Source organism: Balaenoptera musculus, chromosome 9 (assembly GCF_009873245.2).
Source record: "Balaenoptera musculus isolate JJ_BM4_2016_0621 chromosome 9, mBalMus1.pri.v3, whole genome shotgun sequence".
NCBI lineage: Eukaryota > Metazoa > Chordata > Mammalia > Artiodactyla > Balaenopteridae > Balaenoptera > Balaenoptera musculus.
This window is the reverse complement of record NC_045793.1, coordinates 16,088,444-16,336,826: the sequence shown is the minus strand read 5'-3', so window position 1 is coordinate 16,336,826 and position 248,383 is coordinate 16,088,444. Positions and strand designations below refer to the sequence as shown.

At 40.8% G+C, this 248,383-nt stretch overlaps 2 protein-coding genes across 4 annotated transcripts; one reads left to right on the top strand and one right to left on the bottom strand.

Annotated features, from left to right (window-relative positions):
• Positions 1–15,667: 15,667 nt before the first annotated feature.
• On the bottom strand, positions 15,668–136,671 carry CREB3L2 (cAMP responsive element binding protein 3 like 2). The gene is made up of 12 exons (XM_036863271.1): positions 136,173–136,671; positions 61,068–61,284; positions 45,448–45,623; positions 43,704–43,791; positions 38,991–39,175; positions 36,463–36,609; positions 34,661–34,719; positions 33,273–33,341; positions 21,053–21,152; positions 20,643–20,769; positions 18,750–18,966; positions 15,668–17,029 (listed from the first exon to the last, which is right to left on the bottom strand). The coding sequence occupies exons 1-12, from the start codon at positions 136,272–136,274 to the stop codon at positions 16,954–16,956; spliced, it is 1,563 nt and encodes a 520-aa protein (XP_036719166.1). The 5' UTR covers positions 136,275–136,671; the 3' UTR covers positions 15,668–16,953.
• A 54,736-nt stretch (positions 136,672–191,407) lies between these two features.
• AKR1D1 (aldo-keto reductase family 1 member D1) lies at positions 191,408–224,850 on the top strand. Of its 3 annotated transcripts, XM_036862737.1 has the most exons (9): positions 191,408–191,575; positions 199,584–199,751; positions 203,591–203,707; positions 207,099–207,176; positions 210,914–211,036; positions 216,482–216,591; positions 217,276–217,441; positions 220,398–220,480; positions 223,479–224,850. In XM_036862737.1, exons 1-9 carry the CDS (start codon positions 191,483–191,485, stop codon positions 223,519–223,521), a joined length of 981 nt encoding a protein of 326 aa, XP_036718632.1. In that variant the 5' UTR covers positions 191,408–191,482; the 3' UTR covers positions 223,522–224,850. The 3 variants fall into 3 exon arrangements, with proteins under 3 accessions (XP_036718632.1, XP_036718634.1, XP_036718633.1); XM_036862739.1 differs by lacking the exon at positions 199,584–199,751; XM_036862738.1 differs by lacking the exon at positions 210,914–211,036.
• The last annotated feature ends 23,533 nt before the right edge of the window (positions 224,851–248,383 follow it).

The window sequence follows — 248,383 nt, the reverse complement described above, 5'->3', positions numbered from 1 at the left end:
GCACAACAATGTAAATATACTTAACGCTACTGAAACATATAAATGATTAAGATGGTAAATTTTATGTTATTCTTTTTTACCACAATAAAAAAAAATTTTAAAACTGCTTGTAGAAATCCTCTGAAACAAGGGGTTAAAAACCATGCTTGAGGAAAAAAAATAAATTAAAATAAAAAATTAAAATAAAATTATGCTGAGACCACAATTATTCAATCTGTCTTTGACTTTAAGTCTCAGACCTTGAGCAAGGAAAATAAATTCTCCTAAGAAGATGAGTTCAAATGAGTAGGAGTCAGGTAGGGGCAATTGCAAGGCAAGGGAAGAAATAATTTCTTGATGGAGCTTCTACACTAAGATGCAATCCCTGTACCAGATTTCAGGACGTTGGAGCTTTCTCTTTCCTCTTCATTAATCAAAGATAATGAAGAATTACAGGGTGGAATTACTTGCCAAAGAGTTTTCCATTTTCTGCCTCCCTCCCTCAGCTGATGCTGATTGGAATGAGGAAAGTTCCCTGAGGACAAATGCTCGTGCTCTTAGGACCACAGTTTGCTTGCAGCAAACTTGAGGATATGGGGAGGGGGAAGGGTAAGCTGGGACAAAGTGAGAGAGTGGCATGGACATATATACACTACCAAATGTAAAATAGATAGCTAGTGGGAAGCAGCCGCATAGCACAGGGAGATCAGCTCGTGCTTTGTGACCACCTAGAGGGGTGGGATAGGGAGGGTGGGAGGGAGGCGCAAGAGGGAGGAGATATGGGGATGTATGTATATGTATAGCTGATTCACTTTGTTATATAGCAGAAACTAACACACCACTGTAAAGCAATTATACTCCAATAAAGATGTTAAAAAAAAAAACAGAGTGCTCAGAGGTCTGGCTTTGTTATTACTCACCGTCCCTTTGGTGAGCCGAGTACAGTCAGCAATACCCGTCCAGGCCAACCCACCATTAGGGAGCTGCACGTGAGAACATGGGCATTTCCCCTTTTCTTTCAAGCGAGTCGGGTCTTTAATTGGATTGCGGTAATGTAACCTTCCTTGTCCAACATTGCTATCCAAGGGGTGTGAAAGCAGCTCCTGTTACATTTCTTTGAACTCCTATTTGACTCATAGTTTATACTACTGTTTCTCAGTCTTCCCTCATATACTGAACTCTCTTAAAGGAAAAAAAGATTCTTATAGACTCCCACAGATTCATTTAAATTCTTTCTATTATAATTTTAATGATGTTTCGCAAAACAAGGCAAAAGTCTTTTTATTAGTTATAAAGACCCCCCCCCCAAATTTCAAATACAGTACAAAAGCACACAACCCAAATATTCAAAATCACAATATTTATGTGTGATGAATAACACTGTTTTCCTCAAACTGAATCACCACTTTCAACAGGAATATGGTCGTGTTTGCTCCAGAGCAGGCTCTTGAGATGGGTGCTTTGTGACTACTCAGCTCTCTGGTCATATTTCTATACTGAAATTACTATTAAGCCTTTGCTCATACAGCCCATTCTGATGCCACTTGGCCTTACTTAGCACAAAGGCATCATATACATAATAATTCCACCTCTATTCTTTACTCATTAGCCCACAGTCACAAAACAGTGCTACTTGGTGATCGGTGTAAATGGGGCTCTCCTGAAATTACAGGTCATTTAGTAATGAGAGGTAATCCAAGTCATGCAGAATTGACATATACTAATTTTTTAGACAACCATATAAATTAAAACAAAAAAATTAACTTTGAAGATAAATGACAGAAGATTTAGTTTCTTGGAATCAGTTGAGGAACATTATAGTACACTTCCCTTAGCATCTACTTAATACTTAAATAAAGTATTTCATTGTTTCCTATGTATCTCCACCAAGTTAAAGTGACAGCAACTTAAAGGCAATAAGTTCAATGGTTCTATGGCTTCTCCTATAGAACCCAATAAAACTATGCCCATTGCCACGAATTATAATTGACCAGCTGTTTGCGTCAGAGGTTGCTGAACTGACTAAGGTTTCCTGAATGTTTACTCCTTTGGAGTCTGTATCAGTCAATTTATTTTTTCCAGTTTTATTGATACAATTGACATATAACATTGTCTAAGTTTAAGGTTTACAATAGGTACCAATTTATTGAGTTAAAGAAGGTATTATTATTGGGACCAGGAAATGCATTCAGTCCACGTGTAGGCCATTTTGAGACATGAAAAGAAGTTCTTCTGGCTCACCATGGATAGTGTTCCATTGACCACCTGCATTCAGACCATACCACCTGAGCACTCAAACTTTTTGACTGCCTTTCAGTTGGAAAATGGGAACTGGACAAGAATGACAATTATGAAAACCTATACCAAACCTTCTATTGTCAAAGCCCTTTGCAGAAGGACTTTGTAGTGGAAAGGATGCCGGGTGAGAAAGCCAGAGCCCCGCTTGCTCTATCTTTACCACAAGTAGTTGTGTGACCTCAGGCAAGTCACCTAACTCCTCTAATATTTAGTTATCTTATTTACAAAATGAAAGAGTTGAAATAGAAATTCTCTAAGATTCTTTCTCACTCCAACAATATAAGAACTATGAATGAGGAGGAAATGGGAGAGTTGAGGTAGGCTGCCACCTTATCATATATTTTGCTGTAGCAAAGCAGCCTGAATGATGCCCTTACTACTGAATTGTTTCATTTTTCTCTCCCATCTCTCTCTTTCTCTATCTTTCCCTTCCTTCTCCTCTTCCTTCCTTCCCCTCTAGATGGTGATCAGCCTCAGGGAAGAAAGAGGAATGGCATCAAGAACACTTTCAAAGGGTATAACCGCAGGCCATCTTAAACATACACATGTGTTCCCCTTCTCTCAGGAATAGATATGGCTCTTTTGATGTTTTTCTGTCTCCGAAAGTAATTTCATGCGCGTTTGCCAATCTGAATGTTGAACGTTTTCCAGAACATCACTTCATCAAAGCTAATGGGTAACTGTGTCTGGTAGTCAAGAGCTCATTGATGTGTTTCCTGTTGCATTACTCAATAAGCATTAAATAACAACAACAGAAACAGTACTATTAAAACCACTCTGGAAGAATTCTTTGAGATGGGAGGAAGTAGGAAGAGGAGAAAACACATTACGCAGAAAGTTGTAACTCATACAAAAGGAGATGTATTTGTTCCCTACAGCCCAAAAGGACTTTGTGATTTGCTTTGAGTGTTACTCTGGCAGGTGATGAGGTGGAAACTTCTGCCCTCCCGTAGGGATATGTAATCACATTGAACACACTAGCTCCACTGTGCCGGTTAAATTGACGTTACTCTAAGAGAAGATATGGTGAGATTTAAGAGAGTTCAGAAGAAAGTAATGAAGACTACTAAAAAAATGGGGGAAATGAAATGAATTGGACATGTTTTGTGAGTTTGAAAAGGATGAAGCTAATGGCTAACTCAACTACTATCTTGTGGGAATGTTGGTATGGTTGTCAGGGGACAAAGCTAAAGAAAACAAACTTTCTGTATCTCTCTAATAAATTTTTAAATTCAGAATTTCTTTTGATTCCACAAACTCTAATTTGTTAAGCAAATAACCTTAATAGCCCTCATTATATTTTTTATTAACATTGTCTTCAGTTCTTCCATAGAAAGAACCTAATCTGATGATTCAACCTGAAGTCCCCTTTTCAAACATCTCTATCTCCTTCAATGGCTAGTGATAAATGGCTGGTGATGTTTCTTTGCCTACTTGTGCCAGCCAGCCTGTGGTGTCCTTAACACCAGTGTAGTCAGGCTGTTGGGCCTCTTAGGTAGAAGTAGTCAAGAAGTGAAAGGTAAGGAGGGTATCATTTCTCCCTCCAGGAGGCCTGCAGCAATTAAAATAAAATAAAATTTTATACCCAGCAAAACTCTCTTTTAAGTTTTATGAAAAATAAAAGACAATTACAGACAAATTAAATCTTAGAACAAGACCTTCATCTAACCCTTTTCCTGTATAACCCTTAGCAGGTATTTTTAAAATTCTTTCATAGCTGCCTGATCTGCAGTACCTGCCTCTCCTGTAACTTAAAAAATTGTCCACATCATAGCTTTTTGAAATGTGTGAGCCAGGCACACTATAGCTTTTTGAAATGTGTGAGCCAGCTTGCACTAGCTGAGAGGGGTTTAACATTATCCTAACCCTGGGTAATGCGACCATAAATTTCTCTGGCTTCCAGCTTCATAACAATGATGTCTACTGTGCTTTTTTTTTTTTATCAGTCCTCATCTCATGAATCCAGAAACTTAGCTGCTCTCCCACCTTTTCCATAGCTGCATCACTCATAGATGTTACTTTAGCACTTTTCCGAGTAGACTCATGTCCAGGTCAGGATTTCCTCTTCCTTTTTCTGAATGTACTGCGTTGTTGATTTATTAGCATTGACCTTATAGCCAACAGCACTGTAACTCATGCCTGAATGAACCTTCTCTAACATATACTTTCTCCATAAGGCAAATCACAGCTTTTTTTGCACTTAGTAACACAGAATTTCAGCACTATGCTTGGGGGCCATTTTAAACAGCAAAATCACTCCAAAAAGCACAAAAATGCAGAAAACGTGACACTAAATAGATCACAAAAAGGACACTTGTATACAATATGAGTGCTGAAATAAGAAGGCAGAGTGTCACCTTGTTCAACCTTCACTGGGTTCACATGCATCAGGCAACTCACATTTTTCGCTGTCCTGCACAAGTTCATGAATTATCATGAAAGTGCTGTGAGGAGTGATTTCGGGGATACAGGTAAATTTTAATGAGTAGACAAATTCACAAATAAGCTCTCTGTAAAACACGAGGACCAACTGTTCAACTAAAATATTGCACAAAAATTTCATGAAAATTGGAGAACTGCTCAGAATTAAGGCATGCTGAGGTTCTTAGGTTGCTCAGGAGGAGAGTAAACATACTGATTAATTTTAAATGTTTAAGTTAAATGTTCATGAAAAGAATAAAAACATTATGTTTCAAAAGAATAAAAAGTGTGTTTTAGTTCAGTCATAACCACAAGATGTCATTTTATACCCATCAGAGTAGCAAAAATTAAAATCAGATCACATCAAGCATTGGTGAGAGTATTGGCAAACAGGAACATATATATTGCTGGTGGAAGTGTAAATTGATACAACCATTTTGATAAAGTTTGTCAATACCTAAGAAGGCTTATGATATGTATTTTGAAATGCGGTACCCAGAACGGAACGGACTACTCCACACATGAATCAATTAACTCAGGGCAGAGTGAACTCTTGCTTCCTATGACTTGAGGCAGATTCTAACTTTGCACTCACTTCACGACAGTCACATTCCAAAGTGTCAACAGAAACTTTTAGATATATTGCCAAGCCAGAGCTTCCTCAATCTATGATTGGAAAGGCAAGGTTTTAGACCTAAAAATAGGCATTCCATTACACCAAGTGGTCTGCCTCTATCTGCTACCACCTACTTCATCCTCTTAATTTTGCCTCCACGGCTCCTGTGATCAGGTATCCAGGAAAGGCAAAGGGAGCAAAACTTACGTGTGTGAAATGCCATGCAGTCCTGATGGGAGGTCTCCTCTTTGCCATATCATCCTCTCCCACTTTCACCCAGGACGTGAAAGTGGGACTTCTAATATATTTTAAACCCCAGATTAGAAATTGTTTTAAAATTCGGGTCCAAAGTTCTGGCTCTTGTTAACAACACCTACCCTTTCAGACATGCAGAGCTACATGACCTTGGTTTGTGCAAAAACTCAGGCACCTCTAGAGCAATGAAAACAGCATCAGAGACCACTGCAGGCTTGGCAATGTCAGAGGGGGATGGAGTTTGGGCAGAGAAGAGAAAAACTCACTCACGGCCAGTCCCTGGTGTCAGCCTTTACAACATCAGTTAGGCAATGGTGGGTGAGAGCAAGTGCTAAATCATCTAGAAGATTCTTGGAGGTTCTTTGATGGAGATAATCCAAATAGAACACAGCTTAAGCCACCAGAGACAGAAGAAAACAGAGGGGAGGCATGGGACAAAAACAGGAGGATGAAGTAAACCACATACTGAACGATTAGACTTTCCCCGGTGCCGTTCCCCACCATGATCCCAGAATACCTGTACAGTCACGTTCCCCTGTCAGGACATAGAAATATTTTCCTCTTAAGAAACTTGAATGGTCCCAGGTATTCAAATACTACCCTTTGGGAACCCTAACAAGAAAACACTAACTTACCATCCGACCTCCTTAAAGAGAGAGAATTCAGTCAGTTTTTTAAATTGAAGTACAGTTGACTTACAATAGTCAGGTGTTGTTCAGGTGTACAACATAGTGATTCGATATTTTTATAGATTATACTCCATATAAAGTTATTATAAAATATTTGTTATACTCTATGTGCTATACATGAATGCTCTTTTTTTGAGAATTTAAAACATTTTTATTAGGACCCTCAGAAAGACATAACTTTTAAGTTGTGACGCAGAACAATGCTTACATACACACAAACAGAACTGAAATTAACGTTACATGAAACAGTGTTAATCTCTACTAAATGCATTCTGATATTTTCTATTTTATTCTGTGAAATTCCATTCTATCCCATTCCATCCCAACCCCATTCTATTCCATTCCATTGTTTCTCTTTTGTAAATTGTTGGTTAAAAATACCTGAAATTGATTTCCCAGCCCTTTGGCCCTCAGTTTGAAGAACACTAGGTTAAACGAAAATGAACATTCACTCACCCTGACTCTCAAATTTATAACTAATCATTATACATCGTCAATGTTGTTTTATGCATGAGAATGGACAATAGCCATTCAGATCTTTGAGGAAGGCTGGTAATATGAAAGAGAGGCCAAATGGGGAGAGAAATGTGTGTGTGTGTGATGGTGGTAAAATTCTTATATACCATGAAAAGAACTAACAGTAAGAGTCTAAAATTGATACATAAAATATTAGAACATAAACACATTATTTACAAATATAGAAATAAATGCAAGAAGAAATCTAATTTGGTTACTTCCAAGAAGTAGGACTGGTGGATGGAAAAGATATAGAAAAATGGACTGCTATTTTTCAATAAAAGCTTTTTAGTACTCTAATTTTTTTAGCTATGGACAATATCACTGACAATATCATTTAATTCTGAATCTTACATATTTCAACATTTAGTTGTATTGCAGGAAAATTTTGTCATGGGTTTCAATAGCACTATTTCCACCTCTCTCTTTTCCCTGTTGCACCATACATGCAGACCCTGACGCTCATTGACTTTTTCTAAAGCACCCCTCCTGGTTCAACCTATATCCCCTGTCAAGTACTGCCCCTGGGGTAGGATTGCGTGGAATTATGTATGCAATATTGCACATACCATTTCAACTGTATTTTCTTTTCTGCATTCATTTACAATTTAAACTATCTCAAACCAGGATAAAAAGTTGTATCATCCATTGAAAGCATTTAAATGATAATGAAGCCAAGAAAGAAAACATTGGGGGGATTAGAGGTGCCTTTTCTTTCCTGGTGGTCTCCAAATATGTAGGTGATTGTAAATTTACATTTCTTCTTTGGGGGGAAGTTGTTTTCTTTGAACCAGCCCAAGCACATGGACCTCTCATGTACCCATCAGGAAACTCAACTTGCCATCTGTCTTGCAGTAATATTGGGGAGGACATTAGTTACGAACACGCTGGCAGCCCCGATTCCCGAATGCTTTTCACTTAATAAACATTTTGAAACAGACTTCTTGGAGAAGAGCACAGCAGCCTCTCCAGCAGCTTTCACGGTATCCCTCAATGGTTATTTTTGCTCCTCCATCGAAAAATGACAGCATAGAGGGAGGAGGGGGAACACGGACTCCTCCTGGGGTGAGAACCCTTCTTTAACATTGCCAGAAGCTCTCGCAACAGCTGTGCCCATTGGAAGACAACATCAACTTGTGCGACCTGCCCAGGCTCATCAAATGATGAGGGGAGGGATCAAGTTGTAAGCAGCCTCGCAAATGGTGGCTTGGATTATTTTGCAGGAAAGAACTGAAATGAGCCATCTGCCTTCTTTTCCCCTCCCTGTAGAGACAGGAGCCTTTGGGAATGTCCCAAATCCTGGGTTAAAAATCAATCCTGAGAATTCTGGGCAAAAGAATATGGCAGTGCCACCTTGCCAAGTGATTCCATTAGAGAGGTAACGGATGATAGCTAGAGCGTCACCTGCCCCAGATCAGGCATGGTTAAAGGAACTAGTACTAGGCTGGAAATCAGGACAGCTGGTTTGTGATTCTCCTCTGCACTCATTCACTGCATAACCTAACGTGGAGCCATTCGCGTCTCTAACAGCCTCCACTTCCTCAGCTGAGCGACAGGGACACTAACAATTGCTCCACCTTCCTCGTGGACGATCAGCAAGTTACATTAGAAGGCATGAGGAAGCACTTCATGGAAAGCACAGGGTCTTATGCAAGGGGGATCATTAAAAAGATTTTTAATATAAAATTTGAGATGAATGAAGATTTATCTCTGGGACTAAGGAGAACAGAGCCCAGACTGCAAATTTCTTTTTCCGGTAGTGCCTATAAAGGCAATCACTGGGTAGACTCCTCCCCCACTCACAGCCCAACTGCCTCCCTACTCAGGCCTCTCACTTCCTGTCCCTCAGGGTGAAACTAACCACCTTCCTCACCTCCTAGTCCCACCACCAATACAGTATCTTTTCCTTTATTCCCCCTCTCGTGACTCCCAGAAAGTCAGCCACCATCTATTCCAGAGGCTGTCAGTTCAGATGATGGAAAGACCAGGTAAGTGACATAAATGAGTGAACCAGCCTGGGCGTGGGAAATGTGGCCAGGCAGAGATGACCTACACCATCTAAGGGCCACCATTATTCAGCTCCTGAAATTGCCGGGTCTTCAAGTCTTTCAAGAGAATATGGAAATCTGGAGTTGTGTGAGAAATCTTTGAAGGTTGAAAGTTAACCAGCAATATTTAAATGTTTGAATCATCATAGGGCCAAACCAGAAGCATCTGTGCATGAGCTGAAGGTTTGCAACCTTTGATCTAGGCTAACTCCTGTATTTTTACAAGTACAAATTCTCAAGCCCTAAAAAACAGCATAGTGTAGTTCAAATACTATGTACTTGGAGTCAGCAAAGACCAGGGCTTAAATCTCTCATCAGCACCTAATTTGCCATATGATAATTTGAGTAAGAGTCTTAATTTTTTGAACCCCAATTGCCTCAACTGTGAAAGGGGATAATTATATATCCTCTATAAATGTTCTAGAGAAAATAAACAAGATCACAGATGATACATGAAAATCACCTGGTACATAACAGGCACCCAGTTAAGTGTCTCCTTTTCCCTCAAGGTCAACAAGTTAATGGTACTATGAGGCAAGAACCCGTAACCTTTATCTCCTGAATCCAACCTGTTTTTCCCCCCACTGTATCCCATGGTTCCCTTGCCTGGAAAGCTCTCTTTTTCAGAGATATGAGGTATGATTCACCCTGGAAACTGAGCATAGGATTAGCGCTCTAGACACCTGCTTTCTGATTTACTTCTTTTCCCATGAACAAGCCCCATCAACCTGTGTAGGTCTCATTTATTTTCTCTGGAACAAAAGTGACAACCACTGTAAAATGAGACAATAAATCTGTGTTACATTGCTCTAAATTGTAGTAGGCCCATCCGTGAAACCCAAATGCCTGTGAGCCTGGGATCAGCCTCTGATTTGACATTCCGATGCCTAAGGAATGTGTTTTAAAATGTAGGTTTTATTATTATTTAGATGTGGTGAGGCCAACAGATCGGGAGACAATTGCCATTGAAAAGATAGTTTGTTTGTAAAGAAATAAAATAAAAGCTTAAAAAATGTTCATCTTTATCCAAAAAGTGATCTATACGAAGATTTAGACTACATATTAATTAGCAGAGAGGTGAATCAAGTTGAAAGAATATGGAACATTATCAACATATTTACTAATAAACATGGAGTATTTTTTAAGTTAATTTTTTTTAAGTTAATATCTTATAATTTCCTAGCTTCTCCAAAGTAGACAAGCCGTATGCTATTGTTGCAATTTGTCCTATATCAGTTAACAGATTTCAATACACAGTGGGTACTTACTAAATATGTGATAATGATTATTAATTTTAATTACAGCTATTGAATTTTTTTAAAAAAGAAAATGCAGTTTGTTACTCACAGTCCCCAAGGTGAGGGAGCTTGCCACACCACGCAGGGCCACACAGGGAAGCACCAGGGTTGACTGGGAGGCAGAGGGAGTGAGAAAAATTAGGCAAGAGGCTTTACTGTAGTTTCTGCAGAAAGGAACAAGCAAGGCAAGGAAAGGGGGTTTAAGCGTGGCTAGTTTGAAAAATTTCAGTGGGCTCTGAGGTATAGAGATTGTTTCTAGTTGTCTGGTACCTCACCATGGTGATTAGGTGATTAGGGCAGGGGGGATAGTGAGGTCCTGAGAGCCCATAAAGGAAGTGGTTGGGGAATGGGCTCTGGATTGGTTGGTTTGCATATGAAAGATGTGCTTATAGACAAGTCCTTTACTTTGTCTAGTGATTGGCTACCCCTGTGAGAAGCAGTCTCTCCTGGGTCAGCAAGGTCCCAGATGTCAAAGCATTAGAAATACAGAAAATACAAAGGCACGATTAATACAGAGTATTTTCAAACCAGTGGGTATTTGCCCCCTCCACACACCCCTGGAAAGATATCAGAATGTGAAGGAGGAAGTTTCCATTATAGGCTCACAGAATAAGAAAGAGGGAGGGTGTATGACTAAAATCCTCCACTGGGAAAGGACACGTGCATAGGAACAGAAGAAGAGAAGGTCAAGGTGCTCAGAGAAGAAAGGCAGCAGGAGATCAAAGCACCCATGAGCTCAAGGAAGGGTTCGGCATTCTGCTGAGATAAAAAAAACTTGGCAAGGGGGGTGGAGGTCCAGGTAAACACGGTCCATGGCCTTAGTCTCTAACATCTTGGATACTCTTTCTAAGGCTAAATGAAGCCCCACTCTTTCTGAGTAGAGAAAATTAAATTTGAATACAGAGATTGCAATGGAATAAAGATGATTCTGCTCGAGTGCGTTGACCTTTATCAACCATTTCATCAGAATTTCTGGAGCATGAATATGTGTTAGGTGTCCTCTGCAACTGTTCACATGAGGAAGGATCCTTCTCTTCTGGCTCAGGTCCAAGCCATCATCCTCAAGCATCCCGAGATGGGGAAAGCAAAATCAAATCCATGGAGTTCTGAAATCTAGTTAGAGAATAGTTGTAGGAGACAACGAAAATAGCAGTCAAGCAGCATAAATCTCCAGAGAATACTGTTTTTCTTCCTGTGACTGACTGAAAAAACAATTACATTTCTCAGTATTCCTCCAATTGAGACTTGGATTCAGGGCTAGATAACATATAAATTGCTGGTTTGAGGCTCTTCTTTCAGTTGGACTAGATAATCAGGAAAGAATGGTTAGGCACACATATGCAGGTCCACGCTTATATGAAAAGCTTTTACAAACAGAGTATCAGGATGCTCAACTTTCACTATTTAAGAAAAAATATTTTATTTGCAAGAAATAGAAATACAAAAGCATAACAATTTCAGTTCATTTTTTTTCCAAACTAAATACAAGTATCCTACAAAGCATTTACTTTTTTTGGTATTTACTTAGCTATGATAAAGAATAAAAAGCCATAAAAAACAGCATGATATGACAGATAATAGACTCACAATGTATTCAGACTTAAACACTGCTGGTCTGTATAACGTTGTCACCAGAGAGAGGAAAGCCCAGCCTTTCAGCAGAGACATTAAAGCTCATGGTTGCTTATAGTGCAGAGTCTGCTCAGCATTGTTTAAAAAGGGTCGCTCACAATTTGTCAGAGAGTGCTGGTGTTTTTCATAGACTCAGAAAGTGTTTCATCTGAAAGGGAGATTTGCTGAACAGCATAGGCCATGGGTCCATGGTGCAAAAAGTTCATTGTTCTCAGCCAGCTGGTGAGTAAGGAAGAGGAGCAGAGAAACAGCTAAAACCGCTGGTGTTGCTTTTCCAGGACGCAAAGGCTGCTAGGTGGAACTCACAGAGGATTGGATGAACCAGACAGGAGACGAACATCTCCAGCATGAGGCAAAAACCTGAACTTTGCACAGCAGGGCCAGCCTAGGGAGTAGGCACTGCATGCCCTGCCCAGAGGACCTTAAAAGTTTATAGCGTGTTCACGCAGAAAGAGATCCACAAATTGCTGCACTTTCCATATCACTTAGCTGTTTATCCATCTATAGTAATTAGTTGCCCTTGTTTTCTCTTTCTATAAAATTAAGACTTATTTAGCACAGTACCCAGCATCTAGTAGGTGCTCAAGCATTATTATTTCCCTTCCTTCTAGAAACCAAGACAAAATAAAGCATTCCCAGATTTTATGTTGCCCAAAAGGACAAAATGAAACAATACCTAGTCTTGTCCTGTGGTAGGTGCTGACCCTTTGTCCACGGAGACATGGAGCCTTAATCCTCAAATGCGTCAGGTTCCTCTGAGCTGAGAAAATGTTCTGCTCTGAGGATTTACAATAACTTTAATCCCGGCTGGCCATTTTCTGATGTGATTGCACCTCTGCAAGATGGGATTTTCCAAATGGACATAACTCTGTTCCTTTTCTCCTGATGTGCAAATCTGATCATGGCTCACTTTTAGGAAACCATTTTTGAGCCTTTGGAAAAAAGTTCCTTTTCCCATGTCCACCTCAGTCTAGTACCACAAAGCTGTATATAAAATCTCTCAGCCCCTAGGTAGTTCTCAGGCATCCTGGATTCAAATATAAGGCACATGTAAGGCACAAACGAGTGTCCAAGATGAGGGAGGAACGTGTGTGCGAGTGTGCGAGTGTGCATGCGTGCGCGTGCCTGCGCAAAAGGAAGAGAGAGAGGGAGAGGGAGAGGGAGAAAAAGGAGAGAGAGAGAGAGCTGGCACATGGGTCTTTTGAAGAGCTATTGATTAATGAAGCTTGCTCAGTCCCCTTCTTCCCCAATAGTCACTAGGGCCTTCTGCAACACTCTTCCTTGGGAGTGAATGACTGACTCAGTGAATGAATGAATGAATGAAAAATCTGAACTCTGTCTCTGGCTGCTTCACAGCCCCCTACTCTCTCCTGCAGCTGCCCTCCCAGAGGGGCTTATGCGATCACGTCTCCTAACTGTCTCAGCTGAAAAGCATTCAAAGAAGATGACTCGGACCAGGGCACCACCTGCTACTGGTCTGTCTCACAGGTCCTGCCTGCACCGCAAGCAGGAGAGCTGGTGTCTGTAATAAAGGTTTCTCAAAGACTGGATTCAACAGAACCGAACTGGTGACAAGAGCTCTTGGCAGAGAAGGGGGAGACTAATGCCTTCTCCTCCGTCTCCCATCTCCGCACGTTAGCAAGGCCGGCACGGATGCTCCGACTCGACGGGGAGAGGGAGGTCTCTGCGTGTGCAACGTGCTCACGTGACACGTGTGTTCGGAGGCGCTGGCCCCGGAGGGCCTCTGATCCTTGTCTTTTGCTTGGTGTGAGGACATAGGAGGAAGGAGGCACAAAGTGCTAAAAAAATTTTAATAAAACACCTCTGTCAAAAATTCTGGACACTGACTCACTGCCAGAATAAAGGTGAACCAATTCAAGACTCCTGCTCCAAGGGCACCCGAGATTCACAGCCCTCTCTCGGCATTCAGGCTAAACCGAGAGATTTAGGAAGAAAAAAACATGGTTTTTATAGTTGGTTTGTAAATAAGTTGAGCTGAAAGCTGCTTTCACTATCTACAAATTAGGTCTTTAAATCAAAATCATTTATATTCATAAAAAGGTTATCTAATTTTGCCTGTACTGGTGTCAAACCTCATCCCCACCTCCTGCCCAAAAGGAGCAACCTAGTTCAGCTGTCAGATTCTTATATAACACTCCCTTTATGTGAGCTAGGCTCCAGAGTCCTAACACTTCACAGAAATCCTTTCTTAAACCTGGCACTGAGGCCTTTTATTTACAGTATCCATTTCTAAGTGCAAAGTCAAGAGCTGTGAATAGAACCTCACTGGGGGGTCTGGGTTACTCAGGTCTCATCCAGTAAAAAAGTACGTGTTCTCTGAACTTTTGCAAGACATCTCCTCCACTAAGCTAATCAAAGAAAGGAAAGAGGAAAAGCTGTTGACATAATGAAAAATATATTAATATGTTTATCATTAACATTGATTCTTTATGATTGATGGGTTGTGCTAACAGTCTCTTATTTTCCAAAACTGAGGTTCAGAAGCCAAAAGGCTGCCACTATTTGACATCTTCAGGGCTAACCAGGTATTACTGACTCATCTACGGGATGGCTCTGGGGGAGGGAAACAAATCCATTGACATTGTGGGATTAACCCTGGAAAAGAAAAGGTGCACACACTCATAACTATTTGGAACCAATCTGGTATTATCCAACTCTTCTGCATCCTCTTGACTCCATTACATCCTCCTAAAGGGATAACTGTTTAGTTCCCCTTACTCGCCCAAGCAAGGAGTGGAGGGCAGAGGTCTTTCTCATAATAGCAGCAATTGGTCCTTGGATCCCCTTACGATGGCCATTTGAGCTCTCAGGCTGATGTCCCTGGTCTCTAGACACAGATTCAGTTGTGGGAAGAACGGTTTCCCAGAGATCAAGCCCTGCTGTATGGAGGGCTGGAGACGGTGATGTCAAGCAAGGGTAGGTCAGGGAGGAAATAAAATCCTCAAGGCACTAAAGACAGGCGCTAGGAGTTTGCTGCCCTTTTCCTTCTCCCTCCTTATTCAGAAGAGCTGGTTTTCTACTCAGGCTGATCCAGGAGACTTAAAAATCCGATCTGGTTCCAGTGCGTCAGGTGGGGAAGATGACCCATTCTCACTGACATACAAAAGCTTGCCTTTCTTATCGTCCAAATACTCCTTGAGTTAATTCTATATTCTTACCTTCTTAGCCGCCCTCTCCCTCCCCCCACACACAGGCTGCCCGTGTCTGATAATTACATGACATTTTAAAGAGAGGGATGGGTCAGTCGTGGCCCATGGTTAGCAGACACCAGCCAGGCCCAAGAGGGTCTAGAGCAGAAGAGAAGGAGAGGAGAAGGTAGAGGGAAACAGAAGCGGGGCGCATGCTAGCATCCTTCCTCCTGCACAGCCCAGCCGGTCTCAGCCCTCCCTGGCCAACGGAAAGGACAGCGAGAGGCATGCAGAGGACCGAGAGGGCTGCCAGGACCACTGCAGTCCTGATCCAGCTTTACATCAGTGCTAAGAAGATGAATTTGGCCGCCTCCCAGCCAGAACTCTCTCCATCACAGTAGGGAGAGAGGAATCACTGACGGTGAGCCCCGAAGGTACCAGATCTGCTTATGAGGTCTGACGGCAAATGCTAATGACACCAAATCCTGTGTCTGCTATGGAACAGAAGGCCCAGGTGTGGCTTAATCTCTCCTAAGTACAGGTTCCAATGACAATGTAGAGGAGAGACAGAAACGGAGACAGAGAGAGAGTTAAAGCTGAGGGTGCTTCAGCTACTACTAAAAATAAAATACAAAACGTGAGCAAATTTCTTACACGAAATCTTTTACAAGCTAGGGGAAAACATTTAAGGGGAGTCTTCTACATTATACAGTAAAAAGTCAATTTCCATTTCTTATTTGTAGGAAAGAGGAAAGTTTTTTTTAAACTACAAAAGTTACTTTTAATCATTAAAAAAAATAAGAGTAGGTTGGGGGATTAGGTCGTGTCTCTTTGGGTGAGCTGCAAAGTAGCCAAACCTGACTATAAAAGGTAAGACTGGATACACAAATGTCACCTACTCTGACCCCAGGAACAGGCCTCAAGGCTCACCTCCTGTGTTGAAGCAGAAGAGGAGGGGGAAAGCAGAAGTGTCAGGGGAGGTGGAGAGAGACAAGCTAGCAGGGTTGTCTGAAATGCCTGCTGTCAGGGACAGGGCTTCCCTTCCCTGTTATGGGTATGGGACAGAAAAAGCATCTATCCACAGAGCCCCAGACATGAGCAAGGCACTGCTCCAACTTTCCCTCTGAGTTCATTCTACAGGAGGACACATGCTTAGGGAGATTTCCCAACTATAATTATAGGGCTCCAGCAAAAAAGAAGAACAGAAAGCAAAACATGGCCTGGAAGGATTGGGGATCCCAGAGCCTAGGGTGCCCTCCTCGCTCCAAAGGCCAACAGAAGACTTTGCTAGCTTGGAGGGAGGCGTCCGGATGTCTTCAGTGTGGTTGCCCAGGGAAGCCTCAGCAAGCTAATAAATACTATTTACAAATGGGGAGGAGAAGCCAAGGAGGCAGAACTAGGGGCATGTGGGGACACAGATTGTGGAGAAATCCTACAAGCAACATGATGGGGCAGGTTTGCCTGGAGTAGAAAAGCCTGATTCCTTCAGGCATTGCACTTGCGGCCTGAGAGTACGAAGGGGACGCCTCGCTCCAGCTCCAGTGCCGGAGGACAAGTCAGTGGGGGCTCAGCGCAGAGCGGCAGGAGAGACCCAGGCTGAGCAAGGCAGGACGTCAGTCAGTGCTTTGCCAGATTCCAACAGGCATCCTGGTATTTCTGTGGCTCGAGCTGGGGGTCTCGAATGAACAAGAGTCAGCTCTTCTTCAAAGAGGTGGTCACACCCACCCCGGTGAGAAGCAGGCAGTATCTTTTTGGCACTGTCGGTAGAAACAAGCCTGCTCGTCCCACCCCTGACCCTAAGATAATTTCCTATGGCAGTAAGCAACAGGGAGGGAGAGAGGCGGGCTCGCTTCTGCAGGGAGGGACGTGGGACCGGGGGAGGCGCTCTCTCACCGTGGGTGGAGATCCCAGGCTGTCCTCGCATCCAAAGCCATGACTGCACGTCCAGGTCTTCGGTCAAGATCGGGTGGCAAAAAGGAAAAGCTTATGACAAAGGCGGTTTGGAGACATAAAGGTAGAGTGAGGAGATAGAGGGAGGTGGCGACGGTCTCTTTAAAAGGTGGCGTTCACTCTTCTGTCGAGTTCTACAACTTTTAGTGTTTCATTCCCCTCCAGTTTGGTGCTGACCCTGCAAAGGCATCAGAAGGAAAAAGAGGTCTTACTACCAACTGCCTCATGCTCGGTAGGATGACACAATCATTCCATGACTGCGACTCTGCGGGCTGGCCCAAGCACGCTTCTTGTCCTCTCCCCTGTTCCCAAAGTCTCCCGCTACCAGCCTATCCGTCATCCACATTCCTGCCTCTAGCCTCATGCCAGAGGAGACATTCCAGCCCAGAGGATAAACATGGCAGTTTGATACTGATTTGTTGTACATTGCTTTAAATGATTGTATTTCTTGAGGATGGTTAGTTACCCATATGCTAAACTCTGGGAAGGAGAAAATAAAAGGATAAAGACTGATCCTTGGTCTAGAATAAAGATTTTTTTAAAAAATCTAGATAAAGATGAAATCTTTATAAAGATTAAAAGATTCTAGATAAAGACTAAAAAAAAAAAAAAAACACCCAAACTAACTTGAAATAACAGTAAATATATAACAGAAAATAAATACATTATTAAATTATGTAACAGCCTAGAAAGTCTCTAGGCATTCAGAGGAGGGCTATGAGGGCTCTGATATCAGGAAGACATCCCAGAACAAGAGGGATTTCAATGGGGCCTTGAAGAGCTGAGACAAGAGGAGAGAAGATTTGTGTCATGAGTCAAGTAGTCGAGCAGCTGAGTCTTCTCTACTCCCAGTGGCAGCTCCACAATTCGCTAAAATAGGAATAATAATAATAATAAAAATGTCTAACCTCTTCAAGTATTTCAAAGGATTTACTGTATATGTCATATTTACATAGTGCTTGAAATAATAAGCGCCATAAATAATAATAATAAAGCACTATATACATGTATAATATAATATAAACATATAATAGTATGTATAATTACAAACTTTCCCCTGCAACATTAGGGGAAGAAAACTGAAGAATGTGCAACAAAATCTTTCCCACTTGCATTGGAATAGCATCATTTCTGGGAGGCACAGGGGCAGAGTTCAGCTAGACCACGAACCACACCATGTATAACCAGGATTGGATGCAGACGCTCCTTCCCGTGCCATTTGGTGTACCCAGGTATCTCCCCAGCATGACAACAATGCCCAGCAGTTGTACAAGCCTTTGTGTTTACACAAGGACTGTTCCTCATAACTATCTAAAGGAAACACCTCATGGAGAATTGGAGACAAATGTATGTTATTTTCAATATGGAAACACATACATGCACAGTGCCTCTCGAAGTGTCCTTCAATATTAATATGTAATTATAACTATATAATTATAATTAATGCATGTTTATTTACGTATAAATCATAAAACTACATACTGACATGTAGCATGACATATATGTATCTCTAGTTGGAAGGAAGCTGGGGAGTGTCTTGAGGCTGCATTTGCATAGCAAGTACACTGCTGTTACTGGATTGTATGTTTACTTGTGAGGCTTTGAGGGAGGAAGGGAGTCAAGCCCTTTCCCCCGATTCTTGGAGCCACCACTGCCAGCTCCCCAGTGGCGCAGCAGACACGGGGCCAGCTCACACCAGGTCTCTTCCCCAATCTCTGCTAGGGGCAGCTGTTCACAAGCAATAGACTCTCCAGAGTCCGGGTGCTGGAAATAGGTCTTGAAAAAGCCGAGGGTTGGACCAGGCCAGTGGGAAAGTCTGCACCCCACACTGCACGTTGCTGATGCATAGCCCATCGTCGGTGCCTTAGAGGAGGTGAATCTGTATCTATTTGACTCACAAGTGCTGCTGCAGCTCCAACAGCACTGACTTCTCCAGGCTGGTCTCATTTGATATAATGAAATGGGGAAGATCCACGTCAGGCCTGGGCTCCAGCCCTGATGCCCTGAGCAGGGAGGAACCTCCGTCCCAGCGCCCGAGCTCCCCAGCCGAGGCCGAACTGGACGGCTCCTCCAGGGGAGAATGTTCCTCATAGATCAGCAGGTTCCTGGATCTCACTGCGAACAAAGCAAAGTAGCAGGTGTTACGAGAGACCACAAGGGTACATCACATCCCCTCCCTCGATGCCCAGGGCTGGGAGCAGATGACAATTCATGGGTTCTTGTTGCCCAGGACAGAGGGTGCCAACTGGAGTTGGCTTTCTATAAAGGCTTCAGGATTTCAGAGTTTTGTGCATTGAAAAATGATACCAATTATAAAAAGTCTGGAAGAACAATAGAAAAGCAAATAAACAGGAAGCATACTGCCACCCCACTGCTTTGAAAATAAAACTCCCCTCCATGCCCCACCCCCAACCATCTGGGGGAAACAATTCATGGAGAATAGGAGTCAAATACTTGGAGAGGTCCAGATGCAGCTAAAATAAGCATTCCCAGTGAGTAGGTCTTGCATAGGGAGAAGGTAAAAGGGCAGAAAACTGTGTTTTCATTTAAAACTGGAGAGAAGGCACATAGCCAAAGTCATAAATCAAACAACGGAGACATTCTCTTTTGTTTTATAGGATAGTTGCATAGCTAGATGGCTCGTAGCAAGTTTCTACAACAGAGAAACTATGCTCCCATTGGCTTCCAATTAAATTTAGAGATACATTCCCTTAGGGAAAAAAGAATTTCCCGGGAGACCAATGAAATTATTTGGTTGAAATGTTAGCCTTTCTGTCATATACGTGGCAGGGATACACCTACCTCACAAAGACCACAGATCTTTCAGAACCACAAAATTATGCCTACTCCCCAAATCCAGTACCCCCTAATTCCACCCTTGTTCTTACTAGTGTATCTATTTTATGATCCCTACATATCACCTCTTTATTTCCTACATACTTAAAAGAGATCATTGATCTGGGTGAGAATATCACTTCTGACACCTGATTCTCCAAATTTTCTAAATCTTAGGCATCATATTTTGTAAGACAGGCTGATTCTTTAATTTCATTTTACAGATGCTTACTATGGTCGCATACAATTCCACTGAGTTGAATTCCTTGAAGATGTCATGGAAAACTTAATGCTCTCCCCACTCCTTCCCCCCAAATGCGCATCCCTCCCCCTTATCAGAACTCAAAAAGAAGACATCAGAATTTGCCAGGGAACACAGTCTAGAGTAGTAGTTTGCAAACTGTGCTCTGCTGAGCTCTAGAGAATTCCGAGGGGTGTCTCAGCCCAGTGGGTGAGTGCCACAAGGGGAGACCCAGCAGCCTGGGCACCAGATACCTCCATGGCTCTCTTCCTCCCTTCAATGGAGAAGTTACACTTTTACCAGTTCTTAAAAATTAGACTTTCATATGTAAACAGAAGCCAAGAACACTTCCTGCAATGTCTTGGCGGTCACAGCGATGACAGTTAACTGCAGAGTAACTAATTCGGGGGCAGATGCTTGTGTGGGTCTATTCAATGAATGTTTTTTATGGGGGAGAGGGAACAGTGATATCGAATTGCCTTCTCCCAAGGAATGGATATAGATGCATTTTTATGGATAAATGATTTTGAGACCACTGCTCTGTACCCAGGGAGGTTTATCCTATAGCTACTCTAAACCAAGTGGTTTAGTAAAGTCCTCCCATCTAAAAGAAAAAATTAGACTCTCACGTAAGACTTCTTTCAGAAAGTTAAGCTTTGAGAAATGAAAGAGAAAAGAAACAAGACACCCCCCAAGTTGCTGAGTGCTGTCTTACCAACGGAGGCTGTGTAGGGCTCCTGCATGGAATGCTGGTTGGGCAGGGCCATCTTGGTGGCAGAAGGATAGGGCCCATAGCCCTGAAAGAAGGTGCCGAATGCAACGGCAAAGCATAGCACAACAACCTGCAGGACGAGGAGAGAAAGTGGAACGCCGTCAATTCCGAGATCCACAGAGCAAACCTTTACACCTGCAACACCTGGGAGGTTCAGGAAGACAACTCCCCTCCATCAGGCCAGCAGACCGTACGCAGTCAATCACCATCACATCATAGCGGAGAAACAGCCTTGGAGTGAGCTGCGTGGTCCCTCGAACCCCCCCAGCACTTGGACGTGGCAAGCTGGGGAGAGACTGGAGATTGGGGAGTGGGCCGGGGCAGTGATGGCGCTGTCCCTTCAGGAAACTCACCATGAGGCAGGTGCCAGTCTGCGTGCCAGCCAGCTTGCAGGTGCGAGAAACCTTGCCCATCACCAAAGTCTGAAGCTTCTGCAGCTGCTGCAGGAGAGTTCTGCAAACACAACAAATCAAAGCCATGAAGGGCGTCTGAGAGACAAGAGAATGCTTGTGGGTGATCTCTGCCCCAGGCTCCAGGGAAGTTGCTGTGGCTTTGCGTCTGAATTTGAACACAGTACCAAGAAAAATTTCCTCTGGTGAAGACATGTACGCCACTGTCTTCCAGCACCAGAGTCGCAGAGCTTACGGGGCTCAGAATCCGCCCACATGAGCAGCTTCTCCATTCTGTACTATTCTGAGTAAGTCATCTCTATGCCCCAAATCATCCCTGATAATCCCGGGATTTGTTTGTCAGCCATTGAGAAAAAATATAAGCAAAAATTGGCTGGTGATGGTGAACCAAGGAGAATCCGTTCACCCAAGAGAAGAGAAACGTTGAAGAAGATGCAAGAAAGGAGAAAAGCATGAAGAAGACGATGCCAGGCAGAGAACAAGTGGAGGGGTGGCCAGAGGAGATGGCTGTGACAGGAAGGGGTAGCAACATCTCTGAGCGGCAGGTGCTCAGATGGCAGATCTGAAGAGAGGGAGAGAGACGGAGAGGAAAACAAGAATGGCGGGGAGGCAAACAGCCATGAGCACCTCAGGCCTGTGGTACTTGAAGGCTCACAGCACCTCCATAGGCAGAAATGAAGCCCAAATATGAATCGGGAGCAAAGAAGCCTGCTCAGCTGGACACACCTTCAGAGCCAGGATCTTGGAAGCCATCCTCTGATGCAGACTCTGATATTCCTCCAGGAAAAGACACAGAGCAGGAGCAGAAAAGGAGTTGTTCTCTCCCTGAAATTGAACAGCTGTGCACACCCTTGCAAGGGTGGGGTTTGAGGGTGAGAACGGTATGTTCTGCTCTGTGTGACGTCAGGTCACAGGAGGAGCAGATGGTGAATTTCTTTGCAAATTCTGAACAGTGTGGCCATAGAAAAGGATCCCACAGCACACACTCCTGAATTAGAGCCTTGGGGATGAACTCTGCGTGAGCAGCGCAGAGACTGCTCCTAGCCCCCATCCCTCTTCTCCAAGCCCAGTGCACTCGGCAAGGTGGAGAGGTTTTCCAAGCAGATGCTTTCTTCTTGGGTCTCAAAGATTTTCAGAAAATTCATGCTGTGATGGAACATCAGAAAGCCAGACAAGTTCACTGAAAAGCATCAGCAAATCACTCATTTGCAGAAGAATTCTGGGCTTTGGCAGATAACTTGCCTCCACCATAGCCCATCTCCTGAACAGCTTCCAAGTGCTGGAAGGACATGCAGGTTTCCCAAGTTGCAGTTTCCCCCATGACCAGTACCAGCGAAACAGGTTCTCTCAGGTTTAAGCCAACTAAGGACAGGTTGGCAGTAAGACCACTGCTTTGAGCAGTTCAATGGATAAGAGCGGAGGCAGAATTGGAGACCACAGCATGTACAGCGAAGGCTTTCTGAACTCAGTGACCCTGTGTGATCCCATCTACACCGTATTTTTACCTTGTACAGTGGTTTTGTTTTTGTTTTTGTTTTTTTAAATTTATTTTTTTTTTTTTTTTTTTTGGCTGTGTTGGGTCTTCGTTTCTCTGCGAGGGCTTTCTCAAGTTGCGGCAAGCGGGGGCCACTCTTCATCGCAGTGCGCGGGCCGCTCACTATCGCGGCCTCTCTTGTTGCGGAGCACAGGCTCCAGACGCGCAGGCTCAGTAGTTGTGGCTCACGGGCCTAGTTGCTCCGCGGCATGTGGGATCTTCCCAGACCAGGGCTCGAACCTGTGTCCCCTGCATTGGCAGGCAGATTCTCAACCACTGCGCCACCAGGGAAGCCCTGTACAGTGGTTTTAATTTAAGCAAAACAAAATCATTCATCCCATTATTTCATATCGTTAAATTCTATTAATATGGAGGTCTTTTTAGTACTTAGTTGTACGTTTTCTTGCTTTATGGTTATCTAGAAGCATAATCACAAGCAGTACAGAGTGGTTTATGTTTCTGTACATTCAAGCAACACGTTCTTTAAAAGAGTTTTGTGAGTTACTCAAGGCTGAGAAATACTGATAGCGTGATTATTGTAAATTCTACTTTAGGAAATTGTGTCATTTGTGACAACATGGATCAACCTGAAGGGCATCATGCGACGTGAAATAAGCCAGACAAAGAAAGATAAATACCACGTGGTATCACTGACACACGGAATCTTTAAAAAAAAAAAAAAAGTTGAACTCATAGAAATAGTAGACAAGCGGTTGCTAGGAGCTGGGGGTGGGGAAATAGGGAGAGGTTGGTAAAAGGGTACAAACTTTCAGCTATAAGATGAATAAGGTCTGAGGATCTAGTGTAAAATATGGTGACTCTAGGTGATAAAACTGTACCATATAATTGAAATTTGCTAAGAGAGTAGAAATTAAATGTGTTTACCAAAAAATAAAGATAAGGTAAATAGGTCATTAACTTGATGTGAGGAATCCTTTCACAATGTATGCATGTATCAAAGCATCACATTGCACACTTCAAATATCTCACAATTTTACTTGTCGATTACACCTCAGTAAAGATGGAAAAAAATTAGAAGTTTGCAGTTAAATGATCGTATGATGCAGCAAGTTTTTTTCCTCATCACACTTTCTTCTCCCAGGACCTCCCAAGAGTGCCCCATTCTTACTGGCTTGCACGGCTGCCTTTTCAAAGCTAAGAGCTGAGTGACACACCCACTTCCTGGGTGAGCGTTCCTTCTGGCAGAGCTGAGATCTAGTGGGCAGTGGCACACATTTTATTGACAACATCCTGTAATGCCAGCCCCAAAGCCCTCTTTGGGTTCTCCCTGCTGTATTTCTGGAACTCGTGGGGAAGATACACAGGTGAGCCATAGATAAGACCTATGCTTGACCGTGCGGCACAAACCTTTTCTCTCATATTCTGGCCTCCTCCTGTGGGTACTTTGTTACCAGCTAAACTACAGAAAGGGGCCTCACTGTTTCCTTGGTGGGCTGCTGAAGAGCCACGTCTGTAATGCTGGCTGCCGCTTCTGATGGGCACCTCAACTCCCATGGGGCACCCTGCTGCCTGCACTGGCAGCTCCAAGGTGTTGAAGCTCAGTTGTGCTCTGTGCGTGGAGGAGTTGGTGGAGGACATTCCTCTATCCAGGCTTCCATTAGACAGCGGATTTCCAGATGTTACCACAGCCATTTACTTTTGGTCCAAATTCTTAAGGTGTTTTTAAAGCAAAATTGCCATTTCCATTTTTACCAACAGTCCCCATTTACTGCTCAATCCCTGCCCTTTGTCCCGCCTTCAGAGCATGAACCACTGAGAAAACCAATTGCACACAATACTCGGACTCACTCCTCCCTTCCAATTTCTGATTGTGATCACGAGGCCTGGGACCCCTTCCCTAGGATGAAGAGTCTCCCAGGAGGCTCCACAGTCTGTTCTGAAGACAGACCTCTGACAGGCCACACACACCTAAACCCCAATGGCATAATGCCTTAGGCTCAAGTTGGGAACCCCAGCTATAGGTGTAAAGTGCTATCAGTTTGGAAGAAGGACCATCTAAGTCTGGCTGGGCGAGCAGGAAGGGCTGTGTCCTTACTAGTGGTGTGGTGCTTTACTTGGCATTCATCAGCACATCCTTTGCAAACTCAAAGACAATTATATTCTGAATCCACTGCAAGTGAAAATGGTGGTTTAATGGTCCCTGATTTCCAACAGTTTATAATCCAGCTCTTGAAGATGAGCAAACACGTAGTTCAAAATAGATTTTTCACTTTGAAATTTTGGTGGAAAGCCACAGGGATTCATAATGCGCTGTTTGCTGCTGCTTCTCCTACTCGGATTAGCGAAGGTGAACTCGCGGGAATGATGACACTCTGAAGGCCCCATCCATCAGCAACAGAGGGATTCCACCCAAGGAAAGCAGGGTAGCTCATCCATGCCCCAAAATCTAAATAGATTTCCATGATGTGATAAAGTCTGGGAAATTCATAGACATTCATACAACAGAAACACTCATTTTTGTCATAAGGAAAGAAAATTATTAGTGACTGAGTGTCCACTGGCTGAGTTCTAGAACTTCATATACTGAGATACTATGTAAAGGTTTCAAAGACATGTAACCAGTAACTAGAAGACCTAAGATGTAAACCCAAACCTATCTGACTCCATAGCTCACGTACTTACCAATTCAGCACACCATGGTACCCGAACCTATAACCTAATAAAATTAATGATCAAAAGATTTCTTACTTAAGTAGATTTTTCTTAAATCCAGTGACATTAACATCATATTGAGGGAATTCCCTGGTGGTCCAGTGGTTAGGACTCGGTGCTTTCACTGCCGAGGCCCGGGTTTGATCCCTGGTCGGGGAACTAAGATCCTGCAAGCCGCGCAGTGCAGCACCCCCCCCCCAAAAAAAGCATCACATTGACAACAGCACAACCAAGAGATGTGTCCACCATTAAATACGAAAAGATTACAGTGACCAAACTGCAGACAGAAGGGCCACAGTGAATCTGATGGCAGTGAGATACATACTAACAAAGTTTCAGTGATCTGATACAAATAAAAGCAATAGGGTAAAATAAACATTTCCTGGCAGATCTCTGGATATATCAAAATAAAATGCAAATGATGGATAAAAGAATAATAGGTATTCCTTAGCCCACGTCAAGTGTCAGGAAGTCAAACCTGAGCTTTGTTTAGGAAAATGGAAGCTATAAGACCTGTCCCTCCACTGGACACCAAAAGAGCCGATGAGATGGCTTTAGGATTACTAAGTCAGTAATATTCACCAGAACACGGCGATAAGCTCCCAGGAAGAGAAACCTGAATTTAGATCTCAGTACCATGGTTTTTAATCACATTACTTAAGTCCTGAGTTCAGGCACTTAGTCAAAGTTAATTCTCTTGACCTCACCAGCTAACAGAATAATGAGAGAATCCCCTTCTGGGGTACTCTGGGTTTGCTGAAACAAATACACCTTTGCAGAGTGCTTGCTATTTCTTTCCACTGATGACAGATGAGTCTCTTTACAGGAAAGCCTGGAATCTCACAACTGATATGTTGGTCTGAGATGATGTGGTACTTTCCCTGATGCCATTGGGATAGATGCCATGGCCTGAAGCATTGGGAGCTTGGATGACAGCTGTTACCCTGCTTGCATAAAGGGTTGGCTGGAGAAAAGACAGCCAACAGATGAAATGGAAGAATTATTTTAAAACTAAAGCTATAAAAAAGTCAATCATAGGACAGACTCTCTTTCCAACAGTGCATTCAGAGCTCAGTTTAAACTTCTCCTTTATTACTGTATGTTAAATCATCAGTGATCATGGCTAATTATGGCTTAATGAATTCTTGGGCTTCCGGGAGCAAGGTCTTAATTTAGAGAGACGTTTATCTGGGCCAAGACATTTTTCACAATTTGTTAAATTGGAGGGTCCAACACTTGATTGAAAATGTGGATTTTGTCCTGTGGTGAGATGTAAAAATAAACCTTATGGCTGTCCTCACACAGCTCCTAGTAAAAGAGCAGTTAAAGGCAGCTGCCAGCCTTGCCCAAAATAAAGCATCACCCTGTATCTTGGGAGGCATATCAAAGGAAATTGGGCAAAACATTCAAAAGTAGCCAAGAGTGTGAGACACAATCTTATAAAAACTGGGAAATGCATCAACAGCCTCATGTGTTTTCTTGTATTTGGTTTAATTTTGTTTTCTTATGTTTCTGTTATTTAAGGGAAACAGCAGGGGTTGGTGTGGGGAGGGAGCGAGAGAGAACGAGCTAGTGATACAGTCACTGCATCTTATACTTTGAACATTCTAGTACCTAATTTCCCACTGGAGTCAGAAACTAGGACCCAGGAAAAATAATAAACTGATGGTTCCCAATTACTTGCTGTGTCAGGAGCTTCAAACCAGGTACTCTCTATAAACACAATTTCCATCAAATCCTATAACACACCTTACTCAGAAATGGAACTAGCTGGGCTACAATGCATGTGTGCACATTTGTGTGCGTAAGTAAACCACCCTCTGGGTGAATCAGCCTCCCACAGGAATGAAGGAACTTTTTTTACTTATGGAACTACTTAGAGCAGTAAGTTCTAAATTCCAAATCATGAACCATTCGTGGGTTGTGAAAACAGCTGGGGTGTGACTGGTGTATTTAATGAAACAGAATCAAATACAACACACAATATCTGAGGGCATCACACATAGTAAATAAGTATTCATTTGTGAAACATTCATATTAGTTATGAATGTGATGTATATGTACGTGTGGTGTGTCTGGGTCACTACACAACATGTAAAACAATATGATCAAAAAAGTCTAAGTGCTACTTATTTAGTGCACACATGCAAAAAAATTATATGAGTGAACATTAGGTGGCTTCATGATGGAAGAGGCAGGCACCCATGTCCTTTCGAAGCAAAACCCCACCTGAATCCCTCCCCACCCACCCCAGTCTTCTAGAATTAGTGTCCAAGATCGGAGGGTTGGGGGGAGGTGTCAAAAAGCAAAAACAGGGACTTCCCTGGTGGTGCAGTTGTTAAGAGTCTGCCTGCCAATGCAGGGGACATGGGTTTGAGCCCTGGTCCGGGAAGATCCCACATGCCACGGAGCAACTAAGCCCGTGCGCCACAACTACTGAGCCTGTGCTCTAGAGCCCGTGAGCCACAACTACTGAAGCCCGTGCGCCTAGAGCCCGAGCTCCGCAACAAGAGAAGACACTGCAGTGAGAAGCCCACGCACCACAATGAAGAGTCGCCCCTGCTCACCGCAACTAGAGACAGCCCGCGTGCAGCAACAAAGACTCAACACAGCCAAATAAACAAATAAATAAATAAAATTATTTTAAAAAAAGCTAAAACACCTACCTCAAAATCCTTAGGCGGAGGGTGGGGAGGTGGTAGGATATAATGTTAATAATAATTCAAAACATTGCATAACAATATTTAAGGAGCCTCTCAAACTACCTCAAAGACTTTTAAATACTAAAGTGTAAACTCTTATACAAAAGATAATCACATTCTGCTAAAATCCTAAACTTTGAATAAATACTCATTTATTTATGATCTTTCACTTAAGTTTTGAAAGTTGTTCATGGGGCTCTGGCCTAAATTTTTAAAAATACAAATGCTCTCCTTTCTCTTACTGTGTAATTGCCACATTATAAGGAGGTTTATTTTTCAGGGACCAGAGGGCACTTCTGAAATATTCTATCACCTAGTCACCCAGGAACACAAAAAAGAGAGAGTTCTAGAATGTTTTCCAGGGCTGAGGAATGTCTAACTTTACCATGGAATCCTACTAAAATGCCTTTGTAAACTCTCTGGGAAACTCAGTCTAGTATCCAACAATCCTTTGAAGTTTGTAACATTTTCAACTGAAAAGAAAGCTTATACTCTTCACACAACCAGAAGTTAGAGATAATGGAGAAATGAAAAGTGATTTAAACCAAGATAAAGGTCTGCAGAGGGTCATTCCTGGACGTGGGTCATTCATGAGCACTCTAACGGCCTCTCTGTGCACAGCAGGAGAGTGGGACCAGCTGATGACAGTCAGCCGAAGGGAAGAGAAGACTTCACATGTGGAAGACACAACAGTGAGGAGGAAGCCGACAGACAAAACTGGTGCAAATGGACGCAGCTGTGCGGCTAAACCAACAAATGAGGAGAGCGCAGTCAGAGCCCAGTGGGCTTGGCTGGAAAGACCTCCATCAGGAATCATATGCAGATTTTAAAGAACAAGAAAAGTAGAGACAGAGAGGAGGACTGTAGCTTAGAGGAAGGTCAAAGAGGAAAACTAATGAATTCTTGTTTCTGGTAACAACACAGACAGGACAAGCATATCCCTCACCTTCTGTGAGGTTCGGAGAAAGAATACCAATGAGGCCCACATCCCACACATGTCATACATCCTAAGGGTTCTCCTCACCCCACCTACCCCAAGCCAGGCAAACACTGCCCACGGGTACCCCTGACACCTGCTCCGTCGAGCTCCCTCCAGGGCCAGGTCAGAGCTCCAGACAGATATACGGCCTTGCTCCTGCTGACTCCTCATCCCACGGGGAGGGGCGTGGCTAGGGGAAAGCCAGAGCAGGGCCCCCTAAAACACAGATCCCAAGCTGGGCCCTCTTGTTTGGAACTACGGTTGACCCCGTGCTGGGAAAGGCAGCAGTCCTTGGAGAGAGAGCACGACAGCGGCAAAAGAGACCGAGGTAAAGGCCAGGTGAGAAAGTAAGTGGCTGCGGTCTAGTCCCTGTCCTGCCTCTAAATGGATGATCTTAACCTCATCAGCCCTCAGTTTCCGCTTCTTTAAAAGGAAGTGATTAACAGTTAAATGAGATGATGTCTAAAGTACATTTCAAGCCTAAGCTCCTATGAGTCTACAAATCAGGGCTGAGGAGAGGGATAGTGGCTCACAGCCCTACAGCCTATATATAGCACGAGGGCAAAATTAAAAATGAATGGAGCAAACTGGGCCACAGACACCTAAAATGGATGGGCTGGGCAGTACATGTGCATCACTTGTGCAGAAGAAAAGGCTAGAAAGTGGGGGAAAGACAGGGTCTCTCAAGAATGAGACATGCAGCTCGGAGAGACGAAAGATAAGCAAGGAAGGCCAGGAAGACCCTCCGGCGCCACGCATGGCCTCGCCTGGACTTTGCAAGTGCAAATGTATATCCTGATCGAGCAGCGGAAGGAGGGCCCCCTGGGAAGCCATCTCACTCTCAGCGCACACATTTCCTGGTGGCATGCGATTAGCAGATCGCCTTCCCACTGCTTCGGCTGCTCTCAGGCTCCTGGGGTAAGGCTGCAGAAGTCTCCTCTCCTGTCTCCATCCTCTTCCAGCTTCCTGAGCTCAGATAAAAGGGGCTGTTCTGCCTAGAAGCCAAGAGCATGCTAAATGGCTGCTGCTGAGGTGAGTACTAACCGAACAGTCGGGCTTGATTTGGAATCTGAGCGCTCGTTCTCATCTGGATAGATGGAAAGTCCCTCGTGGCAGGGAGCACAGAAGTGGTAAAATGTAAAGAGGTATCATTTGCCTTTATTTTGGTCCACGTACCCACTTGCCTTTCCTGCCACATCGTGCCAAATGAAACAATGGCACACAAGGTCTCCCACCCCACTTCTGGTGACCCAGGGTCCTGTCCACTTCTCACAGCCATTTCTTTCTGCCTCTGCCCAGCTACCTCCAAAGGACGTTAATACCAGAAGCACGAACAGGACACAAACACAGGTGTGTGTTCGCTGGGCCCTACCCTGTGCTTAGTTCAAACACTGGGTCACTCACATGGTGTGACGAATAAAGGGTCCAAAAATCTCCCCTTACCACAGGCCCAACACACCAACTCCTCCTGACTGGTTTAGGGCAGGAGATTGCCACGGTTCATGTTACAGTCACTCCGGCTACTGCAGTGTCCTCTGGCGAGGGGAGGCGCTTGGCAGGAACAGAAGAAGAAGGGAGAAGAGGAAGTCAGGGGCAAGGAAGGCCCTTCCTCGTATGAACAAGAGCGGCTCAGCTTTTATTCCCTGACTTCTCAAGCCAAAGCACATTAAAAGCTGCTGGACTGAGAGATTAAGACTATAGCAACTCCCTCATCAGACTACCTGTGGGAAGATTGCAGGTTAATCAAGTATCAGCCATTTCCACCATAAAAGGTTGTCTACCAGGAGAGGTAAGTTTGGAAGAGGGAAGAGACGGCACTTGGGCCTCTGGGGGATCCACAGGGGAGGCTCCTGCCAGTCAAGGGACAAGCAGAACACCACCAGCATAAGATAGACGGTTTTCTCAGTCGAGGTTCCAGCAGGCTGAATGGCCGGGAAAAACTTCCACAGTCAGTGAAGGAAACAGAAAGAAAACCACCACTGGCTCTCAGGGAAGAACGCCAGATATGCTGACGCCAAGCTCAAATATGCATATGCTCCCATAACTCATATTGCATAATAACTAATATCGTATTAAAAAGGCTGTGGCCATTATTGTAAAACAGAAAAAACAATTGCAAAACACGGACTGTTGTTACATAGAATCACATGTGCTTTATGTCAGTGCTCCTCAGATGACAGCTCTTTATCAAAATCTGAAAGAAATAGGAATCTGTAGAAATATATTTACTGATATAAAAATATATACCCAGTGTTTTTTGTTAAATGGAAAAGGCTCTTAACAGAGGAGGATGTACAATATAAATACATATATGTAAAATATTCCAAAATGTAAACATCTGTCTAGGTGAAAAGATTGTAATTTTTTTCCCCTTTTTTAACTGTATTTTCTAATATTTTCTACAATGGGCATATATTACATGTGTGGGTTTTTTTCTTTTTAAGTTTAGGAAAATATGATAGAGCAGGGTCAGCCTGGAGAGGGGAGGAGAGACCCTTTTTCCCAGGAAAGGTGGCAGCGACCCCGTCTCATCACACGCACCCACTGCTCTTTGTGCCTCTGCTGCCCCCGTGTGGCTGTGAATAGACCTGACACCCAGAACCCCTAGACTAGACCCAACGTGGACCAAACTCCACGGTTATCTTGGATGGATTCCTCTTCCCCTTCTCACCAGTTCATGACCTGGATTTGTCCCATTCATGAACACAGGACTTCTGCAACAGCAAGTGCTAGGACAGGGGGGTGGGAACACTCTCAGCTCAGGATGTTAACAAGATGGATACAGACGTTGGTGGGGTTCAGGACCCTGAGAACCACTCTGGCAGGAGTAAAGGTGGAGATAAGAAGAGAGGAAGCCTCAGGAGACTAATGGCCAAAGGCAACCATGGAACCGGAAACCTGAAGTCATACTGGAAACCAGCTGGTTTGCCTCAGGGGATCAAGGTGATACCACATGGAGCTGGTGACATTTACTTACTTCTGTTGTTTGTCTACAGAGCGCTAGAGGTGATTGCCCTTGACTTGCTATATGAGCACACATTCCCAGAAGTGCAGAGGGAAACCCAGCGGGGTCACAATGTCCACTTTTCCTACTGATGGTATTTTTACCTTATGACTAGATTAGCCTGCTGTTTGAGCAACAGACCATGAAGATTTAGGAAATGGGAGCCAAATTTCAAGTTATTATGAAATGACATGCAAATAGATTTACCCTGATCCCTTAACATTTGCAAAATTGTTACTAGGCATTAGTGCTAAGCCTTAAAATGATGAATTAAAATTTTGCTTACCTAAAAGTCAATTTTTCTCTGCTTGGATTGTCAGATCTATAACAACTAAGGGCAACAGGATCCCTTGACTAATGAACACTTTAACTTTCAAAGCATAGGCAGGCTCCGTGAGCGCGCGCGCGCGCGCACACACACACACACACACACACACACAATGAAACTCCCCAACCGCCATTTCTCAGCCCTATACCTTAACCCCTTTCTCTTGCATATGACCCCGGGTAACGCTCAGTATGCTTCTCCTACATCGAGGCTCCAGGACCAGATTGCCTGCCTTCAAATGCAGCCTTCTAGCATTTACTGCGTGACCTTGGGCAAATCACCTAACCTTTCTGAGTCTCAGGACGTCCTTTATATAATGGGGATAGTAACAGGACCAGCTCATAGGGCCATTAGAAGGTTAAATGAATTCATATCTATAAAGTGCTGAAAACAGTACCTGGCACAGGAGGTGCTAGAGGAACTATCCTATAGTTATTTTTCAAAATGGGCTTAAAATGTAATTAATTAATTAACTTTTAAAAACAGTAATTAAAAAAACAAACTTGGTTTTCTCTCCATTTTTTTTTTACTAAAAAACACCATTTATTACTCAAATTGGGTGACAAAAAAGTGGTCAGGCCCTCTTTGTCCACCTGTAAAGTCTGATGTCATTTTCAGGAGAATCAGACTCATTGACCTTATTCTTTTCCAAGCCTCTTCCTTAACCCCCTCATCATAGCCCTTATCAGAATCAGCCTCTTCATCAATCCCACGTACTTTAGGAAAAGTAAAGGACATGCCTCTGTGTGTGTGTGTGCGTGCACACACGCGCACACACGGGAGGAACAGGTGAGAGAAGTGCGACCGTCCTGAGCATCCTGACACAACTATCCTTTCAATGTCATCTCCTCCCCTCTCCTCCCAGCTCTGGCCCTGGATCTCCCCTTTTTTCCCCACCTTCCATCAGGCAGCTGTATTGGCTCCTCACTCCAGGGACCCTCACCTGTTGGTGTTCTCCAGAACCTCCACCTTCTTCCGAAGCTCCAAGTTCTCTGTTGAACAAGACTCCACCCTACAGAGGAGAGAGAGAGAGAAAAAAAAAACTTAGTTTTTTATCAGGGGAGCAAACACTAAGCCAGGAGCTCGGATGGAGGCAGGTGGGGTTCAGAGAAAAAAGACAGGGAAGCAGCTACTCTAGGGAGGTGAGGGAGAGAACTTGGCCAACCTGAGTTGGGGAAAAGGGTGAGGAGACCAAAGAAAAAGGGGAGAGAGAGAGATGGGTAACCAGTGCCTCAGTAATGGAAAATGAATAGGGATGGTACAAAACATAAACTTCTTTTAGGGTGTTCCAACCTTGATTTCTCTCGACTTCCCTATGGCTCTCAACGTCCATCACAATTCTCCCTCTACGCTACAGGGTCTGGATGCTGCTGGCTGTACTCTTGACCTGAAGGACTGACAGGAAGCCAAGGGGCTTGGGGCAGGGGGAGAGTGAAGGACAAGAACCCGGGACCTCAAGACAAGGGATCCAGGTGCCGGAGCAGGCATGCCCCGAAGAGGCAATAAAGAGATTTTCATCGAAACACCTTGACCCTGGATACCTATAGACAATAACAAACAGAATGGGACTGCTGAATGCTCTATTACCAACACCTAAATCAGGAGGAAGAAACACTGACTTTCAGTAGGAACTTCAAGAATCAGCCAGGATCCACCAACCGCTCCTCTCACCAGACACACATAAAGATTCATTTCTAGGTCCCGGGACTCATTCCCATCTTAAAATGGTATTAGTTTGTCAGATGGGAACTATTTTCTAGGGCTAATACAAAATTGTATTTAATTTACGTTTTTCTAACAGCCCTCCTGATATTCCAGGCTATTCAGAAGAGCAAAAGGTGCCTTCAAGTGTTTTTGTGAAAAGTCACTCACCTATAACACAAATTATAGTGGACAGAAAAAAAAGAACGCCAACCTGCCTTACTTACTTCATCCCCTGTTGCTTTCTCTAGCGTGCGAGGGAGTGTGGCCAACAGGAATTGATTAATTAGCACCTCTCCTCTGAGGAGTCCAGGAATACGCATGAAGGTTAGTATTTGTACTTATCTGAAAGGAAGCCTTCAGGGACTTAAGGACCCCTGGTCGGAAACTGTGCGGTACAAATGCCTACTAAGATTGAATGTACTTTTTATCACCTGCCAGATCTATAAGCTTTCCCCTCTAAAAACCACTAGGTGGCAGGCAAAACATAGCTGATAAACCAACAGCCTTTTTGCTGGGGTCCAGACCGAGAAATTGAACCCCCTTCTCATAGAAAGCAGGGCTCCCCCGCACTTACATTTCTCTACATGAATTGCTCAATACACACAACCAGTTTGGCAGGAGGCTTACTTTTTCTCCAAGCTGTCCATGTATTCCTTCTTCTTCCTCCTACTTTCCTGGGCAGAAATCTGCAATGGAAGGGGAGAAAAAAGGATTATGTTCCAGCTATCTCAGTAAACCAGTATGACAAGAGGCCATGAGCAAAGCAATCACAAAAGCCCTGCTCACTTTTGTGGCCACTTCCCATTTGTTTAACCTACTGGCTCATCTACTAATCACCTCTTCTGTCCTCCCTGGTTTCAACCAGCTGATGTTCTCATCTACTTTACAACACACTAGGCCCCCAGTGAGAAGGACAGTGGTCCAGCAGTCAGACTGGAACATGTGGGTCACGAACCATCTGTATGGTCTTAGATAAATGATTTCAATTCTGTGGACCTAGTTGGCTCAACTATAATACATAATATAAGCCAGTTGGGGTTAGTCGTATAAAAATTCCCTGGCGGTTCTGCACATGGACGAAGAATTTTAACTCTAAGCTCTTTCCTTCCTCTCTCTTTGTCTCCTCCCTCCTGCTCTGCCCACGCCCTAGCCATGCCTCAGGGCCTCTGCACCCCTGATCCCCAATGTAGGGGCCTAGGACTAGGAGACTGCTGGACCCAGGTATAGAACAGTGGTCTGCAGAATTTTTTTTTTTTTCATGGTTTAAATATTTATTTTCTTTCTTATGCATTACTTTTTTATAATTTAAATATAGAAGTTTGGCTGCTCTTCCACCCCCATACACATCTTCTAAATTTGGTATATGTGACTGGGTAAACAAGAAACAACATAAATTACAAATGAAGACATCCAGATAGACAGTGTTTTTCACTGTGCAGCTGATTTACAATGTATGATATTGATAACAGAAAAGTAATTACTATAAGCATTCATATGTGAACCAAGTCAATTAAGTTAACAGAAAAATTGTTTCTTAGCATGTATGATTAGTTAATCATTATTGGGCAACCAAGGAAAAAGTGGTCAGTTGCCACAATAAGATGGTCAGAAGAGACACCCTGTATAAATATCAAGCCAATATTAAATCAGGGATTTAAATAAAATAAGCGCTTTTGGAAATGTTGCAATGCAACAATTCCTCATACAAATTGTTTCATTTTAATATTAAAAGCAGTGTCATTAATTTACCAAGCATTAACTTGATTAAGAAATTATTCTAGGTTTGATAACTAGATACTCTATTAAATTTTAATATGCAAACAAAGTAAAAAAAATGAACAAACAGAATGCAAGATGAAGTTTTCATCCCTAAAATATTTGAAACTGATGGGAGAGATAAACAAGTAAACAAATCACGGCAATGAACTATGAAGAGGTATGTATAAAGTGGCATGGGAATAAACACAAGGAGAGGCATGTGAGGGAGATTTCAAAGAGTAGTTTTTTGTTTTTTTGTTTTTTTTTTTTTTTGCAGAATTTTTTATCAAAAACCTCTATCAAGAAAAAAAATTAAGCAAGCACCCATAATACATTTATATTTATTCATTTATAAATTATATACATGCCTACTAGAGGGAAATATTGTGCGTCTAATAAAACAAATTTTAAAGGCTGAGATTTTTTTCAAAATGGCAATGGGAGTTCTAATATTTTCTTCCCACCCCTGTATAGGTCATCTGAGGCACCGCAGAGTGTGCACGCCCGATCTGGAGGCCCACTGACCAGAAGATGTATGGGGAGGTCTGGGGGAAGACAGGGGCAAGCCTTGGTCCCCACCATGGGACGGGCCGGTGTTGGCCACCAGGAAGGGAGGGTGGGCATGCTGGCCGGGTTCTGCTCACAGAAGTACCTGGATTTGAAGGGCTCACCTTATTCTTGATTTTCCTCCGGATTTTCTTCAGGGCCTTCTCCTCTGATTTTGTCAGGGGCAACTTGGTGGGGATGGGATAGCCCTCGGCGATCAGGGTCCTCTTCTCCTCCTCCGTCAGGACCAGGGGGCCTGATCCCTGCAGCTTCTGTGCAGACCAAGGAGCAGAAAAGGGTCAAAGAGGAAAAGCCAGGCACACCGGAGAAACACCTCCTGAGGGGTGAGGAGGGTCTGTTATGACGTCTTGCCAATGGCTAAGGGAAAAGGAGGCCCATCTCTTTTGGTGAGAAACGGGCACTTTGAAGTGGAAGCAAAAATGCAAAAGACACTCGTGTGAGTGTTACAACCCAAGGATTATAATATAAGGGAACGGGTAAAGAAACCTCCACCCACCCATTATTTCCCAGAAAGTACCCTCCTGGCTAAAACATCAAAATGAAAGGATAGAATTCATTTCCCACGTCCCTAGAGATTTCCTGTCCTCGGAGTGATGAAGGATTCACTTGGAACTCTGTTTGTGGAAAGTTTTGTTGTTCTCCTAAAGATGCCATTTTGCAAGACGCTCTCTATATACTAGGAGTTGCTTCTTGACCTCTACTTCCAGCTAAGGGGCCAGGGCTCCTAGGGACGCACCTGCAGGCATGTTCCACGGAATTCACTGGTCAGCACAGTCCCAGACTGTCCATCATCAGTGGAGATGAGAACTGTAGCTCATCTCATTTCACCCGTATTAGGACAATGTGTTTATAATTAGTCAAATAAATGGAGTACCTATTGCATATTAGCTCCACGTTAGATGCACAGAAGAATCAAAACGAACTCCGTCTCTTAAGTAGCTAATGATCGAGACCAAGACTGAATTGAAACTCGTGAAAAGAATGAGAGCAATTAAATGCTAGACTGTAATATTCACTCAAGGTACATTAAAAATATGAAGAAGGAGAACGCTTATGTGAGTCTGTGTGATAAGGGAAGGCTTAGGGTAGCAGATAAGGCTTGAATTGGGCTTCCTGAAAGAAAGGAGGTGATTTACACAGAGGAGGGCATTACAACAAAGGCAGTATTGTAAAAAGTAACTGAAGAAGCCACTCTGCGTAGACGGGGTGAGGAGTTCTGGAAGCAGCAGCAGGTTGGGCACGTAGGAGGGTGTTTGTACCCAGCAGAGGTATGAGGGCTTGATGCCAACAGATAATAGGGAAACAACACAGATGCTGAGCCAGGGTATGATATGGGAAGGATTTCCTCCATGACCACGTGGAATGGATTAATTGTGGTAGGACCCACAAATCCACAGGATGGACACTACTTCAGTAATCAAAGGAGTGAAGGGTTAGAGGAGAGAAGGCAAAGGTGGAGTGGAAAGAGTTAATTCCCTGGCCCTTGGTAATAGTGAAATATAAGAACGTGGCCACAGATCTAGAACTTTGAGTTTCTGACACAGACTGAACTCAAATTTTCAAAATTATGTTAATTAATACATGATTCTTCTAAGAATTTTTAAATAACTCATTTCATTCAAATTTGCTCTATGTGATATTATAAATTCAATAAGGCTGGCTAATTTTTAAATCCTCATAGAAATCAATCGACTATTCAGAACAATGAGAAGTTAATTATCTAACCTTAATTTTTTTTTTAATTAATTAATTTATTTATTTATTTTATTTTATTTTTGGCTGTGTTGGGTCTTCGTTGCTGCATGCGGGCTTTCTCTAGTTGCGGTGAGCCGGGGCTACTCTTCATTGCGGTGTGCGGGCTTCTCATTGTGGTGGCTTCTCTTGTTGCAGAGCACAGGCTCTAGGCATGTGGGCTTCAGTAGTTGTGGCACACAGGCTCAGTAGTTGTGGCTCGTGGGCTCTAGAGCGCAGGCTCAGTAGTTGTGGCGCATGGGCTTAGTTGCTCCGCGGCATGAGGGATCTTCCTGGACCAGGGCTCGAACCCGTGTCCCCTGCATTGGCAGGCGGATTCTTAACCACTGCGCCACCAAGGAAGCCCTACCCCTAATTTTTATTTGGAAAAAGTATATATGTGAGGGATGAATGTTGACTCATGATTTCTATCCTGAGTCACTGGGTTAAGAGTTGCACCAGAGACAAAAAGGGTTAAATTATATTTTTGAGCTTTAGACATCAACGCATTTACTCTCAGAGTGATTTTTCAGTTCATCAAAGATTGCTTATTTAAAAAATAAATTATTTCCTATCATAGGTCATAAAGACCGCCTAATTGATGATAAATATTTGTGATACAATTTTGAGAAGAATAACAACACATTTTTATTCCTCATGTTTGTAGCTATAAAAAAGAAACATGTGAATAAAAACTGGAAGTGTGCACAGGAAAGGAAGAGAATGTGTTAGCATGATGAGGTCACAGGCAGTTCTTAGAAAATGTTCTTTAAGACTGTCATCCCCCTGCTTCAGCAGTTAGACCTAAAACTTCCTACAGGCTCCGAACGGTACCCACGCTGGGTGAAGGTCCGAGTGACAGAATGGGGGATGGGGGTGCAGGGATGCAGGGGACACTCACGTGCGGTGCGGTGAGGAGTGGGGAGCTGGCAAGTGCCGAGGGGGCCCGCGCTGGGGCCCTGGCGGGGCTGTGGGTCTGCGGCAGGCCAAAGGGGTGCAGGCGCGGGCTGGGGCTCAGGCTGCCCTCTGAGTCGCTGCTGTGGCTGCTGGGAGGGGTGGGCGGTAAGTGCAGGTGGTCCACGGAGGCTGAGGGGAAAAGAACGGATTGCATCCATCAGGGAGCAACAGAGCAGGACTTGGGGCAGTTCAACATTCAACATCCCTACAGCAGAACGCAGGACAGCCGAACAAAAGAATGAGGAATCTCTGCGTGTGGATATGGAAAGGCCTCCAAGATGTATTACTATTAAGGTTAAATTTTAAGAGTGTTTCTTTCAAAAAATTTGAAAGGTTGAATTATTGGGTTCCAAGTCCGCAGTCCTTGATATGGCCTCGTGGCAGGTGCTCTTGGCTGGATTTTCAGGCTTTATTTTGGATACATTTTTGGATTGGGTTTTTCAGTTTTACTTTGGTCAATGGGGGTTTCAGTAGATGTGACATTATTGTCTGCTGGTCTCAGCCTATAGAGGAGGGGAATAAATCAAGGTGCAAAGCAGTATATAAAGTAGCCCTCCTTTTGTATGAAAAAGGAGAGAAAGAGAATACAGACCCCCATTTGCTTGTATCTGCGTAAAGAAACTCTGGAAGGTATATAAGAAACTAATAAAATTATGACGTAATGGGGGCAGGAGAAATTACAGTAGGTAGGGACGGTGCTGGCATAGCCTTCCCTCTATTCATTTCATATAGTTTCCATAGTTTGACTTGTAAACCATGTTAATGTATTAGGATCTTTTTTTTTAATAGCAAAAGCAGGGAGCCCATGAGTGTTTGAGAAAAGCTCATTTGTTTCTGGAGGAATGTGCATGGTAGGGCCCATAGGCCAGATGCCAGGCATTCTTGATTCAGATAATACCCAATCCATCTGTGGATAGACAGGTGGGCATTGGAAGACCAATTGGGGGAGGGGTGCCTCCCACAAAGTCCTCCAGCATCTAAGCGTCCTTCGCCTCTCCTCAGGGAGACGCCCACACACTCTGCCGGGGCCTTTGAGCCTTAGCCGGGGCCAATCTTGCATCTCCAGGGCACGAGGGATGGGTTCCCGAGGGAGGAATCCACTCTTGAGTTCAACCTGACAAACGAGCTTTGGGGTCTCACTCTTTTTCTGACCTGCAAATCTTCACGTTGTGCTGAAATACCTTGACAGCCAGCTGCTGTTCCTGAGCCAAGGAACATGACCTTGGGTAAACCTTTCACTCCACACCCCTCCTGGGGCCCCCAGGACAACAGAGCCCTGAGTACAGCGGCCCCTGAGTACAGCGGCTCTGAACTGGGCAAGGAGCCTGGAGGCCTCATACACACCTGGCTTTCCTCGGCCAGAGAACAGCTTGGGGCCATGGTGAGGCCTCGGTCTCCTGCCTGATGTACTGTGAATGGGAAGAGACTTTCTGACACACGGCTTCTCACCTAAGAGAAAGGGTCCCCCCATAGCTGCCTTTGGAGGTGACAAGTTGCAACCAGACGGCTCGCTCGCCCACTGAGACCCCTGAATATCCTAGGTAACCACAGGTGATATGTCTCTCTCTGCCAACCCCCGCGCCCACTCCCATTCACAGCACACTTTCTTTCTCTCTCTTTCTCTAACCCATCTCTTTTCTCTTTCTAACATACTGCTTTTCACTAGATGATTCTCCGCCCAAGAGCTCCCTGGTTTTTTAGAGTCCATGGGCACTCTTAAAGCTAAAGAATATTCTAAAACAATCCTATGCATCTCCACTGCCAACTCTTCTGCCACCACTTCCAGGCAGCTAAGGAGGGTAGGTATGCACCTTAAACTTATGTGCTCACTTAGGAAGGAGTCCCAAGCGTGTTAACCAAGTTTTTCCCAATGCCATGACGACCTATGGCACTCTGTGGTGTCAGATGAATTAAGCAAGGAAGCCATCAGACTGGGGTGGCTCCAGTGCTCTGGTGGCCCTACGTAGGCAAACCCAAAATCTAAGCCTCTAAATGCTTTGAGGTTACCAGACTGAAACCTAGGACAACCGGTCACAAACAGCCAACTTGGCTTTAAGTTATATCCAATCAATAATTTCCTTACTGTGGTCTTCCCTGGTGGTGCAGTGGCTATGAATCTGCCTGCCAATGCAGGGGACACAGGTTTGAGCCCTGGTCCAGGAAGATCCCACATGCCGTGGAGCAACTAAGCCTGTGAGCCACAACTACTGAGCCCGCGTGCCACAACTACTGAAGCCTGCGCGCCTAAACCCATGTCCTGCAACAAGAGAAGCCACTGCAGTGAGAAGCCTGCGCAGCAACGAAGAGTAGCCCCCACTTGCCGCAACTAGAGAAAAGCTTGTGCGCAGCAACAAAGACCCAACGCAGTCAAAAATAAAATAAATAAAATAAAAAATTTAATTAAAAAAAAAAAATAATTTCCTTACTTTGCTTCCACCTTTTCTTTATAAAAGTCTCCCCCCAGCTCCTGTCGGTGGAAACTTGTAACTGGTTTTTTTTTTTTTTTTTTACTGGTTTGATGCTGCAGAATGTAACTAATTTTTGCTCAAATAAGCTCTTAAAATTTTAAATTTTTTAGAGTTTATCTTTTAACAATGTTTATCTTTTAACCATGGTAAACAAACAAACAAGCAAACCAAAACCAAACCAAAACAAAACAAAACCCAGGAGTGGCCAGACCTAACAGGGGCTCCCGCTGTCTGCCGTGCTGAGCGGTTAGTCTGGAGAACTAACCAAGAATACCAGAGCTCACTTGTCCCTTTCACTAGGCACAGCCCTAATTATTCTAATACCTTTCTCCTTTCCAAGCAGAAGGTGTGCCACAAAAAATGAAAATGGCGTGGCAGGAAAAGTGAAGCAAACTCCAATCTCCTCTTACCTACTTATTAAGAGCTACTGCCCTGGCCACAGGTGCCTCGGTATCAGATTTCTAAATATCACTTGAAATGTAGCTCTTGGATTACTTACTGACAGGGCTGGGGACAACCGGCTACTTTGCCTAGAAGCCCCGTTGCATTCAAGGATATTGAATTTCCTCCTCTCTGTATATCTAGGATGAGGAAGGACGGCCATTTACTTTACCCTTGAAACGTTTCTCCTCCAGTGATCCCAGATTCTGAAGCCACTAGGGGATTCACTGGTACAGTTGTGACATTTTCTGAAGCATATTGCAACATAGATTAAAAAAGCAAGATTTATGTGATAGTTGTAACCGGTGTCACAAAAATGAAAGGAATTAATTTGGAGCAGTATATAAAGCTGAAAGGCACTAAAACGTATGTCACTCAGTGAAAAGAAATACTGTCTCAATATGGATTTTAGTCCATATTTCTAATTTTAAAAACAGAATCCTTTCTTTACTGATGATAAAGGGTAAATGCCAACCTTGATTAAGTTGTCACGGATCAAATCCTGAGTATGTTTCTGGTGGAATGAAGGTAGACTTTGTTTCCGTGAGCACTGCTCCTATGTAACATCTGCACATTACATCTACACCGTAGCACGGATACCCTTCCCATGACAAGTGCATATACTAATTTCCTATTTGTCAACCACACCGATGAGCTATCCTTCTAACCTTGTGCCAAAAGTATAAATAAAAAGGGAGGGGATGGCGTGTCTGAAGGCACAGAATTAAGAGCAGGATCTGTGCAAAGTAACTCAATTAAAAAGGCTGAGAGGGACTTCTTGGTGGCACAGTGGTTAAGAATCCACCTGCCAATGCAGGGGACACAGGTTCAAGCCCTGGTCCGGGAAGATCCCACATGCCACGGAGCAACTAAGCCTGTGCGCCACAACTACTGAGGCCAAGTGCCACAACTACTGAAGTCCGCGCACCTAGAGCCCGTGCTCTGCAACAAGAGAAGCCACCGCAATGAGAAGCCCACGCACCACAAAAAAGAGTAGCCCCCGCTCACCGCAACTCCTGAAGCCCGCGTGCAGCAACGAAGACCCAACGCAGCCAAAAAAAAAAAGAAAGAAAAGAATAAAAAAATGCCGAGAGAGCTTCCTAGACTCTGTGAGACTTAGGGGTCTGCGTTCAGGATTCCTGACTATGGGCTTCATACCGGACAAGAAAAAGACTGACACAGAGAAAGAAGAAAGTGAAAGTGTGATAACCCCAAGTGTGACACTACTTAATTCTAAATGGATGGCAAGGAGCCCAGTGGGATGCAGGAACAAAGGAGGCTCCTTGCAACAACTGTCATCTGAAATCAACATTTAAAAACATTGAATTGGTCAGACAGATAAACCGTGAATTCACTTCACAGAGGCTTTAAACTAGAATTGTTGTAAGTGGGCCAGGTGCCTTTGCGGATATGTGCCTATTTGCCCCTACTGATCATCACTCCAGGACAGGGAGCTGGGTTTTATCCACAGGATGGCTTGAGGGCAGCGGTCCCCTTGTCCCCTTGTCAGCACCCAAGTCACAGCAGTCATTGAACATGCTGAAAAGTCACCCTGCCTAGGAGTAAAAGTTAAAGATTTAGCTGGAAAAACTTAGCTTTCAAAGTTTGTATTTACAATCAAGAACAGAGCTATTTCATCAAGCAAGTTCTGCCTTTGGTACCATCAACCCCAGCACTGTCTCGCACATTCCGCATCTCTTTAGACGGTGCACCCACATCTGTTAACCCAAAGGAGAGAGTGGACACACCTTCCTTAGGAGAGAAGTTGAGGAACTGATCCACTTCATGAGGTTCCAGCTTAATCTTAGGAATAACTGTCTGGCATGAGGAATCAACCTAAAGGAAGAATTTCAAACACAGTTTTTAAAAACCAATAACAAACCTGAAGAAACACCCCGGGGAAGTTATTTGTCGTCTGTGTCTTCCTCCCAGGGCAGCCCTACTTCTCTGGGGCTGGTGAGGCCCGGCTGAGTGCAGGCTGCTTCTTGGACAGGGAGGTCCAAGGACTAAAACGTCCTTAACCTTTCCCTCATTGCCAAACCTGGCAGCACAGGTGACGGAACCCTCAGAATTCTAACATTAAGAACCCAGGGCTTGGGAGTTCCCTGGTGGTCCAGTGGTTAGGACTCAGCACTTTCACTGCTGTGGCCTGGGTTCAACCCCTGGTTGGGGAACTGAGATCCCGCAAGCCTCATGGCACAGCCAAAAAAAAAAAAAAAAATCCAGGGCTCACTTATCAGTGCTTTCTTTCTATTGTTTTTATGGTACTATAAAGGCCTTTTATCACAAAATAGTCTGGTATGTTTTTAAGGCTCATGGCCTCCAGCAGTGTGTCCTGCGGTAGGAATTGTGTGAACCCAGCTGCATCCATTCTCTCCAGGTTCCTGATAACTGACAGCACCTAACCGTGAAACACTGAGTACGGGAAGGAGGAAAGGTCTCTGGCCCATGCATGGGGGGCAAGGCCATGACCCTGCCCTTTCTTAGTGACATGCTTGAAAATGAACTGAACTGAAATCTAATGGAGCAAGGAGACTAATACAGACTCCAGAAGCCTAGTCCGATAAACAGACTCAGGCAGCTATTGAGAAGGGAATTCTAGAGGGCAGTGCAGAGGTGCTCTGTCCACAGTCCCTCATCTTCCACACGGATGGAAGGTAAAGAGCACAGGGGTGAGTACGCAGCAGAGCCTTCGTGGCCCCACCACTGCTGTGTTACCTCTTCCTGAACAGGTGGACCACTCTACCTCGCTCAGAGGAGATCTGACTTAAAGACTGTCAGTGGAGTCATTGTTTATAACCTGTGACTTTGAACTTAAGGAAAGCTAGGACTGGATTCCAGTATCTGGAAGAAGATGTACAAGTATGACTCTGGTCCATCACCAGACACTGAAATACCCAAAGAGAAGGTGGGGTAAAACTGAATCCTACTTGCTGTAGGTGTGGAACTGAGCAAGGAAGAAATTCCCGATTTGGTATGTTTTCCACGGGGCATACGTTAGGAATTGGTAGGTGGGAGATCCCTGAATTAAGTCAGGGCAACTGAACACTACACTAGGAAAGTAAAGTATTACACAGGCACTAGCATTCCCTATTGCCACGGCACAGAAAGCCATGGATCACATCATCATCATAACCACTCCCTTTCCACTGGCTTAAAAATCAGTTCCAGGGAGAATTTTTTTTCCCCATGGATATCTATGTATTTTTAAAATTTTGTAATAGCAATCATTGAAAAAAATGAAATGAGACTTGCTACCAATTTTTCTGGAAATGCCTTTAAAGGAAGTGATATAAGCAATGCTGACACCAAATTAACATATCCTAGATATATACATAAATACATTTTTACATACATACATACATACATATGTAGTTATGTATCTTTAAACATATACAACCACTAGCTCCAAAAGGATTAAATGCCTTATTGGAGAATAAGGATCCGTATCTTTTGATCCAATCTGTTTGTATGGAGGAAAAATGAGTATACCCCAGCGTTCATTTCCAGAGGGGGTTCCTCCTTCTCAAAAGGGGTGGAGATGGCAGTGATGGTCAGAGTGACAGACGGAACTAGTCCTGAGGGCGGCTCGTCCGTGATTGGCTCTGTCTTGATGGTTGTTGATGGAAAGTCTGTAGACAGGTACCATTTCTCACTCTCCACTTCATCTGCGGGAAAAAGATAAGCACACATGTGAATCTGTTCAGGGCATCAGGTATAAGTAAAACAAATGGCACTGACCTTTCTCCTCAAAAAAAAGCTCCAACAAAGAATTATTGTGAGTAGAATAAAAGGAAATAAAATGAGGATGTGAGAGAGGAGATAAATGGATGAAGACATGAATGGCAAAGTGAGAATCTATACTTGCATTCGCTTGAGTGTAAGGATGCCTAAAGCAACTCTGGAAGGATACATATAAAAGAAAGAAACTAGGCTCTCTGGGCAGAGCAGGAAGGAGACTAGGTGGGTGGGGAATAGGATAGGAGAGAGAATTTCAGTGTGTCGTGTTTTATACTTTTTGGTTTTCAAACCAATTAATATATTATCTAGAAAGAAAGAAAGAAAAGAAAAAGAAAGAAAGAAATGCATTTAAAAATAAGAAAGAAAGATATACATTTAAAAATAAGAAGGAAAGAAGTGAATGGTTGTCAACCAGGGTCTCAGGAGACAGGACTGGAGACAGGTCTCTGTCCTTCTCCCCAGTGGATGGTTATTTGTTTTCTTTTTTTTTTTCTTCTCACTCCCCATCATTGGTCCTAGTCTGCTTCTCTACAATGTCGCTTATGCCTTACACCTGACCTAGGCTTCCAGAATTTTACTTAGCCCTCTAGGAAACTTCAGAGTTTGTAACAGGCATCTGCCTCTTGCTGAAATGGATGAAATGCTCATCCAGAGGAAAGGGCGGCATCTTGCCAAGTCTGGTCTCGGCTTGCCTCTGGCTTTCGTGACGATCACAGGCCTGGGGATCACAACAAAGCAACAGCACCGAACAGACAGAAGCACCTCCATCACTCAATGACATTCTCCTGGGAGCCTGCATGGTACCCTGCATTTCTTACCAAGTTACATCAGAGCAGGTACCTCAGCATAGCCCTGGGAAAGGAGGGAGGAGGGCAGGAAAGGGAACAACAGCAAAAAGGCTGCAAACAGGTGCAGAACAAGAGAAAACAAGTCAGAGATTCCCAGAGTCAGCATTCCTCACCTGTTACCAGTTTTACTAAAACGAGACTAAAATAAAGCAAAGATATGCTCCCTTGCTTTATGAAAACGTTTAAACACACACACACACACACACACACAAACACACACCAGATGCTTCGTGAGCTATTACTGTCCAGGGGAGCAAAGTCATTCACATTATGAATTATTTTACACTCAAGAATTGGGCTCAGCTTTTCTTATGAAAAGGTACATGAACATCATTCAGAACTGTCAAGAGGGCAGTGGAAGAGTGGGCACGGAAGCTAAAAACTAAAGTTCGCAGTTATTAAGGTTGTATTTCATAAGCAACTTCCTTCAAACACAGGGAAAGGTTAGATTCACATGGACCATGGAAAATAATTTTCCCCCAAATCCAATTTATAATTGACTCAATTAATTATTCCAGCCCCAATTTATTTCCTGAGGTAAAATAAAGACGGGCAAGACTTAGGTTGGTTGAAGGTGTTTGCTTTTAGAGCTGGTGCTATGCAGCTGCGGAGTGCTATGGGGTGATGGAGGATTTCCATCATTCCCGGGGTGTGCGCCACATCCTGGCCGAGCGGGAGGGGCAGGTAACAAAGGTCCTTTTGAAAGCAGCCAGAGGATGGAGACCACACTGCAGGTGATGCAGAACCCTGCTGGGCAGATGGGCCCCCCAGCTCAGCTTGGGGAAGCAACTGGATGAGGAGCCAAACGAAGTATCTAATGCCACTCCCAGAATGAGCTTAGGAATGAGAAGTCTCTGTCACCTGTAAGGAAGACACGCTTAGGACAGATGTGGGGAGGGGCTGGAGAGACAGAGAGAGCACAGATCACATTTGCTCCACTCAGCAATGATGTGTTCATACCTCTGCCTTGTCAACACTTACAGCCTGTCCACGTTGAGCAATATTTACCCCTAGCAGAGACTGGAAGAGAGATAGCAAGATGAAATATAGTCTCAGTAGATATTAAAATTAACAGTTAAGGAGGCATCCCTGAGAAAAAGGTCACATGCAATTACCAGGAAATGGTGAGATAAGGCCAGATCCCATGGCTGTGTGGTTACAATTACTGTGATGAAACATAATTCACAAGGCACAAAAGGTAAAAATAAATACAAAAAGCAAATACAAAATTACAAGCAAAATAGACAGGTAATGAAATTAGTTCTTCCAATCCGGCTAAGCCATTCTCAAAGCACACACATTCATAAAATAGGTCAAGATAGTTTATATTCTTAATGCTCAGTGTCCTACACCCCTATTTTAAAATTTTTTATATAATCTTTGCTGTATCAGAGATGGAGACCGAAGGACAAATAATGATACGTGAACTATGAAACAAAACTTCCCCTGAACTCTTCCAAGAGAAAAGCCCAAGGAAGCTGCCTCTCCTCCCCTGAGCCTTTTGGGGACAAACAACTGGTGTTGCCTTCATGCTTCCATTTCAGTACAGCAATTTATTGCTCTACCTCGAAAGATATTTTTTGAATTAGAAAGAAGTTTAAGGCCATCAGCCTCAGATATGTCTTTTTATAGATGAGGAAACTAACATGCTGGTCTAAATCACACAGCAAATATGTGGCAGGACCCAGATCTCCCGATCCATTAAAGAAACAACTAAACATGTAGATAAAGATGTGTGCACAGGGACTTCCCTGGTGGTCCAGTGGTAAAGAATCTGCCTTACAATGCAGGGGAGGTGGGTTCGACCCCTGGTCAGGGAACTAAGATCCCACGTGCCGCGAGGCAACTAAGCCAGCGTGCCACAACTACTTAGCTCCCATGCCTCGACTAGAGAGCCTGTATGCCACAAACTACAGAGCCCACACACTCGGGAACCCGCGCACCACAACTACGGAGCCCACGCGCCCTGGAGCCTGCGTGCCAGAGCTAGAGAGAAGCCCTGCGCCACAGCGAAGAGCCTGTGTGCTGCAACTAAGACCCAATGCGGCCAAAAATAAAATAAAATAAATAAATAATTTTTTTAAAAAAGATGTGTGCACAAATATGCTCACTGCAGCATTATTTGTAATCACAAAACACTGAAAGTAACCAAAAGAGTAAAAAGGAAGGGCAAAGTGAATGAATTACGGTACATCCATACAATGGAAATATTATGCAGCCAGTAATGTTACATGTTTAAACCCTTTTTAATAACAAGGCAAAGAGTTATGATAGAATATTAAGGAAAAAACCTGAATATAAATTTATGTACTATTAATGAAGAAAGTGATAGGAAAAAAAGACTGAAAGGAAATATGTCAAAATAGTAAAAATACCTCTGGAGAATAATTCAGAACATGAGTGACTTTTTTTTTCTCTAGTTTCATACTATTTCTAAATTTCCTATACTGGGAATATATTGTCCCTGGATGATCACACATGGACATGGCCTTCTTCTGCCTGCTCTGCTCTGTATTTTATGATGCTAATTATTAGATAGAAGCCTTAGTGAGTCAAGTGGCCCATTTAGAGTCCCTTGACTTAATAAGAGTCAATGAGTACCTTAATATATGTTATAAATTGCATAACTGGCTCCAGTTCTTCATTTGTCCCTCTATCCCTGTCCTTTGCCATGTAATTTTGCAGTTCCCTCCCACTGAGGACTAATCCCTACCCTGGGATTGGCCACATGACTGGCTTTGGCCAAAAGGATGTTAGCTTTGTAACACAAGTAAAGTCTTGAAATGCACTTGTACAGCTGAACTTACACACTTGTACCTTTGCCATCACACTTGTGAGAAGGATGTGCCAGGACAATCTACTGATCCCAGAAGGAGGACAGACACATAAATCAGAGTTGCTCCCAGATGAGCCTGGCCAAGATCAGCTAACTCTCAGCCTTAGACACGTGAGTGAATCTAGCTGAAATCAGCAAGATCACCCAGCTGCCCCTGACCCTCCACGCCTAAAACAGCCAACCTCCAGCCAAGGCACAGACATGTGAACTCTAATAACAAATGACTGTTGTCAAAGCTAATGAGTTTAGTGGTGATTTGTTATGCAGGAATACAGCTGGCTGATACAATACAGCTGCATGTATATACAAGAAATTAAATCCATTACATCAGAACCTATGGCAACAAATAGTTATACCTTGTTCCCATCATAATTCCTCTAAACCACCAACTGTGAACCATATCAATAAATATTTTAGATTGCCTGATTCGATCTACCAATTGTATAATAAAGTAAATGATTTCAGTTGAAGAAAGTTAGCCAGTAAGAAGTTTGGTGAGAACATTCCAGTGGCGGTTGAAATTAGAGAAAAAAGCCTTCATTCTGAACTACCAGGTATTGGCTTGTACTCTGTCCCTCAGTGGAAATAAAGATCAAATTAGAGAAAACAAAATGACAAATGTAACCTATGAGGTAGGGGGTTAACAAAGGATAAAGGGAAAGGGAATCAGCAGAATATGTAATACAATTTTTCTACGTGACCTTATTTTTGTAGTTTTATTTCATTGGCAAAAGATCAGCAGAGCACCATGGCTTAGAACTTAGATAGTTGAGTTATTGACAAAACTATAAAAACAAGACTCAGTATACACTCTATCTACTGTCCAATTTCTAATACTTGAAGCTCAGATAGTGACTGTAAAATTTTTTTCGTAAATTGTGTCTTTATGCTTTTTAAGTTTCATTTCAGAAGGAAAACATCACCCAATAAGGTCAGTAGTGCACTGTGGGGAGTAAGAAGCACAACCAACGTATCATCTGATTTTATTTAAACAGCTTCCTGGGCTTCCCTGGTGGCGCAGTGGTTAAGAGTCCGCCTGCCAATGCAGGGAACATGGGTTGGAGCCCTGGTCCGGGAGGATCCCACATGCCGCGGAGCAACTAGGCCCATGCGCCACAGCTACTGAGCCTGCGCTCTAGAGCCCGCGAGCCACAACTGCTGAGCCCACGTGCCACAACTACTGAAGCCCGCACACATAGAGCCCGTGCTCCGCAGCAGAAGAGGCCACCGCAACCAGAAGCCCGTGCACCGCAACAAAGAGTAGCCCCGGCTCGCCGCAACTAGAGAAAGCCCGCGCGCAGCAACGAATACCCAATGCAGCCAAAAGTAAATAAATAAAATAACTTTATAAAAAAATAAAACATGAAATAAAATAAACAGCTTCCCATCAAAGGTCAAACTCGACTGGCAAATTTCCTCAGCATTACCACTTAGCTGTCAGCAAGAAAATAAAAACAAGCCACTGTCTCATGGTGATGAGTCCTTCATATCCAAGGATGAAATGGAGCAGCTATGAGCAATGGGGCTAGATGCTGAGATTACCAAGATAGCAGCTAAAAACCCCACAAACCAAAGCCAACATAGAGGCAACACCAAAATGCAGGTCCTCAATCATTTCCATATGTGCTGCATAAATAATGACACTGAATAGATACTGATTCCTGGGAAGGGGAAAAAAGAGATTAAACTCTAAATTGGGAGTAGGTAGTATCTTTATAAACATGTCTTATATATGCATGTGTGTTTTGTATACATATACACATACACACATATACATATGTATATATGGTGTGTCTGTGTACTTTTAAAAAGAGAAATCACATAGGACAAATACCACTTATATGATATACACATATATGTACCCATTAGCTATTTATATAATATGTCTAAAGTAAAAAGGAAATTTTTGTATATTAAAGAAGTATGCCTCATCTAAATCCTTCAGCATTTGATAACTGTGTTTGCCCTTTGAAAAATTTCAAAGGAGTTGGCAAATCTTGGCCGATTTTTGATGTAAACATCTCTTCAAGGAAAATGCTAAGGCTGGGTTCTGGAGGCTGGGAGAGGGGCAGGAGTGCAGTTGAATATGTCAGAATCATATTAAGCTGTAGCCGACTGCATGTTCAGACAGAAGGTAGGCGCCTGCCCGCCCAGGGTCCCCTCCCTCAGTGCCTGGACCCTGAAATCACCTCCAGTGTTGAGCGGCATGAAGAAGTGTTGAAAACAGTAAAAATAGCAAACACTGAACTGTGAGTGTTTACTATGTGCTAAGCATTATTCCAAGTGCTTTAGATATATATTAATTAATTTAATCCTAAGAGTGACCCTGGAAGGCATGTACTATGATTACCCTCATTTTATAGACAAGGACACTAAGAGATTAACTCCCTCACCCTACGTTACCCAGCTGGTATACGGCCAACCTGGGATCCACACGCAGGCAAACCAGACCCACAGCTCTGCTCCTGGCCCCTCTAGCATACTGCTTTGCAACAGATCAATGATGAAACAGATCTCTAGCCAAAAGTGAGTATTCTTCAATTAATGTTATTTCGGCATAATTAGCCACTACAAAAGGTACAATATTGGTTCTTTCTATATTTCTCACCTTTGTTTATATGGACTCCTAATCCAATGTACCTGAGGTTAAGAATTCCAGTTTAACACCGGCAAATAATAGCTAAAATGTTCTGAGAGCTCACTGTGTGCCAGGCACCGTTCTAAATGTCTTCACGTATTTACACAGGTCTCTGTGATTGATGCGATTTCTCTCGGACACCTCCCTCACTCCATGCTTTCTGTGCTTGTGCTTACAGAACCTCTTTCCCTTACTCTGGTGTTCATATTGTGGCCAGTTGATAAACTATATATTTAATTATGTGGTAATTTACATAGGGCAATAATAACAAGAGCTAATATGTATTTAGTGTTTACTAATTGCCAGGCACTGTTATAAATGCTGAATACATACTAACTCATTTACTCCCCCCAACAACAGCACAAGGTTAAGTATTATTACTATTATTCCCATTTTAAAGATCAGGAAAGAAACACAAGAGTTGAGCCACTTGCCCAAGATCACACCATTAGTAAGTGGCAGAGCCCAGATTCCAATTCAGGCAAATTGATTCCAGAGATGAATCGCTATACTCCATCCGTGTTCTGCATTGGGCATCTCAGGTCTTCCCATAGGATACTGTGTTTAAAGTATTCATTGAATAAATATCTGTGGAGCAAATGACTGATTTCAAAAGATTTACTTAGTATATACACGCAAAAAACCCTTGTGTGTACATTTCTTTTCCTTCATGAAAATTCATGACTCTTACTCATGAATAGAGTAAGTTTAACGCTAGATAGCTGGACATATTGCTTTCTTATACCATTCTAGCACTGCAATGGCCAGGCAAACGAAGAAGTCATTATTTCACTTCTAAAAGGGGGGAAAGCATCAGTATTTTCTTAACCTGTTAGAAGAAGAAAATAAAAATAAAAATAAAAGAAGAAAATAAAATTTTCTTAACCTGTTAGAAGAAGAAAAGAAGAAAATAAAAGTAATCTCAAAAGGATGATGAATAGCAAAAAAGCATGCACCACTAGCCCAGGCTCCGGACTCGGAAAAGAAGGTTGTTCCCCTGCTTGTCCACCCCAAGCACATCAGGTTCTTTCTGTAGTGCATCCATGTCAGGGGTCCCAGCTACTCTCTGTAGGTAGATGACAGACACATCTGCCTTTTTTTTACCCTAGAATCTACCCCTCTAAGACAGCTCAGACCCATGCTCTTGTCAGCTCAGACCCACAGCTCTAATCAAATGTGATGAAGATACAGCTATTTATCATCTCTCTGTGACTTTCTTTCCCAGGTCCCACGGCCTTGGAACATTTCAACATCAAGAGGTCTTCCCACTGCAAACAGGAAACCTAAGTCACCCATGACTCATCTCTACCCTTTATTCAGCACACCCGATGGTATGCTAATCCTGCTCTGGGTTTCAGCTAATCCTTTCAAAATCCATTTTTTCTTTGCCACGGATGGTACACGCCTTTCCATTTCTCCCTGCATTGCTATATCCATGCACACCTCCCCTGCTCTGGTATCATCAGCCACGAGACATCATTTTCTTCTCCTAGTCTCCAAAAAAAACACCATCCCACTTTCCTAAGGCCTTGTTTCCCATCAAATGCTGAGTCTCCGCCTTCCATCAGGCTACCTCATACCAGCAGCATCTGTTCATGTTTAGCTCACAGACTATTGTTTTCATTCCCACCTATGAAAACAGCTCCTTAAACTTAGGATATCCACACTAAGCCAGTGTACCCAGCCATCACTTGCCCTACTCACTCTAGAAGTCTAACCAGGCTAACCTGAAGGAAGATGATTATTATTTATGTGCTGGTCCCACCCTCTCTAGACCTGGAAGAGCCACAATTACAGTCCTTTATTCCACCCAAAATAAAGTTACCTTGACTTCTGCATGGTGCCAGTAGATCACTTCTGTATTAGTATATTCTACGCTGAGTCTGTTGATATTCTATTATTTCTAACTTGGTTCTTACATCATCTTGGAGGATAGGGGCCATGTCTAGTTCTCTCTGAACAGCCTTCATCCAGCACTACTAAGTTTCTTCTTTAGGATGAAGACTGAAATTAACTAACAAAGCAAATGAATACCTAGCATCCCAATTTAATTACAAAGGAACATGACCAAACTAGAGTAACTCATGAAGATACCCTCCAGGTGGTGAGGTGCAAGACTTGGTCATTCACATATAAGCTTTTTATTCTTCAATCTACTTGGAAGCTTCTGCTTATCTCTTTATAATCTCTTTACTTTTTTTTTTTTTTAAAGAACAGAAAACCCTGCTTAGCAGCCTTAATCATGGGCAGTAATGAATGAGCTGAATGTAGGATGTCTTTCTGGTAGTTGTGAAGGTCGAGCCCACATTCCTAGGACTGGCTCCTGTGGTTGCCAAACGATGTGAAGTTCTTTAACTCAAGTGTTTCAGAGAAGTCTACAGTCAAATTCAGCCCTGAAGACAGATGACTCCTGTGTAATCTTAGACTAGTGTTTCTCAACCTTCTTTTGGTCACAGACTCTTTTGAGGATCTAAAAAAAGTTATAAATGTTCTCAGCAGAAAAACTGACAAATGTTGACAGCCCAAAATTTTGCATATAATTGTAGGGGTCTACAGTCCATCTGAAGAACTTGATACACTAACGGGATAAGAACACCTACATTTGCCCAATATAGTTAGCCTGGGGTTCAAGGAGGGAGGAAGAGGGAAAAGAAAGAGTAAGCAAAGAAAGAACAAGGAAGGAAGGAAGAAGGGAAAGAAAGAAGGATGATGGTGGGAAAGAGAGAGGGGAAAAGGGAGTAAGAGGGAGGAAAAAAAAGAGAGAAATCCAATAAACTGAGAGAGCGTCTATACTTGAACTGTTCAGCTTATCACTTTGTTTCAGGCTTGGAAGCAATTACAGAAGAATTGTTTAATCTCAGTAAAACTGGACAAGAAGATTGGAATCACTGGCTTTCCGAGATATAATGAAATACTATCCATCACTAGAAACAAGAAGTCTTAGTATTGCTTAAGCTGTTTAGACAATGCAAAAGATGAAGAATATTAAATTTAATGCAAACAGCAATTTTTAAATGCTGCCTATTTATGCGTTGCCTAAAGAACTATCATCCTCCTCGATCAGGAAGGCAATCTGCTTAAGAGAGCACTGACTCCAGAGGGATCTTTGTGAATTAATCCTCCCTTAAGGTGGATGCAAATTGGGGTTCAAATGAATCAAATAATTCTGTTCCCAAACATTTGTATATCCACAGGAAAAACAATTGAAGCCAGGAACTCGACAAAGCTTTCCTGGGCAAGTTCTTCATCCATTCATGCACACTGCCTACCTTTGATTTCACACATCCCAAACGGTTCCTATCCATGTTCATTACCCCCTACTTATAAAAGTGCTTTTGCTGGGACTTTGCTGGTGGTCCAGTGGTTAAGAGTCCGTGCTTCCACTGCAGTGGGCACGGGTTCGATCCCTGGTTGGGGAACTAAGATCCTGCATGCTGTGTGGCTAGAAAAAAAAGCTGGCATAGAAAGCCTTTACTCAGAGAGAAACTGGTACTTAACAAAGATGAACTGTGGATCAGAAACTCTTTTCAAAATATATCTGACCCACTGTACCTATTCTCAGCAAATTACCAGCATGGCCTATTGCAGTGTTGACTTAAAAAGTTGCACAACCTAAAAGTTGAGAATCATGTTTTATTCGGCAGACTTTCTGAGGACTTAAGCCTGGAAAAGAGCCTCTCCGAGAGCTCTGAGGGACTGCCCCGAAGAGGTGAGGGAGGAGCCGGGATGCACAGGACTTTTTGCAACAAAAACCAGGTAGTCGGAACATCAAAAGATTACTGTTTATTAAAGAAAACCGGACACCTCAAGGAAATGAATTTAGCATTTTTCTCTGTATGGGAAGATGCAAGAGTCTGGGCTCATTGAAATCATTCCTTTGATATGCACCAGAACCATCTAGCAGGGCCAGGATCCTGCTTTTTTCCATACTGAATCCCCTCGGGGTGCACAGTCTGGCTGATGGCTTGATGACCACAACATCTTTTGTTTATTGATACAATACAGCAAGCGACACATTCTTTGTGCACAGCAGTATAGCACCTCTAAACAGAAGGAGGGGCCAGATGGGGGGAACTGAACGGTGTGTGCTTTGGTCTAATGATAAGAAAGCTTCCTGGAAAAGATTGACTGATCATTTCTCCCCACACTAAGCTATCAGTATAGGTGGCACCCAAGAGTTCCTTTATGCTGCATTTATACTGATTAGCATTAAAAAGCAAAGAAATAGTGTTATCGGGAAGAGAAAGGGACCATCAACTTTTGGAAACCTGCTTATTTGCAATCATTTTAGTCAGGGTCTTGGTTTAGAAGAATCAGTGTCCTAGCCCTCTGCCCACTATGTGCTTCCCTCCAACCATCACCACTGTTTCAACTCTTCTCAACGCTTTAGGGCCCAAACGAAATTCTGCCTTGTTCATGCAATTCTTCCTGTGATCTTCACTGGGCGTACGCTCTGTCTTCTGAACTTCTACAGTTTCTTTTCCTCTTGGGACACTGCTCATATTGCGGTCTGATCAAGTATTGGGGTACAAGGCATTTTCCCTAGAGTCTGGGTGTAAGTTTTACCATCGTTGTCTCACAAGTATCTACGACAGTGCTTGACACACAGTAGGTGTTCAACAAACACAGAATTGAAGGGGAAAGTTGCCCAGATTGTTTAGGCCAGCTCTAATCTGCATAGTCTAGAAACAAGGCTGCTGAACGGCTGACTAGCTCCATAGATGATAACTAAATACAATATAGGTATTGCTATATTGTTATCACACTCCTGACACAGGGCCTCTGCACTTGCCGTTTCCTCTGCCTACAAGCCTCTTAGACATACACCTAGTTCTTTCCCTCATCTGCTGATCTTTGCTCAAATACTACCTTCAAAGAAAGGCCTTCCCTGTCTATCCTATTTAAAATCTCAACTCCCCCACTGCTATGGTTTGAATGTTTGTGTCCTCCCAAATTCATATGCTGAAATCCTAATGCCCAAAGTGATGGTAATAGGAGGTGGGGCCTTGGGGAGGTGATTAGGTCATGAGGGTGAAGCCCTCTGTAATGAAATTAGTACCCTTATAAAAGAGACCCCACAGAGCTCCCCAGCCCCTTCCACCATGTAAGAACACAATGAGAAGTCTGCAACCAGAGAAGGCTCTCCCCCAACCATGCTGGCACCCTGATCTCAGACTTCCGGCCTCCAGAACTGTGAGAAATATATTTCTGTTGTTTATAAGTCACCCAGTCTGTGGTATTTTGTTATGGCAACTTGAATGGATTAAGAAACTCCCCCCTCCTCCAACATCTCCCTATTCTTTTTCCGATTTATTTTTCTGTATATCACTGATCACCATCGAATACATATATATAGTTTACTTCTTTACTTTTTCTTATTTCCTATTCCCCCCTCACATCTTAGAATATAAACTCCATGAAGCAGAGATCTTTATAAATTGTGTTCAGTCTTTATCCCCCAATGCTTAGGATAGTCGGTGGCAGATTAAGCACAAAGTAGGTGCTCAGTGAATAGCTAAGGAATAAATTTTTAAAATGAATCACAAAGCACCTGTAAAATACTTACCTCTACTTGGCACCATGCTTGATCTTGTACAAAACAACTGCTAGAAGCCAGGAAAATGTAACCTGATCAAATACCTGCAGCCCAGTGTGTCTGCACAGTGATGGGGCACGCAGAGCAGGTGTCTCCCCTGATGTATCACCAAAGCCTGGGAACATGCTTCATTCAGTCTCCTATACCTTCTCCCTTAACAACTCAAGAACCACTAGGAGAATGAATGGCTACACTGTAAGGCACTGATAACATGTGATAAAGGAGTTCAGACATGGAAGAAGCCAGTTTACAGACATCACTATGAGAAGAAGTGTGGTGGTCAGCTTCTAAGACATCCCCCCAGTGATCCTGTTTTTCTGGCATTCCCATCCTTGTATGGTCCCCAGACACAAGGAATCAGGACTCCCCTGTGTGACTGACAGAATAACTTCCACAGCTGGGTCAGAAAAAGTATTTTAGCTCCTGCCTTGGTGTCTTGGCTCTCTCACTCTTTGGAAGGCACCTATGCTCACCACTACACCACCAACGTATCCCTCACTCTTTGGGAAGCCAGCTCCCATGCTGTGGTGATACTCAAGCAGCGCCATGGAGAGGAACTGATTCACCAGCATCAACTTGCCAGCTATGTAACGGAACCACCTTAGAAGTAGATCTTCTAATCCTGGAAAAGTCTTCAGATAACTGCAGCCTCAGCCAACACCCGATTTCAACCTCATGAGAGATCCTGAACCATGTGGACAAAGAATGCCACCTGCCATATCAGCAAACAAAGGATGTTGTAGCCATCAAGCCCTCAGCCACTGCATCTGTCCCCAGCTGTGCACCCTGAGGGGATTCAGGATGGGAAAGAACAAGATATTGGTCTTAGATAGTTAAGGTGCATATCAGAGAAATGATTTCAATGAGCCCAGACACTTGCATCTTCCTATACAGAGAAAAATGCTAAATTCACTGACTTGAGATGTCTGGTTTTTTTTAATTAACAGTAATCTTTTGATGTTCTGACTACCTGGTTTTTGTTGCAAAAACTCCTATATATACCGGCTCCTCCCTCACCTCTTCCGAGAAGTCCCTCAGAGCTATCTGAGAAGCTGTTTCCCAGGCTTAAGTCCTCAGAAATTCCGCCGAATAAAAAAACATAATTCTCAACTTTTAGGTTGTGCATTTTTTTTTCATTCAACCAACAGAACCACCTTAATGAGCCAGTCCTGAATTCCTGATCCACAGAAATCATGAGAGGTAATCAATGATTACTATTGCTTTAAGCCACGAATTTTGGGAGATCTGTTACACAGCAGTAGATACCTAATACAAGAGGTATTAGAAATGACTTCCACAAAGGAAGTAGGGCTTGAAATAGAGACATCAAAGGAATTGTAGGAATAACAGAGGCAAAGCAGTAAAGAGAATACAGGGAAAACCATGAGCAAAGGCAGATACAAATGTTAAACAGAAACCATGCCCACACAGAACCTCAGGATTGGAAACAAATCTTAAAGGTCAATTTAGTCCAACCTTTCATCTAGTGCTAGAGTCCACTCTAAAAATAAAACAACTAAGGCAGGGACTGCATGAATTTATCTAAGCTAAAACCCAGAAGAAGGCGGACTCCTTACAGTGGTCCTCTGTGTAATGATAAAATGAGGAGTACGTAGTCATAACAGAGACCATATTCCTGCATTTGAACTGAGGTCATTCCTGGAAGTGATTTAATAAGAAATTGAGGGGGAAGGAAGATGGAGAACAGAAGAGGGGAGAAGAAAGACAAAAAGGAGGAGAAGCAGAAGAAACAGAAGCAGGAGAAGGAGGAAAAGAAGGGGATCAGGAAGAAGAACAATAACAACTCTACCACAACAGAAGATGAAAGAGGAAACACTGATTTACTGAAATGCTGTGTGGTGGGCACTGTCCTAAGTTCTTTAAACACATCATCTCATTTTACCCTCACAACAGCTCCACATCCTCAAATTATTTTAGCTCTACTTCTTCCCTTCCTTCCCAGGAGTCTTCCCCTCACCCTGTTCTCCTGATTTGAGGTAGAGAAAGTGGACAAACCACAGAGAGGAAGGATTAAATCATCATGCATCTGACCTCTTGTCAGGAAAAATCTGAGAATACAGTTAAGGCTCCAGAGGGTCCAATCAAGAAAGAATCCACCCACAGATTCGGGGCCTTCCCTTCACTGAGGATATAAGGCCAGATTTCCTGGGCTGCTGGTCAGCAAACCTCTAATCAAAGGAAGAACAGATCTGAGATGGGAAAGAAAAAACCTAGAGCATTCTCTGTCCCAAGATATGATGTTTTACTGATCCCAGAGTTGGTTCTTTTAGAGGCCAGTAGTAGACCTAAGAACAGATTTGGGGCCTTCCCTTCACTGAGTATATAAAGCCAGATTTCCTGGGCTGCTGGTCTGCAAACCTCTAATCAAAGGAAGAACAGATCTGAGATGGGAAAGAAAAAACCTAGAGCATTCTCTGTCCCAAGATATGATGTTTTACTGATCCCAGAGTTGGTTCTCTCAGAGGCCAGTAGTAGACCTAAGAACCCCAACTGGAGGAGGGATTCCTCCACAAAGCTAATAGCCTATTTGTGAAGTTGATAGGAAGCATTTGCCTTTGACCCAAAGAAGCAGGAGGGAGCTTGTTCTGTAGGTAGCCACTTCACAAGATGTTGCCATGTGTACAGTGGTATAGGAAGGGAGGGGAACATCCAGGTCAAGCCAGAGGACATCAAGTTAGTGACCATCCCCCACTCTGGTCATCCTCCTGGGAGAAGAGAGCATATGTCAAACTAGTATTAGAGAATATAGTTTTCAAAACTTAACTCAAGGTACTAAAATAGCTGATTATACTTCTAGGAAAACAAACATAGAAAATTAAAATTTAAAAGTATACATACAGCCTATACCAATTAAAGGCCTATGGATTAATAGTCAAAACATCTGAACATCTCTAAGGCGAGGAAAACTAAACCTTTAACACATACCATACTGATGGCATTGATAATGGACATGAAAGGGTAACCAACGCAAAAAGTCTTAGGAATGCTAGCCAAGATCTCCTATACATGGGGTCAATGAAACATGCTGAAAATAGTTTAAGAGGATGCCCAAGAAGTGTTTATGGAAAGAATGGTCATAAAAATGATTTCTCAGAAAAAAAAAAATGGCATGACCTCTGAAACAATGGATGTACCGGAATTATCAACCAGATAGGCCAACCTGATTTGCAAAAGGATGCTTTGCTGCCCAGTCCACAGGGTCAGAGAAAGCAATTAGTACCATTCAGCTCTAGCCAATTCCCAGAGCACACAGTCTCAGGTAGAGAGAGGTATTCTGTGCCTCTTTGCATTTCCCCATGGCCCAAGCACAAGGCCACACACAGCAGGTATGTGGCTGAAGGGGGCGCTAATGATAACACACACTCCACACCCTCAAGGAGGTCAGAGCCAAAGGTGTCAAGGTCCCAGCTGCTGCCCCTGCTCTGGGTTTACCATCATTGAAGCTGTCACTGGCGGTGACGTGGGCGAACGGTGACTGGGCCCGAGGCTCCTCACACAGGGAGTAGCTGTGCTCGGCCTGAATGAGAGGCGCCGGGGACGTTGGGGACGGCTCTACCTCCATCGACACACTCTTCTCTGAGAGGAAAGGGTCGTTCAGGAGCTGGCCCAAGACGTTCTGGGAAAACTCATCCAGCAGCTCCGAGAAGTGCTACAAGAAACAAAGGAGGAAGGACTCAGTTTCTCTTAACCATGATCTGATAGTTACACACATGTTCTAAAGCAAAAATATCATCCACTGCTTCAGATGAAGTCCCTTATACACAATGTCCAGTTATCTGTTGCTGTGTAGCAAACCACCCCAAAGAGTAGTGGCTTACAACAGCCAAGAGTTATTATCTCTCACTACTCTGTGGGTTGGCTGGGTGGATGTGCTGATTTCACCTGGGTTCACTGACAGAGGCACAATGAGCTGGAAGGCTGGTGGGGGCTGGGCTGGGACACTGGACACCTGGGCCTTTTTCTCAAAGAGGCTCTAGCAGGCTGGGAGTCCTCATAGGATGGTAGAGATGTTCCCAGAGGGAGAAAACCAAAGCTGCATGGCTTCAGAGGGCACACATCATCACTCCCTCCACATTCTTCAGGTCAAGGCAAGTGACAACGCCAGCCCAGAATCATGGGGTGGGAAAATAGACACCACCTCTTGACCAGAGGAACTGGAAAATCACATCGCAGGCAAGTGTAAACAGGATGGCATGACTCACTCGGGGCCATCACTGGAACTATCCACCACATTTTGTATTGGGAATATTTTAAAATAAGCTATCTTGTATTTCTGAAGCATGAAAGTGTTATTTATAGCCAAGTGCCAGGTTCAAAGGCATCAGAGGCAGCTTCCCTCTATTCTCCCAACTACCTGGACTTTGTCCCTTTCTAGTTTTTCCTTAATCTCTTCTCATCTTCCATCTCCAACAACACCACCTCCCTAGCCCCCCGCCATGCCATGACAATGATACAGAAATGGTGTATACATATATTCACAGGGAGTCCTATATCCCTCGTTCCATGGTCCCACACTAAAGGACTGTAGCCCCATCCACTCTCCCTCACTGATAGGGGGATGTTCATGATATGAGGGTCTGTAGAGCTGGGTTTCTCAACCTCAGCACTACTGACATTTTAGATGGGTGATTCTTTGTTATGGGGGGCAGGGTTGTTCTGTGCATTGTAGGATGTTTAGCAGCATTCCTGGCCTCTACTTACTACATGCCAGTAGCACTCCCCTAGTTGTGAAAACCAAAAATGTCTCCAGCCACTGTCAAATGTCCCTTGGCCAGGGCGGTGGGGGGTGGGGGAGTGGGGGTAAGGGGAAGATCACCCTTGGTTTAGAACTACTGCAGTAGAGTATATTAAAAATAATTATAATATAATTTAATTTAAAATTTCACTTGATACCAGCTGTTAGAACCACTTCTACCTTCTTAATGTTCCCTGAGTCACAGACCAACAGGTGTCACCCTTATTGATTAAACTTTAGGGACACCTCTGGTATAGAAAGGAAGTTAGGAAAGCAGGTACAGCAATAAGAGAACTGATTGCAAATGGTGATACTTGGGGTAGACAATGAAAACTCTTGGGATTTGCAGGGCAACTAAGTCCTACCATTGAACTGAAGTGTCAGTGAAGGTGTTATGAAAATGAATGTAGCTTGGGGAAGGGGGGGGCAGGTGGTGACCCTAAGGTTAGAGCTCTAATATTAGGATAGTTGTAGGGCAGAACTTCTGCTTTTGTAAAGGAGAGAAGCAGACAACAGAGAATAGGCCTTGTAGGCTAGGTCCTTAAAGCAGAGTTAGATCGCTGGGTTTCACCAACAGCACAAACATGAGAAATGGCTGCATCTCATCAGGACAGAATGCAGATAACAGGGCACATCCTAACAGGCATGGGTCATCTATGAGAACAAGAGAGGGTGGTTGGGAGAGGGTTCTCTGTATACAAACATATTTAGAACTGAAAGGTCCTTAGAAGCATCTAAGGCAAGAATTCCCAAATGCCAACTGTCTGTACCACAATCACCAGAAGAATTTTGTTTTAGTTGTTTTATAATGGAATATTTCAAGCATTCAGAAAAATTAGAGAGAATAGAACCATGAATAATTATGTATTGATTCCTTTTTTAAAAAATTCTTATTTTTCCACATTGCTACTGCAACTTTTTTCCTTTACTCTTTCTTTCCTTTTTAAAAAATAAAACATGAAGCTCCTATCCAATCCCTTTCTTTCCTCTCAGAGTTAACTACTACCCTGAACTTGGTGTTTATTTTTCCCATCTAGGACTTTACACTTTTACTACATAAGTATGTTTCTATTACAAACATACGGACTTTTTTAACTTTAAATAAACAGCACCATACTTCACACCTCCTCTGCAAGTTTCTTCCTGCAAAAAATTTTTTAGGCTTATTCATGTTTACATGTGTAGCTCTATTTCATTCAGTTAAATTTCTGAATTGTATTACATTGTACTTATCCACTTCCTCTTGAGGCACATTTAAAGATGTTTTTATATACGCTATTGTAATAAACATTATTGAACATAAAGGGAAATTTTAAAACATACAAATCCTATGACCCATCTTCAGAGCTTTTGACTTAGTAGGTCAAAGACAACCATATAAAAACCACCACTACCACCTGTGATTCTAATGTTCACGTCAGTTTTTCAACCATTGAAGGTTGACCCCATCTCCACTCACCACCTCTCTCCCTACACCACTTTACAATTAAGTCCCTGGAAGTTTACAAAGTCACTGGAAGTTTACAAAGTCCGTAGAAGTTTGGACATGCTCAAGGTCAGAGAAAGATTCATGGATTTTGCAGCCATCATGTGCTAAACTTTAGATAGGTCCTGTGGATATAAAATAATAAAGAAGAAGACAGAAAAAACCCTACCTTCCTTGAACTGATCATCTAGACCAGTGTTTTTCAAACTTTTATGTGCATATGAATCACCTGGGGATCTTAAGGCATAGACATTGATTCACAAATCTAGGTGGGCCTGAGATTCTGCATTACTAATCAGCTCCCAGGTAATGCTGCTGGCCCATGGACCGGACTTTGCATGGCAAGGAGTGGAACAGCTTCAAGGCTAAGACTAGGATGCAGGTTTCCTGACTCTCTGATAACCTGAAGCCAGGGTCTGATTCCCTAAGCGGCTCCCCAAAGACAAATTTACTGGTTACCTGAGGGTGAATATTCTGCAAGCATTTGAAGGAATTCCTTTCAAGACCAAAATTAAGGAAACAAGAAGAGAAATAAATGCCACAATGTAAAATGCAAAAGCAAGACTTGAACTCACAATCCCTGCATTCCCAAGCCACAATTCTGTCCCTGTGCTGCAGTGTCAGCCCTTGCCAGCTATGCTGGCCCATCTATGCCTCTGGAATCCTGAGGCAAGGCTCTCTTTGATTGCCGGTGCTTTCCCATGGAAGCTGGCCAGGCTGGGCTACTCTGCTGACACCGTTTTCTTTCTCTTGAGCAGCACTAATGAATGTTTTCATGAACATCCCCTGGATAACCAATAATAAACCTTCTCTAACTCTGCTAACCATCCCTGACCTCCCCTTACTTTGGATTTTGTAGTGATTATCATGTCACCAAACAATTTAGTCCTAAATGACAGGGAGTCCTGAAGAACTCATGGTTGTTACCAAATGCATTATGACAACCTTCCATCTGGAAAAAGAAGCTCCTCAGAAGAAGGGAGAAACTGTGCTTAACCACCACCCACACCGAGGAACTCAGCAAAGTGGTGAGCACTGAGAAGGTCCCAGAGAGACACTTGTGTGTCTTTGGGGTCCCAAAGATACGCCCAACTTGTCCCAACCAGACGCTGTGACTCAGCCCAGCACATTAGCTCCAGCTGGGTCTCCTTGGCAGCTATGGGCTCTGGGGCTCAGCAGACAGGTCAAGCTCCCACTGCCTGTGCAGGAACCAGGCCAGAATCAGACCATCTTTAATGCCAGTGAGAGAGGGGCATATGGTCTTGGAGGCCGAAGACCAGAGAAAGGAGCAAAGTGAGCCTCAAAGAGGGAGGCTTTCTGCCTACAAACACTTTAGCAAAGGACTACTCGTGTAGTAGTTCAAGGGCTATGAAATGTCAGTTGAATTCTTTCAAAGACATGGCATAATAGCATTTTACCATTCTGCCTAAGAGTTTCATCAAGCTTTATGGGTTTATAATACTTTCACAGCTTTCCCCTCAACCAGTGTTCACAACAGTCCTGGGAAGTTGGCTTTAAACCCACTGTCCAAGGTCTCAGTCACCTACTGTTTGAGCTTGGCCTTGAACACAGATCCTCTTATTGCAAATTGACCAAACTTTCCCCACATTATTTCTCCTAGGAAAGAAGCATCCGAGCTTTACAACCCAACGGCTTGGATAAAGTTCTAACCAGGATGAAAACGTGATGCTGATGCTGATCATTAATGAAGATGTTGATAGGATCAGGTGGTAGGCTCATCTGATGGACTTAGTGCTTGACACATTAGATTTTCAGAAAATGAGCTAAGTGCTTTGCTATAAGGTAGGCATATCTCCAGGTATAGATGAGAAAACTGGGGCTCAGGTTGGTTAGGTACGTTGCCTAAGGTTGGAGTTGCATTAACTGAATTAATATTCCATCCCAAGGCTAGCCAGTTCCAAAGCCCATGCACTTTCTACCGCGGAATGCTCCATCATTTAAGTCAGCCTCTAAAGCTGACATGTAGTAGAGACTGGATTTTAAAAAACAAAAGACAGACTCACTGACAGCCCATCCACTCATCCATTATGAACACACAGTCTTCACATTCGAAGTGTAGAAATGTGTCAGGGGTTTGTTAGATGGAGAGGCTCCTGGTATCACTTCCACGGGGCATCAGCAATGAGAACAGAAATATTTTCTTGCCCTTTGAGCGTGGTTCTGCCAAAGGGTTCAAAGCCACATCACAGGCTCTCCAGTTGGAAGAAACTTCCTGTCGAGGTTAAACCTCTATCTCATGACATGAATGTTCCTCATCTCCTCAGTGAAGATGCATGCAACTTCCTTTATGAAACCTTTTCAAGGTCTGTCTCCCCATTACTAAAGACCTGGCATTTAACATCCTTCAACCTGGCCCCAACCGTCCTGTGAAGTCTTGTCCCCCTTTATTCTTTTTTTTTTTTTAATTTTTTTTGATGTGGACCATTTTTTTTTATGATTTATTTTTGTTTTTATTGTTTAATATTCCTTAAGAATGTGAAGATCCTATTGTACTTTTCTTTATTTTTTTTCAATTTTCTCTATAGTTTATTAATAAGTCAAAAGAAATTTTTTTTTTCTTAAAAAAGAGAAGCATCATAAACCTTTTCCTTCTCCTAGTTCTTGGGTCCTTTTTTTTTCACACACACACACACTGTATTTTATTTTTACAAGAGATAAATAAACTGACACCAAGCATTGTAAATGGATGACCACAACAAAAAAGCAACAGTGATTGCAATTACCAAACACAAAACACACTCATACTGTGTCATAATATTGACATTCAGTCCAGTAATCCTCCACTGTAACAGCTCCTTTACTTTGCAGTGAAAATTGATTTGTATATTTTTTGCCTCTGAGTCCTTGTGGGATTTTTTTTTTTTTAACTCAAACAGAAAGTCACAAAAATTATAATCATCCTCATCAGTTCACTCAGTCCCATGTAATTTTTTTTTCATCTTGATCTTTTGTTAGCACTTTTATGAGTTCATCAGTTTTCCATTAGAGTTCTGAAAATGCTTATTCATTCAGTTCAGCAGTATAGTCAGTAACCAGAAACCTGTACTTGTCAGTCTTTTCCATGAATTCCTTGAAGATGAAACCCTTTTATAAGAACATACTTGCAAAAGCATCAGAGTACACCCAGAACTGTCTGTAAATGACAAAAGACTTAAAAATGACCACGGTTAAAGATTTGATGAAAGTTCATCATAATGCAATTGACAAGGAAATTTAGTTCTTTCTGACATATACATTTTAAAGTAATAACTAGAATTATGACTTATAACATTATACCAGAACATATAAGATTTTTAGAAATTTCATGTAATGCCTGTAACATTTATATTAACATATTTCCATACAAATAACCCAAAGAAAGTTTTGTATTAGTTGTTTTTTGTTTGTTTGTTTTTTTATACTGCAGGTTCTTATTAGTCATCAATTTTATACACATCAGTGTATACATGTCAATCCCAATCGCCCAATTCAGCACACCACCATCCCCACCCCACCGCAGTTTTCCCCCCTTGGTGTCCATATGTCTGTTCTCTACATCTGTGTCTCAACTTCTGTCCTGCAAACCAGTTCATCTGCACCATTTTTCTAGGTTCCACATACATGCGTTAATATACGATATTTGTTTTTCTCTTTCTGACTTACTTCACTCTGTACGACAGTCTTTAGATCCATCCACGTCTCAACAAATGACTCAATTTTGTTCCTTTTTATGGCTGAGTAATATTCCACTGTATATATGTACCACAACTTCTTTATCCATTCGTCTGTCGATGGGCATTTAGGTTGCTTCCATGACCTGGCTATTGTAAATAGTGCTGCAATGAACATTGGGTTGCATGTGTCTTTTTGAATTATGGTTTTCTCTGGGTATATGCCCAGTAGTGGGATTGCTGGATCATATGGTAATTCTATTTTTAGTTTTTTAAGGAACCTCCATACTGTTCTCCATAGTGGCTGTATCAATTTACATTCCCACCAACAGTGCAAGAGGGTTCCCTTTTCTCCACACCCTCTCCAGCATTTGTTGTTTGTAGATTTTCTGAGGATGCCCATTCTAACTGGTGTGAGGTGATACCTCATTGTAGTTTTGATTTGCATTTCTCTAATAATTAGTGAGGTTGAGCAGCTTTTCATGTGCTTCTTGGTCATCTGTATGTCTTCTTTGGAGAAATGTCTATTTAGGTCTTCTGCCCATTTTTGGATTGGGTTGTTTGTTTCTTTAATATTGAGCTGCATGAGCTGTTTATATATTTTGGAGATAAATCCTTTGTCCATTGATTCGTTTGCAAATATTTTCTCCCATTCTGAGGGTTGTCTTTTTGTCTTCTTTATGGTTTCCTGGGCTGTGCAAAAGCTTTGAAGTTTCATTAGGTGCCATTTGTTTATTTTTGTTTTTATTTCCATTACTCTAGGAGGTGGATCAAAAAAGATCTTGCTGTGATTTATGTCAAAGAGTGTTCTTCCTATGTTTTCCTCTAAGAGTTTTATAGTGTCCGGTCTTAGATTTAGGTCTTTAATCCATTTTGAGTTTATTTTTGTGTATGGTGTTAGGGAGTGTTCTAATTTCATTCTTTTACATGTAGCTGTCCAGTTTTCTCAGCACCATTTATTGAAAAGACTGTCTTTTCTCCATTGTATATCCTTGCCTCCTTTGTCATAGATTGGTTGACCATAGGTGCATGGGTTTATCTCTGGGCTTTCTATCTTGTTCCATCTATGTTTCTGTATTTGTGCCAGTACCATATTGTCTTGATTACTGTAGCTTTGTAGTATAGTCTGAAGTCAGGGAGTCTGATTCCTCCAGCTCCATTTTTTTCCCTCCAGACTGCTTTGGCTATTTGGGGTCTTTTGTGTCTCCATACAAATTTTAAGATTTTTTGTTCTAGTTCCATAAAAAATGCCATTGGTAATTTGATAGGGATTGCATTGAATCTGTAGATTGCTTTGGGTAGTATAGTCATTTTAACAATATTGATTCTTCCAATCCAAGAACATGCTCTATCTCTCCATCTGTTGGTATCATCTTTAATTTCTTTCATCAGTGTCTTATAGTTTTCTGCATACAGATCTTTTGTCTCCCTAGGTAGGTTTATTCCTAGGTATTTTATCCTTTTGTTGCAATGGTAAATGGGAGTCTTTCCATAATTTCTCTTTCAGATTTTTCATCATTAGTCTATAGGAATGCAAGAGATTTCTGTGCATTAATTTTGTATCCTGCAACTTTACCAAATTCATTGATTAGCTCTAGTAGTTTTCTGGTGGCATTTTTAGGATTCTCTATGTATAGTATCATGCAATCTGCAAACAGTGACAGTTTTACTTCTTCTTTTCCAATTTGTATTCCTTTTATTTCTTTTTCTTCTCGGATTGCCGTGGGTAGGACTTCCAGAACTATGTTGAATAACAGTGGTGAGAGTGGACATCCTTGTCTCATTCCTGATCTTAGAGGAAGTGTTTTCAGTTTTTCACCATTGAGAATGATGTTTGCTGTGGGTTTGTCATATATGGCCTTTATTATGTTGAGGTAGGTTCCCTCTATGCCCACTTTCTGGAGAGTTTTTATCATAAATGGGTGTTGAATTTTGTCAAAAGCTTTTTCTGCATCTATTGAGATGATCATATGGTTTTTATTCTTCAGTTTGTTAATATGGTGTATCACATTGATTGATTTGTGTATATTGAAGAATCCTTGCATCCCTGGGATAAATCCCACTTGATCGTGGTGTATGATCCTTTTAATGTGTGGTTGGATTCTGTTTGCTAGTATTTTGTTGAGGATTTTTGCATCGATATTCATCAGTGATATTGGTCTGTAATTTTCTTTTTTTGTAGTATTTTTGTCTGGTTTTGGTATCAGGGTGATGGTGGCCTCATAGAATGAGTTTGGGAGTGTTCCTTCCTCTGCAATTTTTTGGAAGAGTTTGAGAAGGATGGGTGTTAGCTCTTCTCTAAATGTTTGATAAAATTCACCTGTGAAGCCATCTGGTCCTGGACTTTTGTTTGTTGGAAGATTTTTAATCACAGTTTCAATTTCATTACTTGTGATTGGTCTGTTCATATTTTCTGTTTCTTCCTGGTTCAGTCTTGGAAGGTTATACCTTTCTAAGAATTTGTCCATTTCTTCCAGGTTGTCCATTTTATTGGCATAGAGTTGCTTGTAGTAGTCTCTTAGGATGCTTTGTATTTCTGTGTTGTGTGTTGTAACTTCTCCTTTTTCATTTCTAATTTTATTGATTTGAGTCCTCTCCCTCTTTTTCTGGATGAGTCTGGCTAATGGTTTATCAATTTTTTTTATCTTCTCAAAAAACCAGCTTTTAGTTTTATTGATCTGTGCTATTGTTTTCTTTGTTTCTATTTCATTTATTTCTGCTCTGATCTTTATGATTTCTTTCCTTCTGCTAACTTTGGGTTTTGTTTGTCCTTCTTTCTCTAGTTCCTTTAGGTGTAAGGTTAGATTGTTTACTTGAGATTTTTCTTGTTTCTTTAGGTAGGCTTGTATTGCTATAAACTTCCCTCTTAGAACTGCTTTTGCTGCATCCCATAGGTTTTAGATCATCGTGTTTTCATAGGTTTTGTCATTTGTCTCTAGGTATTTTTTGATTTCCTCTTTGATTTCTCCAGTCATCTCTTGATTATTTAGTAACGTATTGTTTAGCCTCCATGTGTTTGCATTTTTTACGTTTTTTTTTTCCCTGTAATTCATTTCTAATCTCACAGCGTTGTGGTCAGAAAAGATGCTTGATATAATTTCAATTTTCTTAAATTTACTGAGGCTTGATTTGTGACCCAAGTAATGATCTATCCTGGAGAATGTTCCATGCGCACCTGAGAAGAAAGTGTAATCTGCTGTTTTTGGATGGAATGTCCTATAAATATCAATTAAATCTATCTGGTCTATTGTGTCATTTAAAGCTTCTGTTTGCTTATTTATTTTCATTTTGGATGATCTGTCCATTGGTGTAAGTGAGGTGTTAAAGTCCCCCACTATTACTGTGTTACTGTCAATTTCCTCTTTTATAGCTGTTAGCAGTTGCCTTATGTATTGAGGTGCTCCTATGTTGGGTGCATATATATTTATAATTGTTATATCTTCTTCTTGGATTGATCCCTTGATCATTATGCAGTGTCCTTCCTTGTCTCTTGTAACATTCTTTATATTAAAGTCTATTTTATCTGATATGAGTATAGCTACTCCAGCTTTCTTCTGATTTCCATTTGCATGGAATATCTTTTTCCATCCCCTCACTTTCAGTCTGTATGTGTCCCTAGGTCTGAAGTGGGTCTCTTGTAGACAGCATATATATGGGTCTTGTTTTTGTACCATTCAGCAAGCCTGTGTCTTTTGGTTGGAGCATTTAATCCATTCACGTTTAAGGTAATTATCGATATGTATGCTCCTATGACCATTTTCTTAATTGTTTTGGGTTTGTTTTTGTAGGTCCTTTTCTTCTCTTGTGTTTCCCACTTAGAGAAGTTCCTTCAGCATTTGTTGTAGAGCTGGTTTGGTGGTGAATTCTCTTAGCTTTTGCTTGTCTGTAAAGCTTTTGATTTCTCCATTGAATCTGAATGAGATCCTTGCCGGGTAGAGTAATCTTGGTTGTAGGTTCTTCCCTTTCATCACTTTAAGTATATCATGCCACTCCCTTCTGGCTTGTAGAGTTTCTGCTGAGAAATCAGCTGTTAACCTTATGGGAGTTCCCTTGTATGTTATTTGTCATTTTTCCCTTGCTTTCAATAATTTTTCTTTGTTTTTAATTTTTGCCAATTTGATTACCATGTGTCTCAGCATGTTTCTCCTTGGGTTTATCATGTATGGGACTCGCTGCCCTTCCTGGACTTGGGTGGCTGTTTCCTTTCCCATGTTAGGGAAGTTTTCGAGTATAATCTCTTCAAATATTTTCTCTGGTCCTTTCTCTCTCTCTTCTCCTTCTGGGACCCCTATAATGTGAATGTTGTTGCGTTTAATGTTGTCCCAGAGGTCTCTTAGGCTGTCTTCATTTCTTTTCATTCTTTTTTCTTTAGTCTATTCCGCAGCAGTGAATTCCACCATTCTGTCTTCCAGGTCACCTATCCATTCTTCTGCCTCAGTTATTCTGCTATTGATTCCCTCTAGTGTAGTTTTCATTTCAGTTATTGTATTGTTCATCTCTGTTTGTTTGTTCTTTAATTCTTCTAGGTCTTTGTTAAACATTTCTTGCATCTTCTCGATATTTGCCTCCATTCTTTTTCCGAGGTCCTGGATCATCTTCACTATCATTATTCTGAATTCTTTTTCTGGAAGGTTGCCTATCTCCACTTCATTTAGTTGTTTTTCTTGGGTTTCATCTTGTTCCTTCATCTGGTATATAGCCCTCTGTCTTTTCATCTTGTCTATCTTTCTGTGAATGTGGTTTTTGTTCCACAGGCTGCAGGATTGTAGTTCTTCTTGCTTCTGCTCTCTGCCCTCTGGTGGATTAGGCTAAGAGGCTTGATGGGAGGGACTGGTGGTGGGTAGAGCTGACTGTTGCTCTGGTGGGCAGAGCTCAGTAAAACTTTAATCCACTTGACTGTTGATGGGTGGGGCTGGGTTCCCTCCCTGTTGGTTGTTTGGCCTGAGGCAACCCAACACTGGAGCCTACCTGGGCTCTTTGGTGGGGCTTATGACAGACTCTGGGAGGGCTCACGCCAAGGAGTACTTCCCAGAACTTCTGCTGCCAGTGCCCTTGTCCACATGGTGAAACAGAGCCACACCCCCGCCTCTGCAGGAGAACTTCCAACACTAGCAGGTAGGTCTGGTTCAGTCTCCCCCGGGGTCACTGCTCCTTCCCCTGGGTCCCAATGCACACACTACTTTGTGTGTGCCCTCCAAGAGTGGAGTCTCTGTTTCCCCCAGTCCTGTCGAAGTCCTGCAATCAATTCTCACTAGGCTTCAAAGTCTGATTCTCTAGGAATTCCTCCTCCTGTTGCCAGACCCCCAGGTTGGGAAGCCTGACGTGGGGCTCAGAACCTTCACTCCAGTGGGTGGACTTCTGTGGTATAAGTGTTCGCCAGTCTGTGAGTCACCCACCCAGCAGTTATGGGATTTGATTTTACTGTGATTGCGCCCCTCCTACCATCTCATTGTGGCTTCTCCTTTGTCTTTGGATGTGAGGTATCTTTTTTGGTGAGTTCCAGTGTCTTCCTGTCAATGATTGTCCAGCAGCTAGTTGTGATTCTGGTGTTCTCGCAAGAGGGAGTGAGAGCACGTCCATCTACTCCGCCCTCTTGGTTCCTCCCCCCTGATGTGGACCATTTTTAAAGTCTTTATGGAATTTGTTACAATACTGCTTCTGTTTTATGTTTTGTTTTTTTGGCCATGAGGCATGTGGGATCTTAGCTCCCCAACCAGGGAATGAACCCACACCGCCTGCATTGGAAGGTGAAGTTTTAACCACTGGACCACCAGGGAAGTCACTCCCTTTATTCTAATACATGACATTTTCATTCCAGCCCTAACAGTGTCCATATTGGACACTGGAGCAATACAGCTTTGGAGCCAGATGACTGGATTTGAATCCTGGCTCCTAGCTGTGCAAACCTGAAGAAGACCCTTCAGTTTTCAAAACTCCAGTTTGCTCCAACTGTAAAGTGAGGATAACAATACTACCAGCTTCCTGTTGTGATGATTAAATTAAATAATGCATGTAATGCACCTAACGCTTCACTGGCAGAGCAATCAATTTTTTAAAAAGCTTTTTAAAAAAACAAAACCCTATCAAAATTAAAACAAAATGTGGGCATTCTCTACTTGTACACTGGCTCCCCCCACTGTTCTTCCTAGAATATGCTTTCATTTTCCTCTTCTATCAGGAATCTACCTAAAACAAAATAAATCTATTTCTTTTACAAAGTCATCCTAGACAGACACAGCTTGAACTGATCTTTCACTTCCCTGACAAACTACAGCTCTTCAAATAAGTATTTCTTTTTTTTTTTTTTTTTTTTTTTTAATTTTATTTATTTATTTATTTATTTATGGCTGTGTTGGGTCTTCGTTTCTGTGCGAGGGCTTTCTCTAGTTGTGGCAGGTGGGGGCCACTCTTCATCGCGGTGCGCGGGCCTCTCGCTATCGCGGCCTCTCTTGTTGCGGAGCACAGACTCCAGACGCGCAGGCTCAGTAATTGTGGCTCACGGGCCTAGTTGCTCCGCAGCATGTGGGATCCTCCCAGACCAGGGCTCGAACCCGTGTCCCCTGCATTAGCAGGCAGATTCTCAACCACTGCGCCACCAGGCAAGCCCAAGTATTTCTTAATTGGACATTTTTTTTTTACTTTCCTTTGATGTTCCTTTCATTGACAACTTAAAGTTTTTGTCATTAGGCCTTATAAATTCTGTGACCCAGATGTAAACATTTTTACCTACCCCCCTCTGAGCCCAGCACAGATCACAGATCATATGTACTCACCAATTTTCTCTTCTTTCCACCTATTATTATTGTATAACATCCCAGTCAAGCAGTAAACAAATCTGAATTAGAGCCCAGGCCTCCCCAACAATTATAAATAAATGCTATCCAATGTCTAAAACACATATCCAAACTTACAAATCAGATAAATTAAGAGAAGTTGTTAACCTTACATAAATTACTAACTTTATAAGAAGTTACCCTGGCTCTGAAGCATTTACACTTGTGTTTGCAGGTCCTTAACTAGCTGTCAAGGGAGCTTGCAAGGAAAGAGTGGTTTAAAGTCTGGGCTGCCTCCTTTTGCTAACAATTGTCCCAAGAACCAGGGTCGTGGGGGTGAGGAAGGGGAGTAAAGTAGGAGGAAAATGAAGGATTCGTAATTCTTGAGCTCCAGTAACTGGTTGTATAAAGACATGAAGCTGTCTTCCTCGTGCTGCTCAGCACGGGGGTTCACTCACTCAACAGAGTGAGCAGCTACTGTGAGCAAAGCCTGGGCTGGGCAAGGGGTGGACAGAACATGATTAAAGGTCATCTTATAAAGAGAGGACTGTCCTGAGGTGCAACATGAGTTATCTGAAGTATGTCGTATGACTGCTGGGCTCATAGAGCAGGTTCTAAAGCAATTTTGTCCCCCTGATGTGGGCCCAACATCTTTTGTGCTGGATCAGAGTTGGGACAGGAGTTCTAGTCTCAGCCCTACACCTCACTGGTTGTCACCCCACCTCTTCTGGATTCTGTCTCCTCGTCTGTAAAACTGTGTGTGTGTGTGTGTGGGAAGGTGAGGGGAAGTGATGGAGTAGACTTTGGACTTGGTCAGTAGTTCCTCACCTTTTTTTTGATATGTAGACCCTTTTGAGAATCTAATGAAAGCTTCCTGCTGGAAAAATGCCCACGGGCACTACACACCAAGTGCAGGATTCTGTGGGGCTCCCCCCAGCTCCCCCCGGGCTCTGTCCATGGAGAGGAGGATTCCGTGGATTCCGGCTAGACGCTCCCAGCAGAGGTGATAGTAATAACACACGACGCATTATCAGTCATTGCTGACAAGCTATTCGGCTCTGCTGCACTATAATTTTCTAAAATGTGGCAGGCGATATTAAAATGGAAAAGCTTTGCAACTTAGGAAAAGGAGGGAAAACGCCCTCTTTCTGCTTCTTGGGTTTGTTTAGCTTTGCCCCTGTTACCCTGCCCAGGGGCAGTGAAATGGGTGGGGCGCAAGCTCCGAAAGCAGAACTTGACCGCTCCCTGCGGGAGGCCCGGGTCCAAGGCTCGGGCTCCGCCGCCCGCTCCCCACAAAGATCCTATTCTCCAGGCCCGCCGCCTGGAAACCGGCTGCTGGCTGGAGGCTCCGTCTCAGGCAGGGGAAGAAGCGTTTTTACTGAAAAATCGCAGCTAGGAGCCTTGCCCAGAGCACAGAATGCTCCACAGACAGCAGTCACGGATACAGTGGACACGGCCGGGGCAAGCTGACAACCCCCAAAGCCTCAAAGAAACGCAGGGAAGTAATTTGGAGGGCACGCCTCAAATTCACTTTAGAAACCAAGGTTTCCCTCCAGTAAAACACAGTTCGCCTGTATTGCGGAGGACGGAGGGAGGTGAGGGAGAGAGGGGAGGGGGAAGGGGGAGGGAGGGGGAGGGGGGGAATAGGTACCCTCGCCCCTCCACTCTCCCAGGGGCCCACCTTCAAGGAGCCGCACCTTAGACATGAGGGGATTCCTGCCCTGCATACGTGCCCTGCGCACATACCACACAGAAAAGGGCCAGATGACCACCTGGAGAAGAAAAGGCCACTTTGTCAAAGTTACAAGAAAAAAAAAAAAAAGGCTCACAAGTCAAATCCTATTACAGTGAAATTTCAAGGGGACCCAATTTTTTTCTGGTACCAAAATTTAGATACATTACATATTTCTCTAAAAAAAAAAAAAAAATTGGGAGCTGACGCTTGGAACTCTGTTACACAAGAGGTTTGGGAATTTGGGGGGTTTTGTTTCTTTGATGAAGTGATGTTGGCTTTACTGAAATTTTACAAGCAGTGGCAAAAATTGTTTTTTAAAGAGCCCAATTCCAAAACATGCACACTATGGTTTCTAATATCCAGATGTGGCTTTCTTTGTAAAACAAGTGTGTGAAATATGTCAAATTATAAAGGCACTGGGGATGCTTATTTAAAGGAAACCTGCTATAAGTCCATTGATAGGACATATTCTATTTTCTGTAAAAAGAGTCACCCCTAATTTATTATGTAAATATAAAGTTTTACATATGTTATGTGCTTCAAGGGAGATGCACCAATACTAATTCCTTTTTAAACTACATCATTCTTCATCATTAAAACAGGTAATGATGCACTTTCTCTGAATGCAGTCCAATCCTGAATGGTCTACAGCAGTTCTTAGCTTAACATTTGATGTGAAAAAAAATTCATTGCTTCATTTTATACAAACAAATCAGTTAATGAGATTATGAGAAAAACACCAGTGGTGGCTTCTGCTGGCAAAGGAAAGCTAAGAGATTCAGCATTAGCTGGCACAAAGAAACTCAATCTGCCTACTTCTTGGCTCACTTACATAGACAGCTGCAAATGCCCTAAAATGCACTTCTTAGTTCTTTCTGAACCCAAACTAGCCTTAGCCTGGTGGAAGGCCTCTCCTTCCATGGCTTAACAGTATCTAACCAATCCCCACAGGAATAAAAATGTCAAGAAAATATAATAATAATATCATCTCCCATGTTCAACACATAATGGTTTACATATGACAAAACACTTCCACATCACTGTTGTATCTGATCTTGACAAGATCAAGGATCGTCCAGAGTGTACAGCTGGAGGTTGTGGAGCAGAGTGCAGTAGGGCAGGATTCCTGCTTTCTGGTTCCCACGCCCATATACCTTCAGCACAGCCTCCTCCCTCCCGATCACTAACACAGAGACCTCAGCAACCAGATTCCTGACTGTCAAATGCTTCTTGAATTGCAATGTGGGCCTGAGATCTGGGCAATCTCCTCATATTATGGGAGGAAATCCTTAGGGTCCTTTCAGAGCAGGCAGAACCATTCCAGAAATAAATTATAGTCCATATAAGATGGAGGAGTCCTCTTTGATTGGTTTTGAGAAACTCAAACCATCCCCCAGAGTCCTTCTATTGCCTCTTCCTTCTGCCAAACAGACAGCTGAATTCTCCCAACAAACAAAAGCCCTTCAAAACCATGATCAAGCCAACCATTCAAGGCTGAGGGAGTAGAGGATCTGCCATTCTGTTCTCTACATCCACGGTGGGAGAGCCAGAGGTACCTGGGATGGTGAGAGGCAGCCATCAGGGTGACCGATTCTTCCTTCCCGCCTACTCCGCTTTGACCCCTAAATCCAGATTCTACCTCCACACTCTCAATGGGAGTGCTGGTGACCCTGTGGGGCTTTCTGCCTGATCTGTCCTACAGGCCAAAGCCAACAAAATGTTTGCTTTTAACCTTAAAATTCTCCCACACTTAAAATTCTCCAACATAACTCACAGTCCAAATTCCCCCCAGTTAGACTTAAAATTGATTGAAGTTTCTTATTCACTATTTCCTGGTTAATGTCCCTGAAGAGTTTCTTCCTAATTGATGTTTTATCCTTTGTTTGATACTCTTCCTGTCCTTTACCTTCAATTTGCAGGTTTCAACCCTTTTATGTTCTCATTATCTGAGGAAATTCAGAGGCTGTTTTGGTCAGGCTCTTCTAATTGGGTCTCTTGCCCCCTCTACAAACATAATCTGGTCCTCTCAGGTTCCTTCCACTCTCCTAAACAGAAAACAACTTCCCATTTTCCCTCCTCCATCACACACCTTCCATTACCAAGATTTCGGTCTTTACTCCACCAGGAAACACCCAGGGCATTCCCTTATATCCTTCAGTGAAGGCCCAGGCTAAGACATTCATTGTTTGTAAGCTCTTAGGTCCGACCCTAAAACAACCAAAATCTGGTATTTTGCCATTCCAGAAAAACTTCTGATTATGATAACAGGCTCCAAATCATAGACTGATGAAGCATGAAGAAACACTGGAAATCATCTGAGTCTACTTGGTCATTCTAATTTGAGAAATGACCTCTAATTTGAGATCTAGGGTGGTACATGAAATCAAAGAGTTGAAGGTTGACCTCTTTATACTATAGATTCTGTAATAAGAAAGGTGGTGACTAACCATTAAGGATCACCAAACAGATGACTGAAGAGGGTCCCATTAGCCGTCCTCCATGGGATTCTCTGAACAGGACATATGTTTTTCTTTTTTTTTTTCTTTTTTTTAGGACATATGTTTTGCAATAAGAGAATCTGTCTCCAAGTCAAGATCCAATGCCAAAGATGTCAGATATGAAAATTAAAGGATCCCATAAACTTTTTATGAAAAAAAAATGGCATACTCCCTCGAAAGCTATCCTTTATTTGTGAGCCAGATATGTCGTAAGAATTACTGAGATAATCTCATCCCTAGAATGCACGAAGGAGTAAAGGGAAAGTGCTTCAGACGTACAAGAAATTATCTGCCCTGTTTTGTAAATGCACAGGGATGACTCACTGCCAGAAAGTACTCCTTCACCCCCAGATAAAAGCAAGAAAAAATCCAGAGGTTACCAAACTGGGAGACCCAGGCAAGTTCTGGCTTAAAACCACTTAGATTCTCACTCTGTCAGATCTCACAGTCATGCCCCACCTCTCTGGAATGCTGGCCTGCTGAAACATACCAGAGAATCTTAACCATCTGAAGGAGTATTTTATGCACGGGAGTCATGAGTCAGAGGACACATATGCTAGATCAGCTCTGTAATTATCAGCAATAACCTTGGGCCCGTCACTCATGCTTTCTGTTCCACCTGAAATTAGGAAGAATACATTCTGCCATTCAAAATTGTTGTGAAGATAAAATGAAGTCATAGATAGTCTGATCTAGATATAATATAGTACCATAGTAGGTGAAAATTAGCTGAGAACCATTAGTGGGCTATGAACATGGAAGCTCCCTCACAGTCATCCATATAGTTATTTCTTACCTCCACCTTGACCAGCCAGTTAGCAATGGCCATTAGTGGGAGCATGGCACCCATTGGCTGTCTGCTCCTGCATGTTTCTTCCTCTTACAAAACTCAACCAGCTGAGGTAATGAATCCTCTTTTCTTTCCAAATGGTACTAGAATCCAGGAACTCAACAGCCTGGTCAGGATAGGACAGTTGGGAGTGAAAAAGCACCAGATGGCTCTCTGTTACCCACACTGCCTGCTCCAAGCTGAGCCATTAACTCAAGTCCCATCAATAGAAACAAGAGTGATTAGAAAGGCAAGCTCCATTATTTTAAAAGAAAGAAGATGCAGTTAAGAGATCCTAAGCCACCCGCCCCCTATCCCAAAAACAGATGCAAAATTTGATGTTTCTCTACTCATTTAGAACAGTTCCCTTCACTAATAAGAGCTCAGTAAATGATAGCTGTTTTATTACTGTTATTACTACATGCCTTGCTGAAATTGGGACAAATTATTAAGCATTTCTCTGACCTATCAGCCTATTAACACTATAAAAAATTATGAGGCTTGTTAAATATCATTTATTCTTAGTGATCTCATACTAGATTCTAGTTTACTCATTTGCTTACCACGGGGCTCAAGGTTCAGTTCGTCATTCATAATTGATCCCTCTTCCTTTTCCCCTTTTTGAAGACCAGGCCCATATCTCCAGTCTCAAACACCTCTCGCATTCCCTGCAATTCCTCTGTAGACTATCAACAACATTTTGATCACATCCATATGTTTCGTCAGTGCCCTTTCTTCATTTTAACTAGCAATTATAATTTTTTGTACACCTCTCACTCAACAATTTGTAAGAGAACTGGTCACAGCCAAACTGAATTATCAAGTTCCTTCTTTGGTGGTACTACTGACAAAAAAAAGGGCCAGAAAACCCAAGTAGGCCAGTAAGAAGAATGAGATCATCACCCAGTGGGCAACTGAGAGTCCATGATGGAGCACCAGGAGAAAAGGAGAAAAACAGAGCAACTTGGTTGTGAGAAAATGTCCTGGACGCGCTCAAAGATTCCTGATCCTGATCTAAGCAGCAGCCAGCCAAACCTTTCCCAACAGTTGGGTATGTTCAGGCTCTCAAGTCTTGCTCTGGAATTGGAGTCCAGGTGCTCCAAAAGGTATCCATCTAAGTGCCTTTGCCACCAAGAGAGTCCCTGTCACCTAGCTAAAACCCTGCCCCTCCTCTTCATTTGACCTTGGAAGAGTTAAAGAATGTCTAAGGAAGGTGAAGAAAGGAGGCCAGAATATTCTCTTTCTAAGAAAGACCATAAGTGGAATCTAGTGATCTCAGAGTTGTGTGAACTAAAATATCGCCTGCCATACCAGTAAACAAAGGATGTTGCAGCCATCACGCCAGCACATTACAGCCGCCCTCACAGTGAGCCCTCAGGGAACTCAGGGTGGAGACAAACAGGCTGCCCACTGCCAAGCCCATCCAGCAGTCAGCCGCTGCAGCCATCCCCAACAGTGCACCCTGAGGAAACTAAGAAGAAGAAAACGCCCCAGATAGCTGAGGTGCACATAAAAGGAATGACTTCAGTGAGCCCAGACTCTTGTACCTTCCCATACATAGAAAAGCGCTAAATTTAGTGGTCATCTGATGTTCTGACTACCTGGTCTTTTGTTGCAAAAACTCCTACATATCCTGGCTCTCCCTCTTGCCTCTTTGGAGCAGTCTTTCAGAGTTATCTGAGATGCTGTGTCCTGGGCTTAAGTCCTCAGTTTTGTCCACTGAATAAAACATAACTCTCAACTTTTAGGTTGTGCTTTCTTTTTTTTTTTTTAGTCGACAGTTGTTAACGAGACTAAGCAAACTGAAGATGTTCTGCAGTCCCTCTGGGAAACGCGTGCAAATTCCAAGTTAAAACTTGTTACCAAATAGCTTAACTGAATACTTTTCTCCCATAGAGAATATAGAACAATGCTTCTACATTTTTTTTTTTTCCATGTTTGGACAGTGGTGGATAACTGCTTACTGCATCATGAATAGGGAGTCTTTGCCTTCTGGTTGTAAAAGATTCTTTTCTGTTGCCCATGAAGCCAATGGTCTCAGAAATGACATAAGGTTTGAATGAAACAATGATGCAATGCCTTGGTGGGGGTGGGGGAATATTTTGGAAAGAAAGTCAGCAAAGCTTCATTAATAAACAATATAAGAAGTCAATAGCGTAGCTGCTGGTATAGTAGAAAGGACACTCTATTTGGATTCAAAAAGCTTGGGTTTAGATCCAGCTCTGTCACAACCTGGCTCTGTGACCTTGGGCAAGTCATTTAACCTCTCTGGGTCTCTTTTCTTAGAATGTAAAATAAAAGAATAGGACCAGCTGGTATCCCAGGCCCCCTGCATCTCCGACAGAAATCCTGAGATCAGTTATGGTGGAGGTGGCCTCTGCTTCCACGTGCCTAAAGGAATAAAATAGCCTGAAAATAAATTTTAAGCCTGAGTCAGTGTTCCCTGCAACTCCCTCTCTCTGGCCTTTTCCGAGACTCTTTTTGCAAGGAATTAGTTCCCCTGAGGATGGCTGAGTTAACAGCTGGACAGTATTGGCTGATTTCTGCTTTTGAACAGCTGGTCTATGAGAAAAACAACCAGACAGGCTTTTGTCAGAAAAAATGACTCCACTCTTACAGGCCAAGTATAGCTGGAGAAAAATAGACTTAAAAAGTTCTGTACTGCTTTCTCCTGACTGACACCTCCTTACATGGACCAATATCCTTCTAACCTTAGCTCTGCAGCCCCTCTATGAGAAATGGTGGAGAGAGAGCAAGGACTAGACAATTTCTAGGAAGCTCCAGAAAAAAATTCATGGCCATAATTTCCTGTTTTCTTTTCCATTCCTTTCAAGAAACCAAAAGTTCTGAAGGGCTTGAGGTTCTCAACCAGACCATGTTGGAATTTTAGGTAAAAAGATTCTTCATTGACTGGTATTGTCCTGAACATCACAGGTCCCCTGGGCACTAAATACTAGTAGCTTTCCCCTCGCCATCATGACGCCAATCAAAAATGCTACCATGTGTTTCTAAAAGCAAAAGAAGCTGACTTTCCATATATAGGCTCGGCTGGATTATGAGGAATCTCTATGTTGATTCAGGCTCTTTCCATGGGTCTATTTTCATTATAATAAAAATATTCTCTCGATAACCATCTGGGTCATTGAATTGTCTTCCCTCCACTGCCTAACGACCCACCAGGATCTGAGTGCCCCTTTCCCCATTCATCCTAATACTCTCAACATTTGCAAAGCTTAGGTTCCTAATAGGTTAAACCTCTAACTTTTAGTCTGGGCTTGTAATGAACTGATCCTTTCCTCACCTTTGTTTAAACAGATTTTTGCCACCAGCAGTCCATTTGGAAGGGAAAGGGAAAGAAAAACAGCAACTCACAAAGCTGTACACAGCCTGTGTGTAGGACGAAGGTGCAGCTGGACCACCTCGCTGTGATGTCTGCAACGTGCAGTAAAATTAGTAAATTGTGCCAGTGCTAATACTCCAGTCTCAACAAAGCGGTTTGTTTATTAGGGCTTCTAGCTCACAAAAGAGGTATTTAAAAACTCTACACGTAGCCTTGGGAACAGACCAGGGGAAAAGTAAACATAAAGCACAAGTTTCGCCTTTGCAAGCGGCAAGCACAGCATCAACGACATCAGAGCACCTAATAAATGAAGCTAAATGAAGGAAGTGTTGGATGAACACAACAGCATCACAACCACTGAGAAAAATTTACCGATAAAGATGGATAACCCTGACTTAATAGCTATCATCTATCCACCTAAAACTTAAAATAACCCATATAAGATTGTTTCAGTAAACTATATAAACTATATATAAACTATATCTAAGTGGTTATTAAAAACGTGATTGTACAGCTCGGTGCTTTGTGACCACCTAGAGGGGTGGGATAGGGAGGGTGGGAGGGAGGGAGACGTAAGAGGGAAGAGGTATGGGAACATATGTATATGTATAACTGATTCACTTTGTTATAAAGCAGAAACTAACACACCATTGTAAAGCAATTATACTCCAATAAAGATGTTAAAAAAAAAAAGTGATTGCAGAAAGCTATTTGTTAATAGCTTTCTATTATGAACATCTAAATGTTCATAATATATAACAAAGTGAAAATATATTACAAAAAATGAATCCTCTATTTTTCGATTATAGAGTAGAGAATTATCTGTAAATGCCATAATGTAGAAATGTATGGACGGATATCCAGCAAAATGGTGACCGTACTTCTGCATAGTGTAACAGATGTGGTTTTTTTGTTCTTCTTACATGTATTTTCTACAATGAAAACCTATGAGTTTATAATGGTGGCGGGAAGCATTTGTTTTTTTAAAAACAGACTCCATTTAATCAAATTAAGTGAGACCTGGTTTAAATAGTCCTCAGGGAACAAAGAACAGTGAGGACACCTGACTAGAGACAACATTTTCTACCCAGAAGGCGGATACTCTGTATTTCGTTCCTGATCAAAAATAACTCACTGGCAGGCGCAGGCTTAAAAGACAGACCCCTCTGCAGGACAGTAATATCCCATTTTTCCTGACGCTTTACATGTTAAATGGACAGAAACTTCCTCTCTAATTTTATCCTCCATGTTGAGAGCAACTAGGACCCACAACAACTGGGCCTTTGCCCAACAAGCACGGCTACGGCTAACCCCAAGTCACGTGCAAGGTTTGTCTTTAAAAACACCTTCCATCAGGAACTCCATTTGCAACAGAATCACAAACATGGGCAAAGAGCTCCTCTCATTCACCCTCTCCTCACCAGGGGGGGCCCTGAAACAGCTCCCAACAATTGCCCGATCAATAACACTTTTTCTTTTCTAAATCAAAATTTCCACCCTAAGCCACTACAATTAAGTTTTTATCCTTAGATTGTACTTAGTGGTAGTTTCTGTTCTCTCATGACTTGGGACCACCAGCCACAAACACCTAAAATAATATCTTTGGTCCTGCTGTCCAACCCCTTCCCAAATTACAGTCCGCTAAATGGAGAGAATGGACAAGCACTTGTCGCTTACTTTCTCACCCTCTGTGGGAGGCTGAATTCTAAGATGACCCCAAGATTCCTGCTCCCTGGTGGACACACCCTATAAGATCCCCTTCAGTGTGGCCTGTATGGCCTAGGGATATGATGGATGCCAGGTTACCCTGTGGGGAAGGTAATTTTGCAGACATAATTAAGGTCCCACATCAGTTTACTCTGAGTTACCCAAAAGGGAGATTTTCCTGAGTGGGTCTGCCCTAATCAGGCAAGTCTTTTCAAAGAAGGTCTAGAAGTCAGAGAGAGATTCTCCTGCAGGCCACCAAGAGTCACACAGATCCAAGAAACTGAATGCTACCAACAACCACAAGCTCAGAGGGACTGCAGCCCAGCTGACACCTGACTGCAGTTTGGTGAGTGAGTCCCTGAGTAGAGGATCCAGCTAAGCTGTACCCAGATTCCTGACCCACGGAAAGTGTGAGATAATACATGTTGCTGTTTTAAGCCACTAAATTTGTGATAATTTGTTACATGACAATAGAAAACGAACACACCCGCTGACTGGCCAAGTGTCTGTCCACGCCCTCGCCCACACTCTCGCTTCTTCTTGTTCACCTCCTCTGAGGATGTTTATGTGGAAGAAAAAGGAACCCTCTGTGCTCCTTGGAGTCGGCCTCCCACTGGGGAGTGAGGTTCCCCCCAGCAAGACTTGTCTGAGGCACTCCACCCCGGTTTCTTGAACCTGATGCTTTGCCTCCCTCCCTCTGTTCACTCCTTTTGGCAAGTCAGGTTTAGATGGTGGCTGTGGCTTAATACGTGTCCTCCCAGATCACAGATCGAGGTCTGAATAAATCTCTTTTTCCTGATAGACTGGGCAAAGTCAAGTTGACTTTTTTTTTTTAAAGAAACTTTTACAAGAAAACTAAGGGCAGGAAGAAGAAGGAATTTTTGAAATGAAAGTAGACACACGTAGGACACATTTCTTGCTCTAACTTAACTAAAGGCTGGCCACAGCCTGGCTTGGCTGGTGCAGCTCCTGGAACGTTCATGTCCACATCCGCTTCCCTCCCCAGCCCCGTCTTTGCAGGAGGTTTACAACTGTGCCAGGCTCCCTCGGGCCCAACTTGCGTTTGAGTTGGCACCTTACTGGCCCTGGAGCCTCCCTCCCAGGTCCTCCTACTCTGGTTTCTGGCTCCAAGGATGAAGAAGGAACTTCTCCATCTGACCGCAATGATTCCTCTCCCAGGCCTCACGCTGGGGACCTTACAAGACACTTGTGCTTTACTCACTGTCTTCAGACCTCTGTGTTCCTGTGTCTTGCTCTTACTTTCTGTCCCTTTGGCTTCAATTCACCTAAGATATATTAAGAATTCACTGTGTGTCAGGCAACTGTGCTGAATTGCAGAGCTACAGAGGTGCTATCATGTAGCCCAAGGCCTACCAGAACTGCCTGAAACACACTCGCTACTCCATCACGGAGACTGGTACTATATGATTCCAAAAATCGATTCACGGTCAACCTACTTTCCTTAGCTGATGCCTAAGTGGCATCTAAGCACCATGGCAAGGACCAAAACTTACCTGCAGCTTCTCTATCACCTACAAGTTTACTCTATAAAGTTGTAAGAAAACAAATGTAATAGAATTTCAATGTCTAAGTTCCATCTCCCTACTAGACTTTCACTATTAGACTGTTTACTTGCAGATACCCATTGCAAGTAACAGAAGAGACTCACTTTGGCCAACGTGAATCAGTAGACATAACTATTAACCTCTAAGAGGGTCCTCTCGGTTACTCAAATGTGTGCTGGGCTCAACACAAGAATTCCCTAGTGTGAATTTTCCTATTGAATTCATAGGCGTGAATATTAGTGTTTTACTGAAAAACAGCCTCATGAAAATAAGCTGACCATCCCCACCCATGTAGCTGTCCTAGACTGCAAGCTCCCAGAAAGCAGATCAGACACATTTTGTTCTCTTTGTTCTGTGACTGAATGGCATATTAAGCAAGTGGCCATTCTAAGGCGTTCTAGTGATGACAATGAAAGCCAGTATGATCCCTGCAATTGCCCATGTCAGTTTTATCATGCTGCCCCAAGCTTAAGGATGGCTGTGTATGAGTCATTGGAAATATAATAGGATATTCACACAAAAATGGGAAAAATCTCAAACAAATTATACATGAAGCATTCCTGTATCTAATCTCGAGCTCACATCAGGGTCCAGAGATCACTGGTCTCAGAGTAATCTCAGAGGCCAAGCCAGCAAAAACAAATGTCGTTTTCTCTCAGGCAGACACCAGCTATCAAAGTTCAGAAAGAAATAGCCACTTGGACCTGGAGTTTAGCATTCAGACTGCTGACACCATCATCCCTGCCACTGTGAGGTTCACCGTGACCTTATAAGACCACTCTAACACAGTGGTCCCCAACCTTTTTGGCACGAGGGACCGGTTTCGTGAAAGACAATTTTCCAAGGCAGGGGCTGGGGGAGAGGATGGTTGAGGCAGTAATGAGAGCGATGGGGAGTGATGGAGAGCAGAAGATGAAGCTTCGCTCGCTCACCCACCGCTCACCTCCTGCTGCGTGGCCCGGTTCCTAACGGCCCAGAGGTTGGGGACCCCTGCTCTAACGGACGGGTTTCATTTTCTACTGATGCTGCACAGATGTTTAAAGAAGAACATGCCAGAAACTGTGTTGTAGGTGTAAAATGGATCTCAAAACATTTTATAAAGGACACATATTCATTTAATTGCAAAACTATCAGGAAAAGAATCTTTTTCTACTCCCCCCTTCATCCCACTCTAGTATTTCAAAGGCTGGCTGCTTGGGCAAGCTTAATCTACTTTGGGGATCTTGCTGTGCCAGTCACTTCCCTGTATGTCACTTTCCCATGAATAGAACAGGTACTGGTGTTGCACAAGCCTCTTCCCATACCACTTATTTGACCTGGGTCTGTTATATGAAGCAAGCCCCTTCCACCACTTTGTTCAACAGCCAACATGTACCTAAAGCTTAACAACATCCCAATCAAGATTAGAAAAAAAATCTAAGGGAGACTTCATTAATATTTATTTTGAAACATTTATGTTTCTGACACGAGGGGAAAATAATGTGTGATGGAAATGACATTAGTTTAGATACTCATTGATGCAGAAGCCAATGCACACTGTTTATTCACTAATGGTTCTATTGGGGGTGGTAATCTCCAGGCAGAGTTGCTAGGAAACAGAGGTCACTGTCAAGACATCTTATTGACTTTTTTCTAAGGATCTCTCAATAAGCTCCTTGTCATCACAGTTCTTATCATCAGAGGTATAATGAGGAAAGTGGCTAAATATGTTATTTCATTAAATCTTCACAACAAATGTGTTTGTTAGGTAATATTATTACCCCCATTTTTACCAATGCAAAAATGTAAGCTCATAGAGGTTTGACAACTTGGCTGACGTTGCACAGGTAAAGAAGGGGCAGAGCCAGGAAATCAAATCACTTCCTCTGACTGTGAAAGCTACCTTCTTTCCACTACACCAACCGCCTCTCGACTCTCCAAGGTGAAAATGCAAGTGGATGTTGTCGTGCACTTGTGGACCACAGGAGAGAGACCGGTTTCCAATGAGATATCATGTTCTCTGGGCATCTGCAGAGGGCAAAATGCCTGAGTCATTTCAGAAAGACAGGTCAGGTCAGGTATGCATACCATCAATTCACATTTGTGTCTTTTTTCTGGGAAAATGAAGATAACAGTTCCATCTCCCTTACTGGGTCCTTGTAACAAAGATCAAATTACGTAGACCACATCAAAGAACTTCACAAATTCTAAAGCCCTTGTAAATGTAAGGTGATATGATTACCATTATCCCCTACTGAGACAGAGAGCTGTTTCTCACCTACCCTGTGCTTCTGAGCTAGTAGGGCTTTTTCAGGATTTGGTTTCTTTGGGGTGGGGAGTAAGGAGGAATTAAGGAGGCTCCACAAACACCAGAGCATAAGCGCGTCTGTGTATACATCCAGGTGAGTCATTTACGGTCCAGTTAATCATGGCACAGTCAGTCAGTAGAACAGCATACAGCCGACCCTCATTACTCATAAATTCCATATTTGCAAATTTGCCTACTTGCTAAAATTTATTTGTAACCCCAAAATCAATACTTGTGGTGCTTTCATGGTCATTCACAAAAATGCACAGGGCAGTAGAATTTGAGTTTCTTGAAGTGCACATTCTCAGCTGAGGTTGAACAAGGCTACACTCTGCCTTCTTTCAGCTCATACTGTAAACAAGTGTCCTTTTCATGGTCTATTTAGTGCCACATTTTCACACTTTTGTTCTTTTTGTGGGTGATTTGCTGTTTATAATGGCCCCCAAGTGCAGTGCTGAAGTGCTAGCTAGGGTTTCTAAACAGAAGAAAGCTGTGATGTGCCCTATGGAAAAACTACATGTGTTAGGTAAGCTTCGTTCAGGCATGAGTTATAGTTCTCTTGGCATGAGTTCAAAAATATATGTATATTAAATGAGATGTTTTTAAACCGAAACACACAGAAAACAAGGCAATGTATTGATCAGCTGATGAAAATGTGTGACCAGAGGCTCACAGGAACCTAACCCAGTATTTCCCCTAGGAGCAATGATTCAGTATTCACTAATTCAGCATTCACTAATTCACTATTCACAGGGACTTTATAGTACCTCCCAAACAAGAATGGATTATATTTAGTCATTAAAATTTGTAAATATAAGTTTGAAGAAGAGCAGGAAAATGCCTGCTATGCATTTAAAGGGCTACATATTTTTTCTTCCAGTTTCACTGAGGTATAACTGACATAAGTATAAGGTACACAGCATAATTATTTGATTTACATATATAATGAAGTGACTATCACAATAAGTTTAGTGAATATTCATCATCTCATATAAATACAAAATTAAAGAAATAGAAAAAAACTTTTTCTTGTGATGAGAACTCAGGATTTTCTCTCTTAACAACTTTCATATATAACATACCCCAGTGTTACTTATATTTATCACGTTGTACATTACAACTAAATGGTTACCTATCTAAAACCAGAAACATGAAAAAGACTGGGAGGGAATATACAAAATAGATAAAAAGTGCCTCTAGGTTCGTGTAATTATAGAAGAGTTTTCTTATTTCTCCAGCTTTGGTAATACGTTATTTTCATGGTTTAAAAATAAAATTTTAAATGCAAAAAACTCCCACCATTAACATCTGTGAGAAAAACACAAAACTCCTCATTGTCAATTCTATGACTAATCTATGTTAGGCAACCCCCAAAGGTAATTAAAACCATCTGGAGGACTGGTGAGGTTTGATTCACTTTTCTGAGAACCCTGAAAAGGATGTTCCTAGTATGGATCTGATTTATCATCCAACAACATTGAAGGTTCTTTTTCTGTTTTGATTTCTACAAACTATTTGCTACCATATACTCAGTCTCCTTCCCTACTTCCCCCTATTGCCAATATGGCATCGCTCCAAGACCCTCAGATTCTCAGCCCCTCAACTCAAATGTCACCCCAGAAAGGCAGTGCCCATACCTCCAACTGTAGTCACAGACCTTGTTTTACCATCTTCCTGGCATTTACCATTATCTGAAACTATTGTATTTATTTATCTGTTCCAGCTTTTATCGCCTGCCCCCTGCCCCCGTGCTGGGACATACAGGACTGTCCATCTTACTCATTGTTGACAGTCACCTCACCCACCCCACCCCCTCACATACCTAGAAGGGCCCACGGGCAGATAGGAGGAGCTCAATAAATATTTGCTGACTTACTGACTCTTAGGTTTTCTAGGTTTTCCTGATTCCTTTTTCTCCTTTGACCCCAAACCAGCCATAATCATTTATTTACCTGACTATCTTATTCCAAAGGGAGTTTAGGAATACCTCAATCCTATAGTAAGTCCTTTCAATTCATACTTCTCCATGTCCCTTGATTCCATCCCAATTTGTTTCCTGGCAGACAACAGAGTCCAGAGTTAGAGATTTAGTTCTCTCTAACTCCCTGCAGTTGATTTAAAGTGGGATTAGCTCCTGATGACGTTTTGCTGCAAACCTGCTTATCACTGAGCTGTTTCACATAACACATTCCTTCCTCGTGACCAGATCTCTGCAGCAGCCTCATAACTTCTCTAGACACACTCCAGTCTGGCTGAGGTCCAAGGGATCGATGGACCAATAAGAGTCTGAGATTTGTGTGGGTTTATGTTCATGTTCTTTAAAAAGGGCCAACAAGCCCCAACACATGACTCTCCACAAAGGAAGGTGTCTGTGGGGTGTGGAGGAGGGGAGATTCGGGTTGGTGGTGGCTGTCTCGAGATGTGAGCATGGAGCAGTCATTTTATCTCTGTTGAAAATTTTGTTTCATTTATCTGTGTTTTAAGGCCATGAAGAGGTATACACTGAGCTATTTCTGACATCACGTCTTAATCAGAAAGCAGCTGTAACATAGAAAAAAGTGCTTCACTTAATCCTGTTTGCGTGATGGTTTCTAGGCAACTGCTTAATGCTTGATATGATCATGGGTTTTCACACAGCCCAGTAAGATCCCACAGCCATGTAACTTTGCCAGGAGGAAAAAAGAAGCAGGGATTTGTGAGCAGCAAACAGAGAAGAACAAATGGAACTTTCTCGATGAATCATACAGAGAAAAAAAATCCAGTCACTCTCGAAAGAGAGAAGATGAAACCCTTGAGAGGCACCCCTCATGGGCTTCTGGCTGGGATTTTGAAGTTTCACAAGCATAACTACAATTCTGCCCTTTGATCTTGAGATACAGTTTGTATTTGTTCTACTTAAGCATGAGGGATAACGAAAATGACACCTAAAATTGTGAAATGACCTGTAGCATTTAACTTTCACTGGGGACAAAAGCATAGGATTTTCATGTTTACTTAATTTTGTTCCAATTGCTATTATCTTTCCTGAAAAGAAAAGACTAGTCATCAGTCCTAGGGACATAATTCACAGTTTACAACTATACCTGCTCTTGCAGGTGGGGACAGTAGATATCTCTCCAGGAGAAGCAGGAGGGGAATCAGGAGGGGGCTGTAGACTTGGGGCCTGTTTGCTCCCTGCTCTAACTGCAGTAGCCCCCATTTTCTATTTTCACAAATGTTCAGCAAAAGGAAAAGTACTGCAAAGAAATAACCAGAGCATCGCAAGGTGGTGTCACCCTCTACAAAGACAGTCAGACTTAAGCCTGAACTACTTAAGGAGCGCCCCTGTCTCTAAAAACTGGTCGTTTGTTTTGCCAAGCTCCCCAGGCCACCCCCCCTCCACCATGCAAAGTCCCTGGAAACAGTGAACACAGTTGTTGGGAAGCTCACTGTATTTCATGGCAGTGAGAGGAGGCAAGAGAGAGGAGACGGGCAGTGGGGCTGGAAGGGAGGGTAGCCAACTGCCCTAACTTGCCCAGGGCTTTCCTGGCTTTAGTACTGAAAATCCTGCATCTCAGAAAACTCCTCAGTCTCAGGCAAACTGGGGCAACCGCTCAACCTACAAACGACTAGAAGGAAAATTGCAGATCTTGCTTAAGCACAGATGTACTTAGTCATTCAACACTCTTAGTCACAGAGAACCCAGACTCAGGAAAGCCTGTTCCATGGTGCCCCTGCTCTAATACTGCCGGGAACCAGCATCTGTGATGATGTTGCCTTCCCACCCTGCACCCCGCACTGGGCGTCTGGGTTCTTACTGAATATCAAATAAAGCACAGCATTCCTCCCACAGAGCCACTGGTAAAGACACCATTCTTCTACCATTTTACCCTATACTTAAGAGGTAAACAATTGGCCATGATAAACCAATTACCTTCCTGACCCCTAATTCTCACCAAGCTAGCCTCCTGTAAGTGGTTAAGCACATACGCTACCACGCCATCATTAGAAATTCTCTAGAAATCCTTGCCCATTTTCCATCTTCGTAGAGTAAGAAGCCATCAGACAGGCACAGAAAAAGCAAACATTCACAGACATTTCCTTTAAGAAGCAAGCAGCAGTGCTTCCCTGGTGGCGCAGTGGTTGAGAATCTGCCTGCTAATGCAGGGCACACGGGTTCGAGCCCTGGTCTGGGAAGATCCCACATGCCGCGGAGCAACTGGGCCCGTGAGCCACAGCTACTGAGCCTGCGCGTCTGGAGCCTGTGCTCTGCAACAAGAGAGGCCGCGATAGTGAGAGGCCCGCGCACCGCGATGAAGAGTGGCCCCCGCTTCGCGATGAAGAGCCCCCGCTTGCCACAACTAGAGAAAGCCCTCACACAGAAACGAAGACCCAACACAGCCAAAAATAAATAAATTAATTAATTAATTAAATCCATAAAAAAAAAAAAAAGCAAGCAGCAAAGGCCTGTTGGATAGAAGCAAAGCCGCACTGTAGTTTCTTAAGAGCCACAGGATAAGTGTGACAATGACAATTTTAGGATTCGTTCTTCAGCACTGCCACCTCATTCATCTCCCCTTAAGCCCCTCAAGCTAACATAAACATCAGATTCAAAAATGCTTATTGAGTCTAGATATATGGGTGAAGGCACCTGGCACTTTCACTTACTATTTCTGATTAAAATTCTGTTCTAATTAGGAAATAATTTGAAATAAAGAGTAATTCAGAAAATAATGTCACAGATACCCCTGAAACCCACCACCAGAGTTTTCAAATGTCAGTCTGCTATGTTGGCCTCAGATTTTCACAAAAGAATTGAAATGTTGCAGGTAACACTAGAACCCCACTCAAAGAGGCAGATGCCATAGGAAGGTGGAAACTGCAGCTCAGAAAGATTAAATAATTTCCCAAAGCTAGAGAGGAAGGGTCTCTGGAAGCATTCACATCCTTGCTACAAGCATGATTTCTCTCCTCTCACTGTACCTTTCAATTCACTTGAAATCATTCTTAATTGGATACTTACAACACTAACCAAAGCATGTGATTCCAGGACTCAGATTTTGCTGCCACCAAGTGCTAACAGGTGCCAGGTATTTGGTGGCGAGACTGAACAGTTAATTCACCTCAGGAACTTACAATTTCGAGTCAGAAAAGCCCCAAAAGGCCATTACTTCCAAACAGTTGTTTCTTGCTTATAAGCGGAAAATGAAATTAAAAAGTAGTCATTGTGTAAAGAGAATAAGATATACCTAGGAGTGTACGATTTCAATGTAATTGAACATTTTAAATTATGAACCATTTTTTAAATTTCCTCCAGATAAACCTGAGCTTTCTCTTATTCACAAAAGCTCTTAAGCCCACCCCAGCCCCCTGCAGACTGCTATATCACTCTACATCTTCCATTTAGCGGGCCCTGGCAAGCCACAAAACAGAGTGCCATGCTGAATATTTTTTGAGAAGCCAAAAACCCAGAAAGGCCACACTGAAACAGCAAAAAATCACAATGACGAGTATTTCACTTTAATTCATATTTCACAATCCAGGTTCTGAATATTACAATCAGTACATACAGTACAATGTTGCACCCGAAAAGTCAGACCATTCTAACAGGTGAAATAACATTCCCCAGGGTGGGAAGAATTTGTTCACCTTTTTCTAGAAAAAGGAATCCTCTGCTTACAGGAAAGGGGCCAAATTCAATTAATCTAGTTGTTGAAGAGCTGCTTTTAAAGATGAGTAGCATTTCATTTTATAAAATAGAGGCCTTTCTAAAAACTGTGTGTGGGAATTTGATCCAATTTCCCCCCGATGTATATTAAAATTCTCAGAAGGTGTTGTCTTTCCTTCTTCCTGCCTCTCCACTCACACAGGCCCTGCTCTGGTCTCGCCAGCCATAATGACATGGATTTCCCCAAACACAGTGCCCATCACATCTGTCTGACTTTAGATACAAGATTTCTGCAGCCCAGAATTCCATCGCCCTCCCTCCTCCTCCTAGAAAACTCCGACTTCATAACCCAGCCTTCTCCCACTCACCCATGTCACCATGCACCCAAAGTGCACCTAGAGCCCCTTACGTATACTTCTCTTACTACCTTTATCACTTGTGCATTTTTACTATTTCCCCCTCTTCAAGGATGTGACCACAGGATCTGACATAGTGCCTAGACATGGCAGAAGCCAAATAAATTCTTGATAAACCCAATGATAGTCATGCCCTGTTGCCTTCCCTGCCCTTCTATACCACCTCCTGACCATCCACGGGGCTGCCTAGTTATACAAGTCGGGGTCACCCTTCACCATGAAACCTCAACTCAGCCCTGACTACCTCCCGCCAGAAAAAAATACAGCAACTGCAACCTAAACAACCAGGCCATCCTTTCAACTAATGAAGAACTCTTAAATTCAAATGACGATGGATAATTTTTCTTCGTTTTTAGAAAGTGAAGAATATTTTGGTAATCCAAATAATTCCTACTCCATTCAATGTACCTGCTTCATAAGTCTTCTTCAAAGAACACACCCATAAAAGGACAACTAGGTATAAAAGAAGAGTGTGAATGCAACGACCTTTACCTCTTTCCTCTGCCAAGGTATTAAGAATCAACAAGCAAAAACACTTCCGATGAGCTCTTACTGATTTTTGCTGTAATACAAGGTGGAATAAAGATCACAATATAGCATCTCCTCCCAGAAGGTGGAAGTACCGTGTCTGGCATGTTCTATACTTGGCCTGACCCACTTAAATCTTGAGGAACTGTTAAACTGAATCAATCACTTCCTAGTTTTCTCCTAAATGCAGGTCATCACTGTACCTGACCTGCATGGTCACTAAGGGAAATAGGCAGCTCCGTGACCCTTCCTCTTCCTTCCTTGCTCATGCAATTCCCTGGGGTCAGTGGGAATACAGTGGAGTTCAGAATTCACAGGTCAGACGACAATCAGGGAGTCTGAGTTACCCAAGGCATACAAGGCCAAGGCTAGAGCTAACAAACTTGATGGTCTAACACAAGGTAGAAGAGCATTAATGTTATTTAAAAAAAAAGAAAAAAGAAAAAGAACCCCATTAAGCCTGGAACTTAGAGACAAACCACTGAGCTCTCCAGTCTAGTATCTGGAGAAAATGACTGGAATTTCTACTCCCTCAAAATGATCAGAAAATGACTCCTTGGCTACTCAAAACACACCCAGCAGCTTGAGATCATCTGATGGATTTAAAAGAGTTCAAAATAACTTTATTTAAGGAACCAACTTATCTGCTTAGCATTTGCTGCAATGCAATGTCTAAATGTTCCAAGAAAGCCAGTTTAAGTAAGTGGGGAGGCTCTTTTTCCCACACACCTTCTGCATCAGAGGACAATGAAGAAGCTGCTCTTGAACCTGGGTCACCTGAGCAGCCTCCAGCGAGGTCATCCAGCTGACTTTCCCCACTCTGCCTGGCCACTGCTTAGATACGGGTGACTGGATCTGTTAGGGGTGAAATCAAACCAGGGTCAAGGTCAACCTTCTGGTGCCAGCATTTTACAAACTCGAGCTCTGGCAGCAATATGAGGGAAGTAATAACTTAAGCATCTTTTTTTCAGTCTTCAGAATACCACTTCATGCAAAAACCAAAAAGGACAAAAAGTAAAGCAGAAAATACTGTGGTAGACTTGAGGAAGAATATACTGACTCCAAGGAACTGTAATTGACTTATCAATGAGGACTGTAGAGTCCTTACCTGGGGTGGGTTGCAAAAATGTCCTCAATACAGTGCTGCTCCTCCCATCAAGAGGTGGCCTCTATTTCTCTGCTCATTGATTCTGGAATGGCCTTTTGAGTTGTTTTGGTCAACAGCATGTGGCAGAAGTGACACTGTCCAACTTCTGAAACTGGACAGAATTTGACTCAAGAATCTTTGGAACCTCCAATCTCCCTCTTGGAAACTCGAGCTACTGTATGGACAAACCAGGGCTAGCCTGTTGGGTGATGGGAGGCCCACGGTCCAGCACCCCGACCACTCCCGTCCTCTTTCCTCCAGCTCATCACCAGCCATGCTCCAGAAGGAGACCTTCCCAGCTGAACAACAACTGACCACAGACTCACTAGTGAGCCCGGCCAAGGGCAGCAGAACTATCCGTCTGAGCTGAGTCCGAACTGCTGGTCCACAGAACTGTGGGCTAAATAAATGGTTGTATGTTTTAAATCACTAATTTATTACTCAGTTATTAGCAGCAAAAACTCATACACCATTCTCAAAAACTTTTTGGAAGAGATGAACGTATGTCTGAATGGCATTTAACTCCTTGAAAACAGGGAACCAGAACAATGATTTCTCAGATAGTCTACAAACTTGGGTGAATGAAATCATGATGAAAATCAAAGTCAGAAAGACCAAATTAAATTATCCTAGGTAAAGTGCTTCCTTCACCATCCAGTGAGGGAAGCGGGTACAATATTTAGAAAATTTTAAGTAATTTTACTACTGAATTTACCAGTAGAGCAGAAAAATCAAATGGTAAAATACTCACCTCAATAACTTTTCACTTTCACTCCATTCCCTTTATTTCTCAGAAGTCTACCCTTCCGTATTCCCCTTCCTTAGTTTTTATAATTCCCATTACTTCATATCCCCATTGTAGTTTTCTAACACAAACAAAAGGAACAGCAGTAACTTCCACTTAGGGAGGCACTTTAATAGGTGCTTCAAACACATTATATTGTGAATTCTCACAATGGCCCCATTAGGTGAGCATGATTAGACCCATTTTACAGAGCTGTAAACTGAGGCTCAAAGAGGTTAATTACCTTGCCAAGGTCATACAGCTTGAAGGTGCTGGAGCCAGAATTTAAACCACCAACTGTGTGATTACACAGCTCATGAATTTCCCGTTATGTAACACTGCCTCCACGTGACAATGAGTGCTGAGCTCCTAACAGACTTCTCACGACAAAAGAAGCTTAAAATCCCATGACTATAAATAAATGCAAAAATAAGTATTTATGAATACACATATATATAGGGGGAGAGAGAGTGTGTGAAAAAGAATAAAAGAGAATAAGAAGTGGCTGTGCAAACTGCAATTCTACCGAAAGAACTGGAATTTTATTGACTTTGGCCAAAGCCTTTCCATGACTTAGAGAAAAAGAAAGAAGCAGGAATACATGATGGTTAGGATTCACAGTATGTCAGTTCGGAACTATCAATAAAAGATATCATTGGACCAATCATCTCTGAACGTGAAGCATACTCGTGTGAAGACATCAGGAGGGGAACTATATAAAATTCACAGAAACACAGCTAATTGTGCATATTTGTGAATAGTTTTGCATAACACAACCACTACTAAAGTCAAACATACATTTTATTTAACAAATAAATATAATCTTTATTAATTATTTTAAACTTAAAAGTATATTATCTCTTTTACTCCAAAAGAAAGGTGGCTTTAAAAAATAAATCTGCCACTTTGGTAAGAAATAAATATTTAAATTGAATCTTATGTTCTGTATTAAATTCATTTCCTTCTTCCAAATTATTCATAAACTGGAGGGGAAAGATGAAAACGTTTTAAAGGTTTGACTGTCCCCAATTTTCCCGATTTCCACTGATTAGTCCCCTGCGATCAGGCCAGTATATAATTAAGCCGCAGTTTCGGGGAAGGTATATAAATCCTCTGAATTAAAACCAGGGAAAGAGGGAATTCCCTGGCGGTCCAGTGGTTAGGACTCTGCACAGGCCATGCGGCCGCCAAACACCACCACGGGGACTCTCCCCCTCTACAGCCAAAGCAAAGATGAGTCTGAGTCTCTCTGGTTGAGTCAGCTGTCACTGCCCACACCCAAGGGCCCCAAAGCTGGGGGGATCTCACCTTCCCACTTTGCCCTCTCTGGAGGAGGTCCTTTATGAGGACATTCAGAGCAGTCCTTCTGTGGACCCGCCCCTAGGCCTCAACTCTGCCCCTCCCCAATCATCTCACCCAGGGGCACCTCTCACAGACCTCTGGATTATCACCTCGACCGCTGTCTCCACACTCCAGTCCCTGGAAATTCACCGCCTCATCCTTTGCTGAAGGACCCCCATCCCCCATCCCCCATCCCCCACCCTGCCCAGCACACCGTCCAGGCCTCTCTCACCCGATCTTATGATGACAATGACGCCCTCCTCGTGTCCCCACTGCTCAGCCCATCCACCCCTCTATGCCTGACGCCCTAACTTATCTGAACCACACAGCCCCTCTCCCAGAAGCTCAACCCGCTCCCCAGTGTCTCCACGAACTTGTCTCCAGCCCTCCATTACCCCCACCCACCTCCACACCCCTGCTCTGCTTCCCCATCCTCCAGCCCACCAAAAGTCATGGCCAAAGTCAAGAAACTCTTGTCCTCCAAGGGGGAAGGATCAGAGAACGCTCACGTCAAAAGGGACCTTGGAGGTTTTCAAACGTAAACCCAGGCTCAACGCAGAGCCTGAAGATGAAGCCCTCTCCGAGCTGCGTGGACCACGGCTGAGCCGAGCAGCGTGACCTATTACACTGTCACATACTGAACTAAAAGCCACCTCCTCGTAACTTCTGCTGGCTGGCTGTGGTTCTGACTTTGGAACTTATCTGAAGACTGTCATATAGAAGAACTCTGAGTATTTATTCTCAGATCCTGCTGTTCCTCTGAGCAAAATCCTGACTCTCACTTGATGAGCAGCCGGCCCCAGGCCCTCCCTCCTCCCCTCCGCTCTCCCTCTTCTGCCGGCATCATTCCCCCACCCCCTCTGCTGTCTCTGCTCAGACACACTAGGCCTCCTTGTGCCTCCACGCAGACGCCCACACACCTTCAGGAACCGCTGTTCCCAGGACTGGGGTTTAATGTTCCTTCACCTCCACGGCTTCTGGCTTAGATGCCACTATATCAGAGAGACCTTCCCGACCACCCTATGGAAACAAGCCACCCCCCATTCCGTTTCATTGTTCTCCATAACACCGGCACCTCCTGAGAAATTATGTGCTCATTTAATTCGCCTGTTTTCTCTCTCCCTCACTAGCATGTCAGCTCCACGAGGGCCGGACCTCCATCGCTTGCTGCACTGCTGCATCCCAGCACCCAGAATACAGCACCTGGCACAAAATAAGTACTCCGTAAATATTTATTCAATAAATGAATTCCCACCGCCCCCCCCCTCCCCCGCTCACCATTCCCCATCGCTCACATACATATTTGCTTTCTCTCCCACTGGCCTGCGTATCCCACCTGCCTATCCGTCAAGGGGACTGTGGATACTGATTCTGGCATATGAGCACTCCCCGGCAGCTTTGAGTCCCTGCAGTCTTCTGTCCTCCACTTCTCCTTCCTTCTTTCCCTCCCTCACACCAGCCCCCTCCTTGACTCCTCTTCCTGATCCAGAACCTTCTACCCCAACGAAAGGCATGAAAAGTATATGATCTATGTCATCTTCTAACTTGCTGATATGAAAGATGAACAGACATAGCCCTCCTAAAGAACCCCCTCTCCTATGGCTTTAAGCCAGAATCTACATTCTCTTGACTACCTCTTAGCAAATCCATGCTACCACTCACCCAGCACTGCTTTCTTCGATTCCCCAAGAACCTGTTTAATCATCAGCTCTAGATGTTTTCCAGCGATTAATGTCAAGCTTTTCACTTTTCAAAAATCTATACTGGGGCTTCCCTGGTGGCGCAGTGGTTGAGAGTCTGCCTGCCAATGCAGGGGACACGGGTTCGAGCCCTGGTCTGGGAAGATCCCACATGCCGCGGAGCAACTAGGCCCGTGAGCCACAATTACTGAGCCTGCGCCTCTGGAGCCTGTGCTCCGCAACAAGAGAGGCCGTGATAATGAGAGGCCCGCGCACCGCGATGAAGAGTGGACCCCACTTGCCACAACTAGAGAAAGCCCTCACACAGAAACGAAGACCCAACACAGCCATAAATAAATTAAAAAAAAAAAAAAATTTAAACTTTAAAAAAAAAAAAAATCTATACTGGACTTCTCTCCCTCTCTAGTTCTCTGGTGACTCATACTTCACTTTGGTATTCCTTATTACAATTTAACAGTCCACAGGACTCTTCTATTTGTCCTAAGATAAAGGTCAACCTTTCTATCTTCCGGACGCATTCTTCTGAAATCTGAGCTTACCAGAAAACTCTCTAGTCACTCTGGTGTCATTACTCCCTATCTTTGTTTTAGTGTTCATGCTTTTTATAGATTAAATTTAAATTGTCTTCTAACTTCATCCTTTACAAACTGTATTAGAGTTTTGGCCATGGAGCTTACCTATTTTTTTCCCTGGATCGTTTGAAATCCTCCTCCCTAAATTTCTGATACAAGCATAATTATGTGCATGTGTTACTTGCTGTGTTTTTATAATCTTAAAATAGAAATGGTCATTCCCCTCTAAGTTTTGGTGGGGTGGGGGTCTTTTTAGCCTATTTTGCTCGGTGCTTGGCATATTTGTTGAAGAAAGAAAGAAAAAATAAAAATGAACAAATGATGACAAAATCAAAATAAGCACTTACCACTTACTTGTTTCTATTTCCAGCAGAACCAAACCCTAGAAAGTCTAAACAGTCCCCTTATCTTCTTTAAAGTAACCATGAAGAAACCCACGTACTTAATCTACCAGCAAGTCTGTATCCCGGCCCCCAAAACACCTGCTACAACAAAATCAATCACGTATTTTGACAGGGGAATGTTTTCTTCAGGTCTTTATCTTTTCCCCACACTCAGAACAGATACGCAAGTACCCGAGGCTATGGACCCATCAGACACAAGAATTTTAAGCCATCCAGAAAAACCAGATCATGCAGGTAAAGGCGTTATTTGGCCTCCCCTGCCTCCAGGGAGGGAAGGAGAGGAACAGGTGTGATGTGCAAGGCAGTCAGACATTGAATTACCTGGACAAACTGCTTCAAGTTCTACCCTTTCCTGCAGATTACAGAGCATTACAGCCAGTAATGAGTAAAATCCACTCCACAGATTATCCAATAGGGGAAACAAGACAGAGGAGGAAACTGCCGAAAGTGAAGACACTCGAAATACACATCTCTCCAAAACCAGTGCGGACAAGGGACACCAGGGCGGCCAGTGCCCCACAACCTGCCCCACCTGCTGCCACTCCAGGAATCACGGCTTCTTCAGATAACTAACAGTTTTCCCATCAACAGAAATTTGGCTCTCTTCCCTCTCTCTCTCTCAAATACACATCACACACACACACAAACACACAGATATGTTCATACTATTTTATAGGAGAACAAAAGCCAAAAAGGATAGAAAAATGTGGAATTCTGCTAGTTTAAGCATTTGACTTTTTTCCTCTAGAATTATTAAATGGAAATCCATGACAAAAGCCTTTTGATTTCGAGGTTTTGGAGTCTACTTCTGAAATCCTAGAATATTGCTATTAAAATGTTAAGAGAACTCACAGGTGATTAGGCTGATGCCAGAGGTGCTTCTGGAATATTTCCTTAGGCCACCTTACAAAGAATCCTGGGCTCAGAAAACAAAGATTAAACAGTCTTAGAGAAGGAAACAGCCCATGTCAGGAGCAAGGAGCCTGGGTTCCCATCTGAATGATGCAAATGACTACCTGCAAAGCCTTGTACAGGCACAAACTCTCTTCTATGGTAAAGTGAACTGACCAGGGCAATCCTAAAATCTTACTCCACTTGAAAATGATTCTATACCTGAAGAGGAGCAAAATAAAGTACTATTATCTATGCCAAAATTGGCAACTGGGAGATAAGTCCACTGAATCTAGCCTCCTAGCTTGGGCCAGGAATTCTTAAACTTTAGCATCGTCTTAGTCCTTTGGGGCTGCTTGCTATAAGAAAATACCATAGACTGGGTGGCTTATAAATGACAGAAATTTGTTTATTTCTCATAGTTCTTAAGGCTGGGAAGTCCAACATCAAGATGCTAGCAGATTCAGTGTCTGGTGAGAGCCTGCTTCCTCATAGATGGCGCCTTCTTACCGTGTCCTCACATGGCAGAAGAGGCCAGGGTTCTCTCTGGGGTCTCTTTTATATGGCCCTAAATCCCATTTACCTCCTTAAGGCCCTATCTCCAAATACCATTATATCGAGGATTAGGATTTCAATGGAGGAATTCTGGGGGGACATAAACATTCAGTCCATGTCAAGTATGTATCAAATCATCTGAAGGGTCTTTAGAACACAAATGGCTGGGTCTCACTCCTGGAGTTTCTAATTCAACATATCTGGAATGGGGCCCAGGAATATGTATTTCTAACCAGTTATCAGATGCTGTTGCTGGTCCATGGGGCACACGTGAAGAACCACTGATCTCCAGGGAAGGGCCTTGATGTTCACTGATGGGATCAGGGACTTAGGGAGCTGGGGGCGGGAAGGGTACCAGTCAACCAAGGCAGGAGAGTCAAAGAAGACACAAGACAAGAGAAGCAGGTACAAATGTGAACAGCCAAGAAATTCTCCCAAAAGGTGGAAGCATAGGGCTAGTTCCATCTTCTTAAGTTATATCTTCATGTACATTACTTTATAATTTGTAAAATAGATTATATGTTATTTTGATTGTATATTTTGCTTAAATACTTAAAAAAAAAAAACACTATGTCCTAATAAGCTTAGACTGTAATTTATTGCTCTTTCAGGAAGCAAGTTAAAACAAAAGCAAATTAGTTAACAAAGAAAACTGGATGCACCTGTGCTCAGGGGAAAGGCGTGGCTTTATCCGTGGTGTTAAATATATATATTTAAGAAGTTTTTGTTGATTCTTGCCAGGCTCAAATAGAAGAGGGAAAGCTTGGAATAAACTAATCTTTTGGAAAGAAGTGGAGAATGCCTCACCTTGGGCCATAGAAAGTTTAACCTGGAGATTTTACAAAGAACAAGCAATAACGTGTTTTGCCGCAGTTTCATGACTCTGGAGTGAAAAATAATAAAAATAAGGAAATTATAAACAGAAAAATTGGAGGTAAAAAGGAAGAACTAATATGAGAGCTAATTGGAGCTCCCTTCTAAAGGCTTTTTACTGACAAGCTGCAAGAACTGTGGTTCTGAATAATTTTTCTGCTTCCATGTAAGACATATGAGCAGCACTCTCCTCAAGGTAGCATCTCTCATTACATACGGATTCTCAAGTGTCTGGGAATGGGAGCATGGAAGGAGGGGGCTATGGACTGAATATTTGTGTCCCCCTAAAATTCTTATGTTGAAGCCCTAACCCTCAATGTGATGTTTTTGGAGAGTGGTCCTTTGGGAGGCAATTAGGTTAAGATGAGGTCATGAGGGTGGGGTCCTCACGATGGGATTAGTGCCCTTATAAGAAGAGACCAGAGAGCCTGCTGGCTTGTTCTCTCTCTCCCTCTCTCTCTCTCTCTCTCTCTCTCTCTCCCTCTCTCTTTCCCTCTCCCTCTCCCCCTCTCTTTCTCAACTGGGAAAAATTATGTCTGTTGTTTAACCAACCCAGTCTATGGTGTTATGGCAACTCTCACTAAGACAGATGGGGAATAAACCTAGATCAGCCCAACAGTTTGGGTTCTGGACTCATTATCAAGGTATCATCATCTACCTAGTGACAATCTGGGCCAAGTACCCAGGAAGAAAAGAGCCTCTTTAATGTAATAATGTCATCATATCAATAGCAGTTCTAAAAAGAGAATACACCCCAGGCTTAGTCTGAGTGCCAGCCCCCCTCCCACAGTGGCTCCACCCAAGCCCCCAGTTCCTCCCTAATGCTAACCCCAAGTAAAAGATGCTCCAGATGGCTCAACAGCAAATTGCCCTTGCCATTCACTTGAACCTAATGGGACAGTTTGGCTCTGGTACTTGGATTCTCCTCCAGAGCCCAAGCCCCATGGAATTGTGTTCCTGATCCCTGGAACCTGCCTTACAAGTTTCCCTCCCAGCCACAGGAGGCCTGCCCTGAACTTCTTCTACCCACTGACAGGTCACTCCCGTCATTCCATTCCAAAGGACCTTCTTCTACCCACTGACAGGTCAGCCTCATATTGGCCACCTGCATGAACTTACAACCGTCACCTACCAGGGATTCCCTTCACTGCAGTGCTCCATCCACTTGTTGGGACACCATGTAAATACCTAACACCATGCAAATGCTGTTTATTGAGCACCAACTCTGTACTAGGATCTTGGCTTTAACATGCATTATCCCTAACCTTCAACACAACGCTGCAAGATAAATATTACTCTTCCCATTTGTGGGTAAAGAACATGAGACTTAGAAAGTTAAATAATTTTCCTAAGATCACATAGCTTTACTTTAGTCAGTAAAGTCTTGCTATTTTAAGCTGTCTGTCTGACTTTAAAGTCTATAGTTCTAGTACAGCACCATGTCATTTCTTCCCATCTTGGTGAAACCCATCCTCTCCCTAACTTCCACTGCTGACGCTTCCCTGGACTGAAGATGGCCATTCCCACATCCTCTTAGCCTCATGCAGTGCCAGGAAGCTGTGTGAGCCTCTGCAACAGGGTCTACCTGAGGTCAGTCCCCCAGTGCACCCTCTTCAACGCCATCACCTGGTCTGTATCCCAACCCAATAAATATGGAATAGATCTAATCTTGCAGCTCCCACCTGCCACACCATCAGTTTCCAGACAGAAGCATAAAATAATTCCAGTGCAGAAGAACAAGTCTTGTGTATATTATGGTGGGGGGAAGGGTCGGGGAAAAGGAGAGGAAGGGAAAAAAGAAAATTTGGAAGGAAAAAAGAGAAAAGAAGGAGAAGAAAGAATCAAGAAAAAAGCAGAGCAGAGAAGAGAGAAGGAAGAAAGAAGGGAGGGTGCCCAGTAAAACAACATGTGTCAAATAAGGACATTTGTGAGGCTGCTTAGTCAGGAGGGAAAGGAAAATCTGGAATCGTAGCACGATCCCTGGTCTTTTAGTTAAGCCAAAGCAAACCATTCCTAGTCTGAGAAGAGAATGTGCATGATATCAAGATTACAAACCAGAAAAGCAATGTCTGATCTTTCACTGGATACTGGATTTTTCACAAATCCAGCTATAAAGGACATTTTGGGGACAACTGGGCAATTTGAACATGGAGACACATTAGAAAACAGCAGTGAATCAATGCTAAATTTTTTGAACCTATAGAATTTTCCTTGAGGTTTTTTTAGGAGTAGGTCTTTGTTCTTCAAAGATATCTGCTAACTTACTTAGAGATGAAACGTCATGTCTCAGTTAACTTTTAAAGGGTCAACAAAAACAAAACAAAACAGACACACACATACACAGGCAGAAAGACAAATAAGCTAATATGGTAAAATATTAACAATTGGTAAATTTAGTTGAAGGATATATGTCTTCATTGTACTGTTTTTACAACTTTTCTCAGGCCTGAAATTTTTCAAGATAGAAAGTTTAGGGGAAAAAATTACAAATTAGCCCCAACCTAAGAAGCAAAACTTCCATAAGCCTCGCCTACTGACCTTGAAGGCACTATTTCGTGGGGATTAAAGTCTCATCCAGCCCTGGATTCATGCTGCCTGCGCTGGGACACCATCTATCACTAATGAGCAGAACAAGTTACCTAACCCCTTCAAGCTTCAGTTTCCTCACCTGTAAAATGGGGCCAAAAATAAAACCTAACTCCAGGAGTTGACTGTGAGAGCTAAATGAGATAATTCACAGAATGTTATCATTATTATTGCTATTTTCCCCACTCAAATTGCCCAAATAGAATTCTCAAGGATAAGCTATTTTGTTTTAGAATTTTCTTTCTCTCTCTTCCTCTTATGTAAAACATAGAGAGGCAATCTCAGAAAGATGGCATGTGCCAGAAACCGGATACTGGAATTGATCTACTCATCATGTCTCTTAACAGAAGAACAGGGTGACGCCTCTCTACCAAATAACATTTCTTCTAAACTTTGTTTTTAACATTACATTCAGGTGAAGAACTTGCAGTGAAGAAATAGCAACTGTAAGAAAGAAAAATGAGGCTTCCCGTGTAAGCAGGACAGTTCATGGAGCAGGAGCAGGGGCTGGGTGGGAAGTCCAAAGTCAAAACAGATAGATTCCTTCTTCTGGCAGGAAAAGCTCAGGCTGAGGACCTGGAGGGCCGGCTTCTCCCTCCCCCCAGTAACTGCCTTGATGACTGGGAGTGTGGCCCAGACAGAGCACATTCCTCAGGGCTGGAGAGTGGGCATGGGGCCAGCAGCCGTTAAACACCACGCTTGTATCCTCCAGCAAGAAAGAATGTCTGGAACCAACAGCCTGTGCCTTGTTCTAAGAACTGACTTCTCCTCCAGCTATTTCTCCAACTGACAGAAGAACTGTTATGCAGCGCACATCCACCTATACTGCGCTTACTTTAAAACTGAGGGCCCCAGTGTGAGATACTTCAGAATATCCGTATTTTTTTCAAAAGCCTCGAGTATGGAATGCTTTCAACATCAGTATGAACAGAGTTCCTGAATTAGGTCAGCAGAAATACTGAGACACACAAATTTAAAAGAAAATAATCAAGTCTACACAGGGCCTAAAGTTGTCCACTTATTCCCAGAATTTGAGTTATGTATATTTTTTTTAAAGTTTTGGATGACATACAAGTTATTACACAGGACACTAAGGAAAGCTGCAGACACGGCAGAACTTGATGTCTCTGTGGCAACGCTGTGACGTTTGGGTACATGCAGAACTTGAGTCCTTACTCCCTGCAGTTAGAACACCTTGGGTCCCCTTCCCAGTTGCAAACCGCCTTATCACATGTTCTTCTGACCTTAATCATGGACTTCTCTGGAATGTCACAAAAAGCCATAGAATGCATATTCTGGCTCTTTTCACCTTTCTAAAATTATAAAAAATTAATCCAACCTATTTAAAAGAGAAAAAAACTCTAACACTTGGATATTAGTTAAGAAACTATAAGATATACACGCAATGAATGAAACATAGGCATTAAAAATTTTAGTAATAGGTAAGAAGTATGAAAATTTTTTAATGTCTGTCATTGAATATAAAAGAGTATGGCACAAAAGTAATATGAAAAATATGAATCATAGCTATATAAGAGAAATATTCATAGAAAAATATCTCTGAATGCTAATGCAACAGAAGTTAGCAGCAGTTGAGGGGGAGGCTGAGTTTTTGAGAGACGTCTTTTTTGTTTAGTTTTCAGTTTCTGTAATGGGGTAATATTCTTTCTGTAGTGAACAATAATAACAGTTTTTCTTGATAAGAAAAAACAAAGCAATGAATCTAGAATAAAGGCAAATTTCTTATTTTGAATTCCACAGTCATCTAAGGGAACCAAACACCGGGTATCCATAACAGTCACTGATAAATACATCGTGGATCCATCAACACAGTGAGTATTTTCACACCAGCAAGTTCCCACATGGACATCCTGGCAACAGAGTCTACCTGTTTGATTTGGGAAATGTCCCCAAATGCCAATGCAAGGGGCCTTTGTGAAAATATCTGTACATGAGAAAACACACACATACACACACACAACAGAAAATTGAAGAAACAGGCTAGTAAAAAGGACTGAGATGGTTTGAAATCCTTCAACTAACGACGAACTCAGTCATAAAGAGCCCTATTCCCAAATGTTCTTGTGTAGAAGACCTGGGTCCTAAGGGGCGGAGGTCCTGGCTGTTCCCTGAATCCAGAAGCTCACAGTGGCTGTGAGATGCTCAAAGCTGATAAGCTTTTACTAAGTCAGTTCAGTATGACAGCAAGAAACACAGAGTTTCCTAGACAGTGGCCCACAGGTGCCTCTTCTCTTTGAACACAACGGAGATCGGCATGGCCCTTGGGGGCTAGAAGAAAGCACAGCTAGAGTAAACTATTCTTCATGTTCTCCAGAGGAATCCAGCAGCAAAAGATAATAGGACATGTTCAAAGTCAAGAAAGCAGCAGCTGAGGGCCCGTCTGGCACGAGATATACTGCTGTGCTCAGAGACCTAATAGGAAGGATCTGAGACACTGGAAGGGACAGGGCATTTTCTCTAATGCCATGCAGGCAAAACGTGAGAATGGCAAGAGGGGTCTCAGTCAGCCAGAGCTTCACAATTCAGTCTCAAAACCCTCCTCTTAAAATCCTACTTTTATTGTTTAAGCAGTTATCCACCCAGAGCTTTTAATTAACGACTCTCCCATCCATATTCACAGTTAAATTCTCCAGTAGTTAATTAAGCAAGTTTTCACAAGGTTTCTAGCAATCTAAAAACATTTTATGAGTTGGCATTGATGTTCTGAGGAGCATTTCCCAACCAGTGATTGCTCATTACTGACTGCTGGGATGAAGCTGGAATCAGCTGGGAAGAAGAAATGATGGAAGAAGGAACCGATTGGAGGCAGAAACATCCCTATTATAAAATTAGAAATAAAAGGAATAAAGCCAAGTGTCTGCCTTTCAAAAAAACCAATCTCCTTGTGTTAAAAAAATATATATGAATGAACAGGCTTGTCTTACCTACCCCACTAGGATCATTCACTGAAGAAATATTTCTGTGTGATGGGGACTGGGGTACAACGGTGGTGAAAAGCAAACAGATTCTTACTTGCCTGGAACTTACACTAATGAGAGAGAAGATGTCAATCAATCAAAATAATGAATATAAAAGACAAAATGTTATAACTCCTCTGAAAGAAAGGAACCAGATCTCTAATTGCCGGGAGAGTTTCTTTAAGGCTTGAGGTCAATCTAAAGGCTAAGCAGCAGTTAACTGGGAAAAGGGGAGAGGGGAGGAAGAGTGTTCCAGACAGAGGGAATAGCACGTGCAAAGTCCCTGTGGCAGGAGGAGTATATTTAAAGAACTTAAAAAGAGGAGCACAAATGGCCAGGGCAGAGCTCTACAGGAGTCAAACCCCAGAGGGAGCTGTAGGCCTTATTAGGGATTGTCTTTTTATCATAACAGCAATAGAAAGCCATTGAGGGGCTTAAGGAATGACAGTGACCTATTCGGATTTGCTTTTTGTAAAGATTTCTTCCAAATTTGGGGATGATGGGAAGGAAAGAGGACAAAAGAGATGTGAGGAGAGTAAAGATAAAGGTAAAAGATGGGGGTTGCATTGTCTTAATAAGGCGGCCCAGGAGATGGAAAGAAGTGGATGGAGTCAAGACGTTTAGGAGGAAAGTCCATAGGACTGAGTGACAGATTGGATTCGAGGGTTTAGGGAGAGGATGACATCAAGGATGGCTCCTGGGTGGCTGGCCTGTCCCAGTGGGTGGATGACTGTCCCATGTGCTGGGATAGGAAACAGGTTTGGGGTGGTGCCTCGGAAAAAGAAGTATCATAAGTTCAGTCTTTAACATATTTCGTGGAGGAAACTTTGAGATAGATAGCCCAGTGGAGAGACAAGCTGGATAATCAGCTCTTGGAGAGAGATCCAGGCTAAAGATATAAATTATAGGCCTCTCACAATATAGATGGTAATCGACACAACAGAAGTTGCCCAAGGAATGGTTACAGGGTGAGAAGAGATGACATTTCAGCATTGAGCTCTGAGGTACTCAAACCCTTTTAGGTTATGTGACTCAAAGGAAAGAACATCTATGAATGGATTTTATAAACTGTAAAGCACTATAAAAATTAGTTACTGTAAACCCTGAAAGAGCTTGGAGACTAACTAAATTTCTCTGCATTTTATAGGTGTAGAAACTGAGGGAAAGGTTACAGATCAAGCTCAGCAAGGCCAGGAGTTGTACAGACAGGACTGGGCTGGAGTATACCCCTGGAGTAAATCCAGGAGAGCAGACTGTCTGCGTTCTCTGTGAGCCCAAGAGGCTCTGGGAAGGAGGCTTAGAGTTACTCATAATCAGCAGGGTATTTCTTTTCCAGAACCCACAAATGAGCCCCATACTCAGGCCTCTGCAATAAGCTGGCTGCAGCTCCCAGAGGCCTGGCTGACACACTGTAACCTCACATCTGCAGGACTCTCGCCCTTCTCTCTCTCTTAAAGGGCCTTTGTCGCTTATTCCCCAGCCCCACAGGCAGAACAGAAGGACCTTTGCTTCTGTAGCCCTTAAAAGCAGAATGAAGTTTGGGGAGCAGAGAAGTTAGAGAGAGACTTCATTCTGCCCATTTCAGGGAGGACCGGGACCCATGACTCAGTGAGAAGTAAAACACAAGCATCACACAACACACTTCTCCGTAAGGCACTCTTCATCTCCTGATGCCCAATTTTAAAATAGCAGGGGGGAGTGAGGCAAGCAAGGCTTGCACAAAACAGCTTTTATTTTTCTCCTAGGGAAGCTGTTTTAAACTGCATTCATTTGCTGGAATTAAAAGTGATTTCACCCTCAAAACAGTGACCTTAGACTCATTCTGTCCAGCTGCATAAATCAAATGCAATTCAGCACAGGGTCAGTGGGAAAGACACTGAGTGGGAGGCTGGACCAGATGACCCTCAATGGTTTCTCCAGCTCCAAGACTCTGCTCCCGTATGTAAGAACCAGATGTTCTTATACAAGAGCCAGCATCTTTCAGAAACATCTATTTTCTCTATGCTCATACGTAAATCAATGGCACTCAGAATTCCACTTAATCAAGTTTGGAGTTCAACATGGATATTTTTTCAGCCAGGAGTCTGCTCTCACCTACTTTCTCTCTGGGGCCTTCTTGGGGTGACTTTTCTAAATATACAATGGCCACCCAGCCACCAGGCATGTGCTAAAACCTGCTGACCCTACACTCTTTTCCCAGAGGACAGACGTGGTTTCTTTCTACTCATCTCCACCATCAAGCCTTGGGTGGCATCAGCCCCAAATTCATCATCTGGAGAAGCGGGGGATGTTTTTCCCCAATATTCTAATTTGAAAGATGTAAATCTGAGCAAAGTTGAAAGAATTTTATAATGAATACTGTATGCCTACCACTTTGATTCTACCACTAACATTTTATTGTTCCTGCTTGACCACAAATCTACCCACCAATCTATTCATCTGACTCTATTTTATTTTTTTTATGTGTTACATGGTAAATCACAGACCTCCTGGATAAATACAGACCTGATCTGGGAACTATTTAAAAAATTCTTATGCCCTAACCTTAATCTAACCCTAAGAAAACATCAGACAAGTCCAAATTGAAGAATGTTCTACAAAATAATTATCAGTTATCTTCAAAAGTGTCAAGAAAAGTATCATGAAAGAATGTGACACTGTCACAGATTGGAGGAAACTAAAGAGACATCACCACTAAATGCAATATGTGATTTTGGACTGGATCCTGGACCCGAAAAAATACATGAGTAGAAACGCTGGTGAAATCTGAATAAATATCTGTACATGAATTAATAATCTTGTAACAATATTAATTTCCTAGTTCCCATAATTATACTATGGTCATGTGAGTTGTTAACAATTTCTACATTATTTTTTCTATTTCTCTGTAAGTCTAAATTCATTTCAAAAAAAAACTAAAAGTTTTTGCTCTAAAAAATAATTCTTATGCCCCATGTCCAGACATTTTGATTTAGTTAATCTTGGGTGGGGATCAGACACCAGTATTTTTTTTCAATCTCCCCAGGTAATTCAAACATGTAGGAAAGGGATCAATGAGAGAACACATATGCTTCCCATGAGCCCTGACAGGTGGAGGTGGGAAAGGCCATAGCGTGGAGGCAAAAGAATGCCACAAGCTATGCAGCCCGCAGCGCTGCCTTCTTGTGGGTGCACACCAACACACACAACCAACCACAGTCAAACACAATGGGCAAAGGATGCGGGGGTGGGTTGGAATGACTTGCCTTTATTCCTCTAGAACTGAGGCTGCTGTAGGGAAAATTCAGGTCTAAAGACACTCCCTGAGCGTATGCACTGGTCCATGGCCCCTGCCCAGCTGCTTCCCTCCGTCCTTGACAGCTTCCCTCTCCCCTTCGCTCTGCCCTCAATGTACACTGAAGGCTGCATGGAGATGGGGTTGCAGGTGTTCTCAAAATCTAGCAACAGGGAGAACGGAGGGTCAGCAATACACCCTGCCTAGGTTTTTCAGTCCACAGGATCCAGGAGCAGAATGCTTCAGTGGCAGCGACCACTGAAGCACCAGCATCTCCATTTTTGTTCTCACAGAGACCCAGAGCGCACATATGCAATGGTTATGCAACAACACGACAATTTCAAGATAAAACTGTGGGGACAGATCATGCCTACAGGAGTTCAGAAAAGGGAATGACAAGTAGTGGCTACGGGAAGAATCTTGGTATAACCCACTGGGCATCTAACCAAATAATCAGTAGTAGTATCAGAAACACCTCGATATTACTTTCACGTTGAAGACAGTAGATAGATAGATAGGTGATCAGTCATATGTAACAACACCAATAAACTCTGTTTTATTTTGCTTAAGAAATGTAGAAGCAGTGTCCAGCAGTGCCTTTTAATTTGAACTTGATACTTCACAATTAGGGAGGACTCAACCTTTTCTAAAATGATTCCACATAAATAATCTCATTTAATCCTCAAGCCAACTCTGTGAAATCAGTGGGTATTATCATTCCACTTTATAAATGGAGCAAATGAGGCCAAGATAAATAAAATTAAATCAGAGACTATTGAGCTTAATGAATCCAAAATATAATATAAATGACCTGATTTCTGGCCACATTTTTGTAATCTTGAAAGCACTTTACAGAAAAACTGAAATCAAGGTCAGATAGAACAATCTCTCTTAAAACAGACTTTTAACAATGGAAAAGATGAGCTTGAAAGGCAGGCAGGACAAAGCAAATAAAATGTCCCGTTGCCATTTCTGGTTCTAATTTCAGAAGCATCTCCTATGGGTACAGAAACAACACACTTTTTGTGTAAAACACAGATAAATTACAACCTGGGAGAGCCATGCCTGAGTCGGGATGATGGCAGCTCAGTTTATACAGGTTAGAGCATTTGCTAAATTTCTGTGAATTTTGAGAGTCCAAGATTTATCTCTGAATGGCCTGTAAAGATTTATCTCTACTTTGTGTTCTTTTCTTTAATTTGGTGGCGGGGCGTAGGGGGGCAACTTTTAAAAAGCAAGAGATTTACACAAAAATCTGTGTTTCTGGCTTCTTTGAAAGCTAGATCATCTGCCAATAGTGGGTCCAAATTCCTGTCTGGCACCGTCTGTTGGAGCTGAGGGGCTGCAGATTCTGCTGAACAGGTCCCAACCTCTCCCAGTCTCTCCAGCCCCTGCTGACCACTACGATCTCCCAGATCAGCTTCCCTCATTTACCTGCCTGACTCCTGAGCTCAAATCAACATAAAAGCAATGGTCCAGGAAGGTAGTAATGGAGAGCCCTGACGGTACATGAAGGTTAGTAAGTCAGGTCACACTGTGTTCAAATAATGGGGACCCTGGTCAGGCAGTGATACTGGGGATCAGGAAGCTGAATGACCCAATCCACTGTTATTCCCACCGAGTGATGAGGAATGAAAGGAACTGAGCAGGGGTGAGGCAATGAGGAAGGGGGCTGGGTCCCTGTTAAGTTTGTGCTTCCATAAGTCCCAGCCCCCTGCAGTGCTGGGCAGAGCGCTGCCCCAGAAAGATTTGTGGGATGGAGACAAGAATGACAATCTCCGAGACGCGTGCATTCGTTTTACCAATTGCCTGTGAGGGCCGAGAGGTACAAGAGCGGCAAATTGAGGCAAAGGGCGCTGAGGGCATCTCAGAGGGTATTTGAGAACTCGAGCTCAGAAGTTGTGCTAAGAAACCGGAGAATCACCATTTGAGTAGTAAATGCTGCTATTCTGGGAAAAAGAAAATTCAAAGTAGTTGTATCTTAAGTGCAAAACATGAGGAATTGGCAGTGTCTGCCTGGAGTGCCCTATTGCGGGGTGGGAACTAGGGAACTAGGACTAGGGTCTTGAGTGAGCTCAGAAGGTAAAAGAGCTGGATCCAAAGGGAGGCATCTGCTGCAGGCAAGCAGAGGGAAGAGCCACACCTGTGCTTCGCACCTGTCATCTCTGTTCTAATCATCCCACCTCTAGCATGGTTGTTTTTTTTTTTTCCATTGTCTTTCATGAAACTTTTGTTTTAGTCTGATTTCCCTGCTTCTACCCCTTAGGGTCAGGACGGGGCAAACTCTGCCAGGTTGACCAGGCAAAGCACCACGAGGTCAGGCCATCGGGCCGAGACATCCCAAAGCACAGAGTGCAACCAGTTCCACTGGCCTCCAATTTCAGAATAGGATTGCTGCCTAGACCCTTGTATCCCTGTCACTGAAAACTGTTGGGACTTCCGAGGAGACAGGTAGAAAAGGGATTAGTCAGGAAAGGGAGGGAGCCTAATCCAGGTGTAGAATTGACCCCCAGGAAGGGCTCATGGGGGGGCAAGTCAGTTTCTTGGGGTCCATCTAGCCTGACCTGGCATCAGTACTTGGTGCGGTGTTCCAGGTTGGGGGTTCTATCCCTCACAGGAGGGGCAGCAGGACATTCTAACCACGGGTTCTCACACTTGAATGTGCACAGGAATCAGCTGGGAGCTGTGGCTCTTCAGATCATCATTTGGAAACTCTGGAGCAGATTCTGCATCAGTGACGAGCTCCCAGATGATGTCGATACTGCCAGACCACAGACCATACTTCGAGTAGCTAAGCCCCCAGCCAGCAGTTCTCAACCTTGGTTTCATTTTGGAATCACCAGGGAAGCTGTTAAAAAAAATCTTGCCGCCCAGGCCTCATCTCAGAACCAATCAGATCAGAATCGCATGGGCTGGGACCCAGGCACTAGGTCCCAGGTAATTATGACGTGTAGCGAAGATGAAGAACCTTTGCTATAGGCAATGGATGTGGTCACAGCAGGAGCCTTACTATTCCAGGGTGTTCACTGGGCCTAAAGCAACTTGTGGGTGAGGTCAGCCAAGGAGGTGACCAGAGGCCCAGTTACAAGAACCTAGACTCGTGGGCCACACCCCTAGGCCTGGACGAACACAACTGGAGAAAGGGGTGCGAAGGATTGCTGGTGCCCAGAGTCAAGCATTACAGACACCAGTAACTAGCAAAACTAGACCCAGATTTCCCCAACCAGTGGACCAGGCTTGCTCAGTGTAGGTGACAGAACCATTAGACCCGGAGGTCCCCAGTATTTCAACCGAAGGGGGAAAAAAAACAAGAAAGGCAAAATAGGAAAGAAGTTTTCCACTGTTAACCAGTAAAATTCCTCAGTGGCCTCTAAGAGTGACTAGCTCATCCCTTGGCTACTCCTGCTCTTTATTTATACGTTGGCCCAGTTACTCCACAATGTGACCCCTTCTGGGTCTCTAGCTACTGCATAGACTTGGAAAGTCATTACTGCAATTTCCAGTCCCCCCTTAACAATGTGCACCATTAATGTGACAACCTCCAGAATGCCATCATCAGCTGCAGACCACAAGTTCTGGCAATGAGGCAGGAGAATCTAAGAACAGATTCCAAACCCTGAGTTGGGGTCCTCGTACCATCAGGGCTGAGCAAAGCTCTAGAAACAGTGGCAGAGTTAGGGCACAGCCATAGAAGAAGGGAAAAGCCCAGGAGAGCAAAAGACACAAAAAGAGAAAAAGGATAGGAAGGAGATGAGAAGAAGGAAGCCGGGGTGGGGAATGGGGAGATGGAACCCAGGCCAATGTGTCCAGCATCCTTTAGGGACTGTGCCTGGGTCAGGAGTGAGCCAGCCTTAGGCTAAGCCCAGATTCTAGGAAGGTCTATGCTTTTAAAATGTATTTACATTCACCATGTTTCAAAAATGATTTAAATGGCTTAAAGGAAATACATAATATGAAGTTAAATAAAATTCAAAATGGATGTAGAGAAGAATTCGTGATGTGGGAGGACCAGGAAGTAGAGAAGGAGAAAAAATAAGGGCGAACTAGGGTTTAGCCCTGGGTGTGATGAATGAATATATGGGCCAGACCCCTCCACTTACAGTCAGAAAAGGCAGCTTCAACTTTTGCCTACTTTGAGTCAGTATCTTGAGAATACTATGAAATGTCTTTATAATGCAAGAATTTTTTTTTGGCTTATGATGCAAGCCACTCATTTTTTTATGCATTCTCTAAAAAATAAAATAAAATTTTTTTCCCAAAAAACAAAGACAAAGGGTTTAAGGTACAAACAATGCAGTTTCTGGGGAAAGAGCTCCTTTAGTTCCTGGGTGGTAAGCTCACCTGTCAGCAGTCAGAGTCTAATTAGTGCACAGCAGCAAGAGGGGGCAGGGCTTCTCTGGAATGCTGGGGGGAGGAGGGGGTAGCACGGGGGCGGGGTGGTCTCATCCATGTACACAGGATGCTGGCAGTGGACACCGGCTGTGCACAGACCTGACCCCTTTCAGCCTCCACTTTAGAAGTACAGTCTCCAGGACAGTAACTCTTAACATTTTGGGGTCATGAATACCTTTTGAAAATGTGATGAAAAATGCACATGTGCAGTATACCTACAAATCCTGGAGAGCATTCCAGGAGGTTCCCAGACCCACTTGAGTTCATGATCTCAGCTTTAAAGAACTGCCACTCTACAGGTTTTCAACTGTTACAGGTTTCGTCCAGTAGAAAGCACACTGTCTGGTCACCCCTACTTGTTAATTAGGAGCCTCATGAAACTCCAGTGAATCCCCAGTGCTACGGACTGAATTGTGTCATCCCAAAACTCATATAGTGAAGCCCTAACCCCCAATGTGATGGTATTTGGAAATGGAGCCTTTGAGAGGTAATTAGGGTTAGATGAGGCGATGAGGGTGGGACTCCAATAATGGGATTAGTGCCCTTAGAAGAAGAGGACAAGAGACCAGAGATTGTGCCCTCTCTCCACCATGTGAAGACACAGCAAGAAGAAAGCCAGGAAGAGGGCCCTCACCAAGATCAGAATTTGCCGGCACCCTGATCTTGGACTTCCCAGCCTCCAGACTCTGAGAAATAAATGTCTGTTGTTCAAGCCAACCAGTCTATGATATTTTATGAAGGCAGCCCAAGCAGACTAATACACCAGATACTTTCAATGCCAAACACCACACCTGGTCCACTGTGGGGCATAACAGCTGCTGAGACACTGATCCCCTCATTTTTGCCTCCTCTACCACATGACCCAGAGGCAAGGTTGGAGGACGCCCTCCAGAGCACTATCGGGCACACAGATCCAGCACTGAGGATACTGGCTGCACCCCCAAAGAAGGAATCTCAAACAGGAGAAGCAAAGGAGAAATGAAATGTCGGGGCTACCAGTCAGTCCTAGGAAAAGGAGAGGATTAAAATTGAAGATTCACAGGGAAAGCTGGTACAGAGATAGTGGTCTTTCTGACATGTTCCGATAAATCTGCCTATCTTAACACCCCCTCTGCACACAGGGAGGAATCCATAAACACTGTCAACTCAAGGCTGCTCTTCTAAAGAAAATACACCAGGGTAGAGGCCAGTGTTATTAAATGGCTCCAACCAGGCAAAGCTGCTTACCCTCAAATCAGTGTTTTTACACACCATCACTCTCCACCAAATAACAGATCTTTACAAATTCCTGCTCAAAGCCAATGCCTCCAGGTTGCCTTCCTGGCCTGGATACTTGGTCTACCATTGCCATTCCTCACCGTCAGCACGCATCACACATGTGCCATTGCTCTGGGGGCCCTGCTAGGCTTTGCTTCTCAAGGGCAGGGCTGAGTCTTCCTTGGCTTTTGTGATCATTCCAGGAGACTGGATTCCATGTTCTGCACTCAGGGGTGACCCAGTAATTATTGTTGGCTGGCTGCTTTTCCTGAGAAAGCATAATCAGACCTTTGGATTCCCATACACACACTGCCCGCATCCCTGCCACTCTCCTCTCCTGTGAAAGGGACTTCTTCATAGCCCACTCACATTCCGGGCAGTTTACACATCCAGGGATGAGCAGCCCAGCCCAGGAGTGCCCAAAAGCGCAATTGGGGTTTTGGGCACATGGAGCCAAAGTAGAAGGAAATAAAGCAATTCCCTTATTGTGGCAGGAAGGGGTTGTGCTTGGCCACCTCAAAGGTCCCTACCAGACCTAGGATCCTATAAGTTTGAGAAAATGTTCTTTTGTGGTGCAGCAGACACTGCTGCTTGACCACTCAATGTCCATCTTGCCCTCCCTCCTCACAATCAGACATGCCAATCTTGTTCAAGGTAACAAGGTATCCAGCGAAAACACCTTCCTGGCTTCTCCTCAGTGAGGGGTGGCCAGCAAAACCTAAGAGGAATTCTGCTGGGGACCTCAGAGCAAGCCTTGGCTTTTCAAGTACAGGTATTACCCTCTTCTGCTTTGCCCTCCCACTTTCTCCCTATCAGGGAGGCTGATGTTATGCCAGAGGTAAAGCAGTCATCTTGCAGTCGTGAGGTAATGCCCAAGAAGATAAAGGTCTACCTGCTAAAGATGGCAGAATGAAAAGATGGGACAGTCCTGGGTCCCACTGGCACTGTTCAACCACTATACCAGTCCTAGATGGCCTCGATCAAGACTTCTTGGTTCAAAAGTAGGCCCCCTTACATGTTTCAATTACTGTATTTTAAAGCCAAGTGACATATACGCTTGCAATCTTGAAACCTTTGTTTCTGGTTTGTTTTTGTTTTGTTTTGTTTTCTAAATTTGGCTCAGGCAGTGGTTTCTCAAAAGGGCAATAAGAAAAAAAAAAAAAAATCTACCTACCAGGATATTTTTCTTTTGGTTGGAAAATACCAAAGAACAAACTTCTCCATGAAAATCATCTGCAATTCATGAAAAACCAATGAAGGGCTAACCAGTCTCCCAAATTGCCAGCTGTTTTGCAAATATGCAGCTCCATAGAGAAGAACCATCAGGTTACTCATTCAAACTTGTTAGCCTCTACAGCTAAGGATTTTTCTCTCTTTGGCATTCACCCCATTATCAGCAATGGGTTTTTTTGTGTGTTTGTTTAAAATAAAAATTATAACTTCCAGAGGGGATGAAGATTTGGACACAGGTTTCTAACATGTCCCTCTCAAAGTTCTACTGAAACTGCCAAAATAATAACAAGGCATTATGGATGTGGGTCCATTCACATGCCAGAATCTCTATGGACCTTCTGTTAGAAAGCTAGCTGGCCCACACAAAAGGCAGCCAGAGAAAACCAACTTAGAATTCTGCTTCCCAAGCAGGCAGACTGAGGGGAGGTTGCCTTGCTGAACTCTACTTACATCAACTACTTTGGAAGGTCAGTTCAGGCCCTGGGTCAGAAGGAGAGCCTGTGGCTTTAACGCGTTTGCTGCAGCTTACCAACAGCACTCAAAGTTGCACTGCTGGGGAGGTCCAGGGGCCAGGGAGTGCCGCAGCAGATGGAGAGCCCTTTAGCACTACCCCTGATGCTGTGGGCAGGGCCCCCAGGGGCTGTTCCACACCATGCTTACCATTCCTTCCCACTCTCTTCCTATTAATGAATTCTTAAGTTTATCACAGTCAGACCCAGAAACGCTATTTATATTAAAAAAGCAATGTAAATCATCTCAGTCACAGATGGCTGTTTCAGGTGATGGCAGGAATAGGGAATGGGCCGGCCCCTACATGCCTTGCCTCTTGTGACTTGAAGAATGTTAACACCTGCCACCAATCCCCACCCCCCTCAAAACCTACAAAGAATTTCAGTTCTGCAGAAGCAGGTGCTTGAAAAATCGAAGTGTGAACTCAGTCATGCAAATCAATACCAGGCCTTGAGCCTAAAAAGATTTAGGTAGGAACTGAAAAAACTCTTCAGGTTTTCCCCCCCCTGAATGTCATCACAATTAGGCCACATTAGGGTGAAGGTGGCCAAAAGGTACCAACTTCCAGCTATAAGATAAGTAAGTCCTGGGGATGTAATGTACAATATAGTGACTACAGTTAACAATACTGTATTGTGTATTGGAAAGTCTCTAAGACAGTAGATCTTAAAAGTTCTCATCACAAGGAAAAAAAATTGTAACTCTGTGAGATGATGAACGCTAACTAAATTCACTGTGGTGATCATTTTGCAATATATACATATATCAAGTCATGTTGTATATCTGACACTCACATGTTCTATGTCAATTATATCTCGGTAAAACTAGAGAAATAAACAAGCAAAATAACTGGGTCACATGAGAGAAGCTTTATTCTATTTACTAATTTTTTTCCTTCAGTTTAGAATTCAGCAAGCATTTCTTCCTATGCCTCCTTGAAATTATTGGAATAGAAAACTGGAAGGCAGGAACCTACTATCTCCTAAGCAGAGGCCATGTACCCGACATGGAGACAGACACTTCACTTACATCATGTCACTCATCCTCTATCACGGCCTTGTGAAACAACCTCAGAAAGGTACCCAGAGTAGGGAGTGCCAGAACCAGGTCGTAAGCCCAGAATCATTCACTCATCCATTCACTTGGCAAATATTTCATTGGCTCCCTATGATGTGCTCACCACTATTCTGGTAGCTTCCCAACAAGTATGCCTATGGAACGCCCTGAGTGGAGGCTAGAGCCCACAGAGCCCTTGGGCTGTGACCAGCCTCATCCATTATTTCAATGCCCCGGGCAGATATCATCATTTTCTCTTAGTGCCATGTTGACAGAGCTGGGAAGCACTGAATAAATAATTTGTTGTTGGTGGTAAGGGCTATGAAGTCAGTGCTGACTCCAAAATCCCTGTTTATTCTACCAACCCTCTGCCCCAGTGGCTGAGTGATCAGCAGACAACAGGACATTCAGAATCCACAACAGAAATAGGAAGAGTGGGAATAAGAAAGCTGAAAACTCATCATGTTCAATCCGCTCAACCATCCACCTCTCAGCTGGGTCAAGCTTAACTGCAGTTTCCTCCTATAAGTCTGTATTTAAGTCGAAAGGAAACACTGGGTTCCTTTGATTTAAAACCACCTCATGTATACAATGGAGAAAAGACAGCCTCTTCAGTAAGTGGTGCTGGGAAAACCGACAGCCACATGTAAAAGAATGAAATGAGAACACTCACTAACACCATACACAAAGATAAACTCAAAATGGATTAAAGACCTAAATGTAAGGCCAGACACTATCAAACTCTTAGAGGAAAACATAGGCAGAACACTCTATGACATAAATCATAGCAAGATCCTTTTTGACCCACCTCCTAGAGAAATGGAAATAAAAACAAAAATAAACAAATGGGACCTAATGAAACTTAAAAGCTTTTGCACAGCAAAGGAAACCACAAACAAGAAGAAAAGACAACCCTCAGAATGGGAGAAAATATTTGCAAATGAAGCAACTGACAAAGGATTAATCTCCAAAATTTACAAGCAGCTCATGCAGCTCAATATCAAAAAAACAAAGAACCCAATCCAAAAATGGGCAGACGACCTAAATAGACATTTCTCCAAAGATATACAGATTGCCAACAAACACATGAAAGGATTCTCAACATCCCTAATCATTAGAGAAATGCAAATCAAAACTACAATGAGGTATCACCTCACACCAGTCAGAATGGCCATCATCAAAAAATCTACAAACAATAAATGCTGGAGAGGGGTGTGGAGAAAAGGGAACCCTCTTGCACTGTTGCTGGGAATGTAAATTGATACAGCCACTATGGAGAACAGTATGAAGGTTCCTTAAAAAACTAAAAATAGGACTACCATATGACCCAGCAATCCCACTACTGGGCATATACCCCGGGAAAACCGTAATTCAAAAAGAGTCATGTACCACAACGTTCATTGCAGCTCTATTTACAATAGCCCAGACATGGAAGCAACCTAAGTGTCCATCAACAGATGAATGGATAAAGAAGATGTGGCACATATATACAATGGAATATTACTCAGCCATAAAAAGAAACAAAATTGAGTTATTTGTAGTGAGGTGGATGGACTTAGAGTCTGTCATACTGAGTGAAGTAAGTCAGAAAGAGAAAAACAAATACCATATGCTAACACATATACATGGAAACTTAAAAAAATGGTTCTGAAGAACCTAGGGGCAGGACAGGAATAAAGACGCAGACATAGAGAATGGACTTGAGGACGCAGGGAGGGGGAAGGGTAAGCTGGGACGAAGTGAGAGAGTGGCATGGACATATATACACTACCAAATGTAAAATAAATAGCTAGTGGGAAGCAGCTGCATAGCACAGGGAGAACAGTTTGGTGCTTTGTGACCACCTAGAGAGGTGGGATAGGGAGGGTGGGAGGGAGACGCAAGAGGGAGGAGATATGGGTATATATGTATATGTATAGCTGATTCACTTTGTTATAAAGCAGAAACTAATACACCATTGTAAAGCAATTATACTCCAGTTAAGATGTTAAAAAAAACAAAATAAAATAAAATAAAACCACCTCATGTTCCTAATATGTAAACACAGCTGAAACACCAAATGGTTTTTTGGCTGCTACTTCTCTGCCTCTCTTTCTCATCAAACACAAAAATGTATGTGTACGTTAAGATTGCCAGGGTCACTGGGCACCTTCAGTTAGAGCATGATGCCCTGGAACCCAAGGGGGTCAGGTTAGTCTCCATCTGGGTTTGGTCTTGACCTCCTAGGCCTCCCCAGCCCACAGCCCCAGGCCTTCCAGCTGCTCCCAAATGTAGGTCATGGGCTGCAGGAGAGCCCTGGAGAGAAAACTTGCAAATCCAGAGCAGAACCAGAAAAACAACTCCTGGTAGTGCCTCAGAAATGAATACTATCTCAGGGTAGGAAGTTAAAAGTCATAGCTACAAAGATCGGCTTCAGGTTCTGTGATTACAAAACAATACAGTATGTCCCCCACTCAATCCCACCCTCCTTTCCAAAGGACAATGTCCAGTTCCTAAGCCATTTGTAAATGGAAGAGGGCAGAGGTTGGGGCGGGGGGGGGGGGGCGCATGGAGGGACAGCCTATATACACACGCATATGTCTGAGGCTCTTGTGGACCAACCTGGCTTCTTGTTGGATTACAAAAGGGAGCTTGGCTGTGACTAATTTCAAAAAACAAAGTTAAAGTCAAAAGCTGCCACAGGTAACCCCAGCTTATGAATCCACATTCCAAAAGTTTGTAACAGCAGGATGCTGATGGTGGGGTAGGTTGTGCGTGGTGGGCGGATGGCAGGGAATGTATGGAGACTCTGTACATTCTGCTCAGTTTTGCCGTGAACCTAGAGCTATTCTAAAAAATTCAGGCTATTTTTTTAAAATTTGTAACACAGGTGCTTCAAACTCACAAGACATATTGTTATTGAAATAACATGATCGAAAGTAATCGGTTCCCCCTCCTACACTGTTGGTGGGAATGTAAGTTGGTGCAGCCACTATGGAAAACAGTGTGAAGGATCCTCAGAAAACTAAACATAGAATTACCATATGATCCAGCAATCCTACTCCTGGGCATATACCCAGACAAAACTATAATTCAAAAAGATACATGCATCCCTATATTCATAGCAGCACTATTCACTATTCACATTTAGGAAACAACATAAATGTCCATCAATAGATGAATGGATAAAGAAGATGTGGTACATGTATACAATGGAATACTACTCAGCCATAAAAAAGAACAAAATAATGCCATTTGCAGCAACATGGATGCAACTAGAGATGATCATACTACGTGAAGTAAGTCAGAAAGAGAAAGACAAATACCAAATATGATATCACTTACATGTGGAATCTAAAATACTACACAAATGAACCTATCTATGAAACAGAAACAGACTCACAGAGGTAGAAAATAGACTTGCGGTTGCCAAGGGGGAGTGGGTGGAGGAGGGAAGGCCTGGGAGTTTGGGATTAGCAGATGTAGACTATTTTATATAGGATGGGTAAACAACAAGGTCCTACCTCTATAGCACAGGGAACTATATTCAATATCCTATGATAAACCATAAAGGAAAAGAATATATATATTAAAAAAAAGTAATCGGTTCCCAGTCAGCCAAGAGACCAAGGTAACCCATACTGTAGCTGAACTGTGCTGGGTGAATTCTCAACTCGGTGTCACCTCACAGGAGTCTGTTCTGCTCTGGGCTGAGAAGGGCCGCCCGCTTCCTCCCTGTGCAGTCAGTCGGAAAGCAGAATTCTCCTTATTCTCCACCCCCTTGTTTCCTGGGCCCAACTTCAGTCCTGGGGTCAGACTTCTCCTCCCATTGCTGTTCCTCATCTCCCCAGGAGGGCTGAGGGCCATGAAAGCAACATCCTGGATACAGGGAAGCAGACAGCAAAGGTAGAATCGAGCCCCATAATGCAGGGGGCACGGGGAGGAGTGGAGGGTGCCCTCCAGAGTCCCCTCTGTAGATCCTGAAACCCAGGCACTGCTTGGAGTTGCACATTTTCTTTGAAGCGGCATCATTTACTTTAGTGTTCCTTCCACTGGAAAGCCCTCGGGCTCATATTCTTACTACAAAACCATTTGTCCTCACCTGCTCCTATTATTATGTCATTAAAAATGGGGTCAATTTGTTTTTTTTTTCTATTTTCCTAACATGTGAATATCGTTGATGTCTCTGTGATCAAACTTATCTTTGGCAACCACTGGGTCCACTTGATACTTTCTCAGTGGGAAGTCAGCAGAAATATAGAAAGGAAAAGGCTCAAGCCTTCTAGGCATTTGATAAATCCCAACTGTCTTATACAGATTTAATGAGTCCAGAGACCCTCCTTTTGCATGCCTCAAAGCCTGAGACCCCTAAATGACACATGCACCAAGGGACCCAGGCACAAACTACTCCTCGTTCATGAGAAGGACATCAGAAATAGGTGGATTCAGCATGGAGAGAAGAATGAAGAAAGGACCTTCATAATACTGCACGGGCATGGGGACAGTCTCCAGGGCCAATTTTGAGGACTGATTTTACAAAAACAAAAGGAAAGAAAGAGGCACTATTGTACATATTATCTATCATGCATATTTACTCCCAGCACCTGCCCTCATGCAGTTCCTGCTCTTGCCTGGAAGCGAGGCCTGCACTCCCTCGGCACAAAGCCACAGAGCATGCCCACAGGTCCAGACCCCCGGAGGACCTCTGCAGCTCCAGGACATGGTCCCGCCCTGAGCTAACACCACACAGTGCTTGGCAGGCAGCTGAAGAGCATACTCAGCCCTTCTTTATCTTGACCACTCCGTAGCAACCCTCCCCTCTTTGAATCCTGGATTTTCCTGGATTTTCTCCACTTTTTCTGCTGCTTCCTTCTGAGTTCCACCTGCAGATTTCTCTTCGCCTGCTAACGCTTCAAGTGTCCCCAGGGCTTCATTCTCAGCTTTGCTCTCACACTCCTCCCTCTCCCCCTGACCTCGCTGGACTATCTTATTAGGACTATTGGCTTCACTTCTCCCCCACGAGATTTATAACACCCAAATCTGCATCTCCAGACCTTTCTCCAGAACTCCAGACCCATGTTTCCAAATGCCTTTCAGGTACCTCTCCTGAATGTGCCATGAACACATCAGCATCACCATGTCCAAAACTGAACTCGTTATCTTCCCCAGCAAACTCACCTTCCCGCATGAAGGGCAGCACCAGCAACTCAGTGTGCCACGTCAGAAACCACGACGCCTCCCATACCCCTTGCGTGCGCCACTGCCACCAAGTCTTCACATCCAGCTCCTAACCCTTTCTTGTATTCAGGTGCTGCTCCCTGTCCGGTTCAAGGCCCTCGTGGTGCCTTGTTCTACTTCATGGATGAAATAGCCAGCCAGCAGATCATCTTGCTGCCATTAATTCTCCCTTCCAATCCATACTTCATAAACACTAGGGTTTCCTTTCCAAAACACACTTCTCGCCCTCTCATTTTTATTAAAAGTCTTAAAAGCTTCCCACACTACTGCCCACAAAAGAATATCCAAATGGTTAACAAAGCGTGCAGACCTTGTGTGATCTTATCATATCTCCCAACACTCCCCACAGAGCATCCTACTCGAAACTACATAAAACCACTTGGGATTCCCAGAAACAACTATGACATTTTATACATTCCTACTCTGTATCTGCTGTTCCCATGGCCTGGAGAACTCCTATTTATACTTCAGGACCCAATGCAAATATCACCTTTTCAGTGAGAGGCTCTCCAACTCATCTCCTTCAGATCTCTTGTTCCACCCTCTGTGTGCCAGAAATACTTTGAACGCAGATTTAAAGCAAAATGTACACCAGATATTTAATGACTTGTGATTGAATGACTTCTTTACATATCTCCCTTCCCACTCTTCTGGGAGAACCACAAGGTCAAGAATGTATATCCTCGGGCTTCCCTGGTGGCGCAGTGGTTGAGAATCTGCCTGCCAATGCAGGAGACACGGGTTCGAGCCCTGGTCTGGGAAGATCCCACATGCCGCGGAGCAACTAGGCCCGTAAGCCACAACTACGGAGCCTGCGCGTCTGGAGCCTGTGCTCCGCAACAAGAGAGGCCGCGATAGTGAGAGGCCCGCGCACAGCGATGAAGAGTGGCCCCCGCTTGCCACAACTAGAGAAAGCCCTCGCACAGAAATGAAGACCCAACGCAACCAAAAATAAATAATAAATAAATAAATAAATAAATATATATATATAAAAAAAAAAAGAATGTATATCCTCTTGCCTAGAACATGCACAGGTTTAGAAAAGCAGTTCATTAAGTTCCTCAAATTGCAGGAAGGACCAGTGATGAGAGATATTTCCCCAGGATGTACAGACAGGAAGCGAGGGGAAGGAAGGAGTTAATGGCTGAATCTTTCAAATGCTATGACTGGTAACCTTGGATTTAAATGTCTGTTTGACACAATTGGCTAGTGAGAAAGCATTTTCATCACAAATCCTTGTTTCCTCCAAGTTTCCTAAAAAAATCACCCTATCAGTTTGAATCCTGCAGGCTCTTTCTCAGCCAAAAGGAATTTCCCTTTAAACAAAAACTATTCAAACATTTCCAAGATATGAAATGTTAAAAAACCAAGATTTTCCACTCAGACGACTAGAAAACTATTTGTAGATTTTTTTCCCCCAGACTCCTCTAATTTGCCAAGAAGTCTGAAGAGGGTTTTGTGTGTGTGTGTGTGTGTGTGTGTGTGTGTGTGTGTGATGTTAAAAAAAAATGTTTCCTACCTCTGTGTCTCTCTGTTTTTCCATTCTTTATTTTGTCTGGGTTTTACTGAAGCAAGGTTTTTAAGTCAGAAAACAGAGGCTACAAAACGCAAAACTATACCCGCCAACTGAGAGCCCAAAGGAAAGAGGTAATCAACTGACCTTTGCTGTTGTTGTTTTAAATCACCCATTTTTTAAAGATCAGAGACTTTCAAGGGTGAGAGCATGATACTCAGCACAGAACTTTGGAGCTAAAAGGAACCTCTGGGACCATAATACAAATGCAGCATTTTACAGCAGGATAAACTGAGACGGAGGATGTGAAGTAACTTGTACTACAACGAGTTTTTCCAAAGAAAAACTCTCTTCCAAGATACTTCTAACAAGAAGCAGGCATACAAATTTGAGTGGCTCAGCATCACCCGTCTCAATTCTTTAAAAGCTCTTCAGTAATGTCAATAAAGTTTAGATAAATAAATTACACCAGAATAGAGCAACTCAAAGGCAGGCAATTCAACCTCAGGCAACTGTAACTGAGCTCGACAGCAGCTATACACACCAGAAGGATCAATGGTACAAGATCTAAGAACTTATGTCTGCCTTTTGCACTGACCTTCCACTCAGTCCTAGAAAAAAATTACATACACCACCGCAGAACACCAAAAAAGTGCTTCCCAAGCTGAAGAATAAGTACGAACCCAGTCAAAACACAGCCTGCATCTGATGGGTGACACTGACTCAAGAAACAGCTGTGTCCCAGCAATGACTCATGAGCCTCTCTTGGGTTTACACTACAGGAGAGCTGAGTCACAAAACATCCCCTGAGATAACAGGGGTGTGGTGATAAGGGGGATCAAAGTGTTCTCAGCTCTTCTCAAAGTAATGCACCAGGAAGATTCAAAGGTTACCCAGCCAGAGCCACTCTACAGCTCATGAGGGCCCAGAAGATCTTGGGTCATATTCCAAAGATCTCCCAGTTTCCATCCACAGACAACTAACAGATGTAAAGATCTGAGAACCAGTTGTATTGAAGTTGATGGAGGAGCCCAGGAGAGTGTACAGGGAGAACACAAGGCCAAGTACCAAACGCTCACATTTAACAGGTGGTAATGCAGCCAGCAAAGGAGGAAAAACTAAGCCTCCCAGGGTATCATGGGAGCCAAAGCAAGAGCAAGTTACGAGATGAATGTGTGGTCAGTCAATATTGCCAAATATTCCCATGAGGCCTTGCAGGTAAGGATGGAGAGAAAACTAGTGGATGGAGCAGTTAGAGAGAAGTTGGAGAACCTTCAGGCAGCAGTAGGAACCAGAACATACAGGAGGCAGAAGTAAAAACTGAGGAAATGGAGGCCGTAGCTATTGACTACTTGTCTGAGAAAACCTGGCAGTAAACAAGAGAGAAAAAACAAGCAAAGCAAGGAGGGGCAACAGCATCTGGCAAACATGTGTTCAAGGCAGAGACCTGTGTTTACAGCAGAAGGCAGAAGCTGGGCAGGAGAGGAAATGAAGATGCCTGAGAGAGAATAATTACAGGTCCCTTGTGCTTCCTGAATGATATCAGACTCCTGAAGTGGGGATACCTCTTCCCCAGAAAGAAGACATTTGACTTAGGGGAGAGGGTGAAAAAGTGTGTACACTATGGGCTAGACAGTGACATGTGAAGAAACTGAGACCCAAAGAGGAGAGGTTACTCGCCCAAGGTCACCAGAGAACCAGTGGCCCTGGATTCCAAATCTGCCTGGCTCGAAGGCACACCCTTTCCACAACGCTGCCTTCAACTCTACTCTAGCGGAAACTGGGACTATTATAGAATCATCCTCCCACCCGTCTGGGTCTCAAAACTAAACAAGAAAAGTTATTGACATCAAACTACCCAAGTCATTTTCATATTAAATTTTCAGACTTGCAGAGGCATTTACAAGCATCCAGAGTTTTAAAAAAATACATTAACAAACGAGACCAAGGCCACTGAGCTTATTCATTCTCCAAGACTGCCTCACTCTACGTAATTGTGCATCAAGCAAGTATTACATATCTCTGAGCATCCTGTGCTTGGGAGTATAGAAAAGACAGTCATGTCCCCTGCCTTCAAGAAGCTTGTGTTCCAGCTGAGGTCTCTTTTTTGCTCGAGGCCTCAGATTCTCCATAGATAAAAGGAGCCATCACCTCCTATGTGCCTTGTGGGTAACCTAGACAATTCCATTCAGGGAAAAAATGAGGTCACTTGGAGCTTCACTTGGAAGAGCCGGAGAGCATATGGTGAGCTGGGAGAAGGGGGAATAGACTCAAGGTTGACACCAGTGGTGAATCTCACCATTTCATTTCAGGCTTGACTCTACTGAGGTAGGGAATGTAAACACTACTCCCTCATTCATAAAATCACTGACAAGCAATTCAGACACTCTGCAGCCCTAGGCCCTCAGTCCTACCAAACTCCCAGCCAAAGCCTAAGGCCATTTGCCCCAAGACAGTCCACAGACAGGTCAAAGCCCCGCAGGGCTGAGGCCAGCAGTTCAAGCAGCAAACAGGCACACTCTGACCTTATCAGTGTTTGAATAGCCATATGCAACTGGAAAAACAGCTTCTTTGAAAAATGGCATTCAGCTCTCTGCCTGCGGAGATGAGGTTGTGTGGACCTCGAACAGAACAAGTCATTCTTGTGTTGCACCGTGATCATGATTACAGGCTCAGCTAGTTACCTCCAGCCCTGATATCTGACCCTGACGCAGAGAGTTCAGATAATATAGTTAATTCTACATTTCCTCATTCGTGAGTTGGGACACAGCAGTACCCCCTCCATGATAGCCTTTGCATGTATTGCAGAGATATTCCATGTTTAAATGTTTTAAAACATTTTCCATTTGCTAGCCCACCTTTGTGAGAAAAACAGCCATTGGCTAAATGAACACACCTTTTAGTGAAGGAAAGGTCTGCCACCTAAGACTATTTTACTAATGATCATTACACATGGTCATGCTGGTTGAGGCTCCAATAGCTCCTCCATTCCCACATGCCTAATCTAAGCCAATCAGGTAAATCCCTTTCCAGCCATTGGTTCAGAAATGATGATGTAATCCAATCCTTGACAATAAAGCTCGAAGAGAAATCAGCTGGTAGGCAACTAAAAAAAGTTTCTTCCATCTTAAAAAAGGACACAGGGAAGACACAACCTCTCTTCTCCCTTGGGATACTGTCACTTTTATTTGAACACCTGAAACTCATATGGGTATGAGTTGTCTTCTGGTTGCCTCCAACTTGAAGATGAAACCTGCATATGGATGGATGGAATCTAGGTCCATGATGAACTGAGGAGCTGCTGAATCAGCCAAACATGTAGCTATACTTTTAGGCATCTTGCAACGTGACAGAATAATTCACTTATTGTGTAAGCAATGTGGATCGGTTTTCAGTTACTCGCAGCGGCACGCATTGTCATTTAATTCAATTATTAATCTAGATGCAGTGCCTCATTTCTCCTGCCAGAGCAACTTCACATCAGAGCTCCATAGGATATTATCACTCAGGGATCACTCAAGAAAGAGGGCAAGTACAAAACTCAGTACTGCCCTCTCATCTTTCAGAACTGTGCCCAAGCCCACCTTCCCCCAACCCGTGTTAACACAATGAGAACAATTTCAGAGACAATAATGTAATGAGTCAAAGATTTTTCACCAAAACAATGAAAATTCTTTAGATCATAGCTAAATCAGCAACATATATGCAAGGCTACCTTATGAATAGGGGCCACATGCAGAGGGGTAGTGAGAGCTCCCCCCCTGTTCCCCAAATACTCCTCCCCTACTACCTGGCTATTGCCTAAAGTTCTCCATTTAGAGATTCAAGAAATTATTGTTAAATATAAATGCCCACTTAGGGGTCATATGTTAAGCTTTACTAATATTGAAATTTTTAGTGTAAGCTTAAAAATCTTTCCTGAGAACAAAATTAAAGAGGAGGAGTTGGAAAGAGAACACCATTACAGCGAGCAACTTGGGGTCCAAGAAGCGAGGGAAACATGAAAGGAGTGAAGGTGAAGAAAGGTGAAGTAGGGCCTTGAAGACAAATTATACTGACTTCACAATTCTGTCTCCTACTGGAACTCATTACCTTTATTCAATTGGTGGAGGTCAGGTGACCAGAAGTAATGATTTCTCAAGCCACAAGGACCCAGGGTCCCACTCAGAACCTGGCCAGAGGCCAACAGTAGGAGGCGAACATCAAACCAAAAGCTCCCATATCCCACGGGAGCCCTATCAAGTCTCTGGGCCTCCGAGAGGAAGGGGAAACCACCAGCCTCTCAGATCGGCCATCCACCTTCTGGCAATCACGATGGATGTGGAAGCCAGATGGCCTTCACATCCGCTCACCAGGCAGGTGGAACCCACCCTTAACACCCCACCTACCACCCTCTGGGCTCAGTCATTTCATTTTAAGAACCAACTGGATATAAAATTTAAGCGCATAATCACTAATAATTCTACAAAGAACTGGATTTACATGAATTTAGTATTTAAAAGAAGCAGAACTAAATTAGGAGGTTGGAATTAAGTGATACACACTACTATATATAAAATAGATAACCAACAAGGACCTTCTTATAGCACAGGAAGCTATACTTAACATTTTGTAATAACCTATAAGGGAAAAGAATCAGAAAAAGAAAAAAGAAAAAATCTATATATATAAATGAATCACTGTGCTGTACACCTGAAACTAACATGATATTGTACATCAACTATACCTCAATAAAATAAAATGAAATACCAAGCAGAACCTCTGTCATTATCTTTGCAAAGAAAAGGTATCCTATTGTATACCTTAAAAAAAATAGTCATTGCAAAAATTGATAAAATCCCTCTTTTCCAGATTGCTAAACTGAGCTGTAAGAAAATTACCAAGAGCACGAAGTTTATCATACACAAACCCACTGTTAATCCTCCATCCTCAAAGCCCTTTTCCAGCAAGCACTCCTGCTTCCTCTATTCATTACCCAAGGCCTCCACCAACTCTGGTGGTATTGAGTGAGCACCAGAGCCCCCTCTCTCCCCAAGGAAATGCAGGCTAAAATTACCTCCAGTCCAGTTTTATGTGGTGCCTTTAAGTTGTCATTTTTCATTTCCTAAATACTTTCAGGAGGTAAAAGTTTGAACAGTACGAAAGGGATAGTGTGTAAGTAACTCCCTCTCCCTCCCTCTCTCTCTTGACCTCTAGTTCCTCAAGTCCCCTTACCAGAAAAACATCAGCCATCTGTTTCTTGAGCATCCGCCCAGATATAGTCAGTGCATGTAATAATATACATAGATAAGATTTATAGACTGTTTTGCTCTTTAAATTGCAAAATCCCACAGTAAATTCCCAGAAATGTAATTTGCACAGAATCTTACAGGAAACACAACATGAATGTTAGAAACATCCAACATCCTGGCAGGTTTAGGGGAGGGGACAAGGCTTCTTGCAATGATTTGAAACCATAATAGATACACTCCTCATTTTTATATCTGCCATCTTTTCTGAAACCAGTTTTAGCCTGTATCCACTCTAGAAGCAATAGCTTTCCTAAATGTACTACTCACTGATTTAAAATTACATCTCATCATCCATATGGGAACTATTTTTTCAGCTTCAAGAGGAAGCCCAAAGCTCTAATAATTCAGGATCTAATAAGCAAGTCCAAATTCGCTCTGTGTGGTTCATTATTTTATAGACTTTGAAACTTTCTCCTCTAAGCCTTTGTCCTTCTGGACCCAGAAGTTTTCTTCATAACTAACCAAATGAGAAAAACACTGCTCCTGATGGCTCACAGAAGGCGCCTCGGAGACGTGACAATCCCAGCCTCGGGCAACTTCTATATTTTTAAAATCAGGTAGGTGACAGTTTTGCTAAAACAGGGCATTAGCAATCATGCGTGTGGTAGCTAAATCCCTACTTAGAGCAAAGAGAGTGATCATGCTAGGAAGGGCTGGTGGTTGAACTGCCACCTCAGTTAAATATTAGCTGCCTTCAGACTCAGCAATTTCTGACTCCCTATCCTCTGACTCAGTTCCTTTTAAGTCTGGATCCTTCATTCATACAGCATAGTGGGCAAGAGCTTGGGCTTTGGAGGCAGGTAGACTTGAGTTTAAATGACCTTTTACCAAGTCACTTAAACTCATTAAGCCTCAGTTTTCTTATCTGTAAAACGACTCCTTCACTGGATTATTGAGATATCCTCTTTTTTTTTTTGGCTGTGCCCGGCAGCATGAGGGATCTTAGTTCCCTGATCAGGGATCGAACCTGTGCCCCCTGCAGTGGAAGCTCTGAGTCTTAACCACTGAACCGCCAGGGAAGTCCCACTGATACATCATTTTTGTAAAGCACTAAGTACAATGCCTTTCATGAGGACCAGCTACATAATCTATGGGGACCTGCTACAAAATGCAAACGTGTGGGCCCTTGTTCAAAAATTATGGAGGACCTTATGATGGTGACAGCAGAGCATCAAAGTGCGGGGCCCTGTGGGACTGCACAGGTGGCAGGCCCATGAAGCCAGCCCTCCCTTTCCGATAATAAATATACAATAGATGGTAGCTATACTATCTTACCAATTTCCCAGCTTACATTTGTACCTTACCCTCCCTGCAGGCTCTCCACTCCCTATGTGATGCCTAATCCGCTCAACTTGGAAAGTTTCACTGGGCCATTCCAAAAACAGGCACTCTGCCTCAGAAGTAACCTGCATTTTTACAAGAAAAAAACTGACAAAAATGGGGGGATTTAAAACAGAAGGTGATGTTACCATAAGCTCATGCCAGACACACTCCCACCTTAGAGCCTTTGCTCTGGCTTTTCATCCTGCTGAGTTAACCTTCTCCCCTACTTCAGGCCTAGAGTGTAAGCTTCTCAAGGTCAAGAATTTTGAGGTCTTTTTGGTTCACTGATGTATCCCAACTGCTTAGCACAGTGTTTCGCGCATAGAAGCTCTTCAATAACCATTCACTGAAAGAACAAATAAATCTGTGAGTGAATGCATCATCAGGCCATCCTTTTTCCACTTGGAGGTCAGGCCGTTTCTCATTATGATCAAATGGCAATAATAACCAGCTCTGCAACTGGATACCCAACAGAGTTCAAGAAACAGATGGGAAAGTTATCTATTTTCAAATCTCTGCCCAACTCCTCTTAGTTTAGAAGGAATATAATCCAGTCGTCTGTGCTACCAAATCCAATACGTCTTTCAACACTAATTCATATACTCAGTTTGTGGGCCACGGCTTGCAGCAATGACGAGTGGCATTTTATATGAGTGAGCTGCCCAGAAGAGAGACACGTCCCTAAGTGGTATACATAAAAGTAATTTTTAAAAAAATCAAATTAGAAGAAAAATAATCACCCATCACTGCTTCATTACAATGACATAGAAAAACTAAGCCCTTGCTACCAAAAGGAAGGTAAGGTCTCTACCCCTGAAACTGTGCATAAAGATGTCAGTTAGAGCCAGTCCAAGCTGTCCTGCCTGAAGTTAATGTCACAGTCATGGGTAGCATCTCAAACCCTGGCATAAGATCTCACAAATGCAAGTCATGAGGCCTGAGAAAGGGAATGTGGAGGCTGTGCATAATTCATCGCACCAGCTGAAAGACAACCCAAAGCATTACAGCTTCGGGATGAGACATTTTCACAGTACTCGTGAGAACAAAAGAGAAGAGCTGCCCCTCGCAAATGGCTAAAATGTGGCCTATGTCAGGAGAAACATCTGGAGATACTATCAGAAGATATTTGAGGGCCAGTGTTCTCTGAGTTCTGTCCTGATGACGGGAAGCACATCTGGGCCCCCAATCCAAAGGCAGCCCATGTGGTGTCCTCGGGACAGACTCAGTGAGCAGAGCCCAGAAGATCACACCACACATCTGGCTTCTGACCCGGCATGAACTTCCACTACCTCTCTGCCCTGCACTCGGCATGTTTTCAACAAGCCCTTCTCAGCCACCACAAATGCCTTGGTGGGAATCACAGGGAGGCCCTCATCCCTTTTCCCAAAATAACGTCAGCCAGAGGCAAAGGCCAAAGGGGTGGAGCCTGCAGGCCATTTTGCAAAAGTTTCAAATATCCTGGCACTGACTCCATTAAAAGAATCATGAAGGGGAAATAGCCAAGCCTCTCATTTTCTCATTAGTGTCTCTCTCTCTTTCTCTCTCTCTACACAAACTCTGCATTTGTAAAAAAGAAACAAAGAGATCTCACAATAAAGTCATATTATCAGTGCTGGCTGTTGGAAACAAAATTTCATTTTGCAAATTTAATACCAAAAACTTGAAATTGAAAACTTTATAAGAAATGTGTGTCCTCTGTGACAGTTTAATGCTCAAAGGGATCTCTGGGACATACGACTGAGCAAGGAACTGGTGAGCTGCCCCACCTTCTCCAAAGCCTTTCTGAAATATGCACTGTCTCAGATTTTCCATTCTCCTTTGCTGATTTTCCTCTGAAGAAGGAGGAACCAGATTTCTTGGCTGAACAGTTGAAGGAGCCAAATAAAGTAGTCTTCCTCCTAATATGAAGGGACCTTTTTTCAAAACACACACACACACATACACACACACACACATACACACACACAGGTATACTTCCTAAAATTCAAATAAGAAAGTAAAGGAAGAGAAAGAGAGAATATGACAGCGAAGGATAGAAAATGCTACTTTATTTTGCCCAGTTTTTAAAAAATCTTCCCACAAAAATTAGTAGCAAACTAAACAGAGGCAGATTATCAAAACGTCTACCCCTTCTCCTGCTTTACAGCGCAATAGGAAATGATACAGCAGATGTGAAAAGCCCTCGGGGAAAAGAGTATAAGTTGCTGAAGGAATACAAAGCGTCGTTACTATTATCAAAAGTTTAAAAGAGACAGCGGCCCACCTTCACTGTTCAGCTAGAAAAACCACACCTCTCCCCAGATCTCTCCATTCTGGGCATGCTCTTCCCAAATACTTCCTTCCCAGTTCCCTGTCCCGAGCTGTTCCTTTGATGACACTTCCCCCTCTCAAGCCGCCCCTTCGCCGCCCCGCCAAGTCCTCACCGTGTGATACATGAGAGCCTCGGTGTCCCCGGGCTCTGACAGCTCGCTCAGCTTGCGGTCCCACTGCAGGACGCTCTGCTCCCCGCTCTCCAGCACCTCCATGGTGGTCCGAGGCGCGCTGGGCCGAGGATGCTGAGGGCAGGAGGGGAGCGGGTAGGGCGGCCTCGGAGGGCGAGATCCGCCTCTGCGTGAGTGTGTGTGCGTGTGTGTGCGTATGCGTGTAGCTTATGCACTTAGGAAGGAAAACGTTCGCTCCTCTGCCTGAGAGAGAATTGCCAAGGGCTCCGGTCCAGCGTCCTCGGAGATTTGAGAATCCCCAGAGGAGACAGACTGTCTAGAGATCAGACCGAAGGCTGAGGAGAATAGAGCAGGGTGTGTATCCAAAATAAAGGCAGGAGATCAGTACTCATCCCAAGAAAAGCCCTTCTCACTAAGCTCACTTTCCACTACTGCTCCAGACACAAACTTTGAGATTCCCCAGGGCTCCTCAGCTCTGCTCCGGCAGACAGCTATGACTCCTCCTCCCTCCAGGGCGGGGACCAATCGGATGCTCACTTCTCCCGCCCTACCCAATCAGAAGTCTTGCTCTCCGCCCAGAGGCAGGGGCAGCGGGAAGTCTCCGCCCAGGCTTTGGAATGTGGGCGGGCAGCGCCTTTGACGTCACCGGGGAGCTACTCCGGTTTTAGTACGGCCGGGAGCCGCGGTCTGCGGCAGCAGACAAATGGAGTGCTTGAGCCCAGGAGTGATGGACTGGGGGCGCAACCAATGAGGAAGGAGCGCCTGGGAGGGACAGCCAATCAAATAGCGACAAGAATACATTTTATAAGAGGGAGGGTGCGCTCAGTCGCCTGAGAATCGAGAGAAATTAGCGCGCGTGTCTAGAAGAAGAGAGCGCTGCTGGGAGGGCTGGCTTACGTACTGTCCTAAATATTTTCAAGTAGTTTAGCTCATTTGAGTCTTTCAGGATTTTAAAAAAATAAGTCACATATTACACACAAATGTAAATATTCTCTATTATGCATGAATTCGTGTTAGCACATATCTGGCAAATTGAAATTGCTTGTGCTTCAGGTTTTTCTCCCGCTTTCTGTTAGGCTCTTCTCCTGACGTGTTTTTTATGGGCTTTCCTTATTCTATTTTTTTCTTTTATTTACCCAACAGACATTGTTGAAAAGAGCCAACGGCTTCCTTTTCCAGGTCATAGAGATTTTACCTCAGTGGAAGAGTCAGACAATAAACAGGTAAAGAAAGAAACGTATAATGTCAGAAACTGGTAACTGCTATAAAGAAAAATCAAAGCAAGGTAAGAGGATGGGGCAGATCGATGCTATTTTAGATAGCAATCAGGGAAGTTCTTTCTGGGTAGGTGACGTTTGGGAACAGACCTGAATGAAATGAGGTTTGGGGAGAAGCTGGTGTTTTACAGACAGCCAAGGAGACAAGTGTGGCTGCGGATTGAGGTGCCAGGGAGTGAGTGAGGGGAGAGGTGGCCTGAGAGATGGGCAGGGGACAGACCACCAGGCCTGCCTAGATTGGGAAAGAGATAGCCTCTTCTAAATTATTTTCCCTCAACTTGTGATTTTTTTTCCTCCTTTCAGACTCCTTTTTTTTTCTTTTTTTTAATTAATTTTTATTGGAGTATAGTTGCTTTACAATATTGCGTCAGACTCCTTTTAAGGAAACAAAGTGCTTGCATATATAGTTTGCTCATTTTAAGTGTAAGGGAGTCTTTGCCAATTGTCTCCAGAAGTTGCTTACAATGGCACATTCCGGTATGGAGGTGTTACTTTGTCCCCTTCGCAAGTATTTTTTGGTGGATAGGGTCAGTCCAATTTTGTCTTAGAACTCTATGGTGTCTTTAAGTGGTAGTTTATCATAGAAACTGTTCCATTTGTCTGGTCCTATCTCCTGGGTCGTTGGAGAATATTTTAATGCGTAAGTAGAAATTCTAGTTTATGGGCCCCGTACCTTCTTTGTATAATAGTTTTCTCATTTTTCTCTTAGTCCTTGGTTTTTATTTTCCAGTCTGCTACCACCTGCACCACATCCTTTTCATAGATCACCTTTTCAATTTTTAGAAACTTTTTCCATTTTTCTTAGCATAACACTCAACATGAGCAAGTGAGGTAAGAAGCACACACACCCTCCTTAAATTGGAATACAAGCATGTATCTGTCAAACATTTCTGCCTTAGGCAACGTCAGTCCCTGGTTTTGCCCCATGTGGCTGACAGTTTCTAAGATGGCTCTGAAGATCCTGCTTCCTGGTGTTCACACCCTCTGAAACTGCCTCCGCTTGAGTGTGGGCTGGACCCAGGGCCTTCCTTCTAACAAAGAGAATGTGGCAAAAGTGATGGGATGTCAAAAAATATTCTGGCTCCTGTCGTGCTCGTTCTCTCCTCCTCTCGTTTGCTTGCTCTGATCTGTGAGCTGCCCTATGGAGAGGCCCACATAGCAAGGAACTGAGGAAGGTGTCCAACTAACAGCCAACAAGGAACCGAGTCCCTCAATCCGATAACCCAGGAGCAACTGGATCCTGTTAATATAACCACTTGAGTGACTGTGGAAGCAGATCCTCCCCGAGTTGAACCTTGAGATGACTGCAGCCTTGTGAGAGACCCAGAGTCAGAGGACTCAGCTATGCCATACCCAGATTCCTGACCTGCACAAACTAAAGGTAATAAGTTTATATTGTTTTAAGCCACTGACTTTTTCCTTCATAAAATCAGTAATATAATAATTGGTTTCCTAAATGCTTGATTAAATTTATCTGTATTGCCATAGTAATATAGTAATGTCACAATTCCTAAATGGTTTTTCAGCCTCCTTTGTTGCCTGTATGCTTCTCCCATTCAATGTACGAAGACTTCTCACCAGCACATTTCTTGTTCTACATCTTGAGTCTAGAGTTTGTCCCTTCCCCTAACATAATTAGGACTTAACAATTCAGCTGACTTTTTTTCCAGCTACTCTGGCATCTCTTAAAAAGTAGCAGCACTCAGGAATTCCCTGGCAGTCCAGTGGTTAATACTCGATGCTTTCACCGTGGTGGCCCAGGTTCAGTCCCTGGTGGGGGAACCAAGATCCTGCAAGCTGCACGGCGCCACCAAAAAAACACAAAAAAGTAGCAATGCTTGCTCCCCTGTCTGGTTTTGGGTTTTGTTTTGTTTTGTTTTTTTTTGAGATATAATTGACATATCGCACTTATAAGTTTCAGGTGTACAACATAATGATTCGATATTTATATATATTGTGAAATGGTCACCACAATGTCTAGTTACAGTCACCATGCTGTATATTACAGCCCCAGGACTTATGTATATGTATTTTATAACTGGAAGATTGCCTTTTGACTCCCTTCACCCATTTTGCCCACCCCCAACCCCTGCCTGGGAATCACCAGTCTGTTTGTATCCATGAGTTTGCTTGTATGTTTGTTTAGACTCCACCCAAGTGAGATGATACAGTATTTGTCTTTCTTTGTCTGGCTTATTTCAGTTACCATAATGCCCTCAAGGTCCATCCATGCTGTTGCAAATGCCAGGATTTCCTTCTTTTTAATGGCTGAATAATATTCCAATTTATCCGTATACCACATTTTCTTTATCCATTCATCCACCGATGGACACTTAGATTGCTTCTGTGTCTTGGCTATTGTAAATAATGCTTCAAGGAACGTGGGGGTCAGGATATCTTTTTGAGTTAGTGTTTTCTTTTCCTTTGGTTAAATAGCCAGAAGTGGAATTGCTGGATCATAGGATAACTGTATTTTTAAGTTTTTGAGGAACTCCAAACTGATTTCCAGAGTGGCTGCACCAATTTACATTCGCACCAACAGTGTACAAGGATTCCCTTTTCTCCACAACCATGCCATCTCTTTTTTTTCTTGTCATTTAACAGCTATCCTAACAAGTGTGAGGTGATACCTCATTGTGGTTTTGATTTGCATTTCCCTGATGACTAGTGATGTTGAGCACCTTTTCATATTCCTGTTGGCCATCTGTATATCTTCTTTTTTTAAATTTAAGTTATTTATTTATTTATTTGGCTGCATTGGGTCTTCGTTGCCACACACAGGCTTTCTCTAGTTGTGGCGAGCGGGGGCTACTTGGTGTGCAGGCTTCTCACTGCGGTGGCTTCTCTTGTTGCGGAGCATGGGCTCTAGGTGCGTGGTCTTCAGTAGTTGTGGCACGCGGGCTCAGTAGTTGTGACGCATGGGCTTAGTTGCTCCACGGCATATGGGATCTTCCCAGACCAGTACTCAAACCCCTGTCCCCTGCATTGGCGGGAGGATTCTTAACCACTGCGCCACCAGGGGAGTCCCTGTATATCTTCTTTAGAAAAATGTCTATTCAGATCCTCTGTCCATTTATTAATCAGATTTTTATGTGTTTTTTGCTATTTAGTTATACAGATCTTTTATTTTTTGGATATTAAACCCTTATCAGGTATGTGACTTGCATATATTTTTTCCCATTTAATAGGTTGCCTTTTCATTTTGCAGGTGGTTTCCTTTGTTGCACAAAAGACTTTTGGTTTGATGTAGTCTCAATTTTTAATTTTTGCTTTTGTTGCCTTTGCTTTGGTGACAAATCCCAAAAAAATCATTACCAAGACAAATGTCAAGGATCTTACCACCCATGTTTTCTTCTAGGAGTTCTAGGGCTTCAGGTCTTATGTTCAAGTCTTTAATACATTTTGAGTTAATTTTTCTGTATTATGTAAGATAGCGGTCCAGTGTCACTCTTTTGCATGTGACTGTTCAGTTTTCCCAACATTGTTTGTTGAAGAGACTGTCCTTTTTTCATTGTATATTCTCAGATCCTTTGTCATAAATTAATTGAATGTGTATGCATGGGTTTATTTCTGGGCTTTCTATTCTGTTACATTGATCTGAGTGTCTATTTTTATGCCAATACAATAATGTTTCGATTATTATAGCTTTGTAATGTAGTTTGGAATCGGGAAGCATGATGCCTTCAACTTTGGTCTTCTTTCTCAAGATTGCTTTGGCTATTTGGGGTCTTTTCTGGTTCCATACAAATTTTAGGATTGTTTGCTCTACTTCTGTGAAAAATGCCATTGGAATTTTGATAGTGACAGCATTGAAACTGTAGATCACTATGGGTAGTATGGACATTTAACAACATTAATTCTTCCAATACATAAATGGAATATCTTTCCATTTGTTTGTGTCTTATTCAATTTCTTTCATAAGTGTCTTACAGTTTTCCATGTGCAGGTCTTCCAACTCCTTGGTTAAGTTTATTCCAAGGTATTTCATTCTTTTTGATGCAATTGTAAATGAGATTATTTTCTTAATGAATCTTTCTGATAGTTCATTATTAGTGTATGGAAATGCAACAGATTTTTACATATTGATTTTTGTATCCTGCCACTTTACTGAATTTGTTTATTAGTTCTTAGAGTTTTTTGCTGGAATCTTTAGGGTTTGCTACATATAATATCATGTCATCTGCAAATAGTGACAGTTTCCTTCTTCCTATCTGGATGCCTTCTATTTATTTTTCAAATACCTGTTGCTCAGACTAGGACTTTCAATATTATTTTGAATAAAAGTGGTGAGGGTGGGAATCCCTGTCTTATCCCCAATCTTAGAGGAAAAGCTTTCAGATTTTCACCATTGAGTATGATGTTAGCTGTTGGCTTCTCATATATGGCCTTCATTATGTTGAGGTACATTTCCTCTATACTCACTTCTGAAATTTTTATCATAAATGAGTGTTGAATTTTGTCAAATGCTTTTTCTGCACCTTTTGAGATGATCATGTGATTTTTGTCCTTCATTTTGTTAATGTAATATATCACATTGATTGATTTGTGGATATTGAATCATCCTTGCATCCCTAGAATAAATCCCACTTGATCATGGTGTATGATCCTTTTAATGTAGTGTTGAATTTGGTTTGCTAGTATCTTGTTGAGGACTTTTGCATCTGTGTTCATTAGTGATATTGGTCTGTCTTTTTCTTTTCTTGTGGTGTCTTTGTCTGGGTTTCATATCAGAATAGTGCTGGCTTGGTAAAATGAGTTTGGAAGTATTCTCTTTTCTTCTATGTTTTGGAAAAGTTTGAGAAGGATTGGTATTAATTCTTCTTTATATGTTTGGTAGAATTCAGCAGTGAAGCCATCTGGTCCTTGACTTTTGTTTGTTGGGAGGATTTAATCAAAATCAACTGATTCAATCTCCTTATTAATAATCAGTCTTTTCAGATTTTCTTTCTTCCTGATTTAGTCTTGGTAGGTTTATGTTTCTAGGAATTTATCTATTTCTTCTAGGTTGTCCAATTTGTTGGTGTATGTTTATAGTAGTCTCTTAAGAGCTTTTGTATTTCAGGACTTCCCTGGTGGCCCAGTGGATTAGACTCCACACTCCCAATGCAGGGGCCCCGGGTTTGATCACTGGTCGGGCAGGGAACTAGATCCCACATGCCTGCTGCAACTAAGAGTCTGCATTGCCACAACTAAGAAATGCGCATGCCACAACTAAAAAGTCCACATGCTGCAACTAAGAAGCCCGCATGCCGCAACTATGAGCCCACATGCCACAACTAAAAGATCCTGCATGCCACAACGAATATCCCATGTGCCGCAACTAAGACCCAGTGCAGCCAAAATAAATAAATAAAAACTAAAAAAAAAAGATCTTTTATATTTCTGCATTTACTTTAGTGTTCTCCCCTTTTTTTTCTTGGTGAGTCTAGCTAAAGATTTGTCAACTTTGTTTATCTTTTCAAAAAACCAGATCTTAGTTTCATTGATCTTTTCTGTTGTCTTTGAGTTTCTATTTTGTTTGTATATGCTGTGATCTTGGTTATTTTCTTCCTTCTACTAACTTTGGGCTTCATTTTTTCTCCTTTTTAAATTCCTTGAGGTTGTTTAGTTGATATATTTCTTGTTTCTTAATGTAGGCATTTATCACTGTGTTTTTGCTGCATCCCATAAGTTTTAGTATGTTGTATTTCCATTGTCCTTTGTCTCAAGGTATTTTTGATTTTTCCTTTGATTTCCTGTTTGACCCATTAGTCGTTCAGTAGCATGTTGTTTAATCCCCACATATATTTGAATTTTCTAATTTGCTTCTTGTAACTGACCTCTAGTTTCATACCACTATGGTTAGAAAAGATGCTTGATAATGATTTCAGTCTTCTCAAATGTATTAAGACTTGTTTTGTGGCCTAACATGATCCATCCTGTACACTTGAAAAGAATGAGCATTCTGTTGCTTTTGGATGGAATGTTCTGTGTGTGTGTGTGTGTGTATGTGTGTGTGTGTATATATACATATATATAAGTTGATGTGGTCTGACCTGTCACTTAAGGCCTTATTGATTTTCTTTCTGGATGACCTATCCATTGATGAAAGTGGGGTATTAAAAGTCCCGACTATTACTGTATTGCTGTCTATTTCTCCCTTTAGATGTGTTAATATTTACTTTATATATTTGGGTGCTTCTATTTTGGGTGCATAAATATTTACAAATGTTATATTCTCTTGTTGGATTGACCCCTTCATCACTATATAATGACCTTTTTTGTCTCTTATTACAGTCTTTCTCTTAAAGTCTATTTTGTCTGATATAAGTATAGCTTTCCCAGCTTTCTTTTGGTTTCCATTTGCATGAAATATTTTTCCATTTGTTCACTTTCAGTCTGTGTGTGTCCTTATATCTGAAGTGAGTATCTTATAGGGAACATATAAATGTGTCTGGTCTTTTTATCCATTCAGCCACTCTGTCTTTTGATAGGAAAATTTAGTCCATTTACATTTAAAGGAATTATAGATAGGTATATACTTGTTGCCATTTTGTTAATTGTTTTTTAGCTGTTTTATAATTCCTCTGTTCCTTTCTTCTTCTCTTGGTCTCTTCCTTTGTGATTTAGTGATTTGCTATAATGGTAATTCTAGATATCTTTCTTTTTATATTTTGTGTATCTACTATAGGTTTTTGCTGTGTGGTCACCATGAGGCTTACAGAAAACAACTTGTATTTATCATAATCTATTTTAAGTTGATAATAACTTAAGTTTGAATGCAGTCTAAAGCTCTACCTTTTATCCCCCCATTTTGTTTTTGATGTCACAATTTACATCTTTTTATCTTGTGTATCCATTAAAAATTAGTGTATAATCTACGACAAAGGAGGCAAGAATATACAATGGAGAAAAGACAGTCTCTTTGATATGTGGCACTGGGGAAACTGGACAGCTACATGTAAAAGAATGAAATTAGAACATTCTCTAACACCATACACAAAAATAAACTCAAGATGGATTAAAGACCTAACTGTAAAACCATATACTCTAAAACTATTAGAGGAAAACATAGGCAGAACACTCTTTGACATAAATCACAGCAATATCTTTTTCGATCTGTCAGAGTAATGCAAATAAAAACAAAAATAAACAAATGGGACCTAATTAAACTTAAAAGCTTCTGCACAGCAAGGGAAACCATAAACAAAATGAAAAGACAACCTACAGAATGGGAGAAAATATTTGCACATGATGCAACCAACAAGGGATTAACCTCCAAAATATACAAACAGCACATGCAGCTCAATATCAAAAAAATAACAACCCAATCAAAAAATGGGCAGAAGATCTAAATAGACATTTCTCCAAAGAAGACATACTTGGCCAAAAAGCACGTAAAAAGATGCTCAACATCACTAATTATCAGAGAAATGCAAATCAAAACTACAATGAGGTGTCACCTCACACCAGTCAGAATGGCCATCATCAAAAAGTCTACAAACAATAAATGCTGGAGAAGGTGTGGAGAAAAGGGAACCCTCCTACATGTTGGTGGGAATGTAAATTGATACAGCCACTATGGAGAACATAGTATGGAGGGTCCTTAAAAAACTAAAAATAGAGCTACCATATGATCCAGCCATCCCACTCCTGGGCATATATCTGGAGAAAACCATACTTTAAAAAGATACATGCACTCCAGTGTTTATTGCAACACTATTTACAATAGCCAAGACATGGAAACAACTTAAATGTCCATCGACAGAGGAATGGATAAAGCAGATGTTTTACATATATGCAATGGAATATCATTCAGCCATAAAAAAAATAATGCCATTTGCAGCAACATGGATGGATCTAGAGATGATCATACTAGGTGAAGTAAGTCTGAAAGATAAAAACAAATATCATATGATATCATTCATATGTGGAATCTAAAAAAAACGATACAAATGAACTTATGTATAAAATAGAAACAAACTCACAGACATCAAAAACAAACGTATGGTTACCAAAGGGGAAAGGTAGGGGGAGGGATAAATTAGGAGTGTGAGATTAACATATACACACTACTATATATAAAATAGGTAATCAACAAGGACCTACTGTATAGCACAGGGAACTCTATTCAGTACTCTGTAATAACCTATATGGGAAAAGAATCTGAAGAAGAATAGATATGAGTACATGTATAACTAAATAACTTTGCTGTACACCTGAAACTAACACAACATTGTAAATCAACTATACTCCAATACAAAATACAATTTTTTTAAATACCAAAAAAAAAAAAGAAACCAAATTAAAAAAAACAACTTCCCCAGGCCAGTTAAAGTTAGAATTGTATATTATTTTATTTACACTCTTATAATGTCCATATAAAATGTCCATACAGTATAGTGTTCAAAGGAGAAAAGGGTGCTATAATAAAGAAAAATATATATTAAATCATATCCCATAAACTGGATAATTTAAAAACTATAATTTTAATATCAAATATGATCTTTATTATATATTTGATTACCTTATTTTAACTGTAAGTTTTGTAAGTTCTATAAATCAAGGAATTATCTAGTTTTGTATTTAGAACTTTTCCAATGTCTGGTACAATGTCACATACAACTTTCTGTGTATTTTATAATGTTCATTAAATAAATTAAAGAAAAAAATGATTGTAGTTATAGTTATTTACTCTTTTGTCTTTTAAGCTTTATACTAGTTTCGTGATTTACCAGTGAGCTTCTACTGTCATACGTTTTCCTGTTAGTGCCCTTTTGTTTTAGCTTAAAGAAGTTTCTTTAACATTTATTTTAAGGCCAGATGAACCCCTTTTGCTTTTGCTTGTCTGGAAAACTCTTTATCTCTCCTTCAATTCTGAAGGACACCTTTGCCAGGTAGAATATTCTTGATTGTAAGTTTTTTTCTTTCAACATTTTGAATATATTATGCTACTCTCTTCTGTCCTGCAAAGTTTCTGCTGAAAAATCTGCTGCTAGTTTTATGGGAGTTACCCTTGTACCTAACAAATTGTTTTTCTCTCACTGCTTTTAATATTCTTTCCTTGCCTTTAAATTTTGACACTTTGATTTTAATGTATCTTCATGTGGGTCTCTTTGAGTTCATCTTATTTGGAACTTTCTGGGCTTCCTGGATATGGGTGTCTGTTTCTTTCCCAGGTTAGGAAATTTTTCAGCCATTATTTCTTCACATATGTTTCTGCCCCTTTCTCTCTCTCTTCTCTTTCTGGGTCCCCATAATGCAAATGTTGGTTCCCTTGCTGTTGTCCCATAAGTTCCTTAAACTACTCTTTTTTATTATTTTTTCTTTTTGCTGCTCTGATTGGATGAGTTCCACTGCCCTGTCTTTGAGTTCACTAATCTTTCTTCCACTTCATCTAGTCTGATGTTGAAGCCCTTTATTGTATTTTTCAGTTCAGGTGTTGTATTCTTCAGCTCTGTGACTTCAGTTGGTGCTTATATTTTCTTTTTATTGAATTTCTCACTTTAGTTCATCCATTCTTCTCTTGAGCTCAGTGAGACTCTTTATGACCATTATTTTGAACTCTTTATCAGACAAATCACTTATCTCAGTTTCATTAAGGTCTTTTTCTGAGGTTTTTTCTTGTTCTTTTGTTTGGAACATGTCACTCTTTCTTCATTTTTTTCTTTGACTCTCTTTGCTGGTTTCTATACATTAGCTAGAATAGCCATTTCTCCCAGTCTTGAAGGAGTGGCCTCATGTAAAAGGTTGTTGTCCAACCCTGCCTTAACTCTTGGATATCTCTCAAACCATTGTGATTGTCCAAGCAACATACTTTATTCTTAGTGGTTCACAGAGGTTGAGACTATGCCAAGACCTGTTAGTATCCCAAAGGGAAGGCTCTCAGTCAGCACCAAGATTTAGGCTGATTGGAAGTCAGTCCTTTAGGCAGCAGGTTGTAAAGTACGCAAATACACCTCTTTCAGGGAAAGACTGGAGATGGGCATTTCTGTCTGGTCCCTCTGCACTGAGCCCTGGGTGACAGCCAGTTAAGAGCTGTTTCTTTGTTTGGTACTGTCTCACTGAACCCAAGAACACAAGCCCCACTGGCCACTCGGGCAGGCTATCAAGGGATGTGTTTTTTGGGTCACAGCCACAAAAAGCCAGTGATCCAGACATATACACAGCTATTTTCTCAGAGACCCAACAACCTGGGGTGGGGCAGAGGAAGAGTGTGAAGATGGTAGCCACTGGCCTTCCTAGTCTCTGGAGAGGATCATAGTCAGTTCCTAGATGTGTTTAATTAGAAACCTACTCCTCAGGCCACAGCTATCAAGGTAAACTAATAGACCTCTTTCACAGAAAGACTAGGGATACGTTCCAGTCTGCTGTCTCTTCACTGTGCCCTAGTGGGGAAAGGGTAACTGGTTAAGAACTCTTTCTCCATTTGTCACAGTCTTGTGAGAACCACTAGTGTAAGACTTGCTAGCCATCAGAGGCAGGTGATCAAGAGGTGTCTCCTGGGCGGCAACCACAAGCATCAGACAAGTGCACAAGCTCCTTTCCAGGAGATACTGGCAACCTGGAGTGAGGCAGAGGGAAAACTCATATATGGTGCCTGCTGGCCAGTGTCTGACAAGTATTTCATTTGCCCCTTGATGTGTGTTAAATAAAATGCCTGCCCCTCACTCCAAAGCTTTAAGATAAGCAAATACGGCTGCTTCACAGAAAGACCAGATGCATTTGAGTGGGGTGCTTCAGCATTGGGTCCTGCAGGGTAGCCAGGGGAGCCTGTAAGAGCCCTTTAATAACTGTTTCTCAGTTTGCTATAATTTTGTGGGTCACACAAGCCCCATTGGCTTCCGAAGCCAGATGTTTTGGGAGCTCATCTCTCAGGTGCTGGTCTTAAAAGTTGGGGTGGCAGATGTAGGGTTCAAACCCTTCACTCCTCAGGGGGAAGCTCAGGGTTGTGAGTTCCCCCCCAATTGTGGGTGACTGCACCAGGTGTGGGTTCATGGTAAGATTGTGTCTCAGCCTCTCCTACCCATTTTGATGTGGTTTTTTTCTTGTTTGCTTGCTGTGTAGGAGTCACTCAGCTCATTTAGGGGTTTCTTTCAGAGGAAATTGTTCCATGTATAGCTGTAGATTTGGTGTGTACATGAGAGGAGGTGAGTTCGGGATTCTCGTATATTGTTATTGTTGACTTAAAAAAAAAAAGCACAACCTAAAAGTTGAGAATTATGTTTTATTTGGTGAACTTTCTGAGGACTCCGAGGCAGCCTCTCAAATAGCTCTGAGGGACTGCTCCGAAGAGGTAAGGGAGGAGCCAAGCTATATAGGGGGTTTTGCAACAAAAACCATGTAGTCAGAACATCAAAAGATTACTGTGAATTAAAGAAAACCAGACATCTCAAGATAATGAATTTAGCACTTTTCTGTGTATGGGAAAATGCAAGAGTCTGCACTCATTGAAATCCTTCCTTTGATATAGACCTTATCTAAGGCCAGTATCCTATTCTTTCCCATCCTGATTCCCCTCAGGGTTCACCGAAGGGGGCTCTAGTGGCTGATGGCTTGATGTCCACAATACCCTTTGTTTGCTGATATGGCAGGGGCATTCTTAGTCCACATTATCTTGTCCCCTGTCTATTCTTGATAGATAAATGGTTTGTCTCTGAACATTGCTTTAATGGTTCTGAAGACACAAGTATCTATTTTGTTCTATAATGCTCTTGGCTTTCTACCATACTTTGAGTTTTCATTCTATTTTACTTTATTCTATCCCTTAACTCTAGTTTGGAATGGGAGCAAAATTTTACTGCTCCTTGATGTTCCTTCTTTTAATTCTCCCTATTCTAACCATATTCAGTTTTAACAAAGATAGTTTCCAGCACTGAGGAATTTCTTTCAATTATCATTACTTAACTAGAAATGGTGTCTTTCTATTTCACAGTCATTATTATTTCCTGCACATAGCACACAGAAGAGAGATGATGTCTGGGAGAATCCCTCCCTAGAAAATGAGGGATTACAGGAGTGGCTATGGAGTCCTTTAGCCCTGAGGGATCCTGAAAAAAATGGTATGAGAACCCTGAGCATCAAGATAAAGAATCAAGCAAAAGGAGGAGGTGAAGGGAGATGCTCTCTGAGGAGTCAGCCCTGAGGAGACAGTGAGCTGGAAAGGGCTGGAGGGCACAAGTGCCTTGGCTTCAGATACAATTGCTTGTTGACAGAGAACTGCCCCTGAGGCGGGGTCCTGGGTGGTCCCACTCTGCCTGAAGCCTAGGAAACATATATCTCTCTCTTGATTTCTGAGAGGGGGCTAGGAAAGCCTAGAGAGCTTGGAAAATCTAATAAAAAATCTGTAAAAAATCTTCCCATCCTGGCAAGATCAAAGATGGCAGAGCCGACGTGGAGCCACCGTGAAGCCACTTTGAAGAACAGGAATTGCTGCAGGTGTGGGCAGTTGCAGCCACGTGTTGCTGGCCCGCCTGCACCTTTGCTGCCCTCAGAAGATCTTGGCTTACACCCTCCCAGTGCCACAAGGCAGCTTCCCAATCACATTCTGAATCTGTGCTCACGTTAATTTGCCAGTGAGACTGAGCTAGCTAATACACTACAGCTTCTTTTAAAATGTGAGAGAACATTTTCTCAGCCAACTGGCTGGTGTGTGTGTGTGTGTTTGTGTGTGTGTGTGTGTTCCTTTTTATTTCAATGGGTTTATTAAGGTATAATTTACATGTAATAAACTACACATGTTAAAAACTACACATATTTGAAAAGTTTTGACATATACCCATGAAACCACCACAGTGAAGATAATGAACATATTCATCACCCATAATAATTTCTTGTTGCCCCTTTATAATCCCTCCCTCCCACTGTTCATCCACCTCCCTCTGCCAGACATTCATTTATCTGATTTCTGTCACTATGCATTAAATTGCAGTTCCTAGAGTTTTATATAAATTGGAATCATATACTATGTTCTCTCTTTTGAGAGAATAGCATAAATATATTTCAGTCAGCATAAATATTTTTTGTTCTTTTAAATTTTATTAAAAAGCATTAAAAGCGTGAAATAGCACAAAAGTGTGAAAAATGTAACATTAAATAGACCACACAAATGACGTATGTTTATATACAATGGAATATTACTCAGCCGTAAAAAGGAATGAAATTGGGTCATTTGTAGGGATGTGGATGGACCTGGAGACTGTCATACAGAGTGAAGTAAGTCATAAAGAGAAAAACAAATATATTAGCACATATATGTAATCTAGAAAAATGGTACAGATGAACCAGTTTGCAAGGTAGAAATAGAGACACAGATGTAGAGAACAAACGTATGGACACCAAGGGGGGAAAGCAGGGGTGGGATGAATTGGGAGATTGGGATTGACATATATACACTAATATGTATAAAATAGATAACTAATAAGAACCTGCTGTATAAAAAAAAAATAAAATAACATTGGCTAACTGTTTGAAATTAAAATTTTATAATCCCTACCTTACAACTTATGTGGAAATAAACCTCAGATGGACTAAGGATATGAGTGTAAAAGGAAACGAAGCTGTTCAGAGTAGAGATAAAACACTTATAATTTTAGTGTGAGAGCGATCTAGGCATAATATAAAAGACAGAAAACATATAGGAAAAGCTAGATTTGTGTACACCTAGATATAAGTGTGTATGTATGTATATATGTATATATATTTATATACACATATATATATCCACACAGAATATGTAACTTAAATAAATATCATTAAAATGTTATACATGCTGTTGTTATCCTGAATCTTTTTTAGTGAAGGTCTTTTTTTTTAATTGCTTTTCCCTCTACTCCCATCCCATCTCATGTAAACAATGTTAAGAGCCTGGTATGTACCTTTCCACACTTTACTTTATGCTCATATAGTTCTGTACAAATACACACACATATAGGGGAGCTTGGTCATTGTTACATTATGCACACTTCCCTGCATTTTGCTTTTCTTACTTAACAGTAGATCTTGAAAATCCCCCAAGTCCTGCAATATAGATCTAATGCATTTTTGTTAATGACTGACTAAAAAAGGACTATTAAAAGATAACTGAGACATACTTAAAATTTTAATAGTTTGCTTGAGCAAAAAGCGATTTGAAGCGGGCAGCAGTGAATCTAGCAGATAGAAAGGAGCTCCAAGGAGCTGTACAAAATGAAAGACTTTTATAGACAAAAGGGAGCAGGAACAAGGAAGTTAACAGTGGGCCAAAAAAATCAGGTTGGTTATGGCAAGGTTATTTTCCTTTAGGGGATGGCAGGGGTCTATCAGGCAGTTTACCTAATGCTGATCAGGAGATTCCATTTCTGGCAGAGCAGAAACTCTATTTATGTTAAGTCTCAGTTTGGTGGCACTTAGCATAAGTGACTCCATTTGGGGCCTGCTGTCTTATTTTAACAGGATAAAGCACTTTTTATTCCCCAATTGATAAGCATTTATTCCATTTCCAGATTTTACTTCTAGAAACATCGATTATATGAAATGGGTTAATACGCCTTTCTCTTTTGAATTTCCCTATAAGTTACCTTCTCCTAGTAATGGAAGATTAGGCTCCGATTGTTGTATTTGACAGCCTGCAGAGCATCTGGTGCCCAGAGAGCGGGAATGGGGTTCCAGGAGTGGAAGACAGGAAGAAGTAGGGAAATTAAAGGGCGTGAAGGGCCGGGGAAGAGACAGAGGCCTCAAAGATAGATTTTGCCATGCCGTATTTTTGCCGCAAACAAGTGTATGCCCCTCACCTTAGGATATTGTTCGTGATATGTCACAAGAGAAGGTGGTGGAGGCCAGAGATTACTAGAAGGAGGATGGAAGACACAACCAAACTGAAACAAAACATCTGAACTAGAAAGGACAGGAAATTTTGTTTCAGCCAGAATTTTGTTCATTTCTACGACACTGCCACCATGTGGCTATAGAAGAACATTGCAGCTAGCGAACCCGAAGTGATGGGTTGGAAGAGCTGAATAGTCATTAAAAAGAACGGTCTCTTGGGACTTCCCTGGTGGTGCAGTGTTAAGAATCCGCCTGCCAATGCAGGGGACACAGGTTCAAGCCCTGGTCTGGGAAGATCCCACGTGCTGTGGAGCAACTAAGCCCGTGCGCCACAACTATTGAGCCTGTGCGCTAGAGCCCGTGAGCCACAACTGCTGAGCCCGTGTGCCACAACTACTGAAGCCCACGCACCTAGAGCCCGTGCTCCGCAACAAGAGAAGCCACTGCAGTGGGAAGCACACGCACCGCAACGAAGACTAGCCCCCACTTACCGCAACTAGAGAGAAGCCCACGCGCAGCAACGAAGACCCAATGCAGACATAAATAAATAAATAAAATTTAAAAAAAGAAAAAAAAAACAATCTCTTATGTTCTATCTTAATTTTCACCTCCCAGATCAACATGTAGAACATTTCCATCAACCCAAAGAGTGCCCTTGTGCCATTTTCAAACCAGTACTCTCCTATCATCACTTTTCCAACTTCTAATATTTGCTGTTCTTCAGCATGATCTAAATGCAGTCCTACGGAACATATTCTTTTGTATCTGGTTCACAATGTCTATGAGATTCAAACATGATGTTGCATGTACAGTCAATTCTTGTTATTTGCAGTAGTTGCATTCTATAAATTCTTCACAAACATTGGATTAGCAAATACTGAACCATTACTCCTGCAAGTCTACTCACGACAGTTTCATCAACTGATCAATGTGTATCAACAAACATATCAATGTATATAAAAGTGTATTAGCTGATCAATGCACGTAAACAAGCAAAATCAAAACAAGTACCTTGTTTTATGTGTGTTTCTGTTTAAAGATGCCTTACTTAATATATATTGTTGATTCATTAACATTGAACTCATTGCTGACAGCACTACAGCTCACGCCTCACACCTGAAAGAAGCTTATCTAACACACTGATTTTCTCTGTAAAGCACATCACAGCCTTCTTGCGCTTAGGAACACTAGGCAACATTTCAGCACTATACTTGGGGGGCCATTTTAAACAGTGAAATCAACATCACATAGCACGAAAGTGTGAAAAATGTAACATTAAATAGACCACACAAATGACGAACGTTTATAGTATGAGAGCTGAAACAAGAGGTCGGAGCATGGCCTTGTTCAGCCTCACTGGAAACACGCACACCACGTGACTCAGATTTTTCACCACTCTGCAGGTCCATGAGTGACCATGAAAATGCCTATTGATTGTGGATTTACAAATAAATTTTTGCAAACAGGAAAATTCTCAAATACAGAATTCATGAATAACATGGGTTGACTATATCTGTACTTTGGTTTTTTTCTACTGCTGAGCCATAGAATTATTGTATGTATACATCACTATTGGTTTGTTTATCTTTTCACCTGTAGATGGAATTTGGGATTGTTTCCTATTCAGGGCTAGTATGAATTAAGCTTTTATGAACATTCTTGTACAAACTGTTTTGTGGAAATACACACACATTTCTCTTGGATAGATGTATACCTAGCTGTGAAATTACTGTGGATGTTCAGCTTTATTAGACAGTTTCAGTTTTCCAAAGTGGTTTTTACCATTTTCTATGCTCATCAGCAATCTGGGAGTTTCACTTGCTCCACATCCTCACCAACACCTGCCGTAGACAGGTGGGCGTGTACTGGTGGTTTTAATTTGCATTTACCCAATGATTAATGATGTTGCATACCTTTTCATACACTTGCTGACCATTTGGATATATTTCTTTGTGAAGAACTTTTACGAGTCTTTAGTCCATTTTTAGTTGCGATATTTATCTTTTGTATTACTGATTTATAGGAATTCTTCATAGATTCTACATGTAACTTCTTTGTCAAGAACTTGTATGTATGAATTTACATTTACGTATTTGCAATACACGTAGTATAATATTTTTCTCCCAGTGTGTGGTTTGCCTTTTCACTTACTGAATGGTGACTTGTGATGAGTTGAAGTTTAAAATTTCAATTAAGTCCAATTTGTCGATTTTTCATTTAAGATCAGTGCTTTTTGTGTTCTAAGAACACTTTGCTTACCCGTATGTAATGAAGTCATTCTCCTGTTTCTTCCAGAAGCTTTATTATGCTACCTTTCAAATTTAGGTCTATACACATGAAAGAATGCTCAACATCATTAATCATTAGAGAAATGCAAATCAAAACTACAATGAGATATCATCTCACACCGGTCAGAATGGCCATCATCAAAAAATCTAGAAACAATAAATGCTGGAGAGGGTGTGGAGGAAAGGGAACACTCTTGCACTGTTGGTGGGAATGTAAATTGATACAGCCACTATGGAGAACAGTATGGAGGTTCCTTAAAAAACTACAAATAGAACTACCATATGACCCAGCAATCCCACTACTGGGCATATACCCTGAGAAAACCATAGGTCAAAAAGAGTCATGTACCAAAATGTTCATTGCAGCTCTATTTACAATAGCCAGGACATGGAAGCAACCTAAATGTCCATCGACAGATGAATGGATAAAGAAGATGTGGCACATATATACAATGGAATATTACTCAGCCATAAAAAGAAATGAAATGGAGGTATTTGTAATGAGGTGGATGGAGTTAGAGTCTGTCATACAGACTGAAGTAAGTCAGAAAGAGAAAAACAAATACAGTATGCTAACACATATATACGGAATCTAAGGAAAAAAAAAAAAAAAAAGGCCATGAAGAACCTAGTGGCAAGATGGGAAGAAAGACACAGACCTACTAGAGAATGGACTTGAGGATATGGGGAGGGGGTGGGGTGAGATGTGACAGGGTAAGAGAGTGTCATGGATATATATACACTACCAAATGTAAAATAGATAACTAGTTGGAAGCAGCCGCATAGCACAGGGAGATCAGCTCGGTGCTTTGTGACCACCTAGAGGGGTGGGATGGGGAGGGTGGGAGGGAGGGAGATGCAAGAGGGAAGAGAAATGGGAACATATTGTATATGTATAACTGATTCACTTTGTTATAAAGCAGAAGGTAACACACCATTGTAAAGCAATTATACTTCAATAAAGATGTTTAAAAAAAAAATTTAGGTCTATAATCCATCTGAAAATAAATTTTATGTATGAAGTGAGGTAGGAATCAAGATTGATTTTTTTCATATAGATATCCAATTGCTCTAGTACTGAAAGAGCCTTCTTCTTGTGTAGAAGCTTGCATTGTGTAAAGATATATATATACTCACAGAAGATTTGCTTCTATTCCAAAGCCTTTTACCATGACACCAAACTACCACTATCTCCACTAGAGGGAACTATTTTTTTAATTTGTTTCTAGTATGTCGTCCCAGTGCTTCTCTTTCAAAACTTTTTCCTCAGTTTGCATCTTACAGTCAATGAAATGTAGGATATCTGTGCTAAGCCATGTACATTTTAGTACTGCTGGCTTTTGAACTTCATAGAAAGGGTATCTTTACTGTTTGTTGTTTTCTGAGGCTCTTTTTTCCCCCACTCTATTATATTACTGAGAATTGTGCATGTTGCTCTGTGTAGCTCCTGTTCACTCAATTTCATTGAGGTGTGCTATTCCATTGTGTGAATATGCCACAAGTCATTTATCCTTCTGTCCCTGGCATTTGATTGCTTCTGGTGTTTTTCCTATTATGTATATACTCTTGTGAATATTCTTATTCATGTTTCCTAGTACATGTGTGAGACTTACACCTATTTAAACAACATGGAATTGCTAAAGAGAACAGTATGTAATGTTCCACTCTAGTAAAAATTGTGGAGAGAATTATGGTTTCTAGTCCAACTTGTAAGGAACTTAGAAGTCATCATTCCTACCCACACAAGAAGAAGCTTAACATATAGCACAGGGAACTATATTCAACATATTCAGTGTCTTGTAATAACCTATAATGGAAGAGAATCTGAAATATATATATTTATATATTCATATATATCTGAATCACTTTGCTGTACACCTGAAGCTAACACAACATTGTAAATTAACTGTACTTTAATTTTTTTTTAAAGAAGATAAGAAAAGAAAAAGCTTAACAAACTGAAAATCAAGAACCCTTCTTAGATCCATCAAAGAATTGATGTAACAGGGCAAACTGCTGTTCTCCAAATTGGAGAGATAGGCAAATATAGACAACCACAAATTATCAGAGTAAAAACTTCCTCAGGAACTGGTACTGGGGTAGGAAACCCTACACTGTAACTAATGAATTGCTGGAGGCTCAGTGTGGACAAGTTTGAGAATTAAAAACTCAGAGCAGGAGAGGAGTCTTAGGGGAATCCCCACACTTTTGTGAGTTTTACCTCCAGGAGCTCAACCAAGTTCTTACAGTGAAGATCAGAGAAAAATCTTCTCATGCTTCTGGCAAGGCGAGGGGGAAAGTATTCTGTTCTTATTAACAAAGCCTACCTCACAAGAAACTATTTTATCAGAGCCTAACTGACTAGGGTTTAACCAGAGTCTAACTGACATGGGGAAAGGGAAATACCCAACTCCATCCCCCTCTAGCCTTCCTATCTCACCCAAGGAGGAGGGGAGACTGAGAAACACTTGTGAAGGTCACACCCCAAGGGCACAGGCTCCCTAAAACATGGAGACCTAACCATAGGACTATAGAAAGCTTCTCTCCCCCAACACCTTACCTCCACATCAGTAAGGCTCCTGTGTAATAACGAATTACAAATGCAAGCCTCAGGCCTTACTTAAGAAGACGTATCTAGGGAACCCAAAGGACAGTAGGTGAGACAAAAACAAGGGCACCAAGGAAATTTAGCATCTGACAACTACAGGTACAAGAAATAGCACATACAGTCTAACCCCTAGCCAGATAAAACTAAAATCTCACACTAAAGGCCTATTTATTTCCATTCCTTTAGCCCAACACATCATGTCTAGTTTTCAACAAATAATTACAAGCCATGCTAAAGACAAAAAAACACACTTTGTAGAGACAAAGCAAGCATCAGAACCAAACTCGGACTTGGCAGAGATGTTGTAATGATCAAACCAGGAGTGTAAAACAATTATATTAACATGCTAATGGCTTTAGAGGAAAAAGTGGAAAAGATGAAGAACAGATGGGTAATGTAAGCAGAGAGAGGGTGTTGAGAGTTTAGCTAAACTACTCCATGATATTGCTGCATCCATTTTGTGTGGCTGAGCAGCCTGCAGGGGCTTTGAACTGGCACTAGCCCCTCCGGTGGGTGCATGCCTTAGATAAAGACCTGCAGAATCACAAGTAAATTAAATTCCTGATATGACTTCCCCAACTACCTTTGTGCTAAGCACTTTCCCCTGCCTCCCAGTGCCTTCCCATTGGGCTCCACTTAGATAAGATCCCTGTGAAGCTTTCCAAAACCTTACTCTTCTGGGTTTGAATTGACAAATTTGGCTTTAGCCTGGGAACCCCAAAGCACTCCACCCATAGACCCTAATGAAAACATGTGCTCCAGGTGCTGCCCTGCCCTCTTGGCCCGCATCCTGCCTTGACCTCCCCATGGAGCCCCCTGAGATGTGCCCTCTTGAGGTGTGCCATGTTCCTCCTCCAGGACTTGTGAGTAATAGGCTTCTCTGTTTCACTTTTCCTTGCATTTATTTTTGTGGAACCATGGCTCACTCTCTGACACACTGGGGCGCTACTTAACAAATGTTAATGTAATAAAGTCACAACAGGTAGAAACTATAAAAAAGAATCAAAGGAAATGCTAGAACTCAAAAACACTGTAACAGAAGTGAAGAATGCCTTAGATGGGTTCAACAATAGACTGGACACAGGGAAAGAAAAAATCAGGGAGCTCCAAGAAATGTCAATAGAGGACTTCCCTGGCGGTCCAGTGGTTAAGACTCTGCGCTTCCATTGCAGGGGGCACGGGTTTGATCACTGGTCAGAGAACTAAGATCACACGTGCCACACAGTGGGTAAATGGGATCTTAGTTCTCTGACCAGGGATCAGAGAAATGTCAACAGAAATGTCAATAGAAACTTTCAAAACTAAAATGCAAAGTGAAAAAAGAGAGAGAAAAAGAACCGAATATCCACAGATTGTGGAACAGTTACAAAAAGTGTGACGTCTATAATGAAAATACCAGAAGGAGAAGGGATAAAGGAACAGAAGGAATATTTAAAGCAATAATATCTAAGAATTTCTCAAAGTTAATGATAGACAACAAATCACAGATCCAGGAAGCTAAAGCAGGGTAAATACCAAAAAACTATACTTAGTCATATCATATTCTAACTGCAAAATATCAAAGACAAATAGAAAATCTTGAAAGAAGCCATCAGTGGGGCGAAAAGAGGAAACTTACCTATAGAGAAACAAGGATAAGAATTGGACTTCTCTACAGAAACCATATAAATGAGAAGAGAGTGAAGTGAATAATTCAAAGTGTTGAAAGAAATAAACACCAACCTAGAATTCTGTATCCAGTGAAGTTATCCTTCAGAAATGAAGGTGAAATAAAACTTTCTCAGAAAAACAAAAATTGAGGGGATTTGTCACCAATGAACCTGCTTTGCAAGAAGTGTTAAATTCTTCAAAAAGAAGGAAAATTATATAGGTCAGGAACTCAGATCTATGTAAAGAAATAAAGAGTGTTAGAGAAGGAATAAGTGAAAAGTATTATGCCTAGTGAAACAAGTCAAATAGAGAAAGACAAATACTGCATGATTTCACTTACATGTGGAATCTAAAAAAGAAAACAAACGAATGGATATAGCAAAACAAACAGACTCACAGATACAGTGAACAATTGAAATTTGATTTTAAAAACACAATGACATTTATACTACCATGCAAAAAATGAAATACTTAAATATATTTTAAAATATGTATAAGATCTATATGAGGGAAAACTACAAAATGATTATTGAAACCAAAGAAGATCTAAATAAGCAGAAAGACTCAATATTGTCAAGATGTCAGTTCTTCCCAACTTAATTATAGATCCAACACAATCCCAATCTGAATACCAGCAAGTTATTTTGTGGTATCAACAAACTGATTCTAAATTTTATATGGAAAGGCAAAAGATCAAGGATATCCGACGAAACATTGAAAGAGAAGAACAAAGTCAGAGGAAAGACCCAGAATAGCCGACATAATATTGAAGGAAAACAACAAAATCAGAGGACTGGCACTTCAAGACTTACTATAAAGCTATGGTAATCATGACAGTATGTTATCAGCAAAAGAATAGACAAATCAATGGAACAGAATGGAGAACCCAAAAATAGACCCACATAAATTCAGTCAACTGATCTTTGATGTTTGACAAAGGCAACTCAATAGAGAAAGGAGCAAAGGCAATATAGACTTTATTTTCTCAACAAGTGGTGCTGGAACAAGAAGAGAGCTACAGGCGCAAAAAAAAAAAAAAGAAAAAAAAAATCTAAACACAGACCTTACACCTTTCACAAAAATTAACTTGAAATGGGTCATGGACTTAAATGTAAACTGCAAAACTATAAAAATTCTAGATTAATAACATAGGAGAAAACCTAGGTCACCTTGGGTTTGTCAATGAGTTTTTTCATACAACACCAAAAGCACAATCCATGAATTAAAAAGTTGATAATTAAGACTTAATTAAAATTTAAAACTCCTGCTGCAAGAAAGACACTGTTAAGAGAAAGAAAAGATAAGTCACAGACTAGGAGAAAACATTTGCAAAACACATATCCGATAAAGAACTTGTATCCAAAATATACAAAGAACTCTGAACTCAACAATAATAAAATAAACAACCTGATTTTTAAAAGACAAAATATCTGAATAGACTTTTAACCAAAGAATGTATACACATGGCAAATAAGCATTAAAAAAGATGCTCAATATCATATGTCATAAAGGAATATTAAAACAACAATGAGACACCATTGCACTATTAGAATGGCTAAAATGCAAAACACTGACACCACCAAATACTGGCAAGGATGTAGAGCAATGAGAACTCTCATTCACTGCTGGTGGGAATTCAAAAAAATACAGCCACTTTGGAAGACAGCTTGGCAATTTCTTACAAAATTAAACATAGTCTTACCATACAATCCAAAAGTTGCACTTCTTGGTATTTAACCAAGTGAGTTGAAAACTTAAGGGGACACAAAAACCTGCACATGAATGTTTATAATAGCTTTATTCATAATTACCAAAACTTAGAAGCAACCAAAATGTTCTCCAATAAGTGAATGGATATACAAATTGGTATATACAATGAAATAATATTCAATGATAAAAAGAAATGGGCTATCAAGCCACAAAAAGACATAAGTATTGCTGAATGAAAGAAGTCAGTTTGAAAAACCTACATTCTGTATGGTTCCAACAATATGAAATTTTGGAAATGGCAAAGCTGTAGCACCAGTAAAAAGATCAGTGAAAGATCAGTCGTTACTAGGAGTTCACAGGAGAGGAGGTAGGGATAAGTAGTTGGAGCACAGGGGACTTTTATGACAATGAAACTGATATGTGTAATACTGTAATGGTGGATACATGTCATAGGGCATTTGTTGAAACCCATAGAATATACAACTCAAAGAGTGAACCCTAAGGTAAACTATGGACTTTAGTTAATAATAATGTATCAGTATTGTCTCATCATTTGTAACAAATGTACTGGGAAAACTGGGGAGAGGGGATTAAGGGGATACAAGGGAACTCACTGTACTGTCTGCTTATTTTTCTGTAAACATAAAAATGCTCTAAAAAATATAATCTATTAATTGAAAAAATTGTAGCCACTTAACATGCATATTTCAAAATATTTATAAAATTGTTCTAATTCACACACATCTAATTCATCTTAATTCTTACTATTTTTGTCTCACCTTATAAACTAATAGTACATTAAAAAATCAAAGGCAGAATTAATTCAGGTTTATTCTGATGATTGATTCTTTCCTGAGTTATTGTTAGTAAAGGCCATGTCATAACAGTAAAAATCCTTTGGTTCCACCACTTCATAAGTCACAAATGAAGAGATTACTACATATCAAAACTCTACGGATAATCAAGACAACGTGGTACTGATGAATGAACAAATAGACAATAGAACAGAATAGAGATCCCAGAAATAGACCTGCACAAACATAGTCAACTGATCTTTGACAAAGGAGCAAAGGCAATTCAATGGCAAAAGGAAAATTCTTTCAACTAATGATTGAAACAACTGGACACCACATGCATATGCAATTGCAAGAGACACTGAATAACCAAAACAAACTTGAAAAAGAAGAACAAATTAAGAAGAATCATGCTTCCAGATATCAAAACCTACTATGAAGCAAAGTGATCAAGACAGTTTGGTATAAGTGTAAAGATAGACTTGAAGATCAATGGAATGGAATCAAGAGTCCAGAAATAAACTCATATCTGTGGTCAACTGATTTTCAACAAGGGTGCCAAAACCATTCAATGGGGAGAAAATAGTCTTTTCAACAAATGGTGCTGGGACAACTTGATAGCCCCATGCAAAAGAATGAAGTTGTACCATTACCTCACACCACATACATAAATTAACACAAAATCGATCAAATATCTAAATGTAAGAGTCAAAATTTTGAAAACACTTAGAAGAACACATGGGGTAAATTTTTGTGTACTCAGATTTGTCAGTAGTTTCTTGGATATGATACCAAAAGCACAAGCAACAAAAGAAAAAAATAAGTAGATTGGACTTCATCAAAATTTAAAATTTTTGTGCATCAAAGGACATGATTAAGGAGAAAATATAACCTAAATAACTGGGGGAAATATTTGCAAACCATATCTTATATGAGTGTAGTATCTAGAATATACAACGAACTCTTACAACTCAAGAACAAAAGACAAACAGAAAAATTCTTAAGTAGGCAAAGGACTTGAAAGGACATTTCTCCAAAAATATATACATATGGCCAAGCATAGGAAAAGATGCTCAACATCATTAGTCATTAGGGAAATGCAAATCAAAACCACAATGAGATACCAATTTATAACTGCTAGGATGACTATAATAAAAAAGGAAAACGGAATGTGAGAATGTAGAGAAATTGAAACCCTCCTACATTGCTGGAAATGTAAAATGGTGTAGCCACTGTGGAAAACAGTTTGTGGTTCCTCAACAAGTTAAACATAAAATTACCATTCGACTTAATGCCACTCCTAAGTTTATATCCAAAAGAATTGAAAACAGTGGTTCAAACACATGTTCATGAATATTCATACAGTACTACTCACAAGAGCCAAAAGGTGGAAACAACTCAAATGTCAATCAATAAACGAATAGATAAATAAAATGTGATATATCCATACAATGGAAAATTATTTGGCCATAAAAAGGAATGAATTACTGATACATGCTACAATGCAGATGAACTTTGAAAACACTGAGTGAAAGAAGTCACTCACAAAAGAGCATGTACTATATGAGTCTACTTATATGAAATATCTTGAGTAGGCAAATCGATGGGGAAGGAAAATAGATTAGTTGCTGCTTAGGACTGAGAGGCATGGGGGATGGGAAAGTTTCCCTTTGTGTTGATGAAAATGTTTTAAAATTGAGTGTGGTGATTGCTGCACACATCTGTGAATACACATAAAACCACTGAATTGTACACTTTAAATGGGATAATTGTGTGGTATGTAAATTATGTCTCAATAAAGCTGTTTTTTAAAAAGTAAAGAGTAATTGGTTTTCCTAAAATATTTTTGGGGAGGTAAGGAGATCAAGATGGTGGAGTAAGACGACATGGAGCTCACCTCTCCCCACGAATACATCAAAAATACACCTACATATGAAACAATTTTCATGGAAAACTAACTGGAAACTGGCAGAAGGACTCCTGTACAACCAAGGCTGTAATAAGAAGATACACAGGTAATCGAGTAGGACAGGAAGAAAAGCATTGTGTTGGGACCTGTGCCCCTGAGAGGGGACTCAGAAATAAAGGGAGATTGCATGGGCAGATACTCACACTGGGGAGTGAGCAGGTCAAGCCACGGACTGGGTATCCCAGTCCTGGGGTCCTACACATAGGAGACAAGCCCCCTTGACTGCTGGAGAACCACTGGGACAGATAGAAACTCTAGAGAAACCTAGACTCCACTCGTGAGGAGTGTGCAGGTGCTGGCCTCCCCCCAGGCAGGGCAGAGAGAGGTCTGCCCTAGTGGGTGCCACCTTGACACACTTCCCAGTCCAAGCCAAGCGAATGCCTTGGCCATGCTCACTCCACACCATAGCCTGGCACCAGATCTAGGGCAGCCAAGACCTTGGAAAAGACTCGACCTAGGGACAAAGAGGCAACCCAGGGGCCCCGAGCATAGCCCAGGTGGGGCAGCAGCAGCCATTATTGGCACTTACTCAACTGGCACTGCAGAAGGGACCCAGACTTCTGATAGCAGCATGGCTGCCAGAATTCCCACAACCACCTTGCTGCACACCCCAGCCCAAGCCAAAAAAATACTCTGGCCCCACTCACTCCATGCCACAGTGTAGCACTAGATCTGGGGCACCATTATGGGAAAAGATGTGACTGTGGGCTACATCTGAGCAGAGCCACAGATGCCTACACAGGCAGAGTATCAGACCTCTGAAAGCGCAGAAGCCCCACTTGCTTCAGCACTCCCCTCCTTTGGGGTAAAGGTTCCAGTGCTGAGAAAAGGAAAAACACAGACTTACAGGGAACAGAGCCAGCTTAAGCCTGACCCTCAAGGTTTCTACTCCAGCAACTTGCAAGCAGACCCACCCCTGACAGGATGACGATGGCCACTGAGCAGAGAGGAAGTCCCACCTCACACCCTGCACAGGCTCTAGCTCCTCCATCAGCAGCCACACCCCCTATTGAAGTGATAGCTGCCAGAATACCCTGAGGAAGGACGTGACTGGTTTCCACATCAAATCCAGACCTCTCACCAGAGGCACTGAGCACACACGGTGTACACAGTGATGCGCCAACATAAGAACAGCCCTTCAAAACCACACTAGGTAACTTTCACCTAAATTCATAGAGACAAAGAAAGTTAAGTAAAATGAAAAGACAGAGGAACCACTCTCAATTGAGAAAGAGAAAGCCCCTGAAAAAATAAACAATTTACAAGAAAAAAAACTCAAAACACTGGTAATAAAAATGTTAACTGAATTAGGAAAGAGAATTTATCTAAACACAGATCGTTTTAATAAGGAACTAGAAAATATTTTTTAAAAACCCATTCAAAAATAGATAATTCCATATCTCAGATAAAAAAACACTCTAGAAGCAATGAATAGCAGACTAAATGACACAGAAGAATGCATAAGTGATCTGGAAGATAGAATAATGAAATCACTCAGAACAGCAGACAGAAAGACAAATGGGGAAAAAAAAAAGTGCAACAAACAAGATCTCTGGAATGAAACATGCCAACGTGCCAACATTTGCATGTTAGAGAGAGAGAAGGGGATTGAAAATGTATATGAAGAAATTGACTGAAAATTTCCCAAACCTAAAGAAGGAAACAGATACCCAGGTACAGGAAGCACAGAGGATCTCAAACAAGATGAACCCAAACAGACCCATACCAAGACATATCATATTAAAATGGCAAAAGTTAAAAATAAAGAGAGAATTCTAAAGGCAGCAAGAGAAAAACAAAGGGTCATATACAAGGGAATCCCCATAAGGCTATCAGCTGCTTTCTCTGCAGAAACTTTGCAGGCCAGAAGGGAGTGGCATGATATATTCAAAGTGCTAAAAGGGAAAAACCTGCAACCTAGGATACTCTACCCAGCAAGATTATCATTTAGAATAGAAGGAGAGATAAAGAACTTCTCAGACAAGGAAAAACTAAAAGAATTCAGCAATACTAAACTTACCTTAAAAGAATTGTTGAAGGGTCTTCTCTAAATGGAAAAAAAGTAAGAATCTGTAAAAAAGGGAAATCCAAATAAGAAAGGCAAATATATAGTAAAGATTTAAGATCACTTAAATAAGCCAGTATGTAGATTAAAAGACAAAAATTTGTAAAAGCAACTATGACTACAATAAGCAGTAAATATGTAAAATATGACATCAAAAACATAAAACATGGGGGAGGGGAATAAAAAAATATTGATTTTTTAAAATGTGTTTGAACTTAAATAACTATCAGTTTAAATCAAGTAGATATAATTATGCGTCAACATATATGAACCCCATGGTAACCACAAATCAAAAACCTACAATAGATACACAAAAACCAAAAAGAAACCCAAGCATACTACTAAAGAAAATCATCAAACCACAACAGGAGAAATAAAAAGAAGAAGAAATGAACAGAGAAATACAAAAACAAATGGAAAACAAGTACTTAAGAGGCAATAAGTACAAAGCTATCAATAATTACTCTAAAAGTCAATGGATTAAATGCTCTGATCAAAAGACATATGGTTGACTAAAACAACAAGACCCTTCAATATGCTGCCTAAAGAGACTCACTTTAGGGCTAAAGGCACAGAGACTGAAAGTGAGGGGATGGAAAAGATATTTCATGCAAATGGAAACAACAAGAAAGTGGGGGTAGCAATACTCATATTAGACAAAATAGACTTTAAAACAAAAGCTATAATGAAAGACTTATAAATAAAGGGAATTATACAATGATAAAGAGATCAATACAAGAAGATGATACTGCACTCATTAACATATACTCACCCAATACAGGGGTACCTAAATATATAAAGCAAATTCTAACAGACATAAAGGGAGAAATTGACAATAATACAATAATAGTAGGGGTTGTTAACACCCTACTGACATCAATGGACAGATCATCCAGATGAAAAATCAATAAGGCAACAGTGACACAATAGACCGGTTGGACTTAATAGATAGCTACAGGACATTACATCCCCAAACAGCAGAATACACATTCAAGTGCACATGGAACATTCTCCAGGATAGATCACAATTAGGCCACAAAACAAGCCTTGACAAAGTTGAGAGAATAGAAATTACATCAAGCATTTTTTTCTCACCACAACAGTATGAAACTGGAAATCAACTACAGAAAGAAAAATGAGAAAAAACAACTACATGCCGACTAAACGATACTCTACTGAAAAACCAATGGGTCAGTCATGAAATCAAAGAAGAAATCAGAAAATACCTCGAGACAAATGAATATGGAAACACAACTTTCCAAAATCTGTGGGACACAGCAAAAGCAGTTCTAAGAGGGAAGTTCATAGCAATACAGGCCTTCCTCAAGAAACAAGAAAAATCTCACATAAACGACCTAATCTACCACCTAAAGGAATTAGAAAAAGAAGAACAAACAAAGCCCAGTCAACAGAAGGAAGGAAATAATAAAGATCAAAGAGGAAATAAATAAAATAGAGATTGAAAAAAAAATAGAAAAGATCAACAAACCAACAGCTGGTTTTTTGAAAAGATAAATAAAATTGATAAACATTTAGCCAGGCTCACCAAGAAGAAAAGAGAGAGGACCCAAATAAATAAAATAAGAAATGAAAGAGGCGAAATAACAAGCAATATTCTTTTAAGAGAATACTATGACCAGTTATATGCCAACAAATTGGACAACCTAGGAGAAATGGACAAATTTCTAGAAACATAAAACCTGCCAAGACTGAGTCAAGAAGAAACAGCCAATTTGAACAGACTGATCACTAGAAGTGAAGTTGAAACTGTAAAACAAACAAACAAACAAACAAACAGAAACAAAACAGAACCAAAAAAACCTCCTAGCAAACAAAAGTCCAGGACTGAACAGCTTCACAAGGGAATTCTACCAAACATATAAAAAAGAACTAATACCTATCCTTCTCAAACTATTCAAAAAAAAAAAATTGAAGAGGAGGGAACACTCCCAAATTCATTCTATAAAGCCACCACTACCCTGATACCAAAGCCAGACAAAGACACTACAAAAAAGAAATTACAAGCCAATATCTTTGATGACCATGGATGCCAAAATCACCAACAAGATATTAGCAAACCGCATCCAACAATATGTTAAAAGGATAATACACCATGATCAAATTTTTTTTTAATCCAGGGTCACAAGGATGGTTCAACATTAGCAAATCATTCAATGTGATACACCACATTAATAAAATGAAGGATAAAAATTACTTGATAATAGACACAGAAAAAGCATTTGATGAAATTCAACATCCATTCATGATAAAAATCAAAGTAGGTATAGAGGGAACATATCTCAACATAATAAAGGCGATTTAGGACAAACCCACAGCAAACATCATACTCATGGTGAAAAGCTGAAAGCCTTCCCACTAAATTCAGGAACAAGAAAAGATGCCCACTCTTGCCACTTCTATTTAACATAGTATTGGAAGTCCTAGCCACAGCAATCAGACAAGAAAAGGAAGTAAAACGTATGCACACTGGACGGGAAGAGGTAAAACTGGCACTATTTGCAGATGACATGATACATTATATAGAGAGCCCTAAAGTCTCCACCCAAAAACTATAAGAACTAATGAATGAATGCAGCAAGGTTGAAGGATACAAGATTAATATACAAAAATTTGCTGTGTTTCTGTACACTAATAATGAAATACTGAAAACAGAAAGTAAAAAAATCTCATTTAAAAATGCATCAAGGGGCTTCCCTGGTGGCGCAGTGGTTGAGAATCTGCCTGCCAATACAGGGGACACGGGTTCGAGCCCTGGTCTGGGAAGATCCCACATGCCGCAGAGCAACTGGGCCTGTGAGCCACAATTACTGAGCCTGCGTGTCTGGAGCCTGTGCTCCGCAACAAGAGAGGCTGCGATAGTGAGAGGCCTGCGCACCGCGACGAAGAGTGGCCCCCACTTGCCACAACTAGAGAAAGCCCTCGCAGAGAAACGAAGACCCAACACAGCCATAAATAAAATAAATAAATTAATTTAAAAAAAAAAAGAAAAAGTTAAGGATGTACCTCACATATCTTAAAAAAAAAAAATGCATCAAAAAGAATAAAATACCTAGGAATAAACTTAACTGAGGAGGTAAAAGACCTATACTCTGAAAACTATAAAACACTGACGAAGGAAATTGAAGATGATACAAAGAAATGGAAAGATAGCCTGTGCTCTTGGATTGGAAGAATTAATATTGTTAAAATGGCCATACTGATCAAAGCAACCTACAGATTTAATGCAATTCCTATCAAAATACCCATGACATTTTTCACAGAATTAGAACAAATTGCCAAAGCACTCTTGAGAAAAACTAAGAAAGCTGGAGATATCACCTCCCAGACTTCAGACTATAATACAAATCCACAATAATCAAAACAGCATGGTACTGGCACAAAAGCAGACACATAGATCAATGGAACAGAATAGAGAGCCCAGAAAAACCCCCACACACCTATGGTCAATTAATCTATGAAAAAGGAGGCAAGACTATACAATGGAGAAAAGACAGTCTCTTCGACAAGTGGTGCTGGGGAAACTGGACAGCTATATGTAAAACAATGAGATTAGAACATTCCCTCACACTGTATACAAAAATAAACTCAAAATGGATTAAAGACCTAAATGTAAGACTTGAATCCATAAAACTGCTAGAAGAGAACATAGGCAGAATACTCTTTGACAAATCATAGCAATATTTTTTTGGATCTGTCTCCTAAGGCAAGAGAAATAAAAGCAAAAATACTTTTGCACAGCAAAGGAAACCATCAACAAAATGAAGACAACCTATGGAATGTGAGAAAATATTTGCAAATAATATGACCAACAAGGGGTTAGTATTCAAAATAAACAGCTCATAGTACTCAATATAAAAGAAATACCAGTAAAAAAATAGAAGACCTGAATAGACATTTTTCCAAAGGAGACATACAGATGGCTAACAGGCACATGACAAGATGCTCAACATTGCTAATTATTAGAGAAATGCAAATCAAAACAAGAATAAGATATCACTTCACACCTGTCAGAATGGCCATCATCAAAAAGTCTATAAATAACAGATGTCAGTGAGGATGTGGAGAAAAGGAAATCCTTGTACAGTGTTGGTGGGAATGTAAATTGGTGTAGCCTGTATGGAAAACATTATTGTTCCTCAAAAAACTAAAAATAGGGCTTCCCTGGTGGCGCAGTGATTAAGAATCTGCCTGCCAATGCAGGGGACACAGGTTCGAGCCCTGGTCTGGGAAGATCCCACATGTGGCGGAGCAACTAAGCCCGTGTACCACAACTACTGAGCCTGCACTCTAGAGCCCACAAGCCACAACTACTGAGCCCAAGTGCCACAATTACTGAAGCCCTTGTGCCTAGAGCCAGTGCTCCACAACAAGAGAAGCCACCGCAGTGAGAAGCCCGTGAAACGCAATGAAGAGTAGCCCCTGCTCACTGCAACATGCAGCAACGAAGACCCAATGCAGCCAAGATTAAATAAAACTAAAAAAAAAACAAAACTAAAAATAGAGCTGCCTACGATCTAGCAATTCCACTCCTGGGTATATATTCGGAAAAACAAAAACACTAATTCGGAAAGCCACATGCACCCCAACGTTCATAGCACTGTTTACAATAGCCAAGACATGGAAGCAACCCAAATGCCCATCAACAGATGATTGGAGATTATATATATATATATATACACACACACACACACACACATTATGGAATATTACAATGAAATTCTGCCATTTGCAGCAATGTGGATGGACTTAGAGAATATTATGATTATTGAAAGAAATCAGACAGAGAAAGACAAATGCTGTCTAATATCACTTATATGTGGAATCTAAAAAATAATACAAATGAATGTATATGCAAAACAGAAACAGACTCATAGATATAGAAGACAAACTTGTGGTTGCCAAAGGGGAGAGGGCAGGGGAAGGGACAAATTAAGGGTATGGGATTAAGAGATACAAACTACTGTGTATAAAATAGATAAGCAACAGGGTACATTGTACAACACAGGAAACTATAGCCATTATCTTCTAATAACCTATAATGGCGTATAATCTGCAAAAATACTGAATCTCTATTCTGTACACCTGAAACTAATATAATATTGTAAATCAACTATCCTTCAATCAAAAAATATTTTTTTGGAAATAAAAGAGGCACCAATTTCTTAAACATAGTAATATTAGATTCCTTTACAGATAGTACAAGTGAAAACCTCATGATTTTTCCATGTCTTTGTTATTTTAAGTGAAATTTTTGTTGTATTTACACCACTGCAGAACAAATAGAAAACCATTAGTGCTTTTCCAATTTACATGGCTAGGTTTACAGACTTTGGACAGTTTGATAATATTTGAATGTAACAAACTTTTGCTTTAGAACATTGAGGAGACACAGCAGTAATGGGGCACTCTACATTTAGAAACCCAGTTATTTATGAGAAACAAAGAAGCAAGGAACAGGGAATTCCCTGGTGGTTCAATGGTTAGGACTCCACACTTCCACTGCACGGGGCACGGGTTTGATCCCTGGTTGGGGAACTAAGATCCCACAAGCTGCATGGTGCTGTCAAAAAACAAAAACAAAAACAGCAAACAAAGACCACACATAGATGACAAATAAATCTATCATGTTTAAAAAAAAAGAAGAAGAAGCAAGGAGCAAATAAGCATACTATGTTTGTACCATTCATCACACTGCCCCTTTGCTTGCTGGTAGAGTACCCTAATGCTTGGACTGAATTGTGCTGGCACTGGGCAAGTATGTAGTCAGTATCTGTACTATTTAAGGCCAAGAAGAAACACATATACCTCAAATCTTAGCTGAAAATAGGTGATTGTAATGGGAAAATGTCTGGAAACCCCAGACTTTTACACTAGTCTCCCTCTCTTTCAAAAACTAATATTATAACACCTGCCACTTCACAATATAATATGTAAACAAACATAAGTGCCTATATGCAGGATACTTAATTACTCTTTTCTTAAATTTTTAAATTGTGGTTTAATATACATGCTTTCAAGTGCACAAATCTTAAGTGTACAGCTAAGCAAATTGTTACAAATGTATATATCCCTGTAACCACAACCCAGGCAGAAAATATGGAACATTTTCAGCCACCCAGAGGGCTCCCTGTGACCCCTCCCAGTCAATAAACCTCTACCCAAAGTAATCATTATTCAACTTCTATTGCCATAGATTAGTTTTGCCTGTTTTTGAATTTCATTGAAATGAAGTCATACAGTATGTACTCTTCCATGTTTTAGTGTCTTTCACTTAACATATCTGTGAACTTATCCATGTTGTATGTTGTTCTTTTTATATTAGCTGGTGGTTACTGTTTCTATGGCAGAATCTTCCTAATATGGGAAGCTATCTCAGCATACACCCAAAGATGAATTTGCTAGATTTACTCTTTCAAAATCAAAAGGCACTGACTGTGCATAGGCAACAAATTGTAACAATTCAGGAGGCCAATAATTTTAAGAATAACAATTTGGACATTAATACTGTGTTACTCTGTTAATATTGCAGTGTCTTTTCAAAGTTTATTCCAACTCTGAAATTCTAGGCTTCGTTATCCAGAGGCTAGACCATCCATGTAAACTGAATTCAAACAAATCTTTTCTTCAGCCTCTGTTATCTTATAGAAACTATGCCAGTCACTTGTGTCATATTTTAGATTCCACATATAAGTGATAGCATATGGCATTTGTCTTTCTCTTTCTGACTTACTTCACTTAGTATGATAATCTCTAGGTCCATCCATGGTGCTGCAAATGGCATTATTTCATTCTTTTTTATGGCTGAGTAGTATTCCATTGTATATATGTACCACATCTTCTTTATTCATTCATCTATCATGGACATTTAGGTTGTTTCCATGTCTTGGCTATTGTAAATAGTGCTGCAGTGAACATTGGGGTGCATGTATCTTTTCGAATTATAGTTTTCTCCAGATTACCAAACATGATTTTTAAAGGAAACAAAATTTGAAACACAATCGCTTTGTTGGTTTCAGGAACCACTCCCCATTCTTGCCTTTTCAGGCTGAGGGGGGTAATAGTCACCATTGTCACCAGTCCTGACATTCTGTGATTTCCTTATACATACATCTTCGTGGGAAGTTCCATGTGACCAGTTAATAAAGGAAGAAAACCAAAGACCTGGTTTACAGTTAGATGGCATGCACTATGGCCAACTCCAGACAGAACAGGATGACTGCTACACTATGGTCTTACTCCAGAGTACCCCTGAAGATATAGGTGAAAGAAAATCTTCCCAGTGGGTGGAATGTTGCATGGTATTTCTAGCTACCCACTTTGTGTGAAAAGAGAAATAGTCTAAAGATCAACACAAATTCATGGGGAGTGTCTAGCTAGTTGTATAGATGCTCAGAGAATGACCCTGTTACTTCTTGGTACCCAACAAGACAATGGCAGATATTGCCCTATTCTCTGGAGGACTGTGTTGGTTTCATTGACAGACTGTGATGGATTGATTACACCAGATCCTTTCTATCAAAGAGGGGACAGTGTTTGTTCTCATTGAAGTTTGACATTATGGCTCAGATATGCATTCCTTGCTCACAGCATTTCTTCCAGAATATAAATATTTACAGAATCTTCATGTACAGTAATTATTTACCAAACAACAATGCCTCTGACCAAAGATCACATTTATTGGGAAAGAAAGTATGTCAATAGATGTATGTTCATACAAGTCATGGTCTTCTGGTTGATGTCTAATCATCAACCAGAGCAGCTAGCTAAATAAAATTAGAATAGACTACTGAAGATTCAGCCATGGTGCCAGCAAAATAGTCCTTGTCACATAGTTCTTTTGATTTTTTTCTAGTGTCTTGCAAATATGAATAATTTATGTAGCAAAAACTTGTGCACCCATAATTTTATGTTTTTGCCACTGTGTCTATGGATAGATTCCTAGGACAGGGATTGCTAGATCAATGAGTAAGTGTGTATGTGATTTTCTAGATATTGCCATATTTCCCTCCATAGGGGTACATAGGGGTGTACCATCTTGCATTCCCTTCATCAAAGTGTGACCGTGCCTGCTTCCACACAGCCTCCCCAGTAGGGCAGATTTTTTCCGGTCTGATATGTAAAAAATAATATCTCAGTTTAGTTTTAATTTGCATTTCTGTTATTTTGTGTGTGAGAGAGGTTGAACAACTTTTAACATGTTTAAGGGCCATTTTAGTTTCTTTTAATCTGAATGTTCAATTTTTTTTAACTTTTTATTTTATATTGTAGTATAGTTGATTAACAATGTTGTGTTAGTTTCAAGTGTACAGCAAAGTGATTCAGTTATACATATACGTGTATCTATTCTTTTTCTAATTCTTTTTCCATTGAGGTTGTTACATAATACTGAGCAGAGTTTCCTGTGCTATACTGTAGGTCCTTGTTGATTATTCATTTTAAATATAGCAGTGTGTACATGTCAATCCCAAACTCCCTAACTATCCCTCCCCCCACCTTTCCCCTGGTAACCGTAAGTTCATTCTCTAAGTCTGTGAGTCTGTTTTTGTTTTGTAAATAAGTTCATTTGTATCATTTTTTTAGAAGAATATTCAATGTTTTAAGTAATTTATTGTGTTGCTGCTCTTCTTCATCTTTTTTAGAAGCTGTTCATTAGTTAGGAACATCAACCCTAATTAATGTCCTAACTTTATGACACACACAGAGTTTTATTATTATTGTCTCTGGAGTTTGGACATAGGAAAATTTTCTTGTATATTTGGAGAGACTCAAACACTATACTGCCATCATAGTCTTGCTCTTTCTGGAAGTCTCCCATAAAATCTTGAGCAAAGTGGCTAAAAAAGCCCTTCTCATTTCCAGAGCCCTGGATTACATAATGAGTTACCACTTGTTGAGTGTATCACTCAAAACAAATTTACCTTTATCCCTAAATTTAGGCACCCAATTTAAGGACAGGACTACTCTCCACAAATATCCTGTCAAACTATAATTTTCAAAACGTTGAAAATATGACTCATATAAATGTAATATAAACAAATGTCAAAGGTTTATTTCACCTATTAAGAAGAGAACAAATAAAATGATAAAACTGGTTCCAAGAGAATTTTAAAAACAAAAGTTTAAGTAATCCATCAGGAAAGACATTTTAAAAATTTAGAGAAAAAAATGCTGGGTTAGATACAAAACTGGTTAATGTCCCACGGAGCAAGACAGCTATAACTTTTGGGACTATCTTTTCTAACAGAAATCTACAAGTTAACATATAAATTCAATACCTAGATTTTTATCAGGTAGTAAAGAGTCCTAGAGAATTAAATAATTCTTGGAGGAACTTTTTAAACAATACCCCTGTATGATTTCCAAGTTTTAGGTAACTTTTCTTAACAATACCTGGTGAAATTGTCAGACTGCATTATCAGAATGCAGCTGCATAAACATCGCTCTTACAATCATGTAGAATTACTTTTTGCCCTTGCTATACCTGGGAATAAACCTGGAAGAAATTTTTGCATATGGGTAACATCATACATAATGGGTTACATCATATATAATGCAAAAATGTTTTCTGAATCTTGCAATCCTTGTTCACATTTATATTGTCTACTAAAAAAAAATTCCTGATTTGTTTTTTACCAAATACATTTCCTATATTTTACATCTCTCTCCTTATAAGTCCTCTTACACACTTCCTTCTAGTTCACGTAGTAGCGAGAAGGGCTGGACCTTGGGAAGGCCTGAATGGTGGATACAAACACAACCAGGACATTCTCCCGTCACTTGTCACTGCTTTTCTTTTCTTGTCAGTTACATTCTCTCAGATCATCTTCCTCTTCGTGGCAGGGATTCTGACTGACCCCACCTACTTTATGTGCTTACCTCTGGACCAACTGACACTGGCCAGGAAGAGTGAAAGATACTGTGATTAGCAGCCTCTATAATAGCCATGTGACTAGACTAAGTAAAGGAGCAATTTTCAAAAAGATGGAGGGAAGATTGCCTCCCAAAGATGGCAACAGTGCTAGGCAGACAGTAGATGCCCACCAAACCTGATCAGTCACATAATATTGACAAGAGGTTTTTTAATATAATTATTTATTTATTTTTACTTATTTATTTTGGCTGCGCTGGGTCTTAGTTGCGGCACATGGGATCATCGTTGCAGCCTGCATGCAGGATCTAGTTCCCTGATCCTACATTGGGAGTGTGGAGCCTCACCCACTGGACCACCAGGGAAGTCCCAGACAAGTGTTTTTATTATTGTTTCTTAGGCTTTGATGTAGAGGCGATCCTTACAGGCTTAGCAGTAAATACAGAAAAATACAAATATCAAGACAGGATAGTAAATATAATTTGTCTATTTATCAAAGAAATTGTTGCACATGATTAAGATTATAAACTCAATATGATAACCAATTTTATTTAATATGCTTATAAATTAATTATACATTAAGACTAAAATTAAAACCTTTACATTTATCATCTATTTGTATATTTATATATCTTTGAATGTCTTAATACTTACATATAAATACTTAAATATTAATAAATCCATTATTACAAATTATTACATGAATATTGACCCAAAGTTGAAAATTACAATTTAGGTTGTCTTTCTGTAAAATGACTCGATTATTTTGTGCCATAGTACAAAATACATTTTTTTTCAATAAAAAATGTCTTTTCTATTGTCTCAGTATTCTGTTAGCCCTCATTAATTCTGGCATGTTCTTAATCATTTTAATAAAAAGTTCCTTATTGCTTCAAAGAGTTAAAAGTTTCTACTAATTATTGTTTCTGGCTGTGATTTGCTTTAAGAATAATGCCTGGACAAAATAAAACATTCCCTATAACTTGTGCCTGCCTCTACAAAATTGTGTCTTATGTTTATAACTTTTATCCTCTAGACATTCCTGATTTTGCCTTTCCCAAATTCAGAAAAATAAAACTATATGGACGATAGAATTGATTTACAGATGGAATGGAAAAACTCTATCTCTGGATCTCCTGGATGACATTTTTGACTCTTGGCCAAAAAGGGGTCAGTTTTATGGTCTGTGAGTTAAAGAATGAAACTCCCTTAGAAATCAGTTCTACCCCCAAGATCAGTTTCTTTACTGATGGTGTGCAACTGGCCCAACCAGTTAAGTTAGCTGGCAGAGTCATAAACATCTATTCTGGGAGCTTCGGTTTTGAGTTCCAGCCGAGGCGAAGATACCCCTCGTAGATCGTGGTGGTTCAGCCAGGACACTGGACGTGCTGTGTGTGTGAACGTGTCCCCTGAGAAGCTTGAGCCTGGTAGGCCACTTCTCCGACCTGTCATTCTTGCCTGCACTTCTTGCTGTGCTCGCTCCTTCACCTCTAAATCAAAGCATTACCTGATTTGACTCTGTGGGGTCTCATGAGTCCTTTCAAATGTCCCAACTTGGGAAATTTTTTCAATTAAGATGTCTTTTGATGACTAACCTATCATTGAATTTCCTGGAAAGACCACTAGGTACCACAAAATTTTATTTTAAAAATAGGTAAAAATAATCGGGTTTACTTGGCATTCTCCAAATTTTCGTTAATTTAGAAAAACTGTACAAACTCTTTTGTTTACGAAACTTGAAGTGGGGGGGGACCTGATAAATCAAAATGAAAATTTACCTTCCCAGGTTAATTATGTCTAAATAAAATGTATTAATATAAGTACATATCAATAATTGTATACTTTTCAGGTTAAAAGAAACATATCTGTTATTAAATAAAGGACTGGTAAAGTAAGTCTGTTTTAAAAGATTTTTTTCCCCTGGGTTTTAGACTTAAATGCCTTGTCAGTTGGAAATAATTATAATACATTTATGGGATAAATTAAAGGCCCCGGAGACAAGTTACTGTCATCTTTGCTTCTTCTTCACATATCACACTACCCATAGCTGTAGCGCCTTGAACCCACCAATTCTCCTTCCACACATGAGCAAGAAAAATCCCTTGACTGTTATTTTTTGTTTTGTTTTGTTGGCCATGCCACACGGCTTGTGGGGTCTTAGTTCCCCAACCACGGATTGAACCCAGGCCCCCGGCAGTAAGAGCACAGAATCCTAACCTCTGGACTGACCACCAGGGAATTCCCAAGAAAAATCCCTTGATTGTTTAACATGTGTTAGGAAATTGCCTGTGCCTTATCTGGACCTTTGGGCTAATCTCAGCTGATCTGAATTGGCCAAATGTTTATCTCCAGAACTGCCTGGAGCATGATAGTGACCCTTGGAAACTCTGTGAGATATATGAAGTAAAGGCTTTGTAACCACAGATCTGTGAGTTATTTTGAGACAGAGGTACCAGTCTGTCAACAATGTTCAGTAGTAATAATTGGATTTAACTTGCACCTGACAGGCAGAGTTGCCAGTTCAGACTGGTCACGTGGCTGGAATATGCCTGGGCCACCAACCAGCTTACCTGGAACAGGCTTTGTGTTTCTTGGCACCAAGGTGCTTCACACACACGGCAGTGGAGGTTCAAAACCTGAAGACAAAGTATATCCTGGGCAACCCAGTAGTGGAAGGGTAAGGAAACCTGCACCTGAGATCTCCAGGCCCCTCCCAGTGCATATTCTTCTCCTGCTATTATTGCTATAATATATAATATATATAGCTATAATATTGCTATATTATATTTGTTGCCTGTAACATGAACATAAATTGAGCCCTGTGAATCCTTTCAGTAATCAAACAATCAAACTAATAATGCACCTTTTGGTAACCCTAATTTAATTTTGTTCATTTATAATTCATACTTAGACACAAAAACTAGAGGTCGTCAAGCAAGTTATGCACCCGGATTCAAATTCACTCTTGGCATATGGGCCTTTTCCAAAAGAAAATTCACTTCAGGTAACAATTACATGGGCCAGCCTGCCAGTTAGCATGAAATGAAAGAGCAAATATTGATCCAGTCACTATTTTCTACTATGCTTTGATCATTCTTTGCTTATTTTTAAGGTAGATTAAGACTTTTTCTGCCAGACTATTATTAAAGAACTCTGAAGAATTTTGCCTTTTACTCAAAAACTTCATCATCCTTATCCTTAATCTCTACAAAAATGTAGAGAAAGCCAAGGAATTCTAAAACTGAAAATTGTCAGAGTTCTCAGAGACTGGAATTTCCACATCTCAAGGTACTCCCATTAGTCTTAATGACATGGGCTATAACTCCCTTTATGAGTTAATAACAGCCCACTCTGTGCATTTAGAAGTTTCACTCTAATCCTAGTCTTTGCCTTACTGCAAGCTGATATTAGTAATCTTATCATTAAACAGGTATGAGTGGCTTTTCCAAATTAATCACAGAAGCAATCTCTGAATGACCTGAAATCTGAAGATTGAGTCTTCTGGAAAAGAAAATAAAGGGAGATTTGCCTTGGCTCCAACAAATCAGACCTTATCAGGTACTGCTAATAATTAACACAGTAATAAAACGCTAGGGTAGTGATCCTTGGATTCATGTTTTCAATTAAAAGCAATACATCATTTTCTCTAAATCATCGGACTTCCATTTCATTGGTGGACCTCAAGCTGAGAGTTCTTTGAAATCTCCCAGAAGTAGACAGTCCCCCAAAATAACAGTTGACTCAAAACCCTCATCTGAAACTAATTACACAAAGTAGACAGTTTCTGCTCAAATCTCTGGAACAGTATTCATTTTCAGAGAACTCAACACCCTTTTTCTTTGGGTTTGTTTTCTACATTGAAGCTCCCTGGTAAATGACTAAAGGTTTCTCAGTACGCTTTTCTACAATTTCATTTTCTTCTTTCTAAACCCCTATGGTCTTTTTGTGCCATTTAAAGAGAGACAAGACATTCTCATGCATTTTCCTCAGACCATAGTCACTGCTATAAGTCTAATTGGTGGATCAATACCCACTTGACCCTGCTGAAAAAAATTAATAGGTGTTTTTAAAAACAGTTTCAAAATAGACTTCCTTATGCAGATTTCTTCTGGTCCTAAAAGTTCTCTCATATTATGAATCCCAACCTTCAACCTTGTAAAAATTGGACTATACATCTACATCAACAGAATGCTTCTTGTAAGATCATTAAACCCTGCCAACCAAACCTAGTTTACTGAGAAGCAGGAACCACCCTCACTGCAATAGTCAGTTTGCTCTCTTCAGAGTCACTGTATCCTGCTTTGCAGGAATTGTTTAACTTCACTCAACATATGTCTGCCTGTAGGGCCCAGTGGTTGGTTCATTCCTGTTAAAATAAGCAATATTTATACTCTCCATAGAATCTGTGCCCCCCAACAGTACAATTCCTCAGTGGATACTACCACTAGAGACCCATCACACCTGTTTATATTCATTGGCCAAGGTATTCAGACAGTCACATAGCCCTTGATTTCTTCTTGACTAACCAAGAGGGAGTTTTTGCCAGAACGAACATACCATGATGCAAATACATAAATGCTGCAATAGACCCAACTAGATTTTAAAGCACATTTTGAGACCTGGGTTTAGTCATCTAGGCCCCTTGATGAATAGTCTTTTACAAACTAATAAAAAAAATTTTCTGTTAATTGCCTGAATTGCAGTTGGTCAATGCATTCTGTTCATTCTACAATAGAAGGATCAGAAGGGACTAACTCTTGTCCAACTTAGAAGTGACATTCCCCAGACAATCTAACCAGAAGAATCCTGACAATGGGAAAGATCTGAACATCAAATATTAATATCCCATGGCCTGACTTTGTCTGTCCTTGGCCAAAAGTGGCGACTGAAAAAAAAAAAGCAGCCCTATGACTATCAGTTGGCAGCCAGCCTAGTTTCTACCTCTAGGCAATAGTATTCTCCCACTAAACCTAAATAATTTCACAGATTATCAGAATCAAATGAGGACTCTTCATGACCAGAGTGGAATAAGAAAAAACTAAGTCCATTCCATAATTATGCCTGAATGGAGGCACTAGGCAACCACAAAAATTACCAGATATCCCATCTTCAGCTAATGAGTGACTGCTACTTTTTCTCCAGTGGCAACTCTAGCCATGTTCTGTTCCTTCTGCTTCCTAGATAAAAATTGTTAAAGTACCCAGTCACTCTATATTGCCCCTGCTTTATGAAAGTGCACACACACACACACACACACACAAATACCTGCATCCTCAAGCCTTCCCCCCAGATCACCTAACACACGCCCAATTTCTACAATGAGCCCTTTCTTACTAAGACATCCCATGCTTCCCTGCAGACTGCAAGTCTTGCCGCAGGAAGCTTATAAAACTAACTTAATTTGTTTATAGATATGTTGCTAGTGGTCCTTGACTAATAGCACTACTAAATGATTGACTAAATGGGACCATGTAAAGCACCTGACATAGGATATACTCAAGAAATTTTTATTACCATTTTTGTTGTTACAGTGATTATTGATATTAGCTATCCAGTAAACAGATCAACTTCTATCTCTGATATGATCAAATGTAAGGATTTTTCTATTAACAGACTATAGAGGGAATAGTTTCTAGTTGGCATTATAAGCACATTATATAAATGGAGGTCTCTATTTTCATCTAATTAAGACTTGTTTGAGATAGTCATTTGCACAATATCTTTAAAATACTTTTTTGTGGCTAATTGATTTGTCAACTGATTGATTTGATTGAGTTAGCCATTTGCACACTCTCTTTAAAATACTTTCTGTGGCTGATTTGTCAACAGTACAGTTCCATTATGGTTACTAGAGGGCATTAGATAAAAGCATGAACTCTGGAGTGAGACAGACTGACAATTCTTCCTGTTACTGAGCAGTTTTTGACAAGCAAATTCTCTTGACCTCAAGACCCTTTCTATAATAATATTACCAACTATATTAGTTTCTGTGGGCTGCCATAACAGATTACCACAAACTGGGTAGCTTAAAACAAAAGAAATTTATTCTTTCACAGTTCTAGAGTCTAAAAGTCCAAAATTAAGTTATCAGCAGGCCTACACTCCCTCTGAAGGCTCTAGATAGAAATCCTTTTCTTTTTCTTCCTAGCTTCTGGTTTTTGCCAATGATTTCTAGTATTCTTTGACTTGTAGATGCATACTCCAATCTCTGCCTCTATCAACACAGGACATTCTTCCACAAGTGTCTGTATCTGTTTTCTTATAACACCAATCACTGGATTAGGGTTCAGCCTAATCCATTATGACCTTATTTTTTTTTACCATTTTTTAAATTGAAGTATAGTTAAGTTACAATGTTAGCTTCAGGTGTACAGCAAAGTGACTCAGTTAAATATATATATATATATGTTCTATTATAGATTATTACAAGACATTGAATATAGTTCCCAGTGCTATACAGCAAGTCCTTATTGGTTATCTATTTTATACATAGTAGTGTATATATATTAATCCCAAACTCCTAATTTATCTACCCCGCTGCCCCTCTGGTAACCATAAGTTTGTTTTCTATGCCTGTGAGTCTATTTATGTTTTGTAAATAAGTTCATTTATATCATTTTTATATCACTATGACTTAACTAATTATATCTGCAAAGATTCTGTTTCCAAATAAGGTCACATACTGAGGATTTGGGTGAACATGAGCTTTTGAGGGATTCTATACAACTCAGGACACCCATCACATAAAATTGTGAAAATTAAATGAGAAAATCCATGTAAAGGGCATAGTAAATACTCGAAAATAATCACATTATTGTAATCAATAAAATTATTTGTGAATTTATATCAGCAAAGAAATAATTCATAAGCAATTCTTTTACTGAATGAAAATGAGTTATTTTAAATTAGGTCAATTTATTTTGAGAGTATCAATATATAAAGAGTAACTCCAGCCATTTCTCAAAAGAAAAGCAATCCAATATGTAAATTCACATCAATTTAGTCAGCATGTGTGATAAATTAAAAATTAATTTTAGGAATAAGTGAGGGTTCTAGCTCCAGTAAGATGAAGTAAGCATATTCTACCCTGACTCTCCCACTGAATACAGCTATAAAACATGAAATAGTATGTGAGGAAGTTATTTCAGGACTCTGAAAAGTAAATAGTAGCAGGTGGATTAGGAAAGAAGAACAAAACTCAAGTGTCACTGGGCTCTCTCAGTATCACCCTGCCAACCAGATAGTGGGCACCAGAGTGCAGACAGAACTTCAGGAGAAGACCTCTAGTTCTGGCTTGAGAGAAACTCATAATAATTACAGAATCTGAAAATCCCCTACTTTCCCCTACTTTTTTGCCTCTTTTTCTTTCCCCTCTATTAACTTGTGACCTAGTTCCCAAGAAATTCCATGGTAGGTGTTGTAGCATTCTCAGGTAATACAGGCCAGCAGAATCCAAAACTATGCAGAAGGGAAAGCTTCCTCTTTTTTCAGTGGAGCTGCAGTTCCAAGAGAGTGGATCCAACCTCTCTTGCCTTTATACTGTCTCTATAGTCTCTTGTCACATGGCCCTAGATTCAGGTGCAGTTGTGGAAGCACACAATAGAGCAGCGGGGTAACAAAACCTTTCTAGATAGAAGACCAAAAGAGAACATTAAGGAACTAGAAAGTAACCAAGAGATTGTAGTGAGGGAAGAATTTGGGAAAGTGACACCATAAAGTTGTTTGTGAACTACCCTGGGCTCACCCCTAAACTGTGTATGCTTGGTTCAGATACTATTCGTTATATCAAATATTTTGAGAAATGAACTATATAGATACACCACTGCCTAAGTCCCAGATTTGCCATCAGCTGGTATACATGCAAGATAAATCCAAAGATCACTGTAAAATCTGAGAAATGAACCATAGTTCACAGAGGCAGGGGAACCTTGTGGCCTAAACCTAACCAGGTTGACTGCCTTCTAAAACAAAAAATATCAACATTTTACAGGATATAAATAGGACCCAATGTCTTAAGACCTAATATTCAAAAACTCTTCAATATAATCTGAATTTACATTGCAAGTGAATAACAAGGAAAATATAAATTTATGTAGGATAAAACCAAAAGATGTCAATGCCAAGATGTCATAGAGATTGTAATTATTTGGCAAAGATGTTAAAGCAGCTATTACAAAAGTGCCTTACCAACAATCAAGAACACTCTTGAAGCCAGTGAAAAAAATAGAAAGTCTCAACAAAGAAATTTTTTTTAGTAAAGAATGATCAAATAGTAATTTTAGAAATGAAAAACATAACTTAAATAAAAAACTCATTAAAGTGGAGCAACAAGAACTTTCATTCATCGTTGGTGGGAATGCCACTTTGGTGTAGCCACTTTGGAAGACAGTTTGGCAGTTTCTTACAAAACTAAACAAATATTCTAACAAAACTAAACAATTGTTCTTATAGCATGATCCAGCAATCATGCTCCTTGGAGTTAAACCAAAGGAGTTGAAATTTTATGTCCACGCAATAACCTGCACACAAATGTATGTAGCAGCTTTATTCATAATTGCCAAAACTTGGGCTCAACCAAGATGTCCTTCAGTAGGTGAATGGAAAAAGAAACTGTGGGGACTTCCCTGGTGGCACAGTGGTTAAGAATCTGCCTGCCAATGCAGGGGACACGGGTTCGAGCTCTGGTCCGGGAAGATCCCACATGCCACGGAGCAACTAAGACTGTAGGCCACAACTACTGAGCCTGTGCTCTAGAGCCCGCGAACCACAACTACTGAGCCTGCGTGCCACAACTACTGAAGCTGGCACGCCTAGAGCCTGTGCTCCGCAACAAGAGAAGCCACCACAATGAGAAGCCCACGCACTGCAACCAAGAGTAGCCCCCGCTTGCCACAACTAAAGAAAGCCCGTGCACAGCAACGAAGACCCAATGCAGCCAAAAATAAATAAAAATAAATAAATAAATAAATTTATTTTAAAAAAAAAGAAGAAGCTGTGGTCCATCCAAACAATGGAATATAATTCACTGCTAAAAAGAAATGAGCTATCAAGCCATGAAAAGACATGAAGGGTGGGGGAGACGTGGAGCAACCTTATATGCATATTACTAAGTGAAAGAAGCCAATCTGAAAATCTATGATTCCAACTATATGACACTCTGGAAAAGACAAAACTTCAGACACAGTAAAAAGATCAGTGGAAGCCAGGGATTAGGAAGGAAGGAGGGGTGAGTAAGCAGACCACGGTGGATTTTTAGGGCAGTGAAACTATTCTGTATGATATTGTAATGGTGGACACATGATATTATACATTTTTCAAAGCCCATAGAATGTACAACACCAAGCGTCAACCCTGATGTAAACCATGGACTTTGATGTAAAGCATGGACTTTGGTGGATAGTGATGTGTCAGTATAGGTTCATCATTTGTAACAAGTATACCACTCTGGTGGGGATGTTGATAGTGGGAGAAGCACGTGGAGGAGCAAAAAGTGTACAAGAACTCTTGTAGTTTCTGCTCGATTTTGCTGTGAACCTAAAACTTCTCTAAAAAATAAAGTCTATTTAAGAAAAAAAGGAACTCAGTGGATGAGTTCAGTATCAGAACGGAGAAAGGAAAGAGAAGAAAGAAGACAGAGGAAAGATTAAGTGAACTTGAATATAAGTCAAGAGAAATAATCCAATCTCAAAACAGAGAAATTTTTAAAGATTTTTAAAAAATGAATAGAGGAAAATAGGAGAGTAGGGAACTCCAGGGCTCTGTCCCTTTACAAAAAAACTGATGAGCTGGAAAAAGCTGTCAGCATCATTTTTTTGCAGAACTCTGGAGTCTAGTCAAAAACTTACAACCAGGGGAAAGCTTGATGAAGAAAGAAGCTATTGCTTTGCAGTAAGAGACAGCTGTGGTGATTTAAATCGCCTACGTCCTACGTGCTATACCCCTATTTGGTGCCAGCCACCAGGACTGCACCCACATTCCTGGTGCAGGAGGCTAGTGACAGAGGGAGAAATGCAGAATTTCTCGAAGAATTCTCTAAGAATTGTGGTTGTAAGTTCCAGCCCATATGGTGGCTCTCTGAAGTGCTTGCCTTTACTTTGCCTGACTTAAGCATTTCTAGGGCTAAGGTGACAGCCTAGGAGGCTTTTGCTATATGCATTTAAAGGCAGAAATATTGGCTGTGGCAGCCTCGGGCTAAGGATAACAGTTGGGACAAGCAACAGACAGACTGGAAACCCTGGGAAACAACAGGTAGGGAAAAGAGATATGTGGGGGTAAAGGAGCCTTTAAAGGCTCCCATGCATACCAGGGAATCAGGTATACATAGTGTCAGGGGTGGGTACATGCTCAAAAAAGGCCTGAGAAGACTCCAAGCTTTTACCTCTCACTGGCCTTCAGGCTCTGTGCAAGCTGTGAGTGAAGGCTAAGGCAGAATTGTAAGCAGCCTGGCTAAACACTGAAGGAGTGCTCCAACATAGAACCAATCTGCAAAGACTGGGAGAGTATTTTTTTCTTTCCCTTCCTTTTCTTTTTCCATTGAAAGAAACTCTGTCAAAACACTAGGTGACCCCTAAGTTAATGGAACACAGATTTCACATAACAAACAATACAGACTTAACCAAAATAGTTTGGAGAAGTCACAAAACAAGCAAACAGCAACAGCCTACAACAAACAGCAAAAACAAACCCTGAAGAGGGGGGAAATCTGATTTCCAGAGTTGTCACATTTTAATATTAAAAATCTCCACGTTTAAACAAAAAAAAAATTACAGTGCATACAAATAAACTGGGAAGTATGGCTCATTCACAGGGGGAAGAAAAGAAATTAATAGACACTGTCCATGAGGACACCTAGGCATTTAGACTTACTAGACAGAAACATTAAATCAACTCTCTTAAATATGCTCAAAGAGCTAAAGGAAATCATGGAGAAAGAACAAAGGAACCAGGAGAATATGTCTCACCAAATACAGAATATTAGTAGAAATTATAGAATTGAAACAAATAGAAATTCTGGAGATGAAAAATACAGATAGATCAATTGACATCCAGTTTAAGCAGTGAAAAGAGAAAAGAAGGAAAGAAATGATCCAAACCTAACAGACCTATGAGACACCATCAAGTATACCGACATATACATACCAGGAGTCCCAGAAGGAGAAGAGAGAAAGAAACAAAAAGACTACTTGAAGAAATAATGGCCAAAAATGTCCCAGATTAGATGAAAATCATAAATCTAAATATCCAAGAATCTCAATGAACTCCAAGAAGCATAAACCAAGAGAGATTCACAGGAAGACACATTATAGTCAACTTGTCAAATCCCAAAGACAAAGGGAGAACCTAGAAAGCAGCAAGAGAGAAGTGATTCATCACATACAAGGATACTGTGTGTAATTAATAGCCCATTTGTCTTTGGAAACTGGAAGCCAGAAGACAGTGGGGTGACATATTTAAAGGGCTGAAAGAAAAGAACTGTCCACCAATAACTGCATATCCGGCAAAACTATCCTTGAAAAAAAGAAGAAATTAGCACATTCCCAGATGAACAAAAACAGAGAGAGCTCATTACTAGTAGACCTGTACTACAAGAAATGCTAAAGGGAGTCCTCCAGGCTGAAATAAAAGGATAACTGAAGCCATATGAAGAGATAAAGAACACAACAGTAAATGTAGTTACATAGATAAATACAAAAACCAGTAGTATTGTATGTCTGGTTTATAACTCTTTTTTTTCTACATGATTAAAAGATAAATAAAGCAATAATTATATATTTATGTTAATTGACCCACAATGTATAAAGATGTAATTGGTAAAAATAACAACATAAAGGGGGGAGATGGAGTTTTAAAGGATCAGAGTTTTTATGTATTGGGTTGGCCAAAAAGTTCATTTGGGGTTTTCTGTAAGATGTTAAGCCCGAATGATCTTTTTGGCCAACCCAATACTACTGAAGGTAGCTTGGTACTAATTCAAACTTGATTCTTACAAAGTTAAAATGCTAATTGTAACCCCAGAGTAACCCTAGTATTATGGACTGTATTGTGTCTCCCCAAAATTCATATGTTGAAGCCCTAACTCCCATTGTGGATGGTATTTGAAGATGGGGCCTTTGGGAGGTAATTAGATGAGGTCATGAGTGTGAGGTCTTCATGATGAGATTTATACCCTTATAAGAATAGATCAGAGTGTGCTTGTTCTCTCTCTCTCTCTCTCTCTTTTCCCCACCATGTGAAGACATAAATAGAAGTAGGCCATCTGAAAGCCAGGAAGAGAGCTCTCATCAGGAACTCATTGCCAGTATCTTGACCTTGACCTTGGACTTTTCAGTCTTCATAACTGTGAAAAATAAATGGCTGTTGCTGAAGCCACACAGTCTATGATATTTTGTTATAGCAGCCAAGCTGACTAAAACATACAGGAAATAACCTTTTTTTAAGTATACAGAAAAGGAAACAAGATGGGAGTCAGAACAGTAAACTAGAAAAGAAAAATCACTCACAGAACAAGGCAGTAGTGGAGGGATAAAAAGAAAATTGAGGAATAAAAAGAAAATAAGACATAGAGAAAACAAATAGCAAAATTGCAGAAGTAAATCCTTTCTTATAGATAATTACTTACCTGTAAATGGATTAAACCCTCCAATTAAAAAGAAGAGATTCGAAGAATAGATTTTTTAAAATGATCCAAATATATGTTGTCTAAAAGAGACTCACTTTAAATCCAAGTACATAAATAGATTGAAAGTAAAAGGATGAAAAATAAATTCCATGCAATAAAAAAATGCCAAAAGAGACCTGGGGTGGATATACTAATATCAGACAACATGGACTTGAAGTCAATAATCGTTATGAGACAAAGAAGGACATTACATGTTGACAAAAGGGTCAATATATCAAGATATACCAATTATAAACATATATGCCTCTAACAAAAGAACCACAAAATATATGAAGCAAAAAACTGACATAATTGAAAGGAGAAATAGACAGTTTTACAGTAACAGTTAGAAACTTCAATACCCCACTAAAGAATAGATAAAACAACTAGACAGAAGATCAGTTTAAAAACAGAGGACTTGAATTGTGCTATGAACCAACTATATCTAAAAGACATCTAGAGAAGACCCTACCCAAAACAGCAGATTGCATATTTTTCTCAAGCACATGTGGAATATTCTCCATGATAGACAGTATGTCAGGCAACAAAACCAAATCAAGTCTCAATAAATACTAAATGATTGAAGCCATAAAAATCAACCCTATTTCTATGTATTAGCAATGTACAGTTGGAAACAGGATTTTTAAAATGCCATGTACAATGGCTCTAAGAAATAAATATTTATACCTATACTTAGGTATAAATCTAACAAAACAAATATAGGATGTGTATGGCTGAAAACTTCAAAATGCTGAAGACCTAAATAAATGGAGAGAAATACTGTGTTCATGGATTCAAAGACTCAAAGGAGTAAAGATAAGAAATTGATCTACAGATTTAACTCAATTCAAAAAATTCTAGCAGGACTTTTGAAGACACAGACAAGCTGATTCTAACATTTGTATAGAAAGTTAATAAATAAGGATAGCTAAGACACTTTTGGAAAAGAAGAATAAAGTTGGAGAAATTATACCATTTGATTTTAAGTCCTTTTATAAAATTAGAATAATTTAAACAATGTGGTATCAGTAAAGGAAGAGACACATAAATCAATGAAACCAAGTAGAAAGTCCAAAAGTAGATTTACCCAAATATGACCTTTGATTTTTAACAGTAGTGCAAAAGAAATTCAGTGAAGAAAGCATACTTTTTTTCAACTAATGGAACTGGAACAATAGGATACCCTTACATAAAAGAAAACAAAACACCTCTACCTAAATATGCTAGAGTATACAAAAATTTACTCTGAATGGATTATTGATCTAAATGGAAAACATGAAACTATATAAAACTTTTAGAAAAAAAATAGAATAAAAATTCTGTGACCTAGGGTTAGACAAAAAGTTCTTTCACATGAAACTCTAAAACAACACAAAAAAATTGAACGTTATCAAAATTAAAATCTTTTGCTGCATGAAAGACACAGTCAAGAGAATGAAAAGACAAACTACATACTGAGAAAAAAAATATTTGTAAACCATGTATTCAGTAGAGAGCATGTATTAAGGATTTACCAAGAAATCTCAAAACTCAACACTACGAAGACAAACAACTCCACTAAAAAATGGGCACTGAACCCATGTTTGAATAGGCACTTCACCACGAGGAGATATAGATGGCAAATAAGTGTGTGAAAAAGTGTTCAACATCATTATCCACAATGCAAATTAAAATTAACAATGAGATACCATGACAAACCTATCGGAATGACTAAAATTAAAAAATACCGACAATGCTAAGTGCTGTCAAAGATGCGGAAAAATAGCAATTCGCGCGCATTGCTAATGGGGATGCAAAATGATATAATCATGCTGAAAAGCAGTTTGGCAGCTTCCTACAAAGTTAAACACACCACATGACCCAGCAATCCCACTCCTGGGTATTTAACCAAGAGAAATGAAAACTAATATTCATGCAAAAACCTGTACACAAATATTTATAGCAGCACTATTCACAACCATCAAAAACTGGAAACAAACCAATGTCCTTCAAATAGAGAAACAAACGGTGGCACATATATATAATGTATATATACATTACTACTCAGCAATTAAAAACAAATAAGCTATTGATACAAACAACAACCTGTATGAATCTCAAAGGTGTTATGCTGAGTGAAAGAAGCCAATTTCAAAAGGTCACATACTATATGATTCAATTCACATGATATTTTCAAAATATAAAACTATAGCAACGGAAAACAGAGTGATTTTTACGAGTTGCTGGTGGGGGAGCTTTTGATTACAAACAAATAGCATGAAGGAGTTCTTTGGGTTATAGAATTTTTCAATATCCCAATTGTGATGGCAGTTACACAAATCTGTGCATGTGCTAAAATTCATAGAGCTAAACACCAAAAAAGTCAAAAATAAGAAAAATAAAGAAACATATATAGCCAACATCTTAGCACACAAAGGTGCACAATAAGTGTTTGTTGGATCGAATTACAGACAATGTTGAAGATCACTACTGCCCATATTCCACCGTGCCCCAACATAGTTGAAATTATTGTGTCCACTGGCTGATCATGTGTGTGTAAGCAAGAATGAGGTTGTCCTGGAGAGAAGACAAGTCAGTTAGAGACATACTTCAGGATACTTTCACCATCATGGACACAGTTATCTTTAAGATCACCAGGTCTAAAACTCTCATAAACAGCACAATCCTTTGGAGGAAGACTATAATAAACATGTGTTAATTGTTTCACTAACTGCTACTCCTTTCCTTTTTCTTAACATCTCCAGAATCTCCCCAGGTGGGATTAAGCCCAACTCCAAATTTAGAAATGGCTTCTAATTACATTAAAGCAATCAGTCTTTTATTTTCTTTGACCCCTGTGATTGACTTAGTGGTTGGCTCCAGGAACTAAGAAAGGCAATTGAGGCCAACTGGACCCTATTTCTGGATTACTGTGTGAGCTATGACATAAAATCCCTTTTTTTGTTGGGTTGGAGCCTGGAACCATGTCACTCTAAGGACTGGTTACCATCTTTCAGTGATAAAGAGAAAATCCACTGAGAGAGCAAGGAGGCAGAGAAATGAACTGAGAGTGAAAAACTGGTTCCTGGCCATATCATTTTCCCCTCCAGTCCAGTTTCCCACTTAACTAGGTGATAAAAATTCCAGACCTCTTCCCAGTCCTGCTAGCCCAAATCTCTAGGGAAGTCCTGGAAAACTTAGTCACACCTGGAGCTAGCCCTAAGGTTGGGGTTTTCAGGAATATAGACCAATAAATTTCTTTTATTATTTCAGAGAATTTGTGATAGGTCTGTTACTTACCAACCAAAGCATCCTAGCTGACAGAAGCCAGCTAGATTTGTTTCCTTTTATTTTTAAAATCATTTCTTTGCAGGGAAGTAAGCATAAGATCAAAATGGGTTATTATTTACATGCCTCTGATAAGTTCAAAGGACAACCTCAATTAGGATTTCCAGAACAACCTGAAAAAAAAAACAGGTTGAGAAATCTTTCTTCCCTCCCACTGCTCCTCCCTCTGGCTCTCCTTTCTTTGATTAAATAGGCATTAGGACACCTTTTCAAAAAGGCTTTTCTGTGGTGTTCAGAATCATTTCTAGAAATTGAAACCTCAGACTTTGCAAGATGTACCTCAGTGCTGCATATCACCGCATACCTCTAAGTGATGGAAACAGCATTCCTATCATCGGACTTGGTACCTACTCAGAACCTAGATTGGTAAGCTTATCTCTCTCTGTTTTTTTTTTTAATTAACACTTTCCTAAAGGATAATCTGTAATTCATTTTGAATGGATTTCATTGATTTAATTTTTGTAATAATGAATGCAACCTTGAAGGACTGCTGTTTGGCTGAATAAGTACTGAGCCAACGGTTAAACTAAATTAGTTTATGATTTTAAAGTACATCGGCTTAAAGAATGGGACCTTTCTGCTTCCTTTACTAAAATTCAGCCTGAATGCTGGTTATTAGGTTGAACTGAAGTACATAAAATTTCTGAGTTTATGGTTTATGATTTTTTTTTAAGTTCATATTTGAGAATTTTTAGCTCAGTCCAACAAAACATTTAGTGAAAACCTACCATGTATGAAGCACTAGGCTATAGAAGCTTCAAATATGAAGAGAATAGTGCCTCTGCTGTCTAGGGATTAAAAATCTAATAGAGGAGACAGACTCTAATAACTAATTAATCATAGAACAATGAAGAGTAAATGCTGTCTGAGAATTATAAACAGTATCTCTCTGAAAACACAGGAAAGGGAATAGTTAGATTTGACCATGAGGACTGAAGTGGGTTTCCATTAAAACACGGAAAAGCTTCTACTTGTAAGAAAAATATCTTTCTGCTTTCCACATTGCAATTCCACATTTAATGCTGATTACCAGAATAAACAGTGATTATATCTAGAAATGCTACTGAAATTTGAATGATCATGTGTGCATGAACTCTGTTAAACTAAGTATGAGTTAGCTAGGCAGAGAAGCAGAGCTGAGGCAGGACATTGTAGGCAGAAAGAGAAGCACAGAGGCACAAGGATATGAATCTGATTATGTCATGCCTCTGCCTAATTTTTCAATGGCTCCCTATCAATTATAGGGTAGAGGCCATACTCCTTACTTGCACATTGGGCCTTATGGTTTAGTCAAGACCTGTCAGTCCAGCAGTATCTACCACCACTCTTCCACCTCTCCCTCATGTAAAACATAGCTACCTGAGTTCCTTGAACAACTCTCCCATCTCCATGACCTTGAACATGCTGCCCTCCACCTGGAACATGCTTTCTCCTGAGCTGACTAATTTTTACTAAACCTGCAAGACTCAGCTGGAGGATACCTCTCCTTAGAAACTCATCTCCCAGCCACCACAACTTGCCCCTCCTGCGTGTTCACATAGCCCCTCATACTCAACTCTGTTGTAGCACTTATCACACTATATTGTTACCATAGTTTCTGTGCAATCTTCTCTATCAGATGTAAAATCCATCAGGAAAGAGACCATGTCTTGTTCAGCTCTATATTCCCAGTATAGTATGTGTGCTGGGTGTTCTTCAGGTAATCCTTGTCAAGTGAATGAAAGGAGATATATATATATATATATATATATATATATATATATATGTGTGTGTGTGTGTGTGTGTGTGTGCATCAGAGGATATGGAGTTGTAAATGCATACAATAATAATAGCTAAAATTTTTTTAACACTTAACCATGTGCCAGGAACTCTTTGTAGTACTTTATAGTACATGCATTTTCTAATTTAATCCTCACAACATTATGAAAGAGATACCATTTTACCCCGTTTTACAGATGAGAAAACTGAGGCATGGCAAGATAAAATAAAATGTCCCAAACTTCTAATGCTGAGGAAGAGAACTGGAATTTGAACCAATGTAGTTTTGGCCTAGATCCTATCCTCTGAGTCCCTATACTATATTACCTGTTATAAATGTATGTTATGTCAATGCAGCTGTATATTTCTATGACTTTCTATATGTATTTCTATATATGAAAGTATCTAGGAATATATCCAGAAAGTACCTAGGATGGATAGATAGATAGATAGATAGATAGATAGATAGATAGATAGATAGATAGATAGATAGATAGAATGATAGATCTAGGATATGAATCTAATTATGTCATGCCTCTACTCATTTCAATGACTCTCTATCAATTATATGGCTCCTTGCTTGCACATCTATCATTCTATCTATCTCTCTGTCTCTCTATCTATCTCCTGAAACTCAGTGGGGCTCAAAGTGCTGCATCTACCAATAAATATTAAGTGCCTGCTATGTGTCTAGTAATATTAAATGCTACAGGATGGAGACATTCAAAAGCATTCATGTGTCACTTCCCAAAAAGAGTTGTAACTCACTTCAGAAGATAAGACATACTGCAGTTAGAGAATATGGCATTCGAGGAATACTATTAGAAATGAAGATTGTGCATGCACAAACCACATTTGTGATCAGAAATACAGAACTAAAGGTATGTCTCACAAAATTGGACACTCTAATGTGAAGAAAAATGCCCACCATGGAAGATTTGGGGGAGGGGGATAGGCAGAGCTAGGTTGAGGGGGAGACGGGGAGTGGAGAGGGTGGAGTATCTCCAAGCTGGAACACTCAGCAGTTTCTGTTCAAAGCCGAACAACTGACAACTCCCTCACCATCTACCGAGGGCTGATGAAACAGACACTAGGAGTACCCATGCCCAAGTCGGTCACCAGGAAATAAAAACACCGAATTAGATTTAACGTCAGAATCTTAGTCCTAGAGATGAAATCTGATGCCAAAATTCAGTCTTCTCCCCTTGGCGTGCCTGAGGTGCTTTTCAAAACCTTTCATTCCACAAGAGATGGAAGGAGAATGACAGGCTGAGGTAACTCATTAACTGAAATCCTTCACATTTCATGTATATAATCAAGTCAGTCAATATTTGTCCTGGGATCCTGTTCCATTTTGATACAGAAGTTAGCAGGCGCCAGGGGAAGATTTAGGCTTGTCTTCAGGGGGAGTCGGGGTAGGAGCAGAGATGAAAGGCTGAGATAAGGAAGACTAACAACACCCTCTCCTCCAGCATCTGCCCATTTGAGACTCCACTGTCACACACGTGGCAATAGGAACTGTAGAACAGCAGCCTGGAGGAACATTATTGTGCAGCTGTGTCAGGCCAACCAGCCTAGCTTCTCCTGACTTACAAAGATTTTTTTTCTCTTAATATGCCCAACTTTCATGCCTGTGGAGGTGTTTCGTGCCTGTGGAGTCAGGGAATTTGAGATGGAACCAACATTTAGTAGCACCAAGCACTCTGTGCATTTCCTCATTTGATGATCACTAACTAATGAAAACTGAACTGTACAAATTATCTATGCGCCATTTCCCTAGGACAGATTCCCAGAATGTTTTCATATAGGGATGAAATAGTCTATAATAGCCTCCCAGCAAGTCTCCCTTCTTCCTGTCTCTCTCCCTATATCTCTGTCTGAGAAAGTCCTATAGGCAAGAGTTTTGAATCTTGTTCCTTTTTCTGCTTTGATAGAAATTAATTTGGTTTTTATGTATATCAGCCCATGAGTTAATAACCAATATTTATCAAAAACTTCAAGTAAAACTCAAGAATGTTACCAAGTGTGCAAATGACACACATCTGGGACCAATGGTAAATATTTTGGAAAATGAGCAATAATTCAGTTCAATAAATATTTATTGTGTGCCTACCATGTATGAGGCATTTTTCTAGGTAACACAGGGATCGAAACAATGGACTAGAAACAAGGGATTTAAAATCCGTGAGTGACTGAAGGCAGAAAAAATAAATACACTTATAAATAAAATATAAAGAAAAGCTGAAGTGCTTGTTCAAAGATGAAAGTAACAGTGAACAAGTCTAGTTATGGGGTAGATCAGGAAACACCAAGCTATAGGGAAGGAGTAGCCTAGGTTGGGGTTGTAACTGATCCAGTATCCCTTCCTGGGTGGCTCTGGTTAAGATTTCTATAGCTGTAAACAGTTTTCACACTCTGAAGAGTGAGTGAGCAAAAGGCTTTGTATATGGGGCAAAGGAGAGGTGAAGTCCAATCTCTTGAGTACCAAGGAGGAGCCTGAAACATCAAGGGGCCACTGTGATGGAATTTTGTAGTAGGGAAGAGAGATCGGTGTCAACTCTGAATACATGGGCAAGTGAGAATTTATAACCAAGGTGCAGGGTTGGGATCTGTGGGTAGAAAATTACTAAGAGGAAACATCAGGAATAAGGGGCGATTCTGGCTAAACTGACCTAACAGGATTCTTGCTGAAGACAGGGTGGGGCGACTAGACATCTCCTGGGGCATGGTGGAGGAGGAGGAACCTGATTTGATATCAAGTGTGATCAGATATGGAGGGTGAGAGGTTGTGGTTAAACTGACTTAGCAGGATTCTTCCTAAGCTTGGACAGAGCAGAGATGAGTATGAAAGTCCAAGTTGGAAAAGAGTTCAAAAGAACCTGATTAGAGTTTGGTCCATGAAAGAATCTTTGTCAGGGTTGAGGATGTTCCCACAATCTCTACCTAAAGGGACCAGAGACAAGGCAGGAACCATAAATAAGTGGTCCTAGAGAGCCAAGTCTATTTCTCAGTTTTGTTCTGCTTTCTCATTTTGATAGTAGATATAAGTGCAAGAAATGCTTTCTTCTCTTCTTTGCTACAAAACAAAAACAAAAACACAAAAAACATGTGCAAGTAACACTTAGGAGACGATTGATGGTACAAGACACAATAAATAGAGTACCAGGGATTCCACTCACCATTCTAAATGAAGATGGTAATTTCTCCACTACACCTAATTGTCATGCATAAACAAAAGTCCAGTGTGGCCTGATCTTCTCACATTTTTTAAAGAATATTGTAAAGTAATTAATAATTTTTAAGTAATGGCGACTCATTTATATTTTTGTAAAACGCTATATGAGCTAGTATTTTAAGAGTCAAAGAAAATAATTCAGCTGGTGTTTGTTTTTACTTTTAGTAGAGTGTGTATCCTGAGTTCTTTGCAGTACCTGTGACCCCTTCACACTCACACTCCTGCCACAGAAGCCTTGGCTCTTAGAAATCAAATACCAAGAACTGACTTCTGCATTTTATGTCATTCCTCTCCAGAGGCAATGAATGCTGCACATCAAGCTGCAAAAAATGGTTTGCTGGAGAGGGGGGGCGGGGGGTGGGTAGATGGTAACAAAAAAAATACCAGGGAGAAAAAAGTAGGTTCATATTTCAAAGCTATTAACCTGCCAACGTTAAATCGAATTAAGATGAGAAGAGGCGAAATACATAGAGATCAAGTGAGATGGCTTCCCTAATAAATCAGGCAAAAAATAATAAGGACTTAAACTTGGTTGGTGGCTGCGAGGAAAATAATTTGGCTGGGGCCTAGAAAAGAAGTAACTTGGCTGAAGGATACAAATCGTGGGGTAGACTCTACAAAGCTTGGCAAGCAATTGGATCCAAACAAAGGAGAACAAATAGTAGGTCCAAGGCCAAAAATGGATGTTTCATGCCCAGGTTACTACATTCTTTGGATCTAAAGTTTTGAATTTATTTGAGTCACTTACCTTTTATTTTTGATCTACTTCCTTATTTTTTTAACATTTAAAATTTTGAAATATATAGAAGGGTGAATACTTTTAAAGCTAACATCTGAGTAACCAGCACACAGATCCAAAATTAGAATATACCAACCCCCAGAAACCCTCTGTGTGCCCTTCCCAATTCAAAACCATCTCTCCCTCAAGAGGTAATTTATCTTCTAACTTTTATGGAAATTATTTTCTTGCTTTTTTCTAAAGGTCATATAACTTTTTTCAGGTAGATTGCCTATCTCCTCTTCATTTAGTTGTTCTTGTGGGTTTTTATCTTCTTCCTTCATTTGCAACATATTTCTCTGTCATCTCATTTTGTCTGACTTTCTGTGTTCATGGTCTCCTTTCCACAGTCTGCAGGATCATAGTTCCTCTTGCTTCTGGTGTCTGCCCCCTGGTGGGTGAGGTTGGTCCAGGGGCTTGTGTAGGCTTCCTGTTGGGAGAGACTGGTGCCTGCCCTCTGGTGGGTGGAGCTGGGTCATGTCCCTCTGATGGGCAGGGCCATGTCCATGTCAAGGGGTGTGTTTTGAGGTGGCTGTGAGCTCAGTACGACTTTAGGCAGCCTGTCTTCTGATGGGTGGGGCTGTGTTCCTATCTCGTTGGTTGTTAGTGTGAGGCTTTCCAGCACTAGAGTGTGCAGGTTATTGGGTGGGGCTGGGTCTTAGTGCTGAAATGTGGACTTCCGGGAGAGCTCACTCCAATCAATATTCCCTGGGGGTTCTGCTACCAGTCTCTTTGCCCCCACAGTGAGTTATAGTCTACCTTAACCTCCCCAGGAGACCCTCCAAGACCCCTAGGTAGGTCTAGCCCAGGTCCCTATGGAAGTACTCCTGTGTGCTGGGTCCCAGTGCACGTGAGACCTTGTGTGCACCCTCCAAGAGTGGAGTCTCTGTTTCCCCCAGCCCTGTGGAGGTCCTGCACTCAAGCCCCACTGGCCTTCAAGGCTAAACGCTCTGGGGGTTCTTCCTCCCAATGCCAGACCCTCAGACTGTCACGGAGGGCTATTTTTATGTGGGAACGTCCCTGTGTAGCCTGCATGGACTTAATATTTTTTGGTGAGAGGGCTCTTTTTAGTATAGATGTCTGCCACCTCTTTCCTCAGTGTTTGCTAGCTGTTATCCCCTTGATAGGAGGTGTGACTGATGTTATGGTGACCAGAACCTGCACTGGATATTGAGCAGGGCCTCCCCTTTGCTCTGTGGTTGTCACTGCCCTGTCGGGGGTGGGGTCTGCTCCATAGTTGTCAGAGTAGAGTCCCCCAGATCTGTTTCTGAGCTGTGTTTCTGATCTGTGGTGTGAGGTAGGCGGGACTGGAGCATTCCTCCTCTGGAGCTGTTCACCTATGGGTGTGCTCTGTTGTGTCACCTTCACCTGTTGCACAAGCTCTTAGATTACACTGTTGTTGGTACTGTTCTCGTCCCCACCTTAGCCATGGGAATGCCTGCAGTTGGCCCCAGTGTCCCTCAGACGTTGTTTTCACCAGGCCACCAGCGCAGATCCACTGAAGTCAGGTCCCAGGATTGCAGTAATCATGGATCTGGACCCGCTGTGTGCACTATGGGGGCAGCTCAGACTCTGGCCTGGCCCGACCCCCCTGTGTAAGTGCCCACAAAGTCTACAGCTGCTAAAGCTAGGCCCATCTTGGCTGCAGGAGCACTTCCTGCCCATTTAGATGTTCTGCAGGCACTTAGCTTACAAAGCTGGCTGCAGGGTTGTCAATACGCAGTTTGTGCAGCTGCGAGGAGAGACTTCAGCTTTTCTTCCTTAGTTGCACAGCCCCTGGGACTCAGCTGTGGTTTCAGCACCACCTCTGCATGTGGGCCACCCACAGGGGTCTGCTCCCAAGGCTGCCCTGGAGCACACAAGTCCGCCCCGGGGAGGAGGGGGATGTGGATGCAGCAGTGGCTGGGGTCACAAGAGCTCCTGCCCCGCCGGGAGCCCTTCCTCGTGCCCAGGGAGGCAGGGGCCTCATGTGGGGAGAGAGGCTGCAATGGCAGTCCTGCCCCTTGCAAGTCACTTAACAATGGTGCTTCGCTTCTGTGGCGGTCTGGGTTTCCTCTACAAGCATTCCTAGTTGCGGATTTCCTCACTTCCATCCCTTCAGGCTGTCTCCGCACAGTCAACAGAAGTCTTCTCCCCGGGTCTGCTCTCCAAACCCCACATTTTAGCACCCAGCCCCCATACACACGGGCGACACACCTCTCAGGCTGGGGCACACAGGGCTGTGGCAAGGACCATCTGTGTAGGTCTCACTCTGTCCTGCCTGCCACAGACAGGTTGCTGGGCTCTCCTCCCATAGCCCCCAAAGTTCCCCTTCTGTCCCAACTGATCTCCTCGCTGGTGAGGGGGCTTCCCCGGGTGCGGGAACCTCTCCTCACATTCAGCTCCCCCAAGGGGTGCAGGTCCCATCCCACTTCCTCTCCTCTTCCTTTTCCCTTCTTTCTTTCATCCTACCCAGTTACGCAGGGGTCTTTCTTGTCCTTTTAGGTGTCTGAATTTGTCGTTTTTGCTATAAAACGATGTATGTGCCAAGTGTCCTGATTAAGAATGATTAAAGAAAAGACACATTTCTCTTCTCCCCCAACCCAACCCCCCTATCATTTTAGACCCCTAAGGGGACCTGTGCAAGAGCAGTGAAAATTGCCATTGACACGGGGTACCGGCACATTGATGGCGCCTACCTCTACCAGAACGAGCACGAAGTGGGGGAGGCCATCAGGGAGAAGATAGCAGAAGGAAAGGTGCAGAGGCAGGATATCTTCTACTGCGGAAAGGTGAGGCCTTCCCTTCACCCTACACGACTTATGTTCATGGTGGGTCTGACGTCTTTTCTCTGCTGAAGAATGTTGAACTCACCAAACCCTGCAGGCTTGCAGGATCTTAGTTCCCCGTGTCCCCTGCAGTGGAAGTGCAGAGTTCTAACCGCTGGACTGCCAGGGAAGTCCTGAGGAGTGAGTTCTTAACTGCCAAGTTCCTCAATCTTGCCAAGAATTTAGGGACTAATTAGCCCCTTGAAGGTTAGGGAAAAGTTCTTTCTTCCTACTTGGGCATTGATTTAAGACAATATGGAAGAGTCAAATCTACAAAGAAAGTAGATTTGAGGAGTGAGGGGAAGTAAGGAGGTGGTTCATATTACAATAAGCATTTGTCAAAACTTCTTTTAAAAGGAGGCAGCTTTTTCTTCTGTATATGCCTATTTGTCCATAGATCACTAATTTTTTTTGAGATATAATTCACGTACCATAAAGTTCACCATTTTTAGTATACTCACAGAGTTGTACAACCATGACCACTACCTTTTCCAGAATATTTTTATCACTCCAAAAAGAAACCTCTTACCCACTAGTAATCACTTCCCATTTATCCCTCTCCCCCAGTCATGGTAAACACTGATCTACTTTCTGTCTCTTTAGTTTTCCTATTCTGGACATTTCATACAAAAGGAATCATACAATATGTGTTCTTTTCTGTCTAGCTTCTTTCACTTAGTATAATGTTTTCTACTTTCAACCATGTTGTAGCACATATCAGAATTTCATTTCTTTTTATGGCCAAATAATATTCCATTGTATGGATATACCACATTTTGTTTGGATCACTATCTTTTGAGAAATTGAAATCCCCAGTGTTAGAAATCACTATCCATTCAAGAGCAATCAGAAAGATAAAGCATCATGATAAAATGAAAGCCAGTGGAAATATAGGATACATATTTACAGGCAGCCTTGCAGGAATAAAACTGTATAACTTTAGAGAACTTGTAATACAATTCTCTTAAGTTTTCTAAAGAGAACAAAATGGTGCTTCTGACTTCACTCACTCCCCAGAACCCTGTCCTCCCGACTCCTTTCCAGGCTCTCCAGGAGTTTGCAGTTCCCCAAGTCACCAGCCACTTATGGGCTATGATTTCAAGGGGCCATGTAGAGCCACTGTCCCAAAATATCAGCCTGAAGCTTTTCACTTTATTATAGCTTTACAACCTGATTCCTAAAGATTTTGTTATTACAGGGTCCCTCATTACAACTCACCAAGTGTTTCCGGGGAAAAATAAACTTGAACTCATATCCTGAGGACCTGAGCCAAAGAAGCCTGCCCAAAGCTGGAAATATTTTTGAATTTATTAAAAAAAAAAAAAAACTTTCCTTCTTATCTCCTTGGTAAACCGTTAAAGCTGTTGGAATACCTATCATGATGAAAAAATTGAACTGAATTAAATCATCCATTTCATTTCATTTCAAGGTTGATATGAGTTAACATTTACAAAGCACTTAAAGAGTACCTAGAACTAGTACTGCATGTGTTTGTTGAATAAAAATAGATTAAAACATATAAAACAGAATTTTCAGTTAGATGAGATTTCAACAATACACCAAAAGGACCCACAGTAACAACAAAAACACATTTTTCTCTACTCTCACATTGTTTTCTCTTCTCTGTGCTCTGAAGGCAAGAAAAAACATTATTGTCCAACATAGGAAAAAAATCAAATTTTGCTAATTTTGCTTGCTCTTACTTGTGGCAAAAAATGTACATAAATTCAAAACTTTTTTTTCCAAAAAATATGTAAGCAAATTTGATGCTCCAAGAAGATGTGTTCATTTATCCTGAAGCTCTGGGTACCCTTCAGTATCCCATGTTTTACAGACCTCAAGGGTACACATGCTCCAGTTTGACAACCCAAGGCTTAATCTTTCATTACCTAACACTTTAGAGAACGAGTAATTTCTTTTTCTTGTTTTCTTATTTATGTTAAGCTGTCTACATTCCTTTTATTTACTTTTTCAGCTTTATTGAGATATAATTGACATATGGCCTTGTATAAAGTGTACAACGCATTGATTTGATACAATTATATATTGCAAAATGGTTACCACCATAGTGTTAGCTAACACCTCCATCACATTACATAATTACCATTTATTTTCTGTGATGAGAACATTTAAGATTTATTCTCTTAGCAACTTTCAAGTATATAATACAGTATTGTTAACTATAATCACCATGCTGTTCATTAGATCCCCAGAACTTATTCATCTTATAACAGGGAGTTTGTACCCTTTGACCAACATCTCCCCATTTGTATTCATGAATAGCTGTTTTGTTTTGTTTTGTTTTTTCATGAATAGCTATTTAATTGTTTTTTATATAAATTTATTTATTTTATTTACTTTATTTTTGGCTGCATTGGGTCTTCGTTGCTACACGCGGGCTTTTCTCTGGTTGCGGTGAGCAGGGGCTACTCTTCGTTGTGGTGTGCAAGCTTCTCATTGTGGTGGCTTCTCGGGAGCACAGGCTCTAGGCACACGGGCTTCAGTAGTTGTTAGACATGGGCTCAGTAGTTGTGGCTCGCGGGCTCTAGAGCGCAGGCTCAATAGTTGTGGTGTACGGGCTTAGTTGTTCCGTGGCATGTGGTATCTTCCTGGACCAGGGCTCGAACCCGTGTCTCCTGCACTGGCAGGCGGATTCTTAACCACTGCACCACCAGGGATGCCCCATGAATAGCTATTTAATTGTTGATCTTTGTTGGAGGACTGGAGGCTGGGGTCTCCCGTGCCACCATTTTGGTGGCATTATTGATTCAGATCTTAGTAGGGATTGGCAGAATTTTCCTGGGGAAATGAGGAAGTGAACCAAATGAGAACATAGGAGCAGTGAAAAGGGATCTAAACTTTTGCAATAATTTAAAATTTCACCAGCTTCTGCACCGCCCATCACAATGTGGAGGATCTGGTGAAGACACGTACACAACCATATTTCTTACTCACATGAAGCACACCTTTTATCAATGAAATGAAAATAAAGTGCCAAACCAGGTCAGAACCACTAGTCAGATACATGTTCCCTAATTACACAATGAGGAAAAGTGAAAGTGCTAAGAGTCGATTAGGCAATTAGCATAGAGCAGAGGAAGACTTTATTGCTGAATTAGGTACTCTGTGGTTCAGGTGGATCTTTAAATCTCTGGTACTATATTTGGATAAAGTTATACTCTGGATGTCAAGTTATATCAGCTCAACCTATACTCAGATGACACTGCAATGTAAACATATTTTTGTGAAATGAAATGGGTGAATACAATGTGTATGAGTGTTTGTAAAGAATAAAGGGCTGGGGAATTCCCTGGCGGTCTAGTGGTTAGGACTCTGCTCTTCCACTGCAGGGGGCATGGGTGTTGGGGAACTAAGATCCTGCTGCGCGGTGTGGCGGAAAAAAAAGAAACAGTAAAAAAAAATTTTGGGGGCTTCCCTGGTGGCGCAGTAGTTGAGAATCTGCCTGCTAATGCAGGGGACACGGGTTCGAGCCCTGGTCTGGGAAGATCCCACATGCCGCGGAGCAACTAGGCCCGTGAGCCACTACTGAGCCTGCGCGTCTGGAGCCTGTGCTCCGCAACAAGAGAGGCCATGATAGTGAGAGGCCCGTGCACCACGATGAAGAGTGGCCCCCGCTTGCCGCAACTAGAGAAAGCCCTCGCACAGAAACGAAAACCCAACATAGCAATCAATCAATCAATCAATCAATCTTTAAAAAAAAAATTTTTTTAAGGGCTGCATATTGTTAAAAATAATAATAATAATGAGGATATTAGTTAACTATCTCCCTTTTTTTCTTTCAGCTGTGGGCTACACATCATGACCCACAGATGGTCCGCCCAACTCTGGAGAGGACGCTCAAGGACCTCCAGCTAGATTATGTGGATCTTTACATCATTGAAATACCTATGGCTTTTAAGGTAAGTTCATAGGCCTAAAGGTAAGGCCTCTGCTCTTTGGCAACCATGGGCCAACATCTATGCACAGGAAGCTCATTCATTACTTAGCACCATAGAATATTATGATGTTTTGTTACCATAAATCAGATAGTACTGACCTAACCCAACAAATGCCAAGAAAGATTATGTGTAGCCAACTCAGGCCTGGATCCCAAGTTTCTAGATTCATAATCCAATGCACTGTCTGTTATATCATGTCTTTGCAGCTATAAACGCTCTCCATCAAACCAACAAGTAGTCTCTTACCTGTAGTCCACATTGCAGTTGTCCAGCATCCAGACACACCCTTCTTCCCATTCACACAGTCACGAAAACATCCCTGCACAACATAATGTAAAATAATAAATACAGCTGAAAACCTACTCACACTCCACCCTCTCCAAAGGAAAATAACCCAAAGAGTAGTCAGATTTTTGAAGCCAGTTCCAAGATCAGGACTTCTAGGTGATATCTATTCCTCTAATTCAAATGCACTCCTTCCTTGAACTTTCTCAGTATATGGACTCAGTTTAACCACCACCAACCCACCCAGTATACACTGCTGAAGAGCAGCAGCTGCTTTAAGATTTCACTGAGGGAAGGAGAGATTGAAAAACAAAACTGACCACTTGTCCGTGAGGTAAACCAGATCCTGCTGGACACGAAAGACAAGGACTCTCTGCCATCGCAGTGGCCAGAATTTCTTTACACAGCCAACCTGGCTGCCCCGTTCTGTTCTCTGGAAGCACCTCCCTTATTAACTCTCCTCTGTGGTCACATCCAAGATGTGACCTTAGCAATTACATATCCCAAAAACCTCATTTCACAGAAGAGAAAAGCAATGAACTACTTAGGATTAAAGTCCATCAGAATTAGGACCAGATCCTGGGTCCCCTGATGCCAATCTCATACGTGTTCCCTTATACTACACTACCCTCTGCCTTATCCTCACAAGCCTAATAATCCCAATGTCCTGTGGACTACAGTGATTTTTTTATGTCAGGCTCTTGGGATTTTGACCTTAGCGCTTCTCCTCACTCAGCTAACTTCGATTCTTATTCAAATGGCAGAGTTCTAAGCTGAGTCTTACAGATTTGGAAAGAACCGGTATTTAAAAGTGAGAAAATGAAATTTACTTCTCTGTGGCTGACTAATGACTTGTAAAATCTTTTTGGAGAAGGTAAATAAAGAAATTCTATTTCTATTCTTAAATAGGATCAAGGCTCAAGGACACAGAGAAGGTAAACTTTTAACAGTGAGAAATTACACAGTAGAGTGACATTACCTCCCAACTGAACCTGTACTTCCTGTAATTGAGAAATCAGTCTTTGAAGCCAAAATATCACTTGCTTTTTGAATCTCATGATTCTTTTTAAAGAAAAACCTTTCTCGCTAAAATAGTTTACCACTCTGTTATTTTTTAAATGTAAAGTTAATAAGCAGACACAATTGCAGAACAACAAAATACAAAGTACAAAAAATCACGATAAGACATTTTAAAAAGACAAAGTTATTGCTAAACAGGAATGAGGGTCATTAGCATGGATTTTTAGAGGGTTGAGTTATTCTTCTAATAATGCCTTACAGTCAGGAGCAGGAAAGGAGTAAAAAGACAATGAGCTTATCCAAATGAAGGGATTAGTAAAGTAAGCACAGTGGAACATCATAGAAATATCTAACATGGGTTCAGACTTGAAGAGGACTTAATTAAAATTTGGGAGAGTAAAAACTATTAATAGTAACAGAGTTCATAATGGAGATACAAAGCCATTTCAGGTCAGAAGTAAAATTAGGAAATGCAAAAAGCAAGAAATATGGAGGGAGTCTGGAGTGGAAATAAGCCTCATAAGTGTTGAGAAGGTCAAAGGGCTTAGAAATCAGAGATAACCAGGGTAGTTAATATGAATGATTACATGGCTTTGAGGAGAAAGGAGTCCTTTTCCTGCTCTCAGTGAAATAGAAGAAAATTGAGGTGAAATTATCTTTGCTAAAGAGGGCATGGAGAAATTGTTATCACCAGGTGAAAGTTTCATTCAGGTGAGATGGCAGAGCGAAAAATAAGGGGAAAATTTTAAGAATATAATGGATTTTATCCAATTGCTTGATTTTCAACAACAAAAAATTCCTATTATCAAGGTCTACAAAGACTTCTTTGCCACCAACCAAATCCAGTAGACACTTTGTCCTCATATTTTATTTGATCTCTTTCAGCACAGTTGGCTACTGCCTCCTTCTTTAAACATTTTCATCTCATGGCTTCTATGATATCATCCTCTGGTGATTCTTTGACAGCTTCTTCTCTGCTAAACTCCAAATGTTTTGCCCAGTGCTTTATCCTCAATATTCTTGTCTTACTGAGCCATACTCTCTCTATAGGTGATTTCATCCAGTTGCAATGGATTGAATACCATTTTATATGCTGAGGGCTCCCAAATTTTATCTGTACCCATGACCTCTCTCTGAGCCACTCTCTGAGACTTCTCTATTCTCTTCAAATAGCCACTTGACTGTCTAACAGTCATTTCAAACTCAAACTATGCAAAACAAAACTCTCAATTCCTTGTCCAACCTCAGGAGATGATTACCACCATCCACTCAAGGAATCTAGAAATCATCTTTTATTTCTATCCCATTTCCAAGCCCCTAAGAGATGGGTCCCATTTTTAAATATAGCAAAAAAGGAGAAATCTGAAAGACAATTTGCACACCATAGTCAATCTTCATTGGGAAAGTATCATCCAAAAGTTAGAGGAGGAGGTTTGACACTTACATAGTGTATGAGGTAGAAAAAAAGATGCTGAACTCCTAGAAGGCCCAAAAAAGGGAAAGAAAAGAACCACGGGGCGATTAGCCAGACCTGAGAAGTAATGTGCTATGCATTTCCCTTATACTTAAGGAACATTGCATTCATCAACTATACTTAGCTGAAGAATTTCCTCCTCTCAGCCTTAGTGATGACCTTTGGTTTCTTATAAGAGTAAGAAATTTGCTGTCCTCAACTTTGGCCAGGATAGACTATCCAAACACTGAGTCTAAAAGTCCTAATTCTCAACTTTTACTTTTCTTTAATGAGAAATTTTATCATTAAGAGAGAACTTCGTGGCTTAAGAACAACAATAATCTGTCAATAAATAAAGAATAATGAATGCTGGGGTGAGAGAATGAGACTGATGTGTCATATATGTTGGACAAATGAATTTCTGGACAGTTCCACAGGGGGAGGGGAAAAAAAATATATATATAGATATATATATCTTGAATTGGTTTCCCAGGGCCCGGGTATATTGGAATACTGACAACTTAAATTCCATCATTTCCCCAGATATAAATAAAGTTAACTACACTTTTTCTTTTTCTTTTTCTTTTTTGACAGCCTGGAGATGAATTCTATCCTAAAGATGAAAATGGCAAATGGTTATATCACAAGTCAAATCTGTGTGCCACTTGGGAGGTAAGTTCAAGTGGGCCTCTTATGTTAAAAGACTACATTTTTAAATTGTGATCTGATTATTCCTATTCGATTTACAGAGAGTTGCAACCTTTACTCCCAATGAAAAGTAGTAGTCAGGTATTTCTAACCACAAGCAAAGATGTATAAAATCTCCACTTCTGGGTGCTGCAAAATGTTTGATTTTGCTTTGATGGAAGAGAAGAATGCCAAAGATAAGGAAGAGAGAAGTGTGGGAGGAAAAAGAAAGTAAAGGAAATAAGTTCTACTGTAACAGTAAATAAAAATATATAAATGAGATAAACTCACAAATCTTTTGTTTCTCAAATTGAATTTTGAAAAATCAGTAATATGATGTCTAAAAGAAACAAATGTAAAATAATATATGAAAAACTGAAAAATAATTCTGGTTCCATTTCTGAGCAGGCTGCTGGCTCTTTCCCCAAGATTATAAGAGTGAGAAACTAGGGGAAAATAATGAGAAAACCCTTATGGATTTAGGTGGGAGGCAGGTACAGATATTTTGAACTGGTTTGTTTATGAGGTAGTACGGAAGCTTTTACCTAGAGTGAGAGGCAACTCAGCAACCAGTAAGATAATATAGGAAAGGAACTATCAGAGTTATTTTTGCTCTTATTTCTCTCTCGCTATAGCCTTGGGACACACTCCACACATGTAGACACTTAGGACTCGTGTTCAGATGTCTTCAGGAATCAAGTCAGAGCAGCACTGAAATCTTGCACTTGTGAGAAGCTGATAAAAACATAAGTCTCTGCGTGACCTCTGGCAGTTGTTTCCTGCCTCTCCCAATTCAAACTCCAAAGGCTGGAAATGACACTCTAATGATCATCTCATTCTAATAGACTTCCCCCTGTTTAGGTTACAGCTGAGGATCTGAACTGTGGCTTGTTTTGAGGGGTGAGGAGGCACTGAGTGTGTTTTCTGCTGTCTGGGGCTCTCCACCCGAAAGACCATACACTCACTCCTGACCTCATTGGAGCTAACTAGGATTGGAGTCTGGCATTCTCCTCTAAGGGACTGCCTCACAGTGTAGCTAATATCCTCAGGAGAAAATGAGCTCAGAGCCCAAAATAACAAGGCATTTATTTCACAAGGAAACAACATATCTCAATTACATATCGCAACAAAAACAGAACAGAGGACCAAGAACTTTTTAATTAGCCAATTAATATATTCAAGGAGATAAAAAAAAGATATCAGCAATATGAAATAAGGACAAGAAAACATTTTTTTAAAACAAGCAAAAATAATAATTAGGAAAAATAAAAACACAGTGCAATAGATGGGATAAAAATAGAATGGATACAGAAAAGGAAAAGATGATCAGCTTAAAAGATCAGAATGAGGAAATCTCCCAATTGAAGAAGGAAAGGACAAGAAAAAATTTTAAATGTGAAATATGAAAAGCTAAGAGATGTAAATCATAAAATTAGAATTTCCAGTATCCACACAATAGAAGTCTTAGAAAAAAAGAAAAAAGAAAAAAGAAAAGGAAGTAATAATTGAAGAAAAAACCCAGAGATATTGAAAAGGCATGAATTACCAAAGAGGAAAGAGAAAGAAACCCATACCTGGATGCTTTATAGTGAAATTTCAGGATGTCAAACATAAAGAGAAAATGTTAAAACTTCCAGAGTATAGCAAACAAGCCAGTAAAGGAGACAAAATGAAATAATAAAAAATAATCAGTCTAAGAGAAGGCAGGAAAATAAGAAAAAAGGGGAAATGAATAGATGGGAAAAACAGAAAATAAATAGCAAGATGGGGGATTTAAATTCAGTGGTGTCAATAATTACAGTGTATGTAAAGAGCCTAAACAACCCAGTTAAAATGCAGAGGTTGTCAGAATGGATAAAAAGCAAAACCCCACTATATATTATATACAAGAAACTCATTTTAAATAATAAGACATGCAACTAAGCCCATGCGCCACAACTACTGAGCCTGCGCTCTAGAGCACACATGCCACAACTACTGAGCCTGCATGCTGCAACTACTGAAGCCCGCATACCTAGAGCCTGTGCTCAGCAACAAGAGAAAGCCACTGCAATGAGAAACCTGCACACTGCAATGAAGAGTAGCCCCTGCTCGCCACAACTAAAGAAAGCCTACACACAGCAACAAAGACCCAACGCAGCCAAAAATTAAAAAAATAATAAATAAATAATAAGACACAAATAGGTTGAAAGTAAAAGGTTAAAAAAAAAAAGTAAAAGGCTAGAATAAGATGTACTAGGCTGACAGTAATCAAAAGAGAGCTGGACTAGCTATTTTAATGTCAACAAAAATTTCAGAGCAAAGAGTGTTACCAGGGATAAGGAATTTTGTTTTATAATAATAAAGGGTTCAATCCTAAACATCTATGCACCTAATAACAGAACTCCAAAATACATGAAGCAAAACTAAGAGAACTGAAAAGAGAAAAAGAATAATCCACAATTCTAGTCAGAGATTTCAAAACCTCTCTCTCGATAATTGAGATAATAAGTAGACAGAAAGTCTATAGAATATAGGAGACTTAAACATTATCAAACAACTTGACCTAATTGACATTTATAGAATACTTTTCCAAAATATAACAGAATGCTATTTTTCAAGTGCACATGGAATATTTCACAAAATAGTTCATTTTCTGCGACATAAAATGGATCTCAATACATTTAAAAATATTCTTCATGCAAAGTAGGCTGTCTGATGACATTGGAATTAAATTTGAGTCAATAACAAAAATATATCTGAAAAATCATCATATATTTGGAAACTAAGAAGATACATGTAAATAACCCATAAGATAAAGAAAAAATAACAAAATCTGAATCTATATGTACTCTATATGCTAGCAACACACAATTGGAAATGGAATTTTTTAAAAACAATGTTAAATATTTAGAGATAAATTTAACAAAATCTATGCAAGACTTATATAGTTAAAACTACAATATTTTACTGAGAGGATTTTTTTTAATTTAAATAAATGGAGAGCTGTATCATGTTCTTTGATGGAAAGATTGAATACAGATAAGTTGTTAATTCTCCCCTGATTCATGGATAGATTCAGTGCAATCCCAATGACTATCCCAAAGGAAATTGAAAAGCTGATTCTAAAATGTATAGGGAAGTGCAAAAACCATAATGATAAAGATTTAATTTACTAAGAAGATATATCAATCTTAAACACATATGTACCAAATAAAATAACTTCAAAATATATAAAGCAAAAATTGATAGAATACAGAAAGACACTGGTAAATCCACTGTTACAGTGGGAGATTTCTGATATATTTCTCTAAATTATTGAAAAGCCAGGAAAAGCTAGACCTAATCTTCTATATAATGCGTGTGTATGTGAGAGAGAGAAACAAGAAGGATCTGTATCCAAAAATAGGAGAATATACATTTTCCACACATACCAGACACATAAAAATTTTCAGGTACTATACCATAAAGAAAACCTCAACAAATTTTAAGAAATAAGATCATTATTATCATGCTGGTATACATTATGAAAATACAAGGGGAAGATATGATATACAACATTTCCCCCAAATCATTCAATTACAGAATTCCTGCCTGTCTCCTCCACTTTTCTTTAGTTCACAGAATGCCTATTAATATACCCAGGGACTTTACTTTTTAAAGAATTCACAGTCACCCTTATAAATGTTTACTCTTGCTTGTGTTGAGGTTTCTTTCTTGACCTATTGGCTTTTACCCTATAGGCTTTAGAAGCTTGCAAAGACGCTGGCTTGGTGAAATCCCTCGGTGTATCCAATTTTAACCGTAGGCAGCTGGAGCTCATTCTGAACAAACCAGGACTTAAGCATAAGCCAGTCAGCAACCAGGTACAGCTTGACAAGGGGAGGGAGGTGAGGGGGAGTGTGGGGATTGGGGAATGTGGGAGAATCCATTACTTAACAGAAAGAATCCTGGACTAGGAGTCAGGAAGTCTTGTGGTCACTTTACGTATATCTCATCATTAGACCGTGGGCAAGTCAATTTATGTCTCTTAAGAAAAAAGATTTGAAAGTTCAAATCCAAAAAGTAACCCAAACTTTTTCTGAAGAAAAATAATAATGTAGGGGGACAAAACCTACCAGATATTGACACACAGAGTATTTAAAATAATGTAAGATTAGCACAAGAACCAACATACAAATAAATAGAAAATAAGAAATACCTTAGAAACAGTCTCAAATAAAAACTTAATGTAAAATAAAATAGCACAAACTAATGACAAAGGAATTGATTTTTCAGTAAATAGTGTGGGGAAAATTGATAGTTATATAGTAGCAAATATAGATCTTTGCCTCATGTTATACTCCAAAGTGTCCCTTTGATCAGGAGTTAAAGAAGAAACAAGAAATTATTTGTGAATACTACAAAAGAATTTTAGTTTTCTGGAACTATGGATAGAAAGGGAAGCCATGGGGAAATTATAAAGAAAACCAATACATGTAATAGTATAAAAATGTTAAACCCTAAAAATATTAGAAACAAAGAGCAAACAAAATTAGATGATTATATTTAAAAATATAATAGAAAAAGGGGATCATGTCCTTACGAATTAAAAGCCTAATAAAAATCAATGAGAAAAATACTAAGGCTCAAAAGAAATGAACAGAAATTCACAGAAGACAGATTGCAAGACTGGTAAACATATGAAAAATATTTAGCTGCTCTAGTAATTATGGAAATTTAAATTTAAGTGTAATTTTGTATTGTGTATCAAATTAGCAAAGTTTCTGTTTTATTTTTTAATATAGTGTTCCATGTAAGCAAGTGATGGAGTGCTGGCAAATGCAAATTGGTTCCTTCCTGAAAAGCAATTTTGCAATAAGTAGCAAGAGCCTTAAAAAGTGTTTAGTTTTCGATTTCTAGGAATCCATCCTTGTGAAAAAAAAATCAGAACACCCATATGTGTGTTTGTCACAGCACTTTACGTGTGTGTTGCAGCACCGTTTATCATGGCAAAAAAAAAAAAAAAAAAAAAAACACCAAAAAGGAAACAAATATGAAAAATTCAGGGAATGTTTACATAAACTTTAAAACATTTATAATATGTGAAATCTTAACAAAAAATGTTCTTGAATCACTCTTGAGGAAAAGAGAAATGGCCACGATATTAAGTGGAAAGACCAGTATACAAAACGTAATACAGTATGAAGGTGATTATATTATTTAAAAAGTGCAAATATTGGAAAGAAATATATCAAAATGCTAACCATGGCTATCTCTGGCTGTGAATTTTACAAGTAAATTCTGTTTTCTTCTTTATGCTTTTCTGTATTTCAAGTCTTCTGCAGTGAGCATATATTACTCTTATAATCACAACAAAATACTATTGTTAAATGGGGATATGACATCCTCTTCCCCCTGCTTCATAAAACATTAAGAAGCTAAAACACTAAAACACTAAAAAATGAAAAAAGAAGCTAAAACACATAAAACACTAAAAAATGCTCTTGGAACTGGTAAATATTCACAAACTTGGATTATGGTGGACTTGTTTGTTGAATTCATTGTTATTAGAAACTCAAAAGGATTCATAACAGAAAAAATGAATTACCTACATCATGACAGTAGCTCACAGCTAAATAGAAGTGTTGCCATATTTAGAAGTACCACTTCCGAACTGATACCTCAGCTAGTACTATATCATATGCTCTCAGGAACAGAGAGCAACTACCTTTGCCTTCCTCATTGATCTCAATCCATCCCTTTATTCTTAATCAATCCCCTACCCAGCATATCCTTCACATCTCCTTCCTGCACCCCTAAGAACAATATTTTGTTCTAAAAATGTTGAAGTGACAAGCAGCTTTCTTCTTACAAATGCACAGAGACAGATGGTGATTTTCGACCTGAGAATGAAAAATAGTGAAAATTTGACAGTGTGTTTCCTCATGCCAAGGAGGAAATACCCTGATCTGTTGGCACAAGAATGTCGATCAGCTTCACAAATATACCCTGAAAGAGAAGCAAGGCTTGTTGGAAGATCATAGCCTGAACCTATTCATGTGTCCTGTGGTGTCTGAAAGCAGAATATGTCAAAACTCTAGAGCTGGCACAGATCAAAGTGCAGGTCTCCCAGCCACCAGCCATGACCCTATGCCCTGGTAGGACCATCTCTACTCCAGAGATACAAAATGAGCAACTTTCAACCCAGGAATACGGTGAGCATATTTCGGGCATTAGACAGAGTGGACACATTTCATGTGCAAGGGATACATACCTGAAGGCCTTGCCTGATTCAAAATTCACGTATTTCTAAACTAATTTTCCCATTAGACTAAATCTAACGTAAAATTTGCAAATTTTTGTATTTTTCATTGACTTCATGAACAAATTGACATAGAATATAACCTCACTCTATACTCATTCTCAGAGCCTGAGCAATCCAAGATTCCTTAGTACTCCCTATGATGTCCATCTGAAGCAATGTCCCTCCAGGCTCCGCCCCTGGCTTAGACTGTCTGAAAGCCTTCCTAGCGTCATACAGTGCTCTCCCAGCCCAGTTCAAAGGGGACTGTGGACCTATCTCAAGCCATTTAATCTCATACAAAGTTCCAACACCTAACTCTAGGAACGAAGGAAAGAAGGGAGGTAAGGAGGGATGGAGGGAAGGAAAGAAGAAGGGAAGGAGTAAGGAAACTTTCCACATTCTTCAGTTTTTCCTGATCCTATTCACCATGCCTAACTCACAGGTGTTCTGACACAGAAATTAGTAAATACTTGTTGAGTGACTTCATTAATGAAATGAAAATTCAATGCAGTTTTTCATGGAAAGACAGAAGAGGTTGGGTTAATTAATGAAAGGACTTTTGCTATTTTCCTTCATGGATTCTGCCCAGCTTCTTAACTTCACCCTGTGAGATTTTGATATCTAAAACTACAGCATTACCAAAGGGCGTTGTAAAACCCCAGACACACCAAGACGCTGACAACTTACATCAGTTTTACATAGCAAACAAGGAAAAGTAAATACTGCAGCTCCACTGGCTCATTCACAAAGGGCTCTAAGCAGTCCCTAGCAAAGAAGGAAGGCAAGTGTGCTTAGATACCCTTCTCCTTAGAAATAAGGATGACATCAAGGCCCTGCAACATCAGGAACCATCACCACCCTCTACCTTAAACTGAGCATCCGGTCCCAGCCAGAAATGACCAGCTGTACCCCATATGAAGCCCAGCCTACAACAGTCTGCAGCATCAAGAGTGATGTTTCCTAAGATTCTGGGTTTGTCCTCTCTGTATAACTCTTGTTTTCACTCATTCAACAAATGGTCATCAAGCACCTGCCTTATGCCAGGCACTGTGCTAGGTTCTAGGCATGCAAAAGTGACCAAAGACAGATATAGTCCTTGCTCTCGTGGATCAGACATTAATGAAGTCAGGAAAGTTATATGTAATTGGAAACTGAGACAGATGCTCTGAAGAAAAGGAATGTGACTCTCTGAGGTCATACGCACTTGGGTCACGTTAGCCTACCCACTCCCACCCCCACCCTCACCTCCATCCCGAGAATTTCCTTCACTGAGTGGTCCTTTAGCGATATGCCCTCAAGTTTTTTATCAAAAAACTATCTATGCAAAGATCTTTGTTATATTACATATTATATTATATATTTGAGTTTATATTACATTAACTCAAATTTTTTGTTGAGTACGGGTTTCTAGTATGTTGCCCAATGCAACTTTCTGTAAACTCCTGAATTTGTTCACAGAATGGATATTCACATACCTGTTTGTTTTATTTTTTAATTGTATTAGCCTTATTATGTATACATTTTGTATTATATATATATATATACACACACACACACAAATACACACACATATATATGTATATAGGTAAATACACATACTGTATACACATGTGCATATACATATTTAGGCCAGAGACCATAACAGCACTCCAACTGATTAGAAAGGAGTCCCTGTGGGGAAAATTAAATGTGTTTGGAGCAAGCAGGCAGGCATGAAAGTAAGGAATTCACACTTAGTCTTTAAGCAATGACGTGACATGATAAAAAATAAAATGTGTTTGAAAAGATTAGTGTACCAATAAGATGGAAAATGAGAAAGAGACCAAAGGGGGAGAGTGATGCTAGGAGTGGGAGAGGGTAAGGGAAAGAAATACAGTCCACCCTCCATATCCATGGATGCAGAACCCGCAAATACAGAGGGCCCACTGTACTACACCATTTCACAAAATGGACTTGAGCATCTGCGGATTTTGGTGTTCGCTGGGGGGGGGTGGTGTGTGTCCTGGAACCAATCCTACGCAAATACCTAGGGACTACTGTACTATGGACACTGTGTGTCACTTTTTAGAATTAAGAAATGTTCCCAAGTGTGGGAGAAAACAAAAGTGTCTTAGGGAAAAGGAGGGATCAAGATTATGAGGGGGCAGGGGAAAAAGAAGAAATGGGAGAAACTGACAAGGGGGAAAAAAAAGTTTATCGAATTAGAAAAAGGAAAGAAGAGCTACCTCTAAGAGCTCCAGTTTACCTTTCCACTTCATCAGTAGCATTTTCTTGTGCCTTCTAGAAATGTAACTTGTCAAGTATTTAATACTTTAGATAGTGAAAATAATAATTATATACTTAAAATACTTTAATTAAGACTTGGTTGATTTTAATTAAAAAGAAAACAAACATGTAGGTCAAAAACTACCATAGTGTTTAAGAAGAAACTTGGAGAAGAACTTTTGTTGACACATGTATTTTTAGTGCAGGAATCCTGTCAATAAGATACAGAAAATTAAACTAGGCCTACACTCGGTGGTGTAAAGAACTCTCCACCAAGAAGACAAAATTCATCTGTAAATTTAGTTTTATACATACTCTATCTCTTGTGAAAATATTCTTAGATGTTTGATAGTGAGGGACAGAGGGTTTCTGCAACATGTCACTTCTATTTACCAAGACTGTAATGTGAACCTTGAGACTGTGTGTTTGTTATGGAAAATTGTATTTGCTAGAATATTTACTATAAATAATTGAGTCTGTTTACTTAAAGTTTTAAACTGATAGCTGTAAAAGTTGAATTTGTCCCCCAATTATTTTAGGATTAACCCACAGTTGGTGACCTCACTAACCTTGTTTTAATTCATCTCACCCATATATGAACAATGTAAACTTCCTTGTTGGGAAAAATATTTAAGATTTGCCTTGCTATCCAGAATACTTTGCAATCGATTTTATTGAAGAACTTTTTACAAACTATATAAAATTGCATTCATCCAAAAGCCCTTAATTTTGTGCTCTGCTCTCCAATGCAACCACATAGGTTGAATGCCATCCATATTTCACCCAGCCAAAACTCTTGAAATTTTGCCAACAACATGACATTGTCATTATTGCATACAGCCCTTTGGGGACCTCTAGGAATCCATCCTGGTAAGTAATGCTGTCTGTCTCCTCAGGAAGTATATTTCCTTTGGTGTAGAGTATGAGGCTAATGTAAATTGCTTGACTGAAATGACTGTTCAGCTGTGTGATCTTAAGGAAGTAATTTCTTCAAGTCATTCTCCACATATGCAAATTAGAGCTAACAAAACCTTCCTCACTGAGGTGTTGTAATAATTGATTAGACTCTACCTGTGAAAGTGCCTACCAGTACCTTATTATTTGACAAAGAGTCTCTATGGCCATATTCTGAAATTTTTGAATTTTTAAAATTTCTGTATTCAGTGGCAACACTTCACATTCCACAGACTTAAGTAGAAATTTTTCTACTCTAAGATGATTCCAAGAGTTGTGCCTTTGTTTCTTCTACTTCAGTCTTCTTGCCTTCCCCTGTATGCCTACTTCCAACCCCATTCTCTCTATAAGATCCATCAAAGCAATATTATTTACCCTCTGGAAGAGGCAGCTCTGTGAATCTGCCTGTCTTGATCTTCCCATACTAAGAGCAAGTCTTCCGAATACTCTGCACTCAGAGAAGTTGGTTACAGGTGACCTGAAGTGTTCTGGATAGGTTACCAGGTGAATGGGGGTCAGAGGAGGAGGGTGATTGGTAAACCACTGGTTCTCATTACTCGGACTAAATATGATGCATGTTTCGATTTTTTTTTTTTAAAGGGTGAATGTGTCTTCCCCACCTTTGTTAAAGGATGCACTTCTAAACTCACTGGGGAAAAAATACAATAAGACAGCAGCTCAAGTTGTTTTGCGTTTCAACATCCAGCGAGGAGTGGTTGTCATTCCTAAAAGCTTTAACCCTGAAAGGATCAAAGAAAACTTTCAAGTAAGAGAACTGCTTCTGGAAATGGAAAAAGTAGGGTATTTTTTTTTTTTTTTTAGAGAATTTTGTGTTCAGATTAATAAGAAAGTTGCAATGCCTTCATATGTCATTTTATACCAGCTCCCCGACCCACTCCGCCCATACCTGGATTTAATTTTAGCTGAATTTGAGACAATTCCTAGTAATTCAGGGATTTCTTTGCTGCTTGTAGGCTACCTAGCTCCCTTATTTCTTCTGTTTCCTTACCTATTGACTCTGGACACTACCTACTCCCTTCCCCACCAGCACAGCAGGAATAGAAGGTATAGAATTTGAAATTCATAACAGTCAACTTTCCACCTTCTTAATGGCTCTGGAAAAAGTAGGGGACAAATTTGGAAATTATTGAAGAGGATCATTTAGACTTCATAAATGCCAACCCCCTTTGTTTCCTCTATAAGTAATCTGTAATCAGCATTATAAATTATAGGTGAGAAAAGAGGCCACTAGACAATGGAGTGATTAGTTTACTGTGCTACTTGCAAAGAATAAACTGCTAGGTAAATGCAGCCATAGAAAAGTACCATGTAAAGTTAATCAGTTACCCATCAGTTAATAATTTAAATTTCAAAAGTAAGTTGTTTTTTGTCTTACTTATAATTAAAGATAAAAATGAGATAGTATTTATCCCCTCAGATAGGAAAATAATCAGAATGTTAACAGTGTGTGGGAAAACAGGCAGTTTCATATAATACTATTAGAAACATAAATTGATGTAAGATTTGGAGAAGGATGTCATTTTTCCAGATCCATCAAAATTCAAACATACATGTCCATTGACCCAACAATCTTTTCCCATAGATGTATTTGCATATTCATGCACACATATACAGATGTTTATTACAGCATACTTTATCAGCTAAAAAAAACTGGAAACAATTTTCAATAGGATATTGTAAAACAAATTATGATATATTTGTACAATGAAATAGTATATAGGCATTTTTTATTTATTTTTCTTTTTTAACAGAACTCTACTAAGGTGTAATTGAAATGCAATGAACTGAACATAAAGTATAAAATTGGAAAAGTTTTGACATATGTACACACCCATGAAACCATCACCACAATCAAGATAATGAACATATCTAGCACCTCCAATAGTCTCTTCATGCCCTTTTATAATCTATCCCTCCCGGTCCCCAATCCCAAGCAAGCACTGATTTGCTTTCTATCCCTATAGGCTAGTTTGCATTTCCTAGAATTTCAAATAAATGAATTCACACAGTATGTGTGCTTTTATATCCATTTTTAAATAATAAAGTGAAAATATAAGTACTGACATGGGAAGACATCCATGATATTAGACAATTATCTTCAGAGCTTTTTTGCTACCACATGAAGGAATGGAATTCAAACTTACCAAAGAAAAAGAGACATAATTTATTGCCTCTCATAACTGGAAAGTCCAAGGGTAGGTCAGACTTGACTGGACACAGGTATTCAAATGATTTATAAAAGGATTGAGTTCTCCCCACCCCCTTTCTCCACATGGTGGTACACACAGATTAATATGGGTTAATCTGTTACCCACATTTAGTAAAGATGATCACAGATAAAGGCTTCTGTCTCTGTCAATCCCTGCTTGTCCCTTTATGGGTCATTGGCTACTCCCATAATAATCACTGTGTCTAATGAACAAGATACCTTGATTGGTCCCCTGGGCTACATTCCTATTCTTATGCTGAAGGAGGTGAGGTCATGTGACAAGTAGCCCTACTAGGTGCGGGAAGGTGTTAAAGAAAAAGGAAGCTTGTAAGGATTTCTTTTATAAGTGACTGGTTCATTCATGACTGTTTTTATGTTATAATAAATTTCCTTCTACAATCTCATAACTCCAATTCTTGGATAATAAATAATCAAAGGAAAGAATGCTCTGAAAAGACCACTTGGAAACAATCCTCGGGGGAATGACTAAGTAAATCGTATTACATCTATACTACGGATATAGTGGTTAAATAAATAAAGTCAGTCTATATATTTTGACAGAAAAGATCACTAAGACATATTATGTGAATGAGATAAAGTTGCAGAATAATAGAAATATGATACAATTATTGCATTTTGCTCTTGCTGTGTTGAATGTTTGGAAGGAATCTGTGGGAAGGGGAATAGGACTGGGGTGGTGGGTATCAAGAGACACTTTTGTTTTTTTCACTCCGTAAATGTCCATGTATTTCTGTAGTGTTTCATTTCTTTACAAAAAGCATATATTCATGTATTACTTTTACAATTAAAATTTATTCATGTAAATTACTAAATTAAAAGTTAAGGGATAGAAAGATAAAACAAGAGAAATTATAAACAAATCAACTGTTAAAAATATAAATAAGCTAAAATAAACTATTAAAATGTTCATAAAGGACAATTATAAAACCAAGGTACAAACTGTACAAGCTAAGAAAAAAACAAAACAATGAAAAAGTAACTAGAATTAAAAGGTAGATAAAGAGACATTAAACATGACAAGAGAAAGGATTAAGATGATGAACCAAAGCAAATTAAAAGTTAAAAAGAATACATAAGCAAATTTAGAGACTAGGGAATATTTTTGTTAAAAAAAAAAAAAGTGCATGAAGGCCATAGTCCAGAATCAAAAGTTCAGCATCTTATACCAAAATAATAAGAATTCTTCACTTTTAGATTTTTAGGAGATGTTCTGAATGCATATTGTTTCAGAACATTTGAAATTTCTTGCAAGATGTCCCCAGCAGGATTGTCTTAAAGACAAAGGGCAGAAAGAATTCCACCTCCACATGGGTGGGGTGGCCCCCCCTGCACTAGCCCAACTCCTCTAAGGCATTTGCAGAGATGTTCATCAATCTTTGAAGGGCTCCCACCGCTGGCCTCACTCCCTGATCCCAAGCTTGACCCATCTTCTACTATTATAAATGTCTGTTTTTTGTTTCTGTTATTTCAGATCTTTGACTTTTCTCTCACTGAAGAAGAAATGAAGGGCATTGAAGACTTGAATAAAAATGTCCGCTTCGTGGAAATGCTCATGTGAGTTCTGGGGGATCATTAATCAGGTTCTGCGCAGTGATGTTGGATTGTCAAGCGTCAACCAACAGGCTCTCATGAACCGGGACCGTGTCCGTGGAAGGCACAAGGGTAAAGGCCGGTGGGCAGCATATTCTGAATTAGGAACTTCCTACAAACCTACATTTTTGTTTAAAAGAATATTTCTGACATTTATGACATTCCTATTGGTTAGGTTAAGGCATCACAGGCTAAAAACATTGAGGAGAATTAAATCACTGTTTTCGTATGTTAATACAACAGCAGCACAGATATGCAAACACCATATTTATTTCTTCCTTAGAAATCAAAGTGGGGGCTTCCCTGGTGGCGCAGTGGTTGAGAGTCTGCCTGCCAGTGCAGGGGACATGGGTTCGAGCCCTGGTCTGGGAAGATCCCACATGCCGCGGAGCAACTAAGCCCGTATGCCACAACTACTGAGCCTGCGCATCTGGAGCCTGTGCTCCGCAACAAGAGAGGCCGCGATAGTGAGAGGCCCGCGCACCGCGATGAAGAGTGGCCCCCACTCGCCGCAACTAGAGAAAGCCCTCGCACAGAAACGAAGACCCAACACAGCAAAAATAAATACATAAATAAATTTATTTAAAAAAAAAAAAAGAAAAAAAAGAAATCAAAGTGGTCACAAATTAGAGCAAAGCTGTCAACAAGAACGATTCCTGGGAGAGAAGCATTAGAGCGTAGTAGAAAGAGCACCAGGTTGAGTTTTAGACAAATGTTTGCCTATAAGATTTGGAGCTTCTGGCTTCACCTATTGTCTGACTTCCCACAAGCAAAATTCCTTCGAAGTGTTGCCAAATTTAACTATCAACTGAAGTAACCCTTTATTCTCTGAATATTACAGAGCCTTAAAAATTAAAAAAAAGAATATAGTTCATGTATATATACACACGTAAATATTTGTATACATACATACCCACATTTTTTCTTCTTAATCATTCTTCATTAGTATTTCTAGTTCTTGAAATCACCTGGATAGTATTCTTCTTTTTACAACCTTCTCTTTAAGTGAGCATTTAGAAAATGCTTGTTAAGATGGTTCGTATAGTTTGGGCGCTTATCTTATTGGTCCCACTATTTTTCATGAGTCAGAATGTATGGACTATGCTAACACTGAATTTCTGAATCAATTTCTGAATTAATAAACAGCTTTCTAATGTGAATTTTCCAGGGGAAAAACTATTTGAAATCAAGAAGCACCTCCTAGCCTCAAGAACATAAAAGTAAACACAAACACAGAACTAACAGGTTAATTAACAGCTCTTGAAGATAAACTATTTCTATTGAATAAATATCATTCAATTAAAAAGAAATAGTGGGCTTCCCTGGTGGCGCAGTGGTTGAGAATCTGCCTGCTAATGCAGGGGACACGGGTTCGAGCCCTGGTCTGGGAAGATCCCACATGCCACGGAGCAGCTGGGCCCGTGAGCCACAACTACTGAGCCTGCGCGTCTGGAGCCTGTGCCCCGCAACGGGAGGGGCCGCGATAGTGAAAGGCCCGCGCACCGCGACGAAGAGCGGTCCCCGCACCGCGATGAAGAGTGGCCCCCACTTGCCTCAACTAGAGAAAGCCCTCGCATGAACCGAAGACCCAACACAACCAAAAAAAAAAAAAAAAAAAAAAAAAAAAAAAAAAAAAAAAAAAAAAAAAAAAAAAGAAATAGTAAGAGATAGCCAATCCACCAATGTGCTGTTTTTTGGGGTTTTTTTTACAGTTGGTTGGTGACATTATCTGGTTTGACAATTGACATTTTATTTATTTATTTATTTATGGCTGTGTTGGGTTCTCGTTGCTGCACGCAGGCTTTCTCTAGTTGCAGTGAGCAGAGGCTACTCTTCGTTGCGGTGCGCGGGCTTCTCATTGCAGTGGCTTCTCTTGTTGTGGAGCACGGGCTCTAGCCGCACGGGCTTCAGTAGTTGTGGCACGCGGGCTCAGAAATTGTGGCTCACAGGCTCTAGAGCACAGGCTCAGTAGTTGTGGCACACAGGCTTAGTTGCTCCATGGCATGTGAGATCTTCCCGGACCAGGGCGCCAACCCATGTCCCCTGCATTGGCAGGCGGATTCTTAACCACTGCACCACCAGGGAAGCCCAACATTTGACATTTTTAATACCTAATTCTAGCAACACTGGGAAAATAACTCATCGCATCAGGAAATAACTAGAAAAATCAACAAGGAGAAACAAAGAGTAGGCCCCATTGATCAAAAAAATGTATCATTTAGGGATGCAGGGCCAAGGTTCTGCTGCTTTTCATCCGGCTGATCCTTGATATTTGAGAGCCTTCTTTGGTTTTGTTTTATATTTTAATTTAAAGCTCATAGTACTTGCAGAGAACTAAATCTTAGGTGTGCTTCAGTACAGGCACACACACACTCCAGTCCTTTTATAGACTGTTTCACCATTTTTATTTAAGAGATAGATTCATCATTATCATCACCGTCATCATCATCATGGAAACTAACTTTGCTGGTCATCAACTTTCTAAATCTCAAACTTTCAACTCTCAAGAGGTCTAGTGATAGGGGCAAGGAAAAACTCTGAGAAGAGACTGACACTGATTCATAATAGAATTTTGAAGAGAAATGCTTATGTGGTTTATTGAAATGGGAGGCAGTTTATATCAAGAGAGCAGGAGGCGGAAGAAGTTGGGACAAAGTGTGTAAGTAGGCAGGTATTGCTCACCTCCTGTGCTTTTGTTCTAAGAAAGTGTTAATGTGGAGACAACTAGCCTTCCCCCCCACAATCCCCCCACCCCACACTTACACCCAGGGTGCTATCTGGGGCTTCAGTAAAAGGTGCTGGCTTGAGGGGAAACAGGGGAGGAGAATGGGCACGAAACAGAAATGGAATGAGTAAGAGAAAGAGGGAAAGGTCGGTGAAGTTACCAAAGGATGCTAGTAACACATACAGCCATGCAGCATTTGAAGTGAACTTTTTCCCTTTGGGGGAATTGTTTTGGCAGGTGGTGTGACCATCCTGAATACCCATTTCATGAGGAATACTGACTTCAGAGAGCTCCGCAACAGATATTTTCCCTCCTATATGTGCCAGGACTTTGGGCTGGGTGGTTCCTCCAGCTACGGAAATCAAAGGAGTTTACTATCCTCAGATGAAATGGTGATGGAGACACACTTAACTTTTGTGTAGTGTAAGTGACTTTGACTTAGCTATGTGGGGGGAAAAAAATAGGTTTAAATCTGTTGAAATAACTTGGAAATTATCAGCTAATATTTTATTAAATCAATGTCTTCTGGGTTTCAGAAAGAAAAATATTAGGCTTTAGAAAAGACTTCAAAGGCAACATATGAAGATAAATAACACATGAATTCGGATACTGCTGCCATGGGTAGTCTGAGTTCTTTAGCAGTTAACAGGGCAACAGCAAGGATGGAGAGCTGGACCATGCCAGTGTGCTGGCAGTGGTCTTGATGGTTTGGACCATCGACTGTAATACAGACACAGCCAAGGTAAGATCCACACATGCATTATTAACAGGGAAGTGATTTGCTTCACCTTGAGTAGAGAGAGAGGGCTAAGTATAGAAAAGTCTTACTATAGAGCTAATTAAACACCTCAGTGGTCAACAAAGCCATACTGATTTGGTTGTTGTTTGTTTCCATCCAATGTGTGTTGGTGTAGCTTTTATCCAGCTTGAGAGATGGATAATTGCTTGTTCTCTCTTGCATGCTTTAAAGGGCCTGAGCTTCAGTAAGCTAGTGATCCATGCTAACACTGCCTGCCACTCTTGCCCCCATTCTTTATACGACCACCATTATGCAAAGTGGCTTGAGACAACCTGCATACCCTGTATTGTAAAATAGTCCACAGACCATTATTTCAAAAGAAGACATATAAAAAGGAAGCTTTAGGAAACATATGGAAAGAAGAGGTTTTATAGAATCATCAGACTTAAGACTTTGAAAGTTATTGGGATAACTGAATTTTGAGAAAGTAGCAAGTTCAAAAGAACGCTGATAATTTTACTATATGGAAATTTTTTTTAAGTGAATAAAAAGATTATTAGAATTCCATAGTAGAGGTGTACCTATTTTCAATCCAGCCAGAGCAATATATTTTACTCATTCATATTAAGTCACTCTCACAGGGCAAGAGAGCGCTTCAAAACTTCAAAACATCAAAACAAACTTATGTTTGTCCAAGATCAATTGCTTATAATCTTCCATGATCTGAAAACATACATTTCTGAGAAATTATCATTAAAAAAAATTGATCTCTACTTATTGTTTCCAATAATTCTAATATGAATACTTACAATGCTATTTTCTGGAAAATATCTCATTCACAAGAAATAATAAAAATGATGATTTATTCTACCACATGAATCTCCATTTTGTTGCTTGGGGTGGGGGGAATCATCTGAATTCATTTAAATTAGAGACCTTTGGTTGAATTCCTACTGTACATTTAGCACTGGGAAGATAGGGAAGATAGGAAGAAAAGGGAGTACCATAATGAAAGAACAGAAACTCAAGTCCTGACCTCTACTGTCAAAACTCTTCAAAATATTTCAGGGGGCTGGTGTGGAAGAAGGACCACACCTATCAAACCATTTTTTAAAGACAGGCATTGGAAAAGAGTCCCACTATTTGTCAGGGGAAATGTATACACGTATTTCTAAAGATTGGAAGAGGGGAATTCTCTCTTAGTCTTAACAGAGATGGAGGAAAAAGAGTTGGAGACAGAAAACAGAAGGTCAGGAAAGAGTGATGGTCTGCATGAGTTTCTGCATGTCACTTCTCCCTTCACTCTCATTCCTCTCAAGCTTCCCATCTATTTTGGGATAAACTGTATGCCCCCAAAATTCATATGTTGAAGTCCTAGCCCGTAGTACCACAGAACGTGACTTTATTTGGAAATAGGGTCATTGCATATGCGATTAGGTAAGATGAAGTCATACTGGAGTATGGCAGACACTAATCCAGTATGATTGGTATCCTTATAAAAAGGGGAAACTTGGACACAGGCAACACACAGGGAGAGCACCATGTGCAGATAGAGGCAGAGATCAGGGTGATGCTTTTACAAAGATGTCCAGCAAACCACCAGAAGCTAGGTGAGAGGCATGGACCAGATTCTCCCTCATAGCCCTCAGAAGGAACCAACCCTGCCAACACCTTTATCTCGGACTTCTGGTCTCTAGAACTGTGAGACAACAAATTTCTGTTATGTAAGTGGCCAGTTTGTGGCACTTTGTTCAAGCAGCCCTAGCAAGCAAATATACCATCTCTCAGTCAAGATTTCCAGTCTCTCAAGCTGACACCAGCAGTAAAAATGGCCTTACTTAGTCAATGCTTTACTGAGCTCAGGTTTTGATGACCAGTATTTTTGACCTTCTTGGGGACTTTTGCAACCCCAAAGATGTTTGTTAACCCAAATCAATCTCTTTCCTAATCAGAGGCCTCTAATGGAATATGGAGTAAGATACATCAATAGTTACATAACCTGCCTGGAAAAGGAGAGGAGGCCAACAGCGTGCCCACTGAGCCATAAAAACACATGGACCAGAACAGCAAGAACTTTCTGCCCCAGCCCGCAGAATGTTTTTTGTTTGCCCATCACTGACTATTCTCCTTGGAAGACCTCCCTCAGGCACTGTCTTCCATAGATAATGACACAGAGGTTATTGGAAGAGGCCACAAGAGGCACATAGGCACCAATCCCAAGTCTGCAGGCTTCAACACTGCGACGTGCTGCACACTTCTTGACCACAGTTTTGGAAATTTAAAAGGTTGAGGTAAATTATATTTCCCAGGCTTGGTATTTCTCTGGAACTCCCTTAAAATTTTAAGCTTTCACTGGTGACTTCAATTTCTGACCATTCCAAACTAATTACTAAATCATGATATCTTGTGGAGCCCTGGTCCTTGAATGTGAACCCTCCTGGAATCTGAACTGTACCCACCATGTTTCTACCTCCAGATACCAAATCCCCAAGTTCTCACTTCTCTTGATGGGGGCAAGGGGTGAGGAGGGATAGATAATCACTTTTAATCTCCTCTGGGCACTGGTATTTTAGCTAGATTGAGAGCTGAGATGCAGAATATGGTGGGAGGGAGTAGCAGTGGTCTTGACAAAAGTACATGGACTTTGCAGGTCCCCCCCTTAAATCTGGCCATTGGTAAGTCTTCCTACAAAGACTATGTGGCATCCTTAGGAGCATGAGGGCCCCTTTAATCCTGTCTTGGGGGTTGTCAGGAAGAGATAAAATTGCCAAAGGACAATTTGGAGCTGGGTAGCCCTCACTTTATGTCCTGCTGAAGTTGGTCACATGTTGGTCAGAGAGGAGCAGCTAGTGGAAATGATTGAACATATGTTTTTAAACTGTGTTGCTATTTGATAATGTACTATTGAGCATTTTTATTGACATTCGTATATAAGACTATTGTGTAGTTTTGTGTGTACTCTTTAATTAGTTTCTATTATCAAATTGTGCTCCTTTCATTGTTAAAAGGAGAGAGTGAGATTTTCTTTCACACTTTCCACTCTAGAACAAATTAAATTTAAATGATTTATTTCTTAAAGTATTGGTGGAATTCGCCTGAGAATTGCCTCTCTGTCAATAGAGAGCCTGTACATTTTCTATTTCATCTCAAATAAATTTTGCAAATTTATCTTTTCTATAATTTATCAATGTCATGTATTTAGCATATGGAGGTATATTTGTTCATTTAGTCAACAAGTTTTTTGTATGCCACTATGGTAGGCTCTGTCCTCGGCAGTTGGGATATTTCAGTAAACAAAAGTCCCTGAGCTCTCATACACGCCTGTACTCTTCCAATTCCTTTAATTTTCCTAAACATGTGGTCACCTCCCTCTTCCAATTCTTCTTTTGTATGTCTATGGTTTTGTTTTGTAATTAATTAGTGGTTTATCAAGTTATTTTTTATTTTTCCTGGATTTCATTTAGACCAAATTTCCCAAAGGAAAGAAAATTCATTGACTACTGCTGTCTTTCTGTTTCTTAATTCATTCATATCTCATTTTCTTTTACTTATCTCTTGTCTGTTTTTTATAACTCATCCATAGACTTCTAACTTCTTAGGTTGAATATTTATTTCATTGATTTTTGTTGGTTTTTCTTGTGTAGTAATATATACATCGAATATAATGAATTGTCCATTGAGTACTGTTTTAGTTAAGATTTCTTAAGTCGATTTTGTAATTTTCCAGATATTCTGAGTTTTGGGTTTGCTTTCTTCTTTAATAGTTGTTTACAAGAGTTCCTGTCTTACTTTAATTTCTAGTGTTAGAGCTTTTTTTCTAGCTTTTATATTCTACTTTTAATCATGCTGAGCTAAGATATCATCAGTCAATGTTTTCAACATTTCATGGAATTGTGACAAGATACATTCTATTTTAAAGTATTGAGTTGGATATAATGGACATATAATCCTGTGTTATACATTTTTATCATCTAGTATTAGAAGAGCTATTTGAGTGAGTGGTTCTTTCTTTTAAACAGTGATTCTTAACTGGGTGTTAAGACATTTGGCAGTGTCTGGAGACATTTTTGATTGTTACAGCTGGTGCGGGTGGGGAGAGGTGATATTGGCATTTAGTAGGAAGAGGCCAGGGATGTTGCTAAACATCCTGCAATGCACAGAACAGCTCCCACAACAAAGAATTATCTGGGCCAAAATGTAATTTTTGCTGAGATTGAGAAACCCTGCTATCAGAAGAGTCTTTCTTGATAGATGTTAAAATGTGCTGATTCCTAATGCCATAATTTCAATTTATTGCATATAACTGAAAACTAATCCATTTAGCCTCATGTTTATAGTGCTTGAAGTAAACTGTCCATCTTTTATAATTCAGCTATGTTTTTTCTTGTGTATTTTATCTTTTCTCAGATTATTAAACTGCTAATGGATGCCATGCTTTTAGTATTTGAGTTTAAAACACATGGGCAAACGAGCCCCAATGAAAATAAGTTAATGCAGGAAACCAGGCTTCCCTGGTGGGTCAGTGGTTAAGAATCCGCCTGCCAATGCTGGGGACACGGGTTCAAGCCCTGGTCCGGGAAGATCCCACATGCCACAGAGCAACTAAGCCCGTGCACCACAACTACTGAGCCTGTGCTCTAGAGCCTGCGAGCCACAACTACTGAAGCCTGCATGCCTAGAGCCTGCACTCTGCAACAAGAGAAGCCACCGCAATGAGAAGCCCGCGCACCGCAAGAAAGAGTAGCCCCCGCTCGCCGCAAATAAAGAAAGCCCGTGCACAGCAAAGAAGACCCAACGCAGCCAAAAATAAATAAATAAATTTTTAAAAAATTAATTTCTTCAGTATGAATCAAGAGAAAAATTGCTCTAATAACAGACCGCCATTGAAAATAGAAGCAATCTGAAAGATCAGATTAAGCTGGTAACTACTTTACTTCTTGTCCCAAATTTCTTTTTTTTTAATTAATTAATTAATTTATTTATTTATGGCTGTCTTGGGTCTTTGTTGCTACACACAGGCTTTCTCTAGTTGCCATGAGTGGGGGCTACTCTTCGTTGCGGTTGCGCAGGCTTCTCATTGTGGTGGCTTCTCTTGTTGCGGAAGCACGGGCTCTAGGCGCGCAGGCTTCAGTAGTTGTGGCACGTGGGCTCAGTAGTTGTGGCTTGTGGGCTATAGAACTCAGGCTCAGTAGTTGTGGCACACCCGGCTTAATTGCTCTGCGGCATGTGGGATCTTCCCGGACTAGGGCTTGAACCCGTGTCCCCTGCATTGGCAGGCAGATTCTTAACCACTGCACCACCAGCAAAGCCCGCCATGTTTGTTCTTCAGGCTGAAACCTATTTCTTTCTAATCAAAGTGAATACTGTTCCAGAAGAGAGCAGGTAACACAATATTGAGACTGGAGAAACAGATCACAACCTGGGAAACTTCAAAAAACCACACAAAAGGTAGGATTAAAAACAGAAAAGAGCAAAGCTGATTTTGGCATTTACTTCCAGGATAAAGCTATGGAGTGGGGGAGGCGGAGAAGAAGTGACAATAGCGGGAGGATTAAAGGCTACCCTTGGCCATATGAGAACCAGTGTATTATAACTGAAGAAGAACAGATTTTACCACCTCAAAATACTCCACATTGGCGTAAGAATTATTTTGTGCTGAAGACAATTGAGAAGAAACAGATATAAGAAATCTCTGTCCTCCCCCGATTTGCCTAAAAGGAGGAAATAAACTTACAAAGTGTCCCTCCTCCCTCTCTACCAGGAAGGACAAAAGTTCAACTGCTGGAGACAACTTTAGATCCTTATCAGTCTGGAGATGGCACCAGAGGAATTTACATAACAAACTTTGCTAACTAGACCTTATCTTCTGTTAGTCTCCCATATATTTGTCCTCCCACAATTTGCTGCCCCTAGACTCAAAGTCCTTTTCTGTTGTCTTGTCACTTCTCAAAAAATGTATTGCTCCTTTGTTAAGACGTTATGTAAGACCTAGTTCTAACCAAGCCTTTGAGTTACTCATCTCTGGGAACTCCCATGTGTAACATGCATGAATACACATGTTTGTAAACTTCTGTTTGTTTTTCTCTTGTTAATCTGTCTTCTGTCAGTCCAATCTACAGGGCTCCAGCTGCAGAACCTAAGATGGGTAGAGGAAGAGATTCGTCCTCACCTATAAGACTATGTCAGGTAGAAGCTCGTGGTTTCCTTTTAATAAGGGAGGCAGGACAGATTAACAAGATGGCGGAGTAGAAGGACGTGCGCTCACTCCCCTCTTGCGAGAAGCACCAGAATCACCACTGGCTGCTGGACAATCATTGACAGGAAGACCCTGGACTTCACCAAGAGGATACCCCGCGTCCAAGGACAGAGGAGAAGCCACAGTGAGACGGTTAGGAGGGGCGCAATCAGAGTAAAATCAAATCCCATAACTGCTGGGTGGGTGACTCACAGACTGGCGAACACCTTATACCACCAGAATTCCCCCCACTGGAGTGAAGGTTCTGAGCCCCCCGTCAGGCTTCCCAAACCTGGGGGTCCGGCAACGGGAGGAGGAATTCCTAGAGAATCAGACTTTGAAGCCTTAGAGGGAATTGATTGCAGGACTTTGACAGGACTGGGGAAAACAGAGACCCCACTCTTGGAGGGCACACACAAAGTAATGTGTGCATCGGGACCAGGGGAAGGAGCAAGTGACCCTGGGGGAGACTGAACCGTGACCTACCTGCTGGTTGTTGGGGGGTCTCCTGCAGAGGCGAGTGGGGGCTCTGTTTCACCGTGGGGATAAGGACACTGCAGCAGAGGCTCTGGGAAGTTCTCCTTGGCGTGAAGCCCTCCCAGAGTCTGCCATTGACCCCACCAAAGAGCACCGGTAGGCTCCAGTGTTGGGTTGCCTCAGGCAAAACAACCAACAGGGAGGGAACCCAGCCCCACCCATCAACAGTCAAGTGGATTAAGGTTTTACTGAGCTCTGACCGCCACAGCAACAGGGAGGGAACCCAGCCCACCCATCAACAGTCAAGTGGATTAAGGTTTTACTGAGCTCTGACCGCCACAGCAACAGTCAGCTCTACCCACCACCAGAGCCTCCCATCAAGCCTCTTAGATAGCCTCAACCACCAGAGGGCAGACAACAGAAGCAAGAAAAACTACGATCCTGCAGCCTGTGGACCAAAAACCACAGTTACAGAAAGATAGAGAAGATGAAAAGGCAGAGGGCTATGCACCAGATGAAGGAACAAGAAAAAACCCCAGAAAAACAACTAAATGAAGTGGAGATAGGCAACCTTCCAGAAAAGAATTCAGAATAATGATAGTGAAGATGATCCAGGACCTCGGAATAAGAATGGAGGCAAAGATTGAGAAGATGCAAGAAATGATTAACAAAGACCTAGAAGAATTAAAGAACAAACAAACAGAGATCACCAATACAATAACTGAAATGAAAACTACACTAGAAGGAATCAATAGCAGAATAACTGAGGCAGAAGAACGGATAAGTGACCTGGAAGACAGAATGGTGGAATTCACTGCTGCAGAACAGACTAAAGAAAAAAGAATGAAAAGAAATGAAGACAGCCTAAGAGACCTCTGGGACAACATTAAACGCAACAACATTCGCATTATAGGGGTCCCAGAAGGAGAAGAGAAAGAGAAAGGACCAGAGAAAATATTTGAAGAGATTATAGTCGAAAACTTCCCTAACATGGGAAAGGAAATAGCCACCCAAGTCCAGGAAGCGCAGAGAGTCCCATACAGAATAAACCCAAGGAGAAACACGCCGAGACACATAGTAATCAAAGTGGCAAAAATTAAAGACAAAGAAAAATTATTGAAAGCAGCAAGGGAAAAACGACAAATAACATACAAGGGAACTCCCATAAGGTTAACAGCTGATTTCTCAGCAGAAACTCTGCAAGCCAGAAGGGAGTGGCATGATATACTTAAAGTGATGAAAGGGAAGAACCTACAACCAAGATTACTCTACCCGGCAAGGATCTCATTTAGATTTGATGGAGAAATCAAAAGCTTTGCAGACAAGCAAAAGCTAAGAGAATTCAGCACCACCAAACCAGCTCTACAACAAATGCTAAAGGAACTTCTCTAAGTGGGAAACACAAGAGAAGAAAAGGACCTACAAAGACAAACCCAAAACAATTAAGAAAATGGTCATAGGAACATACATATCGATAATTACCTTAAACGTGAATGGATTAAATGCCCCAACCAAAAGACATAGACTGGCTGAATGGATACAAAAACAAGACCCATATATATGCTGTCTACAAGAGACCCACTTTAGACCTAGGGACACATACAGACTGAAAGTGAGGGGATGGAAAAAGATATTCCATGCAAATGGAAATCAAAAGAAAGCTGGAGTAGCTATACTCATATCAGATAAAATAGACTTTAAAATAAAGAATGTTACAAGAGACAAGGAAGGACACTACATAATGATCCAGGGATCAATCCAAGAAGAAGATATAACAATTATAAATATATATGCACCCAACATAGGAGCACCTCAATACATAAGGCAACTGCTAACAGCTATAAATAGGAAATCGACAGTAACACAATAATAGTGGGGACTTTAACACCTCACTTACACCAATGGACAGATCATCCAAAATGAAAATAAATAAGGAAACAGAAGCTTTAAATGACACAATAGACCAGATAGATTTAATTGATATATATAGGACATTCCATCCAAAAACAGCAGATTACACGTTCTTCTCAAGTGCGCACGGAACATTCTCCAGGATAGATCACATCTTGGGTCACAAATCAAGCCTCAGTAAATTTAAGAAAATTGAAATCATATCAAGCATCTTTTCTGACCACAACGCTATGAGATTAGAAATGAATTACAGGGAAAAAAACGTAAAAAGGACAAACACATGGAGGCTAAACAATACGTTACTAAATAACCAAGAGATCACTGAAGAAATCAAAGAGGAAATCAAAAAATACCTAGAGACAAATGACAATGAAAACACGACGACCCAAAACCTATGGGATGCAGCAAAAGCGGTTCTAAGAGGGAAGTTTATAGCTATACAAGCCTACCTAAAGAAACAAGAAAAATCTCAAGTAAACAATCTAACCTTACACCTAAAGAAACTAGAGAAAGAAGAACAAACAAAACCCAAAGTTAGCAGAAGGAAAGAAATCATAAAGATCAGAGCAGAAATAAATGAAATAGAAACAAAGAAACAATAGCAAAGATCAATAAAACTAAAAGTTGGTTCTTTGAGAAGATAAACAAAATTGATAAGCCATTAGCCAGACTCATCAAGAAAAAGAGGGAGAGGACTCAAATCAATAAAATCAGAAATGAAAAAGGAGAAGTTACAACAGACACCACAGAAATACAAAGCATCCTAAGAGACTACTACAAGCAACTTTATGCCAATAAAATGGACAACCTGGAAGAAATGGACAAATTCTTAGAAAGGTATAACCTTCCCAGACTGAATCAGGAAGAAACAGAAAATATGAACAGACCAATCACAAGTAATGAAATTGAAACTGTGATTAAAAATCTTCCAACAAACAAAAGTCCAGGACCAGATGGCTTCACAGGTGAATTCTATCAAACATTTAGAGAAGAGCTAACACCCATCCTTCTCAAACTCTTCCAAAAAATTGCAGAGGAAGGAACACTCCCAAACTCATTCTATGAGGCCACCATCACCCTGATACCAAAACCAGACAAAGACACTACAAAAAAAGAAAATTACAGACCAATATCACTGATGAATATAGATGCAAAAATCCTCAACAAAATACTAGCAAACAGAATCCAGCAACACATTAAAAGGATCATACACCACGATCAAGTGGGATTTATCCCAGGGATGCAAGGATTCTTCAATATACGCAAATCAATCAATGTGATACACCATATTAACAAATTGAAGAATAAAAACCATATGATCATCTCAATAGACGCAGAAAAAGCTTTTGACAAAATTCAACACCCATTTCTGATAAAAACTCTCCAGAAAGTGGGCATAGAGGGAACCTACCTCAACATAATAAAGGCCATATATGACAAACCCACAGCAAACATCATTCTCAATGGTGAAAAACTGAAAGCATTTCCTCTAAGATCAGGAACGAGACAAGGATGTCCACTCTCACCACTATTATTCAACATAGTTCTGGAAGTCCTAGCCACGGCAATCAGAGAAGAAAAAGAAATAAAAGGAATACAAATTGGAAAAGAAGAAGTAAAACTGTCACTGTTTGCGGATGACATGATACTATACATAGAGAATCCTAAAACTGCCACCAGAAAACTGCTAGAGCTGATTAATGAATATGGTAAAGTTGCAGGATACAAAATTAATGCACAGAAATCTCTTGCATTCCTATACACTAATGATGAAAAATCTGAAAGAGAAATTATGGAAACACTCCCATTTACCATTGCAACAAAAAGAATAAAATACCTAGGAATAAACCTACCTAGGGAGACGAAAGACCTGTATGCAGAAAATATAAGACACTGATGAAAGAAATTAAGATGATACCAACAGATGGAGAGATATACCATGTTCTTGGATTGGAAGAATCAACATTGTGAAAATGAGTATACTACCCAAAGCAATCTACAGATTCAATGCAATCCCTATCAAATACCAATGGCATATTTTTACGGAGATAGAACAAATCATCTTAAAATTTGTATGGAGACACAAAAGACCCCGAATAGCCAAAGCAGTCTTTGAGGGAAAAAAATGGAGCTGGAGGAATCAGACTCCCAGACTTCAGACTATACTACAAAGCTACAGTAATCAGACAGTATGGTACTGGCACAAAAACAGAAACATAGATCAATGGAACAAGATAGAAAGCCCAGAGATTAACCCACGCACCTACTGGTCAACTAATCTATGACAAAGGAGGCAAAGATATACAATGGAGAAAAGACAGTCTCTTCACATAAGTGGTGACTGGGAAAACTGGACAGCTACATGTAAAAGAATGAAATTAGAATACTCCCTAACACCATACACAAAAATAAACTCAAAATGGATTAGAGACCTAAATATAAGACTGGACACTATAAAACTCTTAGAGGAAAACATAGGAAGAACACTCTTTGACATAAATCACAGCAAGATCTTTTTTGATCCACCTCCTAGAGTAATGGAAATAAAAACAAAAATAAACAAATGGGACCTAATGAAACTTCAAAGCTTTTGCACAGCAAAGGAAACCATAAACAAGACGAAAAGACAACCCTCAGAATGGGAGAAAATATTTGCAAATGAATCAACGGACAAAGGATTAATCTCCAAAATATATAAACAGCTCATTCAGCTCAATATCAAAGAAACAAACACCCCAATCCAAAAATGGGCAGAAGACCTAAATAGACATTTCTCCAAAGAAGACATACAGATGGCCACGAAGCACATGAAAAGATGCTCAACATCACTAATTATTAGAGAAATGCAAATCAAAACTACAATGAGGTATCACCTCACTCCTGTTAGAATGGGCATCATCAGAAAATCTACAAACAACAAATGCTGGAGAGGGTGTGGAGAAAAGGGAACCCTCTTGCACTGTTGGTGGGAATGTAAATTGATACAGCCACTATGGAGAACAGTATGGAGGTTCCTTAAAAAACTAAAAATAGAATTACCATATGACCCAGCAATCCCACTACTGGGCATATACCCAGAGAAAACCGTAATTCAAAAAGACACATGCACCCGAATGTTCATTGCAGCACTATTTACAATAGCCAGGTCATGGAAGCAACCTAAATGCCCATCAACAGACGAATGGATAAAGAAGTTGTGGTACATATATACAATGGAATATTACTCAGCCATAAAAAGGAACGAAATTGAGTCATTTGTTGAGACATGGATGGATCTAGAGACTGTCATACAGAGTGAAGTAAGTCAGAAAGAGAAAAACAAATATCGTATATTAATGCATGTATGCGGAACCTAGAAAAATGGTACAGATGAGCCAGTTTGCAGGGCAGAAGTTGAGACACAAATGTAGAGAATGGTCATATGGACACCAAGGGGGGAAAACTGCGGTGAGGTGGGGATGGTGGTGTGCTGGATTGGGCAATTGGGATTGACATGTATACACTGATGTGTATGAAACTGATGCCTAATAAGAACCTGCAGTATAAAAAACAAACAAAACAACTAATACTAAACTTTCATTGGGTTATTTGTATGGAAATATGTTAATATAAAGGTTTCAGACATTACATGAAATTTCTAAAAATCTTATATTTGTATTTGTATGGAAATATGTATGGAAATATGTTAATATAAATGTTTCAGACATTACATGAAATTTCTAAAAATCTTATATTTGTATTTGTATGGAAATATGTATGGAAATATGTTAATATAAATGTTTCAGACATTACATGAAATTTCTAAAAATCTTATATGTTCTGGTATAATGTTATAAGTAATAATCCTAGTTATTACTTTAAAATGTATATCTCAGAAATAACTAATTTTCTTGTCAACTGCATTATTATGAACTTTCATCAAATCTTTAACTGTGGTCATTTTTAAGTCTTTTGTCATTTACAGACAGTTCTGGGTGTACTCTGATGATTTTGCAAATATGTTCCTATAAAAGGGTTTCATCTTCAAGAAATTCATGGAAAAGACTCTGACAAGTACAGGCTTCTGGTAACTGACTGTACTGCTGAACTGAATGAATAAGCATTTTCAGAACTCTAATGAAAAACTGATGAACTCATAAAAGTGCTAACAAAAGATCAAGATGAAAAAAAAAATTAATTACATGGGACTGAGTGAACTGATGAGGATGAGTATAATTTTTGTGACTTTCTGTCTGAATTTAAAAAAAAAAAAAATCCCACAAGGACTCAGAGGCAAAGAATATACAAATCAATTTTCACTGCAAAGTAAAGGAGCTGTTACAGTGGAGAATTACTGGACTGAATGTCAATATTATGACATAGTATGAGTGTGTTTCATGTTTGGTAATTGCAATCATTGTTGCTTTTGTTGTGGTCATCCATGTACAATGCTGGTGTCAGTCTATTTATGTCTTGTAAAAATAAAATACAGTGTGTGTGTGTGTGAATAAAAAAAAAAAAAAAAAACTCAAAAAAAAAAAAAAAAAAAAAAAAAAAAATAAGGGAGGCAAAGAAGCCAATGACATGAGCAATCATCATGGAAACCATAAGACCAGTTGTCTCCTCTTGCCAACTCCACCTGCCTTCTGGGCAAGAAGCCTCTGAAAGAAAAGTTAAACTCTAAGGTGAACTATGGAAAACTGAGGAACAAGAGCAGAACACAGTTTACACCAGCCAACTCCAAAGAAGACAGCAACAGGGCTTTGCCTAAAACGGCCTTGAGCAATGGGTAGTCTAGGAGGCAGAACCATATAGCTACGAGGCTCCAAATGCACTGCTGATGTTCAAAATTCCAGGAGCATTCTTCAAAGGTGTGTGGCACGAAAAGGACGGCCCATATACACAGGTGTCATCAGTCACAGCTGCACCTGACTATTAGCACCATCAATTTCCACCTCCATTCCCAGGCTTTTTAAACTGGAAACTGCATTTTGACCAGGTGGTAGAGCCTGCCAGGAATGCCTCACATGTATTTCCTTTGGGATAAGTCCCTAAACACAGGTTTTTAACTGAGTAATGTTAAAGAACAGCTCTGTGCTAATACCTAAGGATCTTGCACGTATCCACAGAGGCACATAGGCAAAGTTTGATCCGCAGCTGATCTGAGTCTTGGCCGAACATCCTGGATCCTCTGAAAACAAGAGTGTGTGGAGGCGTGGGGTGAGGAGCCACTACCAGGCCGTTTCTCACTCAGTTCCCTATCTGCCAAGGAGGAGGCCACAGTGAGTCAGTTTCTCATCTTCTGCTAGGTTTTGATGAGGCCTGAGGCCTCTGACTCACCCCTTGGGGTCCAGCTGCAGACTATAAAGTACCTAAGCAGCAACATAGCAGTGGTCCTTCAGCAAACAGGATGGACCATCATTCGTGTTTGCAATCATCTGGACGCTTTTGTTTTGGTGTTTGCCCTACTCCAGAGACTAAAGGGAGGAGATTGCCATATCATAGGGACATAGAAAGTGGAAAAAAAAAAAAGCGAGATTATGCTACTACAGAAAAAAATTATAAAACTACTTAGATTCCAATAATGATTCTACCCTCAAGGGTCCTGCTGGTACATAATTATGTCTTTGTTTCTTTAACTGATCAATATTCCTAATAGTGACACCATTTCCACGTTAGAGTACTCCTGCTTTGTCACCATTGCAACTCTAGCTTGCACAAGAGTTGGTAAAATTTCCATATTATCATTTTTGGACCGAAAATATATCTTATCTACCTCCAGGAAGAATTAATAAACCAGATTATAAGAGTTATTAAAATTTAATGGAGCAAGTTTTTATTCCAATTATCCAGTTGAAACAACATTAATATATCAAATATTAATATAAATCTGAAGAAAATGCAAAGATTTCTAGGTTTTGGGGGTTCTTTTTGCTTTTTATGATTTATATGTACTGTCTCTAAGGGGGAAAAATGTCTTGCTAAGGTAGTAACAGAAAAAATGTTTTAAGAAAAGCTTATGATAATTGGTTACTTGGAAATATGTCAAGAGCAAAAATTGTTTCTAAAAAACTTAAAAAAGTTAATACCTGGTACATAGTTATAGAGGGAAAAGTTTTATATAATAAGATGATACTTGGATAAATTAGACTGGTTTAATCTTTTGGTTTTAGAAATAGCTATCTTTCTCTGATTTTACCAGTATAAAACTATTAGCATATTTTCTTGGGTTTATTTTTCTAATAAAAAAAGCTAATTAATTTGAGTTTCTGCTAGATTTCCTCTACTGATTTTAATGGTCAAATAAGCCAATTCATAATAGATTATAAAATATTAAAATTATGTGTCAAAATAAATTGAATTATCATAGGTAATTCTTTATAAGAGGGATTCTTATATGCTATAAATCATACAGACTAATGTGTCAGCATAAATTTATAATATCCAAATCCTTATTTTTAAGTACTTAAACTAATATTAAATTGTGTAATCACTGAGTTATATTTGGGTACCTGGAAAATTTCTAGGTAAGATAAGACAAAAAACGTTGATCACTAAACATATTAATTTACCCTCCTCTCTTATTTTTACAAAAACTATAGAATGGCAATCAGCAGATTAAAGGATGAACCTGCCTTTAAATGAAATATACATGAATATTTTTGCCAACTTAAAATTTGATAAGATGATAGTATGGATGAAAAATTGTTGCTCACCATCTGCCTCTACAGGGATTAGGTCACTAGCCACTGCAGTCCTTCAGCACACCCTGAAAGGGGTTCAGGGCGGAGATCAGGGAAAAACTGGCAGAACAGGCCTTCAGATAGTTAGATGTTTTCAGAAGAAGATTTTATGAGCCTAATTTCTTACATCTTCGCATATCCAGAAAAGCACTAAAATCATTAACGGAGACATCTGCTCCTCATGAATAGCAGTAAACTTCTAGCAAAATGTGTGCTTGATTGCACGTCTCCCCCTTCACTAAAATCTTGTATATACTGACCTCCTTCTTTACCTCTTCAGAACAGTTCCTCAAATAAAGATGCAGACTTAGAGAATGGACTTGAGGACACGGGGAGGGGGAAGGGTAAGCTGGGACGAAGTGAGAGAGTGGCATGGACATATATACACTACCAAATGTAAAATAGATAGCTAGTGGGAAGCAGCCGCATAGCACAGGGAGATCAGCTCAGTGCTTTGTGACCACCTAGAGGGGTGGGATAGGGAGGGTGGGAGGGAGACGCAAGAGGGAGGAGATATGGGGATAAATGTATACGTAGAGCTGATTCACTTTGTTATACAACAGAAACTAACACACCATTGTAAAGCAATTATACTCCAATAAAGATGTTAAAAAAAAAAAAGAAAGAAAGAACAGTTCCTCAGAGCTGAGAAGCTGTCTCCCTGGCTATAGTTCTCATTTTATCCCAAGTAAAACTTAACTCACAACTCTCACGTTGTGCTTTTTTTTTCAGTTGACAATTAGTACTCATGGAGAAACATAGCACACAGACCTTGTTTCTTCTCATTTTAATTTTCTCTGTTAATTGGGTACAAAATTTGGTTGCTATAGTTAAAGATCTCAAAAGCCCTCTCTTGGAAGCCAGATCCTAAATAGACCTTCCTTTCTTAACAGGTATTATAGCAACAGCCCCCAATCTCTGGGCATTTCAAACTATGCTAAGCCTCTTTTCACTATTAATTTATAAAAGTCAAGCTTATGTTTTAGGGTAGTAACTCCAATTTAAAACCCTAAACTTTTCTCATTCTAATTTGATACTAAACTCTGATGACAATCTTAATATGATTTTATTTGGTATTAGGAATACTTAAGGGAATTTCTAAATATTTTATTTAAAATATTATGTTACTAACAAATCATTCCATTCAGATAACTGGCCCAAGCATGCCACATTACCAGAGGCTTAAGAATTAGCATCTATATACTTAATAGTAGATGTTATGCCTTTAAAGTTGCTTATGAATTTACCATGCTACAAAAATAAAGGAGTTTTCTAACTTCTTTGTGAAGCCCAAGAAAATTATTGGAGATTATCCAACATCCAAAAAAATCTCATTATTAAGCTTAAAACCAATGAAGAAAATGCATTTTCTATTATTATGCAAACTAGTGACTCTTACTGGTTTGCATCCAAAAGAGACTAAACATTTATAGTCAATAGAAAGATAGTTATATAATCTAGTTTCTAGAAGGAAAAAGACTTATTGATAAAATCTTCCATTATTTGTAATTTTTATAAACCCCTAATAAACTGAAGCTGTAGGGCAAGAACTGAAACCCCTACCTAGTGAATCATTTGAACATTTACAAATGAATCTCTTTTTTTTGTTTCAAGCTTTGATATATATTTTTTAATGATTATTTATAAATAAGTATTTTGGTTGAATTTAAGCAGTCTTTTGCCAAAAGACTAACATGCTGATATAAAAACAAAGATTTCATTTTCCCGCCTGGAAATATCTTCAATAATCAATAACAGTGGAAGCTCACTTTACAGGTAAAATATTTTTTAAATGTATGCGAAATATTCACATTTAACTGGAAAGTCCACATCATTTTCAAAGCTCTAAGAAGAAAAAGGCAAGCTAATGACATTTTAAAGTCGATACTGCCCAGCTTCCAAAGAAGCTTACTCTCACTCGAATGATAATGGGATCTTATCTCAAAATCTCCATGGGGACTTCCCTGGTGGTGCAGTGGTTAAGAATCCGCCTGCCAATACAGGAGACACAGGTTCGATCCCTGGTCCGGGAAGATCCCACATGCCGCAGAGCAACTAAGCCCGTGTGCCACAACTCCTGAGCCTGCGCTCTAGAGCCTGCAAGCCACAACTACTGAGCCCACGTGCCACAACTACTGAAGCCTGCACACCTAGAGCCTATGCTTTGCAACAAGAGAAGACACTGCAGTGAGAAGCCTGCACACTGCAACGAAGAGTGGCCCCCACTCGCCACAACTAGAGAAAGCCCACGCACAGCAACAAAGACCCAAGGCAGCCAAAAATAAATAAATAAAAATTTTAAAAAATCTCCATGAACTCTCACTATATTAGATTGTTACTAAAATTACCTTTAGACTTGGGTTGAGTTCTCTACTGACAGATTCTACCTTGATGCATCCTGATCTCATTGACTATTATTATTTACCTCATTTATGTGCTTAGTTATATACCCAGCAGCTGCCAGCCACACATCCAAAAGGGAAACCAATAATACACCTCTACAGACTAACTAGTTTAGAAGTACTACCACATGGATGAACCTTGAGGACATTATGCTCAGTAAAATAAGTCAGTCACAAAAGACAAATATTGAATGATTCCACTTAGAGGAGGTACCTAGAATAGTCAACTCACAGAAACAGAAAGTAAAATGGTGGTTGCCAGGGTATGATGGGGCAGGGGGGTGGGGAGGGAGATGGCGGAATGAGGAGTTAGTGTTTAATGGATATGGAGTTTCAGTTTGGGAAGATGAAAGCTCTGGAGATGGATAGTGGTGATGGATGCACAACAATGTGAGTAATGCCCCTGAACTATACACTTAAAAGTGGTTAAAATGATAAAATTCATTTTATATATACTATACCACAGGAAGGAAAAGGAGAAGGAGAGAGAAGAACTTAAGATTCTACAACCTGGCCATACAAACCTGCTAGAGACCTGACCCTGAAACCCACTAAAAGGCTCCAGAAACAGACCACGACCAAAGCAGAACAGCTTCCTGTGAATTCCTGTATTAAGATTCTCTGACTCAAGATGACATTGGGTGCAGACAATGTCCTGCCAAGGCCTTCAAATCAAGACTCGTAATCAGGATATAGGATTTACATTTGAGCTTAGGTTTAATAATCATCTCACCTCCATTTCCTTACTCCTTTCATGTTAATCTTTTCTGTGGGCAACACTATCAATTTCCAACTGTTAAATTTGTTGTCCAACCTTCCAAAGTATTTAAAACAAAGCTGATATCAAAATTTATCAAAAAGGATCTAAGACACTGGATATCACTGATTTCTTTTTTTTTTAATTTTTATTTATTTATTTATTTGGCTGTGTTGGGTCTTCGTTGCTGCATGGGGGCTTTCTCTAGTTGTGACGAGCAGGGTCTACTCTTTGTTGTGGTGCACGGGCTTCTCATCGCGGTGGCTTCTCTTGTTGCAGAGCATAGGCTCTAGCTGCGCGGGCTTCAGTAGTTGTGGCTCGCGGGCTCTAGAGCGCAGGCTCAGTAGTTGTGGCACACGGGCTTAGTTGCTCCGCGGCATGTGGGATCTTCCCGGACCAGCGCTCGAACCCATGTCTCCTGCATTGGCAGGAGGATTCTTAACCATTGTGCCACGAGGGAAGTCCTGATTTCACTGATTTCTATGAGGATTCTACTCCGGTGAGAAGTCTCAAAAACTACAATGTGTGATCCATAATTTAGTTTTGATGATAAACCAAATAACAGTTAAAATACTCCATCAAGACAGGCACACCAAAAACAGCTTATTTAAATTTAGTGAAGCTACTTTTCTTGCTAGGCTTTACGTTCCCAATTTTCTGTTAATATCTGTGGCTGTCCTCATCCCTTTGTGCCCTCCTCCACCAGGTGTGAAAATAGCCAGGTGTGAAAATGTTGCTGTGCAGCCATCCCATTATCCCAAGCTGACACTCAACTGATAAGACTGTGTCAAGAAGAGCCTAACCCCTTAGGGACAAACCTGTTTCACTTGGAGCTCATTTGACCAAAAGGGGGAAGCTGAGAAATTCCTGTGAGGAAAGTGGTGCAGCCAAAGGGTGGTGCTAACCAAAGGACCCAGGCAGACATTACACAGAGACAGCTATTGTGTGTACTCCATGACTAAACTCCCAAATTCTTCTGGAGAATCCATAAACCAATGAAGTTCTTAGATACCCATAGTTGGCCTTCTTAAGGACAGAATATCCAGACCGACCCCATACTAGCTGCCAACTAGCTACCCAGTGGGGAAATGAAAGTATATTATAATAAGGCTTTTATATTGACTATGAAGTTATTTGACAATAGCCTGTTTTATGTTAAACATGCATGAGGAAAACTCTAGAGCAACCGTTAAAAAAAAAAAGTGTAGAGCTAATAAGTCAATAGTAGAGATAAATGTAATAAAAAATATTCAGTAAATTCAAAAGGCAGAAAAAGAAAAAGGGATCAAAGAACAGATGGAGCAAATAGAAAGCATATAGCAAGATGGTAGATGCAAACCCAATCAAATTCATAATTATATCTAATGTAATTTGTTTGAGAATTCAAAATAAAAGGCAGATATTGTCAGACTAGATAAAAGTGTAAGACCCAACTATATATGCTGTCTATAGGACACTCATTTTAATTAATCTTTGTAAACAAATTAATGAGATCATTTTATACTTGTTAGGAAAATTGGGGGATATTGGCCTTAATGAACTGCTGATGGAAGTGTATTCTACCAGTACAGCCATTTTGGAGAGCAATCTGGCAGTTGGCCAAATTAAGTCTGTACTACCCTGTGGTTCAGCTATTCCACATCTGAGTATTTATCCCAAAGAAATCCCCACCCATGTCCATAAGGTTTCATGCACAAGGATATTCATGGAAGCATTGTTTGTTGTAGTTGGATGTCAGAAGCAATCTGGATGCCCATGGCAGGGGAGAGAATGAGAAAAATACGGTAAATGCACAGAGTACTAATGCAGCCAGAAGAAGCAACAGGCTAACTGTAAACATAGCAATATGGATCTTGAAAACATAGTGCTGAGAGAGAAAAATATAAAAGAATAAGAAACAAGATGAGATCTGTAATGATACAATTTACATAATTAGAGGCATGTATTCTAAGCAATGTTATCCGTGTTAGAGCAATACAAACAGAATATGCATTTAAAATATTAGAATGGTTACTTATATAGAGAGAGGAGAAAATGAAAAGGGATAAATAACAATACACAAATACATATGTACATATATAAAAACAGAAGAGGCGCCTCACACTCCCTAATAATATTAATGTGCCATAAAACGAGGCTTGTGATTAACTCAACCCCCTGTACATAAAGTCTGACTAAGAAAAACATATATAAAATAAAATGTCATATAGTTGAATCTGTCAGTATTTTCCTTTAGACATTCTGACTTTTTTACCCTACCCTAAAATTATATGTCACCTCTATTTTTCTAATCATTTCTAGTTGCTTTGTGTGTTTGCATTTAGATCTTTAATTCATCTGAAAATACTTTTGCATTTGCTATGCAGAATAGTCATAACCATATTTTTAATGGAAATTTAGTTGTCCCAATGCAATATATTCAAGGAGCTGTCCTTTCCTCACTGATTTTAAATGCTCCATTTATTATACACTTAACTCCCATATGTACACAAGTCTATTTCTGGGTTCTTTTTTATTCCTCTGATCTATTTGTTTATTCTACTCAAACCACTAACTACTGTTGCTTTATATTTTAGTATATTTAGTATATATTAGGCATTCCCTATTATTCTTTTTCAATAATTTCTTGGTAATTATCACATTTTTTCCCTTCAGATCAAAAATAGATCCCCCCCAAATGCTCTATTGGGATTTTGTTTGGAATCACATACAATTTACGTGTTATTCTGAGAAATACTGACAGCTTTATATTATATCTTCCCACCCAGGAACATGGTATGTCTTTGTATTCCAGCTTTTGTTTTATGTCCTTCAGTAAAATTGTATAGTTTTCCTGAGGTAAGTGTTCCACCTTTCTTGTTTAACTTATACTTGGTAATTTATAATTTGTTGTTACTATAAATTTTTTAAAATTTCCATTTCTAACTGGAATGCTATTATAAAGAAAAGCTGTTGATTTTTGACTATTTACTTTGTATCTAGAGATCATTCTAAATAATATTCTTATATATCATAGTATTTTTAAATATGTTGAAGTTTCAGTTTTTAGAAAGTAGGTGATTGGTAATTGCTTTCCTTTCAGAGTGAGCAGGGGGAAAAAAAATTTTAGATTAAAACCATTTCTCTTTTATTTTACACACACACACACACACACTGGTGATCAGAACGTTTACAATACTGTTTAAAAACTGGGAAATTTTAAAGCATTTATTTTACCAATATATAAGGTAAAGGCTGTATCCAGAAGTAAATATAAACAAATATAAACATAATGAAATGAGGTATTCAAGAAAAAGAAAATATTTAATTATGTATAAAATTAAGCAACTTCTGTGGGCCAGGCAAAACACAGAAGCTTGAAGTTTAATGTAGAAAAGCATTAATAATATTAAATTATTTTAAATAATAAATGTACATAAATTTATACCAATAAGCAACAGTGTATCAACTACAGGCAATCCTCCCTTTGCATGTAGGACTATTAAAAAAAGTCCATGCAAGCTAAAACTATGCAATCTTAATAATCAACAGGAAAAATTAAAATTGCCTGTGATGTTTAAAATTTTTGTCAGAACATTGAAAATTCTCTTATCCTTAATTATAAATGTAGAGTAAAATTGAAAAACATAGAACTAATATTTATTCACTATGCCATAATTTAAAATTTTAGAAACATTGAGAATTCAAGTGTTTTATTTCTTTGTAAAAGAAACTCGATCAAGAGTAGTTTGAACAGTTTTTGCCTTTTCTCACCTAACTTATGATACAGAGCAAATATCTTTTCTGTATTTTGGAGAATTGTAATATTTCTTTTCTAACTTTGGATCAGATACCAACATTTTGTCCGTTCTGTTTTCAATGTCATATATTATATGATTCCGTTTATATAAAATGTCCAGAATAGGCAAATCCATAAAGACAGAAAGCAGATTAGTGGTTACCTAGGTTTGGGAGATTTGGGGAAATGGGGAACGGCTGTTAATGGAGTTTCTTTGGGGGATGATTAAAACTACTGGCACTTCTACCTGTACCAGAAGGGAAGCCAAATTCCCTGAAATTCCCTCAACTGATTTGTCTACTGAGATTGGGTCAATCCTCTCCAAAAGGGTATTTAACTAGGGCCCTGACATTATCAAATGTAGTGATTTTCAGACTTGTTTTTAGCAGCAGAATCCATTTGGGGAAAAAAAAATTGAATTTGGGACCCCAATATATAAGAGAAATAAAAGCTATTTTTAATTGACATAATGCATTTATAAATTCAAATTTGCAATATTTATTATTATAAAGTCAATTAATTAGAATAATGAGAATGTTTTGATAAACCCCCAAATTTTAAGATATTGTTATAGCAATCTCTAGATCAAATTTCCTTTTTTTAATTGCATAGTATTAAAAATCCTGACACAATATAGGAATAGTTGAAAAGAGTAACAATTACTATTTTTTTCTTATTTTTTTTACCCACCTTATTTATTATATTGATAATTGTTTCCTCAGCTCTGGTAAAAATGACAGCAAAATAACATATACAATTTTGAATGCTCAAATCATTAATGTGAAGTCAGTAATCACTTTTTAAATAGCTCTTGAAATTAGAAAGTAGTACAACACGAAATGTTGATTTCAAAGTTAAATCACTGGCAATTGCTAAACCTAGTTGGTGTCTTTATCATAAATATACAAAAATCAAACATGAAGTCCCTAAAATTTATAGTAAAGGCTGAAATTTTTATATGCCATTATCATTATATAGTATGTTGTATATTTATTTATTACTGCATAAGGACAACTACCCAGTGACTATGAACATTCTCAAGGAAGCCCAAGACAAGTACTAAGAACCTCTATATTCTATTATGGAACAGGATAAAAATTATTATAATTTGTAATATATATTAATAATTTATATATATAAATAAAATTTGGACACAACTCAACATTAAAATAAAGTCATACAGCTATTATTTGCCATTAGCACTTTTAGAAGGAAATAAGGTAATAAAGATTCTGGATGCCTTAGAATTGGTATAATCTAGCGTTCTGCAATTATTGTTTGAGTTTGTTGCTATTGCAATATTGTATGACCTAGCATATTTGGGGAGCAAATTTGCCCTGAAGAGAGGACAAAGATCTTTGAGAATGAATGTCCATATAGCAGTGTTTCCATGACAGTAAAAGAATTATTTAAAAAGGAGGAGGGGCTGTTTTTGTTTCCTCTCCCCAACTGAACGCCTGCCTCTAGTGATAAGGCTGTAGACTCCAAATCTATCAATGGATAAAATAGTGCAAATATTGCTTCACATCCAAAGCTAGTACTATTTCTCTGAAGAACTGTGGCCATAGCTCCATCTCCAATCTAGGACACCACAGACCTGCTCTTTCAGGCTGAGAACACCAGGTGGCATATGGTGGCTGAATCAGAGCCTTGGTAACCATGGCAACCAGCTACCATTCCAGCTCTGGGCAGCTGCCATCTTTTATCCAAAGCAGTGTTTTGTGCACACTGGGGGTTTTGCTTTGAAATTGTTGTACTATGTGCTTTTCATTCTTCACAGAGTCAGGGTTTCTACTTCTGGGAAGGGAATTCTAGTGCCAGAGATAGATAAATACCTCGGGTCAGTTGCATTAATTTTATTTTCTGTGCATTATTCATTGTGTCTGCATAAACCAGACTATGCACTGATATTTGAGAAGGCCACGCCTTCCACAGCAGGCTTTCTCTAGGGAGGCTAGACTTCACTGAAGGGAAATGCATGATGGAGTGAGTGACTCCTCTCTGGACCGAGGTTAAAACAAAAATGCCCAGCTCAATGCTTGAATCCGTTGTAGGTACAATGACCCTGAGAGCTGCCTGGACAAAAGATGTCTGCTGTAACTATCACTGATCTATAGACTG

Coding starts and splice junctions, on each gene's coding strand:
- CREB3L2 (XM_036863271.1), bottom strand. CDS start 136,274: ATGGAGGTGCTGGAGAGCGGGGAGCAGAGCGTCCTGCAGTGGGACCGC. Junction 45,624..61,067: donor CAGTGACAGCTTCAATGATG/GTAAACCCAGAG, acceptor TTTTTCCCGCAG/ATGAAGTGGAGAGTGAGAAA. Junction 43,792..45,447: donor CTCTGGAAATGAACGCTGGG/GTATACTCATTT, acceptor TTCTTCCTTTAG/GTTGATTCCTCATGCCAGAC.
- AKR1D1 (XM_036862737.1), top strand. CDS start 191,483: ATGTACCTCAGTGCTGCATATCACCGCATACCTCTAAGTGATGGAAAC. Junction 191,576..199,583: donor CCTACTCAGAACCTAGATTG/GTAAGCTTATCT, acceptor CTATCATTTTAG/ACCCCTAAGGGGACCTGTGC. Junction 203,708..207,098: donor AAATACCTATGGCTTTTAAG/GTAAGTTCATAG, acceptor CTTTTTTGACAG/CCTGGAGATGAATTCTATCC.